Source organism: Xenia sp. Carnegie-2017, unplaced genomic scaffold (assembly GCF_021976095.1).
Source record: "Xenia sp. Carnegie-2017 unplaced genomic scaffold, XeniaSp_v1 HiC_scaffold_2, whole genome shotgun sequence".
Classification (NCBI taxonomy): Eukaryota; Metazoa; Cnidaria; class Anthozoa; order Malacalcyonacea; family Xeniidae; genus Xenia; species Xenia sp. Carnegie-2017.
Window position 1 is genome coordinate 3,037,833 of NW_025813482.1, and position 286,347 is coordinate 3,324,179.

The following is a 286,347-nucleotide window of genomic DNA, read 5'->3' on the forward strand; positions in this document are numbered from 1 at the left end:
TCCAACCCAGAAACCAACTTGCACTTTTCCTTTATAGATTTTGTTACCATATCCTTCAATGTGATGATTTCACAGGATACTTTCTAAGCTTGTAGATTCCATGAGAAATATCCCATAAACAGGAAGAGGATATATGCATTCTACTCCATTGAAAGTAAAATACCAACGTTTGCAACAACCTGTGTATCCAGAGATTTGCAAGATTCCTCCATAAAAAACTTGAAGAGATGTGTTGTCAAACTTTTTCGTAAATACACAGTTCTTTAGAAACAAAACTGTAGCGGAATTTTCAAGATATTGAAATTCATATGATATGATCTGCAACATTTCTCCAAAAAGCCAGCACAATATTATTAAACCCGTTTTATAATAAAATGTCTTGCTTTCTCGCTTTTATTGTTTTTAATTTCTCGTGTTTTATCTCATAATGGCTGTACAGTGAACTAATTTTTTCATTCAAGTCTATCGCTCATAGAATTTAGTTCAGTTTTAGCAACTTTTCAAAAAGACTGAAATATCATATTATTAGCTAAGTTGATGATGAAATGCAATATTTCTTCTCGTAAGGTATATGATTTGATAGTTTATTTAAGAAATAAAAGATGTTTACTGTGTTTGCACAGACTTATGGAAACCGAGGAGACCTTTGGGAGAACTCGAGAGCAGATCAGTGCAAGCTCGAGACCGAAGGTCGATGGTTGCACATGGAAACATCTTTTATTTCTTTTATAAAATAACAATAATGCGAAAAAGACAAATATTTTAATTTTTCCTCCAAAAATGTATTCATGATCGATTTACAAATTCTCATTGACTGACTGATTGTTATGATTGATTTGATTGGTTGAGCTCAGATGTGCTTTGTACAGGCTAATGGAAACACAGCTCTAGACTAATCAGCACACGCGTTTCATTGTGTTTATTTTATAAATGTATATAGATGTATTTTGTAAAATAAAAGTTTCTCCGGATTTTAAAAAATAATTTTTATTGAGCTTTCGACTCGGTGCTTCTAGCCTTCTTCAGAATCAAAACTTTTATTTTACAACATTAATGCTGGATTATTAATTTTCAAGATTATAAATGTATGTGTACATGATTTGCAATGTATAATTCTAGTAATGTACATGACAAGCTTCTTAAATTTGATAACTGCTTGTTCCTGAACAAGATCAGAGAACACAGTTCGTTGTCAAATATTTTAGATATGCTGTATTCATGCTGTTACACAACAGTCAAAATGGTTGGGTGTTTCATTGGTCTTTGTTTCACATGGAATCGTCTAAGATAGAGTTGCTCTAAAATGTATTACTCCATGAAAATTTTACGAAGAAGCTTTCTTATTAAGTTTTGCTAAACTCTTCAAATCATTTAAGTACAATTCATTATTCAAACTTTATCCAAATCATAAAAGTAAAATACTTACACCGGGGACACCGAGAATACCTGTTGCTCTACAGAACGGAGGAAATTATATACGCTGATTTCAGTTAGCAAGCAAATTTTTTATTCATTATATGTATAACATTTAAGTACATATAAATGAAATCTTGATAAGAAGAAGAAAATGAACAAAAACTACAATTTCATCCCGACAAATCTGTTTCGTGATTTTTAACTCTTCAGGGGATAATAATAAATGAATACGAAAGCATGTGTTTAACTATATATACAAGAGGAAGTTAGGGTAAAAATTAAGGAAGAATTACATAATAAGCTAGGTGTACGATTACAAATTGGATAAAAGTGCCTTGTGTCTATGGCGACAAGAGGAGACAAGTTTGTTACGTTTGTTGAGTGATGATAGTTGTGGTTTGTAGGTGATGAAGAATTTTTCTTTCAGGCATAGGTTGCATCTTTTGTTGGCGCTGTTGTGCGATTTGTTGTGAGTAATGATGTTCCATGAGATATCGAGAGCGATGTTGTTGTCTTTTAGTGTCCATATGTGTTACTGAGTTCGGTAGAGGCAGTGTGGTTCCTGTGTCGAGTCTTAAATTATTTTTTTGTAATTCCGATGTAGGTCTCAGTTGTGTTAGTGTCCTAACGTTTAGCAGCTGCTTGGTAGATGACAGATGATTGTAGTCAGTTGAACCGGCTTGTCGGGATGAAATTCTACAATTTGTGTATTTTCTTCTTATTATCAATATTTATGCTCTGCTCTAACGCATCAAGCACTGTAATTACGGAAAATCAAGTAAACAAAACTTTATATAAATGAAATATATATACATAAAGTACATAAATGTATATAAATTAAAGTAGACGTAATCATTTGTGATGATTTATCATTACTTGTTAATTTGTTGGTCTTTGAAATCCCTTGTTTACTTCGGATTATAGCATGCTGCATGCATATATGAACATGACCCCAACCCCATTTATCAATCTTCCACAATCCCTATGCATGGAACAAACTAGGGAGATGAATGCATAATTGTTTGGAAGCAATTTGTTTCGTTGATTAAACAGTTGATAAGAAGAAGAATTGATTGCAATATATGTATATGATTGTGAAATAAATGTTGCATACTAGATGTACAATACAGTAAAAAACGAAAGAAAACTAGAACGGGAATCATTTAATACTGATTAACCAGAAGACAACATACAAAAGGAATTATTCTTGTGGTGGAGGAACCTCTTTAATAACAATACGAGAAACTGAATTCCATCCACTGTATGCATTTGCGTTACCATAACCAGCACAATTGCCGACCCGGAATCCAACTTGCACTTTTCCTTTATGAATTTTGTTACAATATCCTTCAATGTGACGATGTCGATGGATATTTTGTGACTTTCCATTGGCCATGTAAAGAACTCCATCAATGGGAAGAGGGTTTTTACATTCAACTCCATTGAAAGTAAAATACCAACGTTTGCAACAATCATTGCACCCATGAATTCGCAAGTTTCCTCCATAAAACACTTGAATGGAAGTGTTGCCAAACTTTTTTGTGAATACACAATTCTAAAATGAAATTAAATCATTGCTAAAACGATATGTAATAATTCATAACAAAAGAAATATTTCATATACTTGTTGCACCTGAATTAATCCATGATCTTTCTCATCGTTTCTTTTCCAAGCACATTGTTTCCAACTTGAAAAACTCATGTCATTTTTCAATGGAGGACCAGGATTACCTCGTTCACCTTTTTCTCCTTTAGATCCTACGTCTCCTTTTAAACCGTCTCGTCCGGCTGCTCCAGGTACACCAGGAACTCCTGGAACCCCGGGAAATCCAGAGCCTGCTGAACATTGAGCCTTGAAAACGTTAGAGAAAAATGTTTTTACCTAAACAGTGAAGGTTCTATAAATATGGAATTCTGGCTCAAATTTAATATGGTTGAAGGAATAATAACAGCCTCTTTCTTTTGCGTTGAAGTCTCCCCGATTCTAATGTATTCCTCAACGGATAGTATGATCTTGTTTTTGTAAATTTCTTTGAGATGTTCCGAGTTGAACAACGCCCTTTTTCACCTTAATTCACAGGAGTCTATTTGCTGTGTGCTTATACAAAAGAATTTGCAAATTATAATTTCAATACTCAAAAGTTGTAAATAAACTGCACGAATAAAGTTTCTCGCGACCTTAAAAATAGACTATTTCGTTAAAATATGCACTTTATTCTTAAACCAAAATTTTAACTTGAATTATTTCACAAAGTTAATGCTTCCAAACCTTTGAGTTTTTTCTCTTAAACGATGCACTGACTGTATTTGATAGCAACAACATGGATACCATTAAAAGATTCATCTTCACTTTTATCATTTTCCCACCTCAGTTTACTTCTTTAAGTGCTCATCAATTAATTGTTTTGCTTGTAATGAAGAGCTAACTTTAATCCTCTGTTTTAAGTATTTGCAATAAAACGGCTTCATTTCCGTTTCAGCAAACATTGTTTTTTGATAATGGAGAAATGAGTAGTGTAGCCACGTAGTCTCTAAGCAAATTCATGATTATGTTGGTAATCTACAATTGTTTGCTTAAAATTTGCAGTTGAATATGAATAGATCATGAATATTTAAGAAACCACCAAAAATCACTCCGAGCCTCTTTTTTGGATATTTATTAAACCAAAAATTTCTTATAATCATACTGACTCGCATCTACAACGGTTAACGAGTGCAAAAAAGCTAGAGAAATAGAAATTGTAAAACTATTTTAATTTGTTTTGCTTTAATTGCATCGGTGATTACTTTGAAAAGAAGTTCCATGCAAGTTATAACGTCATTTTAATGATTCGGATAAATATCTTGCATTTTTACTATTTTCTGTAGCACCAGCGATTCTCAAATCAAAAGCCCCAACAGGTTGCTAAGTATTAGCTCTTAACAAGAAGTATAAAGCAATTTAGCTAGACATATGTTTGACCATGAAAGTTGTTTAAATGCACGATCTTTAATCAAAAACTTTATTTTTTATGTAAATGACACTCTCCTTTATATCATCTAGATAATGCTGTCTAAATGTCAGGTGCATTAAAGAATAATAATTAGCATCATTCAACTACATTTAAGGGAATTAAAGACACAACACTAAAGTAAATTTTTATAATTGCTAATGCACGTTCTTAATTCATTGACAGTAAGTTTATTTTTACTTTGAAATCCGTATGAGTTACATGCACGCGTGGCACTTAAAAAAGACAATTGTGGTTGGTTTAGGACATCGTGCAGATCACGCGTGTTTTTTGCTACTTCGCGAAATGATTGGTTTAGGTTTCGGTGGAACTATAATGTGTTGAACTGTCATTAATAGAGTTCACTCATTAAAGTGTAGAGGAGAAGTAAGTACGCAGCATAATATTTCAGTCTCTTCACTTTATTTTTGTCTGACGTGTAGTTGTATATTTTGTAATGCTACTGTTTTATAAGCCAATATAGCTTTCAGGTTTGGAATTGTTTAGGAAGTTAAACGGTATTTTGAAAATGCCGTGACTAAATTTTTCTTAAATCATCTGCAACAGACCTAAAATCAACATTCAAACATTAAAATATTATTTTTCATTGTTTATAAACTATTCTTCAAGCGTAACTGCTTCAATAGTTGCCAACTTGGCATCATAGATGATACCTTCGATATCTCTATGATGCCAAGTTGGCAACTGCCAAAACAGTAAAAACATCCATGATAAAAATTTGATAACATGTTTGTATGCCATTGATTCGTGATTGATAGTAAACAGCGCAGATTCTTTATAAGTATGCAAGCATAAACGTCTATATATGAAGTTAGTTGACATTCTTGTGCGCATTTTGTACACATCACAGACACAACTTCGTTTGCATTGCTGTAAAAGTGCCATGATCTAATACACAAACCTTCACAGTGTTGTCTTTTGGGTTTTTATCTTGTGCTATCAAGAACATTTTGTCCTTATAATCATGCACGTACTATGAGACAAAATTTCTTTATAGTTTAAATGGTATGATTAATACTGTTACAATAGTGCAATGACAAGATTTTGAATTATTTCTATTAGGCAGAAATATTTTCCTTATTTAGCGAAGTTTTGCGTCATTCAATATGGAAAGTATAGGTTTTACTTAGCTTCATACAACTACAATAAACTTCATTTCCCCTTCAGCAGTAATATTTTAATCGCAGGTGTACTTCAAATTAAAGTCAAGCCACGTAATAATATATCTTTGTTCTTATATATAATAACGTGTCTTCTTATATAAATAGTCAAAATAAATAAGCGTCTACTTTGCATAACAGGAGAGAATATTATCGCAATGTCAAATCTTTCTTTAGAATATTCTATTTATTGTTATGCTAAGTCGAAAAATTGCTAAATTGATTTTATTTGTTGTCTACCACAGCAATGACGGCGTCAACATTAATATTACTCCTTAAAAGTAGAAAGTGTTTGCGGTAAGAAACATGATTTTTTGAAATGTACTTGAGTCACTTGTATGACTTGTATCTTTACCTCACAATTACAGCGTCACAGAAATCTCAAAAATTTATCACAAATAGCCAGTTAATTATGGAATTCACAAGTTACGATTTTAAGACTTACTTATTTATAAGTTAAATGACTGCTCTGGTTTTTGCTAATTCTGCTATTTTAAGCAACACAACAACACCATCTCCGCAATACAATATAATTAAACTTTAATGGCTATAACTTTCTTTTAAATCTACTACCAAGAATACCTGTAATACATTGATAAAGGTTTGGAAGGCGAGTGATGCCACCAATGTTAAGAAATTGATTAAATTTTCCAACGACAAATTAATATCAATTATTAAAATTTGAATAAAGTTTGTGTGCAAAAGAAACAGCAATGATATTCAAACAGAAAACATCAAACTAGAAAAAAACACCAATACTGAGCGTCGTAGGGATGATTTCGCTAGATTTATGAATACGAAATATAAACTCTCAATAATTAAGATGAAATTCCCCTTTTTAGTGTATCTATTTTACATTTGTGGGCAAGTGGTCAGTACGTCACGTTTGAGTGAAATGTACACAGTGCTTTGGTTCTGACTCTCTTAGGCCGTTTTACTAAAGATTATGTCATTTCCATGTGGCATTGAAAAAAGTCTGAGTTCTAGCACAATAAAATGTAATGAATCAGTGGTTGTTAGTTAAACTGTAATATTGCATTACATTTATGTAAAGTTAAAACGAAATGACTTTGAGAGTCATTGCCTATTGTGAAGGATGTAAAGGTTGATAAAGGAAATAAATTTTTTTTTATTTGTTTTGATTTTGTAAGTAATACGTAGTTAACTGAAATGTGATGAATGTTAGCTATATAGATTCGAGTTAGCTTATGTCCACGAAGCGATGAATCCCCCAAATATCAAAGACGCTGCTCTTGCAAGAATCAAGGAAGCATCCTAACAACGAAGACTCTGCGCTTGCAAGAATCAAGGAAGCATCCTAACATCAAAGACTCTGTGCTTGCAAGAATCATAGAAGCATTGTAAAAACAAAGACGCTGCGCTTGCAAGAATCAAGGAATCATCCTAACAACGAAGACGCTGGGCTTGCAAGAATCAAGAAAGCATCCTAACAACGAAGTCGCTGCGCTTGCAAGAATCAATAAAGCATCCTAACAACGAAGACGCTGCTCTTGCAAGAATCAAGAAAGCATCCTAGCAATGAAGACTCTGCGCTTGCAAGAATCAAGGAAGCATCCTAACAACGAAGACTCTGCGCTTGCAAGAATCAAGGAAGCATCCTAACATCAAAGACTCTGTGCTTGCAAGAATCATAGAAGCATTGTAAAAACAAAGACGCTGCGCTTGCAAGAATCAAGGAATCATCCTAACAACGAAGACGCTGGGCTTGCAAGAATCAATAAAGCATCCTAACAACGAAGACGCTGCTCTTGCAAGAATCAAGAAAGCATCCTAGCAATGAAGACTCTGCGCTTGCAAGAATCAATGAAGCATCCTAACAACGAAGACTCTCCGCTTGCAAGAATTAAGGAAGCATCCGAACAACGAAGTCGATGCGCTTTCAAGAATCAAGAAAGCATCCTAAAAGCGAGGACACTGCGTTTGCAAGAATAAAGGAAGCATCCTAACATCGAAGACGCTGCGTTTGCAAGAATCAAGAAAGCATCCTAAGAACGAAGACGCTGCGCTTTCAAGAATCAAGGAAGGTTCCTAACAACGAAGACTCTGCGCTTGCAAGAATCAAGGAAGCATCCTAACAACTATGACACTGCGCTTGCAAGAATGAAGGAAGCATCCTAACAACAAAGACTCTGCACTTGCAAGAATCAAGGTAGCATTTTAACAACGAGAACTCTGTGCTTCAAGCCTTCTTCAGAATCAAAACTTTTATTTTACAACATTAATGCCTGGATTATTAATTTTCAATATTATAAATGTATGTGTACATGATTTGTAATGTATAATTCTAGTAATGTATATGACAAGCTTCTTAAATTTGATAACTGCTTGTTCCTGATCAAGATCAGAGACCACAATTCGTTGTCAAATATTGGATGTTTCATTGGTCTTTGTTTCAAATGGAATCGTTTAAGATAGAGTTGCTCTAAAATGTATTACTATATGAAAATCTTACGAAGAAGCTTTCTTATTAAGTTTTGCTAAGCTCTTCAAATCATTTAAGTACAATTCATTATTCAAACTTTATCCAAATCATAAAAGTAAAATACATAAAGTGAAATATTATCAGAAATAATTGAACCTTTCCAGCTCACCTGCATCAATCCATTATTCTTAATGTCGTATTCCTGCCAAGCACATTGCTTCCATATAGATGAAAACAGTTCATTGTTTGCATGAGCGTCAGGTTCTCCTTTTTCACCTTTTAACCCTTGTAACCCAGAACTTCCAGGTGATCCAGCATCTCGTCTTACCCCATCTCTTCCTGGAGGACCAGGTACACCGGGGATACTTGTTGCTCTACACAACGGAGGAAATTATATACGCTGATTTCAGTTATCAAGCAAATTTTTTATTCATTATATGTATAACATTTAAGTACATATAAATGAAATATTGATAAGAAGAAAATACACAAAAACAACAATTTCATCCCGACAAATCTCTTTCGTGATTTTTCAATCATCAGGGGATAATAATAAATGAATACAAAAGCATGTGTTTAACTATATATACAAGAGGAATTTAGGGTAAAAATTAAGGTAGAATTACATAATAAGCTAGGTGTATGATTACAAATTGGATAAAAGTGTCTATCGCGACAAGAGGACACAAGTTCTTTCAGGCATAGGTTGCATCTTATGTTGGCGCTGCTGTACGATTTGTTGTGAGTAATGATGCTCCATGAGATATCATGAGCGATGTTGATGCCTTTTAGTGTCCATATGTGTTACTGAGTTCGGTAGAGGCAGTGTGGTTCTTGTGTCGAGTCTTAAATTTATTTTCTTTAAGTCCGATGTAGGTTTCAGTTGTGTTAGTGTCCTAACATTTAACAGTTGTTTGGTAGATGACAGATGATTGTAGGCAGTTGAACTGGCCTGTCGGGATGAAATTGTAGTTTTTGTGTATTTTCTTCTTATTATCAATATTTATGCTCTGTTCTAACGCATCGAGCACTGTAACTACGGAAAATCAAATAAACAAAACTTTCTATAAATGAAATGTATATGCATAAAGTACATAAATGTATATAAATGAATATAGACGTAATCATTTGTGATGATTTATCATTGCTTGTTAATTTGCTGGTCTTTGAACTCCCTTGTTTACTTCGGATTATAGCATGCATATATGAACATGACCCAAACTCCATTTGTCAATCTTCCACAATCCCTATGCATGGAACAAACTAGGGAGATGAATGCATAATTGTTTAGAAGCAATTTGTTTCATTGATTAAACAGTTTAAGTCCTTGAGAGCACCTTTTGTCGTTGTGATTAAGGGACGGTCTAGAATTTTTTCGATTTAAATCCAATGTAAGTGCATTTAATTTACAACAGGCTTACTTATTACTGACACCTATTTATCTAAATGTAGACTAAAGTGAAATTCACTAATCGTCGTCGAATCAGTGTTTAGTGGAAATAGTCAGTACGATCTAATAATCATACATTACCCAGATGATATGTGTTCCTTGTTCTTGGTTGAAATGTTGATTCAGTGGCGGGTCCAAACTACGTCAAAATAAATTACTGCAGCACATTTTGGCGTATATTTACATTTCTAAACACCTTAGAGGGTAATACATTGGTAAAAGTATATTCTTTATAAATTAAAAACAATAGTGCTTTTCTGAAAGCAATTTGAATTTAAAATTGAGAAGCTATAATTTTATTTTGACGTACACTGCAAAGCAATAAGGCATAAGTAAAATTTAAAGGGGTCCAAATGCTGCGTGAAAAAACTTAGATCAAAATGTATGATCTTCATTTAGTTTGAGTTTACCAATGATCCTATTGACAACTTACACTAATTGCTTGAAATTTGTGCAATAGTTGTAAAAATAAAGGTGGCATTTTTAAATAAAGTAAATGTTAGTGAAATTTTGTTGATTAAACATTTGTTGTGTATAAGTGTAAATCTGTTACGGAAGTAACATTATTTTGACGTACCCTGGATCCGCCACTGTGTTGATCTTTGTTTAAACAAAGCAATAAGGCATGGATAAAATTTAAAATGGTCCAAATGCTGTGTGAAAAAACTTAGATCAAAATGTATGATCTTCATTTAGTTTGAGTTTACCAATGATCCCATTGACAACTTTCACAAAAGATTAATCAAGCAATTTTTTGAGTACGTCTGAAATTGCTGACTTTCTTGTAAACTGACAAATTCGCAATTGTCCACCTACCTAAAGTAATTTATCATCATTCTCGTCATATTTCTTCCAAGCACATTGCTTCCATTTTGTAAAGTATGTTTATGTTTGCATCATAAAATTATACTCCCCCCCTTAAAACCAGAAGTTCTTGGTTCCGCGGCGTCTCTTATTTTGCTGAACCTGCGTCTCTCTTTATTCCATGTATCAAAAAGAAAAAGATTCTGAAATTGCAATAACTTTTATTTGGCCTAATTTTTACTCGCAACAACGATCCGAGTGAAACAGTTCCTTAAAACAAATATTTATTCATGTAGTTCATTGTAAGAATAATTAATCTTCTTTATGATTGAATTCAAAATTTTAATCAATTTATTTTCGTTTTATCTGGCATTAATAGTATTATTCATTGAGGAGTAAATAATAGACTTACTCAAATCGTTAAAATTAGAAAACTGAATTATTGTCATAAAATACACATGAATTTTTAACTAAACGGAAGCTTTAACATAAAATAGAGTTAAATGGAAAAGTGAATAAAGGAATTATTCTTGTGGAGGAGGAACCTCTTTAATAACAATACGAGAAACTGAATTCCATCCACTCTCTGCATCTGCATTACCATAGCTTGCACAATTGCCGACCCGGAATCCAACTTGCACTTTTCCTTTATGGATTTTGTTACAATATCCTTCAATGTGACGATGTCGATGGATATTTTGTGACTTTCCATTGGCCATGTAAAGAACTCCATCAATAGGAAAAGGGTTGTTACATTCAACTCCATCGAAAGTAAAATACCAACGTTTGCAACAACCATTGCAACCTGAAATTCGCAAGTTTCCTCCATAAAACACTTGAAGGGAAGTGTTGTCAAACTTTTTTGTGAATACACAATTCTAAAATGAAAATAAATCATTGCTAAAACAATATGTAATAATTCATAACAAAAGAAATATTTCATATACTTTTTGCACCTGAATTAATCCATCATCTTTACCATCGCCTCTTTTCCAAGCACATTGTTTCCAACTTGAAAGGCTCGTGTCATTTTTCAACGAAGGACCAGGATTACCTCGTTCACCTTTTTCTCCTTTAGATCCTACGTCTCCTTTCAAACCGTCTCCTCCGGCTGCTCCAGGTACACCGGGAACTCCTGGAACCCCAGGAATTCCACAGCTTGCTGAACATTGAGCTTGAAAACGGTAGAGAAAAATGTTTTTGCCTAAACAGTGAAGACTCTATAAATATAGAATTGTGGCTCAAATTGAACATGGTTGAAGGGATAATAACAGCCTCTTTCTATTGCATTGAAGTCTCTCCGATCCTAATGTATTTCTCAACGGATACTATGATCTTGTTTTTGTAAATTTCTTTGAGATGTTCCGAGTTGAACAACGCCCTTTTCCACCTTAATTCATAGGAATCTATTTGCTGGGTGCTTATACAAAAGAGTTTGCAAATTATAATTTTAATTCTCAAGAAGTATAAATAAACTACACGAATAAAGTTTCTCGCGACCTTAAAAAAAGACTATTGCGTTAAATTATGCACTTGATTCTTGAATCGCAATTTTAACTTAAACCATTTCACAAAGTTAATGCTTCCAAACCTTTGAGTTTTTTTTCTTAAACGATGCACTGACTGTATTTGATAGCAACAACATGGATACCATTAAAAGATTCATCTTCACTTTTATCATTTTCCCACCTCTGTTTACTTCTTTAAGTGCTCATCAATAATTGTTTTGCTTGTAATGAAGAGCTAACTTTAGTCGTCTGTTTTAAGTATTTGCCATAAAACGGCTTAATTTCCGTTTTAGCAAACATTGTTTTTTGATAATGGAGAAATGATTAGAGAAGCCACGTAATCTCTAAGCAAATTCATGATTATGATGGTAATGTACAAGTGTTTTCTTAAAATTTGCAGTTGAATATGAATAGATTATGAATATTTAAGAAACCAAAAGTATCACTCCGAGCCTCTTTTTTGGATGTTTATTAAACCAAAAATTTCTTCTAATCATACTGACTCACATCTACAACGGTTAACGAGTTTATAAAACTAGAGAAATAGAAATTTTAAAACTATTTTAATTTGTTTTGCTTTAATTGCATCAGTGATTACTTTGAAAAGAAGTTCCATGCAAGTTATAGCGTCATTTTTATGATTAGGATAAATATCTTGCATTTTTACAATTTTCTGTAGTACCAGCGATTCTCAAAACAAAAGCCCCAACAGGTTGCTGTGTATTGGCTCTTAACAGGAACAATAAAGCACTTTAGCTAGACATATGTTTCACCATGAAAGTTGTTAAATGCACGATCTTCAATCAAAAACTTTATTTTTGATGTAAATGACATTCTCCTTTATATGATCTAGATAATGCAGTCTAAGTATCAGTTGCATTACAGAATAATAATTAGCACCACTCAACCATATGTAATCCAGTTCTTCTAACACAGAATTAAAGGAGCAACACTAAAGTAAATTTTAATCATTGCTACTGCACGTTCTTAACCCATTGACAGTAAGTTTATTTTTAATTTATAATCCGTGTGAGTTACATGCACGCGTGACACTTAAAAAAGACATTGTGATTGGTTTAGGACATCGTGCAGATCACGCGTGTTTTTTGCTAATTCGCGAAATGATTGGTTTAGGTTTCGGTGGAACTATAATGTGTTGAACTGTCATTAATAGAGTTCACTCATTATAGTCTAGAGGAGAAGTAAGTACGCAGCATAATATTTCAGTCTCTTCACTTTATGTTGGTCTGACGTGATAGTTGTATTATTTGTAATGCTACTGATTTATAAGCCAATAGAGCTTTTAGGTTTGGAATTGTTTAGGAAGTTGAACGGTATATTGTAGAAGTTCATTTAACAGGGAGGAATGATTAATTTTAAATCCTGCTAGAAGCAACTGCCATTAAATGAAAATTTTGCATATTCGACTGATAAGTAATTGATCATTTTTTAACTATCTTAAGTTCTTTGTTATTTATTAGTTCAAATTTTTTTTCATTGTTTATAAGCTATTGTGCAAGCGTAACTGCTTCAATTGATGGTCTATAAAACCTTCGATATCTCTATGATGCCAAGTTGACAACTGCCAAAACACTAAAAACAGCCTTGATAAAAATTTGATAAAACATGTTTTGTATGGCTTTGATTCGTGATTGATGGTGAACAGCGCGGATTCTTTATAAGTATGCAAGCATAAACGTCTATATATGAATTTAGTTGACATTCTTGTGCGCATTATGTACACATCACCGACTCGTCTTCGTTTACATTGCTGTAAAGATGCCATGATCTAATATACAAACCTTCACAGTGTTATCTTTTGGGTTTTTATCTTGTGCTATCAAGAACACTTTGTCCCTATAATCATGCACGTACTATGAGACAAAATTTCTTTGTAGTTTAAATGATATGATTAATACTGTTACAATGGAGCATTGACAAGATTTTGAATTATTTCGATTAGGCAGAAATATTTTCCTTATTTAGCTAAGTTTGGCGTCATTCAATATAGAAAGTATAGGTTTTACTTATCTTCATACAATAAAACAAACTTCACTTCCCTTTCAGCGAAAATATTGTAATCCCAGGTGTACTTCAAATTGAAGTAAAGTTATGCCACGTAATAATAAATCTTTGTTCATACATCTAATAACGTGTCTTCTGATATAAATAGTCAAAATAAATAAGTGTCTACTTTGCATAACAGGAGTGAATATTATCGCACTGTCAAATCTTTCTTTAGAAGATTCTCTTTATTGTTATGCTAATACAAAAAATTGCTAAATTGATTTTCCATGTTGTCCACCACTGCAATGACGGCGTCAACATTAATATTACTCCCTAAAAGTAGAAATTGTAGTAAGAAACATGATTTTTTTTTAGTTGTACTTGAGTCATTTGTATGACTTGTATCTCTACCACTTGTATGACTTGTACTTTGCTAATTCTTCTATTTTAACCAACACAACAACACCATTTCCGCAATACAATATTATTAAACTTTAGTGGCTATAATTTTCTTTTAAAGCTACTACCAAGAATACCTGTAGTACACTGATAAAGGTTTGGAAGACGAGTATCGAGACTGATGCCACAAATGTCAAGAAATTGATCAAATTTTCCAACGACAAATTAATATCAATTACTAAAATTTGAATAAAGTTTGTGTGCAAAAGAAATAGCAATGATATTCAAACAGAAAATATCAAATAAGGAAAAAATACCAATACTGAGCGTGGCAAGGATGATTTCGCTACATATATGAATACGGAACATAAACTCTCAATGATTGAAATGAAATTCGCATTTTTTAGTGTTGCTATTTTACGTTTGTGAGCAAGAGGTCAGTACGTGGGATTGAATTTACCACGGGCGGAGAGGGAGGCTGAGCCTGCAGGCAGTTTTACAAACAATGAATAATTGATTACATAGGGATTACATACGAGATGTGGGACAAGTGGGACTATCTCTTAAAAGTTCATTCAACTTTGATTTTGCGTTTGAATTTCGTATCAGAGTAATTATGTAGACGCATTTACATGAATTTTTGAAAATTTTTGGCCAGAAGAATCCTCACAAAGGTAAGAAATAGGAATAAGCCATTTTATTTCAGATATATTTGTAAAACTTGTTGTTTATTGTAACATTTCATCAACAGTTTCAAACTATTCATTGTATGTGGGAGATTCAATTAGTGGCAAGCACAATTGTACCGAATCAATTAAATCTTCCAGTTCATTTTACCTTAAATTAAAGTATTTATCATTCACACATTACTATATTTTGAAGCACTCATTTTAATTGCACAATTTGCACTGATACCATAACAATGATTTTGTTGCATGTCATATAATATTGATAATAATTTTATCTGCATCTAAAATGTGTTGACAAGGTTATGGCAAAGTCAACATTAAGGCAACTTGCATGAAAAATTGACCACATTGATCACAACCCAGCCAGTCTTCATTGTCATCCTCTCTGCATATTTTGCAAACAGCCACAATTTGCTCCTAAAGATATTCATAATGAATTCCATATAAAATATTCAACTAAATGTTATTTATGCCTTATTGTGTAATATCATCATAGCAAGACCCAAGTAATGTTGACAGGATTTGTTTTCTCTCAGTCTCTATGTTTGCTGGGTTTTGATAGTCCAAGCCAAGGGCTAGAAATCAAGCAAACTGATGCGAAATGAGCGTTACTGAATAATCATGTTTGTAATATAGCTATTCAAGTAAAGTTAGGCTATTTCAAGCTTACCAAGCATATGTACACTCCACAGTTATACATATCTTCCTGTTTACAATGGAGTGGTTCAAAACATTGCCATGAGCTTGAGTTCCAACCTGTTTTTACATCTACCAAAGCACTAAAACAGTGACAAACGTGACCACTTTGTTTGTTTATATGATACATCATCTGTTTATCAGGTCTCTTTTTGTCTGCACTTCCTCCAAGTGGTCAAGTAGAGTCTGTTTTTGAGAACTTATCTATAGCCTATATTACACAAAATTACTGTTGCATTTGGTTAAAAATTTTCTCTTTGTTAATTAAGGAATTAAATTAGTTAATGTTTCTATAGATAGTAATTTTTGCATGTAAATATGTGGACTCGCGTGGGCTAAGTATGCATATAATGCATGTCTATATTTTATTATTGCCTTCATTGATTAACTCAAATACTTACCAGTAGTGTCCAGTGAATGTCATGGATGTTGATTGGAAAAAGGATAATTTTGGTTTGGTGAAAAGATCTATTAGCCCATGTCGTCTTGTGCTTGAGTTGTTTTAACAAAGTCGAAATAAATGATTCTGCTGCAAGAACAGTAGTGTAGTTTTCAGTCAAACTCCACAAAAAAGCGTCAATTACCTAAAATCAAAAGAAAGCATAGTTTTAAGAGATTTCCTCGCCAGTTTTACGTGTACATAGCACTCATGGTTATAAACAATAACTTATAATGATAAATAAGAAGACTATATTAGACGCTTTTTTCTCTTACATAGTCAGTCAGCCAACCAGGTTTGAATGTGGTAACTTCTTTTTTAATAATTTTTAATTCTTTTTCAGTTATATCTTTTGGACTGACAAGTGACCAAAGATCTACTTTTGATACATTCACAGGACCAAATTCCTGCACAGTATCCCCAAGACACTGTCTTTCTATAAAGACATTTATTCGTTGCCTTGGAGTCAGAAACAATGAATTGTATGTCAACTGTTTGCAAGTATCATTGTTGGTGCTATATTATTTAAAAACATAGTGCATCAAGATACATTCACAATTTCAGCTCGTTTTGCAATGAATCACTGACCTTTCTTGATGTTCCAAGTTGTTGATTGGCGGTACTTCAGTGCTTTCTTGTGATTCCTGGATTTCCTCTGTTTCACTCTCATACAACAATTCTTGCTCAACTGGCTCTTCAAGTGCATTCTGGAACGTAAATTGTGAGTAAAAATTATAATTTGTAAAAAGAGCTCGTCAGTCGAGGTTGCGAAAATGAAAATTATCTCACCTTGTTTGATGATACCGCGCGCTCTTAACTTATGTCTGGGATCATTGTTGTGATATAGTTATTAGCATGCTTTTTTTTGGAACGAAGAGGCAATTTTTTATGAAATACTTGATGATACTCCACACTTGTTACTTTCGAACGCTTTTTTGTTGGACTATTTCCAATTGGGAAACCTTCACTGACTGGGCAATTTCGATTTAAGATTTCGTGCAGTTTATTTGCGTAGTCAAGCGCTTCTTTCAAAGGTTTTAGTTCGTTGACGGTGAATGCCTGATTTCGAACAAGGCTCAACTTGGAAACAAAGGGTTGAGTAACTTTCTTACTGACAAGCTCGTGAATTTTACTTATTACTCTATTACTATAGGTAGTTTCACGTAGCACTTTGATGAGGTTGTCATATTGTTTTGAGTCTTAGAAATGTCTGCTCATAGTTTATCTAAAACGGTTTTTTTCGCTTTTTTCAAGCTGTTCGCTGTTGGATAAAGAGTCTTGTCAAGATAGTAGTCCGTAAAAACTTTTATTTCACGAATCTGGATTGTTGCTGGGGAGCCAAATTTTTGACTGTTCTGCAATTTTTCATATGTTTTGGTGGCGTAATTGTGCTCAGCAGATTTTTTTTGTTTATTTGCCCCTCCTCGCGAGTCCTAAAAATGGTCATTTTGCTTAGCCTGTTGATTTAAAATGTGATAACTGTTTAATATATCTCGTTGTAATACAGCGTTTGAAATCTGACCTTTTCTGATCCATGTATGCATTGCCTAGTTTATGTGCTTTCTATTGTAAATGGATTTCCGAAAATCGCAATTGGTACATTGCCTTTATTATTTTCGAAAACGGGTGGAGCTATAAAAACACGTAGAGATGATGCTTAGGTCCGTTAGTACTTTTGTAATAATTAGCGTAAATTAAAATTTGTAAAGTAAACTCCAATGAACACTTTTTTCAGTTACATATTGTATTTTTGCAGTGCCGTACTTTTTGATGCTATGCACTGTTTCCTTACCATTTATTGAAAAGCGTTTGTGGTCTTTGCGTTTGTTGTGCGTTTGTGAACAAACAAATGACGTCGACGATAACACAGCTTAAGATTCTAAGATCCTCTCCAAACTTTCAGCATCTCCTTCATATTTTCCAGCAAATAATGCTCTGGTTGTCCAACACTATTGAAATATGTCCTGATGAATTCAATTTCCTTGTTTCGCATATCTGTCGCAGTTATGTCAAGTATTGAGTTCGTATCACTTGCCATTATCCCGTTTTTAATAGTAAGTTGAACAGGCGAGGACCTTGATGATCGAATAAATTGGAAATTCAGGGCTCTGACATACGTATACTATGTACATAACAATCCCTCTTCAATTTTCGGCCTGGTTTTCAAACCTTACTTGACATCAAATGTAAAATCTGCCAATTTGCTATTTTTAAGTTGTCGTCATTACACTAACACCCATAATTTTCAAACTGTAGTTGTCTCTTGAAGAAAACCTACAAGTTTAGCTTCCTTCTTGAGCGTTCACGAGCCACATTTTTAAATAAATGAACAGGCTCTTTAGTTTGACACGATGTAGTCAAAAGAAAACCCGGTTTAAAAATATAACTAAAAGCATGCAGTTTCATTGGTAGTTTAATTTTCATGCCTGGAATGACATACATACATACATACATACATGCACACATACACACATATATTTACACATTTAAAAAGTGAGACAAACCTTTTCCTCGATTTGGATGTCGAAATTCGAGATACCTGTTGTACAGTAGGTATTGTGTAGTTTAGCGTTTATTCCGTTAAATACTTTTCAATGTTACTGCCAAGTGAGAGTGAATATTGCAACCACGATGTTTTTTTGTGATTTATATTTTTACACTTATGATTCGAGGCATTTATGTTCTAGTTAACTAGGTGCAGTTATGCCACACGGATAACGTACATAAAACTGTACTTAAACTTAAGTGCATTTGCGTAACTAGTAATGTCAAGTGCGTGGTTTTAATTACGCGTATGTTTAAAACTAAGATTGGCTATTTCCTCTGATTTTTGTGGATAATTCTAGACAAAGTATTGTGCACTCTTTATGTACGTCAGTATACAATAGTATGTACGTGTATAACCCGACTAATTGTAAATGACATACCTATAAAGGTTTTCATAAAACAATTTACACAAATACATGTTAAGATTATGAATTATGAACGTTTTACAAATTTTGAATGATGTCTTAATACGAGATGTAAAAACAGTAAAATTAAGTAATACGTAGTTAACTGAATGTGATGAATGTTACCTATATAGTTTCGAGTTAGCTTAAGTCTACGAGTCGATGAAGCCCCCAAACATCAAAGACGCTGCGCTTGCAAGAATTAATGAAGACGCTAAACAACAGACGAAATTGCGATGGCATACATGGATGATGCACACAAAGAAGTAAAAAGGAAGCTATGCAGAATCAACGAATCACCTAAACCAGAAAACATGTTGCGTACCTAGAAACATCCAGCAAACGATGTAGAATCAAGACCATCAAATGGATTTGTTTTGACATAGATCAAACCACAAAAGACGTTACGTTGTGTAGAAAAGTTATTAAGCAACTCTAAGTCACCATAGAAAATAAAATTTTTGAAAGCATTGAGACACACCAAATCTTAAAACACTCTCTTTCTTTGCTCCTTCTTTCTATGCTTCATTTATTGTCTTGTGCTCTTGAATTATTTTCATGATGTCAGTTTGCAAACATTGGTCTGATCACGTGATCGCCTCAAATTAAACTTTTTCTTGAGGTTTGAGATGTTTTTATCTCACATATATGGATTATTACAATATTTTTTCCTTACGGATTTATATGTTGCTATGCAATAGTTCTAGCAAGCTCCTAGCTGCAGATTTGTGGAGAATTACAAGCACAACATGTTCATAACATTAGTAACATTAGTTTTACCCTGATCGTACCTGCATTCTGTTTTATTGCTCATTTACTTGCAGTAAAAAATGTAAGTGTGCAATTGATGTTGCTTTTGAAAAGAGTTTAAGTTAAGCAATAATGTTTGAATGTGTGCACAAGTTAATGACAAGAAATTCTCTCAGTTTTATTGTCTCTTTCGTGCAACTGATGTTCCTATCAATGCAAATTTAATGTGATAGGTATGGTATTTTTGCTTCCTGTTTACGTTGGATTATAAAAAATTTTTTAAAATTACTTTTTTTAACAACATGGAACAAAACACTATTTTAAACTGCAAACCGAGGCAAGCTTAAACTGAAAATTACTCGGAGTCTCCTACCTTTCCAATTGTATTTGAAAGAGTTTTTAGTCACAAAGTATATTTTTTTCTGTAGCAATTAGTAAATAATAGACTAAATAGTAGACTAGTAAATAGTAGACTAAATCAGCTCGGTAATGTTAGGTAACTAAATTACCTCATGTCTTGCAATACGCATGTCTTATAAAACATACAAACAGAAACTTTGATACGAAAAAGAGTCGAATAAAAACGTGACAAAGGTGAAATTAATCTTGTGGAGGAGGAACCTCTTTAATAACAATACGAGAAACTGTATTCTACCCAGTGTGTGCATTTGCGTAACATAAAGATGGGCAATTTCCAACCCAGAAACCAACTTGCACTTTTCCTTTATCAATTATAATACAATATCCTTCAATGTGATGATGTCGATGGGTACTTTCTAATATCCCATAAACAGGAAGAGGATTTATGCATTCTACTCCATTGAAAGTAAAATACCAACGTTTGCAACAACCTGTGCATCCAGAGATTTGCAAGATTCCTCCATGAAAAACTTGAAGAGATGTGTTGTCAAACTTTTTCGTAAATACACAGTTCTTTAGAAACAAAACTCTAGCGGAATTTTCAAGATTTTGAAATTCATATGATATGATATGCAACATTACTCCAAAAAGCCAGCACAATATTATGAAACCCGTTTTATAATAAAAGGTCTTGCTTTCTCGCTTTTATTTGGTTTTTAATTTCTCGTGTTTTTATCTCATAATGGCTGTACAGTGAACTAATTTTTTCATTCAAGTCTATCGCTCATAGAATTTAGTTCAGTTTTAGCAACGTTTCAAAAAGACTGAAATATCATATTAAGTTGATGATGAAATGCAATATTTCTTCTCGTAAGGTATATGATTTGATAGTTTATTTAAGAAATAAAAGATGTTTACTGTGTTTGCACAGGCTTATGGAAACCGAGGAGACCTTTGGGAGAACTCGAGAGCAGATCAGTGCAAGCTCGACACCGAAGGTCGATGGTTGCACCTGGAAACATCTTTTATTTCTTTTATAAAATAACAATAATGCGAAAAAGACAAATATTTTAATTTTTCCTCCAAAAATGTATTCATGATCGATTTACAAATTCTCATTCACTAACTGATTGTCATGATTGATTTGATTGGTTGAGCTCAGATGTGCTTTGTACAGGCTAATGGAAACATAGCTCTAGACTAATCAGCACACGCGTTTCATTGTGTTTATTTTATAAATGTATATAGATGTATGTTGTAAAATAAAAGTTTCTTCGGATTTTAAAAAATAATTTTCATTGAGCTTTCGACTTGGTGCTTCGAGTCTTCTTCAGAATCAAAACTTTTATTTTACAACATTAATGCTGGATTATTAATTTTCAAGATTATAAATGTATGTGTATATGATTTGTAATGTATAATTCTAGTAATGTACATGACAAGCTTCTTAAATTTGATAACTGCTTGTTCCTGAACAAGACCAGAGAACACAGTTGGTTGTCAAATATTTTAGATATGCTGTAATCATGCTATTACACAACAGTCAAAATGGTTGGGTGCTTGATTGGTCTTTGTTTCAAATGGAATCGTTCAAGATAGAGTTGCTCTAAAATGTATTAATCCATGAAAATTATACGAAGAAGCTTTCTTATTAAGTTTTGCTAAACTCTTCAAATTATTTAAGTACAATTCATTATTCAAACTTTATCCAAATCATAAAAGTAAAATACTTACACCGGGGACACCGAGGATACCTGTTGCTCTACATAACGGAGGAAATTATATACGCTGATTTCAGTTAGCAAGCAAATTTTTTATTCATTATATGTATAACATTTAAGTACATATAAATGAAATATTGATAGGAAGAAGAAAATAAATAAAAACTACAATTTCATCCCGACAAGCCTGTTTCGTGATTTTTCAATCTTCAGGGGATAATAATAAATGAATACAAAAGCATGTGTTTAACTATATATACAAGAGGAAGTTAGGGTAAAAATTAAGGAAGAATTACATAATAAGCTAGGTGTACGAGTACAAATTGGATTAAAGTGACTTGTGTCTATGGCGACAAGAGGAGACAAGTTTGTTACGTTTGTTGAGTGATGATAGTTGTGGTTTGTAGGTGATGAAGAATTTTTCTTTCAGGCATAGGTTGTATCTTTTGTTGGCGCTGTTGTACGATTTGTTGTGAGTAATGATGTTCCAAGAGATATCGTGAGCGATGTTGTTGTCTTTTAGTGTCCATACGTGTTACTGAGTTCGGTAGAGGCAGTGTGGTTCCTGTGTCGAGTCTTTTTGTAATTCCGATGTAGGTCTCAGTTGTGTTAGTGTCCTAACGTTTAGCAGTTGCTTGGTAGATGACAGATCATAATAGTCAGTTGAACCGGCATGTCGGGATGAAATTCTACAATTTGTGTATTTTCTTCTTATTATCAATATTTATGCTCTGCTCTAACGCATCGAGCACTGTAATTACGGAAAATCAAGTAAACAAAACTTTATATAAATGAAATATATATACATAAAGTACATAAATGTATATAAATTAAAGTAGACGTAATCATTTGTGATTATTTATCATTGCTTGTGAATTTGTTGGTCTTTGAAATCCCTTGTTTACTTCGGATTATAGCATGAATATATGAACATGACCCCAACCCCAGTTATCAATCTTCCACAATCCCTATTCATGGAACAAACTAGGGAGATGAATGCATAATTGTTTAGAAGCAATTTGTTTCATTGATCAAACAGTTTAAGTCCTTGAGAGCATCGTTTGTCGTTGTGATTAAGGGACGGATCTAGAATTTTTTCGTTTTAAATCCAATTTTACAATCGATTCTTCCACAATCGATTCTTCCAAACCTTTGAGTTTTTCTTCTTATACGTTGCACTGATTGTGATCGATAGCAACAACATGGATACAATTAAAACTACATCTTCACCTTTATCATTTTGCCAACTTTTACTTCATGTTTATCAATTAGATATTTGCTTGTATAATGAGAGCAACGTTGTCCATTAGATATAAGTATCTGCGTTAAAAACTGCTGCATTTCCGTTTCAGCAATCAATTTTTTCGAAATGGGAGTGGCCACGTAGAATCTTACATGAATCTTACATGAGTGGCCACGTAGAATCTTTTAACTGATAAAGTCTTCTGCTAGCCATAATATATTAAGCTCTAAGCAAACGCATAATTTTGATGATAATGTACAATTGTCTGTTTAAAGAGTGAGTATAATGTGAAAAGTTTAGAGAAATGTAAAAAAGTAAACAAAAATAAATCCAAATCCTATAGCACAAATCCTATTCTAGTTGTCGATTAATCTTAAGATGCTTTTGCTCACAACGCATATCTGCAACTGATGCGTAAAAAAACAAATTAGAATGAACTGCGCTGTTTTATTTGAATTGTTACAGTGATTACTTTGAAAGAAAATTTTTACAAGCATCCCCTCTATTAGACTAAATAGTAAGCGTTTTTTATAATTTTATCGTGCGATCTGATTCTTCTCCGTGCATTAAGTGCACTAAGTATTTCCGAAATCTAAAGATTAGAAAAGTCCCTGAACAGGCTGCTGAGTATGGCCTTATAACGAAGAAACGTCATTATATGAAAAAATTGAAAATAGCTAACAGCTAAAAACACCATATTTTTCAAAATAATATGTTGATGTTTCATAATGGTGAAAATGAATACTCTCTGTATTAATTATCAGATCAGTGGGACGTAGCCATAGTTACTTCCTCTTCAGTTGGATAAAAGATCAACAGCAAAATTTTTGCAACATTAGGATGTATAAAGTTTTGCGTACTACCCGCATCTACTAGCGTTTCACAAGATTTTCCATTAACCGGGACGTCAATACAGGCTTTCTTTAGTGAGTTTGCTACTGCATGTTTAGTTGATGATATAATGTTATATGCGCAGACTTGCGAGTAACAGATTTACATACTCTAAAAAATGTCCTTTCTTTTTATATTTATGACAACTGACAAGCAGTGCATGCAGAACTGTGATGTGGCCTATTACCACAACAGAAACATTTCCTGTTATTGAAAGAGACAGCAACGTACCTTTTCATGCTGTCGTACTCTTTCTTTTCTTAGATCGATCGGCTTTATCTTGATTTTCATGTGAAAAATTCGTTTGTATTAAAATTCTCACCGTCCTTGTTTGACAAAGCTATAACCGCTATATAGGTGGATGCATGTTACGTCATGGCCGCCATGTTGGTGGTCAAATACAAAAGAATATTTTATTAATACTATTGTGGGCACTAGCCGCTGTGGGTGAGCAACATTGTTTCATAATTCCCTGGAGGTTGGTTGCAATCCAAGATTGCGAGCTCTATCCGCGTACATTTCCGAGGTTCTCTGAGCCGTGTCTAAAGCTCGGGCTTGATCAAAAGCTGTCAGAAGATGTTGTGTTCTATTCTCTAGAAGGCGTTGGCGAATATTGGTTGAAAATATCCCTGCTATAAATCGCATCTCGCACATCTTCGTAACGATGTTGATTTGATGCACCATCACAAAAAATATAATCTTTGCAAAAACGTGTCTAAATTCTCGCCCGATTGTTGTTTTCGAGTAGCCAACTTATGTAGCCATATATAATATTTCACTATAGGAGTTTTAATATAACGATTTTTCAACAAAGCAAATGGTTTGAACCCGGGAGTATTGTTATATGTTTGTTTTTCAAAAGTTTGATAACTTCTTCATAAGTCATCGTCTCACAGAAGAGCTGATATAAACGTCTGCTGAAACATAATTGATTAAAACGTTTAATTTGCTCACTTCTTCGTCAAGCATTGCAGCCATGCACAAAGTTCTGAAAAGTTGGAAACCATTGCTGCCACAACCTGGCAGTGACTACTCAGATGAGCACCATAAGCGGAGTGTTGTGTAGATTGATGTAAAAGTTTTAGAAAATATTATTCATTTCCTTCTTTCTAAACCTGCAGAGATTCTATTAAAGTCTGTATCGAACTTCTTTAATTTCAGTGACACAGTAAAAAGAACATACAGTAGGGCCACTCCATTGAATATTTTCGCGCCACGCATATCTTATTACGCATGTAATTAAATTATTGGCAGCCACTTAATTGCATTTGGTGACCAATAGGATTGACGATATGGCAAACGGCAGCCAGTAAAGTAATTAAATATACAACAGCCAGTTGCACTGCTAAGTGGCCCTACTGTATATTCCTATACTGTGACAGTGCGTTAATATTTACATATATTTAAAATACTGAATTATAATTGTCCATGTTGTGTCCACAGTAATTAATGCCGTCAATATTATTATTACTGTCCAGAATCAATGGGCTTGTAGTAAGAAACATAACTTTTTGAAGTTGTGCCTGAGTCATTTATATGACTTGAGCCTTTACCTCACAATTGCAATGTCCAAAACTCTACTTAATTAACTATCACAAACAGCCATTTACAAATTTCACCAGTAAAGTTTTAAGGCTTCTTCCTTATTTGTACTTTGAACCATTGGTTATTTTTTTCTAGAAAAAACTGATCATACAAATATCTAGGTTTCATTTCGTTTAAATAATGATGCCATATTCGAACGGAGAAAAAGAGCAACCACACCCTTCATTCAATTATATAATCCTCTCACTAAATTATAGGCTAGTGGCATTTAACTATAAAACGCAAAAACTCCCACTCCACTAGTTCATAAATGCTGTATTAGTGCACTGCTTCTGAGTCTCAGACTCTGAGATTATGAATTCAAGTTCACTGACTAACAAATATACAAAACAGCAAACTATAGAAAGTGTAGTGCTCATAACGACTGCTTATGTATGTTGTCATGCTTTTTTATGAAAAGTCTTAACTTATTTATGGTAATAATGCGTAGCTACTATTGTTTGTTCAACATGTCACTCGAGCAATTCTTTTCATCCAATTAAAGAATTACCCTAGACTATCCCCTAACACAGGATTCACCAACGTCCACTCAAGTTCAGATTGTACATTGTTTTAGTGATACTGATACGTGTATACTGCAGCTTACAGATTTGTCATTTTTTAATACTGGTTGGTTTTTGAAGTTTCTTCAACTTTATACGTAAAATAATGAACAACCCGAAAGAAAATGGGATTCTTCTAAAAAACTTCCAAGTCTATTTGTCAATTTAGTAGTTCATCCTTAAATTAGTGTTTCTTTGGAGAACTGAGAAAAAATATAGGATGCAATACTGAAATAAAGTCGCGATGAAATTAAATTGGCTGAAATGCAGAGTCTGACAAACTCAATATCAGTTTTTGACTAAGGCTCAGATGGTTGACCTGAGTACTAAGCTTTTTGTAAATAATTTGAAATGACTTCCAAATGAGTCAACATATATTGTATGAAAGTGATAGTAAAGAAACAAGACCTTGTAAGTGGATGACAGCAAATACCAAACCATATGAACTATTCCTATTTTTCTCTCTAAGGAAGTCTCCATTTTTGGTAGTTTAGCGATTATAGATTGCAATATATGTATACGATTGTAAAATGTATGTTCCATACTAGATGTACAATATAGTCAAAAACGAAAGAAAACTAGAAGGTAATCATTTAATACTGATTAACAAGAAGACAACATGCAAAAGGAATTATTCTTGTGGAGGAGGAACCTCTTTGATAACAATACGAGAAACTGAATTCCATCCACTGAATGCATCTGCGTTAGCATAACCAGGACAATTGCCGACCCAGAATCCAACTTGCACTTTTCCTTTATGAATTTTGTTACAATATCCTTCAATGTGACGATGTCGATGGATATCTTGTGACTTTACATTCGCCATGTAAAGAACTCCATCAATAGGAAGAGGGTTTTTACATTCAACTCCATTGAAAGTAAAATACCAACGTTTGCAACAAGCATGGCACCCATAAGTTCGCAAGGTTCCTCCATAAAACACTTGAAGGGAAGTGTTGTCAAACTTTTTTGTGAATACACAATTCTAAAATTAAATTAAATCATTCCTAAAATAATATGTAATCATTCATAACAAAAGAAATATTTCATATACTTATTGCACCTGAATTAATCCATGATCTTTACCATCGTTTCTTTTCCAAGCACATTGTTTCCAGCTTGAATGGCTCATGTCATTTTTCAACGGAGGAGCAGGATTACCTCGTTCACCTTTTTCTCCTTTAGATCCTACGTCTCCTTTTAAACCGTCTCGTCCGGCTGCTCCAGGTACACCAGGAACTCCTGGAACCCCGGGAATTCCACAGCTTGCTGAACATTGAGCCTTGAAAACGGTAGAGAAAAATGTTTTTACCTAAACAGTGAAGGTTCTATAAATATTGAATTCTGGCTCAAATTCAATATTGTTGAATGAATAATAACAGCTTCATTCTATTGCTTTGAAGTCTCTCCGGTCCTTATGTATTTCTCAACGGATAATGTGATCTTGTTTTTGTAAATTTCTTTGTGATGTTCCGAGTTGAACAACGCCCTTTTCCACCTTAGTTCACAGGAATCTATTTGCTGGGTGTTTATAGAAAAGAGTTTGCAAATTATAATTTTAATACTCAAGAGGTATAAATAAACTACACGAATAAAGTTTCTCGCGACCTTAAAAAAAGACTATTGCGCTAAAATATGCGTTTGATTCTCGAACCGAAATTTTAACTTAAACCACTTTACAAAGTTAATACTTCCAAACCTTTGAGTTCTTTTTCTTAAACGATGCACTGACTGTATTTGTTAGCAACAACATGGATACCATTAAAAGATTCAACTTCACTTTTATCATTTTCCCACCTCAGTTTACTTCTTTATGTGCTCATCAATTAATTGTTTTGCTTGTAATGAAGAGCTAACTTTAGTCCTCTGTTTTAAGTATTTGCAATAAAACGGCTTCATTTCCGTTTCAGCAAACATTGTTTTTTGATAATGGAGAAATGAGTAGAGTAGCCATGTAATCTCTAAGCAAATTCATGATTATAATGGTAATGTGAAATTGTTTGCTTAAAATTTGGAGTTGAATATGAATGGATTATGAATAATTAGCATAAAATGAGCTTAAAATCCTCTTTTTAGGATGTTTATTAAACCAAAAATTTCTTCGACTCATACTGACTCATATCTACAACGGTTAACGAGTGCATAAAAAGAAGAGAAATAGAAATTGTAAAATTATTTTAATTTATTTTGCTTTAATTGCATCAGTGATTACTTTGAAAAGAAGTTCCATGCAAGTTATAGCGTCATTTTTATGATTCGGATAAATATCTTGCATTTTTCAATTTTCTGTAGCACGAGCAATTCTCAAATCAAAAGCCCCAACAGGTTGCTGAGTATTGGCTCTTAACATGAAGTATAAAGCATTTTAGCTACAGAAAAATGTTTGACCATGAAAATTGTTAAATGCACGATCTTTAATCAAAGACTTTATTTTTGATGTAAATGACACTCTCCTTTATATGATCTAGATAATGCAGTTTAAATATCAGATGCATTACAGAATAATAATTAGCACCACTCAACCACATATAATCCAGTTCTTCTAACACAGAATTAATAGAACAACACCACAGTGAATTTTAATCATTGCTACTGCACGTTGTTAATCTATTGACAGTAAGTTTATTTTTACTTTGCAGTCCGTGTGAGTTACATCACGCTTGACACTTAAAAAAGACAATTGTGATTGGTTTAGAACATCATGCAGATCACGTGTGTTTTTTGCTAATTCGCGAAATGATTGGTTTAGGTTTAGGTGGAACTATAATGTGTTGAACTGTCATTAATAGAGTTCATTCATTAATGTATAGAAGAGAAAGTACACAGCATAATATTTCAGTCTCTTCACTTTATTTTGGTCTGACGTGATAGTTGTATTTTTTGTAATGCTACTGATTTATAAGCCAATATAGCTTTCAGGTTTGGAATTGTTTAGGAAGTTGAACTGTATACTGTAGAAGTTCATTTAATAGGTAGGAATGATGAATTTTAAATCCTGCTGAAAGCAACTGCTATGAAGTGAAAATTTTGCATCTTCGACTTATAAGTAATTGATTATTTTGTAAATATCTTAATTTCTTTGTTATTTATTAACTCAAATTTTTTTCATTGTTTATAAGCTATTCTGCAAGCGTAACTGCTTCTATTGATGGTCTATAAAACCATCGATATATCTATGATGCCAAGTTGACAACTGCCAAAACAGTAAAAACATGCATCATAAAAATTTGATAAAACATGTTTTGTATGGCATTGATTCGTGATTGATGGTAAACAGCGTGGATTCTTTATAAGTATTTAAGCATAAACATCTATATATAAAGTTAGTTGACATTCTTATGCGCATTATGTACACATCACAGACACGACTTCGTTTGCATTGCTGTAAAAGAGCCATGATCTGATATACAAACCTCACAGTGTTATCTTTTGGGTTTTTGTCTTGTGCTATCAAGAACACTTTGTCCTTATAATCATGCACGTACTATGAGACAAAATTTCTTTATAGTTTAAATGATATGATTAAAACTGTAACAATAGTGCAATGATAAGATTTTGAATTATTTCTATTAGGCAGAAATATTTTCCTTATTTAGCTAAGTTTTGCGTCATTCAATATAGAAAGTATAGGTTTTACTTAGCTTCATACAATAAAACAAACTTCACTTCCCCTTCAGCAAAAATATATTAATCGCAGGTATACTTCAAATTGAAGTAAAGTTATGCCACGTAATAATAAATCTTTGTTCTTACATCTAATAACGTGTCTTCTGATATAAATAGTCAAAATAAATAAGTGTCTACTTTGCATAACAGGAGAGAATATTATCGCACTGTCAAATCTTTCTTTAGAAGATTCTATTTATTGTTATGCTAAGTCGAAAAATTGCTAAATTGATTTTCCTTGTTGTCTACCACTGCAATGACGGCGTCAACATTAATATGACTCCTTAAAAGTAGAAAATGTTTGCAGTAAGAAACATGATTTTTTTTAGTTGTACTTGAGTCACTGTATGACTTGTATCTCTACCTCACAATTACAGCGTCACAAAAATTTCAAAAATTTATCACAAATAGCCAGTTAATTATGGAAGTCACAAGTTAAGATTTTAAGACTTACTTATTTGTAAGTTAAACGACTGCTGTGATTTTTGCTAATTCTGCTATTTTAACCAACACAACAACACCATTTCCGTAATACAATATTATTAAACTTTAATGGCTATAATTTTCTTTTAAAGCTACTACCAAGAATACCTGTAGTACACTGATACAGGTTTGGAAGACGAGCATCAAGACTGATGCCACAAATGTCAAGAAATTGATCAAATTTTCCAACAACAAATTAATATCAATTACTAAAATTTGAATAAAGTTTGTGTGCAAAAGAAATATAGATATAAATATAAATATATTCAAACAGAAAATATCAAACTAGGAAAAAATACCGATACTGAGCGTGGTAAGGATGATTTCGCTACATATATGAATACGGAACATAAACTCTCTATCAGGGGCGGATCTAGAGTATGTCAAATCCGTCGCGCGACTGAAGTTTGAAATTCAAAAATTACCTATTCATATTAATTAAAAATTCATTAATTATTCTTACTTTCTTATCGCATTTACTTCGTGATAAAATCCCGCATTATTTATTATTGAAAACTAATGACTAATCCAATGAATATCTCGTTGGTAACCAGATCAGTTGAATTTTAATTGTCCTGGAATAACCGACTGATAAGCGGGGTGACTTGACTGGTTCGACGGATAAAGGAGTCTATGAGCGTCAAAAACGCTTATTTTATTGGTCAATAGCCAGATCAGTGGACAGTCTGGAATGGTCTCGACTGATAATAAGGGTGGCCGGACGTATAAGGGGTCCAATTGCTATCTTACAATTGGTTCATTTGAATTTTTGCTTTATTGTGATTGGTTTGACGGATTTCGACTGATAGCCAACTGAACTAACATAGTCAAGCTCACTATCTGAATTGAATGTTTGATCGTTTCATAGTAATTTTTATAAGCATGATAGAAACTAAACTACAATCAGATGGAATTTATGGAAATCTTTTACAAATTCATATATTGACATGAATGCTGCTGTCCAAACTGTGAATTTTTTCCAGAGGGTGAAAAATTTATGGATAAATTTTAAAAGCTTGGCAAAGACGATCTCGCGAGCGACATTTCAGTCATTGATGTTCAAAAGAAAGCCAACATTGTTTTGAGTTTTATCAGCAGAAATTTACATCCAAAATCGTAAGTAAAGGACAAGTTAAGTGTATGCATGAATGTAATATATCAAAGTCAATTATGCGAGTGTGTGATGCGATTTATGTCAATATGGCGTATGGTAAGCAGATTGATGCTTCTAAAATTGTTGTTGCCGAAGGACTTTTAGCTATGATTTCTTTAGTGCTTGGGAATCGTGGCCGTTATATGGCAGCGAAATCCTACATTCCTGCAAATATATTTCAATGGACAAAAATCTGTAGCCATAAGGCGCCATACTATTATTTACTTTATCATAAACAAATGTTTGGGGCTTTTCAGTTTATGATCATTGATCATTCAATCATTGGACAGTTATACTACATATTGTTTAAGATTTGAGAAAACTAACATTGATTACATGAGAAGCTGTTTACTATAACCTGTGATTTTGAGTCTTCTGATCCATGAAGCTTTTTATTTTGACAATTTGACTGAAATGGTATTAAACCTGAGTATTTCACATACATGAAATGTTGTCCCATGTCACATATTGTCCCCTTTTCTAACTGAACACCTCATGTAGAGATGTAAAGGTGTGTTAATCTACGGCTCATACCAGATTGTTTGCCATAAATTCCAAAGGGCTATTGATGTATGAAAAGCATTTTCTATAAAGTAAAATGTCTTTCTATGTATGCAGATAAACCTTGAAATTTGGCTAAACAGCAAAGTATTTTCATGATCACTAGGTAATTTTTCTGATGATCATTATAATTTCTAAACTAAATTATTTCAGATTTACATTTAAACGAGCTTTGATCATATGAAAAGATATTTATCATAACCAGTAAGCATGACACATGAACCAATTTTAACATTCATGTAATTATATAATTAAAGACATGTTGGTTACATTCTGTTTGTATTTGCAAATACAATGCTACTAGTGATTGCTATATAGCACACCTTGCATATACTTACAGGAGATAATAGTCTAGTGAAATGCCTAATAAACATTTATGGCATTAAGCTGTCCTTAACTGCAAATTTTCACTCTGATAATTTTGCTTAATCTTTGGCAGAAAAAATTTTGAGTTTTTCTCAAAAGTGAATTTGCTGGCACTGATGTGGAGATGGGTAAAGGGTTATAATAAACTTGCATGGTTTTAAGTTTGAGCTTTTCTATATCTATGAACTGTCACTTGTAGTACCAAATTTCTAACTTAGCTAAACTCATTACATAGAGGTTTGAATGGGGGTCTCTAGGGGGGTCTATGCCTGACAACTTGGTAGAAATTTTTAAAGACTATATCTGTTTTTGAATAGCATTATTGTAAAATAAATTTTACGTTCCTAGACATGCTAATGAGCCATATATTTGGCATGATAATGAGCCTAAATATTTGGCAAAACATTCAAGTATTGTTCACTTCATTTTTTTTTTTGAAAAAACGTAAGCAAAATGTGTTGTTTTTGCGCAAAAACGATGCCCACAAATACATTTTGCATTGGTCTAAAACGCTGAAAATGGCATTTTCAAGGCTCTGAAATTCAAAATTTCTCAGGGGAGAATGCCTCAGACCCCCCCAGGTGCGGAGCGCCTTCGACGTTTTATGACTGATGTTTGAAAAATCCTAGATCCGCCCCTGCTCTCTATGATTGAAATGAAATTCGCATTTTTTCGTGTTGCTATTTTACGTTTGTGAGCAAGAGGTCAGTACGTGGGATCGAATTTACCACGGGCGGAGAGGGAGGCTGAGCCTGCAGGCAGTTTTACAAACAATGAATAATTGATTACATAGGGATTACATACGAGATGTGGGACAAGTGGGACTATCTCTCAAAAGTTCATTCAACTTTGATTTTGCGTTTAAATTTCGCATCAGAGTAATCATGTAGACGGATTTTCATAAATTTTTGAAAATTTTTGGCCAGAAGAATCCTCACAAAGGTAAGAAATAGGAATAAGCCATTTTATTTCAGATATATTTGTAAAACTTGTTGTTTATTATAACATTTCATCAACAGTTTCAAACTATTCATTGCATGTGTGAGATTCAATTAGTGGCAAGCACAATTGTACCGAATCAATTAAATCTTCCAGTTCATTTTACCTTAAATTAAAGTATTTATCATTCACACATTACTATATTTTGAAGCACTCATTTTAATTGCACAATTCGCACTGATACCATAATAATGATTTTGTTGCATGTCAAATAATATTGATAATAATTTTATCTGCATCTAAAATGTGTTGACAAGGTTATGGCAAAGTCAACATTAAGGCAACTTGCATGAAAAAATTGACCACATTGATCACAACCCAGCCAGTCTTCATTGTCATCCTCTCTGCATATTTTGCAAACAGCCACAATTTGCTCCCTAAAGATATTCATAATGAATTCCATATAAAAATATTCAACTAAATGTTATTTATGCCTTATTGTGTAATATCATCATAGCAAGACCCAAGTAATGTTGACAGGATTTGTTTTCTCTCAGTCTCTATGTTTGCTGGGTTTTGATAGTCCAAGCCAAGGGCTAGAAATCAAGCAAACTGATGCGAAATGAGCCGTTACTGAATAATCATGTTTGTAATATAGCTATTCAAGTAAAGTTAGGCTATTTCAAGCTTACCAAGCATATGTACACTCCACAGTTATACATGTCTTCCTGTTTACAATGGAGTGGTTCAAAACATTGCCATGAGCTTGAGTTCCAACCTGTTTTTACATCTACCAAAGCACTAAAACAGTGACAAACGTGACCACTTTGTTTGTTTATATGATACATCATCTGTTTATCAGGTCTCTTTTTGTCTGCACTTCCTCCAAGTGGTCAAGTAGAGTCTGTTTTTGAGAACTTATCTATAGCCTATATTACACAAAATTACTGTTGCATTTGGTTAAAAATTTTCTCTTTGTTAATTAAGGAATTAAATTAGTTAATGTTTCTATAGATACTAATTTTTGCATGTAAATATGTGGACTCATGTGGGCTAAGTATGTATATAATGCATGTCTATATTTTATTATTGCCTTCATTGATTAGCTCAAATAATTACCAGTAGTGTCCAGTGAATGTCATGGATGTTGATTGGAAAAAGGATAATTTTGGTTTGGTGATAAGATCTATAAGCCCATGTGCATCTTGTGCTTGAGTTGTTTTTAACAAAGTCCGAAATAAATGATTCTGCTGCAAGAACAGTAGTGTAGTTTTCAGTCAAACTCCACAAAAAAGCGTCAATTACCTAAAATCAAAAGAAAGCATAGTTTGAAGAGATTTCCTGTCCAGTTTTACTTGTACATAGCACTCATGGTTATAAACAATGACTTATAATGATAAATAAGAAGACTATATTAGACGCTTTTTTCTCTTACAGAGTCAGTCAGCCAACCAGGTTTGAATGTGGTAACTTCTTTTTCAATAATTTTCAATTCTTTTTCAGTTATATCTTTTGGACTGACAAGTGACCAAAGATCTACTGTTAATACATTCACAGGACCAAATTCCAGCACAGTATCCCCAAGACACTGTCTTTCTGTAAATGCATTTATTTGTGGCCTTGGAGTCAGAAACAATGAATTGTATGTCAACTGTTTGCAAGTATCAGTGTAGGTGCTATATTATTTAAAAACATAGTGCATCAAGATACATTCACAATTTCAGCTCGTTTTGCAAAGAATCACTGACCTTTCTTGTTGTTCCAAGTTGTTAATGGCGGTACTTAAGTGCTTTCTTGTGATGCCTGGATTTCCTCTGTTTAACTGTCATACAACAATTCTTGCTCAACTGGCTCTTCAAGTGCATTCTGGAACGTAAATTGTGAGTGAAAATTATAATTTGTAAAAAAGAGCTCGTCAGTCGAGGTTGCCAAAATGAAAATTATCTCACCTTGTTTGATGATACAGCGCTCTTTTGACTTATGTCTGGGATCATTGTTGTGATATAGTTATTAGCATGCTTCTTTTTTGCAACGAAGAGGCAATTTTTTATGAAATACTTCATGATACTCCGCACTTGTTACTTTCAAACGCTTTTTTGTTGGACTATTTCCAATTGGAAAACCTTCGCTGACTGGGCAATTTCGATTTAAGATTTCGTGCAGTTTATTTGCGTAGTCAAGCGCTTCTTTCAAAGATTTTAGTTCGTTGACGGTGAATGCCTGATTTCGAACAAGGCTCAACTTGGAAACAAAGGGTTGAGTAACGTTCTTACTGACAAGCTCGTGAATTTTACTTATTACTCGTTTGTCAACGTTGTAGCTGATTTTGACAGAACTTCCAACTACATGATTCTGGTGTTGTGATGATAAAGGTAGTTTCACGTAGCACTTTCATGAGGTGTTCATATTGTTTGGAGTCTTAGAAATGTCTGCTCATAGTTTATCTAAAACGTTTTTTTCTGCTTTTTTCAAGCTGTTCGCTGTTGGATAAAGAGTCTTGTCAAGATAGTAGTCCTTAAAAACTTTTATTTCACGAATCTGGATTGTTGCTGGGCAGCCAAGTTTTTGACTGTTCTGCAATTTTTGATATGTTTTGGTGGCGTAATTGTGCTCAGCAGATTTTTTTGTTTATTTGCTCCTCCTCGCGAGTCCTAAAAATGGTCATTTTGCTTAGCCTGTTGATTAAAAATGTGATAACTGTTTAATCTATCTCGTTGTAATACAGCGTTTAAAATCTGACCTTTTCTGATCCATGTATGCATTGCCTAGTTTATGTGCTTTCTATTGTAAATGGAAATCGCAATTGGTACATTGCCTTTATTATCTTGGAATACAGGTGGAGCTATAAAAACACGTAGAGATGATGCTTCGGTCCGTAAGAACTTTTGTAATAATTAGCATAAATTAAAGTTTGTAAACTCCAATGAACACTTTTTTCCGTTACATATTGTATTTTTGCAGTGCCGTACTTTTTGATGCTATGCACTGTTTCCTTACTATTTATTGAAAAGCGTTTGTGGTCTTTGCGTTTGTTGTGCGTTTGTGAACAAACAAATGACATCGACGATAACAAAGCGTAAGAATCCAAGATCCTCTCCAAACTTTCAGCATCTCCTTCATATTCTCCCAGCAAATAATGCTCTTGTTGTCAAACACTATTGAAATATGTCCTGATGAATTCAATTTCCTTGTTTCGCATATCTGTCGCAGTTATGTCAAGTGTTGAGTTCGTATCACTCGCCATTATTCCGCTTTTTATTGTAAGTTAAACAGGCGATCGAGGACCCTTAATGATCGAATAAATTGGAAGTCCAGGGCTCTGACATACGTATACTATGTACATAACAATCCCTCTTCAATTTTCGGCCTGGTTTTCAAACCTTACTTGACATCAAATGTAAAATCTGCCAATTTGCTATTTTTAAGTTGTCGTCATTACACTAACACCCATAATTTTCAAACTGTAGTTGTCTCTTGAAGAAAACCTACAAGTTTAGCTTCCTTCTTGAGCGTTCACGAGCCACATTTTTAAATAAATGAACAGGCTCTTTAGTTTGACACGATGCAGTCAAAAGAAAACCCGGTTTAAAAATATAACTAAAAGCATGCAGTTTCATTGGTAGTTTAATTTTCATGCCTGGAATGACATACATACATACATACATACATGCACACATACACACATATATTTACACATTTAAAAAGAGAGACAAACCTTTTTCCTCGATTTGGATTTCGAAATTCGAGATACCTGTTGTACAGTAGGTATTGTGTAGTTTAGCGTTGATTCCGTTAAATACTTTTTCAATGTTGCTGCCAAGTGAGAGTGAATATTGCAACCACGATGTTTTTTTGTGATTTATATTTTTACACTTATGATTCGAGGCATTTATGTTCTAGTTAACTAGGTGCAGTTATGCCACACGGATAACGTACATAAAACTGTACTTAAACTTAAGTGCATTTGCGTAACTAGTAATGTCAAGTGCGTGGTTTTAATTACGCGTATGTTTAAAACTAAGATTGGCTATTTCCTCTGATTTTTGTGGATAATTCTAGACAAAGTATTGTGCACTCTTTATGTACGTCAGTATACAATAGTATGTACGTGTATAACCCGACTAAAGCGCGGGCCACACTATCGTCGAAATGCAACGAATTTCGTGACGAGTCGCTCGTCAACGAGAAAATATGACGATATGGACGAATTCGTCGCCGTTGAGCATGCACACCGAAATCGTCAACGAGTGACGAGTAATTGTTGCATATCTACTCTGATTGGACAAGAAAAATCACATGACTAATGTTTACTTTCACTGTGCTGTGGCAAAATGGCGGTTGCAAGAAATATTAATTGAGCTAGTGAGAGAGAGATGTTTGTGGGACAAATTTCATCCTGACTATAAAGATACACGCAATATAAAGAAAAATAATTGGAAGGATGTTGCTCGGGAACTGAAAGTTGCGACCAATAGAGTTTGACGAAGCTCTTGCAACAACGTGTCATACAAGCCCTTCTCTTCTCGCCTTTTATTTATGGGATGTACCCAGAACCTTCTTTTGTATGTACGTCGTTTTGCAGAAATTAGAAGCAGTAGAATTTTTCTCTTCAATAATAGAAGTTTCTTTTTGCGCTGATAATCGTCCATGCTTGTACGGAAAATCGTTACAATGTGGCACATGTACTCGTCACGACGGCTCGTTGACGAGCGACTCGTCACGAAATTCGTTGCATTTCGACGATAGTGTGGCTCGCGCTTAAGTCTAAATGACATACCTATAAAGGTTTTCATTCATAAAACGATTTACACAAATACATGTTAAGATTATGGATTATGAACGTTTTACAAATTTTGAATGATGTCTTAATACGAGATGTAAAAACAGTAAAATTAATAACTAAATATTTTGCTGCGCCAGTGTAATTTCTGCAAAGCTTCTTTAAAATATTTCATGAGTTGGTTGAACCTGCGTCACGTGTCGCATGCCGCATTATCAAAGAGAGCATTAATATTTAATTATTGTTCTTTTGCTGTATGTGTTTTAAATCTACTATTCTAACTGGTGAATGTCTGCAGGCTCAGCCTCCCTCTCCGCCCGTGGTAAATTGAATCCCTCAGTACGTTACGTTTGAGCAAAAAGTACACAGTGCTTTGGTTCTGACTCTCTTAGGCCGTGTTACTAAAGATTACGTCATCTCCATGTGGCATCAAAAAAAGCCTGAGTTCTAGCATTCTTAGCTCACGATAAAATGTAATGAATCAGTGGTTGTTAGTTAAGCCTGTAACATTGCATTACAAGTTTGTCTAGTTAAAACGAACTGAATTTGGAAGTCTTTGCCTATTGTGAAGGATTTAAAGGGTTGATAAAGGAAATAAATTGTTTTTTATTTTTTTTGATTTTTTAAGTAATACGTAGTTAACTGAATGTGATGAATGTTACCTATATAGTTTCGAGTTAGCTTAAGTCCACGAGTCGATGAAGCCCCCAAACATCAAGGACGCTGCGCTTGCAAGAATTAATAAAGACGCTAAACAACAGACGAAAATGCGATGGCATACATGGATGATGCACACAAAGAAGTAAAAAGGAAGCTATGCAGAATCAACGAATCACCTAAACAAGAAAATATGTTGCGTACCTAGAAACATCCAGCAAACGATGTAGAATCAAGACCATCAAATGGATTTGTTTTGACATAGATCAAACCACAAAAGACGTTACGTTGTGTAGAAAAGTTATTAAGCAACTCTAAGTCACTATAGAAAATAAAATTGTTGAAAGCATTCAGGCACACCAAATCTTAAAACACTCTCTTTCTTTGCTTCCTTCTTTCTATGCTTCATTTATTATCTTGTGTTCTTGAATTATTTTCTTGATGTCAGCTTGCAAACTTTGGTCTGATCACGTGATCGCCTCAAATTAATCTTTTCTTGAGGTTTGGGATGTTTTTATCTCACATACATCGATTATTACAATATTTTTACCTTACGGATTTATATGTTGCCATGCAAGAGTTCTAGCAAGCTCCTAGCGGCAGGTTTGTGGAGAATTACGAGTAGAACATGTTCATAACATTAGCAATATTAGTTTTACCCTTATCACACCTGCATTATCTTTTATTGCTCATTTACTTGCATTAAAAAATGTAAGTGTGCAATTGATGTTGTTTTTCAAACGAAATTTAGTTAAGCAATAATGCTTGAATGTGTGCACAAGTTAATGACAAGAAATTCTCTCAGTTTTATTGTCTCTTTTGAGCAACTGATGTTCCTATCAATGCAAATTTAATTTGATAAGTATGGTATTTTTTGCTTCCTGTTTTACGTTGGATTATAAAAAAATGTTTTTAAAAAACTTTTTTTAACATCATGGAACAAAACACAATTTTAAACTGCAAACCGAGGCAAGCTTAAACAGAAAATAATTCGGAGTCTTCACCCTTTCAAATTGTATTTGAAATATTTTATTTCCGTTCTTTCCATGTGTACAAATACGAGGTTTGTTTAACATTTCCTTTCCAAACGACGGTATTAACTTGATCCCCCCATCTTTACAATTTCTCATTAAGAGAAGTCAACGAAAATCGTTTCCTTTCTCTAAAAACAAAAATTTTGTTAGATATTCCAGAATTAAGTAAGACTTGCAACACAGATCGAACTGACAAAGTCGTCAGAAATGAATCGTTAATAACAGCACTGAGATCTTTTATTGGTACAAAATTGAGCATTATGCAACATCATCAACATATCTCACTATTTCCAAAGTATTTTTGTAATAGTTACAATATATAATTTTTTCTGCAGAACGATTTCTTTGCGTTGAAAAGAATGCTAGCCTCATTTTGGTTGGCTCTTTATGACAGTCAGAGTCAAATGACGTCACAATTATTTGACTAAATAATAAAATATTTGCTTGAAAACCAATTTAAATCTTCAAAAAATTAGAAAGAAATACATAGCTAGATATATATATATATATATAGTCGAATAAACAATAATTGCACAAGTCAATATTGTTGGAAAATTTTTACTTTATACATAATAGTTTTTAGTCACAGGTATATTTTTTTCTATAGCAATTAAACTTTTTCATCACATGTAAGTTTTTCGACGCTTGCTGAGCTGAAATTTTTTTAGGCAACTTAACACCTTTCATCCCCTCTGAATAGTAAGCGTTTTTTATAATTTTATTACGCATGTAATTACATTATTGGCAGCCACTAAATTGCATTTGGTTACCAATAGGATTGACAATATGGCAAACGGCAGCCAGTAAACTAATCAAATATACAACAGCCAGTTGCACAGCTAAGTGGCTGTTGTATAATGTTAACGCACTGTATACTTATACTTTGACAGTGCGTTAACATTTACATATATATAAAATACTGAATTATAATTGTCCATGTTGTTCACCACATTAATTAATGCCGTGAATATTATTATTACTGTCCAGAATCAATGGGCTTGTAGTGAGAAACATAACTTTTTCAAGTTTTGCCTGAGTCATTAATATGACTTGAGCCTTTACCTCACAATTGCAATGGCCAAAACTCTACTTAATTAACTATCACAAACAGCCATTTACAAATTTCACCAGTAAAGTTTTAAGGCTTCTTCCTTATTTGTACTTTGAACGATTGGTTTGATTTTTTGAGAAAAAAGTGATCATACAAATATCAAGGTGTCATTTCGTTTAAATAATGATGTCATATTCGAACGAAGAAAAAGAGCGACCACACCCTTCATTCAATTATATAATCCTGTCACTAAACTATAGGCTAGTGGCCTTAAACTATAAAACGCAAAAACCTCCCATTCCACTAGTTCATAAATGCTGTATTATTGCACTGCTTCTGAGTCTCAGACTCTGAGATTATGAATTCAAGTTCACTGACTAACAAATATACAAAACAGCAAACTATAGAAAGAGTAGTGCTCAAAATGACTGCTATGTATGTAGTCATACTTTTTTTATGTAAAGTCTTACCTTATTTATGGTAATAATGCGTAGCTACTATTGTTTGTTCAACATGTCACTCGATTAATTCTTTCCATCCAATTAAAGAATTACCCTATACTATGCCCTAACACAGGATTCAACAACGTCCATTCAAGTTCGGAGTGTACATTATTTTAGTGATACTGATACATGTATACTGCAGCTTACAGATTTGTCATTTTTTAAAACTGGATGGTTTTTGAAGTTTCTTCAACTATATACGTAAAATAATGAAGCAACCCGAAAGAAAATGGGATTCTACAAAAAAAGTCCAAGTCTATTTGGCAATTTAGTAGTTTATTCTTAAATTAGTGTTTCTTTATAGAACTGAGAAAAGAAAAAATATAGGATGCAATACTGATGAAACTCGCGATGGAATTCAATTGGCTGAAATGCCGAGTCTGACAAACTCAATATCAGTTTTCGACTAAGGCTCAGATGGTTGAACTGAGTACTAAGCTTATTGTGAATACCTTGAAATGACATCCAAATTGGGTCAACATATATTGTATAAACGTCATAGTAAAGAAACAACACTTTGTAAGTGGATGACAGCAAATACCAAACCATATCAACTATTCCTATTTTTCTCTCTAAGGAAGTCCCCTTTTTTGGTAGTTTAGCGATTATAGATTGCAATATATGTATATGATTGTAAAATATATGTTGCATACTAGATGTACAATACAGTAAAAAAACGAAAGAAAACTAGAAGGTAATCATTTAATACTGATTTACAAGAAGAGAACATACAAAAGGAATTATTCTTGTGGTGGAGGAACCTCTTTAATAACAATACGAGAAACTGAATTCCATCCACTGTATGCATTTGCGTTACCATAACCAGCACAATTGCCGACCCGGAATCCAACTTGCACTTTTCCTTTATGAATTTTGTTACAATATCCTTCAATGTGACGATGTCGATGGATATTTTGTGACTTTCCATTGGCCATGTAAAGAACTCCATCAATAGGAAGAGGGTTTTTACATTCAACTCCATTGAAAGTAAAATACACCAACGTTTGCAACAACCATTGCACCCATAAATTCGCAAGTTTCCTCCATAAAACACTTGAAGGGAAGTGTTGTCAAACTTTTTTGTGAATACACAATTCTAAAATGAAATTAAATCATTGCTAAAACATTATGTAATAATTCATAACAAAAGAAATATTTCATATACTTTTTGCACCTGAATTAATCCATGATCTTTACCATCGCCTCTTTTCCAAGCACATTGTTTCCAGCTTGAAAAGCTCATGTCATTTTTCAACGGAGGACCAGGATTACCTCGTTCACCTTTTTCTCCTTTAGATCCTACGTCTCCTTTTAAACCGTCTCGTCCGGCTGCTCCAGGTACACCAGGAGCTCCTGAAACCCCAGGAATTCCACAGCTTGCTGAAAATTGAGCCTTGAAAATGGTAGAGAAAAATGTTTTTACCTAAACAGTAAAGGCTCTATAAATATTGAATATGGCTCAAATTCAAAATGGTTGAAAGAATAATAACAGCTTCTTTCTATTGCGCTGAAGTCTCACCGATCCTAATGTATTCCTCAATCGATAATATGATCTTGTTTTTGTAAATTTCTTTGAGATGTTTCGAGTTGAACAACGCCCTTTTCCACCTTAATTCACAGGAATCTATTTGCTGGGTGCTTATACAAAAGAGTTTGCAAATTATAATTTTAATACTCAAGAAGTATAAATAATCTACACGAATGAAGTTTTTCGCGACCTTAAAAAGCTTCAGTTCTTCAGAATCAGAAGACTGTGGTTATCAACCACCTGTTTCAGAGCATGTCGCTGCTAATGATGAAAACATTGATGACTTGGAGAATAAATACGATTCAAACAGATATTACTATGGACACTGGAGACCACACCGAAAATATTGAAGACCAAGAGGTCCAACATAATGATGAGCTTGTTGATAGTAACGGGGAAGATGAGGCAGAAGAACTTTGTGACAGAGAAGTTGCAAATAAAAATACTCAATATGATGTGGTTCCTGCTATACTAAAGTTTCATGACGTTGGTTACTTAGAATTTGACGAAATGACAAAGCTTCCGCGAGTATCACAATTTCTTCGCAATAAAATAATTACTTTTGGATCCTTACCTTTTCAGCATACAGGCAATCTATCATCAGTATAAGGAGAACCTTCGATTACATCAGCATGGTTTGAACGTCAATTGGTGAATGGAGAGGAAGTAAATGGGCCATGGCTGTTATATTCACCAATCAATAAAGCTGCCTACTGTTTCTGTTGTCTACTATTTACATCATCGACTTCAAATTCGTGAGCTGCGTTTGAGTTAAAAAACGGTTTCAACAAGTAGAGAAAGCCAGGAAAACTGAAATGGCTGTAAAACATTCCTAGTCATCGCACAGCTTTTATTAAATGGAAGGAAGCTGAACGACGGCTAGTTGGTGGTACAGGAATTGTTGTTCAAGCGCAGATTCATTTGGAAAAACAACGCTGGCGGGATATATTACAAAGAATACTCAGCTGTATTAACTTTCTGGTTTCACAAAATTTGTCACTACGTGGTCATGAGGTAAACTTGAATGCCCAAAAATAATAAGCATATTGGAAAATTTCTCGCACTGATCAAACTCGTTGCTCAGTATGACCCACTATTGGCAAAACACGTCCAACACGCAGAACAAAATCCAGAATCAGTTTCTTATTTGTCATCCGAAATTCAGAATGAATTTATTAATATACTTGCATCAACTGTAAAAAGCAAATAGTTAAGTGATATCAGGAAGAACAAATACTACGCAATCTTACTTGACTCAACTCCTGATTTAGGATATTGTGAGCAACTTTCTCAGTTCATAAGATTTGTGGATGTGGATTTTCAAACTAAAAAAGTAACTATCAAACAGTCATTTTTAGGTTATATCAAGATACATTCAATAGATGCAGCAAGCCTAGAGAAAGTTGTGGTCGAGAGATTGAAATGTGATGAGATACCTCTAGCCGACTGTCGAGCACAATGTTACGACAATGCAGCTGTGATGATTGGGCATATATTTGGGCTTCAACAACGAATATATGACAGAAATCACAGAGCACTGTTTGTGAACTGTGATAACCATGCACAGCTTAAACTTAGCAGGAATACACTCAGCTAAGCAAGATCCAGTTGTCGTCACATTTTTTGCGACACTTGAAAGTATATATTCATTCTTCTCTCATTCAACAATTCGTTGGGAAGAGTTAAAAAGAGCTCTTCCGATAACAGTAAAACGAGAATCTGAAACACGCTGAAGTGCACGATCACAAGCTGTTAAAGCTATCTATGAAGGACTGGATTAACTAGTAAGATTGCTAGAAAAAACTTATGGGAGGACTCTACTAGTACCCCTAAAACTAGAAGTGCTGCACAGCAGTTACATGCCGTGTATTGAATTTTAATTTCATAGTTTTATTACAATTATGGAATGCAGTTTTTGGGAAAATTAATCGGGTACATAAGCGCTTACAGGATCCTACAATGAATTTTAAGGAAGCTGCAATTGATGTTGAATCTTTGGAGCAAGAATTTGCCACGCTTGGTGATGGTTTGAGCCAAGCTGCTGTAGAAAACGCCAAAGCAAATTAGTCGACTTGGGGGGTTGAGGTGGACAGAAGAATCAAGCATGTTAAGAGAATGCCTGGAGAACTGGCAAGAGATGCAGGACTTTCATCAGAAGAAGAAATTGCGCGCGTTATAAAAGAATGTATTTGATCGGCTTCAACATGAGATGTCAACACGTTTTTCACGACTAAAACACCTAAACAATAAATTTGGATTTTTGCTAGACGTTAAGACTCTTCTATCTGGCACAGATGAGGATGCAATTCGTCAAAATTGTGCAGATTTTGCAAATTTCTACAACACGGACCTCAATGGCTACGAACTTTTCATCGAAATTGGTGATTGCAGAATTCTGCTCCGTAACCGAACTGAAGCTCTACTAGAAACTCCTTTGAATCTTCTTGGTTTTATTGTGTTTTATGGAGATGACGTTTTCCGAATTTGCGAATTTCACTACAAATTTTGTTAACAATAGCAGTTTCAATTGCAAGTTGTGAGCGGTCGTTCAGCAAATTGAAACTGATTTTGTCGTATCTGCGTGCATCAATGGGACAGGATCGTCTCAGTAATCTTGCTCTTCTTAGCGTTGAAAGAGAAACATTGGAAACAAGAGATTTCGATAACGTCATTGACCAGTTTGCGACAGTGAAATCAAGAAAAATAAGTCTATTGTAGACTATGCGAATTATCTTTGACAATGACTGAGTAAGTCATATGCAATAAATTGTATAATCTTGCTTCTTCTTTAAAAACAATGGTCCATTAAAATGTGAACTGTTTTTCCGTATACAGTAAGGTATACAATGTTATTGTAAAAGAAAATGCGATTAAACACGCCGGAGGGGGCGCTAAATTAATGGTTTGCCCCCGGGCGCAAAATACCCTGGCTACGCCTCTGGTTAAAATAAGTCGAATTGTTTAATGAATAGCTATGGTTTGTGGCAACGCAGTCTTATTTTGATTTACTCAAGGAATATTTTGGTACTGTTAAGGTTATAGTTACTTAAAATATATTTTTTAAAGTGTCAACGTGTTTTTGCAGGAGGAAACACGTCGGCGTAAGATTAAAGAGGAAAAGAATGAGAAGGTAAGATTATCTGTAAATCGAACAATATTAATGATTGAACTGCTTGATTTAAAACATTGGTATGTCTAAAATCACTTGTAGATAAAATATATAAAAACATAAAAGTTACTGTTACAAATTTAGTAAGAAAATAATAAACGCATTCGTCACGTGATCGCTTACATTAGACATTTAATCATAAATCATATTTTTTTGTTAGACGAAGTTTAAGAAAACGCACGTTCCTCAGAAAGGCTGGACAATCGCAACCAATTCGAGAGTATCAAATACCCGTAAATGTAATCCTGTTTTAGTCAACGATTCTGTAGTTACTCCATTGAATATTATGACGCTTTATACCGTGAGAAAGTGTCAGTAAGCCCAGATTCATGTGAAAGTAAAGCACCTAGTCCTCCACCTTCAGTATGGAAAGTACCTGAATACGTACCACCAAGATGGAATCCTGAGAAACAAAGTGATCATACAAATATCAAGGTGCCATTTGGTTTAAACAATGATGTCATATTGGAACGGAGAATAAGACCAACCACGCCCTTCAATCAATTATATAATCCTGTCATGTTAACTCCAAGTAAATTAAAGAATGAATTTATGAATCAACATATAAACAAAAGTTCCTTAAAAGATTCCGATCCTAATCTCCTAATTGATACCCCTGAAAAGTTCTCAAAAAAAAGGGATAATCGTGATCAAGCTGCTGCATCAAGTCCATATTCAAATATTTCTGGTTTGCCAAGTTTTTTTAAATCTCCTAAGGAAGGAAATTGTCGAGATTTTCCTCAGAAAACCTACTCTTTGTTTGGACCCGAGGAAACAAATCGTGTTCTTTTTCAGCCAATTTTTTAAAACAATATTCATTTTTCATAATGATGAAAATGAATATTACAGTATGTATCTTTACTTATGAATGAAGTAGCTATATGAGCAATAAATTTCTTAATGAACATCAATTTAATTGAATGTTTCTATTTTCAGTGAGTAAATAAACAAAGAAAAACACATGGTTGAATTATTTTGCAATCTCCATTTGTCAGGCAGGGAAATGCGAAAGAATGAAGAAAATAGAGGCTTATTCTTGTTGACAAACTGGGTGAAAGCTTGGATTTATAGAAATCAGAACGCAAATCAGACATACAGTTTGAGTGACATAAAATTACAAAAATGTAAAAAAAATTCCCCCAGTTCGTAAAAGCCGTGTGAGATCACTGCAATTGACATGATTTCGAGATCACTTACAAACCATACCAACAATTAAGCTATTTTTATGTCATTGTCCTTTTTGTGTGTAGTTTTGCCTTATTTCTGTGTACAACGATAGTTTCTTCAATATGTCACGCGGGAAATTTTACGCAGTTACACAACAACATCACCCAACACAGGTGTTAACAACCTTTTTAAGAGCTGATTATACATTGTTTTAGTAAAACGTTTATGTACACTGCAACTTACAGATATGTCGTTTTTTATATAAACTGACCAGCGAAGTTTCTATTATTTTCGTAAAAGCACTATTGCCAATGCACATTTAATATAAACGGCAAGCTTTTTGAAAATAGACATGTTTCGACATCTCATGATGCCATCTTCAATATGAGTGAAATAATAGGTGATACAAAGTTTATATGAAAGTAATATGATACATAAATTACAACAATAAAAAGGAAATGAGATAAATTAATGGGGAGCGTCCGAGCGTATTATAAAGTAAATATTGTATTGAATTTAAAAACTTGAACATTGAGGTCAGGTTTGGTTTTGTTAATGTGGAGTGCTTTGATTTTAAGGGCGAATGAAGTGTCGGCAGGGTCGATGATTTTGAAGCAAGAGGGTGAATAGTTGGTTTTACATGAGTGAGATTTAAGGTGTCGGTAGATATGAGAGTTTTTGTCTGTTGTGGTATGTTCCCTGATTCTGGTGGATAAATGGCGCGAAGTTTCGCCAATGTATCGGGAATTACATCCCGCGCAATTGAATTCATATACCACCAAAGATTTAATTGAATCAATATTCCTTCAGAAAACGTCCAAGTTTATCATGCAGAATGCATAGAAAATTCGCAAAGAAGAATTCAATTTGCAGCGTTTCTAACATGAATTGGCGTTTCTCAATCAAAAGAACTGAGAAAAAATATAGGATGCAATACTGATGTAAAGTCGCGGTGGAATTCAATTGGCTGAATTGCCGAGTCTGACAAACTCAATATCAGTTTTCGACTAAGGCTCAGATGGTTGACCTGAGAACAAAGCTAATTGTAAATAATTTGAAATGACTTCCTAAATGAGTCAACATATATTGTATGAAAGTCATAGTAATGAAACAACACTTTGTAAATGGATGACAGCAAATACCAAATCATATGAACTATTCCTATTTTTCTCTCTAAGGTAGTCCCCTTTTTTGGTAGTTTAGCAATTATAAATTGCAATATACGTATACGATTGTAAAATGTATGTTGTATACTAGATGCACAATACAGTAGAAAAACGAAAGAAAACTAGAACGGGAATCATTTAATACTGATTTACAAGAAGAAAACATACAAAAGGAATTAATCTTGTGGTGGAGGAACCTCTTTAATAACAATACGAGAAACTGAATTATATCCACTGTGTGCATCTGCGTTACCATAATTAGCACAATTGCCGACCCGGAATCCAACTTGCACTTTTCCTTTATGAATTTTGTTACAATATCCTTCAATGTGACGATGTCGATGGATATTTTGTGACTTTCCATTCGCCATGTAAAGAATTCCATCAATAGGAAGAGGGTCTTTACATTCAACTCCGTTGAAAGTAAAATACCAACGTTTGCAACAACCATTGCACCCATGAATTCGCAAGTTTCCTCCATAAAACACTTGAAGGGAAGTGTTGTCAAACTTTTTTGTGAATACACAATTCTAAAATAAAAATAAATCATTGCTAAAACGATATGTAATAATTCATAACAAAAGAAATATTTCATATACTTGTTGCACCTGAATTAATCCATCATCTTTACCATCGCCTCTTTTCCAAGCACATTGTTTCCAGCTTGAAAAACTCATGTCATTTTTCAACGGAGGACCAGGATTACCTCGTTCACCTTTTTCTCCTTTAGATCCTACGTCTCCTTTCAAACCGTCTCGTCCAGCTGCTCCAGGTACACCGGGAACTCCTGGAACCCCGGGAATTCCACAGCTTGCTGAACATTGAGCCTTGAAAACGGTAAAGAAAAATGTTTTCACCTAAACAGTGAAGGTTCTATAAATATTGAATTGTGGCTCAAATTCAACATGGTTGAAGGAATAATAACAGCTTCTTTCAATTGCGTTGAAATCTCTCCTATCCTAATGTATTTCTCAACTGATAATATGATCTTGTTTTTGTAAATTTCTTTGAGATGTTCCGAGTTAAACAACGCCCTTTTCCACCTTAATTCACAGGAATCTATTTGCTGGGTGCTTATACAAAAGAGTTTGCAAATTATAATTTTAATACTCAAGAAGTATAAATAAACTACACGAATAAAGTTTCTCGCGACCTTAAAAATAGACTATTGCGTTAAAATATGCACTTGATTCTTGAACCGAAATTTTAACTCAAACCATTTCACAAAGTTAATGCTTCCAAACCTTTGAGTTTTTTTTCTTAAACGATGCACTGACTGTATTTGATAGCAACAACATGGATACCATTAAAAGATTCATCTTCACTTTTATCATTTTCCCACCTCAGTTTACTTCTTTAAGTGCTCATCAATTAATTGTTTTGCTTGTAATGAAGAGCTAACTTTAGTCCTCTGTTTTAAGTATTTTCAATAAAACGGCTTCATTTCCGTTTCAGCAACATTGTTTTTTAATAATGGAGAAATGAGTAGAGTAACCACGTAATCTTTAAGCAAATTCATTATTATGATGGTAATATAGAATTGTTTGCTTAAAATTTGCAGTTGAATATGAATAGATTATGAATATTTAAGATACCACCAAAAATCACCCCGAGCTTCTTTTTTGGATGTTTATTAAACCAAAAATTTCTTCTAATCATACTGACTCACATCTACAACGGTTAACGAGTGCATGAAAACAAGAGAAATAGATATTGTAAAACTATTTTAATTTGTTTTGCTTTAATTGCATCAGTGATTACTTTGAAAAGAAGTTCCATGCCAGCTATAGCGTCATTTTTATGATTTGGATAAATATCTTGCATTTTTACTATTTTTTGTAGCACCAGCCATTCTCAAATCAAAAGCCCCTACAGGTTGCTGAGTATTGGCTTTTAACAAGAAGTATAAAGCATTTTAGCTAGACATATGTTTGACCATGAAAGTTGTTAAATGTATGATCTTCAATCAAAAACTTTATTTTGTATGTAATTGACACTCTCCTTTATATGATCTAGATAATGCATTCTAAATATCAGGTGCAATACAGAATAATAATTAGCACCACTCAACCACATATAATCTAGTTCTTCTAACACAGCATTAAAGGAACAACATTAAAGTAAATTTTTATCATTGCTAATGCACGTTCTTAATTCATTGACAGTAAGTTTATTTTTACTTTGAAATCCGTATGAGTTACATGCACGCGTGGCACTTAAAAAAGACAATTGTGATTGCTTCAGGACATCGTGCAGATCACGCGTGTTTTTTGCTAATTGGCGAAATGATTGGTTCAGGTTTCGGTGGAACTATAATGTGTTCAACTGTCATTAATAGTGTTCACTCATTAAAGTCTAGAGGAGAAGTAAGTACGCAGCATAATATTCTAGTCTCTTCACTATATTTTTGTCTGACGTGATAGTTGTATTTTTCGTAATGTTACTGATTTATAAGCCAATATAGCTTTCACGTTTGGAATGGTTTAGGAAGGTATATTGTCGAAGCTCATTTAATAGGGAGGAATGATTAGTTTTAAATCCTGCTAGAAGCAACTGCTATGAAATGAAAATTTTGCATTTTCGACTGATAACTAATTGATCATTTTATAAATATCTTAAGTTCTTTGTTATTTATCAACTCAAAATTTTTTTCATTGTTTATAAGCTATTTTGCAAGCGTAACTGCTTCAATTGATGGTCTATAAAATCTTCGATATCTCTATGATGCCAAGTTGACAACTGCCAAAACAGTAAAAACAGCCTCGATAAAAATTTGATAAAACATGTTTTGTATGGCATTGATTCGTGATTGATGGTGAACAGCGCGGATTCTTTATAAGTATGCAAGCATAAACGTCTATATATGAAGTTAGTTGACATTCTTGTGCGCATTATGTACACATCACAGACTCGACTTCGTTTGCATTGCTGTAAAAGTGCCATGATCTTATATACAAACCTTCACAGTGTTATCTTTTGGGTTTTTATCTTGTGCTATCAAGAACACTTTGTCCCTATAATCATTCACGTACTATGAGACAAAATTTCTTTATAGTGTGCATGATATGATAAATACTGTTACAATAGTGCAATGACAAGATTTTGAATTATTTCTATTAGGCAGAAATATTTTCCTTATTTAGCTAAGTTTTGTGTCATTCAATATAGAAAGTATAGGTTTTACTTAGCTTCATACAATAAAACAAACTTCACTTCATACAATAAAACAAACTTCACTTCCCCTTCAGCAAAAATATTCGCAGGTGTACTTCAAATCAAAATAAATTTATGCCACGTAATAATAAATCTTTGTTCTTATATCTAATAACGTGTCTTCTGATATAAATAGTCAAAATAAATAAGTGTCTACTTTGCATAAAAGGAGAGAATATTATCGCACTGTCAAATCTTTCTTTAGAAGATTCTATTTATTGTTATGCTAAGTCGAAAATTGCTAAATTGATTTTCCATGTTGTCTACCACTGGAATGACGGCGTCAACATAAATATGACTCCTTAAAAGTAGAAAGTGTTTGCAGTAAGAAACATGATTTTTTTTGAGTTGTACTTGAGTCATTTGTATGACTTGTATTTCTACCTCACAATTACAGCGTCACAAAAATCTCAAAATTTATCACAAATAGCCAGTTAATTATGGAAGTCACAAGTTACGATTTTAAGACTTACTTATTTGTAAGTTAAACTACTGCTCTGATATTTGCTAATGCTGCTATTTTCACCAACACAATAACACCATCTCCGCACTACAATATGCTTAAACTTTAATGGCTATAATTTTCTTTTAAAGCTACTACCAAGAAGTACACTGATAAATGTTTGGAAGACGAGTATCTAGACTGATGCCACAAGTGTTAAGAAATTAATCAAATTTTCCAATGACAAATTAATATCGATTACTAAAATTTGAATAAAGTTTGTATACAAAATAAAGAGCAATGATATTCAAGCAGAAAATATCAAACTAAGAAAAAATACCAACATTGAGCGTGGTAAGGATGATTTCGCTACATATATGAATACGGAATATAAACTCTAAATGATTGAAATGAAATTCGCTTTTTTTAGTGTATTCATTTTACGTTTGTGACCAAGAGGTGAGTACGTCACGTTTGAGTGAAAAGTACACAGTGCTTTCGTTCTGACTCTCTTAGGCCATGTTACTAAAGATTACGTCATCTCCATGTGGCATTGAAAAAAGCCTGAGTTCTAGCATTCTTAGCTCACGATAAAATGTGATGAATGAGTGGTTGTTAGTTGAGCCTGTAACATTGCATTACAATTTTGTCAAGTTAAAACGAACTGACTTTGGAGTCTTTGTTTATTGTGAAGGATGTATAGGGTTGATAAAGGAAATAAATTGTTTTTTATTTATTTTGATTTTGTAAGTAATACGTAGTTAACTGAAATGTGATGAATGTTAGCTATATAGATTCGAGTTAGCTTAAATCCATGAGTCGATAAAGCTCCGAAACATCGAAGATGCCGCGCTTGCAAGAATCAAGGAAGCATCCTAACTACGAAGACTCTGGGATTGCAATAATTAACGAAGCATCTTAACAATGAAGACTCTGCGCTTCCAAGAATGCATGAAGCATCCTAACAACGAAGACTCTGTGCTTGCAAGAATCAAGGAAGCGTCCTAAAAACGAAGACTCTGCCCTTGCAAGAATCAAGGAGGCATCCTAACAACGAAGAATCTGCGCTTGCAAGAATTAACGAAGCATCCTAACAACGAAGACTCTGCCCTTGCAAGAATCAAGGAAGCATCCTAACAATGAAGACTCTGCGCTTGCAAGAGTCAAAGAAGCATTCTAACAATGAAGACTCTGTGCTTGCAAGAATCAAGGAAGCATCCTAACAACGAAGACTCTGTGCTTGCAAGAATCAAGGAAGCATCCTGACATTATAGATTATAAGATACAACAGATATTACTAAATTGATGTAAAATACAAAAGTCATGTTAAGAGAGCATTTCCTCACCGCAATGCGTATATAGGATGTAGGTAGAAACGGAATGGCAAAGTTGCGCGTCATATTTAAACGCCCAAAACCACTTCCGAATAATTATACATAAATATAGCTTGCAAGCGTTGGTTCGGGGGTTCGAAAAGTTGACGTTATTGGTGTATGAACTGTTCATGCAAATTTGATAAATTAGAGTCGTATTGCAGAATGCAATAAATTTCGAAAACGCAGTTCTAGGATTGACAGTTGTCCGTAATATTATCGAGATCCATTTAATCATTCCGTATCGCGAAGAACCAACGCTTGGTATGTAAAATCGTGCAGAACACTGTAAATATCTTATTGAAGTGTTAAAATTATATATTCAAAACACAGTCCCATCGTTAGTGTGAAGTTTTAGAACAGTGAACCAGCATTTAACACAGATTGTGCGAAATAATTTTCACTCGCAGCAACGATCCGAGTGAAACAGTTCCTTAAAACAAATATTTACTCATGTAGGTCATTGTGAGTTTAATTACTCTTCTATATGACTGAATTTAAAATTTTAATCAACTTATTTTCGTTTTATCTGGCATTAATTGTAATATTCATTGAGGAGTAAATAATAGACTTACTCAACTCGTTAAAATTACAAAACTGATTTATTGTCATAAATTACACATGAATTTCTAACTTAACGGAAGCTTTAACATAAAATAGAGTTAAAAAGAAGTGAATAAAGGAATTATTCTTGTGGTGGAGGAACCTCTTTAATAACAATACGAGAAACTGATTCCCATCCACTGGATGCATCTGCGTTACCATAACTAGCACAATTGCCGATCCAGAATCCAACTTGCACTTTTCCTTTTTGGATTTTGTTACAATATCCTTCAATGTGACGATGTCGAAGGATATTTTGTGACTTTCCATTGTTCATGTAAAGAATTCCATCAATAGGAAGAGGGTTTTTACATTCAACTCCATTAAAAGTAAAATACCAACGTTTGCAACAATTGTTGCAACCATAAATTTGCAAGCCTCCTCCATAAAACACTTGAAGGGAAGTGTTGTCAAACTTTTTCGTGAATACACAGTTCTAAAATTAAATTCAGGTAGATAATTTCCCATTAAGTTACGCCAAACTTTCCAAATAAGTTTAAGACAAAAATATTAATTATTCAAGTTTCATCCAAATAATAAAATAAACATTTCCCTTTTTTCTCTATATAAAAAAAAGCAAATCAAGTATGATGAAACAATTTTCATTTAGTTTTGCTCACCATACCTGTATCAATCCATGAAATTTACCGTCGTGTCTCCGCCAAGCACATTGCTTCCATGTAGACAAAAATGTTTCATCGTTTGCATGAGCGTTAGATTCTCCTTTTTCACCTTTCATACCTTGTAACCCGGAACTTCTTGGATCTCCCTTCTCACCTTTAGTAAATTTTAAATTACTTTTTCCAGGATTTCCCTTCTCTCCTGGTGATCCAGCATCTCCTTTTACCCCGTCTCTTCCTGGAGCACCAGGTACACCGGGGACACCGGGGACACCTGGGATGCCTGTTGTTCCACAGCAGCTGGTTGAACAATTGTCCTTAATAACAGGAAATAAATTATTTAACTTCTTTGGTTTTACAATTACTAGAACGACATGTAAGTTTACATATGGTTACTTGAGCTATACACACTAAATCATAAATCAATATGTGGAAATTAATAGATGATACATTATAAGTTGTAGGCCTTTTCCTTTTTTATACTTATTTTTAAGTACTACGAACTCTTTTGAATAAAGATTTTTTCCATAGAAATTTCTCACTTTTGTAATAATATTCTGTGATACCACTCACTTGTTTTTTACGCAGTTTTTACACTTCAGAATGGAAAAAAATAGTTTGTATAATATTTATTGAAGATTTTTGCCCAGTAATTTGCATTCATTCTTATATTCTTCTTCATGTCATCTTGTTATTACGTCTTTTAGAACACCCTAGTTAATAACAAACTTGTCCTTAAAATTAAACCAAATATTCAACATGTTTGGACTTTTTTATTAATATTAATTTTACCATAACATAATAAATAGCAAGTGTATGAAGTTTTTAAAACTTGATTACGCTGCAAATTTCTGGTGTCGTGTCTACGTTTTTGGTTTGACGCCATTAATCATTGATCCGATAAAACATGACAAATAAACCGCCAGAACATGTCGAGATATGTAAAAACATGTCTGAGCAGAAGTTTAAAAAGAGTTTTACGGGGAATTTCTCCTATGAAAGTTTTACTTCAGTGGAAATTAAACTTCTTTGAGCGAGTATTTGACAATTAAAAACATTTATTTATAAAAAAGTTTATATATCTTTGCTACTTGAACATGATTAAAAAGAAAAACAATTCCTACAAATACGACGCGGCTACTAAATCAAAAATGCTTCGTTTTCATTATAGTTTTTTAAAACAATACATTCAATATATCTTGCCTTGTTCACTTTAGACATATCAATACTTGAAATCTGCCATACCAATAATAACACCAAGAGATGGAAACAATCCATTGTCTAACTCTTTATAGCTATTGTTTAGATTATCAAGCTCCTGTAACCATCACAAAGTAATGGTAAAATATGAGTACTAGTCTCCTATTTTTAGTTTATGTTCGTAATAAGACCCGTGCTTCAGTTTTATTCTAGATTCTTATTGGTTCGTTAATAATTATTGGACTGCTTAATAGAGCTACAGGAAGGTCACTTTTTCAACCCTGAGATGAAATGAGTCTCGTTAAGTGAGTTGAATTTCCTCCCAGTCTTTATACGATATATTTGTTATATCAGACACACAATTGTATGGCAAATTTTCAACCTCGTGCTGAGCTCAACTCCATGCAGTGCTGAGTTCAACCCTGTTTCAGCCAACCGGGTTGAAATTTAAGCCAAGTGTTGAACTCAGCACTTGGACGAAAATTACACGATGTAATTTTCGTTTTTCATGCATTTTCCCAGATTTTGTCAACATTTCACACTGAAGTTTGTTTTACTTAAGTTGACATAGCGTTTAGACATGAAAAAACCTTTATGATCTTCTTCTAAAAAAAGATAAATAAAAACGACAATAATTATTGTTTAATGCTCTATTTAACAAGGAAGTAAATACTTTATTTTAAAGCTTCAAACTGCTTTTGCTTTATACCACTTTATTTAATAACGAGCTAAAACTGTGATTTTGTCAATTTTGAAAAAGGACAGGTCCAAAGGAATGTCAGTTATGATTTATAGTATGACAAATTTATTGCATTTGCATAATTGCATCATCAATGGATGCGCAAAGTACATCCTCAAAAAACTTGTCTGTCAGACGTTTTCGTATTTACAGTTAGTAATTAAGTTTCCATTTTATCTCAGAATCCTATTGACGCATGATAATAAACTAATTATTAGAGCTACAAGGAAAATTATTATTTTTTAAAGTTCAGTAGCCCTTTTGCCTTTTGAACCATAGTGTTAATTTCAAAGTTCTCCTCGGTTTTCATAAGCCTGTCCATGGCTCATACACATTAACAATTTTTTTGTTTCTTTAATAATTTATAGCAACAGGTTCTATATACTGCGATCGTATCCTCAACAATAAGAATCATTTATGCTAAAATGTAAAAAATCTGAACCATTAACATGTTTGTGTGGCATTTTGCTCAGACTGTACTCGAATATCTAGAGAAAGGAAAAGTATTTTAAAAATTTGATGTAGCCGGTCTCTGCGTTACTTTTATTTGTTTTGGTTTAAACAACCAGTTATTGCTTATATTTCATTGCTTATAATAACAAAAAACGATACAAGAACACTGCTATATGGCTAAACGTAGAACTTTTTGGCAATTTATAAAAAATCTATAAAAATACAGTAGCTACGTCATGTATGCTATGCTCATCTATTATATTTGATTGATTTCACTCCTGGCTGTTACCTATATTTAGCTTTATTTCTATATATAACTATGATTTTTAAATAATTTCATCCATTAAGGCAAATGCCATCTACAAAATAATAACGAATTTATAGTTTCGTATAAGCACTATTGCTATATATTAAAAACGAATTTTATATTAGAATGAGAAACAAAAAAGTTGGCAAAGCATGTGGTGTCAAAATCCATTTAACCTGTCCACAATTTTATGAAGTATAGAGAAACATACTCCGAAAAAGATCCATGCTTAACTCAATAATGATAAATTACACCAGTTTGACGAGACATTTGCAACGTTTTCTGAGACAATTATAGTAATTTTTGAGTCTTGTGAGCCTTGATGATAATTTTATCCATATTTTAGGTTGATTTTGGTCGGTGGTTGAAGTTTGTGAGAAATTATTCATTACTTTGATAGTATTCATTATTTTTTCATTGACACTATTATAAAAATCATCATTATTTTTGATACTAAAAAGGTCGTTTATTCACTTCCATTTTAGATAAAATCTCCCCTTCTTTCGTTTTAATGTATTTTAATGTTTCCTTTATCAAGTTAATTAGCCTGGCTTTAACAAATCCTACATTAGTAAAGCTGAGAGATGCCTTAAATTTCTACTTCCCGAACATGCCAAACGAAATTTCATAACACTTTTTAGAATGCCAAAAAGTACGAGACATAACTTCTCAAAACAACAACAGAACCGTTCACAAAACATTTTTCGACAAATGTAATTTAAACATTACAAATCTTATATTTAACAACTACAAAACACTTTACTCAAACACACACTTAAACAGAAACTGACTTTCACGAATAGAACCATTCTTTATTGTAAATCTTATACTAAACAGAACTTAATGATGAGATTAAGCTCAGCAAGGAGCTGTCAATATTTGATTTTAAAGCCACACAATCAACTTATTCTCCCCATCAAATTCACTTTTCCGTACTCACACTTTCTTTGAAATAATGCAATCACCCACATATACATAAAGGCATAGTTAGCTTATAAATAAATTTTGATGATGAATTTGCAATAATTTTGAAATATTAAAGTGTCATAATATTCAATAAAATGTATTCCACCGGTGGCTGTCTCCACCTCTTCTTATCTTCAGTTGTAGGGTTAAGCGAAACCATGTGTGGTTGAGATCCATAACGATTAATGATTCCCAGACCATCAAAAATACCTGTAACTGATTCTGGTGTTTGGGCTAGTTGTGACGTTTGATAAGGATACATGTTAGTATCACCGTTGTGCTCTCTGATCATTAACGTTTTTTGTCTACAAAAATCGTCGATCAAAAAGCTTTACTCACGGGTGTTAGAAAATTGCAACTTTTTCTTCATTAAATTTGTATCGTAAAAATGAAACTTCATCGAATTTGGTTTTTTCAGAAATATATTTTGTTTGTTATAATTATTCTTGGGAAAATTATATCTATAGTTTCTATATTTATCAATACTATTGTGGGCACCAGCCGTCGTGGGTGAGCAACATTGTTTGATAATTCCTTGGAGGTTGGTTGCAATCCAAGATTGGGAGTTCTATCTGCGTAAGTTTCCGAGGTTCTCTGAGCCGTGTCTAAAGCTCGGGTAGGATCAAAAGCTGTCAGAAGATGTTGTGTTTTATTCTCTAGAAGGCGTTGGTGAATATTAGTTGAAAATATCCCTGCTATAAACGCATCTCGCACATCTTCGTAACGATATTGATTAGATGCACCATCACAAAAATTATAATCTTTGCAAAAACGCGTCTAAACTCTCGCCCGATTGTTGTTTTCGAGTAGCCAACTTATGTCGCCATAATATTTCATTATAGGAGTTTTAATATAAAGATTTTTCAACAGTTTGATGACTTCTTCATAAATCATCGTCTCGCAGAAGAGCTAATATAAACGTCTGCTGAAACATAATTGATTAAAACGTTTAATTTTCTCACTTCATCGTCGAAAAAATATCGGATGCAATATTGATGTAAAGTCGCTATGGAATTCAATTGACTGAAATGCCAGTCTGACAAACTCAATATAATTTTTTGACTAAGATGGTTGACCTAAGTACTAAGATTATTGTGAAAATTTTGAAATGACTTCCATAATGAGTCAACATATATTGTATGAAAGTCATAGTAAAGAAACAACACTTTGTAAATAGATGACAGAAAATACCAAACCATATCAACTATTCCTATTTTTCTCTCTAAGGAAGTCCCCTTTTTTGGTACTTTAGCGATTATAGATTGCAAAGCTCATGTCATTTTTCAACGGAGGATCAGGATTACCTCGTTCACCTTTTTCTCCTTTAGATCCTACGTCTCCTTTTAAACCGTGTCGTCTGGCTGCTCCAGGTACACCAGGAACTCCTCGAACCCCAGGAATTCCATAGCTTGCTGAATATTGAGCCTTGAAAACGGTAGAGAAAAATGTTTTTACCTAAACAGTGAAGGCTTTATAAATATTGAATTCTGCCTCAAATTCAATATGGTTGAAGGAATTATAACAGGTTTCTATTGCTTTGAAGTCTCTCCTATCCTAATGTATTTTTCAACGGATAATATTATCTCGTTTTTGTAAATTTCTTTAAGATGTCCCGAGTTGAACAACGCCCTTTTCCACCTTAATTCACATGAATCTATTTGCTGGTTGCTTATACAAAAGAGTTTGCATATTATAATTTTAATACTCAAGAAGTATAAATAAACTACACGAACAAAATTCCTCGCGACCTTAAAAAAAGACTATTGCGTTAAAATATGCATTTGATTCTTGAACCGAAATTTTAACTTAAACCATTTCACAAAGTTAATGCTTCCAAACCTTTGAGTTCTTTTTCTTAACCGATGCACTGACTGTATTTGATAGCAACAACATGGATACCATTAAAATATTCATCTTCACTTTTATCATTTTCCCACCTCACTTTACTTCTTTAAGTGCTCATCAATTGATTGTTTTGCTTGTAATGAAGAGCTAACTTTAGTCCTCTGTTTTAAGTATTTGCAATAAAACGGCTTCATTTCCGCTTCAGCAACATTGTTTTTTGATAATGGAGAAATGAATAGAGTAGACACGACATCTCTAAGCAAATTCATGATTATGATGGTAATGTACAATTGTTTGCTTAAAATTTGGAGTTGAATATGAATGGTTATGAATAATTAGCATAAAATGAGCATAAAATCCTCTTTTTAGGATGTTTATTAAACCAAAAATTTCTTCGACTCATACTGACTCACATCTACAACGGTTAACGAGTGCATAAAAACAAGAGAAATGGAAATGGTAAAATTATTTTAATTTGTTTTGCTTTAATTGCATCAGTGATTACTTTGAAAAGAAGTTCCATGCAAGTTATAGCGTCATTTTTATCATTTGGATAAATGTCTTTCATTTTTTACAATTTTCTGTAGCACCAGCGATTCTCAAATCAAAAGCCCCAACAGGTTGCTGAGTATTGGCTCTTAACAAGAAGTATAAAGCATTTTAGCTAGACATATGTTTGACCATGAAAGTTGTTAAATGCACGATCATCAATCAAAAACTTTATTTTTTATGTAAACGACACTCTCCTTTATATGATCTAGATAATGCATTCTAAATATCAGGTGCATTACAGAATAATAATTAGCACCACTCAACCATATATAATCCAGTTCTTCTAACACAGAATTAGAGGAACAACACTAAAGTAAATTTTTATCATTGCTACTGCACGTTCTTAATCTATTGACAGTAAGTTTATTTTTACTTTGCAATCCGTGTGAGTTACATGCACGAGTGACAATTAAAAAAGACAATTGTGATTCGTTTAGGACATCGTGCAGATCACGCGTGTTTTTTGCTAATTGGCGAAATGATTGGTTTAGGTTTCGGTGGAACTATAATGTGTTGAACTGTCATTAATAGAGTTCACTCATCAAAGTCTAGAAGAGAAGTAAGTACGCAGCATAATATTTAAGTCTCTTCACTTTATTTTTGCCTAACGTGATAGTTGTATTTTTGGTAATGCTACTGATTTATAAGCCAATATAGCTTTCAGGTTTGGAATTGTTTAGGAAGTTGAACGGTAGATTGTCGAAGCTCATTTAATAGGGAGGAATGATTAATTTTAAATCCTGCTAGAAGCAACTGCTATGAAATAAAAATTTTGCATCTTCGACTGATAAGTAATTGATCATTTTGTAAATATCTTAAGTTCTTTGTTATTTATTAACTCAAATTTTTTTCATTGCTTATAAGCTATTCTGCAAACGTAATTGCTTCAATTAATTGTCTATAAAACCTTCGATATCTCTATGATGCCAAGTTGACAACTGCCAAAACAGCATAAATAGCCTCGACAAAAATTTTATAAAACATGTTTTGTATGGCATTGATTCGTGGTTAATGGTGAACAGCGCGGATTCTTTATAAGTATGCAAGCATAAACGTCTATATGTGAAGTTAGTTGACATTCTTGTGCGCATTATGTACACATCACAGACTCGACTTCGTTTGCATTGCTGTAAAAGTGCCATGATCTGATATACAAACCTTCACAGTGTTATCTTTTGGGTTTTTGTCTTGTGCTATCAAGAACACTTTGTCCTTTTAATCATGCACGTACTATGAGACAAAATTTCTTTATAGTTTAAATGGTATGATTAATACTGTTACAATACAGCAATGACAAGATTTTGAATTATTTCGATTAGGCAGAAATAATTTCCTTATTTAGCAAAGTTTTGCGTCATTCAATATAGAAAGTATAGGTTTTACTTATCTTCGTGCAATAAATCAAACTTCACTTCCTTTCAGCAAAATATTTTAATCGCAGGTGTACTTCAAATTCAAATAAAGTTATGCAAAATAATAATAAATCTTTGTTCTTATATCTAATAACGTGTCTTTTGATATAAATAGTCAAAATAAATAAGTGTCTACTTTGCATAACAGGAGTGAATGTTATCGCACTGTCAAATCTTTCTTTAGAAGATTCTATTTATTGTTATGCTAAGTCGAAAAATTGCTAAATTGATTTTCTATCTTGTCTACCACTGCAATGACGGCGTCAACATTAAGATTACTCCTTAAAAGTAGAAATTGTTTGCAGTAAGAAACATGATTTTTTTTTAGTTGTACTTGAGTCATTTGCATGACTTGTATCTCTATCCCACAATTACAGCGTCACAAATATCTCAAAATTTATCACAAATAGCCAGTTAATTATGGAAGTCACAAGTTACGATTTTAAGACTTACTTATTTGTAAGTTAAACGACTGCTCTGATTTTTGCTAATTCTGCTATTTTAACCAACACAACAACACTATTTCCGCAATACAATATTATTAAACTTTAATGGCTATAATTTTCTTTTAAAGCTACTACCAAGAATACCTGTAGTACACTGATAAAGGTTTGGAAGACGAGTATCTAGACTGATGCCACAAATGTCAAGAAATTGATCAAATTTTCCAACGACAAATTAATATCAATTACTAAAATTTGAATAAAGTTTGTGTACAAAAGAAATAGCAATGATATTCAAACAGAAAATATCAAACTAGGAAAAAATACCAATACTGAGCGTGGTAAGGATGATTTCGCTACATATATGAACACGGAACATAAACTCTCAATGATTGAAATGAAATTCGCATCTTTTAGTGTTGCTATTTTACGTTTGTGAGCAAGAGGTCAGTACGTGGGATTGAATTTACCAAGGGCGGAGAGGGAGGCTGAGCCTGCAGGCAGTTTTACAAACAATGAATAATTGATTACATAGGGATTACAATGCATCTGCATGATTACTCTGATACGAAATTCAAACGCAAAATCAAAGTTGAATGAACTTTTGAGAGATAGTCACTGATCTGATAATAGACTGGCTATAGCTTCTACAGGTGTCAAAAGTGAAGCCTAATTATATATGCAAAATTAACTTCCGGGTACCACGGCGAGATACAAATTACTATAAAAATGTATGGCGGATAACGTTTACAAACATGGATTTTCGAATATTTAAGACCTTTCGCGACTCCTTACTAACCTCAAGTATTAGTCATGGATAAAACAGGTTATGCGAATCGATTTGACATCAAAATGATTCCTATAGCTGTAAAACATCGACGTTAGTGTTGATTTAAAAGTTGTACATGCGAGAATGCATTTTGTCCCATCGTTGCCAATGCAAGATAGTTCACTGCTCGCTTTCCAATTTCTGAGGCATTTATGATCTAGTATAAGTTTCAGTTCTTTAGAAATGAGGTGAGTTACTTTTTTTATCATTCTTTCTTTATGTTGAGAGATTGTTGACATTTTATTTTTGCTGTAACTTCATTTTTTCATGAGCAAAGTACTACTGATGCTTAAACAAGACAAGTCTATTTAGTTTCTTTCGCACTTTATCTTTAGTTTCCATTTCTGTAGTTGTTTTTCTCAAATGGTATACTCGCACTTTGCTGTAACATTTATATATATGGTCTTAATGAGTAAATATGATTTTCATGAACAGTAGTATTCAACATGTCTGCGTCGAGATCCTTGAATGTGGTCCTCAAATCTATACCATTTAATACGGACACAGCAATACCATCAGGAATTCCTTTCCCTTGCAGTAAATTTCCATTTGTAGCTGCCAACATTCTCTGAAAGCACCTCTCTGTTTCATTGCATATTTATAACACTTGCTGTTGGCTTAAACAAATTACCCCTGTCTTTTAAAGTCAAGAAAGCAGACTCATTTTTATGGTTTCTTGAACCAACTGCTTCGTGACAAACAGGACAGTTTATTTTCTTTTGCACCATCTGGGCAATATAGCCAGCCATGTACGATATTACTGCCTTTTTACATTCAGTAAATTTCATTTTCCTCTTCTAAGTGCTAAGCAAATTCCAGAAGATCATAGTTAGTATGAATGTAATATTAATGCCTTAAATATTTTTCCAAAAAGATTAAAATTATTCTTAAGATATGAATGTAGTTAGGGATGGTATAAATATGAATTGCAGTTGACATTAGAATCCTTTTCAGCAATAGTTTGATCATCAGTCTTGAGTCTTGTAGTAATAAGAAAGACAAGAGCTTTATTCCACTTGTGAAGTGTGACTTTAATAATTGAACAGTTGAACAATTTACAGCTGTAGACAATAAACTGTTGCTGAGAAGCAGTATTCATGGCTGTAAAGGAATTAGCACAAGACAATGTGAAACTGATATACTGGATACAATTGGATACACTTATAATTATAAACTGTGGACACAGTCTTATGTTGCTTTTAATAATTTAAATCTGCTTAATAGACAAACCAAAACCAAGATGATTATAAAGATTAAACAATGCACCCAGCTTTTGCTCTCTTAAAGGGCCTGCGAATTCATACCTGGCTGGCTACATTACCTTGATGTTTCAAAAGCAGTTTACTAAAGTGTCCTAATGTGTGTAGAACGCATTTGTGGGATTTTAATGTCAACGAAAATCATACTTCTTTAAATAATTAAGCGCAAAGTGCGAGTATACCATTTGAGAAAAACAACTACAAAAATGGAAACTAAAGATAAAGTGCGAAAGAAACTAAATAGACTTGTCTTGTTTAAGCATCAGTAGTACTTTGCTCATGAAAAAATGAAGTTTCAGCAAAAATAAAATGTCAACAATCTCTCAACATAAAGAAAGAATAATAAAAAAAGTAACTCACCTCATTTGTAAAGAACTGAAACGTATACTAGATCATAAATGCCTCAGAAATTGGAAAGCGAGCAGTGAACTATCTTGCATTGGCAACGATGGGACAAAATACATTCTCGCATGTACAACTTTTAAATCAACACTAACGTCGATATTTTACAGCTATAGGAATCATTTTGATGTCAAATCGATTCGCATAACCTGTTTTATCCATGACTAATACTTGAGGTTAGTAAGGAGTCGCGAAAGGTCTTAAATATTCGAAAATCCATGTTTGTAAACGTTATCCGCCATACATTTTTGTAGTAATTTGTATCTCGCCGTGGTACCCGGAAGTTAATTTTGCATATATAATTAGGCTTCACTTTTGATACCTGTAGAAGCTATATCCAGTCTATTATCAGATCAGTGACTATCTCTCAAAAGTTCATTCAACTTTGATTTTGCATTTGAATTTCGTATCAGAGTAATCATGCAGATGCATTTACATGAATTTTTGAAAATTTTTGGCCAGAAGAATCATCACAAAGGTAAGAAATAGGAATAAGCCATTTTATTTCAGATATATTTGTAAAACTTGTAGTTTATTGTAACATTTCATCAACAGTTTCAAACTATTCATTGCATGTGTGAGATTCAATTAGTGGCAAGCACATTTTACCTTAAATTAAAGTATTTATCATTCATACATTACTATATTTTGAAGCACTCATTTTAATTGCACAATTTGAATTGATACCATAACAATGATTTTGTTGCATGTCAAATAATATTGATAATTTTATCTGCATCTAAAATGAGTTGACAAGGTTATGGCAAAGTCAACATTAAGGCAACTTGCATGAAAAAATTGACCACATTGATCACAACCCAGCCAGTCTTCATTGTCATCCTGTCTGCATATTTTGCAAACAGCCACAATTTGCTCCCTAAAGATATTCATAATGAATTCCATATAAAAATATTCAACTAAATGTTATTTATGCCTTATCGTGTAATATCATCATAGCAAGACCCAAGTAATGTTGAAATGATTCGTTTTCTCTCAGTCTCCATGTTTGCAAACCAGTTTTTGATAGTCTAAGCCAAGGGCTAGACATCAAGCAAACTGATGCGAAATGAGCAGTTACTGAATAATCATGTTTGTAAAATAGCTATTCAAGTAAAAGACTAAGGTTGTCGAAACGTCAATCAACAACAACGAAAATAGTCCTTCTTAGGACTGTACCAACCTGGACGATCAACATTTACAAACGTATTCAAGTAAAGTTAGGCTATTTCAAGCTTACCAAGCATATGTACATTCCACAGTTATACATATCTTCCTGTTTACAATGGAGTAGCTCAGAACATTGCCATGAGCTTGAGTTCCAACCTGTTTTTACATCTACTAAAGCAGTGACAAACATGACCACTTTGTTTGTTTATACGATACATCATCTGTGTATCAGGTGTCTTTTTGTCTGCACTTCCTCCAAGTTGGTCAAGGAGAGTCTTGTTTTTGAGAACTTATCTATAGCCTATATTACACAAAATTACTGTTGCATTTAGTTAAAAATTTTCTCTTTGTTAATTAAGGAATTAAATTAGTTAATGTTTCTATAGATACTAATTTTTGCATGTTAATATGTGGACTGATGTGGGCTAAGTATGTATATAATGCATGTCTATATTTTTTTATTGCCTTCATTGATTAGCTCAAATACTTACCAGTAGTGTCCATTGAATTTCTTGGATGTTGATTGGAAAAAGGATAATTTTGGTTTGGTGAAAAGATCTATTAGCCCATGTGCGTCTTGTGCTTGAGTTGTTTTTAACAATCTCTGAAATAAATGATTCTGCTGCAAGAACAGTAGTGTAGTTTTCAGTCAAACTCCACAAAAAAGCGTCAATTACCTAAAATCAAAAGAAAGCATAGTTTGAAGAGATTTCCTGTCCAGTTTTACGTGTACATAGCACTCATGGTTATAAACAATGACTTATAATGATAAATAAGAAGACTATATTAGACGCTTTTTTCTCTTACAGAGTCAGTCATCCAACCAGGTTTGAATGTGGTAACTTCTTTTTCAATAATTTTTAATTCTTTTTCAGTTATATCTTTTGGACTGACAAGTGACCAAAGATCTACTGTTGATACATTCACAGGACCAAATTCCTGCACAGTATCCCCAAGACACTGTCTTTCTATAAAGGCATTTATTCGTTGCCTTGGAGTCAGAAACAATGAATTGTATGTCAACTGTTTGCAAGTATCAGTGTAGGTGCTATATTATTTAAAAACATAGTGCATCAAGATACAATCACAATTTCAGCTCGTTTTGCAATGAATCACTGACCTTTCTTGTTGTTCCAAGTTGTTGATTGGCGATACTTTAGTGCTTTCTTGTGATGCCTGGATTTCCTCTGTTTAACTGTCATACAACAATTCTTGCTCAACTGGCTCTTCAAGTGCATTCTGGAACGTAAATTGTGAGTGAAAATTATAATTTGTAAAAAAGAGCTCGTCAGTCGAGGTTGCGAAAATGAAAAGTATCTCACCTTGTTTGATGATACAGCGCGCTCTTAACTTATGTCTGGGATCATTGTTGTGATATAGTTATTAGCATGCTTCTTTTTGCAACGAAGAGGCAATTTTTTATGAAATACTTGATGATACTCCACACTTGTTACTTTCAAACGCTTTTTTGTTGGACTATTTCCAACTCGATAAATTTACAAAACTGAATTATTGTCATAAAATACACATGGATTTTAACTAAACGGAAGCTTTAACATAAAATAGAGTTAAATAGAAAAGTGAATAAAGAATTATTCTTGTGGAGGAGGAACCTCTTTAATAACAATACGAGAAACTGATTTCCATCCACTGAATGCATCTGCGTTACCATAACCAGCACAATTGCCGACCCGGAATCCAACTTGCACTTTTCCTTTATGGATTTTGTTACAATATCCTTCAATGTGACGATGTCGATGGATATCTTGTGACTTTCCATTGGCCATGTAAAAAACTCCATCAATAGGAAGAGGGTTTTTACATTCAACTCCATTGAAAGTAAAATGCCAACGTTTGCAACAATTATTGCACCCATGAATTCGCAAGGTTCCTCCATAAAACACTTGAAGGGAGGTGTTGTCAAACTTTTTCGTGAATAAACAGTTCTAAAATTAAATTCAGGTAGATAATTTCCCATTAACTGAAGCCAAACTTTTCAAATAAATTTAAGACAAAAATATTAATTATTCAAGTTTCATCCAAATAATAAAATAAACATTTCCCTTGTTCTTTATGTAAGAAAAAAAATTAAGTATGAAGAAATAATTTTATTTTGTTTTCTCAACATACCTGTATCAATCCATGATCTTTCCCGTCCTCTCTCCGCCAAGCACATTGCTTCCATGTAGACAAAAATATTTCATCGTTTGCATGAGCGTCAGATTCTCCTTTTTCACCTTTTATACCTTGTAACCCGGTACTTCCTGGATCTCCCTTCTCACCTTTAGTAAATTTTAAATTACTTTTCCAGGATTTCCTTCTCTCCTGGTGATCCAGCATCTCCTTTTACCCCGTCTCTTCCTGGAGCACCAGGTACACCGGGGACACCGGTACACCTGGGATACCTGTTGTTCCACAGCAGCTGGTTGAACAATTGTCCTTAATAACAGGAAATAAATTATTTATTATATTTAAATTAAGTTTACATATGGTAACTTGAACTATACACACTAAATCATAGATAAATATGGGGAAATAGATGCTACATTATAAGTTGTAGTGAAGATTTTTGCTCAGAAATTTGCATGTATTCTTATATTCTTTGTCATGTCATCTTGTTTTTACGGTTTTTTAGGACACCATGGTAAATAGCAAACTTGTTCTCAAAATTAAACCAAATATTTAGCATGTTTGGACTTTTTTATTAATACTAATTTTATCTGAATGTTTTATGCAGTGCGGTGTTTGAAATTAAATGAAGATATGATCTTCGCACTTTGCTGGACAATTTAAGCAATTGTCTCAGGACCTGAAAAAATCAGGTGACTCAACGGGATTCGAACCCATGACCTCTGCGGTGCCGGTGCAGTGCTCTGACCACTGAGCTATGAAGTCGCAACAGTGGTGAGCAGGTCAATATTGTTGGGCTCATGTTCTCTCGTGAAATGAATGTCATGTGAATGTTTTATGCAGTGCGCTGTTTGAAATTAAATGAAGATATGATCTTCGCACTTTGCTGGACAATTTAAGCAATTGTCTCAGGACCTGAAAAAATCAGGTGACTCAACATTCACATGACATTCATTTCACGAGAGAACATGAGCCCAACAATATTGACCTGCTCACCACTGTTGCGACTTCATAGCTCAGTGGTCAGAGCACTGCACCGGCACCGCAGAGGTCATGGGTTCGAATCCCGTTGAGTCACCTGATTTTTTCAGGTCCTGAGACAATTGCTTAAATTGTCCAGCAAAGTGCGAAGATCATATCTTCATTTAACTAATTTTATCATAACATAATAAAGAGCAAGTGTATGAAGTTTTTAAAACTTGATTACGCTGCAAATCTCTGGTGTCGTGTCTACGTTCTTGGTTTGACGCAATTAATCATTGATCCGATAAAACATGACAAATAAACCGCCAAAACATGTCGAGACATGTAAAAATATGTCTGAACAGAGGTTTAAAAAAAGAGTTTTTACGTGGGAATTTCTACTATGAACGTCTTACTTTAGTAAAGGTATTTGACAACTAAAAACATTTATTTATGTAAAAAGTTAATTTATCTTTGTTACTTGAACATGATTACAAAGAAAAACAATTCCTACAAATAAGACGCAGCTACTAAATCAAAACTGCTTTGTTTTCATTATAGTTTTTTAAACAATACATCCAATAAATCTTGCCTTGTTCACTTTAGACATATGAATACTTGAAATCTGCCATGCCAATAATAAAACCAAGAGATGAAAACAATCCATTATTTAACTCTTTATATTTATTGTTTAGATAATTAAGCTCCTGTAACCATCACAAAGTAATGGTAAAATATGAGCACTAGCCTCCTATTTTTAGTTTATATTCGTAATAAGACCCGTGCTTCAGTTTTATTCTGGATTCTTATTGGTTTGTCATTGATTATTAGACTGCTTAATAGAGCTACAGGAAGGTCAATTTTTCAACCCTGAGCTGAACCGAGTCCCGTCAAGTGAGTTGAAATTTCATCCCAGTCTTTATACGATATATTTTTTATATGAAACACACGATTGTATGGCAAATTTTCAACCTCGTGCTGAGTTCAACTCCATGCACTGCTGAAATTTTAACCCTGTGTCAGCGAACCGGGTTGAAATTTCAGCCAAGTGTTGAACTCAGCACTAGGACGAAAATTACACCATGTAATCGTTTTTCATGCATTTTCCCAGATTTTGTTAACATTTCAAACTGAAGTTTGTTTTACTTAAGTTGACATAGCGTTTAGACATGAAAAAATTTTTACGATCTTCTTCCAAACAAAGATAAATAAAAACGACAATATTTATTGTTTAATGCTCTATTTAACAAGGAAGTAAATACTTTATTTTAAAGCTTCAAACTGCTTTTGCTTTATACTACTTTATTTAATAACGAGCTAAAACTGTGACTTTGTCAATTTTGAAAAAGGACAGGTCCAAAGAACTGTCAGTTATGATTCATAGTATGATAAATATATAGCATTTGCATAAATGCATCCATCAATGGATGCGCAAAGTACATCCTCAAAAAACTTGTCTGTCAGACCTTTTTGTTTTTACAGTTAATAATTAAGTTTCCGTTTTATCTCAGAATCATATTGATGCATGATGATAAATTAATTATTAGAGCTACAAGGAAAATTATCATTTTTTAAAGTTCAGTAGCTCTTTTGCTTTTGAACCATAGTCTTAATTTCAAAGGTCTTCTCGGTTTTCATAAGCCTGTCCATGGCCCGTACACATTAACAAATTTTTGTTTCTTTAATATTTATAGCAATAGGTTCTATATACTGCGATCGTTTGCTCAAAAATAAGAATAATTTATACTAAAATGTAAAAAATCTGAACCATTTACATGTTTGTGTGGCCATTTTGCTCAGAGACTGTACTTGAATTCTAGAGAAAAGAAAAGTATTTTAAAATTTGATGCAGCTGGTTTCTGCCGATGTATGGTGGTAGTTTGAAGTATAGAGTTTTTATATTGGAATTTTCATTTGTGTTGGTGTGATCGTCGTGTGAGGAGTTTTGGTGTCTGGTTTGAGGTTGTTGCTATGTTTGTTGTCGAGATATTGTTTTACGGTTCTGTTAATAAAGTGTAGTGGGAAAGAGTTTCGTAAAAGAGTGGATGTGATGTTTTTTATGTCTTGTTGAAAGAAATTGTTCGTATTGTTAAATTTGTATGCTCTGTCGATTAGTGTGCGTATAAGTCCTGTTTTGTTTGAAAGTGGTGTGAAACTAAAATAGTTCATCAGAAGTCCTGTGTACGATGGTTTGTGATATGTGGATGTTGTACAGCTGTCATGGGATTTTGTTAGTAAAATGGCAAGAAATGGCAGTTGATCTTGTTGTTCAGTTTCAAATGAAAATCCAATGTTTGCGTGCTGTGTGTTAATGTAATTATAAAACTTCATGGCCTCAGTTTCGTTAGTAAAAACATCGACACTGCCGACACCTTATTCTCCTTAAAATCAAAAAGCACTCCACATTAACAAAACTAACCCTGACCTCAATATTCAAGTTTTTAAATTCAATACAATATTTAGTTTAATCACAAGGTTAAATAGTTGGAATATCATATTAAAAAAAAGAATGATAGCATAATGCTATAACCAACAACTACAAACAATAACGACCTTATCTTAACATTAACACCGGATTATGTTACTGTTTATTTAATATGGAATTCGAGCTTTGTCCATATGAACTGCTCAGAATGCTTCCAAAAAAAAATGAGCAGGAATATTCAGTTGATTAATCTATGATAAACCTTTCACCTCTTAACTCTGCTATACCAGTCACAAGCCCAGGACTTGTACCATATAAGGCTCTCTGCTTTTGAATAGAATTGTCCCGTTTCCAAGGAAGAGGAGTGGAAGGTTAATTTCTCAAATGTTGTTAGATAAGGTCGTTATTGTTTGCAGTTGTTGGTTATAGCATTATGCTACATTCTTTTTGTTTAAAATTTAGTTTGTCATACGCTCGGACGCTCCCCATTAATTTATCTTATTTCCATATTATTGTTGTAATTCATGTATCGTATTATATTTATAGAAACCTTGTATTATTTATTATTTCACTTATATTGAAGATGGCATTATGAGATGTCGAAACATGTCTATTTTAAAAAAACTTGTCGTATATAATAAAAACGAATTTTATATTAGAATGAGACACAAAAAAGTTGGCAAAGCATGTGGTGTCAAAATCCATTTAACCTGTCGACAATTTTATGAAGTATAGAGAAACGTACTCCGAAAAAGATCCATGCTTAACTCAATAATGATAAATTACGCCAGTTTGACGAGACATTTGCAACGTTTTCTGAGACATTTATAGTAATTTTTGAGTCTTGTGAGCCTTGATGATAATTTTATGAATATTTTAGGTTGATTTTGGTCGGTGGTTGGAGTTTGTGAGAAATTATTCATTACTTTCACAGTATTCATTATTTTTTCATTGACACTATTATAAAAATCATCATTATTTTTGATACTAAAAAGGTCGTTTATTCACTTCCATTATGGACAAAATCTCCCCCTCTCTCGTTTCAATGTGTTTTAATGTTTCTTTTATCAAGTTACTTAGCCTGGCTTTAACAAATCCTACATTAGTAAAGCTGAGAAATGCCTTAAAATTTTACTTCCCGAACATGCCAAACGAAATTTCATAACACTTTTTACAATGCCAAAAAGTACGAGACATAACTTCTGAAAACAACAACAGAACCGTTCACAAAACATTTTTCGACAAATGTAATTTAAACATTACAAATCTTATATTTAACAACTATAAAATACTTTACTCAAACACAAACTTAAACAGAAACTGACTTTTACTAATAGAACCATTCTTTATCATAAATCTTATACCAACCAGAACTTAATGATGGTCTTAAGCCCAACAAGGAACTGTCAATGATTGTTATAATTATTCTTGGGAAAATTATATCTGTAGTTTCTATTGTTATTAATACTATTGTGGGCACCAGCCGTTATGGGTGAGCAACATTGTTTGATAATTCTGTGGAGGTTGGTTGCAATCCAAGATTGCGAGTTCTATCTGCGTATGTTACCTCGGTTCTCTGAGTCGTGGCTAAAGCTCGGGCTAGATCAAAGCTGTCAGAAGATGTTGTGTTTTATTCTCTAGAAGGCGTTGGTGAATATTAGTTGAAAATATCCCTGCTGTAAACGCATCTCGCACATCTTTGTAACGATATTGATTTGACGCGCTATCACAAAAATTATAATCTTTGCAAAAACGCGTCTAAACTCTCGCCCGATTGTTGTTTTCGAGTAGCCAACTTATGTCGCCAAAATATTTCATTATAGGAGTTTTATTATCAAGATTTTTTAACAGTTTGATAACTTGTTCATAGGTCTTCGTCTCACAGAAGAGGTGATATAAACGTCCGCTGAAACAGAATTTATTAAAACGTTTAATTTGTTCACTTTTTCGTCGAGTATTGCAGCCATGCACAAAGTTCTGGAAAGTTGCAAACCATTACTGCCACGATCTGGCAGTGACTACTTAGAAGAGCACCATAAGCGGAGTGTTGTTCATTTCCTTCTTTATAAACCTACAGAGATTCTATTAAAGTCTGTATCGAACATCCCTGTATCGAACATCTTTGATTACATTGCCACAGTATAAAGAACATTAAATAGGACCACTCCATTGAATTTTTTCGTGCCACTCATATCTTATTACGCATGTGATTGCATTATTGGCAGCCGCTAAATTGCATTTGGTTACCAATAGGATTGACGATATGGCAAACGGCAGCCAGTAAACTAATCAAATTTGCATCCTATATTTTTTCTCAGTTTCGGAGAACTGAGAAAAAATATAGGATGCAATATTGATGTAAAGTCGCGTTGGAATTCAATTGGCTGAAACGCCTAGTTTGACAAACTCCATATCAATTTTCGACTTATGCTCATATGGTTGACCTAAGTACTAAGCTTATTGTGAATACTTTGAAATGACTTACAAAGTGAGTCAACATATATGGTATGAAAGTCATAGTAAAGAAACAAAACTTTGTAAATGGATGACAGAAAATACCAAAACATATCAACTATTCCTATTTTTCTCTCTAAGGAAGTCCCCTTTTTTGGTAGTTTAGCGATTATAGATTGCAATATATGTATACGATTGTAAAATAAATGTTGCATACTAGATGTACAATACAGTAAAAAAACGAAAGAAAACTAGAACGGGAGTCATTTAATACTGATTTGCAAGAAGAGAACATACAAAAGGAATTAATCTTGTGGTGGAGGAACCTCTTTAATAACAATACGAGAAACTGAATTCCATCCAGTGTGTGCATCTGCGTTACCATAACTAGCACAATTGCCGACCCAGAATCCAACCTGCACTTTTCCTTTATGAATTTTGTTACAATATCCTTCGATGTGACGATGTCGATGCATATTTTGTGACTTTCCATTGGCCATGTAAAAAACTCCATCAATAGGAAGAGGGTTTTTACATTCAACTCCATTGAAAGTAAAATACCAACGTTTGCAACAATCATTGCACCCTGAAATTCGCAAGTTTCCTCCATAAAACACTTGAAGAGAAGTGTTGTCAAACGTTTTTGTGAATACACAATTCTAAAATGAAATTAAATCTTTGCTAAAACGATATGTAATAATTCATAACAAAAGAAATATTTCATATACATGTTCCACCTGAATTAATCCATGATCTTTACCATCGCCTCTCTTCCAAGCACATTGTTTCCAGCTTGAAAAACTAATGTCATTTTTCAATGGCGACCCAGGATTACCTCGTTCACCTTTTTCTCCTTTAGATCCTACGTCTCCTTTTAAACCGTCTCGTCCAGCAGCTCCAGGTACACCGGGAACTCCTGGAACCCCGGGAATTCCACAGCTTGCTGAACATTGAGCCTTGAAAACGGTAGAGAAAAATGTTTTTACCTAAACAGTGAAGGTTCTATAATTATTGAATTGTGGCTCAAATTGAATATGGTTGAAGGAATAATAACAGCCTCTTTCTATTGCTTTGAAGTCTCTCCGATCCTAATGTATTTCTCAACGGATAATATGATCTTGTTTTTGTAAATTTCTTTGAGATGTTCCGAGTTGAGCAAGCCCTTTCTCCACCTTAATTCACAAGAATCTATTTGATGGGCGCTTGTACAAAAGAGTTTGCAAATTATAATTTAATACTCAAGAAGTATAAATAAACTACACGAACAAATTTTCTCGCGACCTTAAAAAACGACTATTGCGTTAAAATATGCACTTGATTCTTGAACCGAAATTTTAACTCAAACCATTTCACCAAGTTAATGCTTCCAAACCTTTGAGTTCTTTTTCTTAAACGATGCACTGACTGTATTTGATAGCAACAACATTGATACCATTAAAAGATTCATCTTTACTTTTATCATTTTCGAACCTCAGTTTACTTCTTGAATTGCTCATCAATTAATTATTTTGCTTGTAATGAAGAGCTAACTTTGGTCCTCTGTTTTAAGTATTTGCAATAAAACGACTTCATTTCCGTTTTAGCAAACATTGTTTTTGGATAATGGAGAAATTGATTAGAGTAGCCACGTAATCTCTAAACAAATTCATGATTATGATGGTAATGTACAATTGTTTGCTTAAAATTTGCAGTTGAATATGAATGGATTATGAATACTTAGCATAAAATGAGAATAAAATCCTCTTTAATCCTCTATAGGATGTTTATTAAACCAAAAATTTCTTCGACTCATACTTACTCACATCTACAACGGTTAACGAGTGCACAAAAACAAGAGAAAAAGAAATTGTAAAATTATTTTAATTTGTTTTGCTTTAATTGCATCAGTGATTACTTTGAAAAAAAGTTCCATTAGGTTAGCCCCAAGTTATAGGGTCATTTTTATGATTCAGATAAATATCTTGCATTTTTACAATTTTTTTGTAGCACCAGCGATTCTCAAATCAAAAGCCCCAACAGGTTGCTAAGTATTGGCTCTTAACAAATGTATAAAGTATTTTAGCTGGACATGTGTTTGACCATGAAAGTTGTTAAATGCACGATCTTTAATCAAAGACTTTATTTTTTATGTAAATGACACTCTCCTTTATATGATCTAGATAATGCACTTTAAATATCAGGTGCATTACTGAATAATAATTAGCACCACTCAACCACATATAACTCAGTTCTTCTAACACAGAATTAAAGGAACAACACTAAAGTAAATTTTAATCATTGCTACTGAACGTTCTTAATCTATTGACAGTAAGTTTATTTTTACTTTGCAATGCGTGTGAGTTACATGCACGCGTGACACTTAAAAAAGACAATTGTGATTGGTTTAGGACATCGTGCAGATCACGCGTGTTTTTTGATAATTGGCGAAATGATTGGTTTAGGTTTCGGTGTAACTATAATGTGTTTAGCTGTCATTAATAGAGTTCACTCATTAAAGTGTAGAGCAGGGGTCTCCAAACTTTACAGCCAGAGGGCCACATCAACTTTCATCCAGCATGTTGAGGGCCGACGAACCGTATACCACTGGTTAAAGAGCGAATAGTTTAATAAAACGAAGTACATAACACAAGCTTCATTGGTTAAGAAAATATTTATTCAAAATTTAAAGGTTGAATTTCAACCAAGAGTAATATCATGACAAAATCACAATTAGTCTGTTCAGTTTTCTCAATGTGAGTGGGGAAATTGGCTTTTTGATGACAAAATTGTGAAAAAGTTTGGCTTTAGGTTTGAGGTCCCAAGCATTAGAAGATCCCTCAGATTTTCATCAGACATGTTTGTTCTATAACTGTTTTTCACATACTTCATTCTAGAAAAAGTTTTTTCACACAGGTATGTAGTGCCAAACATAGATAGCAGTCCTGCAGCAAAATGCCTCAAATTTTATTCCCTTAAATTTAAGCCCTTCTTTAAATTTATCCCTCAGCAAGTCATTTGCTTGTAGTTCAATCACCTCTAATTGTAAACTGTCTAGACATGCAGCTGGATCCACTTCAAATGGATTTTGAAAGAGTCTCAACTCATCTGCTTTTGCATGCAAATCAGCAAATCGTTCCTGGAATTGATGTTGAAGCTCTTCAATAATCCCACGTGCAAATGAAAGTGGAAAATCTGTAGTAGCTTCTACCATAGCTTCTGTACAGTTTTTAAAATGTGTGAAATTCATAACCTGAATTTGTTTCAGGAATAGGTCTAGTTTGTGCCTGAAGGCCTTTAGATGTGTAAAAAATCACTAATGAGGTTTTCTTCTCCCTGTAGCTTCAGATTTAAACTATTGATATGGGCAGTGATATCTGCAGCAAAAGCCAACTTACATATCCACAGTTTATCAGACAGTAATGCTTGATGCTTCCCTTTTCCTGCAAGAACTTCAGCAATTTCCTGTCTTAGCTCAAAAACCCTCGACAGCACTTTTCCACAATTTAGCCATCTTACTGCAGTGTAATATGGCATGACAACAGATTCTGTCTCAGTCTCTCTTAACATTTCCCTGAACTGTCTGTGATTCAGCCCATGTGATCTTATCAAATTCACCATTTTTGTTACAGGGTCCAACACACAGCTAATGTCCACATACTTAGCACAAAGAGCTTGTTGGTGTAATATGCAATGTAGAAACATTGGTTCTGAAATATCTTTTTCAGCACAAAATTGTTTGATTTTTCCCACCAATCCTTTCTTCACACCACACATATTTCTTCCCACATCAATAGTTAAGCATTTCAGTCCATTCCAATCTAAACTATATTGTTCAAATGTTTTCTGTATTTCTCTCATCAAGTCTTCTCCAGTCGTTGTGTTGTACATACTGTTCAGTGAAGCCAACACTTGAGTGATATTTAAATTGGCATCCACACCTCTAATGAAAATTAGCAACTGGGAGGTGCCACACATGTCTGTTGACTCATCCATTCCCACAGAAAATGAACAAAATTCTTCGCATGGCTGGCAATTTGCGTCAACATTGATATTACTCGCTAAAAGTAGAAAGTGATTGCAGTAAGAAACATGATTTTTTGAGTTCTACTTGAGTCATTTGTATGACTTGTATTTCTACCTCACAATTACCACGTCACAGAAATCTCAAAAATTTATCACAATTAGCCAGTTAATTATGGAAGTCACAAGTTACGATTTTAGGACTTACTTATTTGTAATTTAAGCGACTGCTCTGATTTTCGCTAATTCTGCTAACACAACACCATTTCCGCAATTTAATATGCTTAAACTTTGATGGCTATAATTTCCTTTTAAAGCTACTACCAAGAGTACCTGTAGTACACTGATAAAAGTTTGGAAGACGAGTATCTAGACTGATGCCACAAAAGTTACGAAACTGATCAAATTTTCCAAAGACAAATTAATATCAATTACTAAAATTTGAATAAAGTTTGTGTGCAAAAGAAATAGCAATGATATTCAAATAGAAAATATCAAACTAGGAAAAAATACTAATACTGATCGTGGTAGGGATGATTTCGCTACATATATGAATACGGAACATAATCTCTCAATGATTGAAATGAAATTCGCATTTTTTAGTGAATATATTTTACGTTTGTGAGCAAGAGGTCAGTACGTTACTTTTAAGTGAAAAGTACACAGTGCTTTGGTACTGACTCTCTTAAGCCGTGTTACTAAAGATTACGTCATCTCCATGTGGCATTGAAAAAGCACGAGTTCTAGCATTCTTAGCTCACGATATAATGTAATGAATCAGTGGTTGTCAGTTAAGCCTAATAGTTAAGAATTACAATTTTTTCAAGTTAAAACGAACTGAATTTGTGAGTCTTTGCCTATTGTGAAGTATGTAAAGGGTTGATGAAGGAAATAAATTGTTTTTTATTTATTTTGCTTTTGTAAATAATAAGTAGTTAACTGAAATGTGATGAATGTTAGCTATATAGATTCGAGTTAGCTTAAGTCCATGAATCGACAAAGCCCCAAACATCAAGACGCTGCGCTTGCAAGAATGAAAAAGCATCCTAACAACGAAGACTCTGCGCTTGGAAGAATTAATGAAGCATCTTAACAACGAAGACTCTGTAATTGTAAGAATTAAGGAAGTATCCTAACAACGAGGACTCTGCGCTTGCAAGAACTAAGGAAGCATCCTAACAACGAAGACTCTACGCTTGCAAGAATCGAGGAAACATCCTAACAACGAAGACTCTGTGCTTGCAAGAATCAAGAAAGCATCCTAACAACGAAGACTCTGCGCTTGCAAGAATTAATGAAGACGCCAAACAACAGACGAAATTGCGATGGCATACATGTATGATGCACACAAAGAAGTAAAAAGGAAGCTATGCAGAATCAACGAATCACCTAAACAAGAAAACATGTTGCGCACGTAGCAACAGCCATCAGGAAATTTAGAATCAAGACCATCAAATGGATTTGTTTTAACATAGATCAAACCACGAAAGCCGTTACGTTGTTTAGAAAAGTTATAAAGCAACTCTAAGTCACCATAGAAAAAATTATTTTTGAAAGCATTCAGACACACCAAATCTTAACACACTCTCTTTTTTTGCTTCCTTCTTTCTATGCTTCATTTATTATCTTGTGTTCTTGAATTATTTTCATGATGTCAGCTTGCAAACTTTGGTCTGATCACGTGATCGCCTCAAATTAACTTTTTCTTGAGGTTTGAGATGTTTTTACCTCACAAACATCGATTATTACAATATTTTTACCTTACGTATTTATATGTTGCCATGCAAGAGTTCTAGCAAGCTCCTAGCGGTAGATTTGTGAAGAATTACAAGTGCAACATGTTCATAAAATTAATGACATTAGTTTTACCCTTATCATACTTACATTCTGTTTTATTGCTCATTTACTTGCAGTAAAAAATGTAAGTGTGCAATTGATGTTGCTTTTCAAACGAGATTTAGTTAAGCAATAATGCTTGAATGTGTGCACAAGTTAATCACAAGAAATTCTCTCAAATTTAGTGTCTATTTCGTGCAACTGATGTTCCTATCAATGCAAAATTAATGTGATAAGTATGGTATTTTTTGCTTTCTGTTTTACGTTGGTTATAAAAAACTGTTTTTAAATTACTTTTTTAACATCATGGAACAAAACAAAATTTTAAAATGCAAACCGAGGCAAGCTTAAACAGAAAATTATTTGGAGTCTTCTACCTCTCTAATTGTATTTGAAATATTTTACTTCCGTTCTTTTTTTATGTGTACAGAAACGAGGTTTGTTTAACATTTCCAAACAACGGTATTAACTTGATCCCCTCACTTTACAATTTCTCAACAAGAGAAGTCAACGAAAATCATTTCCTTTCTCAAAAACAAAAATTTTTTTAAATAATGCAGAGTTAGGTAAGACTTGCAACACGGATCGAACTGACAAAATCATCAGAAATGAATCATTAATAAGAGCACTGAGATCTTTTATTGGTACAAAATTGAGCATTACACAACATCATCAACATATCTCACTTTTTTCAAAATATTTTTGTAATAGTTACAATATATATTTTTTCTGCAGAACGATTTCTTTGCGTTGCAAAGAATGCTAGCCTCATTTTGTTGGCTCTTTATAACAGCCAGATTCAAATGACGTCACAATGATTCGACTAAATAATAAAATATTTGCTTGAAAACTGATTTAAATCTTCAAAAAATTAGAAAGAAGTACATAGCTAGCTATATATATAAAGTCGAATAAACAATAATTTAACAAGGCAATATTGTTGGAAAATTTTTACTTTATACATAAGAGTTTTTAGTCACAGGAATATTTATTTTCTGTAGCAATTAAATTTTTTCATCACATGTAAATTTTTCGACGCTTGCTAAGCTAACATTTTTTGAGGCAGCGTAGCCAACGTTTCTTCATCGACAAAAATGACTTTACGACTAGGAAACATTGTCAAATCGTCAATGTATGAAACTAATTTGCATTCATTGACCCCAATAATTAGTTTCCTGTAAAAATAACCAGGAATATGTAGCCTCCATATGGAATTCTTTCTTGGCTCAAATTTTTACCCGAGATGTTCAGAATTTTCCATACGTTAGCTGGAAAAGTCAATGTTATTGTTCGTGCTTTTGGAATCTTACACCTTATTCTTACATAATTACTTATCACTATATTCTCCTGTGCATGTAAAACTATACATTATTGCCTGAAGCTATCTTGAATTAAAATAAAACGTCACATTAAATTAGACTCTTACAATTTTTCACTTTTTAATTTGTTTTGAGAGCTCTATGTAAAGTTTTTATCTCTTGCTAATACCATGAAGAAAAAGATTTTAATAAAACAGAACCTTACAATTTCAACTAGATATTTAAGCCCCAACAACGTGATCACAATCGCAATCGATGTGAAGCAGCTACTCAAAGCAAATAAATATTTGGTAAGTCGCTTTAAGAATAATTCATTTACTGTAATAAGGAATGTAAAATATTTAATTATTTGCGAGCGACGAGTAAATAGTAGACTAATTAGCTCTGTAATATTAGGTAACTAAATTACCTCATGTCTTGCAATACACATGTCTTATAATACATAGAAACACAAACTTTGATATAAAAAAGAGTCGAATAAGTGTCACAAAGGCGAAATTAATCTTGTGGAGGAGAAACCTCTTTAATAACAATATGAGAAACTGTATTTCACCCAGTGTGTGCATTTGCGTAACCTAAATTTGGACAATTTCCAACTCAGAAACCAACTTGCACTTTTGCTTTATAGATTGTTTTTACAATATCCTTCAATGCATGATGTCGCAGGATACTTTCTAAGCTGGCAGATTCCATGAGAAATATCCCATCAATAGGAAGAGGATTTTTGCATTCTATTCCATTGAAAGTAAAATACCAACGTTTGCAACAACCTGTGCATCCAGAGATTTGCAAGATTCCTTTATAAAAAACTTAAAGAGATGTGTTGTCAATATTTTCGTAAATATACATTTCTATAGAAACCAAACTCTAGCGGAATTTTCAAGATATTGAAATTCATATGTTATGATCTGCTACATTTCTCCCAAAAGCCAGCACAATATTATTAAACCCGTTTTATAATAAAATGTATTGCTTTCTCGTTTTATTTGTTTTTTTATTTTCTCGTATTTTTATTTCATAATGGCTGTACAGTGAACTAATATTTTAATTAAATTTTTTCATTCAGGTCTATCGCTCATATAATTTAGTTCAGTTTTAGCAACTTTTCAAAAAGACTGAAATATCATATTATTAGCTAAGTTGAGGATGAAATGCTATATTTCTTCTCGTAAGGTATATAATTTGGCAGTTTATTTAAGAAATAAAAGATGTTTACTGTGTTTCACAGGTTTATGGAAACCGAGGAGACCTTTGGGAGAACTCGAGAGCAGATCAGTGCAACCTCGAGACCGAAGGTCGAGGGCTGTACGTGCAAACATCTTTTATTTCTTTTAGAAAACAACAACAATGCAAAACAGGCAAATTTAAAGTAAACGCTTTAATTTTTCCTCTAAAATGTATTCATGATTGATTTGCAAATTCTCATTGACTGACTGATTGCTATGATTGATTTGATTGGTTGAACTCAGATGTGCTTTGTACAGACTATTGCAAACACAGCTCTAGACCAATCAGCACACGCGTTTCATTGTGTTTACTTTATAAATGTACATAGATGTATGTTGTAAAATAAATGTTTCTCCGGATTTTAGGAAATAATTTTTATCGAGCTTTCGACTCGGTGCTTCGAGCCTTCTTAAGAATCAAAACTTTTATTTTACAACATTAATGCCTGGATTATTAACTTTCAATATTATAAATGTATGTGTACATGATTTGTAATGTATAATTCTGGTAATGTATATGACAAGCTTCTTAAATTTGATAACTGTTTGTTCCTGAACAAGATCAGAGACCCCAATTCGTTGTCAAAAATTTTAGATGTGCTGTAATCATGCTGTTACACAACAGTCAAAATGGTTGGGTGTTTCTTTGGTCTTTGTTTCAAATGGAATCGTTTAAAATAGAGTTGTTCTAAAATGTATTACTCCATGAAAATTTTCGAAGAAGCTTTCTTATTAAGTTTTGCTAAACTCTTCAAATCATTTAAGAACAATTCATTATTCAAATTTTATCCAAATCCTAAAAGTAAAATACTTAAAGTTAAAGATTATCAGAAATAATTGAACCTTTCTAGCTCACCTGCATCAATTAATTATTCTTAATGTCGTATTCCTGCCAAGCACATTATTTCCATATAGATAAAAATAGTTCATTGTTAGCATGAGCGTCAGATTCTCCTTTTTCACCTTTCAACCCTTGTAACCCAGAACTTCCAGGTAATCCAGCATCTGTTTTTACCCCGTCTCTTCCTGGAGGACTAGGTACACCGGGGACACCTGGGATATCTGTTGCTCTACATAACGGAGAAACTTATATACGCTAATTTCAGTTAGCAAGGAAATTTTTTATTCATTGTATTTATAACATTTAAGTACATATAAATGAAATACTGATAAGAAGAAGAAATACACAAAAACTACAATTTCATCCCGAATAGCCTGTTTCGTAACTTTTCATTCTTCGGGGGACAATAATAAATGAATACAAAAGCATGGGTTTAACTTTATATACAATAGGAAGTTAGGGTAAAAATTAAGGTAGAAGTACATAATAAGCTAGATGTACGATTACAAATTGGATAAAAGTGTCTTGTGTCTATGGCGACAAAAGGAGACAAGTTCGTTACGTTTGTTGAGTGATGATAGTTGTGGTTGGTAGGTGATGAAGATTTTTTACTTCAGTCATAGGTTGCATCTTTTGTTGGCGCTGTTGTACGATTTGTTGTGAGTAATGATGTCCCATGAGATATCGTGAGCGATGTTGTTGTCTTTTAGCGTCCATATGTGTTACTGAGTTCGGTAGAGGCAGTGTGGTTCCTGTGTCAAGTCTTAAATTCATTTTCTATAAGTCCGATGTAGGTCTCAGTTGTGTTCGTGTCCTTACGTTTAACATTTGCTTGGTAGATGACAGATGATTGTAGGCAGTTGAACTGGCTTGTCGGGATGAAATTGTAGTTTTTGTGTATTTTCTTCTTATTTTTTATCAATATTTATGTTCTGCTCTAACGCATCGAGTATTGTAATTACGGAAAATCAAATAAACAAACTTCCTATAAATGAAATATACATACATAAAGTACATAAATGTACATAAATGAATATAGACGTAATCATTTGTGATGATTTATCATTGCTTGTTAATTTGTTGGTCTTTGAAATACCTTGTTTACTTAGGATTATAGCATGCATGTATGAACATGACCCCAACCCAATTTATCAATCTTCCACAATTCCTATGCATGGAACAAACAAGGGAGATGAATGCATAATTTTTTAGAAGCAATTTGTTTTATTCATTGAACAGTTTAAGTCCTTCAGAGCATCTTTTGTCGTTGTGATTAAGGGACGGATCTAGAATTTTTTGGTTTTAAATCCAATGTAAGTGCATATAATTTACAACAGGCTTACTTATTACTGACACCTTCTTTTCTAAATGTAGACTAAAGTGAAATTCACTAATCGTCGTGTAATCAGTGTTTTGCGAAATAGTAAGTACGATCTAATAATCATACATTACCCAGATGATATGTGTTCCTTGTTCTTCGTTGAAATGTTGATTCAGTGGCGGGTCCTAATTACGTCAAAATAAATTACTGCAGCACATTTTGGCGTATACGTACATTTCTAATCAACTTAGAGAATAATACATTGGTAAAATTATATTCTTTATAAATTAAAAACCAATAGTGCTTTTCTGAAAGCAATTTGAATTTAAAAATGAGAAGCTATTATTTATTTTGACGTACACTGCAAAGCAATAAGGCATAAGTAAAATTTAAAGGGGTCCAAATGCTATGAGAAAAAACTTAGATCAAAATGTATGATCTTCATTTAGTTTGAGTTTACCAATGATGCTATTGACAACCTTCACAAAAGATTAATCAAGCAATTTTTTGAGTACGTCTGAAATTGCTTACTTTCTTGTAAACTGACAAATTCGCAATAGTCCACAATACGTTATGTAGTTATAACTAAAGTAATTTATTATCATTCTAGTCATATTTCTTCCAAGCATATTGTTTCCATTTTGTAAATATGTTTATGTTTGCATCATATAATTATTCTTCCCTCCCTTAAAACCAGAACTTCCTGGTTTCGCAGCGTCTCTTATTTTGCTGATACTGCGTCTCTCTTTACTCCATGTACTAAAAAGAAAAGATTCTGAAATTGCAATAATTTTTATTTGGCCTGATTTTCACTTGCAGCAACGATCCGAGTGAAACAGTTCCTTAAAACAAGTATTTATTCATGTGTGTCATCGTAAGAATAATTCATCTTCTATATGATTGAATTGAAAATTTTAATCAACTTATTTTCGTTTTATGTGGCATTAATAGTATTATTCATTGAGGAGTAAATAATAGACTTACTCAACTCGTTAAAATTACAAAACTGAATTATTGTCATAAAATACACATGAATTTTTAACTAAATGGAAGCTTTAACATAAAATAGAGTTAAATAGAAAAGTGAATAAAGGAATTATTCTTGTGGAGGAGGAACCTCTTTAATAACAATACGAGAAACTGATTTCCATCCACTGTATGCATCTGCGTTACCATAACTAACACAATTGCCAACCCAGAATCCAACTTGCACTTTTCCTTTATGGATTTTGTTACAATATCCTTCAATGTGACGATGTCGATGGATATTTTGTGACTTTCCATTGCCCATGTAAAGAACTCCATCAATAGGAAGAGGGTTTTTACATTCAACTCCATTGAAAGTAAAATACCAACGTTTGCAACAACTATTGCACCCTGAAATTCGCAAGGTTCCTCCATAAAACACTTGAAGGGAAGTGTTGTGAAACTTTTTCGTGAATACACAGTTCTAAAATTAAATTCAGGAAGATAATTTCCCATTAAGTTACGCCAAACTTTCCGAATAAATTTAAGACTAAAATTTTAATTATTCAAGTTTCATCCAAATAATAAAATAAACATTTCCCTTTGTTCTTTATATAAAAAAACAAATCAAGTATGATGAAACAATTTTTATTTTGTTTTGCTCATCATACCTGTATCAATCCATGATCTTTATTGTCGTCTCTCCGCCAAGCACATTGCTTCCATGTAGACAAAAATATTTCATCGTTTGCATGAGCGTTAGATTCTCCTTTTTCACCTTTCATACCTTGTAACCCGGAACTTCCAGGATCTCCCTTCTCACCTTTAGTAAATTTTAAATTACATTTTCCAGGATTTCCCTTTTCTCCTGGTGATCTAGCATCTCCTTTTACCCCGTCTCTTCCTGGAGCACCAGGTACACCGGGGACACCTGGGATGCCTGTTGTTCCACAGCAGCTGGTTGAATAATTGTCCTTAACAACAGGAAATAAATTATTTAACTTCTTTGGTTTTACAATTAGTAGTACAGCATGTAAGTTTACATATGGTTACTTGAACTATACACACTAAATCATAAATCAATATGTGGAAATAGATGATACATTATAAGTTGTAGGCCTACTTCTTTTTTATACTTATTTTTAGGTACTAAGAGCTCTTTTGAATGAAGATTTTTTCCATAGAAATTTCTCACTTTTGTAATAATATTCTGTGATACCACTCACTTGTTTTTTACGCAGTTTTTACACTTCAGAGTGGAAAAAATAGTTTGTATAATATTTAGTGAAGATTTTTGCTCAGTAATTTGCATGTATTCTTATATTCTTCGTCATGTCATCTTGTTTTTACGTTATTTAGAACACTATAGTTAATAACAAACTTGTCCTTAAAATTAAACCAAATATTCAATATGTTTGGACTTTCTTATTAATACCAATTTACCATAACATAATAAATAGCAAGTGTATGAAGTTTTTAAAACTTGATTACGCTACAAATTTTTGGTGTCGTGTCTACGTTTTTGGTTTGACGCCATTAATCATTGATCCGATAAAACATGACAAATAAACCGCCAAAACATGTCGAGACATGTAAAAATATGCCTGAACAGAGGTTTAAAAAAAGAGTTTTTACGTGGGAATTTCTACTATGAACGTCTTACTTTAGTAGAAATTAAACTTCTTTGAGCGAGTATTTGACAATTGAAAACATATATTTATAAAAAAGTTAATTTATCTTTGTTACTTGAACATGATTACAAAGAAAAACAATTCCCACAAATAAGACGCAGCTACTAAATCAAAAATGCTTTGTTTTCATTATAGTTTCTTAAAACAATACATCCAATATATCTTGCCTTGTTCACTTTAGACATATCAATACTTGAAATCTGCCATACCAATAATAACACCAAGAGATGAAAACAATCCATTATCTAACTCTTTATATTTATTGTTTAGATGATCAAGTTTCAATAACCATCACAAAGTAATGGTAAAATATGAGTACTAGCCTCCTATTTTTAGTTTATGTTCGTAATAAGACCCGTGCTTCAGTTTTATTCTGGATTCTTATTGGTTTGTTAATAATTATTGGACTGCTTAATAGAGCTACAGGAAGGTCACTTTTTCAACCCTGAGCTGAAACGAGTCTCGTTAAGTGAGTTGAAGTGTCCTCCGAGTCTTTATACGATATATTTGTTATATCAGACACACAATTGTATGGCAAATTTTCTACCTCGTGCTGAGCTCAACTCCATGCAGTGCTGACAATTTAACCCTGTTTCAGCCAAACGGGTTGAAATTTAAGCCAAGTGTTGAACTCAGCACTTGGACGAAAATTACAACATGTAATCGTTTTTGAAGCATTTTCCGAGATTTTGTCAACATTTCAAACTGAAGTTTGTTTTACTTAAGTTGACATAGCGTTTAGACATGAAAAAATTTTTACGATCTTCTTCTAAACAAAGATAAATAAAAACGACAATAATTATTGTTTAATGCTCTATTTAACAAGGAAGTAAATACTTTATTTTAAAGCTTCAAACTGCTTTTGCTTTATACTACTTTATTTAATAACGAGCTAAAACTGTGATTTTGTCAATTTTGAAAAAGGACAGGTCCAAAGAAATGTCAGTTATGATTTATAGTATGATAAATTTATTGCATTTGCATAATTGCATCATCAATGGATGCGCAAAGTACATCCTGAAAAAACCTGTCTGTCAGACGTTTTCGTATTTACAGTTAATAATTAAGTTTCCCTGTTATCTCAGAATAATATTGATGCATGATGATAAATTAATTATTAGAGCTACAAGGAAAATTATTATTTTTTAAAGTTCAGTAGCCCATTTGTTTATTGAACCATAGTGTTAATTTCAAAGGTCTCCTCGGTTTTCATAAGCCTGTCCATGGCTCATACATATTAACAATTTTTTGTTTCTTTAATAATTTATAGCAACAGGTTCTATATACTGCAATAGTTTGCTCAAAAATAAGAATCATTTATGCTAAAATGTAAAAAATCTGAACCATTTACATGTTTGTGTGGCCATTTTGCTCAGAGACTGTACTCGAATATCTAGAGAAAAGAAAAGTATTTTAAAAATTTGATACAGCCGGTCTCTGCGTTACTTTATTTTTTTGGTTTAAACAACCAGTTATTGCCTATATTTCATTGCTTATAATAACAAAAAACGATACAAGAACACTGCTATATGGCTAAACGTAGCACTTTTTTGCAATTTATAAAATATCTATAAAAATACAGTAGCTACGTCATGTATGCTATGCTCATCTATTATCTTTGATTTATTTCACTCCTGGCTGTTACCTATATTTAGCTTTATTTCTATATATAACTATGATTTTTAAATAATTTCATCCATTAAGGCAAATGACATCTACAAAATAATAACGAATTTATAATTTCGTAGAAGCACTATTGCTATATATTAAAAACGAATTTTATATTAGAATGAGACCCAAAATTTGGCAAGGCATATAGTGTCAAAATCCATTTAACCTGTCCACAATTTTATGAAGCATAGAGAAGCATACTCCAAAAAAGACCCACGCTTAACTCAGTAATGATAAATTACGCCGGTTTGACGAGACATTTGCGACGTTTTCTGAGACAATTATAGTAATTAGAGTCTTGTGAGCCTTGATGATAATTTTATGAATATTTTAGGTTGATTTTGGTCGGTGGTTAGAGTTTGTGAGAAATTATGCATTACTTTGACAGTATTCATTACTCTTTTATTGACACTATAACAAAAATCATCATTATTTTTGATACTAAAAAGGTCGCTTATTCACTTGCATTAAAGACAAAATCTCCCTCCTCTCTCGTTTTAATGTGTCTTATATCAAGTTACTTAGCCTGGCTTTAACAAATCCTACATTAGTAAAGCTGAGAGATGCCTTAAAATTCGACTTCCCGAACATGCCAAACGAAATTTCATAACACTTTTTACAATGCCAAAAAGTACGAGACATAACTTCTCAAATCAACAACACAACCGATCACAAAACATTTTTCGACAAATGTAATTTAAACATTACAAATCTTATATTTAACAACTACAAAACACTTTACTCAAACACACACTTAAACAGAAACTGACTTTCACTAATAGAACCATTCTTTATTGTAAATCTTATACTAACCAGAACTTAATGATGGGCTTAAGACCAGCAAGGAACTGTCAATATTTGATTTTAAAACCACACAATCAACTAATTCTCCCCATCAAATTCACATTTCCGTACTCACACTTCCTTTAAAATGATGCAATCACGCACATATACATAAAGGTATAGTTAGCTTGTAAATAAATTTTGATGAGGAATTTGCAATAAATTTGAAATATTAATGTGTCATAATATTCAATAAAACGTATTCCACCTGTGGCTGTCTCCACCTCTTCTTATCTTCAGTTGTAGGGTTAAATGAAACCATGTGTGGTTGGGATCCATAACGATTAATAATTCCCAGACCATCAAAAATACCTGTAACTGATTCTGGAGTTTGAGCAAGTTGTGACGTTTGATGAGGATACATGTTAGTATCACCGTTGTGCTCTCTAATCTTTAACGTTTTTTGTCTACAACAATCATTCGATCAAAAAGCTTTACTCACGAGTGTAAGAAAATTGCAAATTTTTTCTTCATTATATTTGTATTGTGAAAATGAAACTTCATTGAATTTCGTTTTTTCAGAAATATATTTTCTTTGTTATAATTATTCTTGAGAAAATTATATCCATAGTTTCTCATTAACATAACTTTCAATGCTACCTGTTATTCTTTCTGTGTTTTCTCTCTCTGTAGATCATCACGAAAAGTAGAAATATTATTAAAGCAACCATGATACCTATTACTATAATCCATGGAAAATCATCTAGACAAATATTGAGAAACATTTGGCTACTTGAAAGAAAAAGCTATTGCTAGCACAAATTTAAGCAACAAGAAGGAGACCCACAATAACTTCACAAAATTATTTTGTAATTATCTTATAATTTAGCTTGAAGTATCTTTTGTCAACAACATGAAAATTATGTGAAAATGACGTGAAATTTGCTTTTACATTCTCAACTCAATCAAAACTCAGCACTTATTTACATTGAAACCAAAAATCCCCCATTCGATGACAAGATTGAAGATATCATTTTGAATAATCTTATGCATTATCATAATAATGCTTTTCAAAAATTTGCTATTTAGTATAGCTCTCAATACCTTTATCTTTATCTCGTGATGAATTAATGGCTATATAATGCAAAAAAACGTCGTACAGTTAATGCAGAACTGAACTGAATAAGAGAGAAGAATGGCCAAGGATTCTTTGTGTTTGTGAAAAGAATGAGAAGAATCAGAGAAATTCCTTACTATCATTACCTTCACAAACAATCCCATTTCCACCTGTTGATTTACGACAGCTACAATTGTAGGATCCTAATGTATTATGGCAATTTTCTGTTTCATGACATTTTAGTGGTAGCCCAGAAGAACATTCATCAAAATCTAAAAAATATTTCAACTTGAGTTTTACTTTTCAACAAAGTATACTTATCCACGTGAACAAACACAAGGTGATGAATAAATAATCTCAGCTAAAGGCAAAGATTACTTTATTAAAATAGTTTTGACTATTGATAATAAAATACCTCTTCACATATACTGTATGCACGCAATATTTTTTTAATGTACATTTCATTGAGAGGTATAAATTCAATCGAAAAAGCAAATGGTAATGCATTTGTAATTTTTCTGAAGATGGTAAGCCTAACCCTACATGTACGAAGTTTATTTACAAAAATAGAAGAGTGTTGTTTTCATTTAGCTAGGTAGTTATGCGTAGGTGCTATAAACTAGCTGGATTATCAAAAATGGATCCCTTACAGTTAGATAAAATTTAGAATATTTATGTAAAATAGATCTTTCACAAATATTGCATACAGAAAATATGTCATACAGTCTTACCATTGATTATCGTGCTGTTTTTGTCAATTGTGAAGTTTCTATCTTCGGCGTTTTTCAATACTTCAGTGATATCATTTATAGTGCTATCGTTTATTTCTATTGCGTTCTCAAAGGAAAGTTTAAAATGAACGATGACACTCCCTTTCCTAGTTAAAAATAAATATGAAACATTAAAAATACTGCTTACTTCAACCACTTTGTGAGAAATTATTGACAAAAAATTAATATTTTAAATGGGCACTAATTTTGTGTACTGAAACTTACTTCTTCTTATCTTACTTACTCAAAACGTAAAATGTTTACTCCAAGGTAAACTGTTGAATATAAAGAGGTTTCATAAATGACATCAACCTATATAAAAATACATGTTGTGGAAAAATTGTCAAGAAAGTTGCTTGCACAGACTAAACATATGAGTTGAAAACAGCCTACAAGTTTACTTCACTTAAAGTCGTTTATTTCAATGTTTACTAGCTATAAAAAAATAAATTTTTAAAGAAATGCATCATTATAATGATTCAAAATGTTATAAAGAATAAATATATTGTATACCATGAATACAATATTGTCAATAGTTTGAACCAATTGTTGTTCATGCTTCACATTGCTTTGTTTATTCTCAAACTTAGTGTGCTGGTCAATGGAATTTTTCACGATGTTTCTTATAGTGGGGGGAACTATTTTTTTTCTCATACCATGTTTTCTATCTGGGCAGCCATGTTTCTAAAGACATCAGAATTCCGGTCTTCTAAGTGTTTTGTGAAATTAACACCGTTTATGATTCTGAAGCTTCCTTCGAGGTTCTTTGTAGCTAAAGTAAATAAAAGTATTCAAAAGATATTTCTTACATCCGTAATAATAACATGGTGTCAAAAAAAGCGTATTTGCAACATACAAGATAATTCACATGCAGCCATAAAGGACTCCTCAAATTTCAAGATTTTCTTAAAATCGGTTTAAAGAGACTAACATCACACTAATTTAAGCGGTGCCTGTAAATTCTAATCTAAATTGAGTAGCTTTATGTAATGATGATTCAATGAAGTATTTACATTTTAAAAACTTCAATTAAAAATATTGTATAATAATCAAAAAGATTTAGGTCTGAATTTGCAATTTAGAAACTGAAGCAGCAATTGAGCTTCATCTAAAAATACATCGAGCACAATAACTGGGTGAACAATTAGAGAAAAAGTAAATGCTATTGAACAGCAAACTGCACTTTGAAAGTTTTCCTTCATTGACAACCTGCTAATGTTGAATAAATGTCAATATACACAACGACCTTATGCAGATGACATAACAACAAATACAGTATTATTGATCACATTACCTTGGCAAATGGGAAATTTATCACTTCTGACAACGCAAAATTCTTCAGCCCTACATGACGGTTGACACTTTGCATCTAAAGTAGAAGGTGCAGCGTGAAACTTTTTCTGGTATAAACATATTTTGTAAGATGTTACCTCAAATTCATGTACAAAATTTACAGGTAAATTCATATTCAGAACATACTTAGTTTACCAGAATCGAGAATAGTTGACCTCACACTTGGACGAATTTGAGTTGGGATCAACTTTTCAATGGTTGTCGTAAACAGTTCCATCGATCTTGAAGGTTTCCTCGATTTCTATAATATTAAGTAAACGTTTTTCTTAAGGAGATTTTTGCTGTAGATTCTTCACGAAAAATTTTTAGTTTTGATATTTTAAGTTTTGCTGATGAAAAGTAGATGATTTAAAAAAATCGAATGAATTATTTATAGTTAATAATGTTAATGGGATAATAGGATGTTGGTTTATCAATACATAAATAAACATATAACAATATTTCATAAAAATAATGGTATTTATACATTTAATTTCAGGGAGTTAGTTGAAATAGCTCTCAAAGTGGTGTTAAAATAAAAGTATTGAATATATAACTAAAGTTATTTAGGCCCAAAATAACTCTAGATCGAGTGAAAAAACGAAGGTAAATATAGGAGTGGAGTTAAAAATGGAGTCTAATTAATCCGAACAAAAAGAATAGCACTGTGCTCAAATGCACTGTTGGCACTAACTTTAATTAAATTTAATTCACTCAGTTTTTACGTTATGGCAAGATGTTGAAGAATATGTTTAGAAAAAAATAATAAAACTAACCACATTTTGATGAAATGATCCATTGTTATACAATTCAACCATGATGTCAATAATAGCTTGAAAAGACAATGATTTCAAGTGCGAACTCTGATACATTGACGCTGCAATTATATCATTTAAAGTGAAACTTGAAATAAGACTCTCGGCTTCCCCAGAGACATTAAGAACACGGTGGCTTATGTTTGATGGTACTCTAGTGAGCTGATTAATCAACTGAGAAACTGAAATATTCAATAACAGTTCTTTAGAAGAGTACTTGTTTTCCAAATAGCTAACGGAGTGTCCTTCTGATATTCTTCGTAAAATAGTAAATGAATTACATGAGTTGTTTGTTGAACCAACTGTGAAAGTAGCCAAAGTCAGAAGTTCTGTTTTCATGGAATCAACTTTGCAAACCATATTCACATCATTAAGGGTAAATTTAGCAGAAAAGAGATAATCGCTAATTGACCAATTGAACAAAACAGTCAACTGATTTTCAGTAAAGTTGGTAAGCCGGTAGATAACCTCAAATACATCTTTTTCTCCGACATTAATTGAACCAAGTGAACCAAGCTGCTCAATAACTCTTTGTAATGGTAATGTCTCAAGGATTTTTTTGTCATTTGATAAACGAATGATTGTTTTTTCCAGCAAATTGATCATTTCATTGACGCTATAGTTTTGCACTACGGAATAAGACTTGTTGATAAGAGACGAAAGTGCGTCAACATCTATAGACATTTTTTCCGCTGCATTGTGAAATGATTCATTAACAACGATGCTAATAAATGGATGCCATCTATCAGGGCATGAGAGTAGCATCTGTTGAGAAAAAATGTGGTTTCTTGCTACAACTTCATTCTCAGTGACGAAAAGTTTCTGAAGAACACTTTTAGTGAAAAGCTTGAGTATATTGTTTAATGTCATGGATTTCACACGAGAAATGTTAGTTTTGGTGACTTCTGTAAACTCTGCTTCAGATAATTCAAATGTTTTGTAAAGTTGATTTAACACAATTTCTTTGTAATTTGTGAGTTTTTCAAGCAACATTGTTGTGTTGTATATATAAGTGTCAGTTTCATTCAATGTGAATTCTTCCATTTTAGTCACACTCGTATTTATCATTTCAGCTAAGTGGCATTTGGTTAACTGCAAAGTGTTTGTTCTATGTTCGAGAACACTTTGAACAATGATCCCAACCACGTATGTCCACTCTTTTTCATCAACGGCATAATAATCTGATAAATCATAGTTTAGTTTGCGCAATATTTCACTTGTGTTAAATTTGTATTTTCTCTCCAAAACTTTCATAGCATACTTCTGGATATCACAAATCGTTGTATTACTATCGATTGACGTCAAATTCCCATCAGATGCAGCCAAAATACTTTGCTCATCAACGGAGTACGACCATTTACTCATTTTCGTATATTTGAGATCGCTCAGTTTCATTGTTTTAGAAACATGAGCTGATACAACTGTAAAAAAAACTACATTTATTTTTTTTTGTATTGTATCTTTAACTGGTTCTCCAGAAGATCTAGAAGCGTCCAAAGGTGTCACTTTAGAGAAAAATGTTTTATCTCCTTCGTAAAAACTATTTATTTTTTCATCTTTTAATATTTCCAGGTCTTGAACAAGGGGGTTAATCGTAACAGGAATAAGATAACTTGGAGATGTAGTTGCTACAAGACAAGTTAGCCATTGCAACATTACCCAGGTATTGACGATGAATCTCTTTTGGTTAAACTTGATCATTATTTTCGTTCACATCTAAATCTGTGGTAAAAACTGATTTAAACTATAATTTCTAAGATATTATTGATAAACAATCTTCAAAGTAAACCCACAAAAATTATTTTGTACTTAACAGTAGTTAGGTTAAAACAGCAGCATTCTTACTTGAGTAAAGATACCTAATTATGTTAATGCAATATTTTATTTCTGTTCATTATAATTACACATAAAATATATTTCTTTTGTGGAGATGCTCACATACAGTAGCGTAGCCAAGAAACATGATTTGGTCCTGCTATCATCACTTAAGATATCTAATATTTCAAATTGATTAAAGTCAGAAATAATTACATAGCAAGCAATCAAGCATGCAAAACTAAATTAACAAGCTAGCTATGGCACTGCTCGCTTATGTATGGTTTATTTGATACAATATTTCTTTTGTTTCTATTTGAAAAGATGCCAATTAAAATGTAGCGAATCTAACTTCGAAGTTACATTCCATTGTGGTTGTGCTGATATCGTATTGAGAATGGTGAGCCTGTGACTGCAAGATGCAGCTGCAAAAGCATTGAAAAGCAAAAAAAATAATGGAAGTACCTGTAAGGAAGCAATGTCAAAATGACTTATTTGTCTTTTCATGTCTGGCCGCTTCATTTTAAGCATTCATAGGTATTCTTAAATAAGCTTTGTTATCTGGAAAGCAGTCAATATTTTATTTTTGCTATGAAACGTCATTATTGTAGTTCAAATTACGCTAAATTATACTATGTAAAAGTAAAAAAATGCTTTTAGATTTTTAGAACCTATTGTAAAACGTGATATAATTATATTGTGCTCAACACATTACCATGGAAACACAAACATACAAGCTAAAATTCATATTACTCAAACGATTAAAAATGTTTCGTAAAAATTGCGCGATTAGTAAATTATATTTGTAAGTATTCTTTAATTTATCAAAGTCCCTTTTGTTTTTAAGCTATATAGTTTTGTTAGATATTCATTCACGTCTGCTTTGTGAAATTTGAGTGAATGAAATTTATAATATTAAATTGAAATAACTTATTCTTTTACGTTTTCTTCGTACACAATGCCTCTAAATGACATGCATAGCGTTACATGATTCTCATTTTATTAGCTAAATGAATCTCACTTATTTTTTCAAGAATTGCGCAGAGTTTTCCTTCAAAAATCCACTTCTAAATATATTTAATTTATCATACCACTACCCACCCCTCGTTGTATTAAATATTTCACAAGCCAAATAACGTAGCATTTCAAAAGATTCCTGAAGTGTTCGTTTCTTCCCGAATATCTCGCATAAGTTTCAGAAAAAGTTCTTTTTGTACGGCGTTAAGATTATTTGAACAAAAATATCACTATTTTAATACTCTATCTACTGCAGACTAAATTTTATTTAGCTGGTAGCTACCAAATAATGACATTTGACATTGCAAATGTTTGCAAGTAATGAAATTGGATAGTGTATAATCATGCACGTAGCTATAAAATGAATGCAATTTCTACATATCAAACAAAAAGAACTCATTTCATGAATCTCGTTTTACATTCACACAAATTGCGTATATTTTTATGTATTTTACAGTTATCTTACCAAAAATTCTTCAGATTGGTGTAGGAACCATTTAGTAGCGTATTGTACATCCTTAGATTCATCGAAAGTTTCGACTATATTCATGCAAGAATCATTTTATTCTTTTATGCGGAAGATAACATTTATGGTTCTCAGTGTGTCATTGTTACTCATTTGCATTCGATACCGGTGTTTATTTCTAGTTTGAACCACCTGCTCGATTTTGCACAGCTGACATAATCTTGCTTCTCGAATGAGTTTCGTTTAAAATAAAAAAACATTTCAACTTTACAATTAGCAAAAAGTGCATTAAGTATATGTAGCTAACCAAGCACACAATTTATCCTCAAGATGTAGATAGCTACGAATAAAACATAAGTTTTTTTTACTTTTTAGCTAAAGTATGTGTGGCCTCAGTCAAATAACGTCGCGTGCAACCGTGCAAACTATGTTGTATTAGATTATTAAGCTCTAAAGTATCAATTATTTTGTTAAAATTTATTTACGTCAACATGCAATGACTCCGTTAAATAACATAGCTACTACACAATAACCTGACACCCTCTTTAATATGTTTTCATCTCTTTTTGCCATTTTTGGAGCTATTTTATATGCAGCATAATATATTTTTGTTTAAATTTTAAAAACTTTCAAATTTTTTTGTGAAAAGAAGGAATTAGCTAACTTTATAAATCAACACCTTTCTGCAACCAGCTGATTCGCGGCAGTGACTTGCTCACATGAAGAGGGAGGAGAGGGAAGGGAAGGCCATGGTTTATAAGACTCGGCAATGCAAATATTTTTTTGCTAACACTCATGGCGAAAATGATAGATTTTTATAAAGGAATGAATAAGGATGGTATTCTGAAATTTTTATAACATGAACAAAATATTCTTGGCTAAATTACTAATTAAAGGAATGATTAGTTTACGTAACATGGACAAAATATTATACCCTATATCAGCGTAAGTCACAAGAAATATCGTTGCGTGCATCTCACATGACTAAAAAAGTGGTCTGTTATCAGTTGTCTTACAGCCTGGTTTTTACTAACAACATAAGCAGGACAAGCAAAGACAAAATAAATAGCAAAGAAAAGACAAAAGAATGCAATGAATTAAGCTTCATGCACAATCATCGACATAGGCATAAACATAAGCCCTGCACCTTGAAATACACGTAAGCTAAATAAAACAAAAGCAAATTGAATAGCAAACTTCTTTTGCTTTGTTTTCCCCAAACTTAGAAAAATATACTCTGTTTTGTTTTCTTGCAATGCTTATGTGGCTAGTGAAAATCAGACTTGTGTTAACGCAGCATATACATTTGATACGTCCCTTTTGACTATGGTAATAGTTTATTCCAGAAATTCTACTTCCAAAGTTTTCATTCATTTCCAAATTCCATCAAAATTATATATTTTCGACCTGAGCCCAGAAGCTGTTGAGATTTCCATCTGCATTAAAATGGAGGATTATATTTTGGAAACTTTATTAATAAGAGGAACACACTTTATTGCAGAATGGGTTTGTTATATTTGTGGTGGGTAACCATTGCCCTTAGAGTAAGAAAATAATGGAATGCTGGCCATTTTGCATGAAATGGAATTGTAAATACGGAAAATTCTTTGTTAAAATCATCCAGCATGGCGGCTATGAATTAGCAAGCAATTTACAGTACAATGTATGATAATACATGGAATTATTTGATTAAAGTAATTCGCTGCTCTAGTAATAGCTATGTATTAGTTTAACTACAAGAATAAGATAAAATATGAATATTATTCTTTAATATAACCTTTAAAAATTGTATAATTAACTTAAAGTCAGGTACAAAGCCATGAAACAATCAGCAAGGATATCATTCGTATCGCAGGATCTAAACAATATATTTATGTTTTGTTTAAAGAACAGCAAAATTAACATAGGCACTCAATATTTAACACATGCAAATTCATACGGGGTGTATTAAAAAAACTGCAAACTACAATTCGCGTCGCATGCAATCTCTATACAAACTTGCAAGCATTGGCTTTCATCTTTTACTAAGATTTTAAAATACGTGTACATTGTAAAGTGTATAGTTCTATAGCAACGTTGTCAGGTAACTACATAAAGAACAACAAGTATTTTGCTAAACTACACGCAAATGCAAATTCCTATCGAAGGGATAAACTGTTTACAAAACGTAAAGTGATGAATTGTGGCAACTATATATTGAAAACCTCAAAAATTTTTGACTGTACTTCATATGTAACATTTTAACAATAAAGCTCCATTAACAATCACATATGCTGCACGTTCCAGAGCAGTGAGAAGATCCATATAATTGAAGGGCTCATATTCATAGCTATATCCGAAGATGATACCTCAATTGTCGATCTATTGAGTCATAACGGCCTTAGTGCAAGCAGTATATATATCTAAGGATTATAGAATGACTGCATTTAGGCATTTCTGTGTAATCGGAATATTGAAATAATTTTTTAAATATTCCTGGTCATTGTTCAAATCATGTGCTTGTTTGCAAAATTTCGGATACGGATTAAAGAAAAGTGAACATGATAAGATTTTTTGAATGGAAATAATGAAGATTATCTCAAAGCAAATTTTCCAAGAAATTTTTCCAAATAAGATACAAAGCTTATAAATTTTCAACAAACCTGATCGGTGATTTTTTGCGAATGAACGTGGACGGGCTGTTGGTTTTTTATAATTAAAAGCGTTAGAAGCAACTTCCTCAAATCGATAATTTGTGGGCTTCATATTTGTGGTGGTAGCCGTAGAGTAGCTGGTAGTGTTGTAGACCTAAATTGTGATGAGGTGTAGTGATTGTGATTAAAATAACGAACATCTATATTTTTTATTGGGGCTTTAAAATCAGCTCATAGCTACTCGTAGATTGCATTTTCACTCCGCCTGTTGCTTGATTTTAAACGTTTTAGCAAAAATCTTCCCCTTTGTCGAGGGAATAGTTTTGCTATTAAATAAAAATGATTTCTCTTTAAAATTTAGTGAGTTTGGGTGGGAATGAGCTTTTAGAATACAGCGTAAATCTCGTACAAAATTGATTTATTAAATGTAAGCATGTACCTTCACTTTTTGATCAACTGATTCATGGATTACCAGTTGATGGACTGTTGGTTCTTTATAATCCAAAGCATCAGATGTGACTTCTTCTAACTTGTAATTTGGATTTTTCATATCCGTAGTGGTGGCTGTAGGGTAGCTAGTAGCTTGGTAGACCTAAATTGTAATCATGTGTAGTGAATGTAATTAACATAACGTCTTCAGCAGCACTATTAGCAAAACAAAAACTAACTTTGGTTCAACCCAGGTTTTTTTATGTCGTGTGTAACGTTTAAGGTCACTCATACTCACACTAACATAGCTAAGTATTGTGTGGGGCTTTAAAATTACCTCATACCTACTTGAACATGGTATTTTCCCTTCTCTTGATTGCTTATGGAAATATTTTAGCATAAATCTTGCCCTCTTTAGAGGAAAAACTTTGCCATTGACTAGTTGGACTTCTTTGTCACACTTATACTTTAGTGTGAGTGTCAGTGAGTCTGAGTGAGATTTTAAAATACATCGTAAATCTCGCACAAAATTTTTTTCAAAATAAGTAAATACCTCTAATAGTTGATCAAGTGAACCATTAATTATCAGTTGACTGATGAGAAAAGCGATTCTTGTTATTGGAATTTCTTGCAAGTTGATCAGAGTGTAACTGGTCAAATGTGAGATATTAGTCAGTGTAAGCTTTTCTAATAGCCATTGAGTGATTGGATCACGACTCAATACTCTTGTGTTCAAATGCAATGATGAATTTGTTAAGTTTGCCATTACTGAAGCAAGAGGCTCATCTATTGCGATGGTTTTTTTGGGTGAATATAATTTGGCCAAATCATCAAGACTTGCTTGATTCCATACCATTTTCAACACGTAAAACTTAGTACAATTTATCTTTTTGCTTCTTTCACCGACGTTCAATTTGGCCAACGAACTTAATGTTTTCTTGTTAACATCAAAAGAGCACTCATTTCCAAGATCTTTTACGGTAAACAATCTTTCAAAATTATGATCATTTTTTTTCCATCCGTAAAAGAATCTTAATTGTCGTTTTCTCAGATGAGTAACATGTTTAATAATAGACAACGAGTTGTGCTTTTTAATATTGAGAACATTATCACTGTACATTTCCTTTAACATGGACAACGTTAACTTTTCAATCTTTTGTTTGTCTTGTTGTAATTGGTTGATAGTTCCATTAATAAGTTGTATCATTTCCAGTAATGGAAGTTGTCGTATACTACGGTATGAAATTCTCATTGCTTTTGCTAGTGATTTAGGTAAGATTGACATTTCCTTTGCTTTGTTGTCAAATGCTCCAATGATCATTAGCTTTTTATATGACTCCCACTGATGAGGACAAACTGTTTTGTTTTCAAAACGTTTCAATTGCTCTTTAGAAAGATTTAAGCTGCCTAAAACGGTTTTGGTAAAATGTTGAATACTGTCTTTGACTCCTAGATTTTTTATTTCTGTAACGCTCTTGTTGCTCAATTCAGCTATTTGAATGGGCGTAATTTGGACTTCTTCATAAAAGTTATGCATTGTATTTTCCTTATACAATGACAATTTCTTAATCAACTTAGTACTGTTTAAATATTTGTCAATATCATTCAATGTAAATACTTCCATTTCTTTTTCCGTTTTTCCTATAAGTTCAGCAAGGTAACATGGTGTCAAGTTCAGTTTGTTCGTTATATTTCGGATGACAATTTTAGTGATAATACCAACAATTTTAATCCATTGTTCTTCATCCGCAGCATAAAAATCCATTAAACTCAAACAAAGCTTTTTCAGGATAAAATTCGTATTGAATCCGTATTTCTTGCTGAGAACCTTCATTGCCACCTCTTGTATTTTAAAGATTTCTGTGTTCTCAGTTAGGTTGTTAATGCTTTGATTAGACTCGAGCAATTTTGACACAGGAATACGATACGACCATTTGCTTTCACTCACTTGCTCTATTTTTAAGGTTTCCGAGACTTGAGCTGCAGCAGCCATTCGAAACAGAGTTTTAACTGATTTCCTGATAGTTTCGGTGAGATTTTCCCCTATGCCTCTTGCAACGTCGTTTACTGTAACTCGAGAGTAAATTTGTTTCTTTGATTCATACAAGGCATTTGGGAATTCAGGTAATAGCCAAAGCTGAACCACAGGACTTGTCGACACTGGAACGACAATGAAGTCTTTATTAGTGGCTTCACAAGTGGATAAGTAAAGCGAAAGACAGACAATAAGAAAAATCATATTTCAGCACTCTATTTTAGTATTAACCGCGTAATGATCGAACAAGTTCAGTAGAAATTTAAATAAAACTTATAGTAAAAAGGTAAAAGACATCTTTCAACGCTACTTTTTTCTTTTAACATCCTAATTGTGTGTACGCCAAAGCATGAAAGTCTTTCCTCTGACCACATGCACATTGATGAACTTATTTTATTATTCATTACGTAAGCAATGTCGCTTTTGATTGGTCAACTAACTGGAAATAATTCTCGATATCTGTAGGCTTGACGTCATATGTACAAATAATAGTTTCTAAAATTATAGACGCCATTAAAAGCCGGTTTTGAAAAAAAAATCAAACAACAGCGATATATGCCACAATTTCTAAAAAAAATTTGAAAGCTTTTAAACAATAAGGATGCGGAAAACACTAAAAATGCAGCGAAGCTGTCTGTGAACATATTTACAACATATTTAGACGAGACGAACTTGAATAAGCCGTCTCGTAAAAACAAATTAGCGAAGGCTTGTAAAATATTTTATATTGATAGGTTTTAATAATATTTCAGTTAGTTAGAGTGAATAATAAAACAATTATTGATCTCGGCTTTTGCATGATATAAAGAATTATTTAGACCTCAGTCAGTGTTATCTGCCAAAGCGAAGCTGAGGAAGATAACGTTGACCTCGGTCTGACTAATTCTTGATGTCATGTTCAACCTCATCCCATAATTGTTTAATAGTATCGCAGCTATTGTGGAAAAAACTAAAAAATATCCAAAAGTTAATGACATTTTTTTGATTTTGTGGTCTATATTATTTAGAGTGCGTATAAATTTATTAATCTTGTCAAAATTTTTGCCTTTCAACGCATCACATTCGCATTTATACGGATTTCACTTCAAATTCACCTATCTAAACTAAAATTGGAAAAGCTGATTGCGTTTTTACATCAGAACGAAAAATTTTTCACAAGTCAACTTTAACCATTGGGCTACAGTTTTTTAGTCTAAAATGTTCTTGTAAAATAGACATGTGTGAAAATGGTTTAATTCACCTGTCATTTTTAAACCAAATGTACTAAAAAAACTAACACGCCATATATTAGATAATGAAGCCTTTCAAGTCCAATCTTCAACGAGGAATGTTTTAACTACAACTATGTATGTTGATGAGTTAACGAGCTAACGATTAAAACAAATTAATATGCCTATCAAACTTTCACTTGAGCTACTCGAGAACAGTGTTTGTTATAGTTTCCAAATATAGCTCAACAAAATTCACGACAATACGATTTGCATACGTATTTAAACATACGTAGTATATCAGTCATACCCACACTCACGGGTGAAACGATCCAAGAAATATTTTGATTGGTTCAAAGACTTTGTGCCAGTTACGTATATGAATTGTGCAATCTTGCGATAAAGGTTATTTGTCGAGATGATTTAATTGCATACCCCATGTTGTATGTTTATATTATTATTGCTATATTTCATCGAAGTAGAATCTCAGCAGCCCATTAATAATCCAAAAACTAAAATGAAAAATACAGGACCGCAGATGATTGATTATTTAGGGGGGTCTATATTTATATATATATATACTCTGTTCTTAGTTTTGATTGAAATCAAAAACTTTGGTAATATGAGCTCTCCAATTATAAATCGTTTGAAACCAGTGAGAAAGCATTCAATGGGATCGGATTAGCTATCTTGCTAGGGTTTGGGAAAATGTTATTACGAAGTAAAAAAACTTTATGAAGTGTTGAACCATGTTTTTTATCATACGAGTATTGAAATCTATGTGCAACAAAACGGTGAAATAAAAATCATATGCCTAAAACTTCCGAGCGTCTGATTGGGCATATCATTTTCTTCACAAGTGAAAAACGCCGTATCTGCATTCTGATTGGATATATCATTTGTTTCACTAGTGACAAAATGCATATCAAGTTTTATCGCCAAAAGGTGGACAGCATCAAAATTAAGGAAGACGAAAACAATCTTTTTAATTTCATTTATCAATAGCTTTGCAACTTGCCAAAGCGAATTCAATATAAATGTAATGAAAATGATAAAAGATCTGCAGGACATTGGATTTCTTCAGTAATTTTCATCGTCCAAACATATATTACTTTCGAAGCATGGACAATATTCCCGCCAAGCAACTGAATGAATATCTAAGCGGGTTTATTACGCTTTCGTTCGAATGAAAAAAGACAACGTAAAATACGAATCTAGTTATGTCGTAAGAGAGCTTTCATAATGTTACGAGAGAAACGTTTGTTTTCAATTCTTTTGCAACTTGTGCATAAAAATTGCACACACTCACCAACCATGAAGCAATCGCTACGAAATCGTAAAAAACCTAAGTAAATGTTTGTTGATCTAATTAGGCAGTATAAATATAATTGATTGATGTTAATTTTCAATTTCTGGTGGCCAAGGTTTTTGAAAGAAATGAATGCTTATTTTTTAAGATAAATTTTACATTAGGCTGTATTTCAATTTTCACCGTATGTTTGCATTTTTCTAAATTTAGCGTTTAACTTATCAACAATAACAAAATTTAATCATACATATTATGCACGTTACAGATATTTTTTACCGACTATCAATCTCGGTTGCTTTCACTGTTGTCATCAATCAATCAATCACTGACATGCTTCATAGCTGTTTATCAATCATTACACAATTACACTTAAAATATGATGAACAAATATATTTTCTTTGCTTTGCTTTGATTTATTGTTGTAATATAAAGCCCAAAGTTATACCTATACCCTTCTTTGCTGCAGCTCAAAAGAGAATTGGCAGATCGAGAATATCACAAAACGTACATGCATGACTATCAATAACTGCATGAGCATAATATTAGTCCATATACGTAGGGTACGTAACAGTACAGTTGTAATACAAGTTCTCTGGTTTTAAGAAAGTCAAAAGCTACTTATCGTGAGCACTGTCGTTACTACAATTTTCCAAAAAATCGTGCCACTTTAGCAGTCAGCCACCATTGACATATCTATGCTTTTCAAAACAAATCTCAACAGTGAACAGTATTATGTTGAGGGATGGGAAGGATGAGTTTTAGGTTATAATGGTGAATAAAAGATTTATAAGAAGATCAAAAAGGATTTTTCAAAAAGAAAATGAGCAAATTAAAAGAAACGTATGATTTAAGTAACAGTTAAGACTTTGGTTGCCAGTTGTTCCTATTTATACAATTCATAAAACCGTTAAAAACACTTTTTAAACCCTAATTTTTGACATGCACTCAGGACTATCCCTTGAACGTTGATTGGAGGATGCTTTAAATTAATTCTTATTTTCATTTGTGCGTGAATGATTTCTTTTGCAAAGAATATCACTGATCATATCATCTTGCTACACACAAACTCTCAAAAAAACTCCCACATCTACAAACACCTACAAAATCCTAACTGCAAATCCAAATACACTCAATTCTGTTTCACAGTGCCAGACACTACCAACACTCCCTTCTGTCTGAAACGTAAAGAATCTTTGTAGCTACATACATAAACACAAACCTAACCTCTGCAAACAAATTCAACATTTCAATACCATTTTCCGCATATTCCGCTACTTGTTTTAATTATAACTTCTTACTGTTATCCAAGCTCGCTAGCTCATACATCATCTTGTAAATAATTATTTATTGAGCATTACCTCACTCAAGTCATATCTTATACTTACTGAATTATACATCTCACACTATGACAAATGTATGTATTCATTAACACTGAAGGTCACTTACAGTATCGTATTTTTATTAAACCGATGGATCGACTTCAAATGATTCGTTAATCTTTTGATGATAGGATCAAACAGGAAACATATGATTGAGATGCCAAAATATATACATCATTTTTGGTTTTTTATATATAACGATATATAAGATAGATGTATACATAAGATAGATTTATAACTTAATATAAATACAAACTGATATATTTTCTAAAATTAAAAAAAACATGATCTTCAAACTTCTTTGGATCAAAGGTCAAAAACCTGCAATAATACAAACGTTAGTTTGAAGTCAATTTTCTTTGACAAATCTAACAAACTATTTTTCACAAAATTCATTTAAATCCAATACTTCTATGTTTTTATAGTAGCTAAAGGCATTTAGATTTTTCACAACTTGCATGCAAGGTCTAATTAATATATTAAATCAAACTCAAGTTGATTGTTTACAGATCAAGACAATCTTTTCATCAAAATGCTTTGTGGTTTGATTTGAATGTAAGGGAGTGGTGGTAAAAATTTATAATTGGGGAAGCTCATTTTCATATATATTTATGTTGCATAATCCGTAATACTGAACAACTGATTTTAATAGGAACCATTAAAGTTACACATGCATGTATGAATGACCCCCCCCCCCTAAACTATCGATCTTCTGCCGCTAATGGCATGTGTTTTATATTTTCATTACATTACTTTTGACATGGAAATTATTTCCTCATGTGTAATATACCTCAGACTTGTCAGACTCTTCAGGCTTTGCGGGTTCGTCGCCTTCATTTATTGTCTCGAAATTACCGACACCACTTATCCTCAACATTGAGCGAGCGGCTCTTACTTCTGATTCGTTATTTGCCAAACTTATCGGAGGACTGATGCTGACATTTTTTGACTTTAATCCGTACCTTTTATTGCTCATTATGTGTATGCTTTTTCCAGCAATAGCGTAAATAATAAGAAACTTAATAAGGCATCATGTTATACGCTTTGCAGCAAGCTTTTTAAGATTTACTGTGTTTATTGGTTAGAATCTTAATGGGAATTGTTTTTGAAAAACATGCATGTCGAGTAAATTTTGAAAGTTCAAAATTTTTTTCCATTGTTTTTTCATTTGATTCATGTAAAATAAAAAGCAACAAAATAAATATCTAAACTGTCTTGCATTACAACATTTTTGTCTGAATTTTAGTGACTTGGGTTAAACTCTGGCTAAATTAAGAAAGTTTTGAAGAACTTTTCATAAAACAAGACGAAAGGGCATTCAATGAATTACATGGAATACTGTTTTTATCAGCAAAAATAAGTAAATAATAAGGTTCATTATCAACAGATTAACATTTTACAGAGTCAAAAGAAATAAAATGTGACTTAATTTAGTCAACTAAAACCACAAAAAACGATCAACTGAAATGTTCATAATTGAAAACAACAAGCGGAATTATAATAATAAAAAAAATTTACCTTTTAACTTGACGTTTATGCTTCATCGACTTAAATAAAGCGACAACGATCAGGATTAATAAGACGATGATGATTGGAATAAAAATCATAAGAAGTTTGCTGTCATCGTCCTCTACATGATAGAAATGGTAGCCAATGTTAGTTCCTGCATGACAATACAACTTTCTTCATAAATTAATAAATCACTCTCAGTTTCTCAAAATGCATGATTACAGTAATTTATGTAGAAGGAAAAGAAACACCAAAGGTTATTTAAATTGTTGATTAAAGTAGGCGACTTAATTTACACTCTTATGGAACTATATAATGTTTAAAAACCTAGATAAAAATTATATATATATAGCTATATTTACTTCCAAAATTTATTTCGGCCTATCGACTTTTTTCAACTGTATGCTTTTTTGCTTACACTACCAATCAACGTATTTTAACAGAAAGAATAGAAGGGGCTCTTGAGACGTTATTGTTGCTATTTTAACTTTTTAATCTAGTGTTGATGAAATAACAACTAGCAAATTTTGCATCTGAATACAAAATTAGCCTTACCTTTCGTATTCGAATTTGGTACATTTTCTCTGTCTGTTCAAGAAAAATAAAAATTGAAAATAGATAAAGAAGTAAAGTGAAAACCTGTAAAAATATTGTGCTGAGAACACGTATAATCCTTTACCACACCAGACGTGACTGTTTTTGAAACAACATGGCTAATTTACGCTAATTTATAAAAATTCCTTGATTATTTATCATTCATCACTGGCATGATTGCAGAGTGATTTTAATGAATGTAATTTCTGCTTTCGGTCATCAATCGAAAAACCACATAAACATAATACTACATGCATGCATTGACTTTAGGATTCACGACGTCACCATGAAGCATGTCACTACCAAATCAGACAATTGATTTTTTAGAAACAGTTTTCGTATGTTTTACAGCTCTCTTTTCAATTATGTCATTTTTGAACATTTTTATGCATTTTTTATTTAACTAGGATGTTGTTTAGTCGAAGACGTTCGAAACTAAAATCATTTCAGCTTTTTGATAAACTACAGCCATTAGGTTGGAATAATGGTTAGTCTAAGAGAGGGTTCTCATTTTTTTGTGTTAAAAAATTAAAAGTTGAAAGCAAATATGGGTTCAAAATATGCTTTGTTTAAAAGATACGGGTTTTTTTAAAAGGAACGTTTGCTAAATTGGGTTGATCACAGAATAAGGGACGGGTTAATGTTGATGCTTGCGCAACTTAGTATAAATTTTTTGTAAAAAAAGGGACGACAGGCTACATGGCTCCTCTCAATACTACGGTACTGTTGTGCCAAGGTATGCAAAGTAAAAGTGAGCATTGATTTTTTACCTTTTGAAATAGACGATACGATGCTTGGTAACAATGAAGTGACTCTTGGTTTAATGTTTCCAATTCCTTTTGAGTATGGTGCGGGAACTACAATATATGGACTGCTTTTGCTCAATAGAAACAACATGGAACCAGATTGCTGGATATTTTGGTCATTAGACGATGTCCTACCCGAGGAATGTGTCAAAGACATTGTTGACAATCGTTTTTCAACTAACGAGTAAAAGAAGTCGTCATTTTGAGAGCTTTGTAGTGAGGTCTGACTGTTTATTTCATCATATGAAAAATATGTCATTGATATTGAACTCAGTTTATCCATGCTAGGCATGGTCTTAATATTGCCACTTGAAAACTTTCTTATTTTAAAATTTGAACATTTATTTCCACAAGATCGAGGTATTTTAGTAGGCAAATCTGAAATTTGTACTGTTGTAACAATTCTGGGTGTTTGTTTTGTAATGCTACTAGATGATTGCTTCAGTTGCGAATTGAATCTTTCAGTTTTATAAGACGAAGGTATTTTAGTCTGCAAATCTGAAATTTGAACTGTTGTAACAGTTCTGGGTGTTTGTTTTGTAATGCTACTAAATGATTGCTTCAGTTGCGAATTGAATCTTTCAGTTTTATAAGACGAAGGTATTTTAGTCTGCAAATCCGAAATTTGAACTGTTGTAACAGTTCTGGGTATTTGTTTTGTAATGCTACGAAATGATTGCTTCAGTTGCGAATTGAAACTTTCAGTTTTATAAGACGAAGGTATTTTAGTCTGCAAATCTGAAATTTGAACTGTTGTAACAGTTCTGGGTGTTTGTTTTGTAATGCTACTAAATGATTGTTTCAGTTGCGAATTGAAACTTTCAGTTTTATAAGACGAAGGTATTTTAGTCTGCAAATCTGAAATTTGAACGGATGTAACAGTTCTGGGTGTTGGTTTTGTAATGCTACTAAATGATTGTTTAAGTTGCGAAGTGAAACTTTCAGTTTTATAAGACGAAGGTATTTTAGTCTGCAAATCAGAAATTTGAACTGGTGTAACAGTTCTGGGTGTTGGTTTTGTAATGCTACTAAATGATTGTTTAAGTTGAGAATTGAAACTTTCTGTTTTATAAGACGAAAATATTTTGGTCCGCAAATATGAAATTTGATCTCCCTTTGACGTAAGTTGTGCAGATACAGAGCTACCTTGATTAATCAATGACCCTGACGAGTGGCTTATATTCCACATTAATGAATAATCTTGCGAAGTCAAAAACTGCATCTTACTTGATTTTTTCGATGGCTCAATAAACATTGATTGGGCTATGGCACTTGAAATTGAGACACTTTCTACAAAGGATAATATTTTACCAATCGTATATTTTATGGTGTTTGTTTTGTGTAGATCAACACCTGTTTGGTAACTACTTCTTACGATCGATGAAGCCATAGTAGAACTACTTTGCCCATTAGAATACACAGTTGAATTAAGCTTGTGGTCTTTGGTGAAAGAAACTTTAATTGTCGTTGACAATGGCGTGATTGATTCTTTAACGATAGCCACGCGGGTGGTCTTTCGTGTGATTATTGTTGACTTTCTCTCGTCATTTAAACGTGAAGTCATTGTTGTCAGTTCTAAAGCATACAATTACAGAAACAGCTTGAAACATTTATTTTTTGCTTGAGTAAATGACGATGATAATCTTTTCTTAGTATTGTGTTGACTCTCTTTACTCGCTTTTGTCTTAAAATATATTATTTTTTGTTACATTGGGTATCTTAAGATTAAGAATAACTAAATATCAATGTAGACAATCAGACTATTTTGCAACGATCATATAACTAAAGAACGTGTTGTTACACATGCCAGAATTAGCAATCGTAAAGCCGGCAATGAAAGTAGAAAAGGTTTTTTACTTGTTCTTTATCGTCAGGACTCAGGACTTGATGATTTTGTTCATAATTTTTAATTAAAATTACTCCGATGGTGTAGAGAAAATATAATCTTACCCAAAATTGATGATGACATCGTACGCCTCGATTTTTCTGCTGCTTCTGTAAACAATAGTCATGATGTTAAGTGTTAATGATGTCATGTATCATTAACTATCATGCTATAACATGCAAATAATCATTATGGGATGAAATTTTTTTAGCTACAAAGAAAGCCCGGGGAAAAATAAACATTTTGGCTCCTTGGCTCCAATTGTTGCCTCATAGTGTTAGCTTGTTGAGCATCATGAAACATTTAGTAATTTCAATTTAGAAAGAAAAAAGTAGGATGACTGTCTCACCTCTGATTTTATCTGTTTTATTTATGAGTATATCTTCAAGTTGTAGCAACGTTGAATTATAGAGTTCAACCAACGACAAATTTAAAGCTCTTGCAATGACCATTGGTTCAACTTTATAATTTGATGATAACAGCCGAACGTTTATTTTGTGATAGCATTTACAACTGTTATCCATCCATTTTCCAAAATCCATAAATATTGAGAGTACTTGTCTTCAACTGTTTTGCAACGTCATTAATGTTGAAATTGAATCGCTTCTCCAAAATATTAAACATAGCCTCTTGAATATTCACCAGGCGTGTTTCTGCATTCAGTGGTAATGTAAGGTTAACGGAGGCTGAGACTAAATCCTCAACTTTCAATTGTATTGTCCATCTGCTTGGTGTTTTACATTCTAAATTATCATTTGTTAAACCATTAAGCTTTGCTGCAAGTCCAAGAATCATTAATCCATAAATTGTTTTTGATATATGGTTTCTGGACGGATATTTTAGTTTTTTTATCATGTCACTGTATGATATACAGTTATAAAACTCTGGATCCATCTTTGCAATATCATCTATCGAGCCATTTCTTTCTATAGCATCCTGAAGTAAAGGATTTATTGTAAGAGGCAATGAAAGGATATCTTTAGAAGCAGAGGTGGATACCACGATGGTAAAAACGACGGAAAGATATCTCATTGTTACAACATTCTTCTCAAAACTATATGTGAAGAAATAAGAACTATAATGAACATCCAATTAAAGACAAGAATATCTATCATATTGTATTATATGTGGTATTATAAAAATTATAGTTAGTCTTTTTCGAAGAAAAAACAATAGCAAAACAACAAACATTCAGAGAAAACACATAAATTTTTTATAGCATATATGTTTAGCAACGTCAAATGTCATCTATAGTTTAGAAAACTGAATAATGATCTCAGGGTCAATACCTATTTTAGTTCTTAATTTCGAATAGATTCTTTTAAAAGTCAAGGCCAATCCAGTCAAAAAACTTGTCCCCCCCCCCTCTTCTTACAAGATGGCTATTCATGGTCCCTCTGTGCATAAATTCCAGTAGGTTTATGGCTTCATCCAACAACTTAGAAATAAAATGCATAATTATTTTGCCAAGGTTTGCATACATGATGATTTATCTATAAGCTATGATTGCATGCAGTGATATTTTACCAGACATCCGAGACTGGAATTGAAATCAAAAACATATTTCACTTTAAACAGCGGATGGAATCCCGGTCTTTCCTGCAACCTGATTGGCTGCAACAGCGGAAGTATATTTTATACGATATCTTGACCGCGGCCCGGAACCTTTATATCTGACAGCACTCCGGAATCTTATGGCTAAATATTTTAGGGAAGAGTTGCTATGTTTCGTTTTGTTTCGTTTTGTAACTTTATAAAAAGGAAATTATCAGCCAGCTTTTCATTGTAATAACTTATTTTAAGTAATTTTTGAGTTTTCAAGTAAAACAAACTAACGAAGAGCAAAGTTTTGATTGCTTACTTGGCTGCCATAATTAAATCTGACTGAGCAATTTAATAAAATTGTTGCCTTTAGTAAAAAATGAATACGTTATTTACCGTTTACGTTCGTCCGGATAGAAAAATAAATTCCCGAGATAGATCTTAGAAAGGGCCCTGGACTTCGGGTAGAGTCCCAAGGCCTGTGGGTCCTTTTGAGACGTCGGGAGAATATTTCTTTATCAGGACCTCCCAGTCGATAAATAAAATATATTTATTTAATATATTTCAACAAAACTTCGGTGTTTTCGTTAAGATTACTCGTGAGTAGCAAAACGATCAAGCTTGGCTAATCCAAGTCATTCATGTCATAATGTACAATAGAAATTATGCTATTAATTAGATTCTTTCGAAAAAGACATTTTTGCATCTTCCAATTGATGATAATGGGAACATATAAAATGTAGCAAAAATATAATAATATAAATTATGGAACTATTAAAGCCACGTCTCAGACCAAAGAAGTAATGGGGGGGAGTGGAGGGGGGGGGGGAAGGAGCAATTAGCTCTACATTCATTTGCAATAACTAATAAGTAAAATTATTTAAGTGAAGAAACTTCAATTAGCCGTCGATTGTCAATTATTTACCATAAACATTTTACTTCTCTTGTCATTAAAAACTGCATTACTATTGCAAAAGCGAACGTTATCATCAATCATAGCACGTGCCTAGTCCTTTCGAAACATATACGCAAGTGAGGTGAAATTTTTTCGCTTATTTTTACTCGAATTTCTAGTTTAACTTCATGACAACAGTAAAAAAGCAGACTGTTGTATTGGATTTTGCAACACGCGATCTTAAAAACATAAAATATAAGTACTGAGGTCAATTGTACATTGATTTAAAACCACAAAAAATAAAATCAAACTGCTTTATACATTGTTAAATTAAACATATAATATAACTGATTGGGGGTGAAGCCAAATGCTTACATTGTTGTTTGATATGAGAATTCTACATTGACAATGATATTTTTTTGGACACGATGTTTCCTAATTTGAAAAATACTTGAGCCCTTCTACAAATAACTTTTCTTTTAACATATATGGGGGCGGTTAATTAAGTCTGGTAGTTTCTTATTTTATAACCTTATTTTATAACTTTGTCATAAGAAACTGCTTAGCGATAAGCTTAACTCCTGTAAAGGCAATTTTTCTCAACATAAATGTATGAATTTTCAATTGTTTTTGTTAATGATGAGGTTTTATTCTTAAGCAACAAGTCGTTAGTTTCCAATAATGCAAGAGACAGTTTGGATTTTCCATATGACGATAATTGAAGAAGTTATTTAAAAGAAGTAAATATTGAATGTTTACTGATCTTGTCTACATTGCTAACAAATCATAAGTAAATTAATTTCAAGCTTCATTCCAATACAAAGTCAAAGTTGTCGTGACTGTATATATATATAATTTCTTAATAAAGATAAATAATAAACTTACCTTTTAGTTTTACAATTATGAGTTTAATGACATTTTCTCCGTATACTGGAATATTTTACGAAACAGAAGCGGGATATTAGCTCTTGCTATAGAGATATCTAACTTATCCCAGTATTACGAAGATGCATAATTATTTTAATGATAAATTGTTGTTAAATTAAGTTTCAATTATGTTTTGTGTTAGTACAAAAGAACAGCGGTGGTATGCAAATTTTGCGTGAGAACTTATTTTGTTTAAATAACTCTACACAAAAACGTTTACAGTTTGTTTACGTAAGTATTCATAGTCGCAATTTTCACATATTTTATAGTGCAAAGCACTATTTAAAATATTCATTTCGAATAACAAACTCTTATATTTATTAATCCATGATTTAGTTGCGACTTAATTGATTTATTTTCACGATTGTAAAATTTTCAGACTTTCAGTTGTCATCTCGGTCTTACAAACATGTGAATGAAGTCAGTCTTTGGCCGTATTTATTCGTATTATATTATACTGAAAATAAAATTTTTAAAACACATCCACAGAGCATGCGCAGCATCTATATTTGTTAGAAGACAAAAATTTATATTGGGATCTGCGACTTGCCAAATCGTTTAAAACATCAAAAGTAAGCATGCAGGAAGAGAAAATTATAAAAAACCAACTGTTCTTTAAAGTGCATCGCAAGCTATGCAAGTTTTATTGGACGTTTTGTCTTCAGACATTAACATGGGCAAAATATTTAAATCCCAACATGTATCATTTACTACTGACATCAAATTGTAAGGGACGTTTCACTTAGTGCCCACTTTTGATACACATTTAGTAATCACAACTTACAGTGCCCATTTTAGTGGCCTTTTCACCAATATCTACAGTTTTGATCTACAAAACGCCCGTTGATAGTTACCTTAATTCACCGAAACTGACGCTCCATTTATGAAAACTTTTAAACACTCAAATTCACCCAAAGTGTCTAAACAGAGCTTTTTCCATATATTTGACAAGGTTACACAGCATTTTCGAAGTATTTGTATTTCTGTTTATCATTCAATGGTATGCACCATTATGCACCTATATGTCGCTTTTACAGTGCGCTCTCACTGCAAAAAGATTAGGAAAAATTAAAGCATAAACAACTAAAAGTGCAAAAGATCTTGGGGACGCACTAGTGTCTGCTACGGAGGCTCGTCACAAGGCCTTCCAAATAAGGAAATAACTTAAATATGGAAATCATCGACAAACGGTGTAAGTACTTACATTTAGGAAAGATTTCAGTGTATCAGGAATAACCAAATTGCTAAATATTCAGTAAGTTCCAATAATCTTGGTTTTCATAAAAACTTGTTCTGCCCAACACGATCGTGTCCAATTATTAGTGGTCTCTAAATGGCAGTTTCTTAATGCGAGGGTTGCTTAGTACAGGTTTCAATGTATTTATATTTCTCTTAAAACGTTGCACATTTCTGTAGTCTCTGCACATCTTTGCTAAACTTTTAGTCAAATTCAAATAATCTCCGCACCACCTAACCCAAATTTATCGAAGGTGGAAGTACTGTTCACCTTAATGATTTGGGGAATTGAGATTACAGAGAAAGCATTCTAAACTGCTGCGAAAACTGTGACATAAAAATAACCATATTCAACGTACATTGAGCGTTGGGATAAAAACCTGTAAATGCTCCACTATGACACAGTTGCTCGACTCACATTTTTGTGTTGTAATTTTCCCTTTTAGGGCTTTTTTTATAGTGGAGGCAAAATTTTACGATGAACACGTTAAACTTTCGTTTATTCAGTTGTTCGAGAATTATACAACATAAAACTACGATTAGAATATGTGTTTAGAATATATACGATGAGAAAAGGTTTTAAGATCTATAAATACAAAAATTTTGTTCTAAAATATGTAATTTCCTCAAGTGATTTAAATTTTATCAACTATAAATTCAATAACACATTCTTTGCAGTATGCAATCAAATAAAATTTTAGAAACTCCTATAAGATAAAAATGATGAGTAAAATATCCAGTCTCAGGAAAATGTTCGTTTCATTTGTCAAGGTGACTCATATCCCCACGAAGATCCATACAAGCTGTGTATCTCTGGTGACCAGTCTCTTTTCTTACGAAACTTTTCCCAAAATTCATCCAATTTTGCTGTCTTGAAATTTTCCTTCGCAGTTGCAATTTTTATTTTCAACACTGCAGAGGAATTTACAATGTGCAGCATCATCACACAGACTTGGCACATCTTAGCCAGACTTACTCCATCCAAAAATTCTAATACATGCAAAATCAACTCAACAGGAAAGAGAAGAAGTGGAGGACAACAATGATCTTTTTGAAGAACCTCCTGAATAAAACGTTCGTCATCAATAGGCAATGTTTTCCATCCTTTGCACCATGTTTGGCTAAAATTATCGCTTGGAACGTAGTCATTTAAGATAGGAGCTACAGGGCGAATATAGTTTAAAATTGGTAATCGTTTATCTTGGTTAAGTTTACCACTAATTGGTGATATTTGTTTTTCAAGCGGATTTTGGAACGACAACAAATGCCAACTTAGAGAAGTGAGAGTTTCTGGATAAACAATGATTTCCAATGAATCGAAATTCCATTCCGGTTCAATTTTACTACCGAGAATTTCTTCTACAATTTTCATAAATTTCCTACCAATAGCTCGTAACATGCGCTGACTTTCTTTACGAATGTGAGGAGGCATGTCATTAAATATATTTTTAAATTTATTTTGTGTTAGCAGCAACCAAACAATCTGTGGATGGGCCAATTGTGCCAATCTAAAGGCTTCCTTCCACCAATTATGAACAATCTTCTGTCGTGATCCATCAATGAATTTAACAACCCAACCTTCTTCCTGATGAACACTTTTTGCTTTCCCAGATAGTGTCGCTCTGCTAAGTGTTGCACTGCCGTGTAAAATAGAGGCTGTAGAGCTGCTGGCTTTCACGTCACCGCTGTGTTTAGTGCTGTGGGTTGCAGAGCTGATTCTTTTAGAATCATGTACGCCAAGATCGATTCCACCACAGTACCAAAGAATTTCGTCATAAGTACCTTTAAATCGTGGTGGCACCATGAAAAAGCCAATTTGTTGAGCACAACGCAACAATTCTTCAAAAGAAAACTCACGACCGTAAATGTCATCAGTCACTGCTAGAAGAACAAGTCCATCAAAAGGGTAGTTTACAATCACTGTGTTACATTTGTAGATAATTTCAAACATATAAGTGTGGCCAAATTCAAATTTTGTGATATCACAGTGTTGGTTAATCCATTGCTTTGCCCAAGTGGCTTGCTCGGAATCCATTCTTCGCTTTGTCGTCACCTTTAAATCATTTTCCCAAAGAAACGCAATACCAAGTGAGCCATCATACTTCATGGTAGCTTCAACTTCCTCATCTGCACAATGATTGCCGCATTCTACACACAAAAAATAAACTTATTTGCTGTTAGTGGAACTCATCTTGTCAGAAGCTAAACAATCAAAGCACAGAGACTACTTATAAGCCATGCATGTCCGACTTTTGAACAATAATATAGTTATATTTCTGTTCACGTATTGCACATATGAACAAGTTACATGTACACAATTTATTTATTTCTTCTTCCCATATTATATATAGATTCATCATTGATAATTCTTGTTACAATGATACAGCATAATTCTATGCAAGTCACAAATAGTTTGAAAAATCTCTCTCTTTACCTTTAAAGAATCGAACAAATGGCTTGGTTACAATGGTCTGTGTGTCAGGATGTAAGACTAGTCCTCTGCACAGGGACAGAATTGGATTTGTCAATGCTGTGGTGTAACAAAAAATTTGAAGTTCTGTTGAAGTGTCAACCGTTTTTTGAACGTAACCAGTATTTACTTGCTCATTTATTGCTGAATATAGCTCTTCGAAAGAATAACTCGAGGTTGGATGAAGTACATGAACTGATTTGTTTTCACTTAAATCAATATTCAGTTGCTCCTGGTATTCAAGGTCAGTTAAATCTTTCACAAACTGTTTCCTTCTATATGGTCTTTGACAAAGCTTCTTAATAAAATTAATTGCTTTGTTGCTGCTGGGTTTGAGTTTGTCTGTTCGTAGAAGCAATGGATCCCAGGCATTTCTAGATGAATGCCACCGACATTCCATGATGTCATTTTCACTTAATTCACAAGTCACCATTTTTCACATTTTCACTAAACTCTACCGTACATTCACGCTTTCCATTTTTTAAATCATTTAAGAGTATGTCACAATGAATTGATTCCTCAAATTGCCATTTAAAAAGCATAAAGTCGAATCCAAACATGTAGGGAGTGTCAGGGGTAAAAATCATACCATCAGATAAATATGGAAGATTAGACAAGGTCTCAAGACAATTCAAGATTTCTCTTGGAGTAGATAAATAATGTCTTTTTATGGCACAATGAACACTCATCACTTCACTTTTCAGAGAAAGTATGTGTGATGTTTCTCCAAAATTTTGTGCATCAAACATGACAATATCAATATCATCACTCAAAGGAAGTTGGATAAGATTATCTTGTCTGACAGAGAAAGGCCATTTCCATAAAACTTCGTCTGATTTGGCCAGAATATCAAATGCCAAAAAGACATTTTCCTTTAGAGGCAAGCTTTTCTTTGAGTAAATATCAGAGATCTTTTCCGAAGGGAGCAAAGTACCATCTAAGACTGTGTTGAGAGGCAATTGACTATTTACTATTGAGCATGGATAAATTTCATTCTTTCTTGTAATCATATAACAGCCACAGGCTATTTTCAACATGAGACAACGAACTCCATTAGTCTTAGGTGTAACATAATATTGGCCAAGTTTGGTCACCCAAGCTAAATCTCTACTGTTGTTAACGAAGGAAACTGGCTGTGTAAACTGAAATTGATGAACCTGGAGTACATTATTCAGATTGTAAAAGATATCTTTTAATTTTGACGAATGAATCAATGCTGCATGTAGGTTATTTGGACAATCTGGTTTCGGGGACAATGTGTTCAGTTGATTATACAAAAACCAGGATCTCTGAATGATATAGTCATTTACACTCAGAAGACGCTGAGATCTTTTGTAATAATTTAAAATATCATTAGCTTTAACATACCAGCTACGCAGATAAATTTGGGCAGGGCCACGAAAATCATCGCGGTCATCGTTTCGAGTGGCCCAATTTTTTTCTATAGTTTCATATGAAACGTCGAACAAAATTGCATATCTTACCTCCAAATCATTTTTCATTGCTTCAAAATCGATAAATTCGGCGTCTTCCAAATCTTTCGCACTGTCCAGAATTAATACCTGATAATTTAAGGTCTTAAACTTCATGAAAGTTTGCCTGATCAAATCTTTACAAGCATCCTTTACAACTGAAAAATTAGTTTCATCCTGCCAAACACTTACCATATTTTGGTTACGAAGTTCTTTGCTGATTGAAAAATACATAACATTACATCTTGCAAGATCCTCATGTTTCGTAACGAATGTAAACAAAGGTTCTGTAAATCTCTTGTTTTGTTCGCTACCATAAAATGTTTTCCCACTGCCACTAGCACCCAAAAGCACAACAATGAACTTTTTATTGGAAGGAAAATCCATGTTCTTAATTAATGATAGTCAGGCCTGCGCTATACGGACGAATTAATTCACACCATTGAGTTCTATAATGATTCACACGAATTTAATTGTATTAACTTCGACAATAATGCGACAAAAACTCAAGGCAAAGTTATATGTCAAATTTTTTTGTCGAATTTAATTCATAAAACTCCGTGCTCGCCCCCAGACTCCTATCAACAGCTCATGATTTGGAAAAACAAGATGGTTCCTCCATTAGTTAAACAAATTACTCCTTTGCTTACAATTTACAAACGTCGGTTGAGACAGCGACAAAGAAGATTTTTTAAGTGGTACGTTCTACTATTATTGCTTCACCGTTCTACTTTATTGCTAAAGGTATATGAGAATTATAGCTGCTCTGTCACTACTGAATGTGACGGCAAGTGTTAAAACAATAACCACTCTGAACTCTGAAGCCAAGGATTTGAAGTTGTCGTCGCTTACCGAGAAACATTGGATGGTAGAGTAACATTTGGGAAAATTACTCGGATAAGCAATTCAAAGGTGCTTTTAGAGTTTCGAAAGGTACTTTTAACTTTATTCTCGAAAAGATTCGGCATAAACTTCAGAAAAAAGTTGTTATAGAAGAGCCAGTTTCACCGGAATGTCGTTTAGCCATCTGCCTATATCGTTTAGGTAGAGGTGACTACTTTTACACCATAGCGGAAATGTCAGGACTTTGTGTTAGTACAGTACGAAAAATAATTATAGAAGTGTGTGATGCTATTGTTTGTGAGCTTTGGGAACAAGTCTCAAATCATTTTCCCAAAACAGAAAAAATTTCAAGGAAAAAATTTTAGATATGGAGAAATTGTGGCAAATCCCTTGCTAATGGAGTGCTGTAGATGGGTGCCATATTCCAATAAGTTGCCCAACAGGAGGTCAACAATCACAAAAAGAATATCACAACTTCAAAAATTTCTATTCGATTGTTTTAATTGCACTAGTTGATGCTAAGAGCAGATTTGTATGGGCAAGTGCAGGGTTTCCAGGTAATGCTCATGATTCTGTTATTTTACAGTCAACATCATTTTGGAAGAAGATGGAAAACCAAGAAATTGTTCCAAACATTGCTAAGAAAGTTAGCAATTGCAATGTATTTCCTTTAATTGTTGGAGACTCTGCATTTCCATTTTCAACCTACCTAATGAAGCCTTATTCAAGAGGTGTCTTGATGGAAAAGCAACGCAATTTCAATTATCAACTCAGTAGAGCTCGAATGGTCTCTGAGTGTGCCTTTGGACAGTTAAAAAGTCGATGGCGGATTTTGTACAGGAAATGTGAATGTAGCAAAGATTCTGTGAAAGTATTTATATTAGCATGTGTAGTTTTGCACAATATTTGTATTGAAAGAGGGGAAGTTCTTTCTTCTCACCTTGACATTTCAGTGGATCCTGCTACTTATCAGCAAAGAGATAGAGCAGTAGTTAGAGATTTTCTTAAAATGAGGGCTTGTGAAAAGACTAGGGACACATGCAACAAAGCTGAACAGATTCGTTCATCAATTTCTGAATATTTATGGAAAGAAAAAACCTCTGGTACAAGCAGCACGTAAACATAGCAATTTATTACCATTGCTCAGTGGCAAAACCAGGTTGTGCTATATAAATTATAGATCATTAGTAATATTTATTTGTGTAGAAGTCATTTACATGGAGGGAGCCAGATGATATTTTTTTAGCATGACCAAACTGGCTAGCCAGTTTATGCCAATGCGCAAGGCATTAAATTGGAATGTTTACTTGGTTTTCATTGAAATTCTATGCACTATGGACTTTATTAGAGATAACTGAATGTTTAGGTGAGGGTCATAACAGAAGTATTCTATGTTTAGGATTTTTAGTGAATTATTACACTTGAAGAACTTGTAAGATACGCTTCATGCAGCCATAGTAAAATGTAATGTTCTGTTCATTCTCATATTTCTCTTAAACATAAAAGAATATCTTCTTACAAAAACAGTAACAAAACAGTCATATTTAAAAAAACAAAAGAATGTTTCTCAATTTGTGTTCAAATAAAGTATTTGTAAAGAAATTAAAATACAAAAACAGTGTCATAAATGGTGATATGTACGAGGGCTATTAAACATATTCCATGTCATGTCCCCATTGCTAGATGTTTGTTGTTGTGCACTTGCATTTGATTGATGATCAAATGAATTCAATTCCAAGCCCCGATTGGTATTTGTAAAGTGTCCAACTGTACAGTCATAAGCAGACAGTGGGATTTGAAGATAAGTTTGAGATGAGCCTGGATGTAAATTTTGTTGAACAATAATTGCCATTTGTTCCATAAATTTTTTGTCTTGCTCTCTGAATTGCTGCATTTCCTCTCTAATGATAATTATTATGTTCTTAGTGGGATCATTTTCCACAGCAGTTTTTAAAACTTTACCTGACTCTAATATTGCATCAGTCAATAACTCAGAGTTTCTTTTTTTCTTATATGTGGTTTTTTTTGCCACAGAAAAGTTTGACCCACTTGATGGTCCACTGTCAACATCAACTCCAAAATCATGTTCTAAGTTATTTTTATTTTCTATTTCTATAACAGCATCAGGTTCAATCGCTTGCTCAGGCTGGCAAGAGTCACAAGACTTTATCAGAGGGTATAACAAAGTAAACCACTTACTGTAACCCTTTTCATCCTGGATCCGTTTAATGCCGGTGACGATTCGTATTGTAAGGCACATCTTCTTACAAATGGCAACACACCACTTGAATTTTATTCTGATTGTTTGACATCAAATGGAAAGATGAAAGCTGGATCTTTTTCTGAATATCTTTTTTGCAGAACTTCCAAAACACGTTGGCAAACCTCAGTGTTTTTTTTCTTTTCAATATTAGTAAAATTAAATTTTTCTTGAAGTTTTCGTCAATGACGATTACATCAACAAGGTCATCAACATGACGATCTTTCCAAGCTGCCTTTCTTCCACGTCTCTTTGTTTTAACCTTTTGCCTGGTTTTGCAAGAACTGTCAGAACTATCAGAGCTGCTTTCTATCTCATCGTGATTTTTACTAGCATTTTCCTGGCCTGAATTAATTTGTTTCTTTTTCAATCTACTTATGGTTCAGCTCACTTGATCAATATGTTTTGGCTTATTTACCCGCTTGTCGATCGCACTTTTATTACAATAACCCACGCTCACTTGAGCCAACCATCCGAATGTATCTTCATCTAATTCTGCCACGTAGCATACATTACAAATGGGAAGGTTACAAGTTATACAACGATATTTTGTTGGCTCATCACAAACAAAACAATCTGCATCCGCCATATTGTTTCATAACTATTTCTGCTGAATTGCCGCCATGAAATAAAACGCTGTGTATGATTGGTTGAAATATTTTTATATAATTAATGAATTTAATTCAATGCGACTTCAGTTCATCGTCCATTTGTGTCGCATAATGCGTCAATCTCCGACGAATCTAATTCACTTTGTCGAATTTAATTTATGAGATGTGAGTTTCCAAGTTATACGTCGCAGTATCGTCGAATAAAATTGCGATATTTGAATTCGTGTGAATTAAATTCGTCCGTATAGCGCAGGCCTCAAAAACAGTAAAATACATCAAAAATTTATTGTCTAACAACTGCATATCAGTAATATTACTTAACCCCGGCCTCAGAAAGTGAAAATGAAGACTATCCGGGAACTTGCTGATGACATTCTTGGAAATATAGTTCAAACTTAGAAGTACGATAGAAGTCGATATCAGTTTACCGCACCGTAAATGAGCCAATAATCGCCGCCTGTCTATCAAACAAAAGTCTCGTGTCAAATAAAGATTATGTGAGACGCCTCTCTCTAATAAACATCCCGTCTCTAATTGACGGCTTTCCCACAATACTATTGCAATGAGATTATTACATCCATATTTACGTTGCACATTGTTATAAACTGAAAGTAAAAAAATAATTTATCATACACATTTATTGCGCTCCTTCCTGCTAAAACTGGCTGAAATCTTACTTCCGTTTGCCCAATAGGGAGTACAGTATGACAACGAGTCTTCAACTTTGGAGGTATGTCAGATTAGTCTGCATGGACATGGACATAGTCTAGTACGGTCTTGTTTAATTTACATTTATTTAAATGAGGTTCATAGGCATAAAGCAATAACTCGTATCAACCAAATAAAAATGAGGTTGAATATCAACAATTGTAAACAGTCAGTCCTATACACAATAAAAAAACATGAAAACCTTTTTTTACTAAAAGTATCCTTCATTGTATTTCAAACGTAACAAACATTACAAATTTTTTAAACTAGAAAGGTGTCATTCTCAAATTAAAAGCTGACATATTTCTGAACATTTTAATGATAATCTTTCTCGATTTGAGTATGGTTAGTGAGTTTCTATGGTTTTTACGGCATATCAAATTCATAAATCTTTCAAATAAATACGCACCAATAAGTACGACAGAGGTTTCATGACTTACATCAGAGTGCCAGTCGTGCAGTCATTAACAAGGGCGGATCAAGTTTCCGCCCCCCCCTGCCGGTCCAAAACCTCGCTTCCCCGTCCCCCAACTGACATATTTTATCCACAAAAACTATAAAAAAGTAATAATTTCCTAGGTTATATAAAACAAAATATATGCAATTAAACTTGTAATATTTACGAAGACTGTTTAACTAAAGCGTTTTACATTAAGGTTGTTTTTCAACAATGATTTTCTTACAATGACGAGACCAACGTTTCTTACGATGTATTTTACTGGCATAAAATTTGATCCCATCCATAGTTTGTAGTGAAACGCCACGTTCACGTTTAATGAAAGCACTCAAAATTTTGTTTATATAATGCAGTCTTATTTTAAAAAATCCGATCTTTCGTGTTGTGGTTTTTGTATTGCTCTTGCCACACAAAAGCAACATTTCTTTTAAAAATATTTCCTCTACACGGGGCCCTTAAAACCGCAGGGCCCATTACAATCGGCCATAACGCCCTCCCCTTAATCCTGCCCTGACTAACGTCACAAAACTGTCAGTAAACTCAGACATGTATAGTAATTTTACAGTTTATTGCAGTACACAGTAAGCAACTTCAAAGAGTAGGTCATTTATTTATTTACAATGATCAATTAATACATTATTTTAGAAACACAGGTAACATTTGGAGATCACTTTCACTTTTATGACTTTCTTTTTTATTTTTCTCTGCGTGCTAACTTGAATAAATAACGATGTTTTATGGATACACAGAAAATGTAAAATTCAAGAAAAATTCCCTTGAGAAGAGATCTTCATATCAATTTTTTCACTTCTATTCACCATAGCAACAGCTATTAGAGCAACGCATCATTGTTGACCATCTTAACGGCAGATTAAATTTGTTATTTTGTAACCAAGCAGACAATAGATGATAGGATTAGATATAAAATGTGTGGTGCTCAGTGGCAGTGTGATGTACACCAAACGTAATCCATCTTAAATCGCACAACGAATAGGAATATCATAGATTCACGCACATAGCTTTCTTTACATGGGAACAATGGTTGAATGATATAATTTTGTTTCGTAAATCAATGGTCTTCTATTACTGTTGTTAAAACAACTAATATATAGCTCATAAATGCGCCTTATACTATGACAGTTCAAAAAGTATGATTTTATTTATGATTCATTGTCATTTGTTAATTGATTCAACTGTGGAAAACTTTGGTAATTGCTCTTGTGTAGCTTCTTTTATGTGGTGTGAGATTAATATCGAGATCACTTGACAACTTTGTTTGCCTGCAAAGCTGAACACTGACTCTTTCTAATAATCACTAATATTCTGTATTGTAATTATTTCAATTTCTCTACTTTCAAAAACAATTGATGTCACTCGTATTCATACACCGACTTTGCTAAGGCAGAATATGAGGAAATGATAAGAATTTCACCACATTATGCCAGATAAAACTTTTGGCCATATTTTATAAGACACCCCATATACGTTCAGACAGAAATGATGGACGATACAGAGCTAGGTAATTACAGTTCGTCTCAATACTATGCATAAATAACAATATCGTTGTGTGTAAACGTACCATTAAACGTAATAACATTGATTTTTATAGTTCTCTGACTACTGTGGTTTGTGTTTCAACTTGGTTTTGTTCAGTCTCTTGATTTTGGAAGTTGAGACCTTTGAAAACTAATTAATGTAAACTCAATGACAGTTGCGCTAGAATAAAAAATTAAGAACTACATTCGATGTTTTTAAGACGTCTGTTTCTAAGAAAAAATTCGTGTGACAGTGTTTACTAAACTGTCGTCTCAGTTTAACGTGCTGTGTGGCCATAGTAAAACATTGATCAATTTAACAGACAGTCTTGAAACAGAGCGAAATAACAAGTCGACAAATCTGATATACTTTATAAGAGCATAAAAATTACAATATGCTTGTCATCAAACACTAAAAATATACTCGAACAGTAATTATATATACTATTTATATCAAAATAAACGTGTCTGATGTTTGTTTTAAAATATCGAATAAGACCAAACTATAAAATCATCTTGATTCAACCTTTGCCACCATAAGTTGGGTTTTGGAACGTTGTTGTGGCAGTTTTGTATATAGGATTTTCACTTGTATTGTAGCGGGCATTTTGTTGTTCACGTTCAAACTTGGCAAATTCGCGACGATCCTGATAGAAAATAAAACCACTTACACGATCAAAACCAAATTTGTTTCACTTTCAAATGTACTGCAGTGGGTTGCATATCATGCACAAATACGTACATAGAACAAAACGTACTAAAACATACACATGTTGATTATTTTATACACAGTAAATATACGATACACACATATGCACAAATGCTTATAGGTTGTTGTGTATAATTCTACATGGTATCTAAAATCTTGTAAGTCTTCGTTTGTTTAAACATTCACAGTAAAAATTACAACACATACAAATTCATACATACAAATGAGCCTGTGACTGAGGATGTCGTGTGCACACACACAATGACAGAAGAGATACATTTTTCATGGATAAGTATGTAATTATTTAGATAAAAGTCAGCGTACTTCGTATCGAGTCAGTTTTCCTGTTACCTTGAATAGGCTCGGTGGTCTATTATATACACACATACAAAGCTTCCTCAAGAATACACAACTAAATGCTATAAATGCATACCTGTATGGTTGCAAGTAACTTCCAAATGAGAAGTAAAGCGGCACCAATAGCAACAATACCCAAAATAACTCCAATGATTATTAGTAAATATCCTTCTTCTCGAGGACAACCTAAAATAACGAGAATAAAAAATTATTTCAAGTAGTTTAAACGTATCAGCATATTGTCAATACGAGAATGGAATATTTTGTCGCCATGCAATAACTCAATTTAAATTAGGCATAACACAATATTCACAAGCACATGAACATAAAAATCATGTTCTCGACTTGATCATCATTATAGTTCATAAAGCAAGTTTGTCTATTTATCATCAAGGTAAAACTGTCTGATGATAAACTTTCTCCTGAAATGTTCTTGTCTTGCTTAAAGGACATTGAACAGACGCAACATAGTTGACGCTAAAATCCTTATTTCACAAAAAACTAAATACGAATATGAACTACAGATACTATAATAAATGCTAGTTCTAAATTTCAGCATGTATGACTATATCTAGTTTTTGGTTATAAATAATAGACCGTTCTTTTGTTCAGGTTTCAGTTTTGCTTTCCATAAACTGCCTCACTGAACAGTTTTTCTGATAGCACACTACTGGCAAGATAGTAAACCATCTTCAAAATGCCGATTTAAAGCAAAAATATTTCAATAAGTTACAACTTTGGTATAACCTGTGCATCCATTTATTTATTAGTCTACCTACTGCAAAAAGAGGGGGCGTGCAACCTGTCTAGGATAACTGCTGCATGCTGGTTAAACGAAGTATAGTAAACATGATCATTGTTTAGCTGGACATAATTCATATAAAAACCGACAAAACAAATATTAACACACCAATAATTTGGAAATCTTGATATTTTAGACATTTACTTATACCACAGCAATCATTTTTATGAGTTTTGAAAATAAAAAACTACTTATGGCAGTCTGGTAAGTGAATCGCAGTTAGATCACATTTACAGGTAAGCGCTCTCTAATGACTGATGAAAAAACATTGAATATTAAAAAAAAGCGTTTTGGATCTTTAAATAATAATAAATAATAACTGATCAATGACTTTTATTGTTCTTACGTTTTTCACTTTCGGCAAAAATCTCAACTTTCTCATTTCCTTCGTTCAAAATGTAAGAGAACGTACAATCATCATCTTCGTCAAGTTCAACACAAGTTGTTCCTCGCGATTCATCTGGAAATAATGGTAAACAAAGGTTAACTCAAAAGAAATCAACTGAAGAAAACAAACGAGTAGTGAAAATAATTATTTGTTGTAATGAAAAAATCTACGATAAGTAACTGTTCTCTGTCATCCCCATATAAAGATTAAAAGTCAAATTGAAAATACACAAAAGTATAGTTTCTTACATGCTTTGACATCGGGAACGTTATTTATTTTTGAAGTATTACATCTTTCTTCACACGTCCCCACCAAAGGACCAGTTTGATATATTTTACAGCGCACACAATCTTTGTAAAATGAACAGCCTTTAATACATCCCTATTTAAAAAATGACGAAACGCAATGAAGGAAGACCATTCCTTTTTTGATGGAGTGTACGCTTTGATGACAACCTACCTCACAGGTACCACAAAACTTTCAGAATATTTCTGGTCACAAACACATTTCCACACAGACATTTACCATGACCAGAACATGTGACCTGCAATAAATTCGTAATTAACGCGGAGTATTAAGAAGAACGGAGTATTCATGAGGAAACTGCTTGATTTTCTGCAGCTATTCACAAATAAAAAACACTTTACGTTCCCATTGGGACTCCCCAAATCTGGCTGCGATTGTTTATTAAATATACACTTACGTTATTTTGAACACAAGGCGATGTAATATTCCGACAACTACAAGATGAACCTTCCCAACCAGGTTTGCATTTACAACGACCACATTTACATTCTCCGCGTTCAACACCTGAATGGTTGACAATAAGGTTAAAGGTTTACCTTATTTTATGATAAAATACGAAAATAGTTAAAAAGACAATTTACAGCACAGTAAATGAAAGTCAACGTTCACAAGAATGTTTAATCCTATTATAGCCTATCCTACCCCATCTTACCCTACATATGTAAAATACTGAAATTCAGAGTTCCAAGAAAAGGAGAAAGTAAACATTGGTGTATTGCTCATCATGTTATTTTCAGTTGGCATAGCAGACAGAAGTAACCAATAAGTAGCTACCAACATGTACCAACATGTACCGACATGGATCAACATGTACCTATAGACATAGCCTCATTTTACCTCCACAACGCTCTCCATTATCTGCAATATCGCAAAATTCATCGTTACATTCACAAAATTTCCCATTTATACGAGCACCACTTTTCCCCTAAAACGATAATTTAAGTTTGACTCAATCATTTCATTAACATCAAACAACGAAACAAGTATATTTTTTTCACCTACGTAATTTTACCTTATTGCAAATACATTTGCCACAAGCACACTGGCCATTTCCACTGCAGATACTCGATGTATTCCTTACAGAAGATTCATAAATCAAAATGTATTTTTCATGCATTTAAACTTCATTGTGAACGGATTAAAAGTTTGGGAAATTCAAAAGCAACTCCGTTGATACCCAAGAGTAAAACCACTGAACTCGAGATCTGATCTATCAAGTTTGAAATCAGATTCGTCGTGCCCGAGATCAGATCCGTCAAACCCGATGTCAATTCATGGAGCAAGAGATCAGATCGGTCGAGCCAGAGATCAAAGGTGTGGATTGCAAGCTAATAGAAGAGATTTAAGAAAATATGAAACTTACGTTTTTCTACACAAATCACTGTTTTCTTCTTTTTCAGAGTCAGCACAATCGCATTTATCTCCAAGGCTGCAATATATCATGGCATTGATAATAACTATTCAATTCAACACAGTTTTAATTTAGATAACAAAAAATTGCTGTATGAGTAGAGTACTGCATGGTTTTCATAATGCAGGAGACAACGAATTTTAGATTAAAAAGCAGGTACATATAAAACGCTACTGTCCCTATAAAATGTGCCCATCATTAAGTACAAATAAATTTGCCTTTATAATAAAACATACTTACAATCCATCGTTACACTTGCAATCACCACAAGTAATACTTCCTTGTTTACTACATTCAGTAGCGTTGTGAACCTTCATGAAAAAATAACGTCGTACTTCATGGTTATTCCCAAAACATTTCGAATGTTGAACGATTTATGATTTCCTCAGTCTTATCAAAAAAAGAATATTGATTTATACATATAAACTTACTGTATTGTTTGAGCAATCGCAATCGCAAAGGTACTTCACAATGACAGGAATTTTGTCTCCAAGAGCAGTCGTTATACTAAATCTGAAATTTACACGGACAAAATTTAGAAGCACATAGCAAAGCTTAGACAACATAATTTGTTAATACCATCTCGACCCCAGGCCCTCTCCAAATAATAACATAAGAAGAAACTAGGTAATACCCGCAGAAAAAATTAGAATATATTTTTATAATCAATTGAAATCAAAGTCTCGAGAGTCGTAATACATGGTTCGATTGGGAGTTTTGATTTAAAAAATTCTTTTTTCTCACAAAATATCCCTACGATAGTGCACGTACAGAATTTCACACAACTTCGGTTTAACGAACAAATTTAGAATTTAAACCAACCTTAAACATGTTTCATACATTTTAATTAGTGGCTTATTACATGAGCCCGGATAGCCAGGATTCAGCCAAGCGTTAAATGATCTCGACAAATGGAAACGATTCAATAATTATCATTAGATAAATCTTTTTGAGCAATTTCAAAATATTCTGATTTAATAACTACGCAAAACTTTTAAAATTAAAACAACCAATTTGGCCTAATGTGAGAATTAGAACAGGAATGGCTTGTGGCGCTTACGTAACAAACAATTTTTACGCTTGAGATTTTGCCTCCTTTCAATGACTCGAAATCATTTCACGCCTCACTGAATCTCGGTTAGCAGGGATCGTGAAACAGCCTCTTAGTCGATTCCTTTATGTAACATAAACTAAGCATCACGATTTTGTATGTACCTATGACTCATGTGAATTTTTATCAGAAATAAATACGACTCATATGTTTTCAAAATTATCCCATTTTTATGACCTTCAGCTGTATATAATGAATAAAATCTTTTACAAACCGTGAGTAACCAACACCACCAGGAGGACATTGCTCCAAGGTTATGGATACAGTAAAATTAACCTGTTTGATAAAAAGGCGCATATGATATGAAATAAATTGTATATCATATAGTACACAGACCTACAACTGGGACTTAAAGGGGGTAATCAAGATTACCAACACATTCCAGAAGGCAAGTCCTATGTTTCCTTTTTAATGTTTGTAATCAAACAAGATAGCCAACTACCAACATTTCACTTAAAACACGTGACATCTCACTTGCTATGATGAAACTGTCTTTAGTTGTTAGAGAATCAATAGCTTATATAGTTTCTTTAACACCATGGACAAACTCTATCATCATAATTAACAGAGTCAAGTGTGATAATGAAATTCATTACAAACCGTTTCTCCAATAGTGACATTTTCACATCTTTGGCCAGGTACTCTACCATAACTAGAAGAATAAAAACAATGCCCTATTTAACTATCTAATGTATTTATTGACTTGCAAAAATTTATGAGACACCTTATCAACGCATTAAAATAGAATTAAAAATTTCAGGGAGCACGACAACTACATTGCTTATACAATTTAACTAAAGAGTCAGTCAGTGGTGTAGTCAGCTTGACAATTGTCAATTTAACTAAACAGTCAGTCAGTGGTGTAGTCAGCTTGACAATTGTCAAAGGTATAAAACAATCGTCTACATAAGAAATCTTTTCTGCAATGACTTGTTGTAGAAAGCCTGAATTATCGGACATTCCACACGTAGTTTTATTGCTTTTTGTTTTAATTTAAAACTTCATCGCTTTGAAAACAATGGAACATAAACTTACAGACAATTAGCTTCATATTCAATTTTTAAATTTTTAGTATCTTCTACGTTGTGAAAAACTGTTTGAGTTGTACCAATTTTCTAAAAATACCAGACGAATTCAAATAATGCATTGTGGAAGTAACCTTAAGGTGATAAAATATAAAATCAATGTACCTCATATGTACTTCGAATGAGCTCGACAATGTTAGTTGAATTACTTTCAATAACACCAGCTTCTGCACCAACTTCAGGACCAAAATAATCCACAACTCTCTATTTCGTAAAGTGAATAAAATTGTCAATAGTAAAGAAGTGATATCAGTCAATGACTTTGCTAACGTTCATTTACGTCTTCACAAACACAGTATGAAAGAACAATAAGTATTGTACACGGGTATCCTCGTTTATACCAAAACATACTGTACCCGGGTATCCTCATTCATAAAATACCATATTAAGCAGAGTATCTTCATTTATACTATGACATGCTGTACCTGGGTATCCTCATTTATTCTATATGTTGTACCCGAGTATCCTCATTTATAGTGTGCCAATAAAATTGTAACAAAGTATAGCCAAATTGTAACCAAATTGAACAATACACAAACTAAGATAACTCACGTTGTATATGTCGATTGAATTTTCATCAACGGCAAATATTGGCACAATGCTTTGGTCAAGTAAAACCTTGCGAAGATGCGAGAGAGACGGATAGTCCTAGAACATATCATTAAAAATATTAGCTTTTTATGTGCTCCCCCCGTCAAACTTACACGTAGAAATGAACTATGAAGTATTAAATGAACAATTTAGACAAATGGAAACCGAAAGTAAATACAACACAATCATACAAAATCACAACGTGATTAACCCGTGTACGAACCATTTGTTTGCCTAAATATACGTCGTCATTTCCGAGCTTGCATTTTCCATCATTTGGTGTAACAATACCGCCCAACTACAAAATTATAAAAAATATTTTTTTGCCATGAAAGAACATGTTTTCATCGATACGCACGTATCATTTTCTAGTCGCATATTCCATTAACTAATTTCGAGGGTTAGGAATTTAAAAAATTAAAAAAAAACACGTCCAGTGGAGAAAGCATAAAACTTCCATTTTCATTAAAATCGAAAAACATAATAACAAGACCAGTAACCTACCAGACCGTCTCCTGCAATATGGAAATCATCTTCAACAGCAATAACAACAAGTCTTCTGGCATCTTTAATTGGAGACCAACCTACATCCTAAAATATACATAAGTGCTGCATGCAATATTTACAAATACATAGGTAGAAGTACCTACACGTCAGTTACTTCATCAAATCTCTGCTTGACAATGCATTATGCAGTTCCCACATGCCAGTCACTAGTTCCCAGTCTACAATTTGGCAGTCTCTAATAGTAGCAAAGTGAGCCCGTTTTTACTTCTACAATGCAAATACATTTGCGTTCATTCACTGGAAAAATGGAAAAACAATGAATAAAATTTATTTTCTAAAGAAATTAAAAATATATTTTTTTTGGAAATTTGTACTGTAGGAGTAAAAGTTCAGGCTGGTTTCGCCTCTGGTTTCTACATGCCAGTCTCTAATTGTCAATCTCTACTTCCTACTCTATATTCACCATTTTACGCACATGCCATTCTCAACATGTAAGTCCATACATACTTGTCTCTACATGCCAGTCTCTAAATGTCAGTCTATATGCCAGTCTCTAAATGTCAGTGTGGAGATGCCAGTCTCTAAATGTATGTCAGTCTACATGCCAGTCTCTATATGTCAGTCCACATGCCAATCTCTATTTTTTAGTCTTTACATGTCAGTCTACATGCCAGTCTCCATTTTACAGTCTCTACATGACAATATACATGTATGTACCTTTTCACACACCGCAACCTGCATCAATGTATCCGGCCAACAATCAGGTCCATCAAGAGTTTGCGATAAATTTGATCCCTTAACACTTTGCTAGAAAAGATTGCAACTGTGTTGTAGAAAATACAAAACTACTTGCACATTTTACTTTCTTTATTTCAAAAGTCTCTTGAATAAACAAATTGCATTTAGTTGAACTATAGAGAAAAGGAAATGTTTACGTATTAAAAGGAAAAAAGCAAGAAAAAAAAAACAGATGTTTGTTCTAACCTCAAATTCGTTTGTGTTATCAGTCAGCGGAAGGGCATTTCGAAACACCCAAGGAGAAGAGTAAGGCCTAATGTCTGTCTTTTTCGCCTCGATTGCCCAGCTGTAAAACAGGAAAACGATGTAAACAACCACTACGAAATAATGCATTTTCAAAAACGTCAGAAAATTACTTTGAAATTAGAACAAATAATGAATTACAAAGGCTATGTCCACAGAGAGTTTGGTGTTTGTAAAGTTTGATCTTTGTAAAGTTTGTATTATAAAAACAGTTAGGTTTTTAAGTTAGGTCAAAATGTATTTAAAGTAACGTGTAAGCATGCAGAGTAGCTAAAGTGTACATGTTCATTGAATCTTTGAAAATCACAATCTAACGTAATTGTTGGGGAATGGGGAGAGTTCAATGTTTGTAAATGTAAATGTAGATCGTCCAGGTTGGTAAAGTCCTGAGAAGGACTGTTTTTGTTGTTGTTGACTGACGTTTCGACAACCTTAGCGGTAGTCATCTTCAGAGTCAAATAGTTAAATCCCCAAGGCATTAAGGCTACGTCTAAACGAAGACGATTTGTAAACGACTAAATACAAACGACCAAAACTAGTCCTGTCCACACGATCGTTCGACAACCTTTCGGATGTGTCTACACGAAAACGATTTTGTAAAATAATTTTGTGAATTCCTGGAAACTAATGATATGCGAATCATAAGTCACAGGTCATGTGATTGTCTCATCTCAAAATAAACATGGCCACTTTAAAATAATGGAAGAAAACAGTTTGAAGTTTTCAAGAGCTTCCATAGTGATTAAACATCAATAAAAACTTCTTGTCTGGCAATGAAAGACAACAAAACCATAATTCTAACACCGAGCTTAACATTCGCCATTTTTTTGTTGTTCTTTGTTCTCAAAATGGCCGTTTTTTCTCTTCACAACTGTCCACACGAAGACGAAACGTAAACGTACCTAAATTTAGCCGGTTAAAATGCGTTTACAAAAATGAGCATTTTCAAACAAGACGGTTACCGTTTGCGTGTGAACAGGAGGTATGTATAAACTACTAAAAACGTTACCATTTAGGGGATAAAACATTCTCGTGTGGACAGAAATCGTCTCCGTGTGGACAGAAATCGCATTCGTGTGGACAGAAATCGTCTCCGTGTGGACAGAAATCGTCTCCGTGTGGACAGAAATCGTATTCGTGCGGACAGGAATCGTATTCGTGTGGACAGAAATCGTCTCCGTGTGGACGGGGACTAATTTTACTCAAAATCAACTAAAATTTGTTCATTGACAACGCGAACAAAATAATTTTTGATTATTCCTCTTTTTAATAATGTTAAATTCATAATAAATCACTTACAACTCATCACGCACTTCACAAAATGGTGCTAATGGTTTGTCTACCATTGTACCAAAACCAACACGAAATCGCGACGTTATGTCTCTCATTTGATTATCTAATCGAAAAAAGAGAAAAATTTTTGCTACTCATTTAAAGTGACCAAGTATTATGTGTATATTACAAGGTTTTAGACAGATTAAAGACACACATAAACTTTTAACTATGCACTATAATAATCCTTGAAACTCTAGAATACAAACAGGCTAGCAGTTAATACAGAACACACATCCACCCCCCACCCCCTAAAAATTGTTTGAAATCAATCTATTTTTAATGACACAGAAAAACTGCGTTGAAACATGTTAATCTCTTGAAGAAAACCAATACTTTACGAAGAAACGTGATTTGCCTTTCCATTTACAATCATAGCAATATACCTAAATTTTATAACTGTCAAATAATAAAACATACCCAAGCCAAGACCCAGAGTTTCCACAGAGGGCAAATTATCTTTCATTGAATAAGACATATCCATCAACATGTATAAATCAACAGGATAATTTTCAGGTGTACGGACAGATATATCAAACGATCGTTTTTCACCTGTTAAAGCAAATTACAGTAAAATATGAAGTCAAAACTTAGTGTCTTGCAACCGAACTGCATTCGTAGGTACTAGATGTATAAAGCTGTGAGATTATAAATGTATAAACGACGCTGTGCGGTTATACTGTAAAGATGCACGAAGCTGTAAAGGGATTGAAAAATCCATTAAAGTTTCTGAAATAGAAACAGCGTAACATGGCGTGATTACCAAACAACGATAACAGTGAAGTTATGGCAACGATGATCTGTCTTTTATAACTTATAAAAGTTACAAAACTAGGGATCTAAGGACTGTGCAAAGTTTCAAGAAAAACACACACATAGATAATATCACAAGCTACATACAATCTACTATATAACCAATTGTTTTCTTTTTGTCAACTTTGTGTAATGCCTAAGGTTGAGTATCATCTTCTTTGTCATAATTTCATTTAAAAAAGGCCTTTGCCACTATGGATCATGAAGTCTTTTTATCAAAGTTTGGAGTTGACAGCGTACATGATGTAGCGCTTTCTAAGTTTGGTTAATAATCAACTGAGAGTCAACATGAAGATCCTCCTAAGGTTCTATCATTAGACACCTTTTGTTTTTGGTTTATGTATTAATACAATGTCAAAGTCCTTGAACGAGAGATTACCTAGAATATTTACACACGTTTTAAACATAAGTTTCTCTCTGATCTTGAAAATTGTATGAATTTTGAACTATATCGCCTTAAGAAGTGAGAACCCCTTAACAAAGTAAGGCTAAAAAAGTTTTATTGAGCCTTACTTCTTTTAGAGCGTTCCTTCTCTGTTAACAATGGTTCTCAATCTAAATTATTTGCTTTATCGTGTTACAATGAAATTATTGACTTCTATTTTATTAACGGAGATTCAGCAATCATTCATGAAGCAATATAAACGCAATTATCATAAATTAGGGTACAAAGATATAGTGCCAAAGTTCAATGACAACAGCCTTTTCACTTGTAATTAAGTTAGTCTGAAACATTTACTTTTATATTGGTATAAATATTTCAAAATTCAACTTTCAAATTTATTTTTGATCAATGTATTATGACTAAAGCATCCGTCGATTTTACAGAAAATAAGGATTATCAGCTTTCCTTGTCTTAGATTGTTGATGCAGTATAACAAAATAAAATATTTATTACAGATTGTTGGCATTGCACAGTTTTCAAAAGTATAAATCATTAATTGCTTGCAATTTATTGATAAAGCAAAATCCACATGGATTTTTCAATTCAACATGAAAACGTTTGTTGTGTTCATATTTATAACAATACGTTTTTAGACTTTACCCAAAAATTTATCTAAGTTCAAATCTTCGTCACCTTCAGCTAGTGATTCCAGAGTTAAACATGCATCAGCACTTAATTGCATGCCTTTAATACGCACAAAACAATATTTATGTAATCCGTAGATTCTCGAAGATTTACTCAATATTCACATGTTTCTGGCTCCTATTTACGTAGATTCATGCACTAAAGTCCTTTACACAATGGACATTCCATGCAATCTTACAAAATTTACAATAAAGAGAACGATTTCTGAAAATTTTACTCGCGACAAACTGAACTACATTGAAAGTATTTTCCAACACAAGAACTAGTTATGATCGTTTTGGGTGAATAACATCTCGTCTTTGAGAATTGCTTACACGATAGCTTCATCTATATGCTTACATAAAATTGCATAAGGCAATTTAAATACATAAACTACGAAGTTCAAGTACAACTAAGTACTGTGTACGTTGGCGTTCTTAGATTTTGATCAGTTATTTTTCATGTGCTTAGTCATCATCGATTTGTTTTATGTAATTTTTTTCCAGTGCTATGGTTATCTGTGTTGGCCATGCATTGAATATTGCTATTTGGTTGTGATGCGTCTGCTTTATAGCTACATTTACGCTTCAGTAATAAATAGATTATAAAAATATCAATGCGCCTGTTCTTGTGCCTTTGTCAGCCCTTTTTAGAGTTCCCTAGAGCTAATGAAACCTGAAAAAAGTCTGGCCCTACATGGGTTCACGGCACAATAGATATCAATGAAACAAAGTGCTTGCTACAGCACAATGTCAACTAGACCACTAAGATTCTGACGACATATTGAAGTTGCAAGTTTAAAAATAATAAAATTCAGAGAAAAATTTAGCATTTCCATGCAAAACACACGCAAATACCTTGTCGTAAAGCTATCTCAACTTCCTGTGGCTTTACTTTCGTAGTATTTGATAAATCTTCGTTCTAGGGCAAGGAAATCACAAGTAAGTAGCTATAAGCATGGGTAATAAAAAGAAAACAGTTTTAGGCTATTGAATTGGATTGTATTGACGTTTAATCCAACATATAAAAATTCCTATCTATGATAACAATATTTAGGCATAGCTTGTCTTAAAGAATAAGTAAAAAATTCACGTCGAGGTCCGTGTAGAGAACCATTTTAAGAAATAGACAGAGTGAAATACTTTCTTTTTTATTTCGTATGAAGTAAATTTTATTTGCTTTACTAATGATGGGTCAAAGGTAGTTATACCAATGAATTCATGCAGACCACTCACGAAGCAAAAATTTATATTGTTTATTCGTAAGTAATGAGTTTGATTTCTATAAAATGACAAGTTCACGTTACTCACTTTTTTTGGAGTAACTTCAGAAGAAGGATTGATAATATCCGAGCAATTCTGTTGTTTATGATATGCTGCAAAGTCACATCGGTCTAAATCATTCGCCCTTAGCACATAATCCTGTGGAGATAAGCAAAACGAACGTTAAATTTATGCTTGATATACAATTTATCTACAAATAAAAATATTCGTTTGCAGTTAGAAAACAAACATCGCGCATTTTGTTTCGTTTGGTTTAAATTACCGTTTGGATACACCATATTGTCAAAGTTTGCGATACGCTGTATGGAACACGTGAAAACGAATGCAAAATGACACGCATGTTGTAAAATCTAGAACGCTTTATATTGTTATAACATGCAATTAGGAAACGACACTTATTATTTAATCGATCACTTGATTACAAACAACCAAAAGCGTATTTTAATGAGACGAAAATTTAAAAGAGGAAAGTCATTCCATAGGACCCTAAAACAACAATATACGTAGTGTCTTGGCGCTTTGAAAACTTGTGCGTAAATAATTCCCCTGCAGCCTGCTTTGGTCAATATCATATAAGTGTAGAGCTTTGGTGCGCGTGCGCAAGTCCCATAAATCTTTTAACATCATACATCTATTGGATGGCACCGTGTTAGGATTTATACATCCATTGAGTTCTATTAAATTACCTGGAGGGGAAATGGGGTCTGGACACGGGTATCAAAAACATGGATGCCGCAAGGAAATTTTGGGTAAGAAACTTCAACTTGAAGAATTATTTTTATCATTCACTCCCCCCTGTGGCTGAGCTTAAATTGAATACTAGACAACTAAGTTCTGTAAGTAAACTGTAAGACAAATTTTTTGGGGTTTGGTGGTCAAGTTCTTTTTATTTCGAAACGCAGTTGTAAAGTACTTGTTCTGTTTATCGAATCAGTGCTAAATTGCGGAGCAATACGTACATTCATAAAAATCATATTCTTTCTTTCTTACCGGTGCATTGAAAACTTTTCATTTGCTGTACTATTTTGGCACCCAGGTACCGCACAATATTTTGGCATTTTAGAAAGAAAGTTTTGAAATATAAGACTTGCTGTTACGACGGCGCAGTAAAAATATGAAATCAATAAATATTCCGGGGAAGTGCAAAACTTTTCATTGAACGAGGCACGTCATTTTTACCCAAAAATTTGACATATTGGGTATGACGGCATCCATGTTTGGGTGTTGATTTCCCGTCCAGGTAATTAGTATACAGGTCAGTGCATACATCCCTGTAAAGCATTTGATTTATCTATGCTTGAAACATCAACGGACCTTTTACAGATCACAACATTTAGCCACTCACCTTATCTGCACACCAAGTGCATTCTTCTTCAGCAAATCTGATACAGTCACCGCATGTTAAAATTTATGGCATCTATTTTCTTGTGCATAAGTGTCTAGTATGGACGACGTAATAAAAAATTAATTTATCACAAAATTTTTAGTCAAACACCCAATATTTTTAATACATATTTCTAATAATGTGCAGCAATGCACCTTTCGTGGCATGGCTTTTAAAACTTTTAATCACAGGCTGGCTAACATGAGAAGAATTGAGCATCTTACCATACATTTGTTTACACAATCAAGACTGACACCTTGGCAAGAGTCGTTTATTTACCTATTCATTCTAATATTCATTTTTTGATGTTGTATTTCAAGGAAAGCAAGAATTTATACTTGTGGAAGACTTTGAGTAAGTTATTACCTTATTATAATGTATACTGATGAAACATTTTTCAAACACTTACATATTGATTGATTCAAGAGAAAGATCAGTACAATGACAATGAAATGATTGAACATGTTAGTATTTTCTTGCATTGCTTGAGTTAAATTTTGGGAACAGAACAGCCAATACAGTATATTTTCTCAAAACAGTGCAGAGTTATTGGTAGTTGATCACCTATGAAAAGATTATAATTCTAAAATGAAACAATCCCATTGGTAATATTTTGGTTCCAAATTATTCTATAGAAATTCACAACCAACAGTATTCTACATTACATAGATAGCAACTCAGTCTGGTAAAGGTTTTCATAACATCCCCCACCAAAACTTGAGTTTAAAGATATTTTGGGGGGGAGTATGTTTTGTTTCATATTTCAACAGGAAGTTTTTGAACAAATCAAGTCAATAAATTATGTATAACACAAAAAATTGCACATTTAAAATGTTAGTCATGTAAGCATATTTATATGGACTTTTAATGACATATTTCTCAATTCTTATTTATAAGTAGCTTATGTATTCATTGACAATCCCAAGACATTTTCCATGTATAAAACCACTTGTAAATAATGCTCTTCGCCACCCCTATAGGAGTCAGTTGTAAGGACCAATTGCAAGTGCTTGAAGTTAACAGCAAACCATGGTTTTTATGAACTTATGCACACTTAATTTTTCAGTATGAAGTTTAAATTTCCTTCATAAGATTTTGCAATATTTACCAACTAAATTTTTTGAGCAATTGAATTTGAATTGCTGAAAAATTAGAGATTGACATTTGTGGATAAAACATCTGCTCGAGTCTTCAAAACAATGGTAAAAAATTGTCAAAAATATCACTCAAGTTAGTGCTTTCCAAAAACACTTGAATTTTTCTAATGCTTGTTTTAAAATTTTCACCAAAAATGGATACATTAAACATTAATTATGCAGTGAATGATCACTTAAGTTGATGCTTCATTTGACTATGGAATTTTTACTTCGCTGGAATTAAAATTAATTGGAACTAAAATTGCTTAAAATAGTATTTTACGTATAATTTAATTAATATAATATTATATCGGCAAGATATTTTGCACAATCGGCCGTAAGTCATAATATGGGGAAAAAATCCAAGTTTAAATTAGATATCAGGCTCTTCAATATATATAGAAAATGAATACAACCATACTTAATGTGTACACCAAGCTAAAATTCAGCGACCACATTCACTATGTCAATAATTTCTACCAGCTAAAGTTTCTAACACCCAATAATGTTTGTCGAATTCTTGTCTTTGTAAGGACATGATTAAAATATTAGCATATGAATAGCGGATGCAGTCAATTTAGCTTTTACCTGCCAAATTTAAGCACTCACAGTCGTTAATTTGTCTGTGTAATGTATGACTCTCAAAAGCAACATTTCTTCCAACATTCTTAGCAGAACACTTTTAATATATGACAAATTGAACAAACTTCACTTATTTACTCGTGTCAAGTGAAGTTAGTCGAGAATAACCCGTTTAATTGTTAACAGAAATTTCAAAAATAAATAAGCCGCAAATAATGACGACAAAATTTCTTTCAACATCGTTGATAATACATACAAACAAACAAACTATTACTTTGTATTCTTATTTTTCAGTTCCATGCTAACGATAGCTTATTTACTTCTGCTCGTGTCACAAGAAGCATAAGAATTTCACTGGGCTTTAATAAGGAACGTACCTGTAAATCGACTTCAAATATGAACCTGAGCTGTAGTACGTTGAACTCGGATGAATTTAATAAGAATCTTTTAACAATTGCAAAAACAAGCAACCGATGGAAACAAGTTATATTGAGTTTAGACCCTCCATCAGACAACAGGCCCGTTGATCATGTTTGAATGATCGCAGTTTATCTGGAAATATGAAGATGTGAAATTTGCAACTTCGGTATTGAATATGCAATTGAAAGATCAAATGTCAGCGGTTTCTGCCTAAAATATAATTCCAGAGATACTTCAAAAACTCCGCCCTGATGTAATCTGATATACTGTTTTCACGTATACGCCACAGACAACCACAGCACACCACAGTATGAAAGGTGTGGTAGTAGAAAGGGTTCTAGAGATATGAATGAATGAACGTAGTGGTATGCAAAGTCTGAAGACTGTAATTTCAGAGACAACGAATACGAAATAGTTGAAATGCATGAATTTAAAAACAATGAGGCCTTCTTCAATGTACACTCTTCAAATATTCTTACGCTTTATTTGGCATTCGCGATTAGCAATTCATATAAGCTCCACTTCTCATTAAACTCAACTCAAAGCACGCAAGAAGCCATTTTCAGAAATTTGATAACGTTACGCTGAAAGAAGCATTACAGAAAATAGAGCTATATTCAATGGCATGGATAGAAGAAAGTTAATGTCAGAGGATGAAAATGATCCCTACACAGACAGACAAAGTGAAAGTAATGGGCACAGCTTTGAGAACTATGCATACACGAGTAATTTAGGAAGACCCAGTGTTTTAAACGCATTTCGCGAAAGCCGGAGAAGTTTTGATTTATCTTCAACATTTGACTCAACTCAAGCTGTTCTTGGGTGGGAAAATATCGAAGTATTTATAAACAAGCCAGTTGGATTTTTTGATCGTTGTTTGAGACGTGATCGACGGACCATCGACTTCATTGACAACCAAATTTTACATGAAGGTAAACTTATTTGTGAGTATAATGAAGTTTTCATACCATCTGCATGTACACATTGTTCATTTCATTTCTAGTGAAATCTGCACGCTGCCGCCAAAAGCTATTGCTATGCGTAGCTTGCTGTCCTTGCACAAAAACATTACAATGGTTAAAATGGAGACAATTGAAGCTTCTTTGTTAAGTTTGTTTGGCATTGTGCCTTGCGTGGTTTGTAATTATTAGGTTCATTGACTTCGATGCTTAAAAAGATATTTTTTACGCATGATAATGCGATAATTTTACTGTAAAATATGTTGTTATTCACTACACTACAGAAGCTCTTCCACTTGTACAGTACACCAAAAACATGAAAACTCGATTTGCCTAGGTTTTCCATAATTTTTAGTCACATCGATTGATAGGCGGAATGCTTCAAACATTGGTGAATTTCTCGACGGTTCGAGCAAGCGAGGAGTTTCTTTGTTAAGAAAATTTATTATTATAATTATCTAATTATAATTCTTCTGAGACAAGGAACTTCACATAAAAAGGCAATTTATGCATCTGTCTTTCATCAAGCTATAGCATTTCTTTTATATGTTCCTTCGCTGTGATAGCTCATTTACTTTACCATTTTTACGATAAAAAACTTTTCTTCATATATCATTTTTACAATTCAAATGCTACTCGCGCTCATGCTCTAACGTTTGCCAAGTTTCGGGATTTCATGTTCGTAAAGTGATCATAATGAATAGAAGCTTGACTCCATCTGTCTACATTTTCTTACGCCAAAATTCAGCAAAGTACAAAAAAGTTTCTTTTCAATTCCGTCCAAAAAAAATTCTTCCATTAATTTTCTGAGAGAACTTGTTGATAATGACAGCTCCTTTGTCTATGCGATATGGCCTGTAAATAGCCGTCGATACACTGATCCACGTTCTCTGACTTACTCAGTGCATATATACTCAACACGATTGACCAAATTTACGCCCTTTGCCATGTCCTGTCTCCATCTTATTGTAATGTTTTGTGTATCTGCTCTGTTCTTTATCTTAAGCCGTGGCCATTTGCGTCGTTAGTTGTTTTGTTGTGTTAAGGGCACTAACAAAGTGTAAAAAAATTATTGCTTGCAGCCAATGGTGAAATTTCTGCCAAGAGTCTTGTTGCAATACTGGGCCCAAGGTATGTCTTCAGTGGTTCGAATTATTTTATTTTATGAACTTTGTGGGAGAGCCACAACAGATGAAAAAAACAGTACTTACACACTTACAGTACATATTACTATACATATAAAAATGCCCCAAAAGCAAGTCATAAGTTTTTTATGGTCCAATGAAGCTACCAAAGACCAAAGCAAAATTAAAGTTTCCATTAATGTTAATTTTTATGAATAACTTCGACATTGGTCATTATAGGCGAGCTGGAAAAACAACATTATTGAACACCTTATCTCACCGTAAGATAGAACATTTTGAAGTGACTGGGACAGTGTATGTTCAAGAGGAACCTGTTGGTATAAATATACGTGAATTGTCAGCGTATGTTGAGAAGGATGATGTGTACGTTTCTACATTAACAGTGCGAGAGCACTTGCTATTTCAGGTTTAGAACACTTTTAGTTGTGTTTAAATGTGGTAAATGCATGTTTTAATTGCTCATCTACCAATCTTCAAATTTTAATTTTACCAAATAGACTGCGTCTATAGTGTATTTCATAAAATTCCAAATCGTAAGTTGTTGTTTTATGCGCACAAAGTTAATTAGCTAACCCACAACATTCTTTTTTCCTCTTTACATCGTTATCTTCGGGAAACTTACGGAAACTGCTGTGTTATTTTTATGATCAGGGTATTCAAATATCCGCTAGTAACATGGTACAAATGAACAATAAGTGTAATGACTTACATCATTAAAGCACAACGTTTTTCTCGTCCCACGTCAATCCGTTCTGGCTTTCATAGGCCATCGACACGATGTCAAATCAAATGAATTTCAAGGGAATTTATTGGGAAAATGAAAAATATTAATATTACTAGTGCGTGGTTTTTTATTACTTGTATAAATTTTTCAAAAGATGCATGGCTGATAAGCATTTTATTTAAAGATTTATTGATAGATTCATACAACTGTAGAATTGTTGATAACATTTGAAGAACTACTATAAAGAGACAACATCTCTATAGTCTCTACCATAATTGGCTAGTAAATCACTTATACGTATATATAGCGCTTATACAAAAGATGACCTTTCATGTATTGTATTAAAATTTTGACTAACATTTGAACGGTGATTCAGAACATTATTTAGTAATTGGTTTCAAAAATTAATATTCATGTGTTTTTAGGCTTGTTTAAGAATGAGCAAAAATCTTTCGCGCGAAGAAAAAAGACGTCGAGTTGAAGATGTCATGCACGAGGTTTGAATTTAAATTAAAGAATACAATTGCAGTTGCCTACTTTTAAATTATGATCTCAAAACTGCTCGATTTTGAATCACTTTATTATTTAAATGATCTATTTGTCTTTCCAGAAAATTATGATACATTTATGTCATTGAGGTATTTCATTAGATTCATTGACCTAATTATTCTTCAAATAAAAAATTAAACAGTTTGGTCTCAAAGAATGGGAAGATGTACAACTTGGCACAGCTTCTTCTAGCAACAGTATACCTAAAGGAGTAGTGAAGAGCCTGTCATTTGCGTCGGAGGTGACAAATAGCTTGATTTGTGCTTTTATTCAGAGCTCTACAGTGCAGTGCCACTTTCATGAATAATCTATATAAATAAGTGCTTGTATCTTTTTCCAAGACTTCTTTTAAACGCTGGTTTTCCTCTATAAATTTTAAATTTTTTTTTCCTGAATTGCTTCATAACTTATCTTATCTAATTGCTTCTAAATTTATAATCTTCATCATAGTTGCTTTCAAATCAGAAGTTTATACTCTTTGCCGACGATCCGATTGCAGACTTAGACTCACTCTCAGCGTATTCCCTCATGAAAACATTGCAAAACCTTGCAAGAAGCGGCTACACCATTATCTGCACACTAGACCAACCTTCATCCGAGATTTATAATCTCTGCAATAAGTATGTATGTGTCTTAACGGTTTTTAAATGATGAGCTTTGTAGGGGAAAGGAGAGTTCGAGGACCTGGAATATGTTCCTAAAGGACTTATCAGTCAAAACGACTCTTTTCTTCATTATATTTATTGGGTAGCTGCAGAATACACATTTTAGTATGTTCAAAAAAGCCAACTTTTCCGTTTTTTGGGTTTTTTCCGGATTTTTGGTTTGTAGGATATGTACTTCCAACATTGGTTATATCTTTCTTTTTGATTCAAAACAATGAAGGGATATAGACAAACATGTGATAAAGATATACAAAAAATTATAACTTCAGGTAATACAGTATTCGACGTATTTTTTTACAACTATATTTCAGGACAATACTCATGGCAGAAGGACGAATAATGTATCTTGGTCCAAGTTGCGAAGCAGTGTCTTACTTTGGAAGGTAAGTTCTACTGTCAAAGAATGGTTAGTTGTTTGTTTTTTTGCTGTAGTGGGTAATCCGGCTCAACAATATAAGTTAGGAAAAATATTATGCATGTCAATAAAACTCGATATTTTATTTTTTTATCGTGGGAAATGTTTCAGATTCATCGGTCTATTTCCTCCCTCTGTCCGAGGTCTTCAAATATGCTTGGTATAGTAAGAAACCCAAACAATGTGCTGAATACCTAATTTCAGAGAGAATAGACGCCAATTAATTTTCTGACTGATATATTGATATGGTCAATGAATTTTCTCTCGTATTTATTTCATAAATTCTGTGTTTTATAGCATAGGATTTCCTTGTCCAAGCAACCATAATCCTTCTGATTACTTTATCCGAACATTATCTGTCATTCCGGCGGAACGTGAAAATTCCTTAGCAAGAATAAAAGTAAACACATAAATTCAATTCAAATATTCTTATTTGTTCTTTATGTAAATGTTGTACTTTTTGTTAAATTGTAAATTTTAGTATATCTATGACAAATATAAGGAAATCGAAATACAACCGAGAGGAGAAAGTGCTTTAGGACCCATAGTAAGTTGAAGATATTACTCTAACTACTAATTGCATGGATGCTTGTGACTCAATGAAAGGTTGTACAAATTGTCTACATAAAACTCTGCTTTGAAATTTATTCAAAGCACGTTTTTCTAGCCCTGGCAAATTAAGTTGAAGTTCATGTGCTCACATCCAAAGTTTAGTATTGTTTGTTTCATTATTTATTTGAAATTAACTACTCTTTGACCAAAGGATGGGGATGGCAGTTATGACAGACAAAACGTACTATAGCTAACTCATCGGCCAAGTGAACTTGAATGAGACTTAAAGCATTGCGACACACCATTGCAAATTTTCTCTATACTACACAGAGAAAAGGAATTTTATTACTAACGACATACAAAATCATACAAATCCAGTCTTCACTCTCCAATTTTGAGACTCAAACTATGCCTCCAGCAACAGCATGTAACATCACGTGCTTGTAAATGTTTATGATGATCTCAGTATAGTGACAATTTCAGAATGCAGCTATCATTCTTGTTGTCGTATCTTGAATTTTCTTGAATTAATAAATGTTATAAGTATGGATTGTTTACATATATTCTGATGTATTAATATTATTGCAGAGAAAAACCTGTTTCTTTCTTCCAGGAATCGTTTGATGATCTAGATAAGAGGACAACTTTGTAAGTAGACTGTAACTTACAAATGACGATCTGAACCCGGAAGTTTGATAATGGGGAGTCATATTCATATTTTAGGATCCGTAATCATAATTGATTTTAATAGAAACAAATGAGCTAAAACCCCCCCACCGTTATTCTGGCCTCCCTGTCTGTAACCTGCTTTCCATTCCAGCTACATGTATTGGAGTGGAATACTTTAATGGAAAACTTCCATAGCACGCAATGGAGGCCTGCATTGACACATGCATGCATATAGGAGTAAATTCGACGTCTTTCACCAAATTTCTATAACTTTCCTATAAGCGTTGTTTTTTATGAAAAATCTTATGTTGAAACTCAACATAATGAGTCTCGAAATGTTGCAAAAGCTTGCAAAATATCTGCATTTTGAATGAGCCTTTTTTTTCCTATTGTATCTTAAATTTTTTGTCAATACTTGCATTTGAATTCCTACAAAATTTTCTTATGATTTATTGTACAGTTTCCACGCCAATCGTTTTGCTCAGCTTCTCATGTTGATGTGGCGTTGTACGATCATGCTCAAAAGAGATAAATCTACGTTACTTTATAGAACAGCTCAAGTGTTTGTAAGTTCTCCTTTTTTCCCAGCAATTCGTAATGATAATCATTGCTATTTTTCAAGCGGTAAAGTTCTTTGGGAATCTAGTGTTGCTTCTATAGGACACTGAAGTATCACAGTTTTGTTGTATCGGTGCCTGATGCTCTGTCTAGATTATAAAAAGTATTTTATTTCTTTTCGTAGATTCTTGGATTTATAACGGGGCAAGTATACTTCCAACTAAGGAAAGACCAAGAAAACGTTCGCAATTTCTCCGGTCTTTTGTTCTTTCTTGTTTTGAACATATCTTTCACCTCGTTTCAAGGAGTTCTATCTGTAAGTATATTGAAAGTACAATACATATTTAAGATCTATATGATTAGTTGTTTTATATGGTTATTATATACACTTGATGTTTTCCTGTAGCTTATCGTTCTATCGAATCTATCTTAGACATCAGTAAATTAAAATTGCTTTGAATCCTTTGTAATGCCCACACGAATTATATTCTATCTTGTGAGAAAAAACCATTGAATAAAACGGAGAATAAATTCACGCAATCCTTATTTCAATAACATTACAGTGATTTCAACAAGACACAGCTAGAAGTCAGGTTTCGACTCTATAGAAGTATTATTCACAAGTTGTAGATTTGCTATATGATAATGTGTATAATAACAGCCATTGTAATTTATAAGAACAAAAAGTTGTAGCTATATGGCTAAGAGAACAAAAGATTATGCGACAGGTTATGTGGAAATATCTTCTACTTTTTTAGACTTTCCCAGTCGAAAGAGATATAGTTTTACGAGAAAATCGAATTGGTCTTTACCATAAAAGTGTGTTCTTTGTTGCAAAATCTCTTGTCGGGGTAAGATCAATTGTACATCATTATTTACTAAAATATTTGCACACCTATCTCTTATGTTCAAACAATTTTTTTGCAAGTCACCATGCACACGAGAGGTCTTCAATGGGCCAATTAGAATCGTTTAATATATAACACAATGCTATTTCGGCGATGGCATTTTTAACTGATTTTCGTTGATTTAGTTTAGACAACATTAAACTATTTCGTTACTTGCGGTTTTTCTTGGCAGATTGTTATCAAGCGATTTTTATTGTTCATCCGGTCTTAATAAAAACAATTAAATTTAGACAAAGCTACGTTAACTGCGTTTTCTGTTTTAGATACCCATTGATTCAATTTTATGTATAATTCTAATATCTATTGCTTATTGGATGTCAGGTAAAGGCCATGAACATTCATATGATCATAAACATGAATCGATTATTTGCAATGCAGCTTAACTCTCTCAGGCAGCCCTCCTCTCCCAGTGGTGCCCTGCCTGTAGTGTTTGCCAACACAGTCAGACTGTGAACAGCCTGGAATTGTTGTTGTTTTATATAGGTCTGAAAGAAACGGCTGAAGCATATTTCGTTGCATGTGCAACAGCACTATTAGTTTGTCATACTTCGGTGTCATTTGGTGCGTTCACAAATTTATCACTTTATCTAAATTATTTGTATCATGTTCCCAACAATAATAGCAACAGATGCAAAAAAAAACACAGATGGTTAATCATTCCGCCGCTCTTTTTAGGTCTGCTTATTTCCACAGCGACAGACTCCATTTCGCACGCCATAGCTACTGGCCCCGTGCTTATTTTACCTTTGTTGATATTTGGTGGATTTTTTGTTTCAAATAAGTAAGGTTTCGCTTCAGTCATGATTTGAAAAAACATTGGATTGCCAACTAAAACTCAAACACATAACTATACTTACAACAGCACGATTCCGGATAGTTTGAAATGGCTGCGATATTTGTCTTGGATTAATTTTGGATTTGAGAATCTTATGATCAATCAATGGCGACATGTTGAGAAAATATCAGGTAACCAAACAGAATGTCAAAATAACCAGACATCGATTAATTTTATTGGTTCATATGGAGTCCCCAAACATTCGCTAGAGCTTGCACTTATGTCTACAAAACATTAGGAATTATTCAGTTTATTGCAATGCCCATACCTATTAACCATCGTGCACTGATAATTATTCAAATACTGCAAAGGATGTTTTCGACGACGCAGTGAAACTACAAACCCACTTTGCGTTTACTTTCGTATGCACATTAGCAGTTATCTAATAGAAGCCTTTCATGTCTTCCTATTTTGTTTAACATTCATTACTGTCCTATTTTATAGGTTGTGGAAAAACAACATCTAGGCATTGTTTAGAAAATGGTCGTGAAATTTTAGATTTCTATCAGCTGAGCGAGGTAAGAGTTTCAGTTGACTGACTTGATGTAAACGCTTTCATTTACACATATATGACGGCAATTGCAATTTCTTACCATGAATATGAAGTTTGTCTGTACGCCCTTAACGTTTTGAGCTCTTGTGTTATGAAATTTGTAAAAGAGTTATAATGTTTAATTTAAAAACAAGACAAAACCTTTGAAGATAGGCCCATATTCCAGAATTCCACTACACCATTTTGCCACCTTCTTGCACAAAATCTTGTCGGCAACCAGATGACCACCAAGTCACCTTTAAACAATGCTGCATGCAAAAATTAGTGTGGACGTTTAAGATATTAACGTTCACTTATACTAGAGCTAATCTTGTAACAATGTTGACTCTTCACAAAGTTTTGAAGTGGCTTGCACAATATGAAAAATAGCAACAGTGCTTGTTAAGGATAATTTTTCACATTTACACTCGTTGACTTAATTAAACTTTCCATTATATAGGGCAACTTCAAATTAAACTTTTGGCTTTTGGCAGCTCTTTGCCTTGGCTACAGGATATTGGCGTACTTGTTCTTGTTAAAAAAGTCCAGAGTTCGTTGACTCATTTTGACATGTAAGGCATTATTCTGTCTGATAATGACTTCTTTCTTTTAGAGAAAGCGACAGTGTAAATAAGAACATTTAAACTATTATTCCTTTATAAAGTTAAACTATCCTTTTCCTTTTGGCTAGCTTTTCATTTAAACATATATAGTATGCCTCTCCAAAAATCTCACCCAATTAAGTAATTGTGAGTTAACATTACAATATATGTATAGATTTAAAAGAGTACTTAGGCTACATAAGTCGGTTGTCTGTATTTGTGCTACAAAATGCAAAACTTGGCAGGAAAGCCAAACTATACTAGACATTACACGACATCCGGCCATGGCCATCTCCATTTGCAATCTTGTAAATTTTGAAACACAAAAATTCACAAAGTAGAGTCATATAATAAGACATATAATTTTTGACTCGTCTAAAGAGCGTTGGTAGAATCGCTGAATGACGTGAAATCATCAATCAAACTTAAAAAATATAACCTCCTAAAATTATAGAGTTGTTTCTTGGTTTGAAATTTACTTTTAAATCTAAATTCTAATGGAAAGTTCGTGGAATTCGAAATAAGTCTGAGAACAAGACTGGCGTATGAATTTTTTAGATTTGTCTTAAGATATCAACAAAGAATTTATGGGGCAGTACAAGCAAACCTTTATAGATGAAGAAATAAGTCGATCCTGTTATTTTGTCTGTCGTGAAAAATGTAAAGTAAGAAGGTCAAATTACTAGTTATTATATAAAAAAAATTCTGAAAAATGAGTATAGCTTTCTAAAATTTTTATCTTGTTATAATCCATATGATTTAATCATTTAAAATTTTTCAACACATGCTCTACATTGGGATTTTGCTCATTTTTCACTCATCGCCACACACGTCATAGTTCAATTTTCTGAGTGAATGGAGGACATTCAATGGTGGGATTAGTTTCGTAGCAATTAACAACATAAAGCAAACTGAATAAATTTCATTGGTCACAGAAACAAATTAAAGCAATCACTTTGTTCCACCACCTATTCTATTGAAATCGCGTGATCGCTATTTTTATGGTACGGCTCGACAGAATTATAATTGAAAAAAAATCATTTTAGTGACGAACCAAAAATGTTTAGTCGACGCCGTGATTAATAAGGCGTGGAAGTTGTGAAAAATGAAAGTGAATACTATATTCCTGTAATCTTCATGAGTTCATTTGACATTAGTTTTGGTAAATGAAAAGTTGTCTGTTCTCTGACTCAATAACGCTCTGAGGACTGTATTTTTCTTTCTACGCTTTTATAAAACAAGAGCACAAAATCTAAATACATTAAAATAATCGCATACCTCTACTTCTGGCAGCAATTAAAGACATTTGGCATCCTATCCTTGCAAAACTCACATCAATCTTTCAACTCGTTTCATCATTTACGTTTTTCTCATGCAATATCAGCTCACGCGTCTATATGACGGAAGTTGTATGCAAATAATCAAATTATCCAAACCTTCATAAAGATTTCAAAATTTAGTCTCACAATATTACTAAGAGTATTATTCATGCATTTATGAAGAAATTCCCCAACAAAAAGTGCTCACTGCTCAGCTGCGCAGTCCGTCCGCAAGTTTTGTCCTGTCATGAGAAATTTCAGATATACAGACTGGTTACGTCATTGTAAGTGCATATTACAATATATAATGCGTTTATACTCTTCGTCTGTGTGGTGCTTCTGTCATTGGATTTCATGTTATGATTGTTATTTACCTAAATAAGTTTATTATAAGCTGATATGATGTTTTTGACGTGTGGTTAATACAACAACTATCTTTTACTTTTTAGTAGTGTTTCATGTATAGGAAAGTGTTTGTGAATCAATCAATTCAAAAAATCTCGTGCAATGTTTGTTCGAACGTTTTTGCAAAATGGTGGGTTGAACCAAATGTTGTTGTTTGTGCGTTAGCGTTTATTTCGTTGTCGCTATCAAAGCCTGCTCGTCCTTATCCACCTCCGTAAGTCAACATTTCCGTTAGATTTTCACCATTTTCTTACTCCTCTCTTTTAGAGTGCAGTTTTTCTCACTCTTGATTTCTGTTTCTGGTTTCTGTAAATTCTAATCAATTTCAGTTGCCGGAACTTTGAAATCAATTCAATCTAATCTCTGTTTTAATGAATCAAAGAATGCAAAACCAAGACTTTATACAATACAAAAATGTTACAATGAAGTATTTGGAATACATACATGCATTAATATTGACCACTCACAGCGTGCTTTGAATAAGTGCTTTATTATAAAATTCTTTATACTTTCGAAGATATTGGCAATTTACTTGCACATATTTTTAATTTGATTATTACATCTTCGCGATATTGCGGGTGAGGTGCTACAGCGTTTACAAGGAATAGAAAGACATTAGCTATCGCAAGTTTTTATAGCTAATACATAGTAAGTAAGACTCATAAAAACTTTTTTATTATAAATAGTCGCACGCTATCAGAATTGGTTGTAATATGTGAAACAAACTTATGGTTCAGTCAATATATTAAGTGATGAAGGTAGCCTAGGGGACAAGGCAATTTGAAAAATTTAAAATAGTCGTTTGTCGCGTATGTCGTACTCTACTGTGCTAAAATGCAGCTCAGACAGTTTTCCTCAGGGGGCAAATACCCACATAATCTGTGTGGCAGACGCCAAAGACATCATAGTGTTCTTCACGTAAATAGTTTTACATTAACCTTGGCTATTTGCTTGGAATAGACTAAAAGTGGACTATAATCTTGTCACTGAACGTCCTCGCTTCTGTGGAAATCCTGCTTTGAGAATTTTAATCTTAAATTTCATTTTACAACAATTTTTAGTTTTTACCACGACGTCATACGTCATTATATAAATTTAGTATTACGTATTACATGATTACATCAAGTCATCAACGCTGAAAAAGGCTAAACAATATTTACGTCTTATTATTGTAGGAGTCCCGTAGAAAAAAACTGAAATTAATACAATTCTTGCCAAAGAAAAGGTAAATTCTTGTTATATCGTAGAATTCAAGTTTTAGCAACAGCGTTCACAAATTGTCGTATGATATAGATGCTTGATTCATTTTGAGTTTTGCCGATGATAAATGATATCATGCAACGAATGTCGTACATAAGGAAACAGTAATGAATGTGAATGATGTTTCAAAAAACTGCAACTTTTCGAAATGACGCAACGTTAAAAATTAGCATGGCTCAGCAATATTTACCCCAACTCTCCATCCACACTCAAAGAGACGCAAATAAAAAGAAATTTAATTTCGTGATACAGGCAATCACTATGATACATCATACCTATAATGAAATTTATATGAGCATATCCTAATAACTTTAAGGACATAGTATTAAAAGTAGCACAAGCAATGGATGCTAATTTAGCCTAACTACAGTGACTGCAAAATGCAAATTGTAGCGTTGTAGTTTTTTTCAATACACCGAGTACATAAAAAAATGACAGAAACCAGTCTGAAAAAGGAACTTCTTTTCTTACAGACCATGCAATACGTGATAACAAGCACCAAAATTTGCAAAATCAAAATTTGCTTCTCAGTATATTTCTTTGTGTATTTACCAATATGGAATTTTCAACCACAAATTATGAAACCTGCTACAACCACCAGCTACACAAATTCCACTGTCCACCAAACCAAACGCAAAATTCTCCGTTTTCTGCCCAGTGTTCATGTTAGCACATCTGTCTATTACGTATTTTATCACTACAGACAAGATCAAATCTTTTTTAAAAGTTTTAACTTTTTAAGTCATTGGTTCATTTTCGGAATGTGGCACTGTTTCTGAATTCGTTTTTATTTGCGACATTGTCTTTGAGAGGATCTTGACGGTTGAGTGATATGTTTTCCACTAGAATAGACAATCTGATTAATAGCTTCACGTATACAGTTACAGTTACAGTGTACTATTATATAAGCTTTCCCTTAGCGCAGTATTTGCCATTGATTCAAAGTCTCTACGGTTGAATATTTATAGATGGCAGAAAGTGAAATTACACAAAAAGCGTCGTCAACGTCACATGATGAAAACAATCATGATGTTGTAATCGTAAATGAAGCAAATTCGGGTGAGTGCCAGTCCTGTGAGACTGAGAAATAAGAATAGTTACATAAAATAAAATGATGACAAGAGTGCAATGGACCTTAGTAGATGGGGAAAATCAAGATCTTGCCGATGGTAATAGTGATTAGTGAACTGTCTGTTTGTAGACATTGGCGGCCGTAGCTTTACTAAAGCGTCTGACATATTATCGCAATATTACATCTTTATTTCTGCAATTTCGTGCATAAAATTTAGCGCGATATCCACGTGTGGGGAAAATTGATTGCCCCATTGTATTCGAACTCATTCATTCGCAACTTGTCATTATTATTTTTATTGTTTTTTTTGAAACCACAAAAATTTGCCTTACTGTATATTTTGACCAAATGGCAGAAACGTTTTCAGTGCATATACAAATCGTCATTTTTGTATCTTACAGCTTATAATAGCCCCGCTTATGCTGTTTACGAACGGAACCAACATAGACAATTTCTTAGATTCACAATGCCCTTAACTTTTAATGCTTTTAACATTTAAAATGAGCTTGTAATAGGTCCATGAAAAAATTGATTTTGAAACCCATGCAAGACTTGTTGCAGTGGTGGGTATTCCCCCCACCCCCACCCCCTCCTTAGGAGAATTTGTTCCCAGCATGCCACTTTTGCTGACTGTGATAATTTTCATTGTGAAAGTACACTTTTTCTGTAAGATGGTGCTGTTGAAGATTGGGAGATATTCAGTTTCATAGTTTTTGTTAAATGCATTGATTAAATCATTGGTGTAATAAGGCTAGCCTGCTTATTTAGTATAGTTATGCAGGTTTCAATTTAAAATTCATACTGATAATTTTAAGAAATTTACACAGTAGTAGCAAAACGTACAGGCTGCTTTCAGTAAAAAAAGACTTGTTTTTGAATACTTAACACACTATGGTTATTGTCTCGACCAGTGGGAGGAGGCTTCATACAAGCCTGATTCCAAATGTCTTTATCAGTTGTGATCTAATTTGATAGTTTCTTTAAGTTATGACTTGTTTATTTGAAGATCAATTTGGCAATGCCATCGAACAGTCTAAAGAAGGTAAAATCAGCAGGATTAGAGGCAAAGGAGTAAATTTGTCTTGGGAAGACATAAATGTGTTTGTTACAAGAAGCAACAAAAAATGCTTTGGTTTTCTTGGTGGTAATGAAGATAAAGAAGATGTGTTACAGATTCTTAAAAATAGTAAATAATCATCTTTTTCAGTAGTGTATGTAATCTGAAAATTGAGGTTTACTCATGATTTTGGCTATGCTGGAATTTCGATTGTGTTTTCTTTGTAACAATGTTTGGAAATTGAATGATTCTGTCTTTCAAGGCCAGCATTGTTGTTAGGTCATATATTTCTGGCACTCTTATACTGTTTGGGTATATTTTACTAGCACATGTTATCTTGTTTTGTACTTGACAGTATCAGGAGAGATTAAAGCTGGATCTCTTGTTGCTCTGATGGGTTCAAGGTAATTTATGCAATAACCAATTGAAATATAGCCTTAGTAAAATGTTATGGTTAGATGACACTGTTTTATGTTAACATATATATGTACATTAAGTACTTTACTTTTATTTACTTCATTTAATTGTATTGTTTATAGTGGTGCAGGAAAGTCAACCTTATTAAATGTTCTGTCGCATCGCAACATATCTGCTGTCAATGTGACAGGAACAGTATTTCTCAATGGATCTCCTGTGCGTCAAGAAATCAACACCATGTCTGCATATGTTCAGCAAGAAGACCTGTTTATTGGAACATTGACTGTTCGTGAACATCTTATGTTTCAAGTATGTTGAATTAGCTTAAAATATCCAGTCTCCAGAGCATGTTATACAAATGTATATTGTTGTAGATATATTAAGTAGAACTATTTTGAGAATAATAAAGACAAAAAATACTATAAAGATTATAAATATTAAATTATGTGCGTTCTGAAAAGGGGAACGATTCCAGATTCTGCCCCCTGCGATAAGATACTAAACCTCAGTTTATGTTTTTTTTGTTTTATTACGTTTCAGGCTTTGTTGCGCATGGATAAAAACATTCCACAATCCGAGAGAGTGAGAAGAGTTGAAAAAGCAATAACGGAGGTTTTTATATATATTCTTCCTAATTGTGTATTGTTCCATCTAACTTAACAATACACAACTCCTGTTTTCTTTTTTTCTGTAGTTGGGATTAGCGAAATGCTCTGAGACTCTAATAGGAATTCCCGGAAGACTTCGTGGAATTTCTGGCGGAGAGAAAAAGCGTCTTTCATTTGCATCAGAGGTTTGTTTTTTGCGCTAAGAACATCAATAATTTTAGAAATAAATATTGGCAATACTCTGTGAAAATTACATACAACTAAAATGACTTGTGACGCTTTAGAAAAGGTTGTAAGTTTTGCGCTTAACGTTTTACTTCTTTCAATGACTCAAAATCTTTTCACGCCTCGCTGAATCCCTGTTACCTGGGCTCACATATGAACAGCCCCGAAATTGTTTGATATTTTGTGAAGTTTAAATTTGTCAATTAAAAACAAAGTCTTCACGTAACGCAAATTTTCCTGTGGTGTGCCTACGATTTTTAGCGGACAATGTTCAACCAACCAATAATTAAGCTTTGGTTTTTGATGACATGGTGGAAATTCTGGTTGAAAAGTTAATTTTTAACGGAAGTGCAATTTTATCAAATTTAATGCTTTATCGGCATTAGGTGAAAAATTTGGAGTATCTCTGCAAGAATGACCATAATAAATAAGTACAAGGATTTCTACTTTATGAGAAACAGCGTTATTTTTTATGTTCGTATCTCATTTTTAGTCACGATACATATATGTGGTTTCTTTTCTTTTTATACTCTTGATTCAATTATGTAGCTCCTGTTTGATTTTATGTTTCTCGTAGATTTTAACAGATCCTCCATTGTTGTTTGTTGACGAACCAACTTCAGGTCTGGACTCTTTCATGGCGCAAACAGTTGTTGCAACCCTGCAGAATCTTGCTCATCATGGTATGACTATTTTGTCAACCATACATCAACCATCGTCAGAAGTGTATCAAATGTTCGATAAGTAAGTTGTCGACAAGAAGTGAGTAACCACGATTAAATAGTTTTTGAAAGATGAGTCTGCTTATTTTTTAGCTTAATATTGTTAGCGAATGGTCGGTTAGCGTATGTTGGTCCTCGAGAGGAAGCAATTCCCTACTTTGAAAGGTAGCAATTAATTGGGCTGTTTGCATAATTTGCTAGTTGTCTTCCTTTGCAATTTTTAAAATTTGTGATAGTGACATTTGCTGTTGATATCGTTGTGATGACTGGTAATTAAAATAGTGCGCTTGTAATACAAGGCATTAGTCTAAGGTTTCTTTAAATCTAGCTCACATTACTGCAGTCATCTCAGTTCACAAGAGGTGAATTTTGTATAGTTGCTCAATTCTCTAACACGTCTAACATACGTGCAAGTCTTTTTTAACCGAAAAAAATTTCTTTTGAAGCCATGGTGTCCCCTTTATTTAGTTTTTTGTCACTTTTGCACTTGCTATAGATCAATGAGTTCGTAGACAAGGATTGCATTGCATGTTTGACTGACATGACAAAAACTTCTAATTTAAATAGGATCAATTATCCGTGTCCCGTGAACTACAATCCTGCCGATTATTTTGTTTACATCCTCGCATTTATTCCGGAAAAGGAGGAAGAGTCAAAAGAAAGGATTAAGGTATGTGTGCAGAGTTTTTGCTGACGAATTGTCATATTGTTTTGTTTATTTGTTTTCCATTGCACGCGGAGTGAGCATTTTATATCTATTGTTCATTTTACCTAACAGTTCTACCATGTAACAGTTTACACATGTAGTTTTCAATGTCGTAGATAATCTTGTATTTAGTTCATCTGTGACAAGCATGACGAGTGGGAAGGCAGTAACATAAAAAAGAAACCACTGAACGAAAGAGTGGTATGTGCTTTCAAATTTGAACAAATGGGGCAATGAAATTTTGTCACTACATACGTTGACATTGTTTGTTTTCGGTATTTTTTTGTAGAATTCTTTTGAAACAACTGTTGTATCCGGATCCAGGTAAAGCAGAAGCATTTCTTTTCATTTCATATAATTAACTAATATGTTCGCAAATAGTATCAGCGTTGGTGCTCTTAAGTTATTTTTATCGATAAAATTGTATGAATTGTTGGACTCAAATGAAACTTCATTCTTTTGTTACTATTTTTCAACCGTCGGGAATTCATATTGCTGGAGGCATTGACGTGTTGGTTATTTAGGTATCAAGCAAGCTGGCTGAAACAGTTTTTTGTCTTATTTCATCGTGCTATGTTGAGTGCAAAACGGGACAAAATGGTTTCAGTTATAAGAATCATGCAATCTCTTGTAAGTTGAACTTTGTTGTCGTAATATATTTAAAAAAATAGAAATTTTTCATCAGCAACAGGTTTTGTCTTGTCATTAATTATTTCCCATATATTGCAAAGTTTTTGTACGCAGAGCTATGTGCTTACCAACTAATATGGAAAGATCGTTTCGATTTTCTGGGAAACGTAATCTGTTGATATCAACGCTAGGGCATTGATATCTACTTATAATTTTGGACTCTAGAAAATATGCGTCGTTGCAACATCCCATTTTTCTTGACCTATTTGTGCTTGTACTTTGTTTTTTAGATACTCGGCATTGTTGTGGGTCTTATATACTTACGTCTTTCGTACAATCAAGAAAACATTCAGAATTTTGCTGGTCTTTTGTTCTTTATCGTAACAAATCTGTCGTTCGCAAGCTTGCAGGGTGTTATATTTGTAAGTTTAATCGATGCTTGTCTGACATAATTTGAGCTTAGTTTGAAGTGGTCTTAAAGATTGAATCTATGTGATGATTATGATTAGAAAAAAAGTACAATAAAGTTATGATTTGATTCTCAATACGTGTTTATGGTTAAATATGCTATGATTATATAAATCAGTAGTCGATTAACTACAAAACGGTGTTCACCTTAGTATGATAAAATAGATACGTATATGCAACTCATTCTTCATTTATTTTGTTTGATATTTTAGAAAACATTCGATTTTTTTATAAGCCTATAAAATTAATATTATAAAAATTTATGAAAAATGTTTTTTCAATGAAATGGCTGTTTTCATTGTGCGTCAATCCTTTTTTCCATGAAGGTGTTTCCAGTTGAGGTTCCTGTTTTCCTTAGAGAACATAAAAGTGGCATGTATCGAACTGACACGTATTATTTGGCAAAGACAATGGCAGAGGTGTAGCTCTAGTAGTTATCTCGTATTTATCATTGTGTGGACATTGTTTAACGCAGTATTTCGTCTGCTTTTAGGTTCCAATATTTTCCATTGCTGCTGTTATTTTGATTACTATTTCCTACTGGATGGCTAGTAAGTGATTAAATAGATCTTTCTTTTCTTCTGATGATTAATAAGTGTTGAAATAGATCTTTGTTTCAACAAAAACAAAACGATCTAAAACTTAGATATCGGACAAAAAACTTGCGAAGTTAAGAATTAAACGTACATCATTATTTGCAATTCAATATTCTAAACTACTAACTTGCAATTAAATTTGCGAACCTATTTTTGCTATTCTTTTTATAAAATTATTTTTTTAGATCTTCGTGAGGACGCTGGCGCTTTCTTTATTTGCGTTGCAATTGGCGTTTTGATAGTCAACACAGCAGCTTCATACGGTTTGTGGAAGCATTAATACCTTATGTATTGTGAGTATTTACTCACTTATTTGTGGCCAAAAGCTGCACAGTTGTTTTTGGACAACAGCCTGCAATGATAAGAATCATTTTGCTCTTATGAGCTGTTTTTTTTGTGATGTATGTCTAGGCTATGCTATTTCAACAATGACGTCTTCAGTTGAAACTGCTACCGCCCTGGGACCTGTTTGTATGTTGCCTTTACTTCTCTTTGGTGGTTTCTTCGTGAACAACGAGTAAGAAGGAATGCCTTTTTTTAATATAATTGCGTTGGAATTTTATAGCTTTGTGCTTGAAAAAATTTTCTGTGAAGTTTAGAATTTTGACATATGTTGACTCAGTGAGCTCAGCTTATTTCAGGTAGATTTTCAGGCGAACTTAAGCAAATGATGAGTCGGTGTATTTATACGCGATGAACTAAGTCTGACTAACGTATTTCGTTGCATCTCACTGTCCTCTTTCAATATTTAGTACGGTTCCAGATTATTTTATTTGGCTAAGGTATCTCTCATGGTTCAATTATGGCTTTGAAAACTTGATGATTAATCAATGGGAGGACTATCCTGGCATGATAGGTAAATATACGCGCATAATAGACAGAAGTTGTCAGGGAGGAGTGAGACCGAAAAAATAATTTTAACGTGATTATTTAGTTTCACTTTAGTTGCAGAATATGCAATGATTATACACATGTACGACATTTCAGTAAGAATGTTCTTAAATTATAGCTTGTGAGCGTAATAATACTGCTTCATGTGATACCACGGGTGAGATGGTTCTTAAGCGTTTTCAATTGCACGAGGTACGTAAGATTTAATCGTTCATGATAAGTTTTATTTTAATCCCTTCAAAAGATTCTTATTCTTTAATCACCCTTACATTCAAAGTTTAGATCATTAATCTTATAATTATCTTACATTTATTGGTCATCCCGGAGATGAGGTTCGAACATGGGTTATATTTGTTTAAGATTTATGGCAGTTCTTGTTGTTCACTAAAATACATAGTGCACAGAATTCATTTTATAATGATAATATGATAGATCATTCTGATATCAAATACTCATTCCACACGCATTGTTTGCCGCCTTTGTATACGCGATATACAAAGGAGTAGCCTTTATAATGGCTATATAGTATCTAAAAGATCATTTCGGTGTCGCAGCTAAATCGTTAGCTGATAGAGTTCAAAAGATAATCAAGTATGTATAAAAGTTGTAAAAGAAAATTTATTGTAAAAAACCGGTTCTCGACGAATCCCTGTGTGTACTAGTAACTAGTAATTACTGACGAACGACTTCTGATCAAGAACAGTTTTCCATTCTTTTCTTGTCACTATCCAATAGCTTGTAAATTTTTTTCTTCCAGGAAAACTTCTATCCAAATCTTTATTACATCATCGCTTTGATGATTTCGTTCAGGATTATTTCATTTGTTATGCTCTACGTGAGAGCGAGAAGACTAACTTAATTTTGTAATTATAGAAGTTAAAATCTGTTGAGTTTATGGTAAATACAATCTACGAACTGTTTAAAATGCACGCGAAATTTCGTTACACTTCATCATATATAACTACAATAAATCTACCTCACAGCACGAGTTGAAACCTATATTGTTAAAAATTTATAACGTTGTTCATAGTTCAAGGCTTTTTTTAAGTTTACATAAGTATATGTAATATGTTGTGTTAGATGGTGTATTCATCCATTATACAAATAAAAATTAAATGCGATGTTGTATGCATCTTTGCTTTATTCTTTTATCGAAATATTCCTCGTAACATTTTTGCTAGTTTCTTGCCAGAATATATAAGAGATTTGGAAATACCCGTGGTTAGAATTCCTTTTGAACTTTGTGTTATGCTGCTATATCTTACAATTGATCTGGTTGCTTTTTGTACCGATTCTTGCGTTTTTATTTGATTATGAGCGAGACTGTAAAGGATTGCATCCTGCATTTCATTCAAAGGATTGTTGAAAGTTTGAAAACTCAGCCACGACATTTGCCAGTTGACAATGCGGGATTTTACATTACAAGGGAGCTGTCTGAGCCGTGCGAACCGGGTTTCTGGATTTAAATCCTGAATAATTATATCTTTGTCAATATGTATGAACTTATCATTTATCAAATGCGAGTAATAAAGTTTCCGGAAAAGTTCAATGTTCGGCTTTACTATATTTGACACTTTGTTCTTGTTTTCACCGATTATCATTCGGAAATCACCGTCATACGATAAGCGCGTTATTTGCATAAACAGGTCCTCAACCGAAAATTTCTCTGGAAGACATAAAAGCGATGCATTCAAGGCGTGTTTTAAATTTGTGTCTAAACAACTTTGTATTTGGTCGGAGATTGAACAAAGGAATTTCACAGGTTTTTGTAAACGACCACTACTATAAAGTGATTGCCAGTGCAAAAGATCCTCTTTCAAACGAGTTTGAGTTATGACGCCATATTTTATCATTTGGCCATTCCATGGTACCAAGGTATTGTAGTACATTTTAGCGCCGAGATTTTCCTGCAGTGATGCGATAAAACTAGGGCCAATACTTCGTGCAAACATCGAATAGTGAGATCTGTTCATCTGTAAATTGGATTTATGCCATCTTAGAGCATTATCTACTATAAAGACGACATCTAGCATATTATTCTTCATATCTGAATTGCTTTCTTGAGTAAATACAGCAGATCCATAGGCAAAAGCAGAGATAGCTTCAGGAAAATCGAAAAGAATCTTTTGGAACGCCATGTTGGATTTTGGAATGTCTGCAACTGCAATTTTGGCTCGCGGTTGATGCCATTGTTGTTATGGCAACTAATGAACAAACGCTAAATGCGAGAAGTCAAAAGTTTTTTCTCATTTTTTTGGAATTTTTTCCTCGTAAATCGTAATGTCATTTTTCAATTTAACTGAACTTGGTGCAGATAATATTGTTAGGGCCTCTGTAACAGATCAATCATTAGAAAGTCGAAATAATTCGGCATCTAAAGAAGGGACACCTGTTTCCTCGAAGTTTGATGAAACTGTCCTTCCAAATTCTCTAGCAAACGGATCACACAAGAAATACACAGCGCTGCTCCAAAAGCACCAGCGTTCACCTATTGGTAAGGATAATTTCTTGTCATTGCAAAATGGTATTTTTCTATTGTCTCCTTGCCAGGGCAGTATTCTTCCGTACACCCCTCTTTGAAAAAAACATATCCTGTCTGTTTCTCGTGTTTGTTTAACATTTTTGCTGTTTAGTACAAATGTTTTGCATTCGAAATTCAATGAAATCATAATGGCTTATGACTTTCGAAAGAAAATTACATGTGAATAGGGATTCAGGAATTATGTGATTTGTAACAATTGAGAAACTTTGTTTTTATTGTATTTTACTTTGAAAAAAAGAGCAATGTTTTTTTTACAAATTGATCTTTTCCATACATAGGTCCAAATGAAATATATGTAAAACCAGTGACAACCAACATGAAATATGGATGGTGGATGAAAGATGGTGTTGGGAGAGAATCATGGACAAAAACAGAGAGGCATTCTTGTGTTCATAGTGAAATGACGAGGTAGATTTCCTATGATATAGTTTGTATTATTTAATTCATTAGTTTAGAATATTTTGATTTTAGTCATAAGTATAGATTTTGGAGTTGACAGCCGCTAAAAAATTTTCCCTTGAATTTTAGGAAAAGTTTTTTATTGGTGATTCTACAATATATTGCAAATTGAAGAAATTTCATATGATTTTAAATTTAGCATGAATTGAATTGACCAAACATTTTTGTGTTTGGAGGTTTTAATGAGTGTGCATTCTCTCGTTCCCAGCCTCCTTTATTATGAAAACTGCTATAAGTTGGGCAGTTTTATTTAAAAACTGCATAGAAGAAATTGTCCACAGTATATTGTTATTCCATGTTTTTTATCTGTTTCAGTTTTCTCTGTATAGAAAATCGATTAACAATATTTTTTTGTTAGGTTTGTGGATGAAATGTCTTTGACAAACAGAGAGTTCTCCTTATTTTGAAAAAAACTTTAACCAACAAGACAATGAATGATGCTGAGGACATTCTTGGAGATCGCATGTAAAATAGTCGTAAAATATCTCAGAAATTTGTGTTTTAGAATTAAACAAGACTTTGATATAAACAATGTTTTGATTCGCAAAAAATCTTTCAGGAATAGGATAGAAAATTTTGATTTAGAAACCAGTCTGGTCATTTTTGACTGCAAAAATAACATAAATTTCTTGTATTTGAAACAGCTTTCAAAATTATTTCATTAGTTTTTGATGATTAGAGTCAAGCCATTTAAAAAAAATAAATGACACAACATGTAACTTATGTTTTCTTTCGTTTTTGCTTTCATTTAAGTTTTAAATGTGAGAGAATTTGTTGGGTATATACCAAAATCATTTTTAGCCAATAAAAATTTTTTGCTGACAAACCGGCTGCACTTCCTGTGCAATTGACTATTTCCCTTTCATTTTTGCTTTGTTTTATCAACACGTGAATTGTTGAAGTTTTTAAATAGTGTTTAAATATAAAAGAAAATATTGCTTTCAAATATGTTCAGTAACGACTAGAGTCATTGGCGTACGGGAGCTATCATTTCTGGGGGGAGGGGGGGGGGAGGCAGTAATTGCTTCCCATTTTACGAAGAAGGTTCCACCGTATTTTCGCCTGCCTGACGCTAAACATTTGCCCAACTTTTTACTTTTTAAACTATCTTAGGGGGGGGGGAGCTGCTCTCCCTGCCCCCCGTCCCGCACGCTTATGACTACAGTTAGAGAACACCAATCATAAGTGTGGAAAGTATGAAAAAAGTTATCAAAGGGTTTGAAGGCTTCCTCAATACTGGTAACTGTGAAAACAGAACTTAAGCATGACACTGGTCATTAAGAACTTAAGCTGACATTATACATAAGTATGTAATGTGTACCGCAAAAGTGCATACTGCCAACATATAATTTAACAGAAAGCAATTAACATTCCGCAATAAATAAACATTTTCTTTTAGAACATGAGTTGCATTCTTGGGAGAGTGTTTGTTTTTATGATATCGTATGATGAACAATATTAAGTTAGTTTGGACTTTGGACTAGACAGTGCCCAGTAACAATTAACACTTGGTCTATAGCATAGTTTTTCTCTTTTCTTCATTGTCTATTGCCATACGAAGGCGATATTTCATAAAACATTTAATTCAAGAACATTTTGTTACTTCTAGTTCACTAGCTGAAAAATATTGGTAATTGCATTCGGTGAGCTATTAGTTTTTACTGCTAAGTTATTATTTGGAAAGAGTGCTGTTCCTGCGAGTGAATGTACGCATCGCGTACCTATTTTTAAGTATATTTCGAATTTCTTGTGTCATTGTGAAGGATGATGCATAATAAATTTCTTAATTAGCCTTAGTGGCATCAACAAAATGTCACTTTCTTATGTTTTCAAACGTTTTTTTCCTCAAAATGTTATTCAAAAGAAACTGTTTGTTTGTAAAATTTTGTGTACAAATGGTACGTATGTGTACTTGTGTTTTTAAAATTAATTATAGTTATTTTGACAATTTACCGTCCGCAAAGGTTACACACTATTTTTTCTAATGTTCAAGCTTTGTCAAATAAAGTGAAGTTTATTGGTGGCTTTGAAGATATAGAAGAGCTGCAAAAGTACTATAAACTTTGATGTATATTTTTTGTTGAAAATTATTTTCCATGTCATGCAGTGTAATGCAGTTATTGACTGATTGCTGTTGTGTTATTTAGTGCAGACGAAAATGTTCGTAGAATTTTTAGTTTTGAAAATGCATCTCAGGTACAATCCATTCTGTCCACTTACTGGTCATATTTAACTTCGATTTTAATGTTATCAATTTTCCATCTATAGCAAGCCAAGAGAAAAGTTTGGAACAAGCAGTTGATGAAAAGTTGCATCACAGCAAAAGAAAATCAAAGTTTGTATTTTTTCTTTCTATTATAATCAAACTAACTCATATTTATACATGAGGAAGAAGCCAGACAGATCCAATAATTGGCTTCAAAATGTCTCTTCATGCCTTTAGTATCCTCATAGACTTATTTATTTACACCCTTTTATGTGTAATAAATCATTTATAATATCACTGGCATTATCAGTGCATAATCAATCTCTAGTACTCTTGCATTCCTTATTGCTATTCTTTACACATCCCTGCAAATGTCCATTGTTTCTCCTTGTATCTTTGGTCATAGAATATGCAATATACTGAAGGGCCACTCCTGTTGAAAAAATTACAACTCCCAAAAAGTATTTCTGTAGAACACAAAACAATTAACACTTGTATGAAGTAAACATTTTATTCTAAATGTTTCGACTAGTGTTGCATGTTATCACTTTATATGGAGAGTAAATTTTTTTGAGTTTTACTAAAAAACTCCTGTTGATACTTTTGACATTTTTGTCCTTGTGCAAATTATGCCATACATTGTATAAGCTGCCATTATTCCAGCCAAATGACAAACTATTATCAACTTGCATGAATAAAATGGCAACCGTGACGAATACCATTGTGACCCATCTAATATGATCATTATTCTGTGCTCTTGGTGGTCATCTCAAGTTAATAATTTACCTTAAAAAAGGAAATTGCTTGTGATAGAAATTTTACAAAAAATCTTGGTAAAAAAAAACCTTGATGCAGCCACCACAGCCAAATTGAAAGCTACAGCATATCTTATTTACAATAATAAATTTCATACCTCTAGCTACAGACATATATATATATATAACATTTGGACAAATTTTCTTGCTAAGAGATAATATTCCATAGTTGCAGTGCAAACAGTTTCTATTAAAAATTTGGAGAAGCATTTGGAGATGATGAAAAATAAGGTTTGTTAACTTTGGTAATTTTCTTTGATGCCAGTATCATCTCAGCCATATAACCCCATTGTGTTTATACTCAGGACAAGCATAATAAAGTGTATCTGCAATGGCTGAAAGATCAACGAATGAAGAAATTAAAGAGTATTAAGAATTCAAATTTTGAACGCTATGTAAAACTGATCAAAGATCTAGACATTAAACCATTAGAGAGCACTCATAGTAAATATGCCAAGTATAAATTTCGTCGTTTCAAGATTGGTGTTGAGATTAAGAAGAAAAAGTCGCTTGCTGTTAGGAAGACACCTTCGTTGCAAAAGAAAACTTATTAATGTTTACAGAGAAATGTTCATAACCGTATTGTTTGTTGACCAGAAAAATATCAGGTCCTGTTTTATCAATAACCATAATGTTAGTGTACCTGAGAAATATCACGATGTTTTGACTTTATTCCAAAGCCATCATCATAGATGTATATTAATATGAATCGTGACAAGGTTTTTGTGAAATCTATTCTAAACGGCATACGTATGGACGATATATTCTCGCCACGATAACAGTTTTTAGATGGCACCGTGTTTTGACTTTATTCCAAAGCCATCATCAGAGAAACGTCATAATAATATGACTCCTGCCACGGTCTTTGGACTATTTTCTATCAATTTAATAATCTCTAAAAGTTTCACCAGCATTTCACCAAATTTTAACAATTTCATATTTCCTTCACTATGTCACCACGCTCAAACCGAGTCAAAACACTTTAATACTAACATTAAAAGTTATGACACGTTTTCAATAATGCTCTGTCAATATTGAAAACAATGTAAAAATATTTATTTTTATTAGTGAATTAAGTTTATTTGAATTTTCGGTTTCGTCACGACTCTAAAGGTAATTTTTTCACTTTTATTTTTGCTTTCGTCTTCGTTTGAATAAATGAGTCATTAAATAGTGTTTTTATATAAAAGAAATTTTACTTTCAGAATGCATTCAGAAAACGCTAATCATGAGTTTCGAAAGAATGAAAGAAGTTATCGAAAAGTTTGAAGGTAATTTTCCCAAAGTGTATGAAGACACAAGAGGAATCAAGACTATTGGAGTTGGTTTTAATCTTGAGCAAAGTGATGCAAGAGAATTGTTTCAAAATGCTCTACCTATGGTTGATTTTGATGATGTTGTTAGTGGTAGGACAAGTCTGACCAATGATCAAGTATCGAAACTTTTTGAGGCACAATTGAAAATTAAAATCCAAGTAGCCGTTAAACTTTTTCCAAAGTATTACGACTATCCAAGTTATGTGCAAATAGCTCTTGTCAACGGAGTATTTCGTGGAGAATTCAAGGCCTCTCACAAGACAGTCAAGTTAATCAACAAAGAAGAGTGGAGTAAAGTTGCTGATGAATATCTAGATCGTGACGATTATCGTGGGTCCATACCAGGCAAAAATGGTGGCATCAAAAAACGCATGGATTACAACGCAAGCCAATTTCGTAAATATGCAGCTAGTTTAAAGTAACTGTAAGAAGAGCACTTGACGATGACCTTGATTTATACATAAATATGTAACGTGTGCTAGAAAAGTGCGTATTGACAAAAGCACTTAATGATGACATCAATCTTTAGCTGTAGAACTTTGTATTGTGAATGTATTATGTACTACTAAATAATAATAAATCTTTAATATAAATATTTGATTTTTATACAACATATTTTACACAGTTCAAACAAACATCCATAAGGCTTTTCTATTTCTTTCTGGCTACATTCTCAATGAAGATCTTGCTTTTTCAAGAATTTCTTTTCTAATTTTCGGATACTTCGGATGGCGAGACAAAACCTTGAATAGAAACACAAATCATACAAAAAGCAGGTTATATAATGGTGTCTCACAGCTTTTGGGGAAGAAATGTTTGTAAAAGTGAGTTTTATCTATTTATACCTTTTGACAAACATCAATTGCATCAACAAATCGTTTTGCCTTGAGATAGTTGAATGCCAACTTGTAACCTAAAGCAAAACCAATTTTTCATTGCGAAGCTATAATGAACTTGTGCTTCGGTAAATTCATACCAATCGCAGGATTATTTTGATTGCCAAATTTCCATGCATTTTCATAATTCCGCGCCGCGTCTTGATAAGATTGCTCTTTTTCCATTATAAAGCCCAAGTATTCCCACGCTTTACAGCATGACTGCATGAACGAAAAGTTAACTCAGAGATCAATTTTCGTTTGTGCGACTATGTGCTTATATAATGCCAGACATACATAATTTCAAAACATCTTAAAGATGATACCGTTGGGGTTTTTCATCATTTTAGTATTAACAGTGTATTTACAAATTGCTGCATGGTTTTCATTTTAACGACTTAATTTATGAGAAAAAAAAGATTTGTATTATCGACTTTACAAGGTTAATTAAATAATGTCTTTATGTTCTTGACTGTCACTGGTCAATACAAAATTACTGTGCAAAGAGAAAACGGTCTCTTACCTTATTGTGTTCGAGACATTTTTTTAGCAATTCTCCTGCCATATCGTATTTCCCATTCTAAATAATACAAGACAAAGACAAAGTTGAAAAGCATGTAAATGTTTAATAAAAACTATCTTAAACAAATCGCTAAAGATTACTATTCGTATGTGCTTCACCTGAATATAAATATCAGCCAAAAGTAACCAACATTTTTCAAACTCTTCAGCCTCCTAAAAAAATTGCCAATTTTTAAAGATAAAGAAGTTTTAAATAGTTTAAGTCAAAAAGACACAATTATTTGTAAATAAAATTATTACGCAATAGATCATGTAGATTTTGAAAAATTCATGATAACCTAGATATTAGTAAGGGCTGTCAATACTTTACCCCCATATTCCAGTTCATCTTCGCAACACGTTTCAATTGGTTTCTTGCTCTAGGTATCTGTTTTAAATACATATAGGCGGTCGCCATGCCAAGCAGTGACGGTAAGTAATCCCTCTGATGGTAGAGAAGTCACAGTTAGCGTACAGTTATTGCAGCTACAGTTGCAGTGCGGTAAGTAATCCCTCTCATGGTAGAGAAGCTACAGTAAGTTTACAGTTATTGCAGCTCCAGTTTCAGTGACGGCAAGTAATCCTTCTGATGGTAGAGAAGTCACAGTTAGCTGACAGTTATTGCAGCTACAGTTTCAGTGACGGTAAGTAATCCCTCTGATGGTAGAGAAGCTACAGTTAGCTTACAGTTATTGCAGCTACAGTTTCAGTGACGGTAAGTAATCCCTCTGATGGTAGAGAAGCTACAGTTAGCTTACAGTTATTGCAGCTACAGTTTCAGTGACGGTAAGTAATCCCTCTGATGGTAGAGAAGCTACAGTTAGCTTACAGTTATTGCAGCTACAGTTTCAGTGACGGTAAGTAATCCCTTAGATGGTAGAGAAGCTACAGTTAGCTTACAGTTATTGCAGCTACAGTTTCAGTGACGGTAAGTAATCCCTTAGATGGTAGAGAAGCTACAGTTAGCTTACAGTTATTGCAGCTACAGTTGCAGTGCGGTAAGTAATCCCTCTGATGGTAGAGAAGTCACAGTTAGCTTACAGTTATTGCAGATACAGTTTCAGTGCGGTAAGTAATCCCTCTGATGGTAGAGAAGCTACAGTTAGCTTACAGTTATTGCAGCTACAGTTTCAGTGACGGTAAGTAATCCCTCTAATGGTAGAGAAGTCACAGTTAGCTTACAGTTATTGCAGCTACAGTTGCAGTGCGGTAAGTAATCCCTCTGATGGTAGAGAAGTCACAGTTAGCTTACAGTTATTGCAGCTACAGTTTCAGTGACGGTAAGTAATCCCTCTGATGGTAGAGACGTCACAGTTAGCTTACAGTTATTGCAGCTACAGTTTCAGTGACGGTAAGTAATCCCTCTGATGGTAGAGAAGTCACAGTTAGCTTACAGTAATATTTCCGTGTTATACAAATTGGTGAAACTGCTCATGAAACCTTAATCTTTTTTAAATAAGCAATTAGTAAGTAAACAGCGTAACATTTTACTCCAGCTATTCAAATGTTTTTGGGTAAATTCACCATGAGAAGAATAGATTTCTAAAGAAATGAATAATGGTAATCCTTAATTTACATAGCGGGAGTAAATCTGTAGGCTGGCTAGTACACATAAAACAAGGGATCAGTTTCTCGTATTGCCGAACACGGAATTATAGCCATAAAGCCTAAGGTGTGTTGTGGGTGCAATGATGGATCAAGTCGCTGATAAACCATGTACATGTGTGTAGTGGGTAAAGTGAAGGATCAGATTATCTGAATGCATTTTTTGAATGTAGCGAAATGAATACCAATTTAAATCTGTGATTGTTTATCCCCAGATACGAAGTTACAAAATTTTACCTCAGATGTGGCTATTTCCATGAATTGTGATAGAGCCTTTTCGATATTTGATTTGTTCCTGTTCGCCATCAATGCATAATTCTCAAAAATTTGATGCTTTAATCGATTTCCCTTCGGTTTTAATTCCTTGAAGAGAACGCAATTTGATAAATTGACCTGTTTTGTATTTAAGCCCCGTAGCAAACGTTCAGCATTTCAGATGCAGAACAAATTACAAACAAAAGATAATCCGGAATCTTAAATCAACACTTCAGTGAATTAATGAATCTGGCACGTTAACGGTGACACGTGACTTAGCAACTTGGAGCATCTGGCACGTGAAACGTACAAGTAAAACAAGTTTATGTTGTTCGTATCTATAACAATTGGCGACCAAATCTATTGGTGATTGTATTTTGTGACATTGTGAATTCCAAGCATCAACTTGCGATACAAAAGGAATTTTGTTCAAACATTAAAAGGACACGCGTCATATATATATATACCTTTAAAAGCTTCTCTGCAGTTTTGACAGCAGCAAGTTGAGAGTCAGTCTTCTCAGCTTGATTTCTACCAAAATCGCATAAAAACTATTAACTTTAATAATTTTTTTATAAAGTGTTAAAACGATAGAAAGCAAAAATTATCCATACCCCAAATCCCCATCCATTCCTTCAAATGTTTCACCGCCTAAAACAAAATAAAATAAAATTTAATTAAGATAAGGAGAGAGCGTTACATTTCTATAGGATGTATAAATTTGGAATATGTGCTCTTGGCGTGCACAAAGAACATTAACGTGATTGCTAAGGATGCTTAAATCGTTATTAACAAATGTAAACTTCACTGGTAGCGTAGAGGGTTCATGCATGGAGAATTGAGTAAAGTTGTCGATCATGTAAAAATAAAAACATCATTAAAGTCCCATATACACCCTTTCCTCTTAATAAAAATGACGGTTTCTCACTGTTGGCTCAATGAACGATCTTACCAAGCGTTTCGTTATCAGGATTCAAACAAATTTCGATCATATTATACGTGGCGTTTTCACCCCTACATAAAAAGGTTTAGCGGTATCTAGTTACCACAGGAGAAAACGAATGTATTACACTGGACAGAAATGCAGAGAGAATGACAATGTCTATAATTATTTAGGAAGATGGAAACTTTCGTTATCACGAACTAAACATATAGCTACAAAAATGATCATACCACAAAGCATCCTTTCGTGACCAATTGAAATGATTTAATGCTTGAGTTGGATTATTCTTGTACCTTCAAGATCCACAAATTAAAACATAACACATATATACGATGACACGATGAAAAAGAAAGATCAATAAATTTTGGTTTAGTAAATTTCCAATTGATTCATTTTACATAAAGTAAATGTTTTAAAACCTCGCTTAACCAGGCGTGATAAAAAAAGATAGTGGCAAATTTTAAGCGAAAGCTGTGCATTAATAATTGATAAATTAAAGTTATATAAATCAACAACGTCACTACATTTACCATTCACACATTCCCTTGCAGTAACTCAAGCCTGTATCTCTGTCACCTGGGGAGGATTTCTCGGCCTTAAATATGATGTACATATACGATTTGAAAAAAGAACAATGGAATCAAAAAGAAAAAGAAAATTCTCCTGAGAAATTAAGGTCCCGTTTACACTATATCAGATTGCTATTGTAGCAGGTTGAATATTCTTTGTATTAAAAGTCACAGAAATTGTTCAACGTCAGAAACACAATCAAATAGACTAAATCTATCAACTTAATAAGCTTTTATTCCGAACAGTTAACCCTTCAAAGAAAATGAAGATGTCGTGATGAGCGAATCTGGTATAGTGTAAACGCAGCCTAAGAATCGTATTTTCATGAAATGAATCCGGTATATGTTACTTGTTCAATAAATTGATCACATTCTTCAAGTTTTCCTGCTCGTCGTAATAGATCTAAGAGCTTTGTCAGGGCTTCATATTGATCTACAACAGAGGACAAGAACACATACAGTATAACAGTAATTGTAAATGTAACAGCAATACATGCAAAGCTAGAAGCGATAAATTAACATGCCAAATTACAATTGCACCATAAGCCGACACAGCAAATAACTTTACACAATACGTAAGAAAACAGTTGACATGTAAAATCTAGCAATTAAAGAATGAACGTGTTAAGTTACGGCGTGTACAACATAAATAATTCTATTTCACAACAGTAAAAAAAGATCACAGCGTATTGTAAATATGTAATGTAGAATTTGTTATTCTTAATAATTCGTTAAAATAAGCACTACAGGGTGTATTAAAAAAAAAACTGAACAAATTGGAAAACTTTGCTAAAGTTATCAATTTTTTTCACTCGAAAAATGGTTATTATTTGCAGAAAATTTACTGTCAGATTAACCATTTGAAGTCAAACAAACGTTTTTCCACTGAAGGCTTTTGCAAAACAGAAATGAACCAGAAGAATTCAATAGATAACATCCGCCACAATAATACGTATGTGTAGAATACGTTTAAATAGGGTGCAAGTTTCATCACCTGGCTTCCTTTCCAGTAACTGCTGAAAGTTGAATATGGCTGATTCATAGTCGTGCTTACGAAACATTATCTCAGCAATCATCTGAAATTTCAATTGTCATGAGAGTTACCGTCATTATATTTCAATCTAGTGTCCTTGCTAAGCTACGAGTTTTGAAGGAGGAATTGACTTTAAATTAGCATGTGAAATTTGACACATTTTTATGCATTCAGGACTTTTTATTTCCCTTTAAAACAAGATTTCCAATGAAGACATGTTTAATATCAATACGTTGATTTTTGTCACACGAAATATTAAAAAAACAATAACTTGCGTTCTCATACGATTAAAGATTTATAGAAAACATTAAAATCAGCAGAGAAGAGATCTTGCACGAAAATCTCGCTTTAGATACTTACCATATATGCGGAGTCGTTGTTTTTATCGACTTCTAACAACTTCAAGCATTGCAGTCTACAAGCATCCATGTCGTCAACCACCAAATATAATCTCGCAAGGGACAACATTGCCTACGGTGCAGATAAATACCATCAACATCCATGAAAAAATCCTTATTTACTTCACGATGTAGTCACAATACCTCAATATGCGATGGGTCATGTGACATTGCTTCTTGGTAAAAACGAATGGATCGTTCATATTCACGATTGCTTGTGGCTAACTCTGCGATGTCACAACAGATCCTTCAGACAAAATTAAACATTCACTTAGATGTCAATAATATAAAGTGATATTGTGCTAACCTTGTTATTTGCAACAGTAAAATCAACATGACAACACGAACATGATCAACACTTCTCTTTAATTAAAGTAGACTTCTTTATTTACAGAATAGAAAATGGATCACGTCACCACTAAGTGTTCAGTACCACTACATGCAGGTGCTTCATAGTATCCATTTAAATGGAGAATAAACTCACCTGGCTGCGTTCTGTTTTTGTGCAGTTGTTTGATCAGGTTGTTCAAGACCCACTCTTTTCAAAACTCTAGAAAATATTTGGAGACATGAAGACATTCAGGTTAAAATGGCGTCCTGCAATAAAAAGTGCTACATTAAAGTCAGGACTATTTATTTTTGGCAGGTATAGTTGTGTCTTGCGCCTCACAAAATTTTCGGCCAACAGCAGTTTGATAACTTTCTTAGCATTATGCATTGGTGTTCCTCCAGGGGCGTAAGTAGAAAGTTGATTGTGTGTGTGTATTCATATATTCAGTTGCGCCCGAATGATTTCTTTAGAAAAGATATTTTCTTTGATGAGAAATCAGTCGAACACAACTGAATATATGACATATGCCCACCCAATAAACATTCTAGTTGCGCCTCTGTGTTCATTATGTAGTTTCAGCAACACGTTTGAAAAATTTAGAAAAGTGGCTGCATAACATATCACGGGTTTCAGACGTAGTTCTAATAATGATCTGGATCTGATAATGTTAACGTTACTGCCGTAGAAAGTGATGATCTCATTGAATTTTGAATGCCATTAATTTTCACAGTGCTCCCATTATTTTCCTTAGTTACCATAATTTTCTCTTGTGGTTCTTGTCTAAATTTGTCTTAATAGGAAGTGAACAAAAAATACCTACCTGATTTGAACATCTCTTGCTTTCATTAAAACTTTCGAATATTCTTCTGTATTTTTTGTTTGCTGGTGAAGTTTGGAGTGAAGAAAAAGTAGTTTACTTTCCTGCATCAATGAAGAAATATCCGTTCCTAAAAACCAGTAATACTGAAGGTTGTGTTTCATCATATCAACGAGTGAATTTTGGAAAGTAGGAATGGTGAATTTTTAATCGTCATATGTACCAAATTACCCCAAAACTTTCACATAAATAACCAATCAATAAATACTAGAAATACAACATTACTTATACCGTTTTCCTCTAGTAGAGCAGCTTGAATTACTTTTTCTGCTTTTTCGTTGTTTCTCAGTTTCATATAGAGTTCAGCAAGATCGTACCTATATAAGAAACTAGAGCTTTCTTACCATCATCAAGAAAACAATTTTGTAGCAAGGACATCTTAGTGCCACCATTACTAATATTTCTCACCACCATTACCAATATACGTATTTAACTACCATTACCGATTTCGTCCACCACCATAACCGCAATCTCTAACCACCATAATCTCTATCTTTCACCATAATAACCATTATTTTCCACCACTATTATCACTCTTTTTAACCACAACTACCTCTTTCTTCCAACCACCAAAACCACTATCTTTAACCACCATTACCGATTTCTTCCACCAATATTACCACAATGATTTAGCACCATAACTACTATTTTCCACCACCAAAACCAATATCTTCCTCCAACATAACTCACCTTCCACCTCATTACCATTTAGCCTTCATAACTGTTTTCATTTATTTTTCACCTCTATTACCACAGCTATTTCCACAACGTCAGTTTCATTTACCTTTCCATAACTGTCACTTCATTTAATTTTCTACTCACTTCCAGCATATAACCTTCCACAACTGTTCTACATTTTCCACTACGTTTCATTGCTAACTCTTTTCCACAACTGTTACCACTACCTTCCACACCGTTACTATCTTACCACTGTTGACCATTTTTTCACTTCATTGTTACCATTACATTCCACCACTGTTACCACTATCCACCACAGCTTTACACTACTTTCTTCACTACATTTTTCCATTTTACCACTATCATTCCACCACTTTACATTTATTTTTCTTTAACTGTCACCACTACTTTCCACACACTACCATATCTTGCATTTTACTCAGTTACCACGCTTTTCACACCATCACCACTATCTTCAAACCAATTAATCAAGACTTCGAAGGAAATTGATCAGGACTTCGATTTGGGATTTTTAGTAATTACGTCAGAGACAGAGGAAAAATATAATCTAATGTCGTGCATTACCTAAGAAATCCTTGGTTTCCAGATTTTACGGCTGCCTCGTAATAGTTTATAGCCTAGAATTAAATCAAGTTGCGTCCGATCAACCACTCATCAAATTCTGTGAGGTATATAAGAATGCTTTTACTTTGTTGTAATTATGTGTTTTAATCAGTGCCTGTCCAATCTTGGTGGACAGTGTACTATCACGAGGGTTGCGTTTTAGAGCAGATTCGTAAACTTCAATTGCTTGTTCAGGCTACAAAAATACGGAAAAAACAAAAAGTCTACTTTCATGTTACCACATAAACGTTCATCATATAGAAATACATAACACGTTATTTGTTGCATTTTCTAAGTGTTTTTAATACACTTTGTATTTTATTCGAGGATAAAGGCATTTTATTGTTTTCCTGACTTGAAAACACAACATCAGTTAATACAACGATCATCGCTCAATGTCTAAAGGAAACTTCATGAAGATAGTGTCAATATGCGTGAATTAAAAAAAAAATTAATTTAGGTCAACACAGACCAATGTTTGAAATTGAAGCTAGTATTACTAAAGCTATAGTATTAATAAATTGTCATAATTTTTAACGTTTACCTCCTGTATGCTCATATAGGCATCTCCCAATAGTAGGCTGGTTTGAGCATTGGGATATTTGTCAAAAAGTTCACTTTAAAAAATACGAAATAGGGTTAGTATACACACGTGAAACTCATAAATAGCACATATATAAATAAAGCAACCGATAGCAGCTGGCATAAAGACGTTTATCTTTGCGGTAATTCAGATAAATGTCTGCCATTTTCTCTCTCGCCTGAATGAAGTAACTACAAAAAGAATTAATTCATAACGTAAAAAGCGTGTGGATAAAATCAAGAAACGCTTAAAAAATTAAATCATAAAACGTGCGAACACGGAAGGGTTAGCTCAGAAAGACATTACAAAACACCGTAATAAACTGTGGGTCTTCACATTTAGCATTGGCGATATGGATAAATTAAGACAACACACCCATTAGCATTTTACCTTTGTTCCGAGTAACAGATCGAAGTATATTGGTGCTTCTTTGTAATCTCCTCGTTTTAAAAACAGATCTGCATTTGCAATGTTAACCCTGATAAAGAATTTAAAATGTAGTTTGTAAAAACCCTCTGGCATATTTTGTATTAAATTGTACTAAAAAAATTTTTAAGTGTCATGTTCAATGTTTTGCAGAACGACATTTTGACGCAAATTTGAAATTGTCCATCTCGAATGTGAAACAAAGTTATAGATTTGTTTCAAAATTCAATGGTAAATAATAATCGATATACGATTATATTGATTCAAAACGTCCATCTGAAAAATGAATTCGACACCAATGACCAAATTTATGTCAAACTATTTCACAAAATCGTAATTTGTATGTTCTATATTATTGACCTGACTTCTTCAGAAGTTCCAGAAAACTCGTTCATTGCATCTTGCATTATTTTCGCAGCTTCATGCTACATAATATCATGAAAAGTGATTTAAAGTTTTGGTAACTTGTGGTAAGCATTTGTACTAAGGAGATGTCATATGTACTACGAGATAGTGTACTACTTGTAGAAGATGACATGTGCAGTATTAGAGGATAACATGTGTACTTGTAGAAGATGACATGTGTAGTAGTAGAGGATATCATGTGTACTTGTAGAAGATGACATGTGTAGTAGTAGAGGATAACATGTGTACTTGTAGAAGATGACATGTGTAGTAGTAGAGGATAACATGTGTACTTGTAGAAGATGACATGTGCAGTAGTAGAGGATAACATGTGTACTTGTAGAAGATGACATGTGCAGTAGTAGAGGATAACATGAGTACTAAAAGAAGTAATGAGAAACACTAAAAACATGACATGTTTCGTTTAGTCATATCTTCATACATATTGAATCCTTAAAAGCCCTTAAGGTCAACAAATGACAACATGGACTTCAATTGAGAAATTCTTGAGGCTTACCGAATGATCTAAGTTAGAATGTGCTGCTGCCAGTTCCAAATACACAGATGCTCTTTCGCTTGTAGTCAAACTGCTACCCTTAACACCTCCTTGACTAGCTGGAATTTAAAAATAATTAACAATCTTTATTCATACACCGATGTTTGTAAGGTTTAAATAGGATGACGCAATACACACTTGATTTTTTCACACCGGGCAGAGACATCGCTATATTTAATGTCCGAATACATTCTTCATGATTTCCCAAACTTTTATGAACAGAAGCTTTTATTAAATGATACTGAGGAGAATCACGAACCTGAAAATAAGGATTGTAGACGTTTGTAAAAAATGAAAAATATTGTGATAAAATTTTCCATTTTGCATGAGATCTTGTCTAAGCTACAGGGAACTTTTCATCCTTTATCGTCACTTGAAAGCAAGAAAGCTCGGTCTTTTCTAGAAGTATGTTTTGGCCGTCCACTTCGTAGGTTGCTCCGTAAGTTTTGCATCGTTGTTTTTTGCACATTTGCACATATATTTAAATAAGTGAAAGAGCTTATGCCATGAAGAAATTTATCAATTGTACAATGACAGTTCTTTAAAAACATTGTCTTCAGAGTTTGGTCTCCACGATGAAGCGTTTGAAAGCCGACTCCTTTGCATTCTAGCGGGACATGGTTTGATCATTTTCTGTACCTTATTGAATTCGTACTAATATATTTGAAATATTTAAATAAAACTTGGATCAAATTTAAACTGGTAGGCCAAATACATCATAGAAATTCTGATGATAAAATAAACAGGCCGGACTCCAAAGTTGAGTTCAAATATATGTAAGCCGTCCGCGGTTATAAAAGTCAACATTGACAGAGTTTGTGGAGGCACTCACCTGAAAATTATAACTAAGTCCAACATCAAGGGATTGATCCGCCATTCTGTAATTTCCTTCCCTTAGATGAATCTGTAACATTGGTATAAAAGTTTTTGCATATGCAGGTAAAAAGATTTTGGTACAAAGTACGTAAGTATTATCTTAAACAGCGAGGAAGCAAATCTGTTTTCAAAAAAGGAGAGGGGGAGCAATAGACTGGGTATCTCAGGGTGTAATAGGTTTTCTTATGTGAAATCATTGCTGAAAAAGGTGGTGGACATGACCCCTCTGTCTCTACAGGATTGATATATCCTTTATTCCAGAATTTACCCCCTGTCCTCACAGCATATATACCCCTGTCCCCAGCATATACACCCCTGCCCCCCAGGATTGAGCCAACCTGCCTTTCAGGATTTACCCCTGCCTCCCAGGATTGACACTCCTGCCCACTGGATTTACTCCCTGCCCTCCAGGATTTTACTTCTGCCTCCAGGATTGATACTTTGCCTCCAGGTGACACACCCCGCCCCAGGATTACCCCGCCTACAGTGGGATTGACACCCTGCCCTCCAGGATTGACACCCTGCCCACTGGATTTACCCCTGCCCTCCAGGATTTACCCCTGCCTCCCAGGATTTAAACCCCTGCCCTCCAGGATTTACCCCTGCCTCCAGGATTTTTTCATTCCCCTCTGCCTCCAGGATTGACCCTGTCCCTCCGATGGACACCCCTGCCTCCCAGGATTCACCCCCCTGCCCTCCAGGATTTACCCCCTGCTCTCCAGGATTTTTTCTTTCACCCTGCCTCCAGGATTTTACCCCGCCCTCCAGGATTCCACTCCCCCGCCTCCAGGATTCCTACCCCTGCCCTCTCAGGATTGTTACTCCTGCCTCCAGGATTTCCCTCCTCCCCAGCCTCCTCAGGATTTACCCCCCCTCCAGGATTGATAGATTGATTCCTCATGATTTCAGGATTGATTCCTCTGATTTACCCTCTGCCTCCAGGATTTACCCCGTCTCCCCAGGATTGACACCACTGCCCTCCGCTGGACACACCCTGCCCCAGGGGATTCCCCTACCCTCCAGTATTTACCCCCTGCTCTCCAGGATTTAACCCCTGTGTCCCTAGGATTGACACACTGCTCTCCAGGATTGACACACTACCCTCCAGGATTGACACCCTGCCCCCAGGATTTACCCCTAACCCTCCAGGATTTACACCCTGCTCTCCAGGATTTAACCCCTGCCTCCCTAGGATTTACGCCCTCGTCTAGTGCGCTAGAAAAAATAAACATAATGAGCTTGAAAGTCATCATATACAGACAGACAGGACTGCAGCAGGCCAGGAAAAAGTACATGTAACAAAAATATCACAATGAAACATGGATTTCACCTGTGCCATGAGCAAGTATCCGTCAAAAAATCTTTCGTGCTTTTGCAAACAATGATCCAACATCGTCTTTGCTACCTCAATATTACCTAAAAACATTAAACAAGTGAACAGACAATGAGTTTAGTAAAAAATACAAAGATTTTTTCAATGACTGTGTTCATTCCTGACAAGGTTAATGGTAAAGTATACACAGTTTATGGTGCACAATAAAAAGTTTTCTCACCCAAGTTTGCTTTAGGTTAAATCATGGGTGAACAGTTTCGATACGACAAACAATAATGGTAAACGATACATACATAGTTTAATAACTAACAGAAAGTTCCCTTTTTCATACGTAGCCACAATGTCTGATACAAATCAACAACGCACCTGAGAGATATCGCACTTTAGCCATGAGATAAAGACCTTGTAAAACACCTGGCGTTGCTTTAGTCAATGGATCAAGAACCGCAGCACAACGTTTCAGTAAGGGAGAAACAGACTGGCCCTTCTCAACAGGCTAAATAGAATATTGCGTCGTGTGTTCATATATTATGAAATGTTCACGGTAAGAAAATACCTAAAATTTTACACCAAACCAGAAATATAAAATACTTAAATAAGTACCCAATACAGTACTACTAAAAAGATTTAGGAAACTAACTAATGTAGATCCACTGCGATCTGATTGAAAGTTAAAGCCACAAATTCACGAAGTATTTATGTACGCACGTGCAATATAAGAAACACTACCTAAAGACTGATCATAAAGTATTATCTCTGAACCATCAAAGAATCTTATCATATATTGATAATTAGCACCATACAGAAATTACCCCTTTCGGGTGTTCTTAGTTTCAGGTGTTTCGTCACAGATAGGGGTTTAAATGTTGACCGTTTGGATAAACTTATCTAAAATCATTTGGGATTATCTGACCTACTTCGAAGGCATAAAGACGCATATATACAAGTGCTAGACTTAATCAATTAGTCTAAACCAGATTCAAAAAACTGAGCCGCACCACTTAAGGTAAGACTAGAAGAGTACCTCGCTCTGAGAAGTACATATAGCAGTAGAGTACAAACACTTGAATGCGAAAATCGTACAAAAAATTGTTTGAATGCACAATATTTATATTATTAATAGGTAATTACCTCACTTGGAGCAAAGACAAGATACTCTTCAATGGTTTGCAATAAAAACTCTGGATTCAGCTTCAAAAAATACTCAAATCCTAAAGGGATGCCCTGAAATAAATTAATAGAGAAATGCTATGCACTTCTGTTACAAATGAGAATTTTGATTTGATAGCGTTTCTATAAGGTTGCCTTGTCGATGGAATTTTACGTAATTGATTGTTATTGATTAAATAATTGATTGTTACTGTTAAAATATTTGAGGCTTACAGCAATTGGTTCAGTTGCAGTTTTCGACAAATAGTAACTGTAATTGTGTAAATGTAATTGCGTGCATGTTAAGTAGTCTTCTTCAAGATAGAGAATTTAGGTACACACAAGACGACCATAACTGTACATTGAAACCCATAAGATGACCTCAGCTGTATATAGAAACCACGAGATGACTTCAGCTGTACATAGAAACTCACAAGATGACTTCAGCTGTACATAGAAATTCACAAGATGACCTCAGCTGTACATAGAAACACCGAAGATGACCTCATTGTACATAGAAATAGAGAAACGATATAAAATGTACAAACACCTGCAACTCTTTAAAATGGCTGTCCGTAGCTTCGTGTAGTAAATTAACAACTTCCTCAAATCTCTTTTCTTTTTTGCGAGCGAGGACTGCACCGAGATAAGACAATTCCTATACGTAATGCGATAGAATCATAAAATAAATTCAATTTTTTTGTTAAGTTTCAATGTGCATGACGTAAGCAGAAATTTATCCCTCAGATAATAACTAAATGGTAATCATATATTTCCACATGATTTTATTCACCATAGCCTTGTACTAAATACTTGTTTACAATATGTTTATAAGCCAAATACTGATCATATGTAACCTCAGTCCTACAATTATATAAACCAATAGTGATTTGTAAACTTGACATACAGATAAATACAGAAGGTATTTTTGTCAGTCAAATTTTACACAGACCATGCAGATAAATTTCTTACCGCAGACTTCCCAATAGACTGCTGAATTTCATTTAGAAACTCAAGTTGCTGTTCAGCATCTTCAATCATATTCTCCAGAAGTTGGCAATTTATAATGCCTATATTAAAATTATAAGGGCATGGAGATATGCGCATGAACACGTTATTGGGTATGCAAGGACCAAATCATTTATTTCTTCACCGAACAATCAAAATCAATGAAAAAAATCTATGTCGATTGATAAAACAATGCTTTAATGGCCTGAAAAAATGAAAAATTTTAACTTCAAGGACAAATCAACGCTATTTTACCACAAGATACAGCTTTTAGATGCTCTTATTATCCAACATTGACCCACCAACTCCCTCATACGATGTTCGAACGTACCCAAATGTATAACACTTTAAGTTTCAAGCTTTTGGAAAGTTTCAACTATTGAGGCGAAAGTTAAAAGTTATGCTCGTTTTATAGCACACAATTAAAATTCTACGTTATGAACGAGCCATTTAATTCACAAACGGCTTGGAATGTCTATCGTGCAGTCGGCATTTGGTATATTAAACGGCCGAAGTCTTTTAATTACATTGTACGTTGTAATTCAGTTTACCAGTCAATGCAGGAACACTTGTTTCATCTAGTTTCATAGCTTTGCGATACGCCTTCATTGCATCACGTATTTTCATCTGCATAACTAACTGATTACCAAGCTTTGAAATAAAAAAGTTTTTTGTGTTAAAATTCACAAATGAGTATCACACATCAATAAAATCATAATAGTTTCGAAAAATATTCCTTTTTTCTTAAGAGTAGTTACGAGGTGTTCTCAGAAGAAAAGATTTGAGAAAGAGATTGAATTTTCATTGTAAGTCAAGTACAATTTAAGTAAATTTCAAAAACAAATTTAAAGGTAGCTACGTACTTCAACAGTGTACTCGGCATTCGTCTCACTGAGAGACTGGGCTCGAACAATTAATTCAAATGTTTGTTGAAGAACTAATGTATTCCTTCCACACTACAAGAAAAGCGTTCATTTTTTTAAATATAATAAAAAAAGTGTTAGTATATGCTAGACTATTTGGGTATATATAGTTCTATAGTTAGCAGGTAAAGTATTTCATGAAAACGTATGTCAGTCACTTTCAAGTCGATAGCAGGAAAACTGATAAATGATTTTTGCTAGACTCACCACACGGCTAAAAAGCTTTCCCGCTTCGAAATACAGTGAATGACTTTTAGGTTCATGTCTGTCATAGAGATGAATCAATTCACTGATCTTTTCAGCAGCTTCATCGTACTTTCCATCGCGACACAGAAAAGATATAATACTCATTTTGTGAGCATCCAAAGAGTAACGGTTTAATTTCAAACACCTTCGATAAAAATTAAATAAAATCAAGTGTTTTGTCCCCGTTAAAAATTGATAGCAGTGAGGTAGAAAAATGAAAGAATAAAGCGATGACTGTTTAATCCTTCGGCTAGACTGCAGTTTAGCGGACACCAGAAGTGCTTGTATGGGGAGCGCGGGCTTATTTTTGCTTAGAATTATAGGATCAGCGTTTGGGTCAGCGTCAAAGGTGTCGGCTAAACTGCAGTAGTCCCAATCCCTTCTCAGATTTGTCAAACATAATTTTATGTTTACGCTGAATTTTGATTTAAACATTAATGCTGAATTTCGAAAAAGTCAATTTTTATAACCCGTACGTACGTTATTCAAGATTCTAACAATGGTTATGTTGCTTTCTATAACGCAAATATATGTTGTAAAAAATTCTAGATCACCTTTGAGCAACGTCCATAGTTTGTTCCCAATCTTGTAAAGCAAGTTGAATTTTCATCTTTTCAATTAGTGCAGGCTCAAAATCAGGAAAACATACAACCACCTTAAGTAGAAAATTATGTTACACTATTCCGTTCAATGATTATATGTATGATCGTTTCAATACTATTGCAATACAATCATAGAATTGTAATACTAAAACTTGCCGGTTACGAAAAATTTTATTTCAATCAATGCTGCCTTTCAATTCAATTGCCAATAGCTAACTTCATGAATTTTTTAAGTGTTTGAAACATAACTCAATGTACTTCCATACCCCACCATACGTATATGCTTGTGTAAAACAACGTAGATTATAAAATAAAAGCATTAAAACACGTGCGCTGTATGGTCTATAGCTGTGCTTGAATTAGCCAATGAAAACTGATCTGAGCTCAACCAATGAAAAGAATCAATCAATAAAAGAGAATTTGAAAATCAATTGTGAATATATTTTAGTGAAAAATTAAAACGTTTGTGTTACATTTGTCTGTTTTGCATTTTTGTTATTTTATAAAAGAAATGAAAAATGTTTTTCGTGTTTGCACTGACTTATGCAGACCTCTGACATGTTTGAGACTGAGAACTATAGAGCTGGGCCATTATTTGACCTCGGATTGCACTGATCAGCTCTCAAGTTTGCATGAGCTTGTGCAAACAAAGTAAACATCTTTTATTTCTTAAATGCATTTAAAATTCATCGATATTTCACAATAAACAACTTACTTTATTAATAAATTCCAGCGCCAAAGTGAAATTACTCTTCTTTACAAGATATGTAGCCTTGAAAGAGAAATGAAAACATGACATGACAAAATGGCATGGATGTTTTCTATGTACTTTGTGTATTTTACATACCTTCCCAAACAGTGCATCAATATTCTCTGATGATTTAGCTCTGAAGTTGGAAAATATTATATTGAAATATTGAAAATTGTAAAGTCTTTATGAGAAAACATTAACATACTCCTGTAAAGCCTCATCAAAATATTTTATGGATTTCTTAATGGCAGAATCTCGTGTACTTGTAAGATCAATCCATCCACGTAAAATAGTTCCCTGTATGAAAGAAGACAGGTTAAATTGTGGTTATGATGTGAAAAGGCATGTTTAGAAAACCTCTTTTGAACCATTGGACATTTTCAACATTCTGTCAACATATTCTCTTGCTTTTTCATGACGTCCTGTGTGCCACAAAAACATTGCACCAAAGTATAGTGCATTCTCACCAACACTTGTTCGAATCTTTTTCAATCTTGTTTCCAATTCATGTACACTTTCCTTGTCAATTAATTGTGCCTTTTTATGTGCATAGATTAATGCCATCAAACAGCAAAGGACAACTTCTTCACTTTCTTGGATGGATTCAAATTCTCTAATGGCTTCTGACACACGATCTGCAAGTCAATGTAACAACCATTATGAAGTATTGGCAATACAGTATATTTTAATAAATATCATTGGATCATTTTAAATACAAAGAAATAAAGCTTTTAAGCAAGCACAAGCTAGTTTAGTGATGGATAAGAGACCAACCACTATAAATTGACATAAATTCTGCTTGCAGAATGTAAAGCTTCATATGTGAAATGACAGGAGACAAAATAAAGTGAAAATTTTCTTATTTGAAGGGTGCAGTATACACAGACAGTTTTAAAACAGTCAGAATGCATCAAATGACAAAGTACTAGTAAAAATGGGACAATCAATTACGAGAAAGTCTAGAGAAAACCTGTTGCCATGGACTACGCAACGCAACAACTGCAGAATGCGAACGACAATACTCTACATTTTTAACAACAAACCTTCCATCAGTATTCCAAATGCTTTCCAAAATGTCAAAACCGGATCACCTCCGTGCTTCTGCAAACCTTGCAAACACACGTTTTGTAGGTGCCTGTAAAATCTTGCTCGACAATAATAGTTGATACTGCCCTGTTGCCAAGTAAAATATTGCACTTGCTTGAGTCAAAATATAATTTATATTTCTGCAACTAATGTTAGAATTATCTATAAGATGAAACATACCAGTATTAGAGTATCTGTAGATGCCATAGTTATTCGTGCGAATTAATAGTACAAGCTAGATTTTTGTGTTATCGTTTTCTGCCATTTGCTGACATCTCTTCATCACTGTGAATTTTTGACTCTCGGCCCAGGCTACTTCTATTTGCGCGCGGTCAATATTAAACTCTATAACTAAATATGGCCGAAGAAACTTCATTAGAGCAAGAAGCATTGAAACGGCGAGAAAAGCTAAAAGCATTGAGGGAGAAGAGTGCTGCTGCTGCTGAGGTATACTATTGTCTTAATTGTTTATTTCAACCGTCAGGCTCATCGTATCATCTTTTTGTCAAAGCCAGTTACTGTACTCTCAAAATGACAATCATCAATGTGTCTACTCAGCCTATATTCTCAGTATTCTGAAAAGTATGCCTTTTTTTGACGAGATCTTCAGTTTTGTATGATGGCATTATAGTAAACTGCTTTATACTGCGCAGATACACACAATGCAATCAATAGTACTGATCCATCAGCAATCATGAAATTCAATATAAAATTATAAATGTTGGCTTGGTTACACAATAAAAACAAAACATGTGTTTCTTGCGTGTAATGGTGTTTTGTTTTAAAATCTCCATTCTATTTTGTGCACAGCAATTAAGAAGGCTTTGCACATTGTTCCATTATCAGTCAAAATTTTGGATGACTTGTATTTTCCATACAAACACTAGAAACAGAATGTGTTTGATCTTTAGGGAGGTCGTGGTGAAAAGAGAGGAGTCAGTGACAGCTCAACAGAAAGCGAGTAATGCATTCATTGTGTTTGTATGTTGTGATTGTCAATCTAGGCATGATATTGAAAGAAAAGTAATGCCTGACATTTAAATTTTTTGGCTAGCCAACTAGAATTTGCCTTAAGTTGGCGACAAATTAAGTAAGAGATGTATACTTACGTATTACTGAGAATATTGCTAGCATAAATTATTGTTGCTTACTATCTTTTAATGATGGCTTGCTTTGGCCATACGTACCTATTATTTCAAGCCCAGCATAAATTAATATACCTTTGTAATCACATTCACTCATTGTTATATACATATATATATATATGCTTATACACTTTGTATATATATACTTTATATATGTTATACACTTTGTATATATATGCTTTATATATGTTATACACTTTGTATATATATATATAAATGTATAAAAATAAAAGATTCTCCAGATTGTATAAAATGATTTTATTGAGCTTTCGACTCGTTGCTTTGAGCCCTCGTCAGAATGAGGAAATATTATTTACACGAGACGAAAGCTCAATAAACCATTTTATACAATCCGGAGAATCTTTTATTTTTATACATTAAATATGCCTGGATTACCAATCTTTAAACTTATATATATATATATATCTTTCATTGTTTTCCTCCTTTCACATTTAGATCTGCTGTGAAAGTTATAAAATTTAGAAACTACCAACCAAAAGATGAAGCACTAAAGGAGCAAAAACTTTCTGGGGCCAAACCACTTTCAGGTTATTTAATGTACAAGAAATGTTAAACATATAAACATGACAATATCAGTTTTTACAAGTGATTTGAAGAAACAAAGTATCTATATATGGTAAAGGATGAAGTTAAATTGCTGTTAATGACAGCATGTACTGTCTCCTTGGTTAACTTAGTGTTTGTAGATGTAGACTGTCCAGGTTAATGCATTTCCTAGAAGGACTGTGGGTTTTGATATTGACTGATGTTTTGGCACAGATACTCAAGCCATTCAAACCATTTATTTTGCTTGGTATTATCAATAAGTGAACAAATCCGAAGAAAAAAACTAGCATTTATAAATGCAAAGTTTTTTTGTAATAGAGCATGATATAGCTACTGGAAGCAAATGATGACATCGAGTTATAACACCAATGCAATTTAGCGTCATACATAAAATGTTTTATTTTCATGCAAGTTTTTCAATTATAGACGGTTGTTATCGTTCGTTGATACAACAATATTTTGGTCGGGCACGTTATGTGTCTAACTATGCCCCCCCCCCCAAAAAAAATTCCTACCCCGCGCCAAATTTTCTAGGAACTATGTCCCCCCGTTTTCAAATTTGTCCTCCCCAAATGAAAGAAGTAATGAAAAACTTTAACAGTAAAAAATATGTTTTTCTTATTTTAAATAACTGAGGAAATGTTTATTAAAGAGTGTTAGTTCCTTTTACTGCGTTTTGCCGATCACGAAGCACATAAGTAACAATTCATAAAATAGTTTGTTGTTCGTGTACAATGAACTTTCAAACATACAAAACATTCAGCAAGATATCTCGGCGTTTCCTCGTGTTTCTGAATGTTTTGTTATGCGGTTTATACTTGTGGATCAACGTTTGGGTGAAATGTGTAAGTCATTTAATCCCTTGCGCTTCTGTATCTGCGGGTTGTTTTTCTGAGTCATTAGTTTAATTACTATGTATTATTGCTATATTCGTCAATGCATGATGGTATCTATGAATTGTGATGGTTGTTTTGACTGGTTTTATAAAATTTAACTAAATTTATTGATCCAAATAGATTGAAATATCTAAAATCACCTGCGATCTTGTTTTAAAACTGAAAAGTTTCACTGTTTTTTAAGATAAAGGTAAAAGTTTGTGAGGGGGACAATTTTCCTAAAGTTTTTTTTTCACCTATACCTACCTATATTTACATAAATAAAGCCTGAAAATGATAAATGTACCATTGTATATGAGCTTTTTTACTGTTCGGTCTTATAACTTTTATCAAACACTTACGTACACTATTCATTAAAAGAAACGTAAAATTCCCATAAGTTTGTCGTAATTGTGTTCAATTTTACTTTAATTATTTTACCTTTTTTCTACTTAGTTTTATTTTCTGCTACATACTTCTAACGTGTCTCTTGCTTTACTTAATCAAATGTTTTGTAAAGCCACCTCAAAATTTTTTCTGTTGTTTTAGTGGAACAAGAAGTGAAAGAACATGTTGAAAAAGGAAAATCTGATGTTGTAAATGAAGTGGTAAGAATAAAATCAACAGTTTCATGTTCATGGATAAAGATAGAAAATAAAACTTGATAAATAAATACTAAATAAATACTTTATGAATGAATACTTTCCTGAAACGAATTCTAAATTTACCGAATCAATTGTGATGTACAAATTTCTTTAATTTAGGACTTAAGTAATCTTGCACCCCGAAAACCCGATTGGTGAGTATAATACCAGAGGATAAATAATTGAACGCATAACGTGCGAGTTTTCTTTCCAAAATAAATTAAAATTTCATAACATTAGGATTGAAAATTGGGCTTTATTTGGACTATACAGTGTGCGAATTAGTTCAGAAAAAACGATGTGCAATTTTTTTTGACAAAAGTGTTTCTTTAGAGGCATAATCAAATCGATATTACGTTAATTATTATATAGCGCTAATTGCTAAATTAATATTCTTAAACGTGAACAAATTCATATGATTTACGACAGTGTTTTTCGTTAAAACCGCTGACCCAGTATAAAATGTATGAGAGAAATTTTTTCGCATGTTATTCTCTCCTCTTTTTTTGTGCAAACTTTACAGCGCAATAAATTCACCACTTGACCATCATCCTAGTAATCAAACGAGTCAGCATTTGATGTTTCCATCTATTTTTTTCACTGTATTAATGATGCACTCGAATTGAAACATATGAAAGACTTTAAATATTTTTTTACTGTATTAACTTTGCTGGTAGCTACAACCTTTCGACGAAAATGGCAAGAAAGACAAAAGTGAAAAGAGAATAACCGAATATACGTTTGTTTTCTGATTATTAACAGTAACATCCTTGATGTTTACTTACGATAAAAAACATCATATTTATGTCATATTACAAGCAAAATATAAAAGCAAAAAGTATGGCTGATCAAAGTTGCTAGTTTGGCTTAATATTTTGAGCCAAATTTGGCTTAATATTTTGAGCCAATTTGGCTTTTTCTCACGTTAGGCTTATTTAAAATCAAAATTCCCTTGGTTTATTCTTCAAATTTAGCTTATAAAGTTTTTTGTCTTGTTTTAAGAATCAAAATCAAAATGTTTCCCGATTTTACTGAAAATACTCAAAATAGCTATAATGCCAAAAACAGTACGTAACGGTTTACAAAACAACGCAAATGCAAAAATTGACATTAATAATGTATTACACCCCTATTGTCATAAGCATATAAACACCATGTATGTGGACTCTTGACAGACTTCTCAGTCTCAGTGACAATGTCTTCAAATTTGATGACATTGTGCCAACATGGATTTTAATGTCGTGCAGCGCACTCGTTTATAAAGTAAAGATCAGTAAAGATTAAGCTTGAAAACTTTCTTCAATTTATGTGGTAGTAATCAATAAAGAAGTTTTTTGCATATCGTTTGAAAAAGTGATGTGCAATTGTTTTCATTTTAGCTAAAGCGATGTGCAAATTGCACATTGCACACCGTTAATTCGCACACTGGGACTTTACCATTGGCTTTTACGCATTATATTTCAAAGCTGCTCTTCGAATGACGAGTGTGATGTGATTCGCATGCTCAAATGATGTCCCTTAGAGTTTGTTATTGATAGTACTAGTTACTCCAAAAAACGGTGTAAGTAGATGTTGCTAGTCATTGTCATGACCATGAACTTGAACAGTTGTATTGCGGACTCAGCATGTTCAGATGATTCCTCGAATAATATGTGATTAAACGAACTAGTTTTTGTAGTGACGTCACTAGTTTCTATATTGCATTCTTGTTATCGTTTTACTGTGATAACTGCTACTTATAGATGCATGTAGAAATTTCAAAGTTGGCAAATTTTATATATGTACCTATATTGGTTACATTTACAAATATCGTTCATAGTTGTTGTATGTTTTAGGGATTTAAAACGTGACGTTGCCAAGAAATTAGAAAAATTAGAGAGGCGCACTCAACGGGCAATCATTGAATTGATACGTATGTATATATTTCAACACTTTTTTTATGAATTATACGGTTTGATTGCTCATATAAGAGATGAAAGCATTAAACATACTAACAACGACAAATACGTATGTGTATCAACTAACGAGATACAGCAACTCTTACTTTTTCAAAATTTAAGTGAAGTATTTCCACTCTTTTCACCGGCGAATTAAAAGCATATCTCAACACTAACTTCCTTAGATTTATTGAGGAATTATGAATACATGAGACTGTACGGTCTCACGACAAGATTAATAGGAAGATTAAGAGGAACATTTCTCGCATGCTTTTTTAAGTTAATGTCATACGTATCACTAAGCTGTCATTATCGACATTTTGGAGAACAGATCTCCCAAGTTTTGTGATCATCACTCAACCATAAAATCAGAAAGTTGTGTATGCTTGATGTAAAATTTCAGTTGTTTATGCCTGATGTTAAGTTTCATTTGAAAAGGTTCGTTTGCCAAATAAAAACAAAAAGGGATTTGTGTTTTGTTTTCGGAACTTCGTAGTTCGTACAAGTTAATTTTTATTCGCTACTATTGGCCGTGTGTTTACATTGCGTGGAAAGACTGGGCGCTACTAGCATCAAAATATATGCTGACGTAGCCTTCCATCTATTTAGTTCAATGGTGATTATTTTAGGTTCACGTCTTCAGGAGGAAGGTAATCTTGCCGAAGTTGTAAGTGCCGTTACAACTGAACAAGGATTTGACGCTGAATAAATCAAGTTCTTGTTGAGTGAGCTGCACAAGCTTTCGGGTAAACACTTGGTATTGGAGGTAGTTCAATTTTTCTTTTCAAAATTCAAATTTGTTTAAATCCCGGCAAAAATATCTCGTTTGTGTAGAAACAGAAGTTGACACCATGCGATGAAACGGATTTGAATGTCCTGACTAACTGCATGTTATAAATTCACTCGCTGTCTTTGTGTAGTAAAAACATTGTTTTATTGAAGAATAACAAGAAAGAAATAATGAATCAATTTTTATTACATTGCTTTCCCATTTTATCTGTAAGCATTCTATAACAATCTTCTTTATAAAGCCATGAAAATAATATTTCATACACATTACTTTGTATTATATAAATCGCGTATGACATTGACATTGTGATGATTTATTTATGACTTGATGATGATGTTTTACTGTGCTTTTCTTGAGGAGGGGGGGGGGGATACTGTGCACACTTGTAGAACTGCTTGGGTACGACTTAGCATGTTTTAATTTTCCCCTAGCGCTTTAATGGTTAAAAAAAAACAGAAGTCATATTAGGATCTAAATGTAGATTTTCAACTCTTAATTATTTCATTAAAAGAATTATTATGGCATTAAAAACAAGGGTAATAAGTTTGAACCATTTTAATGACACGTTTTGAAGTAATTTAAAACTCCACTTTGTTCGACAGTCGATCATCATTACTAGTTTTTAGTTCCAAAATGTAATTGAAAATTACTTTTTTCCCCGCTAATCACTTTGTCCAACAGTGATGAAACGTTTTGTTTTCGGTCAAAGATCCAGAATTACATCGATATCAATTGAATCTGTGATATCATTTTCGCATGCAAGCACCATAAAATTTTTAAGTCGTTCTTGCTTTATTGCTGAACGCAAAAACTGTCTGGATCAATTTGAGCTTTGACAAACTACGCTCACTAGAAGCTGAAGTTATATTTTCTGTCAAAACCAACTATTAACATCTACGTGTCATTGGGAAGATGGAACTTTTATACAGTTTGCTTCATCTTCGAGCGATTTGATATCAGGCTTGTTTGCTTGGTCATTCGTGCCTAATCGTTGTGAGTTCAAGCTTTAGGGCACTTGCATCAAAGTAAAGGTTTCAGGAAGCATTTTTACCAGTGCCAGCAGCTCTTCTGGTTCTGGTTCTTTGTCGAATGGTGGCATAAGCAAGTAGATCGCAGATGTAAGTATGTCACAAACAGCTTTAACTTTGGCATTAAGATTATGAATTCGAACGTTAAGAATATGAGCGAATTCTTTTCTGTAGAAATTATTGAAATTTAGGATTGCATTGGTTTAACGTCTTTCGTCCAATTTTATCCGTTTGCGTCGAAAGCGATGAGTCTGCTGGTCCTCATCTTCAGCATCTATTTCATACTGTGCAGAAAAAATAACAGTTGCATTGGCCGTTCAAATTGCTTTCATCATCGCGTAGATTCTACAGCGTAGCAATGGTAGTTTCGGAGGCCTCAAGTGCATCGACAATGTTTATATCTATACTTTGGATTTCATTTGTCAAAATCTTTGTCTTTGTCGTAACATTTTTTATGAAGATCAACATAAATAAGAAATTCAAACGACTTTACTCTTGCCAGTAGATTGCTTGTTTTTGATCTGGTCTTTGGATCATCTGACTCTTTCAATTCTACAAGTGATCTTGTTATTTCATTGTAGCTTATCCATACAGATTTAATAGAGTCAGCACGTGAACTCCAGCGCATATCTGAAAGATTTCTTAATTCAAGTGCTCCAACTGCATCACTATTCTTTAAAATTTCATGGTAAACGCGGTATCTCTTCAGGCTTGATGTAAAGAAGACAAAAGTTCTTGGAGGATGTCAAACATTACATACAGCCTTGCTTCATCACTTTGCTCCACGGTTGTGTTGACTCGATGAGCAAGACAAGGAAAATAAGGTATTTCCTTTCCAAGATATTCTTTCAATTTTGCTCGACAATCCCTGCAAAATGCCTGACATGAAAGACGTGTAATCGTAGGAATGAAAAACTACGTCATATGTGTTGAGACACTTATCATTCAGAGAAGAAATAATTTCTTGTGCATGACCGTCACCTGTTTTGTCATGGATTATCTTTATATCAAGACGTTCTTGTTGATTTCCATCAGTACTTACGTATCGTGCCACCAAAGAAAGTCGGGCAACGTGGGACACATCGGGTGTTGTATCAGCTATGATGGAAAACATTCCAGCCTGATTTGTATCAGCTATGACGGAAAACATTCCAGCCTGATTTATTTCACCACTGACTTTATCTGCAGCATCTTCTGCTAATACGTCAAGAAATTCATTTTGAAAACTGGAACTAAGACGGTCGACTCTGTGCGTCCGCTTTGGAGCATCATCCGACCATCTCCTGAATGATGGTGAGTATCTGGCTACCAAAGATGCAATCTGACGGAAGGTACCATTTCCTTGTTTCTCTGAGGAAGAGCCACGAAATGCTATTCCTTGACGCAAGCGTTGTCAATACATCTGAAAGTGTTTTAATGGATTTACGGTTGCGCTGAGACGTACGACGTCAATCCTTTACTTACGACACGATGCCGGTCAAATTTAAAAAATCAAAATACACTGTTTTTATTTACTTAATAATCTGTTGTGTGCAGATTATGCATGTGATATTAATGCATGTTTAATTGATTTAAGATAAGAGAATTCAATTAAAGGATGAAAATTAAACACAAAATTCCTAAACATACCAATTTACTCTATTAAAGGACACATGCAAGCTAGAAGACAACTTTATTTTATTGTAATGCCTATAGCGTGAAAATAAGACGTACCAAGTTTCAAAGTCGTCCGCAAAATATTTCAAAAGATATTTAGGGTTATAATCGGTAAAAACACGATATTCGATGACCATTGCTAAAACGCCGTGATATTTTTTAAGTCTGGGAACTGGGAAAGAGTGACGTAATAGTTGACATAAACAAGCTTCGTTTTTATATCGTTCTACGACTTGCACGCAGTGCTTGCACGGCTTTCGGTAGTTTGCTATTACTGTTTTTTATTTATCAAAAATTAATGGATTCTTCTGAAGAAGATGTCGATTATGATATTGTCATCAATAACAATGAGGTACAACCTTACATGTTTGAGCCTTTGGCCAACGCGCAAGGTGGTCATAGTAATGACAATTCTCCGTCATCGGAAAGCGAAGATAAATACATTCACAGAATTGGAAATGTTGAACGGTTAGTTGCATTTTATTGATGCTTCATTGTTTTTCCCAAAGTAAAAACAATGTTTTTATCTTTTAGGTGCGAATGTGGCTTTTGTGTGGTCATGAGTACAGGACGGGAAAGTATATGTTGCCAAGAGGTAAACAATACTGATCCTTTGATACATGGCGATCATATTTGTATCACACAAGAGGAAGAGTTTGCCACAGTGTGTACAAACGAAGCTGTCGTAAGAACAGCTATCGTTACACATGACATTGGACCTATGCCTGAGAGTGAAGAAAATGAGTGAGAGTCTCATCCATTGTAGCTATTGCTCATCGTCGACGTGCTTTCTGTATCAGACCATACAGCGCTATCCTCAAAATGTTCAATTTCACATGACGTCGTCTGTGTGCTATGATTTTTTGTTGAAATTAACTCAACCTTTAAATAAAATTATCGTATTGCTGGATTTTTCACAAAAATCAAAACGGCCGAAATGGAAAGTCTATAGCTCTACTTATCATATTTGGCACTTTGTTTGAGTGGTTCTTGACCTTACGTGTTTTTGCGGACGGATTGTTATGGCTGCTTGGCATTTCACATTGCGCTTCTAAGGTACGTTAGGAATTTTCTATGAGTTAAAATAACAAAGAAAAGATCAAACGACATTAGTCTGAATTAGTTACCACTGTATATGTTTGTGTTTCGCTGTCTACATATATTTTGACATCTTTATCTTAGACAAACTTCATTTGAGGTAAAACGCACAAACATTTCGAGCCGATGTCGACACATCGTGGTCGTCGCCTACAAGAAAGTCGTCATGTTCTGCAAGAACGTCGTCAATAATCTAAAATTATAAAATTGCCCTCAATTTGGTAATGCTCTATAGCTTAGTTTTTATAAATGTAAACAAATATTGCTAAATATAACTATAATAATCACCTCTTGCCTTCGTCTCTTCTCAAATGCAGTTCTAACATTTGTTGGCTGCTTCCTTTTAGATGGCTACACTTGTGGGTTCCACAGAGTATTAAAAAATCGTGGATACAGCATCCTTCTTAAGGCGAAGCCGTCCTGCTGTCCATCCTACTGATTGCATCGCTTCAAAATTTTGCACGAAGCACGAACTCTCGAAATGTTGCGAGCACAATTGTGAGCTCTTTGTTGGCTTCAAATTTTTGCGTTGGATTTTTTCAATCCAAATATCTCGCATGCGCTTGTTTTCGGGAAACGAAAAAAGAAACCTTTTGCTGCGTTTGATGGTTCTTAGAAGAACCGTTTTTATAATTAAATGCGGCACAATAAACCATATTTTCAATGCTAAATTGTCGTGTTGTTAATGCAGGCAAAGTATATTTTGAACGAAGCGCGCAATTGACCGCGTTTAGCTTATGTCAACTATTACGTCACAACGACATCGGTAGCTGTCGTTAGCTCGTCGGGCATTTTTAATACGTTATCAGGAAAGCATCAACTTTAAACCTCCATATCTTCAAAAATATTTATCCTTTGAGTCTCAAACTTTGGTGAACTATTAGTTGGAGCTATACCTTTATGTAAAGTACAAAAATAACAATCCGAATTTTATGTTGCATGTGTCCTTTAAATGGTAGGGGACCGAATTGACTGCCGAAGTGCATTTTCTCATGACCGACTATTGACATCTTTTGAAAATCAGGGGATGTTCCGCTCTCCACACACCTCCTATGTGTGCCCCTGTATCTAGCTGTCATAATTGATTACATTGGTCAGGCATGTCATCACAGTAACTACCAAAACAATTTCTTCCAATTAAATTTTTTTCAGCAAACTATCTTTATGCTTTACAATTATCTTTCTTAAAAGGTGCTCTTCAGTTTTTACAAATATACATATAGTTTACCAAATTGTACAACAGTGCTCTAACCAACGTATTTTCTTTAGAGTATACCAAAGATTCGATGATCTTACCAATGTACTTGGTGTTAGTAGTGGTATTTTTGGCATCGGTATAATTCTGTTGATATTATGAAAACTTTTCACCACCATGGTGGTAAGAATATGTATTATTTGACCTATAACATTTTTGTTTTAGCATAATTTAAGTAAGCTGTGTTTTCTGTGTTTGGAATGAATAATAAAACGTGAAATTTTTTTAATTTTTAGGACTACCATGAATACTAGAAATGTGAAAGAGCAAATTCAAATTCACACAAGGCCAATATGCACGACTTTTTTATATGTATATCTTTGGTTAAAATACAATATACAATAATTCCATACGATTGCATTTTGCTACATTGTGTCCATGTATAAACGATCGTCAGAGATGAGGCAAATCCTCTATTGCTTGTTGGATTGGGCTTTAATCTTTTGTTGAGTGCTTCATTCTCATCTGACTTCAAAATGTGCTGTTTTTCTTTAAGGCACAACCGTTTTAATTCCTTACAGGAACATCTTAAGGATTCTAAGAGAGCGTTCTGTTTGACTGGCCCTTCGCATAGTCGCAAACATAAATTCTGAGAGTCACTCATAATCTTTTTATTTTCTTTATACAGTGCCCAATTGGCAACTGACAGCTGAGCAACATGAAACCAAGTTAAAGAAATAATTTGGTCTATCGAGGGTTAAAAGTTGATTAATTTTGTCAGTAGATCTTCCTGTTTTTAAAGATTGTAAACACATAGCTACATGCTCGTTTTAGAGAAAAATTCTTTGTATCAATTAACTTGCAGAGTCAACCGTCGAAAATGCTGCGTTTTTTGGTGGCAAATCCTGAGTATTTTCCCTGGTTCAATTTTATCTACAGACATATGTTGACAAAACGTTCAACAAAAACAATAGTCAGAGTTTTCAAAATAGTATCCCATGTACTGTAATAGTTTGTACACAAGAAACGTATATACTGCATGTGTGCAATTTATTTTTATTTTCGTACTTGTTTGCTATGTCTTAATTATTTATGTCAGTAGAAATAAAGATTACACATATTTACAACTATGCTTTTTCTCATCAAACTGTTGTAATCACTCAACTGTTAAGTAGCTTGCTTTCGATCTCATCTTGAGCAGTACTGCCTTTTATTTTTCCATTCATAAGCACCAAACTCCGGTGACTTCCTTTGGCGTAAATAGTGTCTGTTTGTTGGAACAAGTATTCATTGACAGATGTATTACTAGATAACGTTGACATTCGTGAATCAGCTCTTGATTTTTTCATCCTTTGGATTGGGTGTTTGGATTGAGGTCCTCCTGTAGCGATGAAATGATTTAGGACTTCGAATACAAAACAACAATACAGCATTAGAGAAAGTACTTAGATCTTATATATGAAAGAAAAGAACTTATTTGCAATTGAAGTTTTAAATGTTTCTTACTCTTCTTTATCAAAGTGAGATCATGAAATTAGGTACAACAAAAACTCACCAAATAATCTTTGTTGAAGTTGTGGTCTAGTTATTGGCTTACGTGTACTGACCATTGAGCCAGGTTGCTTTTCGTTTCTTCGTTTTTCTCTATCTTTGATTATTCTTCCGATGACTACTTCTTTGTACACTTTCCATCGAGACGTTTCTATGTAACAGTCGACCAATTCACGATCACTTGGATAATATTTGATACATTTCTTCATTTTCGCAATTGTTTCATTATCGGCATATTTCTTTATGACTTCAACTGGTATAGATATGAGAAAGCAACCTTTGCTCATCAATAATATTTGTCTTTTGTTGATGTTTGAATTTGATATTCTGTCATCATTGCGCAGTACTCCATGAAGACCCTGAATAATAAATCTGTTTGTCAATTTAATGGTGACAGCTTTATAAATCGATATCAAAGGTTATCTTACTGCAAATTGTCCTTTCTTCTCAATTATGTCAAGGCATAAAAGTACTCCTACTCCAATATCGCTCTGTTTGGAATCAGTAATCGACAAGGAACTTTTTTTCTGGTTTTCTGATAAATCCGTGAGTTGGAATTGACACTTCAACTCTTTTTCGGGAGTTTTTCTTTGAATATTACCGACAGCAGACTTTGTTAATCGTTGTGGAATATTGGCAGTCTGGGTCTGATTGTGTGGCATTGAGGATGATCTCGGAATTCTGCTTGAATTGGAGCCAGGAATACTTGATAAAGCACTAAGTCGCGAGAAAGCCCTTTGACGTGAGTAGGTCGTACTGCTGCATGTTTCTGGAAATTCTTGATTGTAAAGGATTGTTTGACTTTGTCGCATTTTTGCCCATTTCTTGTTGTGGGTTAGATCAAGTAAACGAAGAACCTCGCATCTTCCCTAGGTTAAATACAATAATTGACTTTAGACAACACTAAATTAAATTTTATCTTGATTAAAATCAAATGCGTGTCTGTGAATTATATATGTAATATTTTGGTCATGTCAAATCCCCGGATTTAATTTTTTATGAACACATACAAATCATATAAAAAAATTCCATCTGTCGAATGAAATGATAAACAAATTTCCACTTACCAAAATTAAAACATACACCATGTCTGTTTGGAGTAAATTATTATCAATAACTGTGTCATTACGATACTCAATTGAACGGCTTTCTTCTGCAACTTTTTGCATCACGCTTTGTGGCCAACTTGAGAAGAGTTCAAAGTCTCTGAAAATCATTTCAAATTGGTCCCGTGAGTGACCGTGTGTTGACAGTTAAGAGAAAGGGACTGGGTATGACTGGGTATAGCATTCGATAAATACCAGCTTTGGAAGACACTTAAAACCCTACCCTACCCTAACCCCAACCCAAAACTCAATTTTCTTGCATGTCTGTATCGTTTTTAACAAACCTTACCACACCGCATGTTTAGTAGAACAAGATATAAGCTCGAACATTTTCTAACCTGAAATATTTTACTCTGTATTCCATTTCATTGCGCAAAATGTTGTCGATTCCCATTAGACTGAAGTCTTCTTTTTCAATATAGAGCAGCTCCGTTGTGGTCAAACAGACAATGGTCGCAGACCGTTGTGCATTTCTTATCAGAGAAAGTTCCTGTTTGGGCGTTCAATATTATTAAATGTTTTAATAAGATGTGCTATTCTGGGTGCTTCTGAAGGTTATTGGGGTGAGATATAGAGGTGCAAGACCTTGGCGGTGGGAGGGTAAAAAAAGACCTAGTTCTCCTGGTGCAACAAAGTGAAATGTTCAAGGGCAACATGGAAAATTTGTAAAATCATGCAGGGCTCAAAAAACTCCATTTCCTTTATTATAAATCTTTAAATTTATGCTGAACGTATGATAATAACTTTATATCAGTCTTTTTTTAATCTTATCCTAGCACATTATCGGTTAACAATACAAATCTTAGATGTTCTCTCGTGTGTAACTATAAAGTCTATCTTAAGCATAAAAATTGAATTTACAACTGAAATTGCAAAGGGTGGACAACAAAAAGTAGCCTCTTATTGTATAAACTTGCACATATAATTCCCCTAATTTCCAAGATATACCTTTTTCTAAGACTGAGTTGGTTTTTTTCTGTTATAGAATGTTTTGTATAAGCTTTTGTTTAATATTATATACAGAGTAAAACAAGTCAGGTATTTAATCACATGCATCTATTGATTTTTTTAAGTAAACACATATTTTTAAGGTACATATAGAAACCTACCCCAAACGCATCGCCTTTTCCCATGGTATAATAGCCTGGTTGTTTAGAGAACACTTCAGCGTCGTCTTCATTAAATGTGAACGCTACAGATCCAGAATATATGACATAAAATCTTCTGCCAACATGCCCTTTGCGTATGATAACACGATGACGCTCGAATCTAAAAATGATTAAAAAACACCCGTAGTTCATCGCTTTTTTACTATCAAAATTACGCGAGAAACTGTCGTGTACCTAAAAGTGAAGTATTTTTACGATTTTTACTTTGCTGCGAACCAAAGCCGTAAAAACTTGCTGTTTTTTAACTTGCAAAAGTAGCTATCAAAGTGAGTTGAAATGGAATATGATGAGATATAAAATAGCTAAATTCCAAATTCATGATATGAGATGCATGCATGAGTGTCAAAAAACTTGTTCCATCTTCAAAGACTACGTGTTTAATTAAAAAATTTAGATTTTTCATTTACTTGCATGCAGGGGCTTGGGAAGCCGTGGGTGTCCGGGTGCCAGTGCACCCACAATTTTTAGAGTGTGGGTGTTCTATATAGGAAGGATACCCACAAATTTAGCTTCTTGCATGAAAATATATGACATATTGCACGCTGAGTTTTTGCAAGCACAGTGAATTTTCTAATTAAGGAACTGGCACCAGCAAGCAGGAAATTTCAAATTTTTCGAGCATTGCCGATATGTGCAAATCATTTCTATGTAATACATTTTGACAATTTTGAAATAAATGCCGAAAAGGAAGAAAAAATCTAAAATAACTAATATGAAACAGTTTCATTACTATTCTAAGTTTCTCGCATTATCAAATTGCGAACATGGAACACCCACAACTTTTGAAAGCTTCCAAAGCCTCTTCTTGCATGGTAATTAAGAATGAGAATTATGAAATTTGTCTTATTCTTTTCAAGTTCAACATTACTTTTTGAATAAAAGAACATTGTTATAATGAAATAAAATTCCAAGTTATCCATAAATTATATTAACCTGTTATATCTAACAGCTTTACATAAAAGACGCTGTGTGCCTGGAGAATAACGACGGAACGCATTAAGCAGTTTCAATATCTTCATCATGGAGTCGACTTCTTTTTCTGTTCTGTTATCAGGAGCTTTTTGCGTTATTTCTTTAGCCCATCTTGGAAAATATCCCTAGATATTGGTGATATTTTTAACATGAAGTGTATCTAAGCTCATAGGAATACAGGAGATATCATTTCTGGGGATATAATTTACAGATTGCATCTGTGTAACATGTTATGGTTTGAGTTTTTAATTCATTTCTTAGGTGATTAAAGTTCTCCAAGTTATTTAAAAAGCGTAGATCCTTTTGGCTACCCTAGACTCGTTGCTGTGACTGCACATATCAGCAATTGCTATATTGTAAAAAAATTTAAGTGGTACAAAATGCTAGCTTTATGTAACTAAAAACATTTATATGTTCTTAATTAAGGAGAATGCTATCGTAAACAACCAAAAGATCTACCTAAGTCACATACTATCTATTACAAGCTGGTGCTCAATGCTTAAGACCTACGTCACAGTATTTCCCTATTTTTTTATCATTCCTTGAAGATACTGTTAACCAGGCTCGTGTCCAAATCTACACGTATAAGCACTTCTCAACAATCTGATAATAGTTTTTAATACCTGATAATCGGCTTTGTATTGATCAGGATCGAAAATATTCGCTCGATCTGTACGTATATTGGCGCTATCTAATTTTAGTCGAAGTCGTAGATCAGATGTAATTTTCTCATAACCTCCATGTTCTAATGCGCTGTTTAAAACTTGACCTAATACCGATCGAAGATACATGATCTAAATTGAAAGTTAAAATGCATTATTTGCAGATAAGCTGAGCAAACATCTCTGAATATAATTTAATTTTCCCTATTTTGATGAGGTGCATGGGGGTAGGATGAAGGAATATGTTTTGTAAATTTAATGCAAAAGGAAACTGTGTTAATTTCTCGAAAGTCTAAGCAAGTTAGGTTTTTTCACTTTCAAAAGAAATCAGTAGGGCACAACGGAATATATGAATGCACCCCACGAAGTAACGTTCTAGTTACGCCTCTGATCGAGATAATAAACATTCTGATATTTTTTTAGTTTTTGCACGTTTTTGATTTCAAACAGTTGATTAAGACGCTGAAGAATCCATGATTTTTACGCCACTTAAGTTGACATGTTTAGGTTCCCAAAATAACAACTTTCAAGAATTCTTTCATCAACCAACACGGCACAATACGTCGAGTCAAGAATTATTTATAAGTGTGGTAAACAAATCTTAGTTTTCCCAACAGAAATCTGTTTTTGATTGAGGATTTTAACACTTCACATTTTTTCACGCTTGACATAAACTTTGTACAAATGCAAGAACACAAAAAAATTTATATAAGTTTCATATCTTTGAACTTATTTATTAATTATTTTTGGCAGATCATAGGATTTTGAAGAACCAGAGGAAGAGTCGTTGATTGACAGTTATGTCTAAGCATTATATAATTTCTACATTTATGATAATGTTTTGTCTGCTCTGCTTTTGTTATAAAAATTTTCGGTATAACTTATTGTTGCTGTTGATGTCATGTTGGCATTTTTTCTACTATATTTAATAGATGAAAACAGGTTTTTTGTTATGGCTTAAGATCTTCTCAAAAGTACGTCTAGTAAACTGACAAGTAAAACTCAACTCGCTTCATACCTTTTTAACAATATTCTTGAATTTTGCTTTACTTTTCTAGACAAAAAAAAAACACTCAAGAAATGTCATTATGCATCACATAAAAACATGAGAAATTTGATGTATATTGAGAGCGCGTGATTCTTGAATGCTAGACTTTTTTGAAACGTGTTTTTATAGCTACCTCGCGCGAAATCTTGCGTTCCTCATCAGTTTTTACTGCTTGTTGTTTTATTTCTTCGTTCACAGAAAATTTTAACTTTCGGGATTTTACCGACTTGCTTCTTGCTCTTGCTTTTTTTTGAAAAATCACTTTCATGTGATTGCTTACATCAATTGCAGTCTTCACTGCTCTCCATTTTCTTTTGTACATATCATTTATGCTCAAAATTTTCCCAGTTTCTCGTTTTATACTGCGAATGTTTGTAGACGTATCATTCCACCTAAAAAGGCTTTCTCGTTTTAATGAGCGATTCATTTTGTTTGTGTTATTTTCTGAATTTGAAACGTGCGTTATCATCCACGACGGTTTTGAACTTTGAACGTTAACGACTTTTACGTTGAGCATTAATTTGAAAATTAGCAGTAAAGGTCCTGGGAACTACTGTAAAAACGTGGTGGCTTTGGATGACAACTTTTCTTGGAGATACTGAACAGAAGTAATTACTAGTTACAGGGCTGACCTGAAATAAATCTACTTTTTACTTTAATGGCCGTAACCAGAAACTTTAAAGGGGGTGCATATTTGAAAAAAAGGAATTGTAAAAGTGATTTAAATGGCATTTACTGACGTCAATGCTTTGTGTGCAGTACAATTAGTCGACCTAATCCAAATTATTTTAAACTTTAAGAGCTCTGTAGCTTTCATTATTTTAGAGTCCTTTACGGGACTTGGGAGCTAGTTATAAATTTTTTATTGTATACTTTGGACTTCATTACAATACACATGACACAAGCAATGCAGCAGGCAAGTTTAGTACAATACACAAAACAAAAAATTTAACAAATCACCAGAACGATTGGTGGTTTTTATTGTCTTGTAAGATACGTATTCCAAATCAATGTCAGTTAGTATAAGATTTTGGAAATATCAACCTTCATTTTGGGGGGGGGGCTAAAAATGCACTTTACGAAGCTAAAGCCCCCGTTTCCTACGCCTTTGCCTCCTCTGCTTACTTGTACCCATGGAACATTAGAGGGATTTTACAGGTCTTTTAACTTGGTGTGGGGGAGGGGGGCTAACGATGCACTTTACAAGGCTAAAGCCTCCCGTTTCCTACGCCTTTTCCTATGCTGCTTAGTTGCACTCATGAAACATTAGAGGGATTTTACAGGTCTTTTAACTTGGGAGGGGCTAACGATGCACTTTACAAGGCTAAAGCCTCCCGTTTCCTACGGCTTTGCCTACGCTGCTTAATTGCACTCATGAAACATTAGAGGGATTTTACAGGTCTTTAAACCAGTTTATTACTGCGTTTCCACTTCCATCCTAGATTTGATCTTATTGACAAACTCACGCTCAACCTCAGTCGCCACTCGCCAGCCTAAATTTATCGTAAGACCATCCAGATTTGTAGTTCAAATTTATCGAGACCTATAGGATCAAATTTAAACTGTTGTTCTAGAACTAAGCCTGAAAAAACTCCTACGTCTGGTATACACTAAGTTTTTCATGTGCATGTAAAACCGTGTTAGGTTAATATATTATGTATACACTAAGAGGCTGCTCGTCGTTCCCAAGTGAGCGTAAGTGTCTATCATTGGAGCAAAAGATGCGTTTGTTTGTTCGGTGAAAAAAGCAAGAGATTTTTGAAGGACTGAAATGAATCATAATGTAAAACTGAATATGAAGAGACCGTATTCTTGTAGGCTGGTTACAGTCGTTAGACCACAGCTCAGCTGCTCTTCAAAACCAGCTTCAACAACGTCGCTTATCAGTGATTACTCTTGATCATGTGCTAGGTGATCCGTCATATAGATTATAGAAGGCAATACGTTTAAACCTGATATTAGCAATTTACTCATATTAGCAATATTTTTTAGTAAAACTTCATTACTTCAAACATCATAAACTTATTTTTTGGTAAAAAAAAGTAGAAAAAAATTGGTCGTTTGGTCAATGGGTAAAGTACTGTGGTAAAGTAGGCAAGATAAAATTGTATTATCTGCTGACCTATAAACACGGACAACCACAGGCGCGTCTTAATATAAAAACAAGAATCGAGATCTCGATTGAAGACCAAAATCAAGCTCAAGACAACAAAAAAAGTCGACGAAGTCGTATATTTTCAATTCTACATATCATTACTTCAAATAGTTGAATAAGTGACAAGAAATGACAGATAGATCTCCAGTTCGACAGATAACACGATACTTCAGTACACCCTTAACTACGGTTCTTCGAGATTCAAAAAGTGACGTACATTTGCAAAATGCTTTCTACAATGTTGCAGCATTTTCGTTTATTTTTGTTGGTCTTGGTGCTGCAGTGGCGGTGTATTTTGTTTTGGAAGCTTTCGTCAAACCTTTATTATGGGCTGTACTGTGCGGGGCTTTTTTATTTCCTTTAAAGTACACGTTGTCAAAACTTGTATGTTCATGGCTGAGATCTCTGAGAGAATCTAATACACCTTTGCTCGTGGGTTTTGCAATTCTGCCTTTTCAAGTATTGAATGAACTATCAGCGATCATTGGTGTGTTTATATTTCGTCACATCACGGAATTATTATCTTTGACGTGCACATCATTAGCCTTATATCTGCTATATTTATACCAACCATTTAATGAGATTTTCATCATTGTCAGTGGAATTGGAATGTTTCTGTATCAAGCTCTTGGTTATTTCTCGAATCCTTTATGGGTAAGGTTGATAATTAGTGTTGTAGCCAACCAACTACATAAGTCCTACTAAGGTTGCTGCCATGTAATTGTCAAAACATTATTATTTGTCGTCGCATTGAAAATGTATTGTTTTTACTGACAGAAACAGCATGACTAAATTACTGGGGTTGGTTGCAAGCCTGGATAGCGTTATCCATTGGATTGATAGCAATTTTTTCCATCCAGGCTTCGTGCAACTGGCCCCTGGCTCCCCCCCCCTCAATGTAAATAACCTGACCGTTTGCCATGACCCTAATTTTATATGAAGAAAACTTGACAGACAAGATTGAAAGTATGTTTCACACCAAGTTTCTTTGAAATTTTGTCTGGCTTGTTTCATGTTATAAGAGGAAGCAGATATTATTGTTTGTTCAATCTTTTAATATTAGTACAACAAGTAATGCTAATGACATATCTTTAAAAAATAATGCAAAGAAGTTTTACAAATAATGTTGCAACTCTAATGAAGACCAGAAGTAAAATTTCTTCATAGGTAATTTAAGTAAAATGAGTATACTTAGCAGAAGTTATAATTTTTCATATTTTCAGGCCTTTATATCATTCTGAACTTTAATGTAATAACAAAATTCATCAAAAGTGAAAATGAATATTTCATTTGGTCTTGTACTAAAATTATAGTTGATCATTTTCTGCTTGAGCATGCACTAGTACATACACCATATTGTTCCTGTTAAAGTATCTGTCTACTTATATTCAATTTCATTCTGGTATGTTGAATTAAATTTTTTATAGGTATGGTCTGTTGTCCTTTGTTATTCTATCATTGTTGTGTTTTTTTGGACACCATCATATACAAAAATCATCACAATCTTTGCATACCCTGTTTGGAGTGTGTTTATTCTACACGTGGCATCCAGTGCTGGGAAGTTCAAAGTTCCATTGTTCTTATTCATCCTAATGCTATGCTGTGTTGGTGCACTTGCCGAGTTAGTTAAGTCTTATAAAGGTTAGCAACTTAGGTTTTGTTGTTAGCTAGCTATTCAATTATAGTAGCTGCTTCAAGGCAGTTTCACTCAAGAAAATATTTTTATTATTGTGTTTGTCTTCAACCTTCATATATGCTGTTCACTTGAGTCTGAGCTATAGAGCCAAAGTTAAGATCTGAGTTGTTGAGGTCTGGACAGAAAATCCAGCAGTGATTATCAGAGCAGTTGACAGAAGTTTTAGTAAATGTCTCATCAAATAAATGTCCACGAAAAACGAAATGCGTTAAGTTCTGAGCGATTTATTTTTTCTGAAAAAGAACATTTTTGGTACTAAGAAATTTCATAAATTTTCGGAGATTGAGACTTTTTATCTGAGCTAAAACTCTGTTTTAAGCAAAGCTGGAGCTGGAACTCGTACATAAGTTGTACAGCATTAACCTTTGTTATGAAAAAAATTTAAATTGTATAGAATATGAAAATGTGAAGGAAAATATTATTTGAAGCGAAATAAAAGAAAATCAAATTATCTTTTTTCCAAAACTGCATAGAGGCACAACTGATTATGCCCATTTAATGAACACGACAAGTTTTTTAGTTTCTATTTTTAAAATACTTGTCATGTTCATTACGTAAATGCACATTTTTTTTCATTCTCAGGTCACAAGTACAAGCTTCATAGAGATGGCAGTAAGTTGTTGCGAAATTTGTCATTTGCTGCAGCAGCTGTTATGAAAAATCAAAATTCTGAATCTGAAGATGAAACTGTGTAAGAAACTGTCAATAAACTTCTGATGCTGATAATTGGGAAAATATATTGTTTTTTTTTGTTGTGGCATTTTTGCGTATATTTTGTGTAGAAAGGGAGAAAAAACAAAAGATGGGCCAAAATTAACGAAAGATGATCACGTGACAACAGACACTGTCGATGAAAAAACTCCCAACATAAAAGCTAGTGATCTTTTCTTCCTCGCGTTGTTCTGGGCCACTGGATTTGTGTGCATTGCAAAGAACCTCTGGATATTAGAACTATTGACTGTTCCCTTTGTCATATATGTGGGGAAAAAATTGTTGGTATGGATTGATAATGAAAATGCCTTACATGAATATGTTTGCACATTCTCTGCGAAACTGAAAGTTTGGGCAAAAGAACGGAAAGATGTTCTTGCTCCAGCTCCACTGAGAGGAATAACAAGGACTATATTATTGGGAGATAAAAAGGTACGTGTAGACTTAACTTACGTAGTTACAATAGGGTGGTAAAGAGATTTTTAGGTGATAGGCTCAGAGTAGGCAGGGGCTCAGCCGCCTTGTTGGAATTCTACGTCAAGTTTGTGTAGCTGACAGTGGTGAAAAATATCCGAGAACCCCCCGTGCTAAAAGTCTCGCAGTATACCTCTCTGGTATTAGCTATGTTTAATTGTGATTTGCGCCACACCAAAATTGGAATGGTCTCAATTTGACGAGTTGTTTGGAAAAGAAATGTCAATGGCATTTAGGCGGTCTTTGTTGAACTTTAGGTTTTCATAATCACTCTCCTGTGACTATATAGCACCTACGTATCCTAGTGTGTACGGTGCTGTTTACGTAAATTAACAGCTATAGAAATGGTTTTATGTTTTCTTGTTCATTTCCATGAATCATTGTTTACTTAGTGATAAGGGACTTGATCATTTTTGTTTAACCAAAAGTTAGTCTTAACCCGAAATTTTCCCAATAAATTAAGGATTGATCAAAGAATGTCATACATGCTACGCATGCACTTTCTCCTATTACACGTAGTTGGTCTATTGTTAAACTTTTACCCGGCATTGTTGAAACAATAAGCAAGCGAAACGAAACTCAATCGAAGAAAATATTTGCCAGATAAGTTTTTATCCAAACAATTCCAGTAAAGGGTTAATCGTGGTTTTCACTTGTGTTTTACGTTTGTTGGTAAGATATCTTTTACCCGCGTGCGAGCCTCCGAGGCATCTATAGCTTTCATTGAACATAATATACGTAAAGTAACTGAGGTAAATGCTTTGTACGTTGTTATTGATATTTTTATAGATGGTGTTTTGGGTCGAGCAGTTTGTTGACAAACTAATCAGCATATGTATGATATTCTTTCTTATTCTTGGTACAATAATGTTTGCTGCAGTCATAGCTATCCAGGTACATTGCTGCTTCATTTGTTTCAGTTGTCAACTCTCGATTAGACAATGAAAGATTTTATAAAGGTACAAAGAGAAAGTCTACATTTGGTGCAAGTCAGTGGTGATCTTGTCAATGATGCCATGAATGAATATCCAGAATTTTTTAAGTGAGTATGATTATTATTTTATGCTCATTTGGAGATAGATATTAACCGAGTTTCGTCTTGTAACTTCAGTCAAATAGCCATTTGCAGTAACGTTATTATAAAAGCAATATTTTGGCCTTTTCTGACATTGTGTTTATTCATGCATAAATTGACCATACCATCATTAACCTGTACTTATTATATCTAGATAGGATTCGGAATGTCAAATATAATGGAAAATATTTTTCATTTATTTTGAAACTCGCGTTGATAACCGAATTTCTTTCTGATCATGAACATTATAAAATATTGTGATTGTTTACTCTGGTTGCAGAAAGCCTGGCCAGTTGAATATTTACCGTTGTCGTTCTGTATTGCATAAAATATAGAGCAACATTTTGAGGGTTTTGGCATTCATGAAAGAAAAATTAAATATCTAGTCCCAGTAAGTCTCACGCAGTTATTCTTGGTGAACTGCTTTGAAGGCAATTTTGAAGACTTCTGTTTTTTTCTTAATATTTTAGCATAAAAAAACGTCTACGTATATCAATTACTATAAATGTTCCTTTAATCATTTTTAAATCTTCTCTAGGCAATGGGCTCCTGAAAACCAAGACTTTCACCATATCATTGATAAGGCTGTAGATCAAATGTTTTTTCATGGTCGTGATTGGCTGGCGAATAAAGTATACCTAATCTTATTTATGCACAGCGAGCCCTTTTGTTTATTTCTGCTAGGCAAATATTTCTGTAGTCACTCATAATTCTAGTATGTAACAACTAATTCATTTGAGCACTGTTTCATCACTCTTTTTTATATCATTTAAAATAGGAAGATCACAGCAAAATTGTTTGTTTGCTTCTGGATTTCGCAAGACACTCCGCAATATAAAATGAAATTTTGACTCCGTTAAATGTTTTATTTTAAGGTTGAAAATATTGGTGGGACGACCCAAAGAAATAATTCGCAGTTAAGGAAACACATACTTGAATTAACTGACCGTCTTTATCAAAGTTGGAAAGAGTTACCCGAGAAAGAGGCTAGTTATGCATCCTTATAATTTGTGCACAGCGGTTTTCTGTTTTGTTATGTAGAGATTTCTATGTTACCTCAATCTTTTTTCCCTGTAGTAATTTGCGTTTTGAGTAACTGTAAATTTTACATCATCATTTTCATTTTTTCTTTTAAACCCTTTTTTATAAAAAAATTCCTTTTTAGAATAGTTCTGGCTCCGAATCTCAATCGGAAAAAATGACAATAACAACGAAATCCAACTCGACCGCTGCGCTTAAACGAGCTGTCCCATTTGGTTTGTCCTTACGGGGTATCTATAACACACTGACTGTAAAGCAGAAGATTGATATCTGGACTGTGTTAAATGTTGTCAAAGAAAATATTGATGTTTTGATGTCTGTAAGTTTTTATGTCATCTTCTGTCATTGGGCAATCACACGACTTACGTAAAAGAATTATGAAAGTATTGTAACTTAATGTTGCTCACATTGGCTCATATATTTTTCAGTCTATTTCATGAATGATGAGTAGCATTTTATCGAGCATTTTGCTAGAATGATGATGTAGGTTTTTTATTGATGTTTTGGAAAAAGTTTATTTAATTTCTATGTACTTATATTTTTTGCTCAGATTTACTCCAAAACAACCAAAAATTTCTGCTTAACGTGTGATTTTCCAATTACTTTGATTTAGTGTCAAGGGAAGCCTAATTTCTTAGTCAGTTAATGAAAATAATTTGCCATTCATTTACTGGAAAAGAATTCTAAAGAGATATATGGTAGTTTGCCTAAAAATTTACATATCTGATTAAGATATAAAATTTTCTATATTTTTCTAGCAATAACATATTTACACAAATTGCACATATTAAACTCATAGCCTCCATGTGTTTTCAAAAATTTACGAATTTTCTCTAATGTATGTAACATTGAACTGAATCAATTGTTTACGACATCATAGCGACAAAGAATTTACGCCTTATTAATATTCAATTCAATTCTAAAATCTTTTGTTTTCACAGTGAGTGCTTGGGTAGAAAGAAATGAGCACGGAAGGTCTAAATAAATGAGCTGAAATGTCACTATTATCATAAAATTAGTTTGTATTGAAATAAATTCTGCAACCATGCTGCTACTGCATTTGTTCGTATCGAAATTCTAACACTGTGCAGACTTTAATATAAGTAAAGTATATTAAAAAATTGGCTAGAAACGCTTCATGATGTAATGTTTGATGTTTTCTTGGACGTGTTTAGAGGCATATGTTTGGTCATCCAAATTTATGCTTCAACTTTATAAAATCATGTTGAACGAAAGTACATGCTTTGCAGCGCTTAAAACTATTTGGGTATAAAATCGAGGCAGTATAGACTGCAAAGTAAGCCGTAATATGAAATAAGCTGAAGTTTCTGAAGTTGTATATCAAATCAACTCTGCATGTCAATATTGAGAAAAGGTTCTCGTTGCTTATGTTCTTTATGCTTTCGTTTCTTCATAGGTTTTGGAATCAGTTTGGTTAATCTTTAAAAGTAACATGAATTTGGCTTTCAATATCATCACTGTCTTGTTATCTGTAGTGTTTTCAAGTGGCACATACCTTCTCAATGCTGGTTTCTCCACAGTAAGTTGGTTTTAAGACATTTTTACATTTCGGAAAACACGTAGTGCCCCCACCTTCACCCCACCTCCAATAATTTTGAAATATTAAAATCTTGCTCTCAATCCATCAAATAACACCTACATAACATAACTGTGATGTTGCATAATGACTATTTGATAGACATATATACTGTACACGTATAACGAGATGCCGCATGGAAAGCTTCTACAAAATAGTTTCATATTTAAATGATATTTAAAACAATAAACTTGCATATATTTATGTACTTGACGAGATACAAAAACACATGCATTAAAAAGATGTCCAGTGAAAATCTGTTGTAACTTGCGTAATTTGTTTTTTTACCATTGTTCTTTGCTTTGAAACTGATATGTCGATAAACACTTTGGTTTCGAAACCTGAGTGTGAAGTTGCATGTTCCAGTAGTTAAAAAGTACTGGCTGTTAATAATCTATGTTTTAATTAAAGTAGCGTTATTTCACCTTTTATTAATAGCATATTTTTAATAAAAAAATAAATAATAAATAGTTGTATGTTTTTATTTGTTTCAGATTGTCTTTTGACAACGTTGTTTTATCTTCTAAGTTTTTCTCATGATCAATATTTACCTTTATTTCAGATTGTCTTTTTGACAACGTTGTTTTATCTTCTAAGTTTTTTTCATGATCAATATTTACCTTTATTTCAGATTGTCTTTTTGACAACGTTGTTTTATCTTCTAAGTTTTTCTCATGATCAATATTTACCAGTGCATTGGGTTAGCACGGTGTCTGGTGATGAAGCAACGCTATTTGAGAGATTATTTATACGGCAATAAGGTAGCTAGAAGTCTGTTTCTATTTCATACATTTCACTCAAACAATCTAATCAATTGTTACTCAGTTCTTATATGTTATATTATAAGGAAACATTGTTCCTATGTCATGAAGTTGCGCCATTATGAATTGGTTTTTTAGTGTAATTCGTGGCAAAAATTCAAATGTCTAAACTTTATGGATGATGAATTTGTGTTCGTCGTATTTTAATGTAGTTAGTCAGTGGATCGAGGGTTATTTAGGCTGTTTTAGTTGTCCTATTTATATAGTTATTTAAGCATTTTTCCAAAGTGACAAAAATTTTGAGAACTCACTGTCTTAATTGTAAATTTTGTAACATTTGAATGTCGTTTGTGTAAAGGATCTTACTTCGGAACACTCAATTCTTTTCCAAAAGTGTTATATAAAGAATTCATATAGATCAGTCCATTGTTATGAGCTCCATTAGTTTACGAAGTGGACTGTGCAAGTTGTCTGTCATATATTATTAGCATGTTGTCAGTCTTTCAGATTGTTTCGACAAATGTATTTTAAAACTGTTGATGACCGTTTTTGGCCTGGCACAGCCTAATATTGCTTGGAAGGAAGAGTGTACTTGCCATCGTAAATGGCCGAAAATTATAGAGTTCCCAAAACTTCTCAAAACTGATAGAAACTAATAGCACTCGTGGAATTATATTGCTTTTCAGAACTGTTGGAAACTCTATGATTTTTGGCCATACATCATGGTAATTGCACTCTTCGAGGACATATGTATATTTGTCACCTCGACAAAGTATCTGCTTTATTAAAGACATAGCGATAGACATTACACCTTGTAAGAAAAAGAAATTGGTCACACGTAAAAGCCGTCAAAACACGACAACAACAATGGTTGTTTCGACTATAAACTTTTGATAGTTTTTAATAATTTTTTTGTCATAAAGAAAATAGATGTTCATCTTGAACTAAAATGAAGTTGTATTTAATGAAGAACTGAAATAAATGAATAAAACATTCTATGGTTGATTCAAATAACGATTAAAAATGAAGTATTTTTTTTAACTTTGCACTATCCTTGGATCCTTAGTCGTTACAAACGCTATCTTGCAAATAAACCAGTCATTCAAAGAGATTTTTCCGAAAATATGCTAGAGAAAAATACCTTTATTAATGACGTATATTTTTTTGCACACAAAATTTATTTTTTTACAAAGTTTAGTATTTAAAATCGTCGTTTACGCATAAATAACCATACTCTCTTGTAATTTAGTGCTCTGACTGGAATAAAACTCTTGTCTCCCATATTCACATTTATTAATTGAAGAAATACTATTAAGTATTATACTGCGAAAATGCTATTTATTATTTATAGCTAATTCTATAATTCTAGGCCATTTTATCTTTCAGCAATGCAAGGATTTGTGAAAACCCAGTCTTAATGCCAAGTTTTATCCCTGAATGTGCGATTAACGTTTTCTATTAACTGTTTCAGGGGTGTATTTGGTGCTTCGTTAAAAATGGCTGCATTTTATGGCTTGTATACCTGGCTTACTCACACTTTATTTGGAGTGAAAATTGTTTTTATTCCTTCAGGTAATTGAAATTCTAATATTTCATGGTACCCAACACGCTTAGAAAAGTATAGCTTTATGAACTGCAAAAATTTCAGTTACAGAAAAACATGTTTTGCTAAATTATGTATAATAAATAGTAAAAAGGTTCAATTGAGTGATAGATTTATATAATTTAACTTCATTCGACATTCTTTCTTCTAAGTTTTCTTACATACAACCTATGGTCCTTACCAATTATTTTCTATATATTTATGTCTTTCTTGTATTTAGCGATTGCAGCCGTAACCGGGGTCGTACCGTTTGTTGCATCTTATTGGGCCGCTGTTCCAGCTGTCTTAGAACTATGGCTTATTGACAACGCAGGAATACAAGCTGTTCTTCTTGTGATATGTCATATTCTCCCGACTTATGTCGTTGATACTGTTATATATAGTGAGATAAAGGGTAAGTTTAACTGAACTTCTTAATTTCATGAAGATGTGTGAAAAGTTAAGTGGTGTTGTCAAGTAGCTATACATAGCTATAATTTAAAAAATTCAACCATCGTTCACTGCAACATGACTTTGGCAAACTGAACGTAAAATGAAAACTTTTTATTGCGCACGTTTTGGCAATCTTAATTATATCTATCATTTATCAGTGCGAGTAAATGAGTTAGATTACTAGTGTTGTAAACCATACATAATATTTTCATTTGATTAGTTATTTACTGACAGTAGAGATAATTGTGAAGTTACAAATATACAAACATATGAAAAGTAGACCACACGTGAAATGACAGTACATTGAATATACGTAAATTACTCATACTAACTACAAAAAATTCATTTACTCGCACTGATAATACATAATATTGCCGAAACCTGTACATAATGAGAAAGATTTTGTATATGTAGTATGTAAACGCCTATAAATGCTGAGAATATGAAAGATTTAATGTCGCCCTATCAAATATAGTAAAAGATTGTGACTAATTTCATGTTAATTTAACATTGTCTTAGTTAGATATTATGGTTATTTGTGAAAGCATTCACATCGAATGACATTGACGTAGATTAGAATATTCCTGATCTTACTTAATCTGATTTCCATGTTAATCGCTCAATAGTGGTGGTCACCCATATCTTACTGGTCTCTCAGTTGCTGGAGGAATATATTGCCTTGGTTTAGAAGGAGCTATTGTCGGACCTATTGTACTTTGTTGTCTTATAGCAGCATTCAATGTTCAGATATTGATTATGCATGGTTCTGATGAAAATCTCAATCGCCAGAGCATATTTAAAGAAGAAATTTAATGTATACATTACCTTGTCTGTTCTTATTTATGAAATTGGTATTTAAGTGTATTTAATGATTTTATAGTTATTATTATTTTATATGTTAGTCACATATATTTTGAAGATCTGCTCTATGTCTATATGCTTGTAAATACAGTCACAAATCTAATGTCAATTAACTTTTAAGATGAGCTAAAGATCATCTTTGTAGCTTTAATACTTTAGGAGATAGCACTGAGCGTGCGCATGTCTTCTAACGTATTAACGCTACAAAGACGATATATTGACGACAGCTTTACTACTGTGATATTACCCTGGACCCTCGTCATTTTACCTACATTCTTGACGTATTATACTCAACCCTTGTCATTTTACCCTCACTCTTAATGTATTATCATCGACCTCGTCACTTTACTCTTACTCTTGACTTTTATCCTCAACCCTTGTTATTTCACACTTGCCGACATATTGTTAGGTTGCTACCGCCAATATGATACAAGAAATGTAAAAAATAAATCTTTGATGTAAATATAAGTCATTTTGCCAATGCCTCGAATACATGCTTGTCTAAAAATATTATGCTTGGCCAAAATATAGAATAAAACATCGATTACAAGGTGTTTTGTATGTTCAGCGGGAATTCTCCACATCTTCAATTAAGAGGCAAGCCTGTACCTATAAAATGCTTTAGACAATCTTTGGTTGCTAAGTGCTACCATATCTTCAGCTACTGATAAAGAACACAATTTGATTTAAATGTCAAATTAGGCAGCATTAAGGCGAAATACATTATGTGTTTTTATGCAAGCTCCAAGTTTTGTTTCTAATCTCATAACGTTTTTTTTGTTTCACTTTAAATAATTTTCAATAAGCAAAACAATAATTTCATATATATTTATGTATCTTTTAATTTACCATAAAGTTCAGTTATACAGAGGTATAGTCTCTAGAATACATTAGAGCAGTATAGAATTCTATATAAGTATGAGATATCTTTTTAAAAAGAATTGCCTACGAAGCTTTGTATTGTAACAGTATCATATCAAATGTTTCTCAAATTTCAGACATTTGTTAAATCATTTCCATCACCAAATACCAAGTACGTTTCCTGTGGATAGCTTGCACAACTGTTAAAGAAATTATGCCATTTTATCATTGTTTGTTTTGTTCATATATGAAGCCGATAATGACACCTTGCTCATAAAACAAATTTCTACATTTTTTTCTTTGTAATCAGCGCTAATTTTGCAGAACTTTAAATGGGCTGATATCTTATAAAATGACAAAGACTTTATTATAGTCTTGGACATTACTTTTTCAAATCATTCTGTCTGAGGATAGTATTGAAATAAAGTCGAAAATTTACAGTTCACTTCTCGTCTTGTTTTGATGCATATTTTGCAATCTTAAGATGTCTTGCTTCTTCAGAATTTGTTTTATACTATAAATCACTCATGTTTTTGGTCTTTTTATTTCCAGTTCAAAAATTGTTTGTTAGCATGAAGGGTTTTTCTGCTGCTTTATCAAATTACCAGTTTCTAATGTAGGTGACCAAAAGCACCAAAATTTGCAAGCACCAGATTGTACATGCAGTTGTCATCGCAATGTTATAAATAACAAACTGATATAACGCAGAAAGATACGTGCAGAGTAAACAAAAGTAACAAATACTTGAAATTTTTCAGTATAAATGACTTCCTGTTTGTATGAAAACTTTATGCAATCGTATTACTTTGTTTAATACATTTGATAATTTTTAAGATCCGCTCTATTATACTACAGCAAAGAAATTTATACAACAGGGCTTGTATTCCACGCATGCAAGCAAAAGAATCGTCTGTTCTCCAACTTGAAACTGGCTACAATGTTGTCTTTTAATTAATTTTTTAGTGAGATATGCCATCATGTTTTTACAAAGTGTTCACAGAACGGAAAAGTGTCCGATGAGATTATATAAGATCCTTTAAAAGATTTCTTGTTTTTTAGTTACTTATATCTTTAATAACAATCATATATTATGGGATAAATTATAATAGTCCGTAAAAACCACAGTACGAAATATAGTACAAAACTAAGGAAATTTAATGTAAATGAAGTAATACATGTATGCTACATTTTGTCTCCAAAACGCCGGAATATAAACGTGAATACAGCTTTTGATTAGTACGTCCTACCACAGGTTCTGTAATCCAAATATTTGTGTACGCCTATAGTAAAATAAGTCATTTTATAAAGAAAGAAAAAATAATGAAGATACTTTCGGATATTGAAAACTCTAGGCAAATATAGAGGCCATGCAGCTAAGTTTATGTTGAAGATAACAAATTTTATTCAAATAAATTATTATACAATTGTATTCCTTAAATATAGGCTACACTTCTGAATTTTTTAGGTATTTAATCTATGAACAACATTCATTAGGTCTCTTTTAGTGGATATGAACCATCAAACATTTCCTCAAAGACAAAAAGCGCGAATAAGAAAATATTTCAACTTGCCTTGAACAGAAAATAGGAAGAAAAAAGAGAGGTGTGATGTCTTGTAACTATTTCCACGCAAAACCGGCACAACAGATTATGATTCTGCTTAAGCTATAAAAAACACCAAAAACACCGAAATAAAATTAATCAATTTGATGTATATAATATTTAGCTACATTCAGCTTTAAGAACAAACTTGTTTCTGAACCACTCAAGCAACAAATTGTGATATAGTACTAGTCATTTGTGTACTATTCAAGCGCACGCATGGCAGATTAACAATATATCATCCGCATTTATTATACACGACAAGTTTTTTTAAGATAGACATGTTTCATTATCTCATGATGCCATCTTCAGTATAAGAGAAATAATAAATGATACAAAGTTTATATAAAAGTAATGTGATACATAATTGCAACAATAAAAAGGAAATAAGATAAATTATTGGGGAGCGTCCGAGAGTATTATAAACTAAATATTGTATTGAATTTTTAAAAATTTGAACATTAAGGTCAGGGTTAGTTTTATTAATGTAGAGTGCTTCTTTCATTTTAAGGTGTCGGCAGTGTCGATGATTTTGAATATATTATTTTTGAATATATCATCCATTAAACGGAACAATGTTTCGCTCATTAATATAAATAACTTCCTTTTTACTTTCTTTTTTCAGCAACAATTACCACCTGTGCAAGACTGAATTTAAAGCCGACTATGATTTATCCATTACAATTCTTACTTTTGAATAGAGTTCAGTTTTAGTTTAGTCATTAAAGAAAGCATGGGGTGTCTCAAAGTCATTCTAGTTAGTGGAAAAGTGTTTCATATATAAAAAAAAGGCTTTTATATATAAAAGCCTTTTTTTTATATCACCAATGTTATCTTTAAGATCTTCTGATTATTCTCCTCTCACCTGGTGATAGAGTGGTTTAGTTTTCTGTTCTGTCATGGTGTAAGTAATTTGACAAAACAAACAGCATTAATTTTATCATGAAGAATATGCTAATTTTGGGGATATAGACAATACGTCATCGTAATTATGCTATTTGCCATACGTCATCGCCATACGTCATCGTAATTATGCTATTTGCATATCCTACATAAGTTTTGATTTGTTCGTTTGTGGTCATTCTTCATCGTGACGCGCTAGAGGCTTGTCAAGGTTTTATTACAAAAAATGCCAAAGAGTCAGAGCAAAGTCAGAAGCAAGAGAAGGAGTCCTCCCAAATGTAGGAAATGCCGAAATCACGAAATATTCGTAAATGTTAAAGGACATAAACAAAACTGTGTTTATAAACATTGCAAGTGCAATTTATTTAAGAATACGGATGAAGAAAGACGTTACACAAGAGCAAGTGTAGCAGTACGTAGAGAAAGCAAACGTTTGTTCAAATCAAATGGTATGTTTTACAACAATCTATACTTTCTTGTTTAATGTTAAATTAATACAATATTTGATTTTCCCAATAATTCTTACACTATATGCAATGTTCGTTTGGTGAAAGGATAAAAATCATTTTGTCCAACTGAACAAGTTTTATTTTCTTATGTTCAATTTCTCTAAAGCGATCTTAGCTAGCAAACTGTTTTTTAACAAAACACTACGATAGACAAAATCTTTCAAAAAATATTTGTGTGAAAAGTGAGCTGACTCACTTGAATGACACTATCGTCGAGAAAAATAAAACATGTGTTAAAAGCATTAGTTACGACATAATCTTGGGTCGAGAGAAAAGATTTTATTCCAGAATGAGAAATATTTCATTCAAAAATCATACGAAAGTTATTTACGTTATTCTTTCTGTCATTGGTGTAACCTGTTCTGAACAAATGCCACCGCTATAGAAAATTACCATTTTTCATTTTATAGAACTTTTATCATTTTGAAATGAGTAAAACCAAAAATATTATCTATGTTACAACAACCACCACTTCGCCAATAAGAAGCACTTTTAGTTGGAATTTTCATTTACCGCGTGGTAAAAACTTCGCGCTCGTCAGAGAAATATTTGTGCTGAATCATACTGTGTGCGTGGCATCGGAGGGTATAATTAATATGCTGAAAACACAGCTACATTTACCACTTGCATTGAGTCAATGCATTACAAATGAACTGAATCACTATTTTCACATTATTTCTTCAAGTTTGGATAGCAAGAATCGTTTTTACAAGGTTTTGGTCTACACAATTCAGACACGTTTATACTTTACCTGAATGCTTTTGGACTGGGATTGTTATTCTAACCGATTAAAAATTATATAATTATGGTTTTAATTTTGCGCCAAATATGTATAACATTTTGCAATTTTATAAACCTAGATTGTACAGGTTTAAGATCAAAAAGTGCCTAGAGCGTAAGTTAATGAAATTATTTACTGAACGAAGATAGGTTTACATTTATATGTTTCTACGAGACCACACTATCAAACAAAGAACTGAAACAATTTAAAGTTGATGACAAATTTTCTTGTTTGACAATTTTAACGTTGGCAAAGAAAATGTCATATTTATTTTAACAACTTTTCTCAATTTAGTCTTAAACACTGTGCACTGTAAACACTGTATGAAATGTCGGTTTTGAAATGGAGTCAGAATATCACCAGTTGTAGAACTACGTTTTCATGTATGTTTCTATAAATACTAAGAGCTCTAATGCATGAGTTTTCTGAATGACTTTTTATGTTGGAATATGTTTTATTATACAACATAACCAAACCGGGCTTCATTTTGAGCAAAAATATTATAACCACTAATTTGAAAATTATAATACGTTTATAACAAAGTTATTGATTATGAATTTCTGAAGATAAACATCAAGAAATGCATGTGTTGAATGAAAATAGTTAATGACAATACTGTGCCAGCAATCGCATAAAGCGCTATTATTCATAAACTGCCGTTCACAGTCATAATTACTAGACGAGAAAATCTTTTGTTATGAACAAAAGGTCGATTTCAATAGCGTTAACTTTTGGTCGATTTCAATAGCGATAAACACGAAGAGATGTAATAAATGAGTTTTCTGAATGACTTTTATGTTGGAATATGTTTCATCATACAACATAACCAAACCGGCTTCAGATTGAGAAAATATTATCACCAATAATTTGAAAATCAAATACGTTTATAACAAAGTTATTGATTATGAATTTCTATAGATAAACATCAAGAAATGCATGAGTTAAATGAAAACAGTTAATAACAATATTGTCTCAGCAAACGTAAAAAGCGCTATTGTTCATAAGCTGTTGTTTACAGTCATGATTACTAGACGAGGAAATCTTCTTTGTCAAAGCTGCCGATTTCAATAGCGTAAACTATTTGAGTAAGGTATATCTTAAACAGGATTAGGGCATTGAAGAAAAGAATCTAAAACCCAATCTACTACATATCTTACTCTGCAAAATTTTATAGTTACGTGTGAGGCAAGCCGCTATCTTAAAAAGGCAAAACCATTGAACTAAAACATATGAAACGCTACCTGTAGCCAAGACAAGGTGTGTTAGGCTATTGCAGTATTAAGAAAAACTAATATCGATATATCAAAAATATTGATATTTATCGATATATTGATATTTTTCTGATATTTTTCGTTATTAATAATGTTGTTGGCGACGACATAGCTAGATCAAATTGAAACTTAGCCAACAATTGCTGCGCACGTGTGATTGAGTCAAAATTGTCTAATGATATACAAAACCATTTAATAGTTTTATCAATTAACGCATACAATTGTAATCTAGCTATGTATCTTTGTTCCCTACTAACGCCACTTATAACAAATGACCACTCCACTAAAAACTATTTATAATCACTAAATATATCGTAACGCCGTATTTCGGTGTTTTTTTCGATATTTTCGGTATGTTGATATTTCAATATACCGAAAAAACCAATATCTATAAACCGATATTAAAAAAAATATTCATAAATATTTCGATAAACAGCAACAGCCTAGTTTGTAGTCAATCAATTTTTGAGAGAATCTTGAAACACGACACATGCAACGGCATGTAATGGTGTAAGATCTGGCTTCAGTTATTTCTTTAGGCAGCGTTTTATGTATTTTAGTTCAATGGCCAATCGCAAAATTGACTATATTTATGACTAATATCTGCTTCCTGAGTTCATATAAGTTTCAAAAAATGATAGTCTCAATTTGATTCTTTAAAATGTTTCATAAGATTGGTTTTGTAAACTTTCTTTAACTAATTTTCCATTTTGAGTTTTTTTGCCAATTTTAATGTGCTCGGCTACAAAAGTGCTCTGGTATAGGAAATGTTTGGCTTGTATTTTTATGATTACCGATAATATCAGTGCGACTCTGGCCTGGCTAATGAATACAATGAAATAGTCGATACTTGCAATGACACAAAGTTCAAAGATTAAACCTCTCATTTCATCGCAAATGACAAAAAATCAACAATAAAGAGTTGATTAAGGTCATGTCAAAAGATTATTGAAAGATAGTGAGAAAAACTGTAGTTGAACATTATTGTCTTCTCAATATTATCTATCTGTATCAATGTATGAAATTGAATGTTTTAACTTAGGGAAATTTTGTCACTAGGTGTAAGGTTGTTAGCATATGCCTGGGTGTTTGACAAAATTGAGGTGCGTAGAACAAACAATCACGTGACAATAAAAGTAATTTGAAATTTGTGATTTTGTCTTTTATAGATGAATTGCAGGAGCCACACGTTGAAAAATAGGAAAAATTCCAAAACAAGGGAAAAAGGCATTCTTCTAATAGCCAATCCACCCACAAAGTTGTAGCTGATTTACAATCCAAAATCATCCAAAATGGACAAAATCCAAAACCAATTCCCTCAAATATCCAGAAGCTCGTAAAAATTTTTCCAAACATTTCGTGTGATAGACTCGAAATATTCCTTCACCGTAACCGTGGCGACCTCAATCATACCATCAAGTTTATCGACGGTCTAGTGAAAGATGCTGCATTACTTCCACAACCATCAGGAACCTCTCCACTTACAAATACCTGTTCTTTCAACAACCCACACCACTATTAAAGGCATCCAACATAACCAACATACCAAATTTTCCCACCTTTCACAACACCTATTTCATCCCATCTCCCCCTGCGAGCTCCTACGTTTACTCGCACAAGAGTTATCATTTCCATCCACGACGAAAAATGAAAATGGAAATGAATGAAAGGCCAAGGAAACGATACATGAATAAAGAAAATGGAAGTTCACGGTGAAGCAGGAAACGGCATCGTTGACATTTAGTAACTTTTTCTAAGACTATATTACATTTAGACTTTTATTTATTAATGCATGCAAGACAAAGTTCATTTTTTCCATATAGTTCGGGTCCATTAGTGTATAATAGTGTTGATGCATGTTATTAGATTAAACTTATAACAAGTAATAAGTCACTTATAGAGAAATTTTAAAACCATTCAAAACATTTTCAATGTTTTTTTTTACCACATATTTATTCTTTATTGTAAATTTTATTTATTATTTTATTGCAATATATTATTAAACTATTTCAGCACAATTTTCCATTTGTTCATGTCAGTCATAAAAAGTGAGAGGAATCAACGTAAACAGACTTGCTCCTGCATGATTTTCCACCAACTGTAAGCATTCCTTCAGTACTGCTCTTACTCTACTTAAAAATTAGTCTCGTCCAAATGGATACAGAGAAAAACACAAAATACGAAATATCTTTTTCTAAACTGACGTATTTTGAAAATATCGCAGTCAAACACGCAACATAGGAAAATACTTACTTATCAACACGTCAGCGGCCTTTATGTAGAGTTTTGGACAAAAATTATCTCATCCAAATTCCGAACCATTTTCTGTTTAATGAAACTCTCATCAATATAACCAAAACGATTCAATAATGAATCTTATTTTGTGCTAACTGAATCATGTCATACAGTAAAGTCCTAAATAAGACAATTACAAATCACCAATCATGTATATATCATGTCTACGAGTTTTAATATAGAAATAAGAAGTTGCAAAGACTTTGAAACAAAATAATAAACATCGCTTATGCAATTAAGTCACGGTAAGTATAAAGCCAAGTTTCGTTTTATGAAGTTTTACTTGTTTTTCGTTGTACTTGTTTTGTTTTTTAAGTAGAATTTTATGTAAAGGTATTTGATTCAGACGTATCACATATGTAAGTAGATTAAATTTATTTATAAAATCATCATTTTGCTTCTATTGTTTAAAAATGGATTGCACTTAGTAATAATCTCTCTCTCACTATTTCAAGAAAATTTTAGTGCATGCATGTTGTTTTGTGTAAGTATTTATTGATGAAGTTGTTTTCGATTGTGTGAAAAGAAGTTGGAATTATATACATCAGTGTGCTCAAGCCGTTTCCCTAATTCCTTTGTTTGGTTGGTCATTGCATTGGTTCTTTTAAATTTTTATGTAGTAGCTATGTTTTACTTTTGCTTGAAAACTTATTGAAAAAAAATCATTTCAAAATTTGATTAATGTTTTGTACACTAGCTTAACTGTGTTTCTCCAAACGGTATGAATCCACAGGAAATGCGTACATTTCTTCTTCGAAGATGTGGAGTGACACAGATAGAAACGTGGAGTTTCTGGAGTCAAGATAGCAAGGTAGCTAACGATTGATTTGTTTAAATACCGACTATTTTAAGTAGATTTTTTCCTTTTTAGAGGTTCTCTAATAAAACCGTGGATTTTCACGGAGATTAAAAAAAAGGTGTGAAACTACACTATATGTGCAACAATATGTACATAATTATGTATTATATTCTTCGTTTGAAATCATTGGATATTTTTTTAGATAAGCCACGTTGTTTATCCCTTGTATCTCATTTATCTTGTCAAACATAAACTTTAGACATTGGGATATATCTTCTACAGAGCGATTAGATATTGTCAAAGAATACGTGAACTACGGTTTAGAGCACTGGGGATCTGATACCGAGGTAAAATCCCAAGACTTCTTTTTTTCTATTTTCCTGACGTGTTAATTGCCATTTACGTATTTTACATTCTTTCTTCTGTGTGAAACACACTGTCATATTTTGCGTTGTAGGGTGTTGAAAGGACCAGGCTATTTCTTTAGAATGGTTATCATTCCTATACAGGCAAGTAATTTGTTTGACATACTTAAGGTATTACGTGTAATCGAAACAAATCAATTTTTTGTCAACGTATGGTATCGAATGGCAATTCATCAGGGACCAAAGAAGAAGATCGATAATTGGGCAAGTATCATATATTTTAAATGTTTCAATCTGAAATAAAAATTTTATATTGGAAACTTATGAAGTAGAACATCATATTCTCTGGTCTCTGTGTATTGAACATGGCGAGTATTTTTATTTGGCAATTATTGATGAATTTTGGTGACACGAGAAATAATCTTGCCTCGTTATGATTAAAAATGAAATTCTAACAATCATAATCACGTGATAATATTCCTGTTTGCATGTGAACTACAAGGTTTATTATTGCTTCAACATTAATTTTACTGTGCAATACTCAATAGTTGCACTGTCAGACCACTCTAAGTTCTAGACCTTAAAATGTCTTACGTCACTCCTTAACAGCCCACCCCTAAATTTGCCCCCGTGTAAATTATTTAAAGTCGTTCTGTGAAAATCATACCATATCCACATTTATAAATTGAAGAAAATTTAGATGCTATTATACTTCGTTAATACTGTTTATAATTATAGAATTTGACATTTTATATATAAGCAATGCAGGGATGTGTGAAAATCCTGTATCAATGCCAAGTTTTATCCCTTAATGTGCGATTAATATTTTCTATTAACTGTTTCAAGGGTGTCTTTGCGCTTTGTTAAAAATGGCTGCATTTTATGGCTATATCGCATCTGGCTTTATCATACTTTATTTGGAATGAAATTTGTTTTTACTTCTTCAGGTAATTAAAATATAAAACATTTGTAAATCTAACATTTTATGCACGCTTGGAAAACATATAACCATAAGAATTGCAAGTATTTCAGTTAGAGAAATATGTCAGATATTGCTAAATTATCTATAATAAATAGTTGTAGTAAAGACTCGTAAGAGGGATTATGTACAAATGATTTCTATTAAATTGTCACTAAGGATGCTATTTATTCAAAATCGGTGCTGGTAGATGCAGTTAGTCATTGCCATGAGTTTGGGCAGATGATCAAGTCGACTGTGCATGTTCGGACTGCTCATGCGCAGTTGATTTATCTGAAAATTTTGTGACTGAGCGAGCTAATTCCATTGGTAATATGCATACAGTGGTCGTTGCCATGACCATGAACTTGAAGAGTTGGTGCAGTTGACTACGCATGCTCAGATTAATTCTCAATTAATGTGACGGAACAAGCTCTGAAATTGGTGCTTGTATATGCGCAGCAAGTTTTCAATAATATATTTTGGCACGCTCTTTGTCTTTTTAAGCTTGTTTTGACAAATGCATATCAAACTAATCAGCACTTTGTTACGCCTCGTAATATCTGTGACAATGCAAGAGATGTTTTATTTTCTCCATAACGTTGTAACTGCATATTTTGTTCATAAACAATTAATATTTTGACAGATATTGTATATCTATGAGTGATGTAAAATAAATACTTGAAAATAAAACTTCCAATGGTGTAACAAAATCAAGCTTGACAGAGGAAAACAACGACTCCTTGGTTGAAGATTGCTTGATAAAATTGACATAGTTCAAACACTCAGCGTATGCTCGAGAATTTTGGATGAGGATCGTTGACCACAAAAACACGAATGATTCCGCAAGTTGACGACGATAAAAGCTCTAGCAAGTAGTAGGCTCTAATACAAAACAACCATTAATAACACGGAGTCTACTGAAGATATGTTCAAACGAAATAATGTTGAATCGCATATACAGTTTAGAATCGATTCAACACTTTGTTACGCTACTCGTAGTATCCCTTTGACATTGTTAGAGATGTTTATATTTTTATCCATAACTTTGTATCTGCATATTTAGTGCTTAAACAATGCTCTAATATTTTTCTGACAGATTTTAGAATTCATGGATTGAGTTAGAAGAAGTACTTGAAAATGAACTTCCAACAGTAAACCTCAAGCATGACACAAGAGAAAAAGGACGCATGATTGCTTGAAAAAGGAGGTTTCTTCAGTTGTCGCGGCAACTTTTATTACATGCATCCTTCAAATAGACGGCAATTTGGTCATGTGAAAGTAATTTTGTACGTGAATTGGAAATGCTTTATATACGCTTAGGTACGTAATAAATTGGAAGTCTGTTTCTATATTTCCATCAAAAGAATTCCTTTGAATCCGAAAAGTGTGTTTAATCGCAAAATTACTCGAGAAGAGAAGTTACTTTCTTGATTGAATCATGAAAATATCATAATAAAAAGAAATCCACTATCCAAAATGAATCGAAATTTTATAACATAAGGGTTGAAAGCGAGGTTTAATTTAGACGATACAAATTGCTTGAATTATTAAATGTTATCTTTGTAGAAACTATTATAAAAATTAGATAATTCCCGTTTCCATGTGCCCATGAATGCTTTCTGTTCATGATGAGAGCAATATTGTATAAGGAGGCAGTTGTTCAAAACGAGAGAGATATGAGAAAGTTAAATTGTAAAAGGTAAAATGTAAAAACGTACAAAATGCTTAGAGTCATGCTTTAAAGTAAACGTCGAAAAGGCAGAAGTTGTTTGAAGCAGCTGTGGCAGATTGACTTCTTTTAAATTTAAATTTTTTATAATACAAGCTGTTTTTCTTGTTATATGTCACATTCTGCCAACTTATGTCGTTGATAGTGTTATATCTAGTGAGATAAAGGGTAAGATTAACTGAACTTCTTAATATCATGAAGATGTGTGGAAAAGTTAAGTGTATTATCTCACATACATAGCTAAAATTTACAAAATTCAATTGTCGTTCACTTAACGCACTACCCTCAACCCTCGTCATTTACCTACACTCTTGAAGTATTATCCTCAACCTTGGTCATTTTACCCACATTCTTGACGTATTATCCTCAAACGTCGTCACTTTACCCTAATACTTTATGTAATATCATCGACCCTCATCACTTTACTCTTACTCTTGACTTGTTATCTCAACCTCGTCATTTCACACTTGCCGACATATTTTTAGTTTGCTTACTTCTCCACTTCTCATTTAAGCGGCAAGCCTATACCTGTAAAATGCTTTAGACAATCATTGGCTTCTAAATGCTACTGTATCTTCAGCTACTGATAAAGAACACATTTTGATTTTAATGTCAAATTAGGCAGCAATGAAGCAAAGTACATTATGTGCTTTTCTTGCAAATTTTCTTTCTAAACTCATAACGTTTCGTTTGTTCACTTTAAGTAATTTTTAATAAACAAAACAATGAATTCACATTTATTTTATGTATTTATTATTTTACCATAAAGTTCAATTATACTGAGATATAGTCTCCAAAATATATTAGAGCAGCATAGAATTCTATATAAATATGAGATATCTTTTTAAAAAGAATTGTCTACGAGCTTTGTATTGTTACAGTATCATTATATTAAATGTTTCTCAAATTTTAGACATTTGTAAATCATTTCCAGAACAGTTTTTCTTACGCTAATTGAAAGTAGCAGATTTTATCAGCTGTACTGCACACACCTTAACCAAATACCAAATTGTTTCCAGTGGATAGTTTATACACCACTTAATCAAAGAAATTGTAATCATCGCTGAATTTGCAGAGCTTTAAATCGGCTGATATCTTATAAAATGACAACGATTTTATTAAAGTCTTAGACTTTCCTTTTTCAAATCACTCATGTTTTTGGTCTTTTTATTTCAAGTTTAAAAATTGTTTGTTAGCATGAAGGCTTTTTCTGCTGCTTTATCAAATTACCAATTTCTAATGTAGGTGACCAAAAGCACCAAAATTTGTAAGCACCAGATTGTACATGCAGTTGTCATGCTAATGCCATAACAAACAATTTGACATAACGCAGAAAGGTACGTCTAGAGTAAACAAAAGTATGCATACTTGAAATTTTTCAGCATAAGTGACTTCCTGTTTGTGCAATTGTTTTATGCAATACGTTTTATGCAATTGAAAAACTTTGTATAATACATTTGATAATTTTTAAGATCCACTCTATCATACTACAGCAAGGAAATTTGTACAACAGGGCTTGTATTCCATGCATTCAGGTAAATGAATCATCTGCTCTTCACCCTAAAACTTGCTACAAAGTTTTTTAATTAATATTTTTAGTGAGATATGCCATCATGTTTTTAGAAAGTGTTCACAGAATGGAAAAGTGTCCGATGAGATTATATAACATCCTTTAAAAGATTTCTTGTTTTTTAGTTACTTATATCTACAATGACAATCTTATAATATGAGATAAATTATAATAGTCCATACAGACCACAGTACGAAATATAGTACAAAACTAAAGAAATATAATGTAAATGAAGTAATACATGTATGCCACATTTTGTCTCTAAAACGTCGGAATATAAACGTGAATACAGCCTTTGATTAGTACGGCCTACCACAGGTTCTGTAATACAGATATTTGTGTACACCTATCGTAAACTAAGTCATTTTATAAAGAAAGAAATGATAATAAAGATAGTTTTGGGTATTAATAAACTCTAGGCAAATTTGAGGCCATGCAGTTAAGTTTTTGTTGAAGATAACAGATTTTATTGAAATAAATTATAGCACAATAGTATTCTTTTAAATATACGCTACACTTCTCAATTTTTTAGGTATTTAGTTTACAAACAACATTTATTAGGTCCTCTTTAAGTGAGAAACCCGGAATATATACATGAATACAGCTTTTGATTAGTACGTCCTACCACTAGTTCTGTAATCCAAATATTTGAGTCCGCCTATAGTAACAACAGATTATGGTTCTACTTAAGCTATAAAAAAACACCGAAATAAGCCAAAATAAAATTCATCAATTTGATATATTACATTTAGCTACATTCAGCTTAAGGGCAAACTTGTTTCTGAGCCACTCAAGCAACAAATTGTGATATAGTGCTTGTCATATGTGTGCTATTCAAGCGCAAGCATAGCAAGTTAACAAAATATCATCCGCATTTAATATACAAGAGAAGTTTTTTTAAAATAGACATGTTTCAACATCTCATGATGCCATCTTCAGTATAAGTGAAATAATAAATGATATAAGGTTTATATAAAAGTAATATGATACATAATTACAACAATAAAAAGGAAATAAGATAAATTATTGGGGAGCGTCCGAGCGTATTATAAACTAAATATTGTATTGAATTTAAAAACTTGAACATTAAGTTCAGGGTTAGTTTTGTTAATGTGGAGTGCTTCAGTTGATTTTAAGGTGTCGGCAGTGTCGATGATTTTGAATATATTATTTTTGAATATATCATCCATTCAACGGAACCATGTTACGCTCATTAATATAAATAACTTCCTTTTTACTTTCCATTTTTAGCAACGACTTACCACCTGTGCAAGACTGAATTTAAAGCCAACTATGATTAATCGATTACAATTCTTACTTTTGCATACAGTGCAGTTATATTTTAGTCATTAAAGAAGACATAGGTTGTCACAAAGTCATTCTCGTTATTGGAAAAGTGCTTCATATAAAAGCCATTTTCTTTATATCACCAATGTTATCTTTAAGATCTTCTAATTATTCTCCTCTAAATAGAGTTGTTTAGTTTTCTGTTCTGTAATGGTGTAAGTAATTTAACACATCAAACAGCATTAATTTTATCATGAAGAATATGCTAATGTTGGGGATTTAGACAATGGCATTAGCATTGAATGGGGATTAGTGACGCGCCAACGTCATCGTAATTATGCTATTTGCATATCCTATATAAGTTCTGTTTTGTTCGTTTGTGGTCATTCTTCATTGTGACGCGCTAGTAGCTTGTCAAGGTCTTATTACAAAAAATGCGAAAGACTCAGAGCAAACCAGACAATAAGAAAGACCTGAAAATCAAGAGAAGGAGTCCTCCCAAATGTAGGAATTGCCAAAATCACGGAATATCCGTTAGTGTTAAAGGACATAAACCATACTGTGATTATAAAGATTGCGAGTGCAATTTATGTCTGAATACTAAAGAAGAAAGATGTCAGACGGCTGCAAGAATAGCAATATACAGAGAAAGCAAACGTTTGTTTGAATCAGATGGTATGTTGCACAATAATCTATACTTTCTTGTTTAATGTTAAATTAATACAATATTTGATTTTCCCAATAATTCCTACACAATATGCAATGTTTGTTGGTGAAAGGATAAAAGTCATTTCGTCCAACTAAACAAATTTTGTTTTCTTATGTTCAATTTCTCTAAAGTGATCTTAGCTAGCAAACTGTCTTTCACAAATCTTTACGATAGACAAAATCTTTCAAAAACTATTTGTGTAAAACGAGCAGACTCACTTGAATGGCACTATCGTAGAGATTAATGAAACATGTGTTAGAAGCATTAGTTACGACTTAATCCTGATATTTAAGTATAAAGTAAAATTGTATTTCTTTCTTCTAAATATACGACATAATCCTGGGTCGAGAGAAAAGATTTTATTCCAGAATGAGAAATATTTCATTCAAAAATCATACGAAAGTTATTTACGTTGTTCTTTCTGTCATTGACGTAACCTGTTCTGAACAAATGCCACCGCAATAGAAAGTTACCATTTTTCATTTCTATAGAACTTTTATCATTTTGAAATGAGTAAAACCAAAAATATTTTCAATGTTATAACAACCACCACTTCACCAACAAGACGCATTTTAAGTTGGAATTTTCAATTACCGCGTGGTAGAAACTTCGCGCTTGTCAGAGAAATGTTTGTGCTGAATCAAACTATGTGCGTGGCATCGGAGGGAAAAATTAATATGCTGAAAAGACAGCTACATTTACCACTTGCATTGAGTCAATACATTACAAATGAACTGAATCACTATTTTCACATTATTTCTTCAAGTTTGGATAGCAAGAATCACAAGGCCACCGTTTCGGTCTACAATTCAGACACGTTTATACTTTACCTGAATGCTTTTGAATGGAGTGTTATTCTAACCGATTAAAAATTATATAATTATGTGTTCACATTATATGATCACTTACGATTTTTCGCAACGTATACTTTGGGTCCAAATATGTATAACATTTTGCAATTAAACCTAGATTGTACGGGTTTAACACCAAAAAGTGCCTAGAGCGTAAGTTAATGAAATTATTTACTGAACGAAGATAGGTTTACATTTATGTGTTTCTACGAGACCACGCTATCAAACAAAGAACTGAAACAATTTAAAGTTGATGACAAATTTTCTTGTTTGACAATTTTAACGTTGGCAAAGAAAATGTCATATTTATTTTAACAACTTTTACTCAATTTAGTCTTAAACACTGTGCACTGGAAACACTGTATGAAATGTCGATTTTGAAATGGAGTCAGAATATCACCAGTTGTAGAACTACGTTTTCATGTCTGTTTCTATAAATACTAAGAGCTCTAATGCATGAGTTTTCTGAATGACTTTTTATGTTGGAACATGTTTCATTATACAACATAACCAAACCGGGCTTCAGTATTGAGAAAAAATATTATAACCAATAATTTGAAAATTAAAATACGTTTAAAAGTTATTGATTATGAATTTATAGATAAACATCAAGAAATGCATGTGTTGAATGAAAATAGTTAATGACAATACTGTGCCAGCAATCGCATAAAGCACTATTATTCATAAACTGCTGTTTACAGTCATGATTACTAAACGAGAAAATCTTCTTTGTTATGAACAAAAGGTCGATTTCAATTGCGTTAACATTTTGGTTAAGGTATATCTTAAACAGGACTAGGGCGTGGAAGAAAGAATGTAAAACCCAAACTACTACATATTTGACTCTTCAAAATTCTATAGTTACGTGTGAGGCAAGCCGTCATCTTAAAAAAAGGCAAAACCATTGAACTAAAATACATAAAACGCTACCTGTAATAGAAAAGTCTAATAATTTTTTCAAGCAATATCACACCAAGACAAGCGTATGTAAGGCTGTTGCGGTATATATCAAAAAAAATATCGATATACGTTTTTCCGATATTTTTGTTGTTATTTATGGTATTGTTGGTGATGACACATATAGGTAGATCAAATTGAAACTTAGCCAACAATTGCTGCGCACGTGTGATTGAGTCAAAATTGTCTAATGATATACAAAACCATTTAATAGTTTCATCAATTAAAGCATACAGTTATAATCTAGCTAAGTATTACAGTTCGCTACTAACACTACTCATACCAAAATACCAATCCCCTAAAAACTGTTTATAATATCAAAATATATCGTAACGCCGTGTATTTCGGGGTTTTTTTCGATATTTTCGTTATGTTGATAATTTGATATACCGAGAAAACCAATATCTATGAACCGATATTAAAAAAAACGATATTTATCGATATTTCGAAAAACTGCAACAGCCTAGTTTGTAGTCAATCAATTTTTTAAAGGATCTCGAAGCACTACACATGCAACGGCATGTAATGGTGTAAGATCTGGCTTCAGTTATTTCCTTTAGGCAGCGTTTTATGTATTTTAGAACAATGGGCTATGGCAAAACTGACTATAATTATGAAAAATATCTGCTTCCTGAGTTCATATAAAGTTTTAACAATGATAATCTAGATTTTACTCTTTAAAATGTTTGATAAGATTGGTTTTTTAAACTTTCTTTTAACTAATTTTCCATTTTGAATTTTTTTGCCACTGTTAAAGTGCTCGGCTACAAAAGTGCTCTGGTATAGAAAATGTTTAGCTTGTATTTTTATGATTAACGATAATTCAGGCGAGTCTGGCCTGGCTAATGAATACAATGAAATATTCGCTCAATGATTAAACCTCTCATTTATTCGTAATTGGCACAAAATCAGCGGATTAAGTTAATTGAGGTCTTATGAAAAGGTTATTGACAAGATAGTTGGAACAAATTTATAGTTGAACATTATTGTCTTCTCAATATTATCTATCTGTATCAATGTAGAAATTGAATGTGTTAACTTTTTGAAACGTGTAAGATTGTTAGCATATGCCTGCGTGTTCGACAAAATTGGGATGCGTAAAACAAATAATCACGTGACACAAAAACTTAATTTAAAATTTGTGATTTTACCTTTTATAGATGAATTGCAGGAGCCACACGTTGAAAAAAAAGGAAAAATGCCAAAACAAAAGGGAAAAAGGCCATCTTCTAATAGCCAATCCACCCAACGAAGTTATAGCTCATTTGCAATCCAAAATCATCCAAAATGGGCAAAATCAAAACCAATTCCGTCAAGTATCCAGCTGCTCGTAAAATATTCCCCAACATTTTTCCTGATAGACTCGAAATGTACCTTAGATGTAACAATGGCGACCTCATGTACACCATCAAGCACATCAAAGGTCTAATGAAAGATGTTGCATTACTCCACATCCATCAAGAAGCTCTCCACTCACCAATACCAGTTTTTCAACAACCCGCACCACCATCAAAGGCATCCAACACAACCAACATACCAAATTTTCCCACCTTTTCACAACACCTATTTTATTCCACTTCCCTGCAGAGCCTACATTTACTCGTGCAAGAGTTATCACTTCCATCCACGACGAAAAAATAAAATGGAAATGAAGGAAAGGCGAAGGAAGAGACGTGAATAAAGAAAATGGAACTTCACGGTGAAGCAGGAAACGGCATAGTTGACATTTAATAATTATGTCTAAGACTATATTACATTTCGAAATATAGATTATTTTGCACGCAAAATTTTATTTTATTTATATACCGGAATTACACTTATTTATGCTTGGAAAACAAAAGTTTATTTTTTCGATATAGTTTAGATTCTCTACGGTATAATCGTGTTAATAGAAGTACTTAGATAAAACTAATAATAAGTAATAAGTCACTTATAGAGCATTTTAAAAACTATTGAAAACATTTTCAATGTTTTTATTTACCATATATTTATTTCTTATTGTAAATTTTATTTATTATTTTATTGCAATATATTATTAAACTATTTCAGCACAATTTTCCATTTGTTCATGTCAGTCATAAAAGTGAGAGCAATCAACGTAAACAGACTTGTTCCTGCATGATTTTCCACCAACTGTAAGCATTCCTTCAGTACTGCTTTTACTCTACTTATAAATTATACTCGTCCAAATGGATACAGAGAAGAACACAAAATATGAAATATCTTATGTGAGCTCCAAATTTTCTTTCTAATCTTATAACGTTTCGATTGTTCACTTTGAGTAATTTTCAATAAAAAAAAACAATGATTTCACATATATTTATGTATCTTTTAATTTACCATAAAGTTCAGTTATACAGAGATATCTTTTCAAAAAGAATTGCCGACGCAGTTTTGTATTTGTTTCTCAAATTTCAGACATTTGTCAAATTTCAGACATTTGTAAATGTTTCTCAAATTTCAGACATTTGTCAAATTATTTCCAGAACAGATTTTTCTTTACGCTAATTAAAAGTAGCAGATTTTATCAGCTGTACTGCACATACCTTAACCAAATACCAAATTCGTTTCCAGTGGATAGTTTATACACCACTTAGTCAAAGAAATTGTGTCATTTATCATTGTTTATATTGCTGATATGAGCGATATATCAAACCGATAGTGACACCTTGCTCTTAAAAAATTTTTACATTTTTCCTTTGTAATCAGCGCTGACTTTGCAGAGCTTTAAATGGGCTGATATCTTATAAAATGACAAAGACTTTATTACAGTCTTAGACTTTTCTTTTTCAAATCACTCATGTTTTTGGTCTTTTTCTTTCAAGTTCAAAAATGGTTTGTTAGCATGAAGGCTTTCTCTGCTGCTTATCAAATTATCAATTTCTAATGAAGGTGACCAAAAGCAATAAAATTTGCAAGCACCAGATTGTACATGCAGTTGTCATGGCAATGTCATAACAAACAATTTGATCAAAAACCAATTCCGTCAAGTATCCAGCTGCTCGTAAAAATATTCCCCAACATTTTTCCTGATAGACTCGAAATGTACCTTAGATGTAACAATGGCGACCTCATGTACACCATCAAGCACATCAAAGGTCTAATGAAAGAGGTTGCATTACTTCCACATCCATCAAGAAGCTCTCCACTCACCAATACCAGTTTTTTTCAACAACCGCACCACCATCAAAGGCATCCAACACAACCAACATACCAAATTTTCCACCTTTTCACAACACCTATTTTATTCCACTTCTGGCGAGCCCTACATTTACTCGTGCAAGAGTTATCACTTCCATCCACGACGAAAAAAATAAAAATGGAAATGAAGGAAAGGCGAAGGAAGCGAGACGTGAATAAAGAAAATGGAACTTCACGGTGAAGCAGGAAACGGCATAGTTGACATTTAATAATTATGTCTAAGACTATATTACATTTCGAAATATAGATTATTTTGCACGCAAAATTTTATTTTATTTATATACCGGAATTACACTTATTTATGCTTGGAAAACAAAAGTTTATTTTTTCGATATAGTTTAGATTCTCTACGGTATAATCGTGTTAATAGAAGTACTTAGATAAAACTAATAATAAGTAATAAGTCACTTATAGAGCATTTTAAAAACTATTGAAAACATTTTCAATGTTTTTATTTACCATATATTTATTTCTTATTGTAAATTTTATTTATTATTTTATTGCAATATATTATTAAACTATTTCAGCACAATTTTCCATTTGTTCATGTCAGTCATAAAAAGTGAGAGCAATCAACGTAAACAGACTTGTTCCTGCATGATTTTCCACCAACTGTAAGCATTCCTTCAGTACTGCTTTTACTCTACTTATAAATTATACTCGTCCAAATGGATACAGAGAAGAACACAAAATATGAAATATCTTATGTGAGCTCCAAATTTTCTTTCTAATCTTATAACGTTTCGATTGTTCACTTTGAGTAATTTTCAATAAAAAAAAACAATGATTTCACATATATTTATGTATCTTTTAATTTACCATAAAGTTCAGTTATACAGAGATATCTTTTCAAAAAGAATTGCCGACGCAGTTTTGTATTTGTTTCTCAAATTTCAGACATTTGTCAAATTTCAGACATTTGTAAATGTTTCTCAAATTTCAGACATTTGTCAAATTATTTCCAGAACAGATTTTTCTTTACGCTAATTAAAAGTAGCAGATTTTATCAGCTGTACTGCACATACCTTAACCAAATACCAAATTCGTTTCCAGTGGATAGTTTATACACCACTTAGTCAAAGAAATTGTGTCATTTATCATTGTTTATATTGCTGATATGAGCGATATATCAAACCGATAGTGACACCTTGCTCTTAAAAAATTTTTACATTTTTCCTTTGTAATCAGCGCTGACTTTGCAGAGCTTTAAATGGGCTGATATCTTATAAAATGACAAAGACTTTATTACAGTCTTAGACTTTTCTTTTTCAAATCACTCATGTTTTTGGTCTTTTTCTTTCAAGTTCAAAAATGGTTTGTTAGCATGAAGGCTTTCTCTGCTGCTTATCAAATTATCAATTTCTAATGAAGGTGACCAAAAGCAATAAAATTTGCAAGCACCAGATTGTACATGCAGTTGTCATGGCAATGTCATAACAAACAATTTGATATAACGCAGAAAGATACATGCAGAGTAAACAAAAGTGACAAATACTTGAAATTTTTCAGCATAAATGACTTCCTATTTGTATTACAACTTTATGCAATTAAAATACTTTGTATAATACATTTGATAGTTTTTAAGATCCACTCTATTATACTACAGCAAGGAAATTTGTACAACATGGCTTGTATTCCATGCATGTAAGCAAAAAAATCGTCTTTGCTCTCCACCCTAAAACTTGCTACAAAATTTTTTAAATAATATTTTCAGTGAGATATGCCATCATGTTTTTACAAAGTGTTCACAGAACGGAAAGGTTTCCAATGAGATTATATAAGATCCTTTAAAAGATTTCTTGTTTTTTAGTTACTTATATCTATAATAACAATCATATAATATGCGATAAATTATAATAGTCCGTAAAGACCACAGTACGAAATATAGTACAAAACTAAGGAAATTTAATGTAAATGAAGTAATACATGTATGCTACATTTTCTCTCTAAAACGCCGGAATATAAACGTGAATACAGCTTTTGATTAGTACGTCCTACCACAGGTTCTGTAATCCAAATATTTGTGTACGCCTATAGTAAAATAAGTCATTTTATAAAGAAAGAAATGATAATAAAGATAGTTTCGGATATTAAGAATTCTAGGCAAATTTAGTGGCCATGCAGCTTAGTTTTTGTTAAAGATAACAGATTTTACTCAAATAAATTATAGCACAATAGCATTCTTTTAAATTTAGGCTACACTTCGCAATTCTTTATGTATTTAGTCTACAAACAACGTTCATTAGGTCTTCTTTAGTGGATGTGAGCCATCAAACATTTACTCCAAGACAAAAGCGCGAATAAGAAAACATTTCCTATTGCCTTGGACAGAAAATAGCAAGAGGAAAAAGAGGTGCGATGTCTTTTGTAACTATATCCACACAAAACCGGAACAACATATTATGATTCTACTTAGACTAAAAAAAACACCAAAATATCATGAAATGAAGTTCATCAATATGATATATTACATTTAGCTTTATTCAGCTTAAGAGTATACTTGTTTCGAGCCACTTAAGCAAGAAATTGTTGTATAGTATTTGTCATTCGTGTGCTATTTAAGCGCACGCGTAGAAGGTTAACTATGTCCATTCAACGGAAGAATGTTTGTCTTATTGATGTAAATAACTTCCTTTTTACTTTCTTTTTTTAGCAACGACTTACCACCTGTGCAAGACTGAATTTAAAACCGACTATGATTTATCCATTACAATTGTTACTTTTGAATACAGTGCAATAAGGTAGACAGTGCAATAAAGAAGACATGGTGTGTCACAAAGTCATTTTAAAGTCTATCTTTAAGATCTTTTGATTATTCTCCTCTCACCTGGTGATAGGGTGGTTTACTTTTCTCTTCTGTCATGGTGTAAGTAATTTGACACATCAACCAGCATTAATTTTATCATGAATAATATGCTAATTTTAGTGATATAGACAATGCATTAGCCAATGAAATAGACAATGAAATGCTGCTGACGCCAATACGTCATCGTACTTACACTATTTGCATATCATTCATCAGTTTTGATTTGTTCGTTTGTAGTCATTCTTTATCGTGACGCGCTTAGAGGCTTATCAAGGTTTTATTACAAAAAAATGCCAAAAATTCAGAGCAAAGTCAGAATCAAGAGAAGGAGTCCTCCCAAATGTAGGAGATGCCGAAATCACGGAATATCCGTTAATGTCAAAGGACATAAACAAGACTGTGTTTATAAAGATTGCCAGTGCAATTTATGTAAGAATACTGAAGAAGAAAGACGTCAGACGGCTGCAAGAATAGCAATATTTAGAGAAAGCAAACGCTTATTCGAATCAGATGGTATGTTTTACAACAATCTATACTTTCTTGTTAAATGTTTAACTGATACAATATTTGATTCTCCCAATAATTCCTGCACTATATGCGATGTTTGTTTGGTGAAATAAAAATCATTTCGTCCAACTAAACAAGTTTTATTTTCTTATGTTCAATTTCACTAAAGTGATCTTAGCTACAAACTGTTTTTTCACACATCACTACGATAAACAATATCTTTCAAAAACTATTTGTGTGAAAAATGATCTGATTCACTTGAATGGCATTATCGTCTAGAAAAATGAAACATGTGTTAGAAGCATTAGTTACGAAAGTCATTTACGTTGTCCTTTCTGTCATTGGCGTAACCTATTCTGAACAAATGTCACCGCTATAGAAAATTACCATTCTTCATTTTATAGAACTTTTATCATTTTGAAATGAGTAAAACTAAAAATATTTTCAGTGTTACAACAACCACCACTTCGCCAATAAATAGCACTTTTAGTATCTATTTTCGTTTACCGCGTGGTAGAAACATCGCGTCCGTCGGAGAAATGTTTGCGTTGAATCATTCTGTGTGCGTGGCATTGTGAGGAAAAATTCACATGCTGAAAAGACAGCAACATTTACCACTTCTTGCATTGAGTCAATACATTACAATTGTTTGTTTGGCCATGGCAAGCTCTTTGGCATTGGGAACTAATACAAATGAACTGAATCACTATTTTCATATTATTTCTTCAAGTTTGGATAGCAAGAATCGTTTTAACAACGTTTCGGCCACCGTTTCGGTCTACATAATTCAGACGGGCTTATACTTTACCAGAATGCTTTTGCATGGGAGTGTTATTCTAACCGATTAAAAATTATATAATTATGTGTTCACATTATATGGTCACTTATGATTTTGCGCAACGTATAGTTTGGGTTTTAATTTTGCGCCAAATATGTATAACATTTTCCAATTGTAGAAACCTAGATTGTACAGGTTTAACACCAAAAAGTGCCTAGAGCGTAAGTTAATGAAATTATTTACTGAACGAAGATACGTTTACATTTATATGTTTCTACAAGACCACGCTATCAAACAAAGAACTGAAACAATATAAAGTTGATAAATTTGATTTTTCTTATTTAACACTTTTGACGTTGGCAAAGAAAATATAGTTATTTTAACAACTTTTACTCAATTTTATCTTAAACACTGTGCACTGTAAACACTGTATGAAATGTCGCTTTTGAAATGGAGTCAGAATATCACCAGTCGTAGAACTACGTTTTCATGTATGTTTCTATAAATACTAAGAGCTCTAATGCATGATTTTCCAGATGACTATTACGTTGGAATATGTTTCATTATACAACATAACCAAACCGGGCTTCAGTTTTGAGCAAAAATATTATAACCACTAATTTGAAATTAAAATACGTTTATAACAAAGTTATTGATTATGAATTTCTCAAGATAAACATCAAGAAATGTATGTGTTGAATGAAAACAGTTAATGACAATACTATCTCAGCAATCGTATAAACCGCTATTGTTCATAAACTGCTGTTCACAGTCAGGATTACTAGACGCGAAAATCTTCTTTGTTATAAGCCTTTTATGAACAATAGGTCAATTTCTAAAGCGTAAACGTTTTACTTATGACTAATATCTGCTTCCTGAGATCATATAAAGTTTAAAAGTTATAGTCTCGATTTTATTCCTCTAAACGTTTCATAAGATTGGTGTTTTAAACCTTTTTTTATCTAATTTTCCATTTTGAGTTTTTTTTTGCCACTTTTAAAGTGCTCGGCTACAAAAGTGCTCTGGTATAGAAAATGTTTAGCTTGTATTTTTATGAGTACCGATAATATCAGGCGAGTCTGGCCTGGCTAATGAATACAATGAAATATTCGATACTTGCAATGACTCAAGGCTCGAAGATTAAACCTCTCATTTAATCGCAACTTGCACAAAATCAACGGCAATAAGTTGATTAAGGTCCTATCAAAAGGTTATTGAGAGGATAGTGAGAACAAAACTATAGTTGAACATTATTGTCTTCTCAATATTATCTATCTGTATCAATGTATGAAATTGAATGTGTTAACTTTGTGAAATTTTGTCACTAGGTGTAAGGTTAATATCATATGCCTACGTGTTTGACAAAATTCGGATGCGTAAAACAAACAATCACGTGACACAAAATTTAATTATCAATTTGTGATTTTGTCTTTTATAGACGAATTGCAAGAGCCACACATTAAAAAAAAGGAAAAAATGCCAAAACAAAATGGAAAAAGACAATCTTCTTACAGCCAATCCACTCACGAAGTTGTAGCTGATTTACAATCCAAAATCATCCAAAATGGACAAAATTCAAAACCAATTCCCTCAAATATCCAGCTGCTCCTAAAAATATTTCCAAACATTTTTCCTGATAGACTCGAAATGTTCCTTCAACGTAACAATGGCGACCTCATGTATACCATCAAGTACATCGACGTTCTAATGAAAGATGCTGCATTAATTCCACAACCATCAAGAATCTTTCCACACACCAATACCCGTTCTTTTAACAACACGCACCTCTATCAAAGGCATCCAACACAACCAACATACCCGGTTTTCCCACCTCTTCACAACATCTATTTCACCCCATTTCCCCTGCGAGCCCCTACATTTACTCGTACAAGAGTTATCACTTCCATCCACGACGAGAAAAATGAAAACGGAAATGAAGGAAAGGCCAAGGAAACGATACATGAATAAAGAAAATGGAAAGTAAGTTCATGGTGAAAGAGGAAACGGCATCGTTAACATTTGATAACTTTTTCTAAAACTATGTTACATTTAGAAAGTAAAGATCATTTTGCACGCGGAATTTTATTTCATTGACATACGGGAATTATAATCTTTTATTTATGCATGCAAAACAAAGTTTATTTTCTTCATATTGTTCGGGTTCACTACGGTATAATAGTGTTGATGCATGTACTTAGATAAATCTAATAAGAAGTAATAAAGTCACTTATAGAGCAATTTAAAAACTATTGAAAGCATTTTCAATGTTTTCATTTACCATATATGTATTTCTTATTGTAAATTATATTTATTATTTTATTGCAATATATTATTAAACTATTTCAGCACAATTTTCTATTACTTGATATCATTCATAAAAAGTTGTTCCTGCATGATTTTCCACCAACTGTAAGCTTTCCGTCAGTACTGCTTTTACTCTACTTATGAATTAGACTCGTCCAAATGGATACAGAGAAAAACAAAAAATATGAAATATCTTCTTCCCAACTGATGTATTTTGAAGATATCGCAGTAGTTTGTCAAACACGCAACATAGGAAAACACTTACTTCCCAGCACGTCAGTGCTCTTTACGTAGACTTTTGGACAAAAATTATCTCACCGAATTTCCAAACCATTTTTCTGTTGAATGAAACTCTCATCAATTCAACCAAAACGATTCAATAAGGAATCTTATTTTGTGCTAACTGAATCATGTCATACAGTATGGTCTCAAATAAGACATTTACAAATCACTAATCATGTACATATCATGTCTACGAATTTGATTATAAAAACAAGAAGTTGCATAGACTTTGAAACAAAATAATAAACATCGCTTATGCATTTATGTCACGGTAAGTATAAAGCAAAATTTCATTCTGAGAAAGTTTTCCAAATATGATATTATAACTTGTGAAGTGTCACCAGAAACTATAAGTTAAAACATACATATTTAAAAACATCACTGTATTTGCCTCGGATTAAGGTATGAATCACTTGAGCTCTGATTGTTGTCGAGTTCTCCCATAGATCTCCTCGGCTTGCAAAAGACTGTACAAACACAGTAAACAACTTTTATTTCTTAATTTGAGATAAAACACGATAGTTATAGTTGGCAAGGATGAAAAAAATGAATGTCTCTCTAAATTCATAAAAAAAAATTTTGTTTATAGTAAATTTTGTTCAATTCGAATTAAAGTCCAACAAATAGGCCCCGTAATTAGTCTCCCACTAAAGTTGCATTGCCCCCGTTTATCATCGATCTTCCTACGTCCATGCCTTTGTGTGAAACAAAATGACTTCAAAAAACTTTTTTATAGTAATCACCAATCAGTGACTTAGCTGGAAATTTTCTCCTGCTGTGCAAGTTTTTCTGCGTTCACAAATTGCAAAAACAAAAGATTTCATAAAAATGAAAAATGATTATTCTCTGACATTTACAAAGCAGAAACAAAATTTGCGGGGATGGCTACAACACTTATTGTAATTATTTATTATTTTGAAAAAGAAGATATTAGGTACACTAGTTGTAATAGTTGTATAGTATAGTAAAAGAGGTTAATTAATTACCGAGAGTAACCGATAATTATTAGATTGTATCTAGAGTCATACAGAATCAATTGAGGGCTTATTCCAGGATCTCATAGATATTTAGGTCAGTGCAGGTCAGTACTGGACAGTCTGCACGACAGTCTTCAGCTTCCCTCACTGATCATGACTCCTCTTGAGAAATCCACCTGACAGAACGTTTAAAGTTTACAAACTTTGTGCCATTTGTACCATGGTTGATGGTAGATTATGTAAACCAGTAAGCTAAGATACATTGTTGTATAATAAATTCACTTATTGCTTTTGTTAATGGCTGCCAATGAATCTCCGATACAGTCTGTGGCAACTCGTTCCTTTGATTCGGACGAAAGTGATAAAAGTAACTCCTCCTCACAAACTTGTGATCATCAAATACCATATCGCCGAGGAGAAGCTGCTATTAAGGCACAGTAAGTGAGACCGATTGTAAGTTTGTAATATCCCATCCTAAAGTTTCTCACATGGCATAAAGAATAATACAAAATACTGACTTTTGAGTACATCGTCTTTTTAGGTATCTACTTCCTTATCAACTTTTTAAATGCGAAGAGGTTGTTGAAAAAGATGATTTATTGACAAATGCAACTCAAGCAAGCAATGAAATTGTGAATGAAAATGAGGATGAACCACCCACAAGAAACGCCAAAGGGCATGAACAAGAAAAGACCAAGGAATCCTAATCCCTTGGCAAAAGATAAGATTTGCTTGCAGTTTTTAGATGGCAAGTGTAAATTTGGAGATAAATGCTACTATTCTCATGACTTACAGATCTTAATAAAACATCGTCAGCCAGATATTCCTGGAAAGTGCAGAAACTTTGAGCTGTATGGAAATTGTCCTTACAGCATTACATGTAGATTTGGCAAACAGCATCTCACTGAGGATTTTATAAATGTTACAAGAGAATGTTGCAATGGATCATACAATGATCAAATCATGAATATTTTAAGTAAATCTTTGCAAGTTAAACTAAGGAAAAACAATTTTATTTCCCAAATCTGATGATTACATAAAGCAGATAAAAGAATCAAAGGTACAATCTCAAGATAATGATCAAACTGTACAGACTTTGGGAGCTTTCACAAATGAGAATGTGATAATGTATGAAGCCTGCAGAAAAGAAGAAGGTAAATTCTCAAGTGAATTCTTGCATATTCAATTAGTGGCTGATTGAACAATGCAGATGTTTCCTTGAGATGCTGGAGTGAACAACCATTATAGAGCATATCGTAGTCAAAATTAAAGAAATATGTCATTGTTGGATAGGTCATCACTGACTGTAGGTTTTTTAAATGTCTATAAATGTTAAGCTCTACACTGCAATGTCTTATCTTCCAGTCATAGAGTTAATTTGTTTTGTCAATAAAACTATTCATTGATATTTTGTAATTGATAATTTAGATTGATTTCTCTGGCAAGTTATATTTGGCTCCCCTTACAACAGTAAGTGGCTGATCCTTTATAAATTTTTTACCGGTACATTATTATTATAAATTATACCGGTACATAAATATTGCAGATTGGTCCTCGACAAACCTCATTTTTAGCAATTTATTTTTTCATGTTGGCTAGTGTCCAAGTGCTAAGTTGTCATGTTCAATTAAGTGACATCATGAAAAATCATTTTTTTACATGCTTATCACATGACAATGTACATTATGAATTTTTAGGTACATATAACATGACTTTTTTGTGCAAATTGTTAATTCATACCTTTGATTAAGAGAAATGACATATTTCATTGACAAATTCTATTTGGTATCATCATATGTCATGGGCGTCTTATGGTTGTACTTAACATCTTGTACATTCAATTCTGTGAATGATGGATATTTTTCAATATTTGTGGTATGACAGGTTGGTAATTTACCCTTCAGAAGATTATGCAAGTCTCATGGAGCAGATGTTACATGTGGTGAAATGGCTATGTGTACTAAACTTCTCCAGGTTTGTGATTATGTATATTGTACATATGGGTGAAGTAAGTTTAACTGCTACACATCTTGTTTTATTCACTTAGGTTATTTTTTTGTTGTCCAGATTATTCAGTTATTTTTTCTCCATATGCATAGGTATATATGTAAACTTACTGTACATATTCAATAAGTTGTATGTTATTGTATTTACTTACATCAGTTTCTTTGTATAGAAGTGCAACTTTGGTGAATTGTCGGATTTCTTTGGTTTTAAAAGTTTTGGCTGTTTGTTATATCAACAGACCATAATTTTGAATAATGAATTTTTTGTATTTCTATTTCTATGTAGGTCGGTAAAATCATTCTTTCACTAACACTTTATAAGATGTATTAATGCCGTCCCTAAGATAAAAATAAACAAAAAACAGTGCATATCATTGACAAATATGACCAAATCACGTTTTAGCAAGTAATAATATACATGAAAAAATTTCTCATTTTTGATTGGTTTGGAGGAGTCTAATTTATCGTAGATACCAGTGCAAAAATAGGAAACAAAGTGCAAAAAAAAGAAATACAGTGCAATTTATTTTTGAAAACTGTGCTCCTGATTGGTTAGTAAGACAAAGAAGTAATCTAAGAGCCAATCATTATACAACCATTCGCAGGCGGGAAAATTATATGAATTGCTTATGTTGTATGAATGTTATCAAACTTCTGAAATCACCGGTTGACAGAAAAATTGTTCATTGTAATAATTAGTTTCTAGTTGTACTTAATGCATAGAAGATAACTGGTCTGTTTTTAGGGTACGCTTTCCGAGTGGGCCTTAATAAAGCGCCACTCATGTGAAGATATATTTGGTGTCCAGGTAAGGTTTATGTTTTTTAACGTAATGTATTGAAAAAGACCTATACATTTCATATACAATCTACTTATTTTCGTCTGCGTGCTTTTCCGTTGAAACTAGGACAACGAACATAACAAGCTCTAGCTATATTCTCTATTTATTTCACGTTGATTTGTCCTTTTCTTCAGCTCTGTGGAAGCTTTCCCGATACTATGAGTAAATGCGCCGAACTATTGCAAGACCAGGCTGAAATTGATTTTATTGATGTTAATGTTGGATGTCCCATCGATCTGGTCTTTAATAAGGTAAGCAATTTGTTGACAAACGTGAGGATTTGCTTTTCATTCATTTATTGTTCAGATAATCATATATCATAGAATAGGAATTGTTTTCAATACATGACCAGAAGTGTTGTGTTGCATTTGTATCCCGCAAATTACTTTTCTTTTAAAATATTTGATGTCCAATCTTCTTGCTTTTTAGCTTTGAAATCGTTAATTTTAGCTATGCAGTAGTGAGGATAATTATAAGTTTTCTTCATAAAAATTCCACCAGTGCTTACGTGTATATAATGTATAGTTTTGTTTACTTTTAAAATATCAAATAAAATTATTCTGTAGGGAGCGGGTTCTGCTTTGATGGAAAGATCAAGACGCTTTGGAGAAATCGTTTGTGCAATGAACCACGTAATGATTTGATTTTACTATGTTTAACCTCATGATCTTCCTCAAAATTTGCTTCTTTTGTTTAAAAATGGTTTGCACTTAGTAATAATCTTTCTCTCACTATTTCAACAATATTTTAGTGCATGTATGTTGTTTTCTGTAAGTATTTTGTGAAATTGTTTTCGATTGTGTGAAATTTTTAGGTCTTGGATATTCCTCTTACTGTAAAAATGAGAACAGGCGTTCATGATAAAAAGTGGAATGCTCTTCAACTTATTCCTAAAATCAGAAATTGGGGAGCCTCCCTTGTGACTGTATGTATTTCTCCAAAGTTTATCATTGAATAAATATTTTATTTTTCAACACATATATTATTATTGAATACTGATAGCGTTCTGCTCTTTAAAGATTGGTAAAAAATAACTAGGTTTTCACTTTCCATTAAAAGCTAAAGCAAAGACATTTTTTAAAAATAATGTTGTAATGATACTAAAGCCTTTAGTATGATTAAACTTGAATTAAAAGGGAAATCTTGCAGAAATTTTTTACAGTATTTTTTTGCTTTAGTTACATGGTAGATCACGTGAACAACGCTATACTAAGTCAGCAGATTGGAATTATATACATCAGTGTGCTCAAGCCGCTTCCCCAATGCCTTTGTTTGGTTGGTCATTGCATTGATTCTTTTAAATTTTTATGTAGTAGCTATGTTTTACTTTTGCATGAAAACTTATTGAAAAAAATTATTTCAAAATTTGATTATTGTTTTGTACACTAGCTTAACTGTTTTTTCTAAATCCACAGGAAATGGGGACATTTTTTCATTTGAGGATGTGGAGCGACACAGACAGGAAACTGGAGTTTCTGGAGTCATGATAGCAAGGTAGCTAACTTTAGATTTGTTTGTATTTTTTGAATCTTTACTGTTTTAAGTATATTTTTTCTTTTGTAGAGGGGCTCTGATAAAACCGTGGATTTTCACGGAAATTAAAGAAAAAAGGTGTGAAACTACAATATATGTACAACAATATGTTTATGGTATTGTATTATATTCTTCGTTTGAAATCATTGAATATTTTTTTAGATAAGCATGTTGTTTGTGCCTTGTATCTCATTTATCTTGTCAAACATAAACTTTAGACATTGGGATATATCCTCAACAGAGCGATTAGATATTGTCAAAGAATACGTGAACTACGGTTTAGAGCACTGGGGATCTGATACCGAGGTAAAATCACAACACTTCTTTTTCCATTTTTCCTTACGTGTTAATTGCCATTTACGTATTTTTACATTCTTTTTTCTGTGTGAAACACACTGTCATATTTTGTTGTAATGTAGGGTGTTGAAAGGACAAGGCGTTTTCTTTTAGAATGGTTATCATTCCTATACAGGCAAGTAATTTGCTTGACATACTAACGCAGGTATTACGTAAGTAATCGAAACGAATCTATTTTTTGTCAACGTATGGTATGGCGAATGGCAATTCATCAGGGACCACAGAGGAAGATCTATAATAATGGGGGTGGGTCACATTTATATATTTAAATGCTTCAATATGAAATAAAAATTCATTTTATTAGAAACTAATAAAGTAGAACATACATATTTTAATATTGCTCATCCCTGTCCCATTATCTTCTGTGGTCCCTGTTTATTGATCATTGCGAGTATTTTCACGTTGCAATTAATGATGAATTTTTGATGACACGAGAAAATATCCTACGCCGTTTTAAATAAAGTTGAAATTGTATCAATCATAATCATGTGATCAATATTCCAGTTTGTATGTGTGAGTACTGTGCTTATTTTGCTTCAACATTTTTATCCTGTGCAATACTTACTAACCTTTGTAATTTTGTATTTTTCATTAAATGAAGAAAATACAGGTTGTTAGAAAATTCCTGTTTTTAAATACGATACATAAATTATTAACGTAGATATATATTCCGTTGGATTACTTGAGAGACTACCACAACAAATCAATGAAAGACCTCCACCGTATTTTGGACGAAATGATTTGGAAACACTGTTCGCGAGCAATAAGTGTGAAGATTGGGTAAAAATAAGGTAAATATTATCTTCTTGGTTTCCTTGGGTTTCATTATGTAAACAGGTCTTCTTTTTTACGATTTTTTTCAACTTTAATCAGGAATTGACAGTATGAAAATGATCTCAACATTTGTAGCCCAATTAAGTTATTGCATCAAAATCTGCAAAATCCTTTGATGGAATAGGTAGTTGGACTTCCAATGGATCGTCTGATAGTGAAATTTTCGCAAGTAATAGCTATTTGATTGAGAATTGTGTGACCGAGAAACACTTTTGAAATAGCTTGCATGAAAATGACAAAATGGAAACGCAATTGGAAAACAATGGGTTAAAATGGGGCACATGTTGTCAAAGACAAACCTTCGGGAAATTTAGCCAAACCGTGCATTAACGCTAGGCATCAAAATTTTGGATTATTTTCCGTTTTCCTTTTCAATTCCCATTTTCTAAAAGTTCATCAATTATTCATGTTTGATACCTTTCGCTCACATTTATACATAATTGTTGTGAAGCGAAGGGAGAGGTGTGGTGTAAAGGGGGGGATGTGAAACGGACTGGCGAGTGCGAATTATATCGTTTGCTAAATGTAAAAATATTGGTTGAAAATCAAGCGCGTTAGAAAAAGAGGAGAACTTCTTTTTCATTTTTTTATGATATGTAAATAAAGATCAAATACTGATAAAATATTAATTCAACTGTCTTTCTTTAGACTTTCAATCATTGTGTTTTTATCTTTGTTACAGTGAAATGTTCCTTGGACCCGTTCCGTCTGATTTTCAATTTCTTCCAAAACACAAAGCGAATTCTTACTCTTAAAATGGAAACCTCTTAAGAATTCATGGCTGTGGAACGTTGAATTATTCCTTAGTAGATGTGGTAGAGAACGTTGATGGATATGATTGTAAATAGTTAAGCATCATTTTGCCATGTGTGAAATGATAAACACAAAACCTAATAATCTTTTTGCGTGTACATTTGTAGTTCGCAATTTTTCGCCACAGATATTCTTTGAAATTATTCATTAAGTGTAACCAGGTGTAGACTCTAGACATAATGATAGAATAAATGTTCCCTGTTTTGTTTTAATTTCATAGATTTTTCGCATGAGAAAATCAATGAAAGAAGAGAGAAAAATCAATAAAATTTAAAAGAACAGAGAACGTTACTTTGATTCAATGCTGTTTGTCCATGGCACCTTGGCCACTCTGGTGATGTATCCATGAGCTGAGTACAGACCAGTGGACACAACTTTAAAACGGACTTTTGGGGGGTGGGAGTTTGACCATGGTCGAAATGAATTTTTCATTTTGAAAATTAATGTTAGCGTAAAAAGGTTTTAATGCGGGTCGAGCCCGTAGTAAAAAGGCGTTTTGTTTAGTTTTGTGCATTCCGTCTGTTTGAACAAATATGTCCTTTGCTGACGAAAAGGGAAATAAATCAAAGTGTAAACCGACATTGGACAACGTTGCATTTGAGTGTGATCGTTCTTCGATATAATTTTTCTGTTTCTACTACACATGTACCTATATATCTATTACAGTATGATGTATATAAACAACCAGGTTTCTATGAGGCAGTCGACTCTCTTAACTTCTATCAGCAGATGTATTGCGTTCATGTATATTGTATAGAGTTTAGACTTGGTATTGAGTTGCAACCATGAGTAAACCTGTGCGATTGTATTATCCATTACTCACATCCGCTTTGCCATACCGGAAGTATATGTTTTGGGTTTGTTGTCATGTCTAAATGTTATGCAGAAATAGAATATATAACACATTGATATCCAGAAGTTATACATAGGCAATCAACAATCTTCAAAATAAGTTAACGGCTTAATTTTAGAAAAATATTAGGCCAGAAATAAATCTATCAGAGATCTTCGTTACTTGGGTCAGGTAATATGTGAGTATTTATTTTAAAAGTTGTTTCGTTTGTATTCGAATCGTAGTTAACACACGTTTTAAAAGCTTTCATATCCTCCCTTTTTGTTCTACTGTTTTCGATACATTTACTAGCATATTGGCTGAGATATATTGTCCAGCTAACAATGATATGCTATTAGTAAACCTTGTTGGTCTTTGTGGCAGGCACTGTCTTGGCGTCATTTTTTGCTGATCGTGAGAAATATGTATAGGTTGTATTATCAGTGAAGTCAGTTTAAGTGATTAAACTGAACATGGGTCATTGATTTTCAACTAAGGATATTTTTCAATCGAGCTAAAAGGAAAAATGTAGATGTGATGTTTGGTATATTATGAAGTACTGTGTATGACAATCTCTTGTCATTTTATTAAGTTAAAACCAGTCTTACGAAAGAATTTCGAGGAGATAAGTTATTATTCATCAGATAGCCATCAAGCAATAACTATTCCTTGTTGTGTTTACATCAGTGGGTCTGAGTGGGATGATAAACCATTTCTAAATTCTCCAGACTATGTCATACCTAATCCCTACTCTAATACTGGTATTTATTTTGCCTCAACCAAATATAACGGTACGTATGCTGATAAAATTAACAGATGTGACGAAGGCTGCCTTCTGTTGTTCGTTCTGTTTTAGTTTGCCATCTTGCTCATAAATATAAACTTTCACGAGTTGTAGAGACCTACGTATTTTTAAACATATTTGCAAGTAATGAAAATATTCTATCGTTAATATTTCGTTGTTGCAATTAGTAAATTCTTGCTTCACTTATGAAGATGAACAATGCCGGTCCAACCAAGGATTTGAGTTTCATCCTGTCTATTCAGTCAAAGTTAACCCAAGAACCTGCAACCTATCTTATATATGGTTGTTTTCTGAGTAGTTTGTTGTTAGAATAATCATTAAGGTTGGAGTATAATTTCAATGTGTCCATTTGTTTTGAAGGATAAAGTTAGTGAACAAACAGTTTCTGGCAATCGTGGACGTATCCGGAAGGCTTGTTTGATGCTCTGATGCAAGTAGTTGTCTGTGAAAAGGTTTGTTCTTGTTGTCACAAATCTTTCAGTATATATTTATGTATGTTTGATTCTATGGGAATTTTTCTTGTCGACCAGATTTATTTGAAAGCTGGGTAAAAGTAGCTCGATAAAACTTCTATTCCTTCAGACACTGTGTACTTAAGTTTTTGTTATTTGTAGGAACTTGATTGGCGAGCAAGGAAACAACCAGAAAGATGGTTCTTATTTTTACACATGCTACTTTTCATATAGCTGGTGAAGGAATAGTAAGTTCATGAGATTTTTATTTGAATGCACGTATCTATCTACTTCTTTTTATTTGAATGGCTCTTTGACAGTTTAGAAAGGTGTGCGACATTAAACCTGTGCAAGCATATCTATATCCATGCTTTGTGTATACTTCAACCAATGAAATGAATGAAAACCTTGTATATTTTGTATTCGTGTTATAATTTTGAACTTTTTAAATTTAGTTTGGCGGTGTTGCTAACTCAAATGAGGCCAGATGTTCCCTAATGCCACTGATGTTAATGGTGTCCGTTTTACAACAAATCTTTGATTTGGGTGAGTTGCTAGTTGTTATTGTATCAACTGAACTAAGATTGTAACTGAGATAACACTAGAAGATGCCAGTTACTTTGACAAAATGATGTACATTGTATATCATAACATTACGTAAGCGTTTTATAAATAGACTGTAGCAAATTACTATTTAAACTGTTACGTTTACTCTTTCGTATCATTTATGAATTATATAGACAGTGTTCATTACAACTTTGAATCGGTTAAGGAAAGCATTTACTGAAACACGTTTAAGTATTATTCATGTTGTCTGTCTATTAAAAATATGCATTGGTTTGAAAGATTGCCCTATCCTTTGATTTCTAATTCTTTTCTTTCTGAAGAGTGATATTAATGTAGAAGCGCTAGGAAAACGAGGCCTAAGACGAAACTTAGGATATTTCTGCATTGCTTATTGTTGTTTCTAGTAAAACTGACTTTTTTGCTTTTTAGCATGCTGCTAGTGTTTGTGAATCATCATATGCATTAAGGTACATACCTTTATTTATCATTTCAGGATTACCCTTCACCAAGTAAATTGTACGGAAGAATTTTGTCCTCCGGCATCCAACCCATTTTGCTGTAAGCAGTCAGCCCGATATGTAAGCAATATTTATCAGGTAATGTACTTTCACAGGAAATCGTCAGCTCTTATGCACTAAGTTTTTAGTTTATGCAATCATTTTCAACAAAATATACGTAGAACGTAATGTAAGAGAAACGAAATCGTCTCCATGACTTGAAGATAGTTTGTGTCTCCATATCTCTGAAGATAGTTTGTGTCTCCATATTCTGAAGATAGTTTGTGTCTCCAAATCTCTGAAGATAGTTTGTGCTCATATCTCTGAAGATAGTTTGTGTCTCCATTCTGAAGATAGTGTATCTTCATAACTGTGAAGATGCGTAGTGTAAAGATACTTAATAGTCAACTGACAAATGATATCATAAAATTGATGATTTACTTCAATGTATTTTTTCGGGCATTGATTTTAGGTTGAACTGTATACTTGATTTTTCGAATTTAAAAAAGCACTTTACCAAAATTTCTTCAGGCGCTCGTTAAAACTTGGGAAGACTCAGGTGCAACTTACGGAAGTTTGAGTAGTGATTCAAGAGATATTATTCAACTTATTCAAGATAGTTATGATGTAAGTAAATCTTCAAGCTTTTCTAAAAAAGTTCCAAAGGAAATCGCTATTTTTATTTCATTGCGCATGCACTGAATATCATATCCCACGTGATGTCTGCTGCATGATGCTTTGGTAAATATAAATCGTTTATCTGACACGGTATTCGCTATCGTTGATCTCTTAAACCATAAATTTTTACAATTAGAGCTTTCCAGAAACCAGACAACTTGATTTGAAGTGTTGGATTTTGAATTTTAATCCTGAAATATTATATTTATTCTTTATCAATTTAATAAATTTCATTCATCAGGATTTTTCATAAATATTGCAAGATTATTGTTTGAGTACTCGAAAAATTGATGTATAAAAATGTAACGTTGTCTGTCTGCTCTGTTCGGCCCTCACGATTTATTTTACGCATGTGGCGAAAGGGGAAATGATTGAACGAGTTTAATACAAAAAGATTTAAGCACTCCTGATACTATTTGAAGGAAACCTTGGCAGCTCACCAAAACATTTTAAAATAAACTATACAATATGAGCTGTGCCACAATGTTAATTTTTCATGGAATGCTAAATATTTTATAGAAAATTACTTCCGGGTTCAACTCAAGGCTCTCAATACTGTTGAAGGAGTTGAGGTGGAAATCAAGGTCAACTGCACGTAAGTGTCGAACGAACTCATCATTCAAATGGTTCAATGTTTTACTTCATTGTGAGATGTAGGCAATGGACATACATAGCTTTACTGCAAGCTTGTGGAAATATTCGGAAACAAAATGAATCAATTAAGCTCCATATTATTCATGTGTGTGTTCGCCATATGAAAGAATTATCGTATAAAAATGAAAGTTTCTCATAAACGTCTACAAATTAAAAACAATTGCATATAACTTCATATATCATTCTGATAAAGGCTGAAGCACCGAGTCAAAAGCTCAATAAAATAATTTTATAACAATCCAGACAACATTGTAGATCACATTATGGTAAGTCTATATCTGGCTATCCACTCTAATAGAATTTAAGAAAGTGAAAGGATATTGGAAGATAGATCAAAGCAATAGCAGAAAGCAATGACAGTCTGTGTAATTCAGTAGTATAGGAGACATTTTGAACTGGGCAATCAAAATGTAAAGATGACAGTTCGCTTTTGAAAATGTTCCAAACTTCCAATTTTATTGCTATTTCATTATTTCTCAACTTATTTTCATGTTTTATCTGAACTTGTCTTCATGTTTTGCCTTAAAATGGTCAATTGCATCATTTGACATTCCAAAAAAGCTTCCCAGATGAATATTTGTTTGTGGTAGATAAGATAGGAAGCTGAATCTTCAAATGATTTAGTCAGAAGATTGATATATCTCTAAATTGATGTGGGTTTTATTTTTATGAAATTATGAAGACCTACATCAACAACACTGGAATTTAAAAGACCTCTCAAATGTACATTTTCGGAAAAGTAACGATGAATAATTTTACATTTTCTTTATTATTCTGTTGTATTAGATCTCCTGGTACTGATGACCGATCTTGTTCAAATGTAAAACCTGGAGAAACAGTAAGACCATTTTGATGCATATTTTTGGCAGTTTTTGCTGTAGTTCATCTGAGAAGTAAAAGATTGCACCTTTTTGACGGTATTCACAAATTTCTCCGAGGTTTTCATGAGCCAGTGTGAACACGAAAAATTTCTTTTGGCTATTTCTTTTATAAAATAACACTAATGCGAAACAAACAAATTTAAAACAAACGTTTTAATTTTTCCTCTAAAATGTGTTGTAATTATTGTTTTTTTTTTCATAAATACATATAAAATAGATTTTGCTCGTTGATTACTAGTTAGTTGTTTTCGGGAATCAATAACGATTCCCAGTCCTTTTCACGAGCGATTAAAACCAGTCTGTGACAGGAAAACTAGCTTCGTGTAATCTTAAAAGAAGATTTTCATACCTGCGTTTTATTTCCGCTTTTTTTTTATGAATTTTTGATATCTCTTTAGACTTATGATTTAGTGTTCAAGACTATTTAGTATATCAAGGCCTTTCTAGGCGTTGTATTGGTAGCTGTATTGGTTGTTTATGCCAGTAATGAATGTCAATCTCTCAGCGCAAATTCTTGCTATTCTTTGCATATGTAGCTATGACACTCTTTTTGCTATTTTAGGTGGAATTTTCAGTAACTGCTACTGTTACCTCATGTGAAAAACATGGAAATTCGACCAGGTATGTGATATTATAGATATATGTGTACCCATATGTAGGCTAAAGTGTAAGATATCTCTATGTAATAAAAGTGTTAATATCACAACAAGTAGACCAAAATTAAGAGAATTTATCAACGTACCTTGAAATTACGAAACATCTTTACTTTAAGCATAGAAACATTCGATAATGGCGTAGCCAGCGTGCAAGTTTGGTCGTACTATGTAAATGTTGTCAATTTTGTAGCAGTTTCATTATGTGTATCTCTAGAAATATACTGTTTTTATATTTAGTGTAATTTTACGAAGCTGTATATCAAACATACTGGCTGACTCACTACACCATAAATATGCATGTATAATATGTATAATTTCAGTTTATCATATATCATTTGACAGTTTCCTGATAAACGCAGCTGGATTTGGAAGTATTCAGGTGGATCTCGAAGTTATTTGCAGATGCGATTGTGAGGACATTAAGGTCAGCAAAGATTTAAGTAATACTTCATGTTCTTATAAGGACGTCGCTTTTTTATGCAATTTTTATTTCGCATATGTCTAAGTACATTAAAAACAGTCTATTAAAGTTCTGTCATGGTGTAAGTAATTTCACACATCAAACGGCATTAATTTTATCATGAAGAATATGCTAATTTGGGGGATATAGACAATGTCATTAGCATTGAATGTGGATTAGTGACGCCATACGTCATCGTAATTATGCTATTTGCATATCCTACATAAGTTCTGATTTGTTGGTTTGAGGTCATTCTTCAATGTGACGCGCTAGAGGCTTGTCAAGGCTCATTTCAGAGGAAATCAGACCATACGAAAGAGCTCAAAATCAAGAGAAGCATCGTGACGCGCTAGAGGCTTGTCAAGGCTTTATTACAAAAAAATGCCAAAAATTCAGAGCAAAGTCAGAATCAAGAGAAGGAGTCCTCCCAAATGTAGGAGATGCCGAAATCACGGAATATTCGTAAATGTTAAAGGGAATAAACAAAACTGTGTTTATAAACATTGCAAGTGCAATTTATGTATGAATACTGAAAAAGAAAGACGTCAGACGGCTGCAAGAATAGCAATATATAGAAAAGGCAAACGTTTGTTCGAATCAGATGGTATGTTGAACAACAATCTATACTTTCTTGTTCAATGTTAAATTAATACAATATTTGATTTTCCCAATAATTCCTACACTAATCATACTGTGTGCGTTGCATCTGGAGGAAAAAATAATAGGCTGAAAAGACAGCTATAGTTGATCCATTTGCATTGAGTCAATACATTACAAATGAACTGAATCACTATTTTCACATTATTTCTTCAAGTTCGATAGTAGAATCGTTTTTACAAGGCCACCGTTTCGGTCTATAAATTGAGACACGCTTGAAAGCTTACATCTGAATGCTTTTGAATGGGAGTGTTATTCTAACCGATCAAAATTATATAATTATGTGTTCACATTATATGATCACTTATGATTTTGCGCGACGTATAGTTTGGGTCCAAATATGTATAACATTTTGCAACTGTATAAACCATATTGTACTGGTTAATACACCGTTTGTATAAGCCAATGGTACCCATTACTGAACGTAAGACATTACATTTATATGTTTCTACGAGACCACGCTATCAAACAAAGAACTGAAACAATTTAAAGTTGATGACAAATTTTCTTCTTGACAATTTTAACGTTGGCAAGCGTAATTTTATCTTTATTTTAACAACTTTTACTCAATTTTATCTTAAACACGGTGCACTGCAATCACTGTATAGAATGTCGAACTTTGAAATGAGCCAGAATATCACCAGTTGTAGAACTACGTTTTCCTGTATGTTTTATAAATACTAAGAGCTCTAATGCATGAGTTTTCTGAAACGACTTTTTATGTTGGAATATAATTCATTATACAACATAACCAAACCGGCTTCAGTTTTATAAAAGTATTATAACCTCTAATTTGAAAATTAAAATACCTTTATAACAAAAGTCATTGATTATGAATTTCTGAAGATAAACATCAAGAAATGCATGTATGCTGATGAAAATAGTTAAATGACAATACTGTGCCAGCAATCGCATAAAGCGCTATTATTCATAAACTGCTTTCACAGTAATGATTACTAGACGAGAAAATCTTCTTTCTTATGAACAAAAATCGAATTCAATAGCGTTAACTTTTTGGTAAGGTATATCTTAAACAGGACTAGGGCATTGAAGAAAAGAATGTAAAACCTAAACTACTACATATTTGACTCTGCAAAATTCTATAGTTACGTGTAATAGAAAATGAAACGCTACCTGTAATAGAAAATTCTAAAATTTTTTCAAGCGATATTACACCAAGACAAGCGTATGTAAGGCTGTTGCGGTATATATCAAAAAAATATCGATATTTATCGATATACGTTTTTTTCCGATATTTTTGTTGTTATTTATAGTATTGTTGGGGATGACACATATAGGTAGATCAAATTGAAACTTAGCCAACAATTGCTGCGCACGCGTGAATGAGTCAAGAATGTCTAATGATATAAAAACCATTTAATAGTTTCATCAATTAAAGCATACAGTATATCGACATTTATCGATATACGTTTTTGTCCGATGTTTTGTTTGTTATTTATAGTATTGTTGGTATGACAATATAGGTAGATCAAATTGAAACTTAGCCAACAATTGCTGCGCACGTGTGATTGAGTCAAGATTGTCTTTAATGATATACAAAACGATTTAATAGTTTCATCAATTTAAAGCATACAGTCACAGAATAGATACATACAGAAGCGCCACTCAATGTTGAAAGCTTTGATGTTCGTGTCCTTGTTTTAACTAATTCTTTATTTTGAATTTTTTGGCACTTTAAAGTGCTCCTACAAAAGTGCTCTGGTATAGAAAATGTTTGGCTTGTATTTTATGACTTACCGATAATATCAGGCAAGTCTGGCCTGGCTAATGAATACAATGAAATATTCGATACTTGCAATGACTCAACGTTCAATGATCAAACCTCTCATTTATTCGTAATTGGCACAAAATCAACGGATTAAGTTAATTAAGGTCTTATCAAAGGTTATTGACAATATAGTTGCAACAAAACTATAGTTGAACATTATTGTCTCTCTCAATATTATCTATCTGTATCAATGTAGAAAGTGATTGTGTTAACTTTGCAAATTTTGTCACTACGTGTAAGACTGTTAGCATATGCCTGCGAGTTTGACAAAATTGGGATGCGTAAAACAAACAATCACGTGACAGAAAAATAATTTGCAGTTTGTGATTTTATCTTTTATAGATGAAATGCAGGAGCCACGTGGAGAAAAAGGAAAAATCATAAAGCAAAGGGCAAAACCAATTTCTAAAGGCAAATCCACCCACAAAGTGTTAGCTGATTTGCAATCCAAAATCATCCAAAATGGGCAAAATCCAAAACCAATTCCGTCAAGTATCCAGCTGCTCGTAAAAATATTCCCCAACATTTTTCCTGAAAGACTCGAAATGTACCTTCAACGTAACAATGGCGACCTCATGTACACTATCAAGTACATCAAGGGTCTAATTAAAGATGCTGCATTACTTCCACAATCATCAAGAAGCTCTCCACTCACCAATACCAGTTTTTTCAACAACCCGCACCACTATCAAAGGCATCCAACACAACCAACATACCAAATTTTCCCACCTTTCACAACACCTATTTCATCCCACTTCCCTTCGAGCCCCTAAATTTACTCGTGTAAGAGTTATCACTTCCATCCACGACGAAAAAATGAAATGGAAATAAAGGAAAGGCGAAGGAAACGATACATGAATAAAGAAAATGGAAGTTCACGGTGAAGCAGGAAACGGCATAGTTGACATTGAATAACTTTTCTAAGACTATATAACATTTAGAAAATAACGATTACTTTGCACGCAAAATTTTATTTTATTTATATACGGGAATTATACTTTATTTATGCATGGAAAACAAAAGTTTATTTTTCGATATAGTCTAGGTTCTCTACGGTATAATATTGTTAATGCATGTATTTAGATAAACTAATAACAAGTAATAAGTCACTTATAGACCAATTTTAAAAACTATTGAAAACATTTTCAATGTTTTTATTTACCACATATTTATTTCTTGTTGTAAATTTTATTAATTATTTTATTGCAATATATTATCAAACTATATCAGCACAATTTTGCATTTGTTCTTGTCAGTCATAAAAAGTGAGAGCAATAAACGTAAACAGACTTGTTCTGCATGATTTTCCACCAACTGTAAGCATTCCTTCAGTACTGCTTTTACTCTACTTATGAATCATACTCGTCCAAATGGATACAGAGAAGAACACAAAGTATGAAATATCTTTTTCTCAACTGATGTATTTTGTTGATATCGCAGTAGTTTCTCAAACACGCACCATAGGAAAACACTTACTTACCAACACGTCAGCGGCCTTTATGTAGAGTTTTGGACAAAAATTATCTCATCCAAATTCCGAACCGTTAAATGAAACTCTCATCAATATAACCAAAACGATACAATAATGAATCTTATTTTGTGCTAACTGAATCATGTCATACAGTAAAGTCCTAAATAAGACAATTACAAATCACCAATCATGTATATATCATGTCTACGAGTTTGAATATAAAAATAAGAAGTTGCAAAGACTTTGAAACAAAATAATAAACATCGCTTATGCACTTAAGTCACGGTAAGCATCAAGTAAAATTCTATTTCTTTCTTCCAAATATGACATTATAACGTGTGAAGTGTCACCAGAAGCTATAAGTTAAAACATACATATTAAAAAACATCACTGTATTTGCCTCGGATTGCTTTCGAGTTCACCCAAAGATCTCCTCGTCTTGCATAAGGCCTTGCAAACACAGTAAACAACTTTTATTTCTTAACTTGAGATAAAACACGATAGTTATAATTAGCAAGGACGAAAATTAACGAATGTCTCACTAAATTCATAAAAAAGAAATTTTGTTTTTCTTACACATGAAGTTCAAAAAACCATCTATGAATAAAAGTTGCTGTTGTAAAAAGCTGATGACATGAGCCCAGTCAATATAGGTTGGTTGGATTCTGTAATATACAACTGAGCTATTTTCTTTTTACCTTTATATATTTCTACATATAGTGAGAAAATGGAGAAACGTTCAAGCGAATTTGTTAAATCATAAACATTTGCTCGTTTTCAATTTGCCTAAATCGTCCAACGCCTAATTTTAGTCCATCTTAGCTGTGTTCAAAATCATAAACTTAAACATGGAAATTTTATGTTTTTAATTTAGACCATCTATACTGTGAAAAACCGTACGATCGACTGTTCAAATGCACAGTAGTCAGAACTTATGAAGCAGTGAGTTTTGCCACCAGTTTCAACTTTAAATACATTCATTATCGTTGATACTATGAGTTACAAAGTCAAAACCAACTGGGAAAGACATAGGTGTGTAATGAACACAAATGTCATCAATAGACTGAACTTAGAGGGAGGAATAGATATTCGACTTAAAGTCTAACAAATAGGCCCCGTAATTAGTCTGCCATTGAAGTTTCTTTGCCCCCCCCCTCTTTATCATCTATCATCTTACGTCCATGCCCTTGTGTGAAACAAAATGACTTCAAAAAACTTTTTTAAAGTAATCACTAATCATACTGGAATATTTGCGTAAGAAAATCGCGCTTTTAAATTGAGAAATTGACAGTATTTACATTGTGTTTTGAAGTTCTGATAATTAGAACGCAGATTTCAAAAGTAAACATTCACAATGTTAAATTAAGATTCTTGCACAATACAATTATATACAAATTCCGAAGCCAGACTAGCCAGATTAATGGCCACCGTCGAATTTCTAGCATGCGCAATGAGACATGCGAGGACACTGATTTCTAAGGCTCCGACACTAAGTTGGACTTCATTTCCTTTTCTGTGGTATCAACATTAACATGAAAATTGTAATGCTTAATATGTTAAAAAGAATACAAAGCAATAGTATCAATAGTAGAAGCCAACTCACACGCCAGATTATAAACGTGAATACAGCCTTTGACTAGTTCGCCGTACCACAGATTCTGTAATACAAATATTTGTGTACACCTACAGCAAAATAAGTCAATTTATAAAGAAAGAAAGGATAATAAAGATAGTTTCGGTATTAATAATCTCTAGGCAAATTTGAGGCCATGCAGCTAAGTTTTTGTTGAAGATAACAGATTTTACTCAAATAAATTATAGCACAATAGTATTCTTTCAAATATAGGCAACACTTTTCAATTTTTTAAACATTTCGTCCACAAACAACATCAAACATTTCCTCCAAGACAAAGTGCGCGAAATGAACCATCAAACATTTCCTCCAAGACAAAGTGCGCGAATAATAAAACATTTCAACTTGCCTTGAACAGAAAATAGCAAGAAGAAAAACAAGCGCCATGTCTTTTTTCAATATTTCCACGCAAAACAGGAACAACAAATTATCATTCAACTTAATCGATAAAAAACACCAAAATATCATGAAATAAAGTTCACCAATTTGATATATCACATTTAGCTACATTCAGTTTAAGAGTAAACTTGTCTTTGAGCCACTCAAGCAACAAATTATCAAATAGTTTTTGTCATTTGTGTACAATACAAGCGTACGCATGGCAGATTAACTTTGTGTTACCCATTCAACATAGCAATGTTGAATTGATGCAAATCACTTCCTTTTCATATTAATTTTGGGGTTATAGACCATGTCATTAGCTATTAATGAATGTGGGCTGCTGACGCCACAACGTCATCATACTTACGCTAATTTGCCCATGCTATATAAGTTCTGATTTCTTCGTTTGTGGTCATTCTTCATCGTGACGCGCTAGAGGCTTGTCAAGGTTTTCTTACAAAAAATGCCAAAGAATCAGAAGAAATCAGTCTATAAGAAAGACCTCAAAATCAAGAAAAAGAGTCCACCAAAGTGTAGGAAATGCCAAAATCATGGAATATCCGTTAATGTTAAAGGACATAAACGAGACTGTGCTTATATAGATTGCCCTTGCGATTTATGTAAGAATACTGAAGAAGTAAGGCGATTCACAAGGGAAAGGATTAAACAATATAGAGCGCGCAAACGTTTACTCCAATCAAATGGTATGTTGTACAACAATCTATACTTTCTTGTTCAATGTTTAACTGATACAATATTTGATTTTCCCAATAATTCCTACACTATATGCGATGTTTGTTTGGTGAAAGGATAAAAATCATTTCGTCCAACTAAACAAGTTTTATTTTCTTATGCTCAATTTTCTAAAGCGATCTTAGCTAGCAAACTGTTTTTCACACATCCTTACGATAAACAAAATCTTTCAAAACTATTTGTGTGAAAAATGAGCTGACTCACTTGAATGGCATTATCGTCTAGAAAAATGAAACATGTGTTAGAAGCATTAGCTACGACATAATCCTGGGTCGAGAAAGATTTTATTCCAGAATGAGAAATATTTCATTCAAAATCATACGAAAGTATGATTCATACGAAAGTATGTTCTCTTCTGTCATGGTGTAAGTAATTTGACACATCAACCAGCATTAATTTTATCATGAATAATATGCTAATTTTAACGATATAGACAATGCATTAGCCAATGAAATAGACAATAAAATGCTGCTGACGCCAATACGTCATAGTACTTACACTATTTGCATATCATTCATAAGTTTTGATTTGTTCGTTTGTATTCATTCTTTATCGTGACGCGCTAGAGGCTTATCAAAGCTTTATTACAAAAGTAATGATTAGTAACGAAAGTCATTTACGTTGTTCTTTCTGTCATTGACGTAACCTGTTCTGAACAAATGCCAGCGCTATAGAAAATTACCATTCTTCATTTCTATAGAACTTTTATCATTTTGAATTGCGTAAAACCAAAAATATTTTCAATGTTATAACAACCACCACTTCGGCAATAAGAAGCACTTTTAGTTGCAATTTTCGTTTACCGCGTGGTAGAAACATCGCGCCCGTCGGAGAAATGTTTCCGCTGATTCGTACTGTGTACTTTGAAGCAATTCAAAGTTGATAAAAATTTTCTCGTTTGATCATATTAATGTTGGCAAAGAAAATATTATAATTGTTTCCACAACTTTTACACAAATTTTACAAATTTAAACACTGTGATTGAGGAAGGAACGCATGCGCATTTTCTTAACGTGTTGAGATAATAGTTCAGCACGCGCGCGCACTTGGAGCCAATGTTCACTCGTGCACCATTTTATTCATCATGTTGAATATTCGGCACCGATGGCGCGCGAAGCGAATGTTGCTCAAAACTTGACCGCACACTTGAGGAAAAGGCGTGCTGCAACAGTCACGAGTAACTCTTAGCTCAGCCGATGGCGCTAGTGTGCGCCAGGCTTTAAACACTGTGCACTGCAAACACTGTATAGTATGTCGTTGTTGAAATGGAGTCAGAATATTACCAATTAAAGAACTACGTTTTCATAGATAATTCTATAAATACTTAGAGCTCTAATGAGTATTCTACATGACTTTAATTGATGGAATATGTTTCATCATACAACATAAGAAACCGGCTTCAGTATTGAGCCAAAAAAATTATAACCACTAGTTTGACAATTAAAATACGTTCATAGCAAAGTTATTGGTTTTCAATTTCTAAAGATAAAAATCAACTAAGGCATTGAAGACAAGAACCTAAAACAAAATCTACCACATGTCTGACTCTCCAAAATTCTATAGTTCCGTGTAAGGCAAGCTGCCATCTTAAAAAAGCAAAACCGTTAAATTAAAATACATGGAACGCTACCTGTAATAGAAAAGTCTGTTAATTTTTTCAAGCGAAATTACACTCGGGATTACACCAACACAAGGTGTGTTAGGCTGTTGCAGTATTAAGAAAATAACTGATATCGATTTAAATCAAACAAATATCGATATTTATCGATATATCGATATTTTTTCGGATATTTTTTCCTTATTAATAGTGCTGTTGGCGATGACACATAGCTAGATCAAGTTGAAACTTAGCCAATAATCGCAGTGCACGTGTGATTGAGTGAAGATTTTTTTAATAGTATACAAAACCAATTAATAGTTTTATCAATAAACGCATACAATTGTAATCTAGCTATGTATCTTAGTTGAGTTAGTTCCCTACTAACGCCACTCATAACAGATGACCACTCCACTAAAAACTATTTATAGCAACTAAATATATCGAACGCCGTGTATTTCGGTATACCGAAAAAACCAATATCTATAAACCGATATTAAAAAAAAAATATTTATGAATATTTCGATAAGCAGCAACAGACTAGTTTGTAGTCAATCAACTTTTGAGAGAATCTTGAAAGTTGAAACACCACACACGCAACGGCATGTTTTGGTGTAAGATTTGGATTCAGTTATTTCCTTTAGGTAGTGTTCTATGTATTTTAGTTTAATGACTAATGACTAATATCTGCTTCCTGAGTTCATATAAAGTTTCAAAGATAATAGTCTAGATTTTATTCTTTAAAATGTTTAATAAGATTGGTTTTTTAAACTTTCTTTTAACTAATTTTCCATTTTGAGTTTTTTTTTGCCACTTTTGAAGTGCTCGGCTACACAAGTGCTCTGATATACAAAATGTTTGGCTTGTATTTTTATGATGACCGATAAGATCAGGCGAGTATGGTCTGGCTAATGAATTCAATGAAATATTCGATACTTGCAACGAGTCAGCGTTCAAAACTTAAACCTCTCATTTAATCGCAAATGACAAAAAATCAACGGTAAAAAGTTGATTAAGATCCTATCAAAAGATTATTGAGAAGATAGTGAGAACAAAACTGTAGTTGAACATTATTGCCTTCTCAAAATTATCTATCTGTATCAATGTATGAAATTGAATGTTTTAACTTTGGGAAATTTGTCACTAGGTGTAAGGTTGTTAGCATATGCCTCGGTGTTAGCAAAATTGAGGTGCGTAAAACAAACAATCACGTGACACAAAAAGTAATTTGCAATTTGTGATTTTGTCTTTTACAGATGAATTGCAGGAGCCACACGTCCAAAACCCAAAACCAGTTCCCTCAAACATCCAGCAGCTCGTAAAAATATTTCCAAACATTTTTCCTAATAGACTCGAAGAGTTTCTTGAACAAAACAAAGGCGACCTCGATCATACCATCAAGTACATCGACGATCTATTGAAAGATGCTGCATTACTTCCACAACCATCGAGAAGCATCTCCACTCACTAATACCCATTCTTTCAACAACCAGAACCACTATGAAAGGCGTCCAACACAAACAACATGCCCAACTTTCCCACCTTTTTAAACAAAACCTATTTTATCCCATTTCCTTTGCGAGCCCCTAAATTTATCACTTCCACCGACGACAATAAAAATGAAAATGGAAATGAATGATACGCCAAGGAACCAATACATGAATAAAGAAAATGGAAGTTCATGGTGAAGCAGGAAACGGCATCGTTGACGTTTAATAACTTTTTCTAAGACTATATTACATTTAGAAAATAAAGATTATGTTGGACGCGGAATTTTATTTTATTTATATACGGGAATTCTACTTTGTTTATTTATGCATGGAAAACATAAGTTTATTTTTTCCATATAGTTTAGGTTCTCTACGGTATAATAGTGGTAAAGCATGTACTTAGATTAAACTAATAAGAAGTAATAAGTCACTTATAGAGCAATTTAAAAACTATTGAAAACATTTTCAATGTTTTTATTTACCATATATTTATTTCTTATTCTAAATTTTATTTATTATTTTATTCCAATATATTATCAAACCATTTCAGCACACTTTTCCATTTGTTTATGTCATTCATAAAAAGTGAGAACAATCAACATAACAGATTTGTTCCTGCATGATTTTCCACCGCCTTACAGCATTCCTTCAGTACTGTTTCACTCTACTTAAAAATTAGACTCTTCTAAATGGATACAGAGAAAAACACAATATATGAAATATCTTTTTCTCAACTGATGTATTTTGTTGATAATCGCAGTAGTTTCTCAAATACGCAACATAGGAAAACACTTACTTACCAACACGTCAGCGGCATTTATGTAGAGTTTTGGACAAAAATTATCTCATCCAAATTCAAAGCCATATTTCTGTTGAATGAAGCTCTCATCAATATAACCAAAACGATTCAATAAGGAATCTTATTTTGTGCTAACTGAATCTTTTTATACAGTAAGGTCCTAAATAAGACAATTACAAATCACCAATCATGTATATGTCATGTCTTCGAGTTTGAATATAAAAATAAAAAGTTGCAAAGACTTTGAAACAAATTAATAAACATCGCTTATGCACTTCAAACACGGTAAGTATAAAGTAAAATTTTATTTATTTTTTCCAAATAAGATATTATAACGTGTGAAGTGTCACCAGAAGCTATAAGTTAAAACATACATATTTAAAAACATGACTGTGTTCGCCTCGGATAACGATATGAATAACTTGAGCTCTGATTGCTCTCGAGTTCTCCCAAAATCTCCTCGGCTTGCATAAGCCTGTGCAAACACAGTAAACAACTTATATTTCTTAATTTGAGATAAAACACGATAGTTACAATTAGCAAGGACGAAAAATAACGAATGTCTTACTAAATTCACAAAAAAGAATATTTGTTTTCTTTACACGCGAAGTTCAGTAAACCATCTATGAATAAAAGTTGCTGTTGTAAAAAGCTGATAACCTTAGCCCTGTCAATACAGATTAGTAGGATATTAGTAATATACAAGTTAGCTGTTTTCTTTTTCCCTTTATATATTTCCATCAATATTGAGAAAAGAGACAAATACAAATACATCTTAGTTGTATTCAAAATCAAGAACTTAACAATGGAAATTTTATAGTAAATACATTGAATGAATTTGACGAAAAAATTTGTTCATTGTAGTATGTAATTTCTGATTGTACTTGATGCATAGAAGATCCCTGCTCTATTTTTAGGGTACGCTTTCCGAGTGGGCGTCAATCATCTTAAGATACGATGAGTGACGCCAAAAATTATCATTGAATAAATAATTTTTTAACACTTGCATATTGGAATTAGTATATTGGAATTATATACATTAGTGTGCTCAAACCGTTTCCACAACGTCTTTGTGTGGTTGGTCATTGCATTGGTTCTTTAAATTTTTATGTAGTAGCTATGTTTTACTTTTGCATGCAAACTTATTGAAAAAAATTATTTCGAAATTTGAATATAGTTTTGTACACTAGCTTAACTGTTTTTTTCCAACCGATATGAATCCACAGAAAATGGGAATATTTTTTCATTTGAAGATATTGAACGACACAGACAGAAAACTGGAGTTTCTGGATTAATGATAGTAAGGTAGCTAATTATAAATTTGTTTAAATCTCGAATATTTTATGTATTTTATTTCCTTTGTAGAGGTTCTCAAATAAAACCGTTGATTTTCACGGAGATTAAAGAAAAAGGTGTGAAGCAACAATATTTGTACAACAATATGTTTATGGTATTGTATTATATTCTTCGTTTGAAATCATTGAATATTTTTTTTAAGATGAGCCATGTTGTTTGTGCCTTGTATCTCCTATATCTTCTCAAACATAAACTTTAGACATTGGGATATATCTTCTACAGAGCGATTAGATATTGTCAAAGAATACGTGAACTACGGTTTATAGCACTGGAGATCTGATACCGAGGTAAAATCACGAGACTTATTTTTTTCATTTTTTCTTACGTGTTAATTGCTATTTACGTATTTTTACATTCTTTCTTCTGTGTGAAACACACTGTCATATTTTGTTGTAATGTAGGGAGTTGAAAGGACAAGGCGTTTTCTTTCAGAATAGTTATTATTCCTTTACACACAGGTAATTTGCTTGAGAAACTTACGCAGGTATTACGTAAGCAATCGAAACGAATCTATTTTTTTGTAACGTATGGTATGGCAAATGGCAATTCATCAGGGCCACAGAGGAAGATCGATAATAATGGGGGTCACATTTATATATTAAATGTTTCAATCTGAAATAAAATTCATTTAATGAGAAACTAATAAAGTAGAATATACATATTTGAATATTGCTCATCCCTGTCCCATTATCTTCTGTGGTCCCTGTTTATTGATCATGGCGAGAATTTTACGTTACAATGAATTTGATGAATTTTTGATGACACGAGAAAATATCGTGCCTCGTTATGATTAAAATGAAATTGTAACAATTATAATCCTGTGATCAATTTTCTTGTTTGAATGTGAAACTATAATGTTTATATTTGCTTCAACATTTTTATACTATGCAATACTTAATAGATGCACTGTCAGACCACTGAAAGTTCTAAACCCTTAAAATGTCTTACGTCACTTACTTACCAGCCAACTCCCTAAATTAGCACCATTCTGTAAACAGTGTGAAAGTCCGTCCATGAAGGTCGTCCCATGCTCACATTTATAAATTGAAAAAAATTTTCAGATGCTATTATATTTTGTTAATACGTTTTGTAATTATAGAATTCTCTGACATTTTATCTGTAAACAATGCAGGGATGTGTGAAAATACTGTATCAATGCCATGTTTTATACCTGAAATTGTGATTGATGTCTTCTATTAACTGTTTTAAGGGTGTGTTTGGTGCTTTATTAGAAATGGCTACATTTTATGGCTTGTATCGCACCCGGATTACTCATACTTTATTTGGAACGAAATTAGTTTTATTCCTTCAGGTAATTACAATATAAAACAGGCTTGTAAATTCTTATATTTCACGCGCATGGAAAACATAAAGCCATATGAATTGCAAGTATTTCAGTTAGACAAAATGTCTGATAGTGCTAAATTATCTATAATAAATAGTTATAATAAAGACTCATATGAGTGATGATGCGCAAATTATTTCTCTATTAAACTGTTACTAAGCACGCTACTTACTTCAAAATCGGTGCTAGTAGATGCAGTAGTCATTGACATGACTTTGGGCCGATGGTCAAGTCGACTGTGCATGTTCAAGTAAACTGCACATAGGCAGATGATTTATATCAAAATTTGTGACTGAGCGAGCTAATTACTCCGTAATTGGTACTAGTGCATACAGTGGTCGTTGCCATGATAATGAACTTGGTGAGTTGATGCAGTTGACTACGCATGCTCAGATTAATTCTCAATTAATTTGTGACGGAGCAAGATCTGAAATTGGTGCTTGTATATGCGCTTGGAAATTTTCAATTATAAATTTTTGGCACGCATTTGTCTTCTTAAGCTTGTTTTAACACATTCATATCAAACGCTTCAAAACTTTGTTACGCCACTGTAGTATCCGTGACAAAGTTATAGATGTTTTATTTTCTTCCATAACTTTGTATCTGCATATTTTGTGCTTAAAAATGCTCTAATATTTTCGTTACACATTTTATAATTCGTGGATTGAGGTAAAGAAGTATATAATAACGAACTTCCAACAGTAAAACAAACTCAAGCATGACACAGGAAGAAAAACGACGCATCATTGCTTGGAAAAAGGAGGTTTTGCTTCAGCTGTCAAGGTAACTTTTTATTACATGCATCGTTTAAATAGACGGTAATTTGGTCATGTGAATGAAATTTTGTACGTAATTTGGAAATGCATTATATACGCTTTGGTACGTAACAATTGGACGGCTGTCTCTATGATGTGCGATAAAAGAATTCCTTTGAATCCGAATAGTGTGATGTTTAATCGCAAAATTACTCGGGAAGAGAAGTTACTTTCTCGAATGAATCATGAAAATATCATAAGCTAAAAAGAAATCCAATATCTAAAATGAATTAAAATTTTATAACATAAGGGTTGAAAACAAGGTGTAATTTAGACGATACAAATTGCTTGGTTTATTAAATGTTATCTTTGTAGAAACTATTATAAAAAAGTAGATAATCCCTTTTTTCTATGAAGCCCATGGATGCTTTCGTTCATGATGAGAGCGTTATATTATATAACGAGCCTCTTGTTCATCACGAGAGACTTATGAGAAAGTTGAATTGTAAAAGCTAACAAGTAAAAAAGGTATAAACATGTCTAGAGTTGGTTTAAATTAAAAACTCGAAATGGCAGAATTTTGTTAAACCTTTGCAGTATCCTTGCATGTTCTAGTTTACAAAATAAACCAATCTTCTTAAATAAAACCATAAAATCTTTCGACAAACGTCTTCCGAAACAGTGCCTTTTTTTGACAATTGTAATTTAAGGCAACCCTAACTATGTTTTATATAATTTTTATTGGTAACTATGTTATATCTTTCTGTTTAGCTATCTCATTTACTGTTTCTCGTGTATCACGAGCAAACAATCCATGGGCTTCATGACAGACAGGATTATCTGGTTCCCTTAATAAACATGCGACGCTCTAGCCCTTAGCTATCTTGGGCTATCGGGAGGCATAGACCGACAAATGGATTTTTTGTTTTTAAAATCTGTCTTTTTTCTTTATTAGAATTTCAAAAAAATAAAATTGAAAAAAAATATAATTGAAAAGAAAATACCCGTTTCGGTCCATTCCCTGATATCCCTAAGCGTAAGGCACTAGAACGCCGCATGTTAACTATTCGGTAGGAGATTTCGAGGTACGCAGGGAGAGTGCGGTCGCGACCGAAATCTGGGGCCCTAAGCCACTGCATACCTGGACGCACCCAGCATCCACTGCTAGTTGACATCAACTATACCTAGTATTGGCTTTATATTTATATACATAAATTTAAAGGCTGACAAAAGTTGTGTAGTATTATTAAAGTCACCACTGCACCTAGCCAGACGATTTCTTTAATAATTTGCGACTAAGTGAGCTAATTTCCCGAAATATAGTGAAAGTACATGTAGTTAGTCCTTGCCATGAATACGAACAATAAGTCTGGTGTATTGCATATGCTCAAGCGCATGCGCAGATGATTTCTCAATTAAATATGTACTAAGTATTCTATTTAGTTCAAAATCAATGCTAGTAAATGCAGTTGGTCGTTGCCATGACCATGAGCTTGTGCAACTAGTCAAGTCGACTGCGCACGCGCATATGATTTATGTGAAAATTTTCAAGACAGTTAGTGGAGTTGACTTCACATACTCAGATTGATTCTCAAACAATTTGTAACGGAGCGAGCCCTGAATTTGGTGCTTGTATATTCGCTTAGCATAAACAAGCTTAGCAAATTTTTAATCACGAGAGAGTTATCAGAAAGATTCATTGTAAAAGCTATCAAGTAAAAAAGGCCCCTGTTCAGCTGTCTTAGAACTATGGTGTATTGACAGCGCAGGAATACGAGCTGTTCCTCTTGTGATATGTCACATTCTGCCGACTTGTGTCGTTGATAAAAGATTAAGTTTAACTAAACTTCCTAATTTCATGAAGATGTGTGGAAAAGTTAAGTGGTGTTGTCTACTTGCTATACATAGCTATAATCCAAATAAGTCAAATATAGTTCACTGCAACATGTCATTTGCAAATTGAATGTAAAATGCAAACTAATTTTGCGCATGTTTTGGCAGTCTTACTTATATATATATCATTCATCAATGCGAGTAAATGAGTTAGGCTACAAGTGTTGTAAGCCATACATAATATTTTCATCTGATTAGTTATTTACTGAAAATAGACGTAATTATGAAATGTGAAGTTACACATATACAATTATATGAAAAGTAACCCACAAACAAAGTGACAGTACATCGACTATACGTAAATTTGTTCTACTAACTATGAATAATTCATTTACTCGCACCGATAATACATAAGACTGCCGAAACCTGTATATAATGAGAAAGGTTTTGTATATGTTACCCTTACTGTTGACGTATTATCTTCGACCCTCGTCCTTTTACCCTTATACTTTATGTAATATCATCGACCCTCATCACTTTACTCTTACTCTTGACTTGTTATCCTCAACCCTTGTCATTTCACACTTGGCGACATATTGTTAGTTTGTTACCCCCAATATTGTATAAAAAAATAAATCTTTGATGTAAATATAAGTCAATTTGCCAATGCCTCGATTACATGCATGTCTAAAAAATATCATGTTTGTCCAAAATATAGAATAAAGAACATTGATTACATTGATTACAAGGTGTTTTGTATGTTCAGCGGGGATTCTCCACCTTCTCATTTAAGCGGCAAGCCTGTGCCTCTAAAATGTTCAGACAATCATTGGCTTCTAAATGCTACTGTATCTTCAGCTATTGATAAAGAATAGATTTTGATTTTAATGTCAAATTGGGCAGCATTAAATCAAAGTACTTTATGTGCTTTTCTGTAAGCTCCAAATTTTCTTTCTAAACTCACAACGTTTCGTCTGTTCACTTTAAGTAATTTCCAATAAACAAAACAATGATTTTACATATATTTTATTTATTTATTATTTCACCATAAAGTTCAGTTATACAGACGTATACTCTCCAGAATATATTAGAGCAGTAAAGAATTCCATCTAAATATGAGATATCTTTTTAAAAGAATTGTCTACAAAGCTTAGTATTGTTACAGTATCATTATGTTATTAATTAAATGTTTCTCAAATTTTAGACATTTGCTAAATCATTTCCAGAACATTTTCCTTTGCACAAATTGAATGTAGCAGATTTTATCAGCTATATTGCACACACCTTAACCAAATACCAAATTCGTTTCTGGTGGGTAGTTTATACACCACTTATTCAAAGAAATTGTGTCATTTATCATTGTTTATATTGCTGATATTAGTGATATATTAAACCGAGAATGACACCTTGCTTGTAAAACAAATTGTTACATTTTTTATTTGTAATCAGCGCTGATTTTGCAGAACTTTAAATGGGTTGATATCTTATAAAATGACAAAGACTTTATTACAGTCTTAGACTTTTCTTTTTCAAATCACTTGTGTTTTTGGTCTTTTTATTTCAAGTTCAAAAATGGTTTTTTAGCATGAAGGCTTTCTCTGCTGCTTATCAAATTACCAATTCTAATGTAGGTGACCAAAAGCACTAAAATTTGCAAGCACCAGATTGTATATGCAGTTGTCATGGCAATGTCATAACAAACAATTTGATATAACGCAGAAAGATACATGCAGAGTAAACAAAAGTGACACATACTTGAAATTTTTCAGCATAAATGACTTCCTATTTGTATTACAACTTTATGCAATTAAAATACTTTGTATAATACATTTGATAATTGTTAAGATCCATTTTATCATACTACAGCAAGGAAATTTGTACAACATGTCTTGTATTCCATGCATGTAAGTAAAAAATCGTCTTTGCTCTCCACCCTAAAACTTGCTACAAATTTTTTAATTAATATTTTCAGGAGATATGCCATCACGTTTTACAAAGTGTTCATAGAACGGAAAATTTTCCGATGAGATTATATAAGATCCTTTAAAAGATTTCTTGTTTTTTAGTTACTTATATCTATAATAACAATCATATAATATGCGATAAATTATAATAGTCCGTAAAGACCACAGTACGAAATATAGTACAAAACTAAGGAAATTTAATGTAAATGAAGTAATACATGTATGCTACATTTTGTCTCCAAAACGCCGGAATATAAACGTGAATACAGCTTTTGATTAGTACGTCCTACCACAGGTTCTGTAATGCAAATATTTGTGTACGCCTATAGTAAAATAAGTCATTTTATAAAGAAAGAAATGATAATAAAGATAGTTTCGGATATTAAGAATTCTAGGCAAATTTAGTGGCCATGCAGCTTAGTTTTTGTTAAAGATAACAGATTTTACTCAAATAAATTATAGCACAATAGCATTCTTTTAAATTTAGGCTACACTTCGCAATTCTTTATGTATTTAGTCTACAAACAACGTTCATTAGGTCTTCTTTTAGTGGATATGAACAATCAAACATTTCCTCAAAGACAAAAAGCGCGAATAAGAAAATATTTCAACTTGCCTTGAACAGAAAATAGGAAGAAAAAAGAGAGGTGTGATGTCTTTTGCAACTATTTCCACGCAAAACCGGAAGAACAGATTATGATTCTACTTTAGCTATAAAAAACACCAAAATATCATGAAATGAAGTTCATCAATAGGATATATTACATTTAGCTTTATTAAGCTTAAGAGTGAACTTGTTTCTGAGCCACTTAAGCAAGAAATTGTTGTATAGTATTTGTCATTTTTTATTCAACAAATTTTATTCAAATAAATTATTATACAATTGTATTCCTTAAATATAGGCTACACTTCTGAATTTTTTAGGTATTTAATCTATGAACAACATTCATTAGGTCTCTTTTAGTGGATATGAACCATCAAACATTTCCTCAAAGACAAAAAGCGCGAATAAGAAAATATTTCAACTTGCCTTCAACAGGAAATAGGAAGAAAAAAGAGAGGTGTGATGTCTTTTGCAACTATTTCCACGAAAAACCGGAAGAACAGATTATGATTCTACTTTAGCTATAAAAAACACCAAAAACACCGAAATAAAGTTAATCAATTTGATATATAATATTAGGCTACATTTAGCTTAAGGGTAAACTTGTTTCTAAGCCACTCAAGCAACAAATTGTCGTATAGTACTAGTCATTTGTGTACTATTCAAGCGCACGCATGGCAGATTAACAATATATCATCCGCATTTATTATACACGACAAGTTTTTTTAAGACTGACATGTTTCAACATCTCATGATGCCAACTTCAGTAAAAGTGAAATAATAAATGGTACAAGGCTTATATAAAAGTAATATGATACATAATTACAACAATAAAAAGGAAATAAGATAAATTATTGGGGAGCGTCCGAGCGTATTATAAACTAAATTTTGTATTGAATTAAATAACTTGAACATTAAGGTCAGAGTTAGTTTTGTTAATGTGGAGTGCTTCTTTGATTTTAAGGTGTCGGCAGTGTCGATGATTTTGAATATATCATTTTTGAATATATTATCCATTCAACGGAACAATGTTTCGCTCATTTATATAAATAAATTCCTTTTTACTTTCCATTTTTAGCAACGACTTAACACCTGTCCAAAACTGAATTTAAAGCCAACTGTGATTAATTGATTACAATTCTTACTTTTGCATACAGTGCAGTTTTATTTCAGTCATTAAAGAAGACGTAGGGTGTCACAAAGTCATTCTCGTTATTGGAAAAGTGTTTCATAAAAAAGCCATTTTCTTTATATCACCAATGTGATCTTTAAGATCTTCTAATTATTCTCCTCTCCCTCGGTGATAGAGTGGTTTAGTTTTCTGTTCTGTAATGGTGTAAGTAATTTAACACATCAAACAGCATTAATTTTATCATGAAGAATATGCTAATGTTGGGGATTTAGACAATGGCATTAGCATTGAATGGGGATTAGTGACGCAACGTCATCGTAATTATGCTATTTGCATATCCTATATAAGTTCTGATTTGTTCGTTTGTAGTCATTCTTCATTGTGACGCGCTAGAGGCTTGTCAAGGTTTTATTACAAAAAATGCGAAAGAGTCAGAGCAAACCAGACCATAAGGGAGACCTAAAATCAAAGAAGGAGTCCTCCAAATGTAGAAAATGCCAAAATCACGGAATATCCGTTAGTGTTAAAGGACATAAACCAGACTGTGCTTATAAAATTGCCCGTGCAATTTATGCATGAATACTGAAGAAGAAAGATGTCAGACGTCTGCAAGAATAGCAATATATAGAGAAAGCAAACGTTTGTTTGAACCAGATGGTATGTTGCACAATAATCTATACTTTCTTGTTTAATGTTAAATTAATACAATATTTGATTTTCCCAATAATTCCTACACAATATGCGATGTTTGTTGGTGAAAGGATAAAAATCATTTCGTCCAACTAAACGAATTTTGTTTTCTTATGTTCAATTTCTCTAAAGTGATCTTAGCTAGCAAACTGTTTTTTCACAAATCTTTACGATAGACAAAATCTTTCAAAAACTATTTGTGTATAACGAGCAGACTCACTTGAATGGCACTATCGTAGAGATTAATGAAACATGTGTTAAAAGCATTAGTTACGACATAATCCTGGGTCGAGAGAAAAGATTTTATTCCAGAATGAGAAATATTTCATTCAAAATCATCCGAAAATTATTCACGTTGTTCTTTCTGTCATTGGTATAAACTGTTCTGAACATATGCCACCGTCATAGAAAATTTCCATTTTTCATTTCTATGGAACTTTTATCATTTTGAAATGAGTAAAACCAAAATATTATTTATGTTACACAAACCACTTCGCCAATAATAGTTGGAATTTTCATTTACCGCGTGGTAAAACTTGCTCGTCAGAGAAATGTTTGTGCTGAATCATACTGTTTGCATTGGGCTGAGCTACTTTGACATTGAGAACTAATACAAATGAACTGAATCACTATTTTCACATTATTTCTTCAAGTTTGGATAGCAAGAATCGTTTTCACAAGGCCACCGTTTCGGTCTACACAATTCAAACACGTTTATACTTTACCTGAATGCTTTTGAATGGGAGTGTTATTCTAACCGATTAAAATTATATAATTATGTGTTCACATTATATGATCACTTATGATTTTGCGCAACGTAGTTTGGGTTCTAATATGTATAACATTTTGCAATTGTATAAACCTAGATTGTACAGGTTTAACACCAAAAAGTGCCTAGAGCGTAAGTTAATGAAATTATTTACTGAACGAAGATAGGTTTACATTTATATGTTTCTACGAGACCACGCTATGAAACAAAGAACTGAAAAAATTTAAAGTTAATAACAAATTTTCTTGTTTGACAATTTTAACGTTGGCAAAGAAAATGTCATATTTATTTTAACAACTTTTACTCAATTTTGTCTTAAACACTGTGCACTGGAAACAATGTATGGAATGTCGGTTTTGAAATGGAGTCAGAATATCACCAGTTGTAGAACTACGTTTTCATGTATGTAATGACAATACTGTGCCAGCAATCGCATAAAGCGCTATTATTCATAAACTGCTGTTGACAGTAATGATTACTAGACGAGAAAATCTTCTTTGTTATGAACAAAGGTCGATTTCAATAGCGTTAACTTTTTGGGTAAGGTATATCTTAAACAGGATTAGGGCATTGAAGAAAAGAATGTAAAATCCAAGCTACTACATATTTGACTCTTCAAAATTCTATAGTTACGTGTGAGGCAAGACGCCATCTTAAAAAAAGGCAAAACCATCGAACTAAAATACATGAAACGCTACCTGTAATAGAAAAGTCTAAAATTTTTCAAACGATATTACACCACGACAAGCGTATGTAAGCTGTTGGTATATATAAAAAATATCGATATTTATCGATATACGTTTTCCGATATTTTGTTGTTATTTATAGTATTGTTGGTGATGACACATATAGGTAGATCAAATTGAAACTTAGCCAGCAATTCCTGCGCACGTGTGATTGAGTCAAAATTGTCTAATGATATACAAAACCATTTAATAGTTTCATCAATTAAAGCATGCAGTTATAATCTAGCTAAGTATTACAGTTCCTTACTAACACTACTCATACCAAAATACCACTCCTAAAACTATTTATAATATCTAAATATATCGTAACGCCGTGTATTTCGGGTTTTTCGATATTTTCGTTATATTGATAATTTGATATACCGAGAAAAGCAATATCTATGAACCGATATTAAAAAAAACGATATTTATCGATATTTCGATAAACAGCAACAGCCTAGTTTGTAGTCAATCAATTCTTGAGAGAATCTCGAAGCACTACACATGCAACGGCATGTAACGGTGTAAGATCTGGCTTCAGTTATTTCCTTTAGGCAGCGTTTTATGTATTTCAGCTCAATGGGCAATCGCAAAAATGACAATAATTATGAAAAATATCTGCTTCCTGAGTTCATATAAAGTTTTAACAATGATAGTCTAGATTTTATTCTTTAAAATGTTTCATAAGATTGGTTTTTTAAACTTTCTTTTAACTAATTTTCCATTTTGAATTTTTTGCCACTGTTAAAGTGCTCGGCTACAAAAGTGCTCTGGTATAGAAAAAGTTTGGCTTGTATTTTATGATTAACGATAATTCAGAAGAGTCTGGCCTGGCTAATGAATACAATGAAATATTCGACACTTGCAATGACTCAACGTTCAATGATTAAACCTCTCATTTATTCGTAATTGGCACAAAATCAACGGATTAAGTTAATTAAGGTCTTATCAAAAGGTTATTGACAAGATAGTTGGAACAAAACTACAGTTGAACATTATTGTCTTCTCAATAGTATCCATCTGTATCAATGTAGAAAGTGATTGTGTTAACTTTTGGAAATTTTGTCACTACGTGTAAGACTGTTAGCATATGCCTGCGTGTTTGACAAAATTGGGATGCGTAAAACAAACAATCACGTGACATAAAACTTAATTTGCAGTTTGTGATTTTACCTTTTATAGATGAAATGCAGGAGCTAAGACCAATTTCTAAAGGCAAATCCACCCACGAAGTTATAGCTGATTTGCAATCCAAAATCATCCAAAATGGGCAAAATCTAAAACCAATTCCGTCAAGTATCCAGCTGCTCGTAAAATATTCCCAACATTTTTCCTGATAGACTCGAAAGTACCTTCAAAGTAACAATGGCGATCTCATGTACACCATCAAGTACATCAAGGGGTAATGAAAGATGCTGCATTACTTCTACAATTATCAGGATTCTTTCCACTCACCAATACCAGTTTTTCAACAACCCGCACCACTATCAAAGGCATCCAACACAACCAACATACCAAATTTTCCCACCTTTTCACAACACCTATTTCATCCCACTTCCCTGCGGCCCTACATTTACTCGTGTAAGAGTTATCAATTCCATCCACGACGAAAAAAATGAAAATGGAAATGAAGGAAAGGCGAAGGAAACGATACATGAATAAAGAAAATGGAAGTTCACGGTGAAGCAGGAAACGGCATAGTTGACATTTAATAATTATGTCTAAGACTATATTACATTTCGAAAATAAAGATTATTTTGCACGCAAAATTTTATTTTATTTATATACGGGAATCATACTTTATTTATTTATGCATGGAAAACAAAAGTTTATTTTTATGAAATAGTTTAGGTTCTCTACGGTATAATATTGTTAATGCATGTACTTAGATTAAACTAACAACAAGTAATAAGTGACTTATAGAGCAATTTAAAAACTATTGAAAACATTTTCAATGTTCTTATTTACCACATATTTATTTCTTATTGTAAATTTTATTTATTATTTTATTGCAATATATTATCAAACTATTTCAGCATAATTTTCCATTTGTTCATGTCAGTCATAAAAAGTGAGAGCAATCAACATAAACAGACTTGTTCCTGCATTATTTTCCACCAACTGTAAGCATTCCTTCAGTACTGCTTTTACTCTACTTATGAATTATACTCGTCCAAATGGATACAGAGAAGAACACAAAATATGAAAATCTTTTTCCCAACTGATGTATTTTGAAGATATCGCAGTAGTTTGTCAAACACGCACTATAGGAAAACACTTACTTACCAACACGTCAGCGGCATTTATGTAGAGTTTTGGACAAAAATTATCTCATCCAAATTCCGAAACGTTTTCTGTTAAATGAAACTCTCATCAATATAACCAAAACGATATAATAATGAATCTTATTTTGTGCTAACTGAATCATGTCATACAGTAAGTCCTAAATAAGACAATTACAAATCACCAATCATGTATATATCATGTCTACGAGTTTGAATATAAAAATAAGAAGTTGCAAAGACTTTGAAACAAAACAATAAACATCGCTTATGCACTTAAGTCACAGTAAGTATAAAGTAAATCTATTTCTTTCTTCCAAATATGACATTATAACGTGTGAAGTTTCACCAGAAGCTATAAGTTAAAACATACATATTAAAAAACATCACTGTATTTGCCTCGGATTAAGATAAGAATCACTTGAGCTCTGATTGCTCTCGAAATCTCCAAAAGATCTCCTTGGCTTGCATAAGCCTGTTCAAACACAGTAAACAACTTTTATTTCTTAATTTGAGATAAAACACGATAGTTATAATTAGCAAGGACGAAAAATAACGAATGTCTCACTGAATTCATAAAAAAGAAATTTTGTTTTCCTTACCAATGAAGTTCAAAAAACCATCTATGAATAAAGTTGCTGTTGTAAAAAGCTGATGACATGAGCCCAGTCAATATAGGTTGGTTGGATTCTGGTAATATACAAGTTAGCTATTTTCTTTTTTATCTTTATATATTTCTACATATAGTGAGAAAATGGAGAAAGCGTTCAAGCGAATTGGTTAAATCATAAACAGTTGGTCGTTTATAATTTCCTAAATCGTCCAACGCCTAATTTAATCCATCTTAGCTGTGTTCAAAATCATAAATTTAAACATGGAAATTTTATGTTCCTAATTTAGACCATCTATACTGTTAAAACTGTACGATCTACCGTTCAAATGAACGATAGTCAAAACTCATGAAGTAGTGAGTTTTGCCACTAGTTTAACTTTAAATTCATTCATTATCGTTGATAGTATGAGTTAAAAAGACATAGGATTGTAAAAACACAAATGTTATCAAGAGACTGAACTTTAAGGGAGGATGATACATATTCCAATTGAAGTCCAACAAATAGGCCCTGTAATTAGTCTACCACTAAGTTGCTTTGCCCTCCCCGTTTATCATCGATCTTCCTACGTCCATGCCCTTGTGTGAAACAAAATAACTTCAAAAACTTTTTATAGTAGTTACCAATCAGTGACTTAGCTGGAAATTTTCTCATGCTGTGCAAGTTTTTCTGCGTTCACAAATTGCAAAACAAAAGATTTCATAAAGATGAAAAATGATAATTCTCTGACATTTAAAAGCAGAAACAAAATTTGCGGGGATGGCTACAACACTTATTGTAATTATTTATTATTTTGAAAAAGAAGATATTAGGTACACTAGTTGTAATTGCTGTATACTATAGAAAAGATGTTATGTATTTACAGAAAGTAAACGATAATTTTAAGATTGTATCTAGAATCATATAGAATAAATTGAGGGCTTATTCCAGGATTTCATAGATATTTAGGTCAGTGCAGGTCAGTACTGGACAGTCTGCACGACAGTCTACAGCTTCCCTCACTGACCATGACTCCTCTTGAGAAATCCACCTGACAGAACGTTTAAAGTTTACAAACTTTGTGCCATTTGTACCATGGTTGATGGTAGATTATGTAAACCAGTAAGCTAAGATACATTGTTGTATAATAAATTCACTTGTTGCTTTTGTTAATGGCTACCAATGAATCTCCGATACAGTCTGTAACCATTGAGTTTTACTTTGTGCCATTAAAGTTTACAAACTTTGCCATTTGTACCATGGTTGATGGTACAAATGTTATTATAGAACAATGAGTTATTATAGAACTCAATGGCAACTCGTTCCTTTGATAAAAGTAACTCCACCTCACAAACTTGTGATCATCAAATACCATATCGCCGAGGAGAAGCTGCTATTAAGGCACAGTAAGTGAGACCGATTGTAGTTGTAATAATATCCCATCCTAAAGTTTCTCACATGGCATAAAGAATAATACAAAATACTTACTTTTGAGTACATCGTCTTTTTAGGTATCTACTTCCTTATAAACTTTTTAAATGCGAAGAGGTTGTTGAAAAAGATGATTTATTGACAAATGCATCTCAAGCGAGCAATGAAAATGTGAATGAAAATGAGGATGAACCACCCCGCAAGAAACACCAAAGGGGCATGAACAAGAAAAGACCAAGGAATCCTAATCCCTTGGCAAAAGATAAGATTTGCTTGCAGTTTTTAGATGGCAAGTGTAAATTTGGAGATAAATGCTACTATTCACATGACTTACAGATCTTAATAAAACATCGTCAGCCAGATATTCTTGGAAAGTGCAGAAACTTTGAGCTGTATGGAAATTGTCCTTACAGCATTACATGTAGATTTGGCAAACAGCATCTCACTGAGGATTTTATAAATGTTACAAGAGAATGTTGCAATGGATCATACAATGATCAAATCATGAATATTTTAAGTAAATCGTTGCAAGTTAAACTAAGGAAAAAACAATTTTTATTTCCCAAATCTGATGATTACATAAAGCAGATAAAAGAATCAAAGGTACAATCTCAAGATAATGATCAAACTGTACAGACTTTGGGAGCTTTCACAAATGAGAATGTGATACGTATGAAGCCTGCAGAAAAGAAGAAGGTAAATTCTCAAGTGAATTCTTGCATATTCAATTAGTGGCTGATTGAACAATGCAGATGTTTCCTTGAGATGCTGGAGTGAACAACCATTATAGAGCATATACGTAGTCAAAATTAAAGAAATATGTCATTGTTGGATAGGTCATCACTGACTGTAGGTTTTTTTTAAATGTCTATAAATGTTGAGCTCTACACTGCAATGTCTTATCTTCCAGTCATAGAGTTAATTTGTTTTGTCAATAAAACTATTTATTGATATTTTGTAATTGATAATTTAGATTGATTCCTCTGGCAAGTTATATTTGGCTCCCCTTACAACAGTAAGTGGCTGATCCTTTATAAATTTTTTACCGGTACATTATTATTATAAATTATACCGGTATATAAATATTGCAGATTGGTCCTCGACAAACCTCATTTTTAGCAATTTATTTTTTCATGTTGGCTAGTGTCCAAGTGCTAAGTTGTCATGTTCAATTAAGTGACATCATGAAAAATCATTTTTTTACATGCTTATCACATGACAATGTACATTATGAATTTTTAGGTTCATATAACATGACTTTTTTGTGCAAATTGTTAATTCATACCTTTGATTAAGAGAAATGACATATTTCATTGACAAATTCTATTTGGTATCATCGTATGTCATGGGCGTCTTATGGTTGTACTTAACATCTTGTACATTCAATTCTGTGAATGATGGATATTTTTCAATATTTGTGGTATGACAGGTTGGTAATTTACCCTTCAGAAGATTATGCAAGTCTCATGGAGCAGATGTTACATGTGGTGAAATGGCTATGTGTACTAAACTTCTCAGGTTTGTGATTATGTATATTGTACATATGGGTGAAGTAAGTTTAACTGCTACACATCTTGTTTTATTCACTTAGGTTATTTTTTG

The 286,347-nt window shown here is 33.1% G+C and overlaps 25 protein-coding genes, 11 long non-coding RNA genes and 1 pseudogene across 50 annotated transcripts in view; 18 read left to right on the forward strand and 19 right to left on the reverse strand.

The window, feature by feature from the left end:
• Positions 1–2,564: 2,564 nt before the first annotated feature.
• On the reverse strand, positions 2,565–3,816 carry LOC124440083 (collagen triple helix repeat-containing protein 1-like). Its single transcript, XM_046990414.1, has 3 exons — positions 3,686–3,816; positions 3,050–3,268; positions 2,565–2,971 (listed from the first exon to the last, which is right to left on the reverse strand). The coding sequence occupies exons 1-3, from the start codon at positions 3,773–3,775 to the stop codon at positions 2,618–2,620; spliced, it is 663 nt and encodes a 220-aa protein (XP_046846370.1). The 5' UTR covers positions 3,776–3,816; the 3' UTR covers positions 2,565–2,617.
• A 6,789-nt stretch (positions 3,817–10,605) lies between these two features.
• Positions 10,606–13,999, reverse strand: LOC124440082 (collagen triple helix repeat-containing protein 1-like). The gene is made up of 4 exons (XM_046990413.1): positions 13,595–13,999; positions 11,875–12,013; positions 11,241–11,458; positions 10,606–11,162 (listed from the first exon to the last, which is right to left on the reverse strand). Exons 2-4 carry the CDS (start codon positions 11,963–11,965, stop codon positions 10,809–10,811), a joined length of 663 nt encoding a protein of 220 aa, XP_046846369.1. The 5' UTR covers positions 11,966–12,013; positions 13,595–13,999; the 3' UTR covers positions 10,606–10,808.
• Positions 14,000–14,743: 744 nt separating this feature from the next.
• On the forward strand, positions 14,744–28,046 carry LOC124440090. 2 transcript variants are annotated; one of them, XR_006946550.1, is made up of 4 exons: positions 14,744–14,872; positions 16,366–16,743; positions 17,277–17,804; positions 28,036–28,046. It is a non-coding gene; the product is annotated as an uncharacterized LOC124440090 (long non-coding RNA). The 2 variants fall into 2 exon arrangements; XR_006946549.1 differs by lacking the exon at positions 28,036–28,046 and having other exon boundaries at positions 16,366–16,504; positions 16,587–16,743; positions 17,277–17,735.
• On the reverse strand, positions 16,449–18,832 carry LOC124440095. Its single transcript, XR_006946555.1, has 4 exons — positions 18,527–18,832; positions 17,815–18,097; positions 16,611–16,729; positions 16,449–16,538 (listed from the first exon to the last, which is right to left on the reverse strand). It is a non-coding gene; the product is annotated as an uncharacterized LOC124440095 (long non-coding RNA).
• Positions 26,374–27,920, reverse strand: LOC124440081 (collagen triple helix repeat-containing protein 1-like). The gene is made up of 3 exons (XM_046990412.1): positions 27,785–27,920; positions 27,149–27,367; positions 26,374–27,070 (listed from the first exon to the last, which is right to left on the reverse strand). Exons 1-3 carry the CDS (start codon positions 27,872–27,874, stop codon positions 26,717–26,719), a joined length of 663 nt encoding a protein of 220 aa, XP_046846368.1. The 5' UTR covers positions 27,875–27,920; the 3' UTR covers positions 26,374–26,716.
• Positions 28,047–33,257: 5,211 nt separating the features above from the next.
• LOC124440086 lies at positions 33,258–37,035 on the reverse strand. Of its 3 annotated transcripts, XR_006946541.1 has the most exons (7): positions 36,969–37,035; positions 35,203–36,539; positions 35,002–35,119; positions 34,689–34,929; positions 34,373–34,558; positions 33,946–34,182; positions 33,258–33,690 (listed from the first exon to the last, which is right to left on the reverse strand). It is a non-coding gene; the product is annotated as an uncharacterized LOC124440086 (long non-coding RNA). The 3 variants fall into 3 exon arrangements; XR_006946542.1 differs by lacking the exon at positions 36,969–37,035 and having other exon boundaries at positions 33,946–34,054; positions 35,203–35,321; XR_006946543.1 differs by lacking the exons at positions 33,946–34,182; positions 36,969–37,035 and having other exon boundaries at positions 35,203–35,321.
• Positions 37,036–41,969: 4,934 nt separating this feature from the next.
• On the reverse strand, positions 41,970–43,407 carry LOC124440471 (annotated as a pseudogene).
• A 4,803-nt stretch (positions 43,408–48,210) lies between these two features.
• LOC124440080 (collagen triple helix repeat-containing protein 1-like) lies at positions 48,211–49,754 on the reverse strand. Its single transcript, XM_046990411.1, has 3 exons — positions 49,553–49,754; positions 48,917–49,135; positions 48,211–48,838 (listed from the first exon to the last, which is right to left on the reverse strand). Exons 1-3 carry the CDS (start codon positions 49,640–49,642, stop codon positions 48,485–48,487), a joined length of 663 nt encoding a protein of 220 aa, XP_046846367.1. The 5' UTR covers positions 49,643–49,754; the 3' UTR covers positions 48,211–48,484.
• A 4,267-nt stretch (positions 49,755–54,021) lies between these two features.
• On the reverse strand, positions 54,022–58,486 carry LOC124440474 (collagen triple helix repeat-containing protein 1-like). Its single transcript, XM_046990865.1, has 3 exons — positions 58,347–58,486; positions 54,565–54,859; positions 54,022–54,375 (listed from the first exon to the last, which is right to left on the reverse strand). The coding sequence occupies exons 1-3, from the start codon at positions 58,484–58,486 to the stop codon at positions 54,022–54,024; spliced, it is 789 nt and encodes a 262-aa protein (XP_046846821.1).
• Positions 58,487–60,439: 1,953 nt separating this feature from the next.
• Positions 60,440–60,954, forward strand: LOC124440096. Its single transcript, XR_006946556.1, has 2 exons — positions 60,440–60,528; positions 60,657–60,954. It is a non-coding gene; the product is annotated as an uncharacterized LOC124440096 (long non-coding RNA).
• Positions 60,955–65,298: 4,344 nt separating this feature from the next.
• On the forward strand, positions 65,299–67,217 carry LOC124440093. Its single transcript, XR_006946554.1, has 2 exons — positions 65,299–65,444; positions 67,009–67,217. It is a non-coding gene; the product is annotated as an uncharacterized LOC124440093 (long non-coding RNA).
• A 366-nt stretch (positions 67,218–67,583) lies between these two features.
• On the reverse strand, positions 67,584–68,473 carry LOC124440475 (collagen triple helix repeat-containing protein 1-like). The gene is made up of 2 exons (XM_046990866.1): positions 68,264–68,473; positions 67,584–68,079 (listed from the first exon to the last, which is right to left on the reverse strand). The coding sequence occupies exons 1-2, from the start codon at positions 68,471–68,473 to the stop codon at positions 67,726–67,728; spliced, it is 564 nt and encodes a 187-aa protein (XP_046846822.1). The 3' UTR covers positions 67,584–67,725.
• Positions 68,474–74,144: 5,671 nt separating this feature from the next.
• On the reverse strand, positions 74,145–75,643 carry LOC124440076 (collagen triple helix repeat-containing protein 1-like). Its single transcript, XM_046990406.1, has 3 exons — positions 75,478–75,643; positions 74,843–75,061; positions 74,145–74,764 (listed from the first exon to the last, which is right to left on the reverse strand). The coding sequence occupies exons 1-3, from the start codon at positions 75,565–75,567 to the stop codon at positions 74,411–74,413; spliced, it is 663 nt and encodes a 220-aa protein (XP_046846362.1). The 5' UTR covers positions 75,568–75,643; the 3' UTR covers positions 74,145–74,410.
• Positions 75,644–85,547: 9,904 nt separating this feature from the next.
• LOC124440477 (collagen triple helix repeat-containing protein 1-like) lies at positions 85,548–87,608 on the reverse strand. The gene is made up of 3 exons (XM_046990869.1): positions 87,472–87,608; positions 86,285–86,587; positions 85,548–86,097 (listed from the first exon to the last, which is right to left on the reverse strand). Exons 1-3 carry the CDS (start codon positions 87,544–87,546, stop codon positions 85,744–85,746), a joined length of 732 nt encoding a protein of 243 aa, XP_046846825.1. The 5' UTR covers positions 87,547–87,608; the 3' UTR covers positions 85,548–85,743.
• A 495-nt stretch (positions 87,609–88,103) lies between these two features.
• On the reverse strand, positions 88,104–102,559 carry LOC124440149. 2 transcript variants are annotated; one of them, XM_046990479.1, is made up of 14 exons: positions 100,706–102,559; positions 100,163–100,315; positions 99,733–99,877; positions 93,754–95,514; positions 93,125–93,239; positions 92,940–93,014; positions 92,302–92,417; positions 91,890–91,957; positions 91,607–91,752; positions 91,022–91,147; positions 90,863–90,892; positions 90,419–90,521; positions 90,027–90,225; positions 88,104–88,697 (listed from the first exon to the last, which is right to left on the reverse strand). In XM_046990479.1, the coding sequence occupies exons 4-14, from the start codon at positions 95,491–95,493 to the stop codon at positions 88,677–88,679; spliced, it is 2,739 nt and encodes a 912-aa protein (XP_046846435.1). In that variant the 5' UTR covers positions 95,494–95,514; positions 99,733–99,877; positions 100,163–100,315; positions 100,706–102,559; the 3' UTR covers positions 88,104–88,676. The 2 variants fall into 2 exon arrangements, with proteins under 2 accessions (XP_046846435.1, XP_046846436.1); XM_046990480.1 differs by lacking the exons at positions 99,733–99,877; positions 100,163–100,315; positions 100,706–102,559 and adding an exon at positions 97,091–97,272.
• On the forward strand, positions 98,733–111,879 carry LOC124440151. The gene is made up of 3 exons (XR_006946578.1): positions 98,733–98,817; positions 103,197–103,199; positions 111,869–111,879. It is a non-coding gene; the product is annotated as an uncharacterized LOC124440151 (long non-coding RNA).
• LOC124440150 (filamentous growth regulator 23-like) lies at positions 106,033–111,354 on the reverse strand. 6 transcript variants are annotated; one of them, XM_046990484.1, is made up of 9 exons: positions 111,227–111,354; positions 110,943–110,987; positions 110,346–110,567; positions 110,220–110,282; positions 108,957–109,169; positions 108,148–108,180; positions 107,602–107,713; positions 106,874–107,069; positions 106,033–106,404 (listed from the first exon to the last, which is right to left on the reverse strand). In XM_046990484.1, exons 1-9 carry the CDS (start codon positions 111,327–111,329, stop codon positions 106,390–106,392), a joined length of 1,002 nt encoding a protein of 333 aa, XP_046846440.1. In that variant the 5' UTR covers positions 111,330–111,354; the 3' UTR covers positions 106,033–106,389. The 6 variants fall into 6 exon arrangements, with proteins under 6 accessions (XP_046846440.1, XP_046846443.1, XP_046846442.1 ...); XM_046990487.1 differs by lacking the exon at positions 110,220–110,282 and having other exon boundaries at positions 108,957–109,043; XM_046990486.1 differs by lacking the exon at positions 110,220–110,282 and having other exon boundaries at positions 108,957–109,043; positions 110,304–110,567.
• A 5,055-nt stretch (positions 111,880–116,934) lies between the features above and the next one.
• Positions 116,935–119,911, reverse strand: LOC124439938. Of its 2 annotated transcripts, XM_046990237.1 has the most exons (3): positions 119,612–119,911; positions 117,912–119,509; positions 116,935–117,625 (listed from the first exon to the last, which is right to left on the reverse strand). In XM_046990237.1, exons 1-2 carry the CDS (start codon positions 119,804–119,806, stop codon positions 118,367–118,369), a joined length of 1,338 nt encoding a protein of 445 aa, XP_046846193.1. In that variant the 5' UTR covers positions 119,807–119,911; the 3' UTR covers positions 116,935–117,625; positions 117,912–118,366. The 2 variants fall into 2 exon arrangements, with proteins under 2 accessions (XP_046846193.1, XP_046846192.1); XM_046990236.1 differs by having other exon boundaries at positions 117,912–119,911.
• Positions 119,912–120,020: 109 nt separating this feature from the next.
• LOC124439939 lies at positions 120,021–121,890 on the forward strand. The gene is made up of 2 exons (XR_006946502.1): positions 120,021–120,352; positions 120,849–121,890. It is a non-coding gene; the product is annotated as an uncharacterized LOC124439939 (long non-coding RNA).
• Positions 121,891–126,178: 4,288 nt separating this feature from the next.
• On the reverse strand, positions 126,179–142,355 carry LOC124440479 (integrin beta-1-A-like). The gene is made up of 27 exons (XM_046990873.1): positions 142,118–142,355; positions 140,432–140,586; positions 139,984–140,077; positions 138,666–138,776; positions 138,213–138,276; positions 135,894–136,025; positions 135,441–135,537; positions 134,085–134,184; positions 133,818–133,907; positions 133,098–133,184; positions 132,817–132,891; positions 132,555–132,650; positions 132,108–132,206; positions 131,953–132,032; positions 131,518–131,569; positions 131,132–131,193; positions 130,238–130,319; positions 130,047–130,117; positions 129,759–129,824; positions 129,408–129,471; positions 129,233–129,320; positions 128,793–128,899; positions 128,568–128,633; positions 128,338–128,470; positions 128,048–128,161; positions 126,976–127,085; positions 126,179–126,480 (listed from the first exon to the last, which is right to left on the reverse strand). Exons 6-27 carry the CDS (start codon positions 135,961–135,963, stop codon positions 126,355–126,357), a joined length of 1,935 nt encoding a protein of 644 aa, XP_046846829.1. The 5' UTR covers positions 135,964–136,025; positions 138,213–138,276; positions 138,666–138,776; positions 139,984–140,077; positions 140,432–140,586; positions 142,118–142,355; the 3' UTR covers positions 126,179–126,354.
• A 99-nt stretch (positions 142,356–142,454) lies between these two features.
• Positions 142,455–151,986, forward strand: LOC124440417 (ABC transporter ATP-binding protein/permease wht-1-like). 2 transcript variants are annotated; one of them, XM_046990816.1, is made up of 20 exons: positions 142,455–143,092; positions 144,202–144,250; positions 144,484–144,670; positions 145,414–145,485; positions 145,680–145,778; positions 145,988–146,157; positions 146,514–146,585; positions 146,915–147,017; positions 147,099–147,164; positions 147,783–147,817; positions 148,299–148,404; positions 148,581–148,712; positions 149,155–149,247; positions 149,568–149,625; positions 149,788–149,865; positions 149,980–150,085; positions 150,167–150,270; positions 150,584–150,657; positions 151,132–151,243; positions 151,832–151,986. In XM_046990816.1, the coding sequence occupies exons 1-19, from the start codon at positions 142,786–142,788 to the stop codon at positions 151,228–151,230; spliced, it is 2,010 nt and encodes a 669-aa protein (XP_046846772.1). In that variant the 5' UTR covers positions 142,455–142,785; the 3' UTR covers positions 151,231–151,243; positions 151,832–151,986. The 2 variants fall into 2 exon arrangements, with proteins under 2 accessions (XP_046846772.1, XP_046846771.1); XM_046990815.1 differs by lacking the exon at positions 151,832–151,986 and having other exon boundaries at positions 151,132–151,724.
• LOC124440418 lies at positions 147,474–148,587 on the reverse strand. Its single transcript, XR_006946670.1, has 2 exons — positions 148,382–148,587; positions 147,474–147,797 (listed from the first exon to the last, which is right to left on the reverse strand). It is a non-coding gene; the product is annotated as an uncharacterized LOC124440418 (long non-coding RNA).
• Positions 151,987–153,321: 1,335 nt separating the features above from the next.
• On the forward strand, positions 153,322–162,781 carry LOC124440111 (protein white-like). 3 transcript variants are annotated; one of them, XM_046990433.1, is made up of 22 exons: positions 153,322–153,649; positions 154,173–154,222; positions 155,226–155,316; positions 156,336–156,515; positions 156,742–156,790; positions 156,926–157,112; positions 157,344–157,415; positions 157,498–157,596; positions 158,214–158,380; positions 158,452–158,523; positions 158,926–159,028; positions 159,197–159,265; positions 159,354–159,388; positions 159,589–159,694; positions 159,985–160,116; positions 160,489–160,581; positions 160,656–160,713; positions 160,944–161,021; positions 161,170–161,275; positions 161,511–161,614; positions 161,768–161,841; positions 162,407–162,781. In XM_046990433.1, exons 3-22 carry the CDS (start codon positions 155,226–155,228, stop codon positions 162,506–162,508), a joined length of 1,977 nt encoding a protein of 658 aa, XP_046846389.1. In that variant the 5' UTR covers positions 153,322–153,649; positions 154,173–154,222; the 3' UTR covers positions 162,509–162,781. The 3 variants fall into 3 exon arrangements, with proteins under 3 accessions (XP_046846389.1, XP_046846388.1, XP_046846390.1); XM_046990432.1 differs by having other exon boundaries at positions 153,323–153,645; XM_046990434.1 differs by lacking the exons at positions 153,322–153,649; positions 154,173–154,222 and having other exon boundaries at positions 155,230–155,426.
• Positions 162,413–163,817, reverse strand: LOC124440480 (phosphatidate cytidylyltransferase, mitochondrial-like; the record flags this gene model as incomplete). The annotated part of the gene is made up of 1 exon (XM_046990874.1): positions 162,413–163,817. A coding segment is annotated over one exon (1,020 nt), but the record flags the coding sequence as incomplete, so codon positions are not given.
• Positions 163,818–163,850: 33 nt separating this feature from the next.
• LOC124440112 (testis-expressed protein 49-like) lies at positions 163,851–165,369 on the forward strand. The gene is made up of 3 exons (XM_046990435.1): positions 163,851–164,143; positions 164,470–164,599; positions 165,009–165,369. Exons 1-3 carry the CDS (start codon positions 163,930–163,932, stop codon positions 165,055–165,057), a joined length of 393 nt encoding a protein of 130 aa, XP_046846391.1. The 5' UTR covers positions 163,851–163,929; the 3' UTR covers positions 165,058–165,369.
• A 1,077-nt stretch (positions 165,370–166,446) lies between these two features.
• LOC124440038 lies at positions 166,447–168,322 on the forward strand. Its single transcript, XM_046990365.1, has 6 exons — positions 166,447–166,548; positions 166,644–166,701; positions 166,798–166,846; positions 166,919–166,985; positions 167,841–167,902; positions 167,977–168,322. The coding sequence occupies exons 1-6, from the start codon at positions 166,461–166,463 to the stop codon at positions 168,223–168,225; spliced, it is 573 nt and encodes a 190-aa protein (XP_046846321.1). The 5' UTR covers positions 166,447–166,460; the 3' UTR covers positions 168,226–168,322.
• Positions 168,323–168,875: 553 nt separating this feature from the next.
• LOC124440156 lies at positions 168,876–169,622 on the forward strand. Its single transcript, XM_046990490.1, has one exon. The coding sequence runs from the start codon at positions 168,900–168,902 to the stop codon at positions 169,407–169,409; it is 510 nt and encodes a 169-aa protein (XP_046846446.1). The 5' UTR covers positions 168,876–168,899; the 3' UTR covers positions 169,410–169,622.
• Positions 169,512–187,974, reverse strand: LOC124440157 (tetratricopeptide repeat protein 21B-like). Its single transcript, XM_046990491.1, is given in 43 exon segments — positions 169,512–169,730; positions 169,833–169,900; positions 169,964–170,084; positions 170,386–170,442; positions 170,544–170,597; positions 170,755–170,868; positions 172,266–172,391; positions 172,751–172,814; positions 172,898–172,934; positions 173,236–173,297; positions 173,457–173,519; positions 173,757–173,821; positions 174,146–174,228; positions 174,790–174,871; positions 175,189–175,299; positions 175,371–175,473; positions 175,711–175,776; positions 176,378–176,504; positions 176,666–176,751; positions 177,698–177,750; positions 177,822–177,932; positions 178,281–178,353; positions 178,427–178,545; positions 178,740–178,797; positions 179,106–179,170; positions 179,668–179,765; positions 179,845–179,965; positions 180,539–180,610; positions 181,913–181,998; positions 182,282–182,411; positions 183,047–183,139; positions 183,615–183,722; positions 184,037–184,134; positions 184,624–184,723; positions 184,936–185,028; positions 185,203–185,386; positions 185,796–185,896; positions 186,559–186,615; positions 186,691–186,730; positions 186,800–186,891; positions 186,952–187,229; positions 187,638–187,767; positions 187,861–187,974. Coding segments are annotated over 43 exon segments (3,954 nt in total). The 5' UTR covers positions 187,888–187,974; the 3' UTR covers positions 169,512–169,652.
• A 52-nt stretch (positions 187,975–188,026) lies between these two features.
• Positions 188,027–193,933, forward strand: LOC124440201 (coiled-coil domain-containing protein 12-like). Of its 2 annotated transcripts, none has more exons than XR_006946605.1 (8): positions 188,027–188,127; positions 188,592–188,641; positions 189,282–189,373; positions 190,817–190,875; positions 191,032–191,066; positions 192,747–192,823; positions 193,478–193,614; positions 193,683–193,933. XR_006946605.1 is itself a non-coding variant. In XM_046990531.1 (8 exons), the coding sequence occupies exons 1-7, from the start codon at positions 188,038–188,040 to the stop codon at positions 193,555–193,557; spliced, it is 483 nt and encodes a 160-aa protein (XP_046846487.1). In that variant the 5' UTR covers positions 188,027–188,037; the 3' UTR covers positions 193,558–193,594; positions 193,683–193,933. The 2 variants fall into 2 exon arrangements, 1 of the variants encoding a protein (XP_046846487.1); XM_046990531.1 differs by having other exon boundaries at positions 193,478–193,594.
• Positions 193,934–197,889: 3,956 nt separating this feature from the next.
• On the forward strand, positions 197,890–199,069 carry LOC124440203. Its single transcript, XR_006946606.1, has 3 exons — positions 197,890–197,918; positions 198,690–198,798; positions 198,912–199,069. It is a non-coding gene; the product is annotated as an uncharacterized LOC124440203 (long non-coding RNA).
• Positions 199,070–201,573: 2,504 nt separating this feature from the next.
• LOC124440481 (cyclic nucleotide-binding domain-containing protein 2-like) lies at positions 201,574–204,155 on the reverse strand. Its single transcript, XM_046990875.1, has 4 exons — positions 204,150–204,155; positions 203,375–203,538; positions 202,382–202,541; positions 201,574–201,762 (listed from the first exon to the last, which is right to left on the reverse strand). The coding sequence occupies exons 1-4, from the start codon at positions 204,153–204,155 to the stop codon at positions 201,574–201,576; spliced, it is 519 nt and encodes a 172-aa protein (XP_046846831.1).
• Positions 204,156–207,285: 3,130 nt separating this feature from the next.
• On the forward strand, positions 207,286–217,638 carry LOC124440202 (transmembrane protein 245-like). The gene is given in 15 exon segments (XM_046990532.1): positions 207,286–207,932; positions 208,706–208,919; positions 209,557–209,665; positions 209,757–210,117; positions 210,949–211,053; positions 211,119–211,201; positions 211,773–211,866; positions 212,110–212,220; positions 212,400–212,594; positions 213,693–213,815; positions 214,504–214,606; positions 214,609–214,633; positions 216,105–216,205; positions 216,457–216,634; positions 217,295–217,638. Coding segments are annotated over 15 exon segments (2,514 nt in total). The 5' UTR covers positions 207,286–207,407; the 3' UTR covers positions 217,482–217,638.
• A 23,699-nt stretch (positions 217,639–241,337) lies between these two features.
• On the forward strand, positions 241,338–244,186 carry LOC124440297. Its single transcript, XR_006946647.1, has 2 exons — positions 241,338–241,498; positions 243,709–244,186. It is a non-coding gene; the product is annotated as an uncharacterized LOC124440297 (long non-coding RNA).
• Positions 244,187–246,475: 2,289 nt separating this feature from the next.
• Positions 246,476–252,315, forward strand: LOC124440483 (tRNA-dihydrouridine(47) synthase [NAD(P)(+)]-like). Its single transcript, XM_046990876.1, is given in 16 exon segments — positions 246,476–246,846; positions 246,848–246,962; positions 246,964–246,987; positions 247,262–247,303; positions 247,718–247,807; positions 248,585–248,647; positions 248,815–248,931; positions 249,247–249,312; positions 249,495–249,605; positions 249,859–249,955; positions 250,096–250,174; positions 250,244–250,291; positions 250,432–250,519; positions 250,633–250,696; positions 251,232–251,361; positions 252,087–252,315. Coding segments are annotated over 16 exon segments (1,578 nt in total). The 3' UTR covers positions 252,160–252,315.
• A 2,512-nt stretch (positions 252,316–254,827) lies between these two features.
• Positions 254,828–256,586, forward strand: LOC124439744. The gene is made up of 4 exons (XR_006946439.1): positions 254,828–254,852; positions 255,367–255,469; positions 255,902–255,997; positions 256,568–256,586. It is a non-coding gene; the product is annotated as an uncharacterized LOC124439744 (long non-coding RNA).
• An 846-nt stretch (positions 256,587–257,432) lies between these two features.
• On the forward strand, positions 257,433–262,448 carry LOC124440484 (integrin beta-1-B-like). The gene is made up of 7 exons (XM_046990877.1): positions 257,433–257,540; positions 258,146–258,204; positions 258,582–258,663; positions 258,948–259,037; positions 259,120–259,303; positions 261,488–261,556; positions 262,402–262,448. Exons 1-7 carry the CDS (start codon positions 257,448–257,450, stop codon positions 262,446–262,448), a joined length of 624 nt encoding a protein of 207 aa, XP_046846833.1. The 5' UTR covers positions 257,433–257,447.
• Positions 262,449–284,605: 22,157 nt separating this feature from the next.
• LOC124440485 (tRNA-dihydrouridine(47) synthase [NAD(P)(+)]-like) overlaps positions 284,606–286,347 on the forward strand; it is a 5,277-nt gene continuing 3,535 nt past the window's right edge. Inside the window, exons 1-3 of the mRNA XM_046990878.1 lie at positions 284,606–284,628; positions 284,826–285,441; positions 286,175–286,263. Coding sequence (XP_046846834.1) covers positions 284,606–284,628; positions 284,826–285,441; positions 286,175–286,263 — 728 coding nt within the window. The remainder of the gene's footprint in view (positions 284,629–284,825; positions 285,442–286,174; positions 286,264–286,347) is intronic.

What these genes read in the sequence shown, in the direction of transcription:
- LOC124440083 (XM_046990414.1), bottom strand. Translation starts at nt 3,775, where the DNA reads ATGATAAAAGTGAAGATGAATCTTTTAATGGTATCCATGTTGTTGCTA. An exon ending in TTAAGAGAAAAAACTCAAAG is followed by an intron (nt 3,269 to 3,685) that starts GTTTGGAAGCAT and finishes AACGTTTTCAAG; the next exon opens with GCTCAATGTTCAGCAGGCTC. An exon ending in AAGATCATGGATTAATTCAG is followed by an intron (nt 2,972 to 3,049) that starts GTGCAACAAGTA and finishes ATTTCATTTTAG; the next exon opens with AATTGTGTATTCACAAAAAA.
- LOC124440082 (XM_046990413.1), bottom strand. Translation starts at nt 11,965, where the DNA reads ATGATAAAAGTGAAGATGAATCTTTTAATGGTATCCATGTTGTTGCTA. An exon ending in TAAGAAAAAAAACTCAAAGG is followed by an intron (nt 11,459 to 11,874) that starts TTTGGAAGCATT and finishes ACCGTTTTCAAG; the next exon opens with CTCAATGTTCAGCAAGCTGT. An exon ending in AAGATGATGGATTAATTCAG is followed by an intron (nt 11,163 to 11,240) that starts GTGCAAAAAGTA and finishes TTTTCATTTTAG; the next exon opens with AATTGTGTATTCACAAAAAA.
- LOC124440081 (XM_046990412.1), bottom strand. Translation starts at nt 27,874, where the DNA reads ATGATAAAAGTGAAGTTGAATCTTTTAATGGTATCCATGTTGTTGCTA. An exon ending in TTAAGAAAAAGAACTCAAAG is followed by an intron (nt 27,368 to 27,784) that starts GTTTGGAAGTAT and finishes ACCGTTTTCAAG; the next exon opens with GCTCAATGTTCAGCAAGCTG. An exon ending in AAGATCATGGATTAATTCAG is followed by an intron (nt 27,071 to 27,148) that starts GTGCAATAAGTA and finishes ATTTAATTTTAG; the next exon opens with AATTGTGTATTCACAAAAAA.
- LOC124440080 (XM_046990411.1), bottom strand. Translation starts at nt 49,642, where the DNA reads ATGATAAAAGTGAAGATGAATCTTTTAATGGTATCCATGTTGTTGCTA. An exon ending in TTAAGAAAAAAAACTCAAAG is followed by an intron (nt 49,136 to 49,552) that starts GTTTGGAAGCAT and finishes ACCGTTTTCAAG; the next exon opens with GCTCAATGTTCAGCAAGCTG. An exon ending in AAGATGATGGATTAATTCAG is followed by an intron (nt 48,839 to 48,916) that starts GTGCAACAAGTA and finishes TTTTTATTTTAG; the next exon opens with AATTGTGTATTCACAAAAAA.
- LOC124440474 (XM_046990865.1), bottom strand. Translation starts at nt 58,486, where the DNA reads ATGTATCCTTATCAAACGTCACAACTAGCCCAAACACCAGAATCAGTT. An exon ending in ACAACTGAAGATAAGAAGAG is followed by an intron (nt 54,860 to 58,346) that starts GTGGAGACAGCC and finishes TTGTTCAACCAG; the next exon opens with CTGCTGTGGAACAACAGGCA. An exon ending in AATTTCATGGATTGATACAG is followed by an intron (nt 54,376 to 54,564) that starts GTATGGTGAGCA and finishes ATTTAATTTTAG; the next exon opens with AACTGTGTATTCACGAAAAA.
- LOC124440475 (XM_046990866.1), bottom strand. Translation starts at nt 68,473, where the DNA reads ATGCTGGATCACCAGGAGAGAAGGAAATCCTGGAAAAGTAATTTAAAA. An exon ending in AAGATCATGGATTGATACAG is followed by an intron (nt 68,080 to 68,263) that starts GTATGTTGAGAA and finishes ATTTAATTTTAG; the next exon opens with AACTGTTTATTCACGAAAAA.
- LOC124440076 (XM_046990406.1), bottom strand. Translation starts at nt 75,567, where the DNA reads ATGATAAAAGTAAAGATGAATCTTTTAATGGTATCAATGTTGTTGCTA. An exon ending in TTAAGAAAAAGAACTCAAAG is followed by an intron (nt 75,062 to 75,477) that starts GTTTGGAAGCAT and finishes ACCGTTTTCAAG; the next exon opens with GCTCAATGTTCAGCAAGCTG. An exon ending in AAGATCATGGATTAATTCAG is followed by an intron (nt 74,765 to 74,842) that starts GTGGAACATGTA and finishes ATTTCATTTTAG; the next exon opens with AATTGTGTATTCACAAAAAC.
- LOC124440477 (XM_046990869.1), bottom strand. Translation starts at nt 87,546, where the DNA reads ATGGATTGTTTTCATCTCTTGGTGTTATTATTGGTATGGCAGATTTCA. An exon ending in ATATGTCTAAAGTGAACAAG is followed by an intron (nt 86,588 to 87,471) that starts GCAAGATATATT and finishes CCTGTTGTTAAG; the next exon opens with GACAATTATTCAACCAGCTG. An exon ending in AAGATCATGGATTGATACAG is followed by an intron (nt 86,098 to 86,284) that starts GTATGATGAGCA and finishes ATTTAATTTTAG; the next exon opens with AACTGTGTATTCACGAAAAA.
- LOC124440149 (XM_046990479.1), bottom strand. Translation starts at nt 95,493, where the DNA reads ATGATCAAGTTTAACCAAAAGAGATTCATCGTCAATACCTGGGTAATG. An exon ending in CTGCCCAGATAGAAAACATG is followed by an intron (nt 91,958 to 92,301) that starts GTATGAGAAAAA and finishes ATTTTTATATAG; the next exon opens with GTTGATGTCATTTATGAAAC. An exon ending in GTAAACATTTTACGTTTTGA is followed by an intron (nt 91,753 to 91,889) that starts GTAAGTAAGATA and finishes ATTTTTAACTAG; the next exon opens with GAAAGGGAGTGTCATCGTTC.
- LOC124440150 (XM_046990482.1), bottom strand. Translation starts at nt 110,181, where the DNA reads ATGTGGAATATAAGCCACTCGTCAGGGTCATTGATTAATCAAGGTAGC. An exon ending in ACCAAATTCGAATACGAAAG is followed by an intron (nt 107,714 to 108,147) that starts GTAAGGCTAATT and finishes TCTATCATGTAG; the next exon opens with AGGACGATGACAGCAAACTT. An exon ending in CATAAACGTCAAGTTAAAAG is followed by an intron (nt 107,070 to 107,601) that starts GTAAATTTTTTT and finishes TGCTGGAAAAAG; the next exon opens with CATACACATAATGAGCAATA.
- LOC124439938 (XM_046990236.1), bottom strand. Translation starts at nt 119,806, where the DNA reads ATGGATTTTCCTTCCAATAAAAAGTTCATTGTTGTGCTTTTGGGTGCT.
- LOC124440479 (XM_046990873.1), bottom strand. Translation starts at nt 135,963, where the DNA reads ATGTTGATGGATATGTCTTATTCAATGAAAGATAATTTGCCCTCTGTG. An exon ending in TATATTTAGGCAAACAAATG is followed by an intron (nt 132,651 to 132,816) that starts GTTCGTACACGG and finishes GATATGTTCTAG; the next exon opens with GACTATCCGTCTCTCTCGCA. An exon ending in AGTTACTTGCAACCATACAG is followed by an intron (nt 126,481 to 126,975) that starts GTATGCATTTAT and finishes ATTTTCTATCAG; the next exon opens with GATCGTCGCGAATTTGCCAA.
- LOC124440417 (XM_046990816.1), top strand. Translation starts at nt 142,786, where the DNA reads ATGGATAGAAGAAAGTTAATGTCAGAGGATGAAAATGATCCCTACACA. An exon ending in CAACCAAATTTTACATGAAG is followed by an intron (nt 143,093 to 144,201) that starts GTAAACTTATTT and finishes TATTGCTTGCAG; the next exon opens with CCAATGGTGAAATTTCTGCC. An exon ending in ATTTATAATCTCTGCAATAA is followed by an intron (nt 146,158 to 146,513) that starts GTATGTATGTGT and finishes ACTATATTTCAG; the next exon opens with GACAATACTCATGGCAGAAG.
- LOC124440111 (XM_046990433.1), top strand. Translation starts at nt 155,226, where the DNA reads ATGGCAGAAAGTGAAATTACACAAAAAGCGTCGTCAACGTCACATGAT. An exon ending in GTGAACATCTTATGTTTCAA is followed by an intron (nt 157,113 to 157,343) that starts GTATGTTGAATT and finishes ATTACGTTTCAG; the next exon opens with GCTTTGTTGCGCATGGATAA. An exon ending in TGGCAAAGACAATGGCAGAG is followed by an intron (nt 160,582 to 160,655) that starts GTGTAGCTCTAG and finishes GTCTGCTTTTAG; the next exon opens with GTTCCAATATTTTCCATTGC.
- LOC124440112 (XM_046990435.1), top strand. Translation starts at nt 163,930, where the DNA reads ATGTCATTTTTCAATTTAACTGAACTTGGTGCAGATAATATTGTTAGG. An exon ending in GCACCAGCGTTCACCTATTG is followed by an intron (nt 164,144 to 164,469) that starts GTAAGGATAATT and finishes TTCCATACATAG; the next exon opens with GTCCAAATGAAATATATGTA. An exon ending in GTTCATAGTGAAATGACGAG is followed by an intron (nt 164,600 to 165,008) that starts GTAGATTTCCTA and finishes TTTTTTTGTTAG; the next exon opens with GTTTGTGGATGAAATGTCTT.
- LOC124440038 (XM_046990365.1), top strand. Translation starts at nt 166,461, where the DNA reads ATGTCACTTTCTTATGTTTTCAAACGTTTTTTTCCTCAAAATGTTATT. An exon ending in GATATAGAAGAGCTGCAAAA is followed by an intron (nt 166,702 to 166,797) that starts GTACTATAAACT and finishes TGTGTTATTTAG; the next exon opens with TGCAGACGAAAATGTTCGTA. An exon ending in TGGAGATGATGAAAAATAAG is followed by an intron (nt 167,903 to 167,976) that starts GTTTGTTAACTT and finishes GTTTATACTCAG; the next exon opens with GACAAGCATAATAAAGTGTA.
- LOC124440156 (XM_046990490.1), top strand. Translation starts at nt 168,900, where the DNA reads ATGAGTTTCGAAAGAATGAAAGAAGTTATCGAAAAGTTTGAAGGTAAT.
- LOC124440201 (XM_046990531.1), top strand. Translation starts at nt 188,038, where the DNA reads ATGGCCGAAGAAACTTCATTAGAGCAAGAAGCATTGAAACGGCGAGAA. An exon ending in TGGGGCCAAACCACTTTCAG is followed by an intron (nt 189,374 to 190,816) that starts GTTATTTAATGT and finishes CTGTTGTTTTAG; the next exon opens with TGGAACAAGAAGTGAAAGAA. An exon ending in GCACCCCGAAAACCCGATTG is followed by an intron (nt 191,067 to 192,746) that starts GTGAGTATAATA and finishes TGTATGTTTTAG; the next exon opens with GGATTTAAAACGTGACGTTG.
- LOC124440481 (XM_046990875.1), bottom strand. An exon ending in AAAGCTGTTAGATATAACAG is followed by an intron (nt 202,542 to 203,374) that starts GTTAATATAATT and finishes AATCATTTTTAG; the next exon opens with ATTCGAGCGTCATCGTGTTA. An exon ending in GAAAAGGCGATGCGTTTGGG is followed by an intron (nt 201,763 to 202,381) that starts GTAGGTTTCTAT and finishes ACGCCCAAACAG; the next exon opens with GAACTTTCTCTGATAAGAAA.
- LOC124440484 (XM_046990877.1), top strand. Translation starts at nt 257,448, where the DNA reads ATGAATAATTTTACATTTTCTTTATTATTCTGTTGTATTAGATCTCCT. An exon ending in AAACATGGAAATTCGACCAG is followed by an intron (nt 258,205 to 258,581) that starts GTATGTGATATT and finishes ATCATTTGACAG; the next exon opens with TTTCCTGATAAACGCAGCTG. An exon ending in AGCTCAAAATCAAGAGAAGC is followed by an intron (nt 259,038 to 259,119) that starts ATCGTGACGCGC and finishes ATCAAGAGAAGG; the next exon opens with AGTCCTCCCAAATGTAGGAG.